The following is a 287,732-nucleotide window of genomic DNA, read 5'->3' as shown; positions in this document are numbered from 1 at the left end:
CCAACACGAAGCAGCTCAGCACTCCGGCCCCGCTCAGCGCCTGCAGGACGATGCCCCACACGGCACCCAGGTCACACAGGTTGAAGTAGAGGGCGTTCACGTCGGGCCCGCACCCCTGAGGTACCATGGCAGCTCCAACCAAGGGCAGGACACTGACACATGCCCAGCTCCAGGGCCAGCCCGCCATCGCCACCCACTGGCCTCCCCCCTGGGCTGGCGCTCTATGGTCCCCAACCTGTTGAGGAGGAGAAGCGAGGTCAGTCAGCAGCCACGTGATGCTGCGGTGCAAGAGAGAAGGCATCACTGAGCTGCGAGGGGGGGGTTGGGGGGCACGGGTGGGGGAGAAAATCGAGGGGAGGGGGTGGGGTCTGTGTGTGGGGGTGCAGGACGATGACTAAAAGTGCGACAACAATAACAAATTACATTTAAAATAAAAGTCAGCAGGTCAGGCAGCATCTCCGAAGAGAGGAAAGTGAGTTAACGTTTCAGGTCAATGACCTTTCGTCAGAACTGGGGGATGTTGGAAGGGAGCAGTTGATAAGGACCGGCAGAGATGGGAGGGCGGGGAAAGAAAGACAAAGGAAAAGATTAGCTGGAGGACAGGAGATGATGGGATCAGAGGTATTGACGATGCAAGAAAAAAGAAGGCAATAGTTATTTTACAAAGAACATTTATATAGTACCTCACGTCGGAAGGACGTGCCAAGCCGTTGGGACAGTTAAGGGTTTGTACCCGACTAGGTCTTGGGAGTCAAGGGGGTGGGCGGGTGGGGAAGAGTGTGGTCGAAGGCACGGTCGAAGAGGGAGATCTTAAGTCAGGAGTTGAATAAGGAGATGGAGGGAGGGAGGGAATCAGAGCGGCTCTGGTATGGAATTCCTGAGTAACGGTGGGGGGAGGGGAAAGAGGCAGTGAGGTGGGGAAGTGATGCACAGAGTTATTTTGCCCCCTTTGAAATGCAAACCTCCCCCAATTATCCAATTAACACAAAAAAACACACAAAATCTTTCATTCAGAGGCAGAGACTGGCACAGGTTTGCAAACGAACAGCTCAGTAATGAGCAGATGTTTGTCAAATCAGCACTGGTTGGTCTTGGAAAATGATTTGCTAATGAGGTTTGGTCCCGAAATTCAGGCACTGGGGGGATGGCTCAACGTTGTTTGTAGCCGTGGTTACAATCTCCCAGAGAGCTGCATCATAGGGCTCCCAAATGACCACCCGAAGTCCTGAAATTCCAACCTGCTATAGCCTTGAGACAAATTTTTTTGCTTTTAAAATCCTTAAGGGAATCCCAGCCAACTCTTCAATTCAGTCGTCATTCGTAAGGTCCTCCTTTCAAAGTCCTGGCTTCCAGATTAGGCTGAACCCCCCCTCTCCCCCCAAATTTCTTACATTTAAATCTGAAACGTTAAGACAAAATGGGCTAAGACTGGGTGGCCGTTCCTGAGACTCTACAGCAGCAGAATTTGCGTGCGTTCCTCAAGATGTTCCTCATATTAATTGTCGCACGGAGCAATTTAAGGAAATACCCGCTGGCTATACCTAACTGCGATCGCCCGGTTGCTCCCAATCTCTAATATCACAGGAAACACCATAAAGTGAAGTGACTGTATTTTGTCCCACAAACAGCCGTGGAGTGAGCGATCAATTGTATTTAGGGAATTGTCGGCCGGGACACGAGAAAAGGCTGTGATGAGTCTCAAAGAATTGGAGACTGGGTGCGGAGAGGTGAGGTGAGTGCGGGCAAATTGGCAATTGCGGCGCTAATTAAGAAGCAACAGCCCATTTTGTGGTGTTCCCTTGTGCTAATTAATACCACGAGGGATAAGTGGAAATTTAGCCCCACGGTTTGAGTTCCTGGTTCCTTGTCAGGGTGGGGCAAAACTTGTGTGAAACATCAATTAATTAATTAAATTAAGTTATTGTTCAGGCCCCACTCCCCCACCCAAGAAAAAGGGTCAGAGTTATGCCGAAAGGTGTTTATAAACTTAATACAATAAGATCATTATTCACTGGCAATGAGTACCTGAAAAGTGTTGACAAGCGACTCTGTGTAGGAGTGTGTGGGTGGCGCAGGGAAGCTGTTATTAATAATATAGCATCTTCCACATGCAATAAGTGCCCTGAAGCGCTTTACAAATTATAATTGCCCTATGAAACAATATCCTGCTGTACAGTATATCTATTTATATCCCAGCATAGATAACAATAACTTTATTGATAACAATAATAATGCGATCACTCAATCCACGACTGTTTGTGGGACGCTGCTGTGCGCAATTGACTGCCGCGTTTCACCCACACAATACACAGTCAATTCACTTTACAGTATATCCTGTGAAGCGCTTTGAGACGTCTCGAAGATGCAATAAGGCGCTGTATCAAAGGCAAGGATTATTATTGTTATTATTCAGTCTTAATTGTCAACTCAACTCAGGAACCCCTGTGTACTAAACCCAAGCTCCCTCCGTCTCTGTGTGAGCTTCACACACAAACCCCAAGGCTGACCCGAAGCCCTGGTCTCAGACTTGCCACCTCTGCTCAGGGAGAAGCCAGAGTGCGGTGGATGTTCAGTTGCACTAACAACTGAGAACAGTCGGGCTTTTAATCGCCGTCTTGACCGGACTTGCCCTGCTCCCCTTTCTCAAAGCACCTTGTTTCACTATCTGATTCACTCACTGCCACCCGACCCGGGCAATCTGAATTAACACAAGACGTCCAACCTGAAAATCAGCAGCAGAAGCACAACACACACACACACAGACACACACACACACAGACAGGCACAAACACACATAAAAACACATGCACCCACCCACAAAAACACATATAAACACACACACACAGACACACACCACACAAAGACACATACAGACACTCACACACACACACACACAAAGACACATGCACACAGACAAAGACAGAGACACACACTCAAATCAGACCCAATCTTTTTATCCACTTTATCTCCCCCCCCCCACCCACCCACTCCACCCCCCCCCCCCCATACACCTTCTCCCCACGCTTTCCTTTTTTTAAAAAAAAAGCCCCCCAAAATTATGCTTTTTCTTTAACAACTTCAAATATTTTGCAACTTAATACATGTATGGGGGAGAACCTGTTGTGGCTGTGTTTTTGTGGTGGTGGGGGGGGGGATCCCCCAATAATCAACAATTTAATAATAATAATAATAATAATAATGATGAATTCTCATGATCAAGGTGCAAAAGACGGACAAAGAAATCCAGAGAGAGAGAGGGAGAGAGAGAGACATGGAGACGGAGTGAGATCTTACCTGAGGCAGCAGGACAGACTGGATACAAGTTCAGGCAGTGAGATCCCAAGTAAAGCAAAGCTCTGTCCTGGTGCCACACTCCTGGGTTTGTGTTGTCAACTGACAGATCCAGGAAACCGAGGCAAAGTCAGCTTCCTCCGCCACCTCCTTGGCACTCGCTTAATAGTATTATTATTATTATTATTATTATTATCCCACTTTCGGACAGACGGGAGTAAAGAGGAGAGAACTGCACTCACTGAGTGAGTGAGCGAGCGAGCGAGTGAGTGTGTGACTCCAGCCTCTCAGCACTGACATCAGAATGTGACATCAGCCTGTGAGATTCAGCACAATCCTAAAGGCTGATAGCGTCTCCCACACCAGGGAACTCTTCCCCCCCCCCCCCCCCACTCCCCCTTCCCCACCCCTTCCCCCTCCCTAATTCTCACACCAGCTGTCAATCCAGACCTGCTCTTTTGTGCACCGCCCCGCTCTTCGCCCACAAAATACCGTCGCACAGTAAATCCCGTGAAGCGCTTTGAGATGTCTCGACGCCGTGATGATAGTAATTATAATAAGGATCATTATTATTAGAAGGCGCTATACCGAACGCAAAAAGATTATTATTATTGTCTGCCCTTGTTTCAGGCATACTCCCTTGCGTTAATAATTGAATTATTAATTTCGCCCACAAAATACAGTCACTGCATTTTGCAGTGTATCTGTGAAGCGCTTTGAGACGTCCTCAACGCCATGATAAGCTGCTATCTCAAATGCAAGGATTATTATTATGTTATATATTATATTATAATGAGGAGGTGTCAGCCTGGCTCACGTGATAACACTCTCTCTCCGTGTCTCTCAACTTTGAGTCAGAGGATTGCGGGTTCAGTCTCTCTGTGTTGGGGCTTTGCGCTCACGCAGTTTAGGGTGATGTTCCAATACAGTGCTTGGGGGGGGTGGGGGGGTGGGGGGCGGACAGAGAGAAAGCACTGTGGTGTTGTGAAGCACTTTGTAAGTTCTAGACACTGTAACAAGCGTTTTTATTATTATATATATATACACACACACACTGCTGTGCGCAACTGGCTTCCCCGTTTCGCCCACAAAATACACAGTCAATTCAACAGCAACAACAACAAAATTACATTTGTATAGCGCCTTTCACGTCGGGAGGACGTCCCACTTTCACTTTACAGAATATCCTGTGAAGGGCTTTGAGACGTCTCAAACACGTGACGAGGCGCTATGTCAAATGCAAGGATTATTATTATTATTATTAATATTATAAGACCCCAAGTCTGGGCAGAGCAGGAGGAGATTTACTTGGTATCTGAAGCGTGAGAATCAGACAGGCGATGCATTTAGCAGGAACTGAGAGTTTCCCCCGAAGGGACCAGCAAGGTTAAATGTTTTGTTGAAAACAGAATTTTTTCTCATGACCTCTCTGTTTTCTGAAAGTTTTGGGAGTTGAAAATAGTTCCCTCTTTTGCGGGTTCACTACATTTTCTATGAGCAAAGAAACTCTCTCTGTGAAGTGATTTAAGAGCACAGGAATTTCGGTGAACAGGAAGAGGACATTCAGCCCATCAAACCTGTTCCGCCAGTTTATTAGATTTCTGCAGATTTTTTGATCCCGAAGGTCTGCCTTTTGGCCCTAATGTCTCAATTTGAGCTGTTTCCATGAAATAAGGTAATTGGAGTTGAGGTACCTATCAGCCATGATCTGATAGAATGGCGGAACAGGCTCGAGGGGCTGAATGGCCTCCTCCTGTTTCTAAGGTGGCCTCTCACACGTAGGGATTCTTCACGCCCACAAAATACACAATGATTACACATGGCTGTGAATCCTGTGGAGCACATTCAGACGTCCTACTGACGTGGAAGATTCTGGGCATCAAGTGTAAGGATTATTATTATTAATATTATTATTCTCATTACTTTCATCAACAACCACTCAGGGGTGGGACCAAAGTAGCTTTTATGTAAGGGTTTGTGTGTGTGTGTGTGTGTGTGTGTGTGTGCGTAATTTCAAAGTGCATAGAAAAATACGGTGCACATATCAAATTAATCTGGTTTGAATGAAGTAATAATTCAAATGCAAAGTGCAAATAATTACTGTTTGCATTGGCCAAAAATTCCTGTGGGCCGGGGCGTAGACTCAGGCTGGTCTCCTGAGACATGCTGACGCCCTGCTGAGCAGCCCGCCCGACCAGCCGCTGAAAAGTACCACGCCTTACCACGCCATTCAGACGTGTCAAAGCGCTTCACAGGATGGATTGTAAAGTGAACTGATTGTGCGTATTATGGTAGCGAAGCGAGGCGGCCAATTGTGCGCAGCAGCGTCCCACAAACAGTCGTGGGATGAGTGACTACATTTTTTTCTGGTCACTCAATCCACGGACTGGTACCATCCTGTAAACGTATACGGACAGGGCTAACAAGAAGCACGGCCACTGGTTGCGTTAGGCTGAATAGAGGTGGTTTATGATGGAAAATTGGCCAGTTCTGTTCCAGGGTGGTTGTTGACATCGGGAGGTTGCTGAATAGAGGTGGCTGTTCTAAACAGGTTTAAACTGTAGTATTTATCCTCTGGGACTCTTATTACCCCTCTTGGACCAAGTTATCGAGTCAAATACCCTTCATTGTAAACTCTTTCAACATTTCTTTCTTTACTTTATATTTACTTGTGCGACTTGTTTATAATTACAGGTTATTAGTGAGGAAAGATACGTACACGTGTATCACGTCAGCTAAGCAATTACCTCCATCTCGTGGCTGCCTGTGGGAATCACATGCCTTCCACACGTTGACAGCACTTCCAGAGAGACCCCTGTATGTGGACCGGCCCAGACTGATCCAACGACAGCAACTTGCACTTGTATAGCGCCTTTCGTGTCTCGGGACGCTTAGATTCAGTGCAGGTCTGAGATACATCTGCCCACCATCGGGTTGAAGGATTGTACAATAGGCACAGACTTCCTCGCCAGGGAAATTTTGGTAAATTACTAAAAATCGTAAAAGCAAAAAAAAAAAAATCGAACTTTTTTTTTGACACTCTCTAAGACGTTGCCCCCCCACCGACATGAAACTAAAACAACCTGCGTTCACGTCGCCGGGCCTTCACCCGGGCAGGGGTGTCGGAGCGCTCAGCAGTGGCGGAGCTTGTGAAAGGCACGATATCAATGTAAGTTGTAACATGACGCGAAATGAGTTTCCGCAGATGGCTGTTCGAAGCATCGCCTGCTTGGAGACATTTGGAAGATCGAGGGGTTGTGTGAAACGTGAGGATTATTATTCCCACCTTCGCCCTTCGCTGTGGGTAAGTCACACATTGGGTCCTGTGCTCCGCTTTCATACCGAGTGCGTTTGATCCTTTGTTTGCAATGGTCCGGATGTGATGGGAGAGAGAGACAGAGAGAGAGAGAGAGAGAGAGACACCTTCTATGATCTGGTAATTATCGGGTGGATCTGACTGTCTTCAGCGCACGTGCTGCTCAGCGAAGTCCATGTTATTACCCGTGAATTAAATCTGACTTTTATAACCTTGCGATACTGTGTGCAAATCGGTTCGGAGGTTCAGCAGCACGGAGCAGTGGCCCTCACTGCTGTGCGGTTTTAGCTGGTTAGACTCCAGCAGTCCCCCCAACGCATGCTCCGGGCTGCCCCCCCGAGCCTCGTCTTTTGCCAACCCGCGCCTAATACTTTCCGGAATTAGGTAAGCAGGATGCATCCCTCCAGGAGAGAGAGAGAGAGAATGCGCATTCCATCCCACCAATCTATCTCTGGGATTTCCACGTGTAGGTGGGATGCATGGAATTCTCAGCTCGGTTTGGATACTCTTAAGCAGCGGTGATGGGTTTCCACACACGTATCGGACACTCGGTTGACCCAAAACAAATCGAGTAAAAACGTCCCCCATAAGGATCACGCAACGAGGAGGAGGAGCGTCTCCCTCCGGTGGCCTTGTTGGCAAATGCGGCCACCGAAAATATTCCCGGAGTCCGGAATATTTCCCGTCGGTCTTGAGCCTTCGGAATTTAATCAAGTGTATTGAAAGACTCTGCGAATGCATTCGGACTTTATTTGCAAAACATTTCTTGAGGGTGGGGAAGTGGGGTGGGTGGGGGTCGGGGGGGTGGGGGGGGGGTTGGGGGTGGGGTGGGGTTGTGTTTAAGAACTGCGGGGAAAACCGGCTTTCCGAATTAGAATGCTCCGTAATTTCCGCCCATTCTGAACGTTTAAACGGTTTTACGGCTGAAACTGAGGAGGAACTTTGGTGGCTATAGTTGTTAAATCACCCTCGGGCAGGGGCGGACTGTGAAATTTCTGTGAAATTTCCCGAGCGGCCCCTGTGATTTGCTCCCGGCACTTCCCGCCCGGCGCAGCTTAGTTCAATGGATGTTTCGTGCCGACCTGCTGCCTCCCCACCCTCCCTCTCCCCCTCCACCCCCCGCCCCCCCCCATTTTCCCCTGACAATCCCGAGCCCCAATGGGGAGCCAGTCCGCCACCCGGCCTCTGGGTAAAGACAAACTTCCCGGTGTCTGTCCTGAAAATTGCTCCCCGAAACCGGGCCCCATCGTTCTCCGCCCGTCCGCCTGCGAGCGTCGAGAAAGACGAGGCCAAACTTGGTTACAAACGCGGGAACCCAGCGCCGACGGTGTTTATTGCCACGTTTCACTTCCAGTACAATAGCATTTACGACACGTGCAAACGGCACCGTTTACCACAAGCAAACGACGGGGGTCGGGATGTCTCTGCCTTGGGGTGGCAGCTCCCGTTCTGCGCCGCTGATTCACGGCGGAGGTCAAACGCACAGCGGACACGAGAAGCTCACGACATGAGGAGACGTCGCGGAAATCCATCTGAAGGCTTTCTCCTCTCTCTCGCTCCCCCTTCTCTACCCCCCAACCCCATCACACACACACACACACACACACACCCACAGGAGGGCAGCTGGTCACCTCTTGCAGAACGACCTGACGACCTCCTTGACGGTGACTCGGAAGCGTTTGCTCACGAAGCAGTACAGGAAGAAGTTGACGGCGGTGTTGGTCATGGCCAGCATGTTGGCCAGGTCGAAGGCCAGGTGGACCTTCCAGTCCCTGTTGACCGAGGAGACGTACAGATGGTAGATGATGACCACAGTACGAGGGGCCCAGAGGATGGCGAAGACGGTAGTGACCGCCAGGAGAATGGCCGTTGTCTTGCCCGAACGCCCGCTGGGAGCCCTCCTGCGCCCGAGCTTGTGGACGATGATCGAGTTCACCACCAGGAACACGGTGCACGGCACAAAGTAGATGATGAAGCAGTGGGTCCATACCAGCACCTGGTCCAGCGGGGTGGGGGGGCTCCTGACCCGCCACAGATCCGACCACCAGTAAAACGGCACGCCCGTCAGGAGGGAAGCCACGAAGACGGTGGCTATGACCTTGTAGGTTCGGCCGGGGTACGAGACGGCTCTGTACCTCAGCGGGTGACACAGGGCGTAGTAGCGGTCCACGGTGAGCGGAACAGTGATCCAGATGGAGGCGTGGTTGGCGGCGAACTCCATGACGCTCACGCTGTGGGCCATTGCCTCCGGCAACTCGCGGGCCAGCAGCCCAGCCTCCAGGATGAAGCCCACGAACACGATGAAGAACTGGGTCAGCAGGTCGGAGGCCGACAGGGCCAGCAGGTAGCAATAGGAGGACTTCTTGGTCTTGGCGGCCAGGCTGGAGAGGACCACCGTGTTCAGGACGTTCACTGAGGGTAAAGGAGAGAGAAAGTTACCGCGAGTACACACTGAGCTCCGCTGGACCGTGTTTTGATGGGAACAGAATGTACCTTCACATCAGCACGTCCATGTGGCAACGATAAGCCAGTCAGACACTCGACCATCGAACAAAAACACACACACACACACACACACACACGTCTCCATCCATTCACACACCACGTGCCTGCAGCCTGCCCGCCCCCCCCACCCCCACCCACCCCGAGCTCTGAAATTACACTCAACCTGCAAGACTGTTTTCTTTTTCTTTTTGGTCAGCCGGGGAGGTGGGGTGAGGGGGTGTATCTGACACACACGGAAACCCATCACCGTGCTTAGGGGAGGGGGGTCTGTCTCCACACCAGATTGATCGGGTAGAGATTCATCCCCGGGAATAAAGTCCGTTTGACTCTTATTAACAACGTAGTATTTCAGAATTCCAGGAGTCCAGAATTTCTTAATCCGTGTGATTGGAGGAACGGGCAAAGAAGGGGTATTTCTTTCAAGAACAAAGGGGGTTAAAAGAAAAGACGACTTGAAAGTTAAGGCTGAATTCATCAATTTGCAAAGTTCTGCACCCTCTGAAATAACAATAATAATAATAATCTTTGCGTTTTATCGCCTCGTTAAATAGTACGTAAATCTAGACCCGGGTGAGATTTCTACCCCACCTCATTGCCTCCCCAAACCCCACACCCCCCTCACCCGCCCAATATGTTGTCGTTTCCACCCGTTGGGTCAGTGAAGCTCCTTTGCTCTGATTTCGTCTGATTGCTTTACCACTTTCTGTGATCCAATTCGAATGGCTGTAACACAGCAAGTGATGAATCAGCCGTTGATGTCGGGAGCTCTGTGTGTGTGTGTGTGTGTGTGTGTGTGTGTCTGTGTGCACGTGTGTGTGTGTGCGTGTGTGTCTGTGTGCACGTGTGTGTGAGAGGGGATGGGAGACCTGAGATAAATTCAATTCGCAGGCACCAAATGCAATGTTCCTGCCAACGTGAGTACAAGCTCTGGCTGGTAATAAGATCTCTCTGTCTGAAACATCGTCATGAATCACTGCTGATTGCTGCCGTCTCAAGACCTTCCTCTTCGACCGCGCCTTCGGTCACGTTCCAAACCCCCCCACCCTCCCTTCCCCCCACGCCGCCTGATGCCAACCCTCAGCTCGGGTGCAAACCCTTGACTGTCCGGCCCTTTGGGACGTCCTCCCGACATGAAAGGCGCCGCGTAAATGTAATTCGTTTTAGTTGTAGTCTCGTGGAAATTTTGAAACAGTTTTTTTTTTGCGGGGGGAGAGGGGTACAAATTGGGCTGCAATTCTGAGTCTAAATAATAATAATAAAGTGTAGTGACTGTGTACTTTGTACGCAAGCGCGCGCAGCAGGCAGCAGCCCGCAGCCAAATCTTCGGATGAGACGTTAAACCGAGGTCCCGCCTGTGCCTGTTCAGGTGGACGTTAAAGACCCCATCGGCGCTGTTCGAAAAAAACTCTTTGCTTTGGTGTTGTGTGTAGGACAGCGATCTGAAGCCTTGGCTCTTGGACTCCGGGACTCTACACCGCTATATAAAGGCAAACTGTTGTTGTGGCTGACTTACCAGGCAATCCCAGGCAGAGCAGGACGCTGTAGTAAACGAGCGGGATGACTCCCAGGACGCAGGGCGATTTCTCCATCTCCGCTGCCCCCACTCCCTGCGAGGGGCCCGGTGGGGTGGCGTTGTGCCCTTCGCTCATTTCCCCTTCGATCATTTCCCCCGTGGGCAGGAACATGCGAGCGCCTGGGGAGCAACCGTGCGAGTGGCCAGTGTGAGACCCGTGGAGATGCTCTGGGCTTCCTTCAAGTTACTGAGAACATCAAACACTGTTAAAAAAAAACACAAAAACGACTGCAGATGGGATGTTAAATGCACGGATTATTATTCTAATTAGGGCTATATTGTCGGCTCGCAGCAAAAATAGCTGACGATTCTCAGAAATCCACGATGTGCCGCTACAGCGTGTGATGGAGATGGGACTTAGACAACCTGAGCTAAACTGTGACAAAATACTGATCATGAAGGAGAGTGAATTGTTCTCCATTGAACCAGTTTTATACAATCGGGACCTTTCGTCCCCTTTCCGCCCATTTATTCCTCTATTATGTCAACATACAGATCCATCTGGAAAGGGCGTTGTTATAACAATAATAATGACAATAATCCTTGCTTTTCACATAGCGCCTTATCACATCGTTGAGACGTCTCAAAGGTACTTTGCAGGATACACTGTAAAGTGAATTGACTGCGTATTTTCTGGGCGAAACGCGACAGCCAATTGCGGGCAACAGTGTCCCGCAAACAGTCGTGGATTGAGTGATCAAATTTTTTTTTAATGATGATAATCCTTGCATTTGATACAGCGCCTTTCGCGTCGGGAGAGTGTCTCGGAGCGATTTTGCTGTAAAACTGCGGCAACCTCGTGTTTTCGGCCGTTCCCCAAATCTGTTGGTTTTAATATAATCTGGGCTGACGAGGAGCCGAGTTAGAAAATAAACCGTTAGCAAAGAAGCCACTCACCTCAGCTGCTCACTGTCTCGCTGGCTGTACTCTCTCCCTGTCCAGGTTGGTGCAGGCAACTCACATCTCTCTTAAGCTTAATACCTGTTTGCGGCAGTGATGAAGATGTTCCGTTCTGCCTCTGATCTCTGGACAAAACGAACAGTCAAAAGACTCTTCTTTCCTGACCCCAAACTCCTCTCCTCGTCCTCGCAAGCCGTAAAGGGCTGAAGCGGGCAGCAGCAAAATAACCTGCGTCCCGAGAGCGGAGGATGTCGGGCGCAAGACAGAAACGTTGTGTTAAACAGAGAAACTATTTCTCCGCTGCCTCGTTCGCTCGTTCGCTCGCTCGCCCGCTCGCCTGCGACGAGAAGGGGGGAGGGCTGGAACGACGCAGGCAATTAGAGGTGGAGCCGGAGAGGCAGGTGAGAGTCCAGAGCGTCGCAAATGAGGCTGAATGCAATTTATCCATGCTGTCGCCAAGATATGAGAGCGTCAGGCACAGAGGGCTCTTGTTGGTTTTAGCCCCTGTGCTTGATCAGCAAATGCGAAGCCAGGCTGAAATCTTATAAATAAGGATGGTCGCCTCGCTGCCTGTTATGCTCGACCTCACAGCAGCCTCGCAAGTGATTGTAACGGGCTGATTCGATTTAATACCGTGTGGATGGCAGGGGGCAAGCAGGCGGGTGGGTCAGTGGTGGTGGTGGGGGTGGGAGGGCTATTTGCGGGTTGGGGGTCGGTGTTGTTCTGCAATTTAAATGGCGGCTAATTTGTTCGCCCTTTCAGTCGCCGCTTGACGTAATTACCGTTTAATGCGTAAATGAACTGTGGCAATTTAGAGAGATTTCTGTGCACGCCACAGGTCTCAGCCACAGGTCGCTCGCTCACACGCTCTGTTTCTCTCTGACTCTTCTCGCCTCGAGGTTGGGTGGTGGGGTGGGGGGGAGGGTTGTGGGTTCATATCTGTTTGCGGGGACGTCGCTGTGTGCAAATTGCCTGCCTCGTCAGCCCGCGGTACACAATCGCTACACTCCGTGATAAATCCCGTGAAGCGCTCACCCTGTGAGACATTTCGACGATGTTCACAGTTCGGCAGTGATTTGTAAACAGCGACCCATTGACACAAGTGCCTCCGGCAGCCGAAAGCTTATAACAAATAGGTAAATAAATAAGTAAATAACAATAATCATCCTCACGCAGTGTGTGCGCTAACCCGCTGTGGCGAAATGAAGCCTTGCACATGTCACACGCGGTGTGCCTCTGTGTTACTGCAACAGCTGGTAATGTCAGCTTGTGCGAGGGCATTGGTGATCATCATTTGAAGGCGGATAAACCTCCAGCAACGCTGCTTTCTGTGAAACATGCACGTTGCGAAGATTTATCCACCAATTGTAAACCAGTGTGTCTTCTCCTTTCCCCCTGAAGGAGCTAACTTTTAATTTCAGCGTCTCTTCATATTAGTTCCATCATAAACAATACTTTTGTTTGAAGGCGGGCCTCTGACTTCGAACCGTCTCGAGCGCTAAGTCTAAGCTGACACTCCGACTCGCTGGTGTTGTGTGGCATTGTCGGACGGAGGTGCCGTCCTTCGAATGAGACGTTAATCCCAGGACCTTGTTCGGGTGGAACTGTTTTAAACGGTCCCAAAAAATCGCCATGACTCATGGACTTATTTACTTATGCACGGAGGCCAAGGATAACGGAAAACGGGTTGGAAGCACATTTACAGAACAAAAAGTTTCAACGTCATCGTTGATAAGACGCTGTTGCTACAGGATCAGTGTAAAATCCGCGGTACTCAGACGAACTGTTTGAGACGAACTGGAGACAAAGATGTTGTTGTGGAGCCGACGCCAGGCGTCTTTACAAGGTCGACGCGTATCGTTTTTAACAAGATATAAACGTAAAGGATAATTCTCAACGAGCCTAGAAGAGCAGGGGTTTGGAGAACGGACTAACTACCCGTGACCAGGCATCTTAAAAGGATTTACACGAAGGAAAAGATCGAGGCAACCATCAAAATACTGATCAACGATCGACACTTAAAAAAAACAATCTTGGTATTAGTCGGTCAAGTTGGTTCTTCCTCCATCTCTTCCACAACATTGGTCCAGCCAACTTTACTCGTTGTGAATTGTACTGACTATGCGTAAGCATCACCTTTGGTTGATTAACTGATTGTAACTTATATAACCTTACTAATTTGCATTCATCAAAATCAATTGATTGAAGAATTTGTGTCGGTCCTTACTTCACCTCAGGGTCACAGGTTCAAGTGACTCCTACACGAGGCACTATTAGAAAAGAGAAGAGAGTTGCTCTCTCCCGGCAATCCCCTAAATAAAATTACTCACTCAATCCTTAGCTGTTTGTAGGACGTCGCTGTGCGCAAATTGACTGCTGCGTTTGCTTACAAAATACAAACATTGGACTTTTACAGTCTATCCCATAAAACATTTAGAGATGTGAAAGGCACTGTGTCAAATGTGACAAATGTTAATATTCTTGTTAGTGACTGTGAGTTTTTGTAGGCAAACCCAGCTGGCAATTTTGCACACAGCGATGCCCCAATAACAACTGTGTCGGGAATATTGTTGGGGCATCATCAGCCAGAACGTGGGGAGAAACTGTCTCTGATGGGGAAGGAGTTCTGACAGCGTTATACGAGGCTCTGCATCAAACCCAGCAATTATTATAATGAATAATCATAATTATTGTTATCACATTGCTCTGGAAGCTGCTGCCTTTGGAGTCATTTGAAATGCCACTCGCGGTGGAATTCCTTGGGGTGTTATTTGTGTGCTCTGTGGATCGATTGAACTGAGTCTGATTTTAATTTCATGTTAGAACTCTTTGGCTGCCCTGTGGCAAACTGAACGGAGAACAGCACTGCTGGTTCCTTCTCTTTTTAAGTATTTTTCCCCCACCCCCACAAAAAAACCTCCCCCCCGCCTCTCCCCTGCAACAACACACACACACACACACACACACAGAATCTCTTCAACACTTCAAATTAGAGAGTGATTTGCCAACTGCTGCTGAGAGCCAGGAAGGTAACTGCACATCAGCCTTTCGTTCGACCCCAGGATAGAGCAGAGGTTGTCAGCGGGGAGTCGGGATGATTCAATTGCGCAATTTGTTCCAATCGAGAGAGGAGTGTGGCCCCCAGGGGTCTGGGAGCCCTGCTCTAACCCCCACTGTCCGGCCGTCTGTGCTGCTCACATTGTCACCCGAGCTCCACGCTTTTGTTCAAAGAAGCCGAACTAATGTTTCAGGACAAAGTGGCGAGGATGGAGCGGGGGGGGGGGGAAGAGGGTGACTTCTTTTGCCGCGTTTGCCTACAAATGCCCAGTCGCTCCATTTCACAGTGAAAATCCCGCGAGGCGCTTTGAGACGTCTTTCCGACGTGGTGAGGCGCTGCACCAAATGCAAGGATTATTGTCGTTGCGATCTTCCTTCTCTTGGAGAAGGGGGTCTGACCGATTTCCCTTATTCAAAGGGTCGACGGACTGACTCGTCCTCCCGCGCGATTTGTGGCCGAGGATTCCACGTTCTCGTCAAACTCCACGTTGAGAATTTATCCCCTCTCCTCTCCTTCCCCCCACCTGCCCAACCCCACCTCACCCTTTAATTCTTTTGTGACCGTGTGGAATAATACCCACGGCTGGCTGGCTGGCTGGCAGGGCTTTGAGTAACTGAATTATCCAGCTCTCGCAGCCAGTGGTGAAATGCTGCCAAATTTAATTAGTTCAGAACAGACGGCTATTCAATAAACCCTTCGCACATGTCACAGTGTCAGCCCAGACCCATTTGTGTTGCAAACCTGATCTAACATCGATTAGCCGGCTCAGAGGTCAGAGCGCGGAGCTGACACCTCTCCCCACGTACTACCCGACCGTAAAGCGCTCCGAGACGCTATCCCGCTATTTAAATGCAAGTTGCTCTTGCTGTGTGAACCCTCGTCGCAGAGAAGGCGTTGTCTCTTTCAACTGAATTAATACTTAAAAATGAAGCGTCCATCGACATTTAATCTTTTCTTTTATCTCTCGACCGGCGAAAGAAAGAACCGGCTTCGAGTTTCTTTCCTCTCCGCCACGGTTGAAAGGAGGAGAGGAGGGGATGGGGTGGGGGAAACAGAGAGAGAGAGAGAGAGAGAGAAAGGCTCATCTCTGTGTGCCTCTGGGGTTTCTGAATTCACTCACGTTTCAGCCTGAGCGTTGTGTGAGTGTGTAGTGTGTGTGGTGTGTGTGTTTGAGTGTATCTGTATTATTTTCCTCCGTCCTTTGTGCAGGTTCTCACGCATCACTGGATGGCAGTGAAGAGGACCAGGGATTTGACCAAGTTACCATGGCGGCGAGTGACAGCATCTACCAATAAGAAAAAGTCTTTTGCCCGGGAGGAGTAGCTGACAAAAGAGCGTTGCCCTAAATAAAGATCCGTCGATCCACATCCTACTCCGAGTGAGTTTGTAGCCATCGCCGGACGCCAAACCCTTCTGCGGTGAGAAATCCAGAGGAAAATGAAGAGTTTGATTCTCTTCGCTACCTTGGCTTTGCAGAGCGCTGTGGCCGAAGGAGGTAGGAGCAATCTGTTGTCTTTGCGATCCCCCCCACTCCCCCTCACCTCCTCTCCCCTTCCCTCCACGCGGCAATTCTGTTTTTGTTCCCTTTGGTACAGGGAAGAGGGAGTCGTGTGTACGAAAAAACACTGCCCTGCTTTGTCAATGGAAAAAGATTCCACGTGATACGTTAAAGGAATGGAATATGAATTGAGAACCTCTAGCTTGCTTGACTATGTTGCCTCTTTGCCCCCACCACCGCCCCCCCCCCCCCAACCCCCTCTCTCCTTATCCCCCTCCCCACCCACCTCCGCCCCATCGAAAAATGTTACATGTTTTTGCAAGTGCAAAACTTCGCATGGGTTCAAACACTGGAAGTGATGGGGTTTTATGTTAGCTTATTTTGTGCATTTAGCTGCCTGTCTATTGTCTATTTTCGACATATTTGAGACATAAAGCTTCTGCACTCTAATTACGATGATTAACTGGGGAAAGTTTTGCGAAGCTGAGGTTTTAAAGCGATGCGACGCTGTCTTACTCACTCAGTACAGGTTTAGCAGCTCTTTCAGCATTAATGGGAATTATTAATTAATAATCATTATATATGTAATAATAATAATACTTGCGTTTGATATAGCACCTTATCACGTCTTCGAGACGTCTTGAAGCGGTTCACAGGATACACTGTAAAGCGTAGAGACTCTATATTTTGTGGGTGAATCATTCATTCGTAAAAATGTGTTAATAATTTAGTATTAGCACCGTATTAATTCAAAGACTGTATCAGTCTACATAATTGATGCTCTGGTGCATTTAATCCACTCACAGCTGCTAACCCTCCCTTGTCAGCGAGCTGGGCACTGGGGCAAGTTAAAAGAACGATGCACCCCACTGTCTAAATGGTTCTTTATTCGCTTTTGGCAGCTCCGACAGTGAAGTTTGCAACACTCTCAGCTTCCACTGGTGATATTCGTTGAATATTCTGGGTTTGTTACACTGTGATGAAAGAGAGATCTGCTTATGCTGCTTTAATGGTGCGCAGAAGGGGAAGGGGGTGGGGGAGTGTGGGGGGTGCGGGGTGTGGGGGGTGGGTGTGGGGAGGGGGTGGGCGACTGAGGTGCCAGTGCCAAACCGAATTTCAAGCTTTCCGGCACTTTTCACTGTTACCTCCTGGCGCTCTCGGTAATGTGACCTTTCGCCGTTGCCAACCAACCCTTTTACTTTCGCGATCACCTCTGCTGAAGGGGAGTGTCTGGGGGGGAGTGGGGGGGGTGGGGTGGTGGGGGAGTGTGGGGTGAGTTAGAGGGAGGTGGGAATGGAACGGCGACAGGAGACGCATCCAATAACAGGTAACATCGTTCCTGGTCCTTTCCTGGTTGTGGAATTTTTGAAGCTTCGATCGCAAAAAATAAATTGCTCACGTAAGGACATCAAGGGATGGAGAGCAAAGGCGGTTAAATGGAGTTGAGGTACAGATCGGCCGTGATCTAATAGAATGGCTGACTGGGCTCCTGCTCCTATGTCTGTAAGCACCGGGGAGGGATCTGAGATCAAAGCACTGTTTCCGCGATGGAGCAGGACAGTTGGCCATTTGGAGGGACGTCTGAAGTCCTGGTCCCTGTTGGCCAAAGTTTGGTTTCTGATCTAGGGTAACAGTGAAGCATCAGTATCCCACATCAGCCTCCGGTGCTAGGAGTTTGAGGGCATCACTAGTCGGGTCTAAAGAATAGGAAATGTTCTGGTGCCTCATCCATTCAGTCGTTATGCTGCTCGATGACTCTCCGACGAAGATTACATCAAAGTTGGTGAAGGCCATGCCTATTAAAATGGGGGAGGAGAGTCAATTGCCGTCATGGTCGCCTATAGAGGTCCATAGGAGCAGGTGAGCATCTCCAATCTGGGAATTATTGCAGAGTTCACATCCTGTTAATTGCCAGGGATGCATCCGTGGGTTTTGCTCCCGTATTTCATACTTTGTGTTGCTGAGGAGAGGTTCTGTTTATTTACCTGAATCTACCTCAGAGAGATGGATCAATGTGGTTAGGGCAAAAACAGGCCCCAGAGATGCAGCAAAGGTATGGAGAGCTAAGGTAGAGGAGCAGGAGGGGAGGGGGGGGAGCTGTTTTGGGGACAAGTTGATGAGGTCAGCTCGTGTAATGTGCTGGACAAGGAAGTGGAGTTCATTGAGGAACAAGGAAACGGTCGAGATGAGAAGGTTAAGGAGAAGCGTCCACCCAAACTCAACATCGCCCAGGCTTGATTTTGGGAGAAGACTACCCAGACGAAAAATGTCGCCCGTGAGGTATCAGATGGATCGGGAGGAAGGAGCGTTGGATGGGTGTCATTGATGATGTCAGGTGCATAATCGGGGCTAATCCACTGATGAGGATCTCACATGGAAACCAGGAGCTCTGTCCACTGCAGAGGCCACTTTTCAATTAGAACTAAGGCCTTCAGAGAGAAATCTTACAAGGGTAAGTCTGGTTTTATTATTGGACGCTACCTTCAGCTTCACACATTTGCCCAGCGGGATGGGCCTGAGCCATACAAGAGTGCATTATCTTTGCTGATAGCCCGACCAAATTCATGGAAATCTACAAAAAAAAACTTTAATTCAAGTCATCCAAGCAAGCTCCACCCACTTACAACATAAGGTAGCCAGGGGGCAGTGGCTTAAAAGGTACTTTGGGTTTTACAGCTGTAACGTTCTGTCCTCAGATCAAGCCACGTTCTTTTTTGTAAGTCTTTTTGGAAGTATTGCCCTCGGTCCATCTTCTGCAGTCTCCTTTATGTTTCCCCTAGGTCTCAGCAAGTCACTAGGAAGATTCAGCCCAGACACCCATGCGAAGGTTCTCACTCAGTCAGACAACTCAGGTCTTCTGACTACACGGGAAGACACGACAAAATGGGCCCCAGTGACTGCGGACAGGAACACGGGAGCGGGAGAGGATGAAGACCAGGGTAATGCTTCCAGTAATTGTTACCCGGACGGAAGCCTGTTTCCTGACATCAGCAAAGTGTAAGGTGGCAGGCAGCAAATCCCATCCCTCGGCTAGTCCCTGGAACGTCGCAAAATAGGGATGACTAAAGGGGATGCAGAAGCCCTTAGTCAACAGGATAGTAATAACGATAATAATCCTTGCATTTGACACAGCGCCTTATCGTGTCCTTGAGAAGTCTCAGGATACACTGTAAAAGTGGTTTGGTTGTATATTTTGTGGGCGAAACCCAGCACCCAGTTTGTACACAGCAATGTCCCACAAACAGCCACAAAGTGAGTCACCAAATTTTATTTGGGGGATTGTTGGCCAGGAAACCGGGAGAGAAACTCTCTTTTCAATTTGCGCCACGGAATCTTTCGCATCCACCTGAACAATCAGATGAGACCTCGGTTAACATCTCATCCGAAGGATGGCACCTCCGACAATGCAACCACCCCCCACCCCCCCAGCGCTGCATTGGAATGTCAGCTTAGACTGTGTGATTCCAAGTCCCAATGTGAACCCAGAACCTTCTGACTCAGAGTGGAAAGTGCTCTAAGTCAGAACACTCTCCGCTTTGCCAGGCTGACACATGGTAAACCTTGCAGTCGGATAGATAGCCTGACCTCCCACGTCTCGTTAGTAGATATCGCTGGCAGCAGAGAAGCTTCTTGCATGTATCACTGGGCTCTGTCAAAACCTCTCAGGTCAGAGCTTCCAAACTGTCAAAGCCAGAGGTAGTCAAGCCTGCCACATGTAGACCCATCTTGTTCAACCTTATACACTAGCTGTAGTTTCTGAATAAAATAATTGTTACAATCCTTTTGTTTTGTGTTTTTTTCCCCCCCACCCCTTAAAATGGTTGCACCTAGGAATGCAGGACATATATTCACTGAGTTGTATATGACCACAACGGTTGGTCAGTTTAATAGTTATTATATCGCGGTTATCAGATTGGAAATGGTGTGTGTCTGGGGTGGGGTGGGGGGGGGGAGGAGAGAGAATAACAGGTTGAAGGGGAGTGGACCTCTGGATAGAAATGCCAAAGGTAAGTTTGTATAATGTATCTTGCGCGAGGGGCGCTACATAAATGAAAGTTGTCGTTGTTGAACAATATGTTAGGATGCACCGAGATGGTAGAACAAGAGGACGCAGGTTTATGGTTGCAAAGGGCAATTGAGAATAGACCCCGGGAAGTGTTTCTTTGCCCGGGAGGACTAACGACTGGTAACAAGTAACCTGGTCAGGTGGTTGAGGCCAGGACACTGGAATTCACTTAAAGAACAGTTTGATAAGGTGGCTTTGCATGGGGGGATGAGACCAAATGGGTCAAAGGGTCTTCTTCATCGGAACCAATCTCGTGACTGCTTCAAACGCTTAAGATGTTCCCTTTCAACCAGTTTTCAGTTGAGGTATCATCAATGTTCATTTTAGGAGCAGCGTAAACTCTGAGGCTGAGCCAAAGGTGGCAATTGTTGTTGAGTGAGGCTGGAACAATGGGATCGTTCCTTAAGGAAATGGACACAGGCACGTGAGCAGTGAGAGAGAGAGAAAAAAACATTACGGGGGCAAAACATGTAGGGACAGAGCTGGAAAGTGGAATTAATTTTTTTTAATGAGTGATTTAGAAAAAGAGCAACAGCAGCAACACAATGGCTGAATAGCTCCCTCCCTCCAAATGTGTGGATAATTACTATGTCTGGTCTCTTCGGGGCTGAATTGACTCCAGGGTGACATGTCTGGCAATGGAATCCCCATATGGCATGTAACGTGGCAACATGTTTGCGAGTGGGTGAAGACTCGTGGAGTATAAAGAGCGAATGGCTTGTTGCAGTGCGGTACAGTGCTGTATGAATCTATGTAGTGAGTATTTTTCTGTAGGCAAACTTGGTAGCCAGCGGGCCGGGGCTCACCAGGTTCCACGTGAGGCCGTGAGGTGAAGTGACCAACTCATCTGGAGGATCGGTGCCAGTGAAAGTTGGGGTGGTTGGGATTTCACAGCTATTGCTGACTTCAAGTCAATTTGGGGTTAAGTTATGTCTGGTGGAAACTGATTAACATCCTCCCAAATGCCTTTCACTGAATCCCCTCCAGAGCCATTGAGCTTAGCTGGAGCTCAGGCCTGGAGCTGAACCAAGTTCCCAATGAAAGGACCACTGTAAGCTCGAACATATGCTGTGCCATGTTGCTGCCCTTCACTTTAGGGATGTCCTCCCGACGCGAAAGGCACTATACAAATGTCATTTGATGTCGTCGTTGTCGACCCGAAGCTCTTAGCACAGAACCACAGCTCTTAAAAATGAATTTCGTTATCATCCAAGAGCTTAACATATCTTAATTTCATCCAGTACAGCTACCGGTTGTGACAGTAACCCATGATAATGGTAATAATAATAATAATAATAATAATCCTCGCTAAATCCTTTGATTTAGCGCTTTTCGCGCAGGAAGGACGTCTCAAAACGCTTCACAGGATTTAATATCCCCTCAAAACAGGGGTGACGTGAATGACCGATTTTATCTGTTGGCCCGAAGAGAGAGAAGCTCCATTTGCTTTTTTCAAGTAGCGTCATGGTACCTTTGAAGTCCACCCGACCAGGCAGGCAGGACGCATTTGAAGGCTGGCTGAGTTACTGATTAGCAAAGGGGTTTACGCTTGTTGACTCCAACGGCGAAGAGTAAATAGAGATCTGCAGTTCAGATCACTGAAGTTTAATAATCCTGCTCTCCACAAAAACATTCGCGTAACACTCGCGCCAATGGAATTGATATTTTCTTTGTCATCGTTCATGACTGAGGCACCTTCTCCCTACTGCCAGACGAGGGAGCAGTAGTTTGCACTCCCAGCATCTGACAGATGTGTTTGAACGTCGAATAATCCTTCAAATAATCCTTGCGTTTTAATCCCTGACAGAATGAATCTGGAGCATCTAAAATCTTGATTTATAAATAGCAATAATCCTTGCGTTTGACACAGCGCCTTGTCACGTCGTTGAGGAGCCTCAAAGCGCTTCACAGAATATCCTGTAAGGTGTAGTGACTGCGTATTTTGCGGGCGAAACGTGGCAGCCAATTGCGCACGGCAGTGTTAAATAATCTCGGTTTATTATATTGATAGAAATGTTTCTTGACTTGTGCCATAAATTATTTTCAACACTTCGTTAGATTTGGCAATAATATCCGTTTGCACCGGTTCCTTTTTTGCCACCTGGAGTCTTACAGCGTAAGCGTTTTAAAGTTCATTAAAGTGTGCGACAGCTCAACAACAAAAGTGGCGTAGTTTTAATTCCTTGCTGGTCTGGTTAGTACAAGACATCTTTCTGCAAATGAGATAGATTCCTGTTAGGATATTAAGATTTTTTTGCTTCACGCTGGTTATATCGATCCAATTTTGTGTATCTTATTTGTGTGTGTAAAGGAAGTAACAGTTGTAAGATTTTAGACTCCGAATATACTTTCTTAACGATCTCCCTAACCCACCCCCCCTGTCCTCTCCTTCCCTTCCCCCTCGTTGGTTGTGTTTTTTTTGTGTTGTTGTTGCATTTGGAAAGTGAAAATTGAATGGTTTTATATCTATTTTTTTTTTAAAAAAAGACCATTTGCATTATAATAACAATAATAATCCTTGCATTTGATGCAGCGCCTTATCGCATCTTCGAGACGTCTCAAAGCGCTTCACAGAATATACTGTAAAGTGTAGTGACTGTAGGTTGTTGCGTTTTCTTCTTTTCCCACACAGCCCAGAAGCTGGAGTTAAATGGCGAGGGTTCTCTTTGGACCATAAAACACTCGGCCACCCTGATCGACCACCTCCAGGACCTGCTGCGTGACTCCAACACCAGCGATATCACCCTCAAAGTCCACACAGTTCACTCGGACGAGGTGAAGGTCTTCCACACCCACTACCTGCTCCTCACCCTCCAGAGTGAGGTCTTCGAGAACCTGCTACACAATCAGAGCGTGGCCACCCTCGTGTTGCGGGAGACGGCGGAATGCGCTGCCCTCTTCGAGAAGTTCATCAGGTAAATTGAAATTCCTGTTACCTAAAGTTCCGCTCCCCCTTCCCCTCCACACTCTGTCCGCTCCAATCCTACTCCCCCTTCTCGCAACAACTTCACTGGTGGGAGGGGGGGGGGGCGTTGGGGAGGTGGTCAGCCGGGTGGGTGTCTGACACATGCTGGAACCCATCACCGTGCTTTAAGAGTTAACCAAACTGAGAATTCCATGCATCCCACCTCCACATGGAAATTCCGGAGAGAGATTTCGGTGGTCGGTGAATGTTTAGGCATAGGCCGAAGAGGTGGGCTTTAAGGTGGGATTTGAAGATGGCCGGGGGTGGGTGGTGCGGGGGCCAGGCGGAGGGATAGAGCCAAGGAGTTCCAAAGTCTTAACAACTCAAAGGGAATATTTTACTCGTCTCCAGGTATCTGTACTGCGGCGAGATCACCATCATGTTGGATCAGGCCGTGCCCCTACACAAGCTGGCCACCAAGTACCATGTGACTGCCCTGGAGCATGGTATCATGGATTACATGAGCCAGCACTTGGCCAGCGACTTGCCCCAAGGGCATGTGGTGGGCTGGTATCACTACGCGTTCAGGGCGGGCAACCAGGAGCTCCAGGAGAGGTGCAAGAGGTTCCTGGCTTGGAACCTGTCGCCCTTGGTGCACAGCGGAGAGTGGCAATCCATCAGCCAAGACCTGCTGCTGTCCTTGCTCCAGCGCTCTGACCTGGTGGTGGAGAACGAGCTGGAGATTTACTCGGCCGTGGAGGAGTGGCTGGCCAGGAACCGGCCCGAGACGGCGGTGTCGGACAGCGTGCTGAGGTCCATCCGCTACGCCATGATCGCCCCCCAGCACCTCTTCCACATCCAGAAGGAGTCGCCCCTCATGAGCGAGCATTACGTCTCGGTGCAGGATCTCTTCTTCCTGGCGTTCCAGTTCCACTCCACCACGCCGCTGCAGTTCGCCAAGTACTTCGACGTCAACTGCAGCCTGTTCGTGCCGAGGAACTACCTCTCGGGGTCCTGGGGCTCCCAGTGGGTGATCAACAACCCTGCCCGGGACGACCGCAGCAGTAACTTCCAAACCCAACTGGGGCCCAGCAATTACGACACGAGCAAAAAGGTCACCTGGAACGTCCTCTTCTCCCCAAGGTGGCTGCCCATCAGCCTGAGGTCCTCCTACGCCGACCACGGGGCAATCCAGGCCCTGAAACCCGAGGACGTCCGGCCCAGGATCATCGTCACTCCGGCCACCAACAGTGCGGACTTCGCCGGGGTCAGCTTTCAGAAGACGGTGCTTGTGAGGGCGAGGCAGGACGGCAGGACGTACGTCAAGCACATCTACGACTTCCACCAAAGCACGGAGGAGACGGGGGACTTCCTGCTGCGGGCCGACCTCCAGAAACGCACCTCGGATTACCTGATCGACAACTCCTTGCACCTGCATGTCATCGTCAAGCCAATTTACCAGCCGCTGATCAAAGTGAGGAAGTGATACTGTTTCCCCCCCAACCTGCTGCAGGTATTGCCTGCACCCACCCTAGTCAGTCCATGCCCAATGTATGTTGTGAAGGCAGTTTAAACTCGTCCTACTGAAATGCCTCCTTCAAGTCACCTCCCCATCTCTCCCCCGCCCCCCCCCCACTTCCCGAAATATATACAGGCCCCCGCCTCCTGGTCTTGACTCCCATTATATGAAAAAAAACTATTAACCAATCTGTATGTGTGTAACGTTGATCCTGAACTACTGAGCCTTCACCCCAAGTGAACAACACGTTCGTTGCGTTGATTAGCACAAGAATCGCGATAGAAACCCCGTAACCCTCACCCCGGTGTGTCTACCGGACCCAACTACCAGTTAAGTAGCGTCCAGCCCCTTACCGCTAGTTGCGGTTGCCCGTCAAAAATAACTTGCATCCCTAACTCCCTAAACCTCGATTTATTTGGGAAAAGTCACAATACCAGAGCTTATTCCATCCCCCGCTTTTGGCTCGCAGCAAAAGAGACACTTTTGGACTAAAAGGACCATTTTTATTTTGAGACGTCTTCACTCCAGCTCAGTGGGTTTACCCGTGCAGATGATTTGGAGACGGCCATTGAGTCGTGCAAATTGCATGCTTATTACACAAGAAACGTGGAAACGTTTGCGTTTTACACAGGTTCTGTGAGTCCACGTGGATAGAGAGAGGCACAGGTGCCATAAGTATGGAATAGAAAGCTCTACAGATTCATTGGTTGTCAATTTTGTAAACGGGTCCCCATTACACGCACGCATTTTGCAAACGGTTCACCCAACTCACATGATCAACCTTATTCTTTTTTTTTGTCTAGCGCCTTTCACACCGGTAGGATGTCCTGGCGTGAAAGATTCTCTATCGCGGCAATTCCCATTCTCCATCTTCTTTGCATGAGCATCACAGAGGTGCGAACATCACAGAGGTGACTAGGTTCCACTTTGCTGACTCAATCTCCTTTAGATCTATCAAAACACAAACTCTCTTCACCCCCCCCCCTCACCCACCCGCCCCCACCCCACCCGTCATTCTTTATTCAACTTAATTCTGATAAACTGTAAATGGGAACATGGCTTTGGTAAGCGTGTCTCACGTCTGCGGTGTAACCCTTTTTTCTAACCAATACTACGGTTTAGTTTGTGATATTTGGGAGAGTTTGTGAATAGCAGATCTGGAGTTCCTGAAGGTACAGGAGCCTAATTTGGCCACAATCCCAGATTGGTGTCAGCGCGAGATTCCAGAGAGAGAAATCTGGGTGCCCGCGCCATCAGCTATTCACAAATCCTTTTGCAAATATCGCACGTTGGACTCCCGTAGGTGCACTAACGTTACCTTTTATATTCTGTACATGTGGTTAAGCACTTCACCAGCTACGCTAGTGAGAGAGGCACAGTTTCTGCCCGTTTACAGCACTGTGAAGCTGATTCACATTCCAATCGCACACCCAGAGCGTTGTTTCTGGGAGAGAGGAATTTTGCAGGATTCCTTAATTAAGAAATCCAAGTGTGGCAAATCCTCCAAAAGCGGTAGAAATTCCCGGTCGGTATTATGCGCAGCACCTTTGGCGGCTGTTATAATCGCGTCGAAGGCGCTACAATATAATAATAATCCTTGCATTTGACATAGCGTCACAGAATATACTGTAAAGTGAATTGAATGTATATTTTGTGAACGAAACTCTATGCATTCTGCCGACACAGGAATTTCGACCCAAAAAAGTCTTTCATGGTGAAGCATTCTTAAGAAAATGACTCGGTAATAACAGCAGCATTTTTGTATTACAGCATCATTTGTAACACAGATGTAACACACCCCTATTTATGTCATTACCAAAAATAGTCTGCTTACAGAGACGATGGTAATAGCTCTTAATCCGTAAGCATTTTCGACTGAAACTTTGAACGACCTCAATTTCTGGAGTGATTGCCTGATACTGTTCCACTCGTGTTTTATTCACAGTACAAAACTAGCCTCGTGGTGAGATTACAATGGCGACACATGCATTTGGGTGATTCCTCTTATAATTCCGACTGTTTTTTTTTAAAGATTGTATTTGAATTTCAGCAATCCTAAGAAAAGCATGTTGCGATACGTATTTCTATGCTGTAAAATGATACCGTGTAGTTGACAGTAAAAATTCCCAACTGCCTGGTGGTGAATAACCTATTAAAGTACGCTACTGTCTCAGATTCTGACGTCTTTTCTTGTTTGTGTGCTTAAAAGCACCTTTAATTAACATTTTCTTATAGGAAATACAAGCCATTACTCTTTCAAACAATCTCAGCGAGCTTCGTAGTCACTTGGAAAATTCATTTTCACGGTTGTCATCTTTTGTAAGATGGATGGATGGATGGATGGATGGAATGAGGAGCTAGTTACTGGAATCAGACATTATTACACTTGACGCATCTGCAACAAAAAATAAAAATTAATTGTAAGAAAAAAATAGTGGGTTGGGGAGGGCGCGGGGGCGGGGTAGGTAACAGGACTTTCTGAACTCCTGTACCACACTGGTGCAGATTTCCCGCTTACAAAGGCAATTACTTGCCTGGTAGAATTCTGCTGTGGGACCATAGAAATTTTTGCAGCACAAAAGGAGGCAATTGTCCCATCAAGCCTGCACTGACTCTCAGAGCGAGATGTTCGTTCAATACCATGATTACTCAGCTCCAATTAACTGCATTCCCCAAATAGCACAATGAGTTTGTCACCAGTCAGGTTTAGCATTTTTTTTATGTGTGCTCTGATTATGTTTGCGTGTGTGTGGGTGTGTATTACATATTTTGTCTTCTCGTCATCCTCTCTCTCACAGAAGCCAATCAATGTTGTTCAAACTTGTCTGAATAATGCAGTGTTCTTTTTAAAGAAATAAAAGAAAAAGAAAAATAACACTGCATTATTCAGATCAGTTGAACACTCTGCCTTCTGAATAAATCACTTTTATGTAAGGGCTCGGAATGTATCGATCACATGGACAAGGAAAAGGGCATTGATTGACCTCTCTCTTGGTCCTCAGCCAAACTACAGTTGATTCCAGTCAGCTGAAAACCAATTAGATTGCTGCCAAATTGGAAGAATAAATACATCAGGAACTACTGGACTTAAAGAGGTCATTTGGCCTACAATGAGAGCAGAGTCCCTTCCAAAGGGCAACAGCTCCTTCGTTGGAATAGAAACCCGCGAACAGAGGAACCCAAATCAACTGTATTCTATGCTTAAAAACTCAGTTATTATTGAGTCGGATTGTGAGTGAATAGACAGCATTGTGTTTACTTGTCACAGCGACAATATCAAATTTCATAGGCAGCAGGTAAACATTCTCTTGGGTTGAGTGTTGAATCTTATGTACAGGCTTTCCCTTCTTGCTTGAATCTCTGGGAGGAGGTCTGACCTTGAGGATCGAGGTAAAAGCAGCTCTGTTCTCTCCTGGGTGTCCGAGCCTTTGTACCCTACAGCACACATCAGTACCGGGCATTCTCGATTGAATGTTTTTCAATCACGAGTGGGAGTGAGATAGTCACATAATAATAATAATAATCCTTGCATTTGATATAGCGCTTTTCACGTCGGGAGGATGTCCCAAAGCGCTTCACAGAACACACTGTAAAGTGAATTGACTGTATATTTGTGGGCGAACGCGGCAGCCAATTGCGCACAGCAATGTCCCATCTCTTATTATTGTTCCATTATCAGCGAGTGTTCATCCTTTGTCCAGCATAAGCAGCTATTTAATCACGTTCTCACAGACAACCTTGACTAACTGTACTTTCTCACAGATGCGATCCTCTCCACAAACACATAAAAGGTGATAATGTTTACAGAAAGCAACCCCTTTGCTTAGAGAAATAATAATCCTTGCATTTGATATAGTTCCTCATCATGTCGTTGGTTGATTTACAGTTTGCAACTCCAACTTGCCCTTATCACAGTCCACCTGACTAGCTCACCAGACATTAAGTTATAGACAGGCTTCCTCCCTCTTAAAACACCCTGAAGCCTTAACGATTCATCAACCATTATACTGAAATCCCTTGGTGTCACCTCCTCCAACCAACATTTCGAGCATATCCTATAATAATAATAATAATCTGTGCATTTGCCATAGCGCCTTATCACATTGTTGAGATTTCTCAAAGTGCTTCACAGAATATATTATAAAGTGAATTGTCTGTGGATTTTGTAGGCGAAACTTAAACAATTATTTAAAGTTACAATAATTAGTTTACTGTTACTGTACAAGTACTATGACGCAGTCGCCCCATTATTTTCTATGCCTGTCTGTTGTTTAAAATATGTTCTGCAAAGTTTATGTCTCGCTAAAAGCATTAGCCAGTGTGAGTGGGGTTAGTAATTACGGATTGCGCTCAGGGAAACTCGGAAAGTGACGAAATTCGGTAGAACTGATGCACGTCGAGTAGCCCTTTAAACATATTTTTTTTGTGTATTTAACGTTATTTTTTATGCTTATTTTGCCATCGGGTCTCCAAAGGCTTCGGTTGCAACAATTTGGCGGTAATTTACCATTCTAATATGCCAGTTAAGGATCGAATGTGTACGTGTCGCCTATTGGGCACCTGAGGGGAGGACCTGATTGGACCATAAAAAAGGCACCAATTAATTGTCAAGTAATTGGTGCAATACAATTACCATTGGGTGCCGTAATTTGGGGAGGGGTTCAATGCCCATAAAAGAACGAACACCAGGTGCTCAGGTCACTTTTTTTCTACCTGATGTCAACGAAGGTACGTGTTCTGACTGTTGATTGATTAGTAGTCAGAGGTTGGTTCCTCGTGCACTTTATATTAACTGTATTTAACTCTCGCCCACAAATATATGATCAATTCACTTTGCAGTCTATTCTGTGAAGCGCCTTGAGACGTCGAGAAGACGTGAAAAAAATGCAAGGATTATTATTATTAATTATTACAAGTGGCTGCTAGCGTGTGTAGTCTAAGTGTGATTAATGTTTGTTATTTCATAGTTGTGTTTGTTGATATTTGTCATGTCGTTAAAGATTTAATGCCGAGGGTTGTGGATTTCATTGAAGCTACAGTAAAATTCCGCTGAGTTCTCGAGCTTTCTGTATAAATCAAAGGAGAGAATACAAAAGAATTTCAGCCTAGGTCGCAGAGGTGTTTGAAAATAATCCTCTGATTGACTGAAGCTGCCCAATTTGCTTTAATTTAAATAGCAATTGGTAGATGTTGATACGGAAGAACTCATTCGTCAAGTTACACCTAGTTATAGGGATTTGCATTCATGAAAGAGGATTGAACACTGAGGCCATCCAGTACACTCTGTGAGGGTTAAGTGAGCCATAACATGGGTGTGCACATAGGGGTCCAAGAACCGTAACAAATATTATAATTAGGTTATGTGGTTTACTGTCAAAAACATTTTCTACTACATTTATAACAACTGGAATTTCTCCCCGTGTGCTAGATCAATAATGCCCCAAAATGGAATTGGTCACTCACTCCAGGTTGTTGTGACATTGCTGTGTGCAAATTGCCTGCTGTGTTTGACCATAAAATACAGACAGCCACAAGGAGCGTGAAAGGCGCTATATAAGTACATGTTGTTGTTGTTGTTGTTGTCTTCGCAATAATAGGGAGCACCAGACATGACCAAGGATGATCAAAGTGCCAGTCATAGCCACACCAGCAGTGAAGTTGGTGAAGGATTTCCTCTTATCACCACGTTCAATAGCCATTGATGCTGTTACCGGTGGAGCTGAAAAAGTAAAGCAACTGCAAAAATGCTAAAATACACAGTCACTCCACTTTACAGTATCTCCTGTGAAGCGCTTTGAGACATCTCAACAACGTGATAAGGCTCTGCATTGTATGCAAGGATTATTATTGCAAGCAATGGAAACTCTTTGCTCCAGGCCCTGTTGTTTTCCTGACTGTACTGTAGAGCCTTTACACGTGCCTGGCTCTTAACAGCAATGTTCCTCTTAAAGGTACCTGTTAGCCATGCAACATTTTGCTCAAGTGCTCACCCTTGCTCACCCTCAAGTGCAAAAGGCCCAGTGGTTGCAGAGTGGCTGATAAATGGTAAACTTTTCCATTAAGCAATTCAATGCCATTTTTCTGAATGTAACAAAACGTCTCTCTGTACAATTGGGTGTTATCCGCACTAGAATATATCTGCACTCGATGAGAGATGCTGACTCATGAGCAGTTTGACGAATGTTAGTCAGTGCAGGAGTTTCAAGGGTTTCGTTTTCCTGACTCTTGTGTACTTTCTCTTTCTCGCTGCTTAAAAGAGCTAGGAGGGAGTGTGTACTGTTGGAGGCGCCATCCTTCAGATGAGACATTGAACTGAGGTCCCGTCAGTACCTGTTCAGGTGAGCTTTAATGATCCTGAGGCACTATTCAAAAATGGAGTCCTGTAGGGTAGGGGTTAGCGCGCCGACCTCACAAGTGAGAGGACCGGGGTTCAATACCCAGGCAGGGCGAAACCTTAGGCAAGTTTCCTTACTCCAACCGTCTCTGTTTACCGAGCAGGAAGTAGGAACCCGGTCGTTAGTCAATTGCCGGGGGCAATAATCCCTTCCAAAACCTCCCCCCCAAAAAATTTGGTCACTTAACCCATGGCTATTTGTGGGACATTGCTGTGCGCAATTGGCTGCCGCGTTTCGCCCACAAAAAAACAGATAAGTCGATTCACTCTGGAATGTATTCTGTGTAACATCTTTGAGACTGTCTGGCAGTCAACAACAACTTGCATTTATATAGCGCCTTTCACGCGTGGGGTAGCGTGTCGGAGCCTGATGGCGAGCCGGAGGGAGGGAGGGAGTGAGTGAGGGAGGTGACCGTAAGAACGGTCGAAGAGGAAAGCTCTTCAGCCGCCATCTAAAAGAGGGGTAGGAAGGGGGCAAGGCAGAGGGATTGGGGGGAAATGTGCAGCAACTTGCAGTTGTATTGCGCCCTTTGTGCGGGGGGGGGGGGGGGGCGCGGTGTCCGGCAGCAATAAAAAGGAGTCCGAGCACATAACTGAAAGAATAGCTTTAATTTAAAAGAAATGAATGGGGTGTGGAACCCTTAATGGTGGGGGGGGGTGGTGGCTGGTGGGAGAGAGAGAGAGAGAGAGAGAGGGGGGGCAAATGATCCGGATGTGTTCCCTACTCAAGCGAGACGGGTTTTCAACGAAACTGGGAGCTGAGCCGGGCCGGAGGTCGGAGCAGCGCCAAGTTGCGGGCTCTCGGGGAATTTCGCCGCGCGGACGATCACGAGCGAGCGGCGGCGGAGGCGGCGGCCACCGTGTCCGCTCCGGTCCGCGCCAAAGAAAACGGTGACAGCGCCAATCATTCGGCTTCCATGACGTTTTGGCGAAGTCGAAAACGAAACCACTTCAATTTTTTTCCCCCTCTGACAGTGAATCGAAACCTTATTTTGCAGCAGTTACACAACCAAAGAGAGAGAGAGAGAGAGAGAGGAGGGTGGGTGGGGGGGGGGGAGACTCTCACGTGCTATTTTGCGCCTCTAACACCCTTAACGAAAGGCTCCCCCCCCTCCCCACACAGCACCAGTGGCTCCCGCAGGTGAGTGATCCGTTTGTATCCACATTTTTTACCCATTTCATTGCAAACAGAGATACTTCGTATCCGCATCAACGTATCCGTTTATACGCAAACAGATACAGTGTTGCACTGTTCCTCCCCTCTCTCTCTCTCTCTCTCTCCCTCTCTCCCCCCCAGTTACTTTGTATCCGCATTTATCTTATTTATTTTATTTATTTGCAAACTCATACAATATTGCAGAGACATAAGGTAAATAAATAAGATAAATAAATCAATAAATCCACCCGCTGTGGCTCTCCAGTTACTGTGTATCCGCATTAAATGTATCCCATTTATTTGCGAACAAAATGGCATTGTTTCCTGTTCAGAATGTGTTTGCAATTTTAATGAAGTTATTGCGGATGGGGGGGGGGGGGGGAGGGGGGGGAGGGGGTGAATGTGAGGCCGAGGGCTGTGGTGTGTGTGTGTGTGTATATATATATATTTTTATAGATTGTTTTGCTGGGAGGAGATGTTTGCATCTCGAGTTGGTATTGTTTTTCTGGTGTCCTGACCTACAAGAGGGAGGGTGATTGATTGATTTATTGATTTATTGATTGATTGATTTATTGATTGATTGATTGATTCATTCATTCATTATTCATTCAGAGCGAAAGAATGGCCAACCACGTTTTGCAAGTTGCAGCCCCCAATTCATTGCAATCAAATCGCAAATAAAGAGCAATCCGTTTGCAACTCAAACGAAAAGTAATTCATTGCGATCGGAAAGCAGTTCGTTAAAGTTAAAAGGGATCGATTAACGACAACAAGTTGCGCGTAAGCGGCGCCTTTCGCGTCGGGAGGACGTCCCAAAGCGCTGGACGGTCAGGGATTTGGACCCGAGCTGGGGGGGTTGGGAATCAGGAGGGGTGGAGGGCGGGGAGGGTAGGGGTAGGAGGGTGCCCGGAGGTGCGGTCGAAGAGGAGACGTGCCTTGAAGGAGACAAGGGAGGGAACGAGGCAAAGGGACTGTGGGGGTGAGGCCGGGCGGGGGACGTGGATCAGGCCACAGCTTATTCCACGTTACTCAAGGATTATTACCTCCGGGAATACAATCCGCCAATCGACTAACAACCAGGTTCCCACTTACTGCGAGGTAAACAAGTGCAGAGTTAAAAATAAAAAACTGACCTGAGGCATCGCCCGGCCAGGGACCAGTTATACACTTACATAGGATTCCCATTTGATGCCTCGCCTTTCATGTCAAAGGCGGAACCCTCAAAGCACTTCAGAACAACACATTTACGGGATTTTACTGTCAACTGTGTATTTTGCGGAATTTAGCAACCCCTCCTCGCCTTCAAAACACCTCCTTAAAATGAAACATTTCTTGGTTTGAGAGGTGGGTGGGTCACCAAGGATGGGTACGTGGGTCGTTGAAGTATTGGAGTTGTGGACACCCTCCTGACCTGAAAGACGCTATATAAATGTAAGTTGTGGTGGTGGCGAAAGCTGTGGTGAAAGGGCGGGATTAAAACATCTGCCAAGATCCAATGAACAGGCTCCATGGGCTGAATGGCCTCTTCCTGCCCCTGTTTTCCCACACACCCATGCTTAAGCAGCTTTAAGCTTCTTATTTCCTTGTTGCAATCTTTTAAGTCGACTTATTTTGTTTTTAAACAGAAAAATCTTATTTTTTTTTTAAAAAAAAGTTTGTGTGGCTCTTTTCTCCCAAATCAGGGAGACGGAGACGGAGATGGAGCGGATGAAGTGTGACCAGTGCGGGTACCTTTCCAAAGAGGAATCGGCCAAATTCTGCAGCCAATGCGGGAACCGATTGACACAAGTTGTTACACAGAGTGGTAAGTTTTGTGCAGTATATTACTCGCATGAAGGCGCGGTCACCACGCTTCATTTGGTGGTTCGGTCCTGGGGTCTTTTGCTGTAATTAACTTTCGTCTTCAGCTAACAACACGGCAGAAAACTCAGGAGGAGGCCATTCAGTCCATCGAGCATGTTCTGTCAGTTTATTAGAATTTTCCTAATAATGGGTAGCATAGTCCTAGCTGGACAAGCTGGGGGGAAGCTTGCCAGACAGCGATCTCAATTGCAAGCTCCGCGATTTTTCAGCTGGTTATGCTCCAGCGGTTACCCCAACGCACAATCGAAGGTCTCCAAGCCTTGGCTCTTGCCAACCTGCGCCTAATACTTCCCGGAATTAGGTAAGCAGGACGTGTCCCTCCAGGGTGAGAGGGAGAGCACATTCTATCCCAACCAATCAATCCATCTCTGGAATTTCCACCTGTAGGTGGGACACCTGGAATTCTCAGTTTGGTTTGGATACTCTTAAGTATGACGATGGGTTTCCACAATTGTCAGACAAATAGCTGACCCCCCCAAAAAAGTACCCATGTGTCAGCTTGGCTCAGTTGAGTTCAAACCCATACCCTTCTGACTCATATTTATTGTAGACTTACGATAAATATTGTATATAAATATCCTCTGCGACCGTGCTTATGGCCACCCCTTCCACCGCCCCCCCCCCTCCCCACCTCCGCCACTGCTTAGTGCTCCGAGATGCCACCCTGCACGGTGGGTGCTCTAATAAGTGCAAATTGTTGTTGAAAGAATTGCTGAATCGAGAAAATTCAGAGTCGTGGTCACAATTTAGTTTCACTTTGTTCCTTCGGGCGTTGGATTCCATCTCTGTCGTGTCCTTTGTGTTGTTTTGGAGTGCAAATCTATGTCAATTTGACTCATATTTTTAATTGTTTAGTGTCGTTGACGGCCCCGGTTCGTGGGAAGATGGAATCAGAACCGCCAGAGTCAGCAACGTTGCCAGATGTTGACAGTGTAAACCAGGAAGAAACAACCGACTACTCAATGGACACAACCGATGAGAGCGGAGAAACCTCATGGGATCCAACCAATGAGAGCGGAGACCCCTCACGGGATCCAACCAATGAGAGCGGAGACCTCTCACGGGATCTAACCAATGAGAGTGGTGACACCTCATGGGATCTAACCAATGAGAGTGGTGACACCTCACAGGATCCAACCAATGAGAGTGGTGACACCTCACGGGATCTAACCAATGAGAGTGGTGACACCTCACGGGATCCAACCAATGAGATCAGAGACGCCTCGCTGGACTCAACCAACGAGAGCGGAGAAACTTCAATGGATTCAACCAACGAGAGTGGATTAAATTCACCGGAGCCAACCAATGAGAGTGAAGAAAGCTCATTGGACCCAACCAACGGCAGCAAAGACGTCTCAATGGACACAACCATTGAGAGTGGAGAAGCCTCACTGGACCCAGAGCTTTCTGATGTGGAGATCGAAAGCAACACTAACACTGCCCCAGCGACAGTGTTGCAAAAGGAAAATAACGCTTCCGAAAGCAAAAAGGCCAATAAAAAAGTAAGTTTGATGAGGACCGAAATTCTTCACCGGGAAATTATTGTGCGATGTTTATTCTAACCACTTCTCTAACTTCCTCGGGTCAGCGCGGCTCAGTCCGTGTCACTCTGAATCGTGACGTAAAATCTTATCGTGTCACCAAGACGTCTTAAAAGTATTTTGCAGTCAGTCCACTTCGCAATATATTCGGTGAAGCGCTTTGAGACGTCTCAACGATGTGATAAGGTGCTATATCAAGCAAAATGATTACTATTGAAGCGCTTTACTGCGCTTTATTTACTGCCACGGGATCTTTTAACATCCACCTGTGTGCAAATTGTCTGCTGCGGCGATCTATAAAAATAAGAGTCACTAAACTTTACTGCGAATGCTGCGAAGCGCTTTGAGAGGTCGTCCCAACGTGAAAGACGCTGTATGTGAGAAGCAAGGATTATTGTCTATTTTATTCTATTTTATTTGTCAACGTTTGCACAGAAAAAGAAGAAACGGAAGAAACAGAAAAACAACCCGGCCGGACAAATCAAAGCACCTCCCAGCTCCTCGAAGTCCCCCAAGCAGATCCGTTTAGATAGCGATCAGAAGGAAGGCGAGGTAGAAAATCACAGCGCCATTACAAACCAAACTAACCAGGGCGAGGGAAGACATCCCGAGCCGCAGTCCAGCCCAACTAAGTCATCTGATGCGTCTGAACATCAGGACGTCAATTCTGCTTCCAAAGGCCAAAGGGTTGGGTCGACTCTGGGTGAAGAGCAAAATGGGAGTCCTACAAAAACCACCGAGTCCAGTGACCCAAGCCCCTGCAGTAGTATTGACCACAGAGGCGCAGAAAAAGATCCTTCCTTGTCTAAGGCTGTGAGCGAGAAAACCCACCCAATAACGAGCGCTGGATCTGGTCATTCAGTGGAAGGTGACTTAACCCATAAGAAAGACAGTGGCCGAAATGGAGGACAAGAGACCGACCAGGCCGAGAGAGCAGGTGAACCTCAGTTGTCGCTCACTGATGGTGGCAGCAAGCGGAGTCACCTGGGAGACGGAGACTCGGGTAGTTTGGTTAAGGCGAAGAGCGACCAACAATCTGACCGTAAGATTGAAAAGGACACCTTAAACAGACAGGTATCTAGCTCACTGTACTCTTCTATACTTTCTTTGACCGCGCCTTAGGTCATCTATCAGCTCTGACCTCCTACTCGGGTGCCCCCCCCACCCCCACCCCAGCAGTAGTCGAGCGCTTTGAGACGTCCTTCCGAAGTGAAAGGTGCTAAATAAAATAAGGAAGTTTGACATTGTTATTTCCTTTATTGTCATTTGCTTTTTTTTTGTTCCTCATTCCATTACTTATTTTAAGCTTTTTTTTTTGTCCTATTTCTGTGGTACTTTCGGTTTTTGTTTCATTTTCCCCCTTGGAGTCCCTCTTGCAATCTTTTTCACATTCTCTCTCTCTCTCTCTCTCTCTCTCTTGGATTTTCTCGTTTACTCTGGGCTTTTTTTTTCTCTCGACCTCTTGATCGGTGCTCTTATTGAAGGGCACCATTGTGAGGTGTGTTGATACTGACGGCCTATGGACACAGCAGTGCTTGCAGTCAATAGGGAACAGTCCAATTTCCCCCCCCCTCCACCCCCCACACCTTCACCCTGACTTGCTAGTTTTGGATGAAGAAGGCCCTTTGACCCATCCGTTCACATCCATTTACCGATCCTCTTTCACAAGTTGCTTTTCAAGTGAATCATCTGTCCTCTTGCCTGGATTATCGCAGGGAATTTGACGAGTCAACTCCGAGCGCATTTGTTTAGCACAGATAATGGGAAGTGCGCCATTGGCAAGTTACCCCCTATTGTGACTTTGAGCTGGTGAAATCCTGCGTCGGGCGAGCTTTTCCAGAACGGTGAAGCTCTCTTCTCTGTTAACATCCTAGGAGGCGAGTTCACAAACCAAGAAGGGTAAGGAGAAGCCAAAGAACCACACCAAACCTTCGGCCACTATCAACGAGGGCGGCAAGAGTGATCAGAAAGACAGAGAAACGACAGAGTTGTCGAGAAAACGCAACATAAATAAAAATAAATCTCCCGCCTATCAAGGGTGCGCAATTCACTCGTTAATTAAAAATGTACTTTTTTTGTATCAGTTCTCGAGTAATATCAATTCACAGATGTCAGCCTGACTCAGTTGACTGCTTGTTTGCTTCAGAGTCTAACGTTTGTGGGATGAAAAAGGCCCTTCAGGGGGATGGGGGGGAGGGGGTAGAGGGATGTCGCATTGCTGGAGGTGCCTTCTTTTATATGAGACGTTAACCCGAGGTTCTCGTCTGAGCCTGTCAGCTAACACGCTCCCCGTGCCCCTCCGCACCACCAGAGGCAACTGTGCCTTCTGCCACGACGTCCCTGTTCTCTGGAACTCCCTGACTCGATCCCTCCGCTCACTCCCGGTTTATCCTTAAATCCACCTGAAGACCTACCTCTTAAAGCACGCCCATAGCCACCTCTTCTTTCTCCCCCGCCCCCCTCCCCACCCCACTCCTCAGCCAGCACTACCACCATCACTATCCTACTGTAAAATGGCAAGTTGTTGTTGTTTATCTGTCCAACTGAGAACTGTTGTTTGCTTTATCCAAAGCAGCAGTGATTTGAAGCCCGAGGAACGAGTCACTGTTTATTTCCATGCAATTTTGTCGAAGGATTTTAAATTCGATGTTGAAAAGCACAGAGTGGTGCTGAGATCGGGACAACTTACTGGAGGAAACTGGACCGCTGATGTGCTCGTGATGAATGTGTCTCAGTAAGTTTCTCTCGTATCGTTTCAGTACTGTTGAATTGTTACAGGTTTTGTTTCGTCATTATTGCTGCAATTTTCTTCCCCCTCCCCCCCCCTTTGAATTATTTTAAAAAAACCATCATGAAGAGAATGAGTGCTGAATAGCTTTATTTTGTTTTGAAACGCATGTAACGTTTGTTTAAATTGTATTCGAACCCAAGTTGAGGATCTATTCGAAAAGAGAAAGGCATTTCTCTCTCCCAGTGTCCTGGACAACTAATTCCCCCAAATAAAATTGACCACTCACCGGCTGTTTGTGGGACATCGCTGTGCGCAAATTTGGCTGCCGTGTTTGCACACAAATACACAGTCACAGTGAAGTGTTTTGGGATATCCTCCCAACGTGAAAGGCACTATATTTTTAAAAATATAAATTAAAAATTCACTTTACAGTACACTCTGAAGCGCTTTGAGATGTCTCGAAGCTGTGATAAGGTGCTATATCAAATGCAAGGATTATTATTATACCAAATGGAAGGATTATTATTATAATTTTGAGCATGTGTGGGAAAAAAATCCTATGAGTTTCTGTTTCCTGTCTACAGAGACTTGGGGGAACACGGTTACTTAATTCAAGGGCAGCAATATTTTCGTAAAGAATTCCTGAATAAGAGCATTGCCTATAAATATGCAGTCTTGCGGGATAAAGAGGTTGAATATGAGACTATATATAAACACGATGCAACAGAAGGAGTTCACGTCAACCGTTATCTCTGTATCCAATCGAAATTCCTAAACCAATCGGGTAAGTAGCTGTGTTGTTGCCCTTTTTAGTGTTAGTTCCAGCCCTATTCTCCTGCCCTGTGCTCTCTGCTTTTCCGCATCTGGTCCACTGCTTGTTTCCTGCTCCAAACCTTCAGCCGCTAACGTTGCCTGCTCCCCATTCCCCAGAGGATCAAGTTTAAAATCCTCGTCCTCACTGTTAAAGCCATTTATGGTCCTTCTCTTCCCTACCTCTGCAACCTATTAACACCATTACCAACCACTTTGCTCGGCAGGCACTGGCCTGCGCCATATACCTTGCCCACCATTGGCAGTCGGGCCTTCAGCTTTTCTGCTTCCTCACCCCCTCTCTTGCCTCCTTCAAGGCCCGTCTCAGGACTTTCCACTTTGACCGTGCCTTCGGTCATCCTCCCATCCTCATCCCTATCCCCCTACCCTCCACCTCTCCTGAATCCAACCCCCAGCGCGGGCGCAAACCCATAACTGTTCAGTGCCTTGGGAGGTCCTTCTGACTTGAAAGGTGCTATACACATTTAATTTTGTTGTTGGTGTGTGTGTGAATGTTTAAGATGAAGTTGTTTATATTGTACACATATATATGTTGTAACAGAATGGCATCAATACGATGATATCGTCTGCGCTCCACCTGCTGAAGGTTGGAAAACCTACTACACGAAGGCGAAAAATTACATCAGGAACAAATGGGAAGGGAAGAAAGATGTGGCAAATGGGAAGAATCTGGCGGGCAGATTCATGCTGGAATCATTGTTTGACATCCTCTCGACATGGAACAAAATCAATCTAAGGAGCTTCTTCTTTCAGTTCCACCAGTTCTTATTGGTTTACTCAAATCCTATGGTATTTGAAAATGATCCCAAATCATGGAAAGACCTACCATTTGGCGAGAAGGAAGTAAGTTGATGAGTACAGCTAGTGCGGTGCGCAGAAAAGGTTTGCAGGATGCTGTTCAGATATCCCCTGAAAATGTACATAGATCATACGGCACAGAAAATGCCCATTGGTCACAAATTATCCGCGCCGGTGTTCATACTCCACAGGAGTCCTCGCCCATTCCTTCCTCCCTCACATACTCTTTTATTCCCTTCTCCCTCACCTGTACGTTTAGTTCCCCGTTACACTCTAGTCTCTTCTCTAGTCAAAAAAGGCCAAACTTACCCTGGCTGGCCAGCAGTTCCCCAGATACAGTTGGTCATCCACTTCATGGCTGTTTGCGAGATGCAAGTTGCTGTGCACAAGTTGGCTGCCCCGTTGGTCCACACAAAACAGTCACTTCACTTTAGTGCTAAAGTGCTTTGAGGGGTGTGAAAGGCACTATACGAGAGGTAAGGATGATTATTATTATTAGTTCCTTGAACATCAAAGCTAGTGAAGTCTATGGGCTGAGTTTCGAGTTGAATAAATTGCTGTTTTTTGTTTTACTGTCCAGGTCAAAGATTTAATACTTACACTTTTGAGGGATAAGGCAAAGCTTCTCCTTGCAAAGGATGACCAAAACTCCGAAGCTGGGAAAGACTCTGTAGAACGCCGGCTTCGAATGGGAATGTTGATTTTGTATCTGACTTATCGCTATAGCATTAATATGACCAAGAAGGATATCCACGCGGTCTGTCAACTTCTGAGTCTGCAACAGATGTCCAGCAAAGTTTCTGAAATGGAGGTGCAAATATTCAAAGAAACTCCCTTAAACGAGAGGTAAGAACAACAACAAAATTACATTTGTAAAGCGCCTTTCATGTCGTGAGGACGTCCCAAGGCTCTGAACGGGATCAGGACCTGAGTGTGGGGGGGGGCCGGTTTGCGATGAGGGAGGGCAGAGAGGTGGAAGGGCGGCTGAAGGCTCGGTCGAAAAGGAGGTTCTTGAGTCGTACCTTGAAGGAGGCAAGGGAGGGAGCAAGGCGAAGGGATTGTGGGGTGGAGTTCCAAAGGGGAGGCGCACCCTCCAAAGGGTGGGGGCCCACTGTAAGAAGTGTTACTACGATAACAGCAATAAAGTACATTTGTATAGCGCCTTGGCATGTCGTGAAGATGTCTAAAGGCGCTGGACAGTGAGGCATTTGGACCCTGAGTTGGGATCAGGAAAGGTGGAGGGCAGGAGGGTAGGAGTAGGAGGATGACTGAAGACATGGTCAAAGAGGAGGGTCTTGAGATGGGCCTTGAAGGAGGCAAGGGAGGGAGCGAGGCAAGAAAATTGTGGGATGGAATTCCAAAGGGTGGGGGCAGAGAGGCTGAAGGCTTGACCGTCGATGGTGGGCCTGATCGGGTGGGCACGTGGAGCAGGTTGGAGCCCGCTGTATATCCAAAGTCTTCTAATGTCTGTCTTTTGTTACAGGTTTAGTGAAGCTCTGCTCCTGATGATACAGAAATGTATTGAGGACCGAAGTTTTCAATGGGTGCAGGTGATTCCTGTCTTCCACATATTTTGCTCTTCGTCCAAACCAACTTTGTCTTTCACTGGCCATTCTCAAGACGTCTGGGCCGGATTGGAAGGAATTGCGTACGTTAATTGCAGAGAAAAGTATGAATATGAAAGCCTATGGTGAGCTTTACTGTGAATGTTCCCTCACTCGCTCTACGGTATAGAAATCAAATCCAGTACGACATTCTCATGGGTTAGCGGGGGAGCCATCCTCTGAAGGTGGCGGAAAAATTCACAATTAGATTGTCTTTGACGTTAAAAATAATGTCCACAATTTGGGGACAATTTACTGAGTTGCTACTTTAAAGTCGGAGCGTGGGAAGCTTCTCTGTCTAGAATAAGACTGGACAGTTGAGCAAGTGACATTTGCGAAGTGTTGAATCTTAGCACAATATGGAACAACAGCAACAACAACTCGAATTTATACAGCGTCCTTCTCACAAGAGAGCGCTGTGGAGTTTTGTATCTTAGTGGTCAGCGCGTTCACTTCACAAGCGAGAAGATCCAGGTTTGATTCCCAGGCAGGGTGAAACCTTGGGCAAGTTTCCTAGCTCCAATCGCCTCTGTTTACCGAGCAGTGAGTAGGAACCCGTTTGTTATTCGATTGGCGGATCGCTTTTCCGGGGGTAATAGTCCCTTAAAAAAATAATAATAATTTGGTCACTCATTTCACGGCTGTTTGTGGGACACTGCTGAGGGCAGTTGGCTACAGCATTTCGCCCACAAAATACACAATCAATCCACTTTACAATACATTCTGTCAAGCACTTTGAAACGTCTCAATAACAACAATTTGCATTTATATAGCTCCCTTCACACAGGCTAGAGTCCCAGAGAGCTTAACGACGGATAAGACACTGTATCAAATGCAAGAATTATTATTACTATTAACAGTATTAACCGTGTGTGAATTTATTTCTGTGAAGGCAACTGTTTGAGATCATGAGAAAAAATAAGCATTTGGTGGATTTTGATGGATTTCTGCATCGATCTTGGTTCAGTTTGATACCAATGAATTCCCTGTTCGAATACGTCAATACTGTGACTCCTGATCCACTCGTCGTTCTACAAGGTCTAATTTATAGACTGAAAGAAAAGTTGCATTTGGATCAAACAACGGTTTGTCCTTATGATATACTTGTCTGATCGTCCTCAAATGTCCATTAATTCTATCTTGCATGATGAAAATGAATCTATTTTAATTTAATCTGTTGCAATTATATGTCCATATAAATTGGTCGTTCATTTTGTAGATGTTTGTTTGGATCTTGCTGTGTGCAAATTGGCTGATGAGTTCATCTGTAAATGCAGTGGTTAGACTTTACAGCGTTTACCTGTGAAGTGCTGTGCGCCATCTCAACGATGCAGGCACTGGGAAAATGTAACTCAGTGGTTAGAGCACTCACCTCGCAAGTGAGAGACCTGGGTTTGATTCCCGGCAGGGCGAAGTGTTGAGCAACTTTCCTTACTCCACACGCCTCTTATCCAGCAGTAAGTAGGAACCCGGTTGTTAGTCGATTGGCGGATCGCTTTTCCGGGGGTAATAATTCCTTTATATAAAAAAAATTGGTCACTTCAATCCACGACTGTTTGTGGGACGCTGCTGTGCGCAATTGGCTGCCGCATTTCGCCCACAAAACATACAGTCAATTCACTTTACAGTATATTCTGTGAAGCGCTTTGAGACGTCTCGAGGACGTGATAAAACACCAAATCAAATGCAAGGATGAGCGTTATTATTATTAATTGTTATAAATGCACCCAGAGAAGGATTAATAGTGTTTAATAGCGCTCTTGACTTTGTAGCAATATGATACTCATTGTCAGAAGCTTCTGTTAATAAGTTTTTTTTTGTTACAAACTTTGTATTAATTGGGAGAACTTGTTTTTTTTTGAGTTGTGCCAACAGGTGTTTGAAAATCTGCTGCAGTACGTGAAAGACAACTTGCACAGGTACAGATTCCAGCAACAAACTTTGAAATCTATGATGCGGTTGACCACCAGGGGTGGTTGAGGGCAGCTTGCTGGCTCACGTAAAATAAAACCGCATGGTGCCGTGATAGTAGGACGGTAGGGAGGGTGCTCCGGAGAGGTGAAATGAGGTGGGACGAAGGTCTTTCTTTCTCTGGGCTAGTCTTGTGAGCTCACTCAAAGAGGGCGGAGGGTATCTGGTGAGGCAAGTGGAATTGTCACGTCTGGGCAATAGCGGGGGGTGGGGGGTGGGTGTTTGGCTGCCTTGCCGCCCACAAAATACACAGTCAATCCACTCTACATATATTCTGGGAAGCGCTTTGAGACGTCTCAACGATGTGATAAGGGTAACCCACGCCCATTCCTGGAGTCCTGTAGCGTAGTGGTTAGCGCTCTCGCCTCGCAAGCGAGAGGATTTAGGTTTGATTCCCGGGCAGGCAGAAACGATGGGCAAGTTTCCTTACTCCGCACGCCTCTGTTTACCTAGCAGTAAGTAGGAACCCGTTTGTTAATTGATTGGCGTATTGCTTTTTTAGGGGTAATCCCTTCAAAAAATAATAATTTTGGTTACTGAATCCACGACTGTTTGTGGGGCACTGCTGTGCACAATTGGCTGACGCTTTTCGCCCAAAATATACAATTAATTCACTTTAGAGTATATTTGTGGAATCCTGTAGCACAGTGGTTAGAGCACTCGCTTTGCAAGCGAGAGACCTGAGTTCAATTCCAGACAGAGCGAAACCTTGGGCAAGTTTCCTTACTCCACACACAGCCTAATAATAATCCCTCCAAAACCAAAACAATAATAAATTGGTCATTTTCAATCCACGACTGTTTGTGGGACACTGCTGTGTGCAATTGGCTGCCGCGTTCACCCACAAATATACAGTCAATTCACTTTACAGTATATTCTGTGAAGCACTTTGGGATGTCTAGAAGACGTGAAAAGCGCTATATCAAATGCAAGGATTATTATTATTCTGTGAAGCACTTTCAGACATCTCAACGACATGATAAAGGGGCTATATCAAATGCAAGTCGTATTATTATATCAAGTGCAAGGATTATTCTGTGCATATGTTTTCAAATCATTCCCGACAATGCATTTTGTCGTGCAAAATCTCTTACCTAATACGTTTTCACCCCTAGAGTTCTTCCTGGTGACCACACAGAAGCGTGCAAGGTGGCAGCTCTGAAAGTACACGAATTAATTTGTTGCGGACTTGTGAGATTCAAAATGAACTGCGGCATGTTGACTGCTTCTGTTGAGATCATTAGCGAACTTGTCGGATCAGATAATTCCTTATCAGGACAGGTGAGTGAGTGAAATGTGTGTGACTTTTAAAAAAAAAAAGAAATTAAAAGCAAATAAAATAACATTTGGCTTTGCAAACCTATTGAAATAATTGAATATTAATGTCTCATGATCGGTGATTCGGTTCACTGACGTGGTGCGATAGGTTAAATCCAAATTTAGCTCAGCCGATGCTCTCCAGTGCATTGCTGGGGGAAGGACCTGAGATGTTGCACTTCGGGTAAGACATTAAACGAGATCCCGTCTGTCTGTTCAGGTGGACGTTAGAGATCCTGTGTCACTACTCGATAAGAGAAACAAGTTAGTATCTCTCGGTGTCCTGGCCAATAATCCCCTCACCCCCCACTCACAATTTAATAAAAATATTGGCCATTCATATCATGGCTATCTGTGGCCCTTGTGCTGTTAGTGTTTGCCCACACAGTCCACTTTACAGAAAATCTTTTACCAGCTATATTTTGAAATAATTTCTCTAACTACACGAGGAGTTGAGTTATTTGCAAATATGTCTCTTCTGGATAAAAGTTTTTGCTTATGATTCGCCCGAGTCTCCTCCCGCTCCTTGCTCCCTCCCACGACCCTTCTGTTCCCTTCTCCCTCCTGCGTTTATCTCATTCTGAAAATGTGAAAAATCTTCCCCCCCCCCCCCCCCCCAAAAACGTTAGGTTGCAGATAAGAAGCCTGAAAGCGATGAGGTTGCTGCTGTGCCCAGTGGTGAAAGAGTCTTGCACATAGTTTTGAAAAACACAAGAAGTTGGATGAAAAAACTTGGATCCCAACTGCTGAAATCATATGCTGCTTATGTTGATAAGGATGAACTTCAGGTAAGACAGGGCATTGTGTGTGTGTGTGTGTGGGGGGGGGGGGGGAAGAAGAGGGAAAGGGGTGAGCCACAGAATGATTAGCATAGCCCGTACAGCACAGAAACAGGCTATTCTAGTTCCGTACCAGTGTTTACCCTCCACAAAAATCGAAGGACTCCGGGATCGAGTAATAATATATGTATTATGCGTGTGCAAGATTTAAACTAAAGTGACCGCACCTGATTGAAGGGTTGAGCAAAGCGTTCTTTTATCTTTCACACGTGTAAAGATCTGGAGCAGGCTGATCGACTTAACCTTTGGAGACGAGAGACTGACTTCCATTTGGACTACGGAACTCCTGAAGGATCTGGAAGGGAAAATAAAACAGGTAACGTACCTGTGGCTAATGTACAGCGTCAAAGAGTCGCGATGCTCTTCAATTTCTATACTTATGCCACTGAATAATTTGTATTTGTGCATCAGCCTGGCTCAGTTGGCAAGCACTTTTGGCTCTTGAATTGTGGCGACATTGAATTCGTATAGTCTAGGCTGACGCACGATGGCGATGGCCAGATTGCCTTGTTGTCAGAGACACAATCCTTTGGATGAGACATTTAACCGGGGTTCCGCCTGCCTGTTCAGGAGGTCGGTTAAAAAACTCCATGGCGCTGCTCAAAAAGAGAAGGGGTGGTGAAGGTTGATAGATCAGTGTAAGTCGTTGACGGCTTGTGTGTGTTTAACCTTTCACCAGGGATTCGGTATTTCCAATTTAATACCTGAGCATCTTTCTTGATTTCTTACACCAAATGCTGGGTTTGGTGGGGTGAGACCGTGGTCAAGGGAGGGGTTTAGAAAAAAAAATAACTTAACATTTCTTGTCTATCCATTAGGAAAAACATCTTAGACAGATAGAAGTCTACTGCAAGTGCCACACCGAAATCAATGAGCATAATCCTCTGGTTGCTAAATGTTTTGAGGACTGCGCTCTCGATGCTGTCCATCCTGTGTGCCAGGTACCGGACTTGAATAGTATTAATTCTAATTTTTTTTTGTTAAAAAATAGTACTAAGTTTGATGGAATGCAGTGCGGGCAGAAGCGCTGCCATCCTTCGGGGGAGACAACGAAACAACAACAAAATTACATTTGTACAGCGCCTTTCACGTCGGGAGGATGTCCCAAGGCGCTGGACAGTCAGGGATTTGGAGCTGGGGGTTGGAATTAGGGGAGGTGGAAGGCGGGGAGGATAGAGGTAGGAAGAAGACCTTAAACCAAGCTCCTAAACCCATAGAAATTTACAGCAAAGCACTGAAGAAGGCCAATCAGCCCATTGTTTCTTTCAAAAGCAATTCTTCCAATTCCATTTACCTGCCCCCCCCCCCCCCCACACACACACACACTTCCTCATATACCTGTCAGCAGAGGCTCAGCCTTTTCACTGATTCGCGTTCAAGGTCCCGTGGCGTGATTTGGAAAGAGAAGGGAGTTTCTCTTCCAGTGTCCAGACCGATACAATCCTCCGGATGAAATCGGCCACTCACTTCGTGGCTGTTTTGGGGGAAATTCGCTGTGTGCAAATCGGCCGCAGTCAGGCTCCACACTCGAGAGCAGTTCCACGTGCACGTGCTTCGCCACGTCTCCCCAAGTTTTAGGCGCGGTGATCGGACGGGGGGATAACTTTGCAGTCTGTGCTCTTTGCCCTTTAGGATAAGGCGGAGGCGCAGCTGTTTCTCAGTCTGGGCCAGTGTGACTTGAAGAAGTTTGGTAAATTGCTCTCGACGATCATCGAGAAAGCCTGGCAGAAAGACGGCAGCGGACAGTTTGTGAAAGGTTACGACGATGTCATCCGTCATTTGCTTGATTGGTCTGCGGCCAAGAATATCTTCAAGCTGCAAGGTGGGCCCATGTATTGAAAACAAAATTGGCTAATTCACTTCATTTTGTTTTTTTTTATTATTAATCCGATGTTTTTTTTAAAAAATATATTGTTTAGGATCAGATAAGAAACTCATCGACGAACTGACCGATGAGGCGAAGGAGCTGATGGCCCTCGCAGATTCCGTCTTCCTAGATGTGGTCAATAAGCTGCAGCAGGGCTCCATCCAAATAAAGCATTTGAAGTGGATTATAGAGAAGAAACAAAACTTTAATACTTTGCACGACATAAGTGAGTTGAACTCCATGCACAACCGTTCCGTTGATGCCAAATAACAACAGCATAAACATTGTAATATTTTAGCCTCGGCATAAGACCCAATATTACCACGGTTCCAACCACACACGGTACGATTAATGCCCTCCGCTGCAAAATAATAATAATAATTTGATCACTCAATCCAAGACTGTTGGTTTGTGGGACGCTGCTGTGCACAATTGGCTGCCTCGTTTCACCCACAAAATTGTCAATTCACTTTACAGTATGTTCTGTGAAACGGCTGATATTTTTGCGCACCTGTGTGTGTGTGTGTGTGTGTGAGTGTGTGTGTGTGTGTTGGTGAGCGTCTTACGTTTTACAATTCCCACACAATGAACACTCTTTCGCAGAGAAACAGAGCGGATCGTGCCAAATGAAGTACAACCAAGCGGTGCTGTCAATACGGGAAAACGAACTGAAGGGGTTCAACGAGAGAAAGGATGGCGTTGACAGTCTCTTGAAAATGTGCCGCAAAATTACCGAGTTTGTGAAAGGTAAAGACGTGCAGGATGCGTGTATACGGGCACGGAGTTGTACCCCCCCCCCCAACCCCTCCAATGCAATTGGTCATTCAACTTGACGGATCTTTTCTACGCAAAATTGCTGTGTTCGTCCACAAAACACGCAGTCACTACACTTTACAGTATATCCTGTGAAGTGCTTTTGAGACGTCCTCGCGATGTGAAAGGTGCTATGTCAAACACGAGGAATATTGTCTTCGAGTCATTGTTGTGGTATACTGTGTACGACCGCTTGAGCACTAAGAGCACGACTCTTTGTGGAGCGTGATTTAATTTTGGTGTAAAAAAAAAAAGGCAGTGTGTTTCATTTGCTTTGCGTTTAAATATTAATCTAATATGCAAATGTCGTCTCGTAGCGTAGTGTTTAGCACCCTCGCCTTGCAAGTGAGAAGACCTGAGTTTGATTCCCAGGTGCGGTGAAACCTTTGGCCTCTGTTTACCTCTCAGTAAGTAGGAACCCGGTTGTTAGTCGATTGGTGGATCTCTTTCCGTGGGTAACAATCCCTCAAAAAAAAAATGAGGTCACTGAATGCTCGACTGTTTGTGGGACGCTGCTGTGCGCAATTGGCTGCCCGGTTTCGCCCACAAAATACACTGTCAATCCACTTTACAATATATTCTATGAAGCTCTTTGAGACGTCTCGAAGACGTGATGAGGTGCTATATCGAATGCAATTATAATTATTCTTTATTTAATTAATTCTGTCCTTTGGTTGCAGTGGACACGGAAGAACTTGAAGAGCGCCTTAAAGCTGATTTTGGCTCAACAGAACTGAAGCAAGTAATGAACGTGACTGCAATGAGCAACCAGAGCATTCCCCAAACGAGACCAGCCTGCAAGGCGGTAACTTGGTTCCATTTGAGCGAACAGACAGCGGAGATGGCAAGAAACATCCACCAATTTAAAGACAGCCACGTTTTTCAAATGTGTTGGGAGAAAGCGGCTAAAGACCTGTCCGCCAAGGCTCCCGCTGACATCGAGTTTTCCGACGAGCAGGAAGGAGAGGAGGAGCTGTACGTGGAATCGTCCATGGCCCCGTCCGTGACCCTTGACCAACTGAACGCCAGGCTGTGGGAGCCGTGCTTCACCCACTACCAGAGCATCTACCAAAAAGTGAAGGAGGGCAGCCTGACATTCAGAGAGGTGGACGAGCAGTTCAGAGACTATGGCGAAAGCTACGAGGATCTGAAAAGGGACTTCGAGATCATGTGCAAGTTGTCGCCCCGGGATGGCCAGTGGGTAGGCAAACGCATCCAGCAGATTCAAGAATATCACCAGCTCCATTCGGCCGTGAAGTGTGCGGAGATAATCATGCGGGCCAAAGACATCCTGTCACTGAAGGGCAACTTCAGTGTGCTGGAAACTCTGCTGAACATGGTAAGTGGTGACGAGACCATCCTCCCCCTTTTCCCCACCACCCCTCACCACCCCCTCCCCAATGTAACCTGTGCGTTGTGTCAAATGCAAGGACTATCGTTAATTATCAATGGGTTCCTTATTTTCCTCGTATTTCCCTCAATAAGACTGATCCAGCACTTCAAGGGCTCACTGACCTGCAACTTGATTCTGTCGTCTGCCCGTAGAAGGCTGGTTTAGTCAATTTGAAGTCGCTTCGGATCTGTTGGGCTGCAGATGGAACGAGCTCACAAAATGTTGCTTCCTTTTTCAGAGAGACGAGTCGTTTAAGGAAAAAAAGCTGAACTGCATAAGTGATGAACTTATAGAAGCCAGAAGCCTTCTTGTGAACATTTCAGAGCCTTGCAGGAAATGTTTGGAAGAGCTCATTCAAAGGCAGCAATTTGTACACTGGATCAAAGATGCATTGGGAGGTAAAGGGCCAACACTTCACATGTTTTGTCTACCAACTTCCAGCTAATTTGAGAGAGGTCTGAATGCTTTACTTAGTCTTAACTGATTGGTATGCAGATAAGACCCCATAAAATACAAAAATAATAATATGGTCACTCAATCCATGACTGTTTGTGGGACACTGCCGGGCGCAATTGGCTGATGAGTTTTGCCCACAAAACCTACAGTCATTCTACATTACAGTATATCCTGTGAAGCGGTTTGAGACGTCTCAATGACGTGATAAGTCGCGATATGAAATGCAAGGATTATCATCATCAAGACTGGTAAATGGGACTGGAAGGATTGCTGGTTAAAGGATGTTTACGGTTCCGTGGTAGAAAGTTACTGCTAATTGTGCACTTTTTTTGTCTTTCCCCAGATATCAATGAATTGAAGGTCTTCGTTGACCTGGCCTCGATCTCAGCCGGTGAAAATGACCTTGACGTTGACCGTGTAGCTTGCTTCCACGATGCTGTGTTGGGCTACTCATCATTGCTGTACGAATTAAAACCCGAATTCGGCTTTGTGGACTTCATGCCTTGCTTGCAGAAGCTATGGAAGGCTCTCAAAAATGACCACAATCTTTCGAAAAAGCTGGTAATTCAAAGAATTGCCCTCAAAGTGCCTTTGATGTTTAACGTTCTTCTTTCAAATAGAGCTCAGACCTGTTCCAACAGTCCCAGCTGAACTCGATAAGATCATGAGCAATTCAGGGTTAAAACATTTCACATGAAAAATTCCTCCCCAACACTTTGAACTTGTCATTCGACTTCAAAGATATTCTGCATAATTACGTTTAGGCCTTTTTTTTTCTGGGTTTAACCTCACATCGATTTCACCTCGATTGTAATCGATCGGTGGATTTTTCCGGGAGTAATAATCCCTTTATATAAAAAAAATAATAATTTGGTCACTCAATCCACGACTGTTTGTGGGACACAAACAGCTGCCGCGTTTCGCCCACAAAATACCTAGTCACTACACTTTGCAGTATATTCTATGAAGTGCTTTGAGACGTCTCGAAGACTTGATAAGGCCCTCTATCAAATGCAAGGATTATTATTATTATTATTTTAAACTCTTTGTTTTCTCTGCCGCTTGCCAGCGAGATTCAGCGAGGCATCTGGACTGGCTGAAAACGGTTAAGGAAAGCCACGGGTCTGTGGAACTATCCTCCCTCTCACTGGCCTCCGCCATCAATAGCGATGGCATCTACATCATCGGTTCTGAGGAGCAACACAAGGTACAGTAGCGGCTCAAGGTGCCACATTGACAAAATACCTAGTCACTACACTTCGCAGTATATTCTGTGAAGCGCTTTGAGACATCTCAATGACGTGATAAGGCATCCACAAAGGGCAGCGTTCCCAATTAGTGCGGAGATTGGACTTTACTCTCATTACTGACATAGTTACACACATTTGTGATCGTAGTGATGTGATGCGAAAATATCGCATTTTCCCTGCGATGGCACGATCTTGGGTCCGACCATTTGCAACTTGTCGGTGCCGTTAGATGATCAGTGGGTTGTAGCTCGTTCTGGGGCATGGGGATCGGGGACTTGTTTCTGAGCGAGAAGCAGCTCAGGTTTAGAGCCGGGTTTCCCGCAACTGCAGACTCCAGAATGATATTTGGTTGTTTCAATCCGGCAGCTTTCTCTGGGGTCGGCCATCAAGCTACACCTGCCCGAAGTTCTCGAGGACAGTGAGGAGCTGCGTTGCTACACGCTGGAAGAACTGAAGGAGCTCCAGAACAAACTCATGCTGATGTCGGGGAAGGGAGACCACGGCCAAGAAGAGGTGGAGAGGTTTGCGGAGGTAAATGTGAGATTGTCAACGGCTGTCCAGCGCATTGGGACGTGAAAGGCGTTATCCAAATGTAATTTGTTGTTGCTGTTGAGGCCAGGAGGCCGGGCACATTTAAGACACGCCTTGTTGCCATAATGAGAGGAAAGCAAGGTGGCTTTACCAGGAAGGGTGAGATCAAATGGGTGGAAGGACCTTTCTCACCCAATTTTCTCTCCCGTGAATCCTGTTTGTTGCAATCATTATGGAACGAATTTCACTGGGACTTGCAACGTGCAATTCACTTCACCAGCAGGAAATGGGGTCAAACGCCCAACCCAATAATGGAGGGTTGGTAAGTTTGTAGGGAGAGAGACAAGTAGGCTTGTACGATTTGGTGGAAAGGGCATGATTTTCGTACTGTAACCCATCTTACTGAAATGCTGCCCCATGAATGTGCCAGTGCAAAGAGTGTGTTTGGAAGTCAATGAAATAATCCTTGCATTTGGCGCTGTCAAATCTGGGCTGCGATTTGTGATGACCAAAGTTACTTGCTTCTCTATTTTCTCCTTTTTTATATAATTTTTTTTTTACCAACCCTCCATTGTTGGGGGTTTGACCCATTTCCCCGCTGGTGTAGTGGACTCGCTTGTTTGCAAGTCCCTGTGAAATTCATTCTGTTTGAAGACCATAACGAACCTTTTGTGTCGCAGGTGTTTGCCAACGTCCAGAGACTTGCCTCCTCCTTCATCAGCCTGTGCTCTGCCGGTAACATGCTCTTCAGGAGGTGGAAAGCGGAGGTGTACTGCTCGACAGACAGCCCGGTCTGCGTTAACATGGACTTCAGCGTGAGGGGTGTTGGCGCCGTCCTGGCAAATGGAAATGTCACTGAGCAGCTCCCTGTCCTCTGTCGAAAGATGGAAGCCTTCCTGGACGTGTGGAAGCAATTCATGGACCAGCAACGGTCCCACTGCTATTACCTAAACTTTTACACTGCCGAGCAGATTGTCTACCTCTGCACTGAGCTGTTTCAGCGGAACAGCAGCAGCAGGCTACAGGAGAACGTCTTGATGATGTTGTCCTTCGTTAAACCTGACTGTACCGCTGAAGACATAAGGCAAGCATGGACCATTTGGAATACCGTCCAGGGTCCTGAAACCTTATTGGGCACGAGGCTGAAGCCCTTTGGGGGCAGAAAGGTGGAGAAGAGAGCTTCCATGCAGCTACGAGTGCAGGAAATCGCCGAGGCGAGAACCGTGGAACTAAAGCTGGACTTGCTGTGGAAGTACTACATGGAGAACATGACTTACTTTCTCTCCGGCTGCCTTGACGTCGGCACCCTGGGCGGGCTCCTCAACATTCTCGGTGACGCGCAGAAGACGTCCATCGAGCGAGCCCTTCCTCCCGGCCTGCTGGAGGGCCGCCCGAACCTCGTGGTCTGCCCGCGCTCCGAGTTGCTGACCTGCGCTCTGTGCGTGTACATGCACACCCTACACCAGCCGCTGCCCACCTATGACGAGGTCCTGCTTTGCACGGCGGAGACGGGCCTCGAGCAGATTGAGATCTTCCTGCGCAGATGCCTGACCAAGGGTTGCAGAGGCTCCAAGATATACAGCTTGCTGTTTGCAGACGCACTGACGTATGACGTCAGTGTAAGGTTTGAAGAACTGTTCAAAAACCTGCAATTGCAGGGTAGGCCTGACTACCAGCTGGTAATAGTGTGCGACAGCGATCAGGACCATTGCTACATCCCGTCGGCTTTCAGTCAGTACAAGAGCCACGCAGTCCCACACGACTCCCTCGAGAACATCAAACTCTACCTTGAGAAGCAATACAAGGTTCCACCCAATGTTCTCTCGGCGGCTTCTGTGTTTAATGACCAGATGTTTGTAAGGATCGTGTCTTCAAAGAGAGGCGGAGTTGGTGAGTGTCAAAATAATTCTGATTTCCTTTTTTTTATTTAAAAAGAAAGACGAGTTGTTATAAGAGCCGCAGTGGGATAGCGCAACCTTACGTCCCGTTCCCAAACTGTTGGAAGAAATACTCCCTTCACTTCACGGCTGTTTGTAGGGGGGACGCTGATATGCGCAAGTTGGCTGCCGATAAACAGTCACTCCGCTTTACAGTATATCCTGTGAAGCGCTTTGGGACATCCTCCCGATGTGAAAGGAGCTTTACCAATTGTAGGTGGTATTATTATTATTATTACTTCATGCCATTGTTTCATAACATGGTTAAGTTGTAAGTATTTTACCGGGTCTAATCTGCACGGAACGATGGATGGATTTTGTGTTTCAAAGGGAAATCCCTTTATGTGAAGAGACTGCACGAAACCTTGAAGAAAGAAAACAGGAGCAAGAGCTGTCTGAAGACCATCCGGCTGATCGAACCACAGGTGGATGAAAATAAAGTCCTGAAGACAGTTTTGTCACTCCTGCAAACGTCAAGGCCACTCGGCCCCACCATCTTCCACTTTGACATCACTTCTTCTGTAAGTTTCTAAAGAAATAATCCTTACAGTTAATACGGGACCTTTGGAACCATAAACATCGTTAAAGTACAGTCTTTAAGAACTTCTCGGGGTCAATGAGCCAAAGTAGTGGCTTCTGAGAAAGGTGGTGGTGGTGCCCGTGTGGTTGTTAACAGGGGGTGGTTGCTGAATGGAGGTGGTGGTTGCTCGAACAGTTTTGACTGCATTGGAATTTATGCTTTTCGTTAAAGTTATAATCAGCGGTTGTGTTAAAACATGGTCAATCCTATGAAGCGATTTGATACTTCCCAACAGTGTGATAAGGCCCTCTATACGCCAAATGCAAGGATTATTATTATTTTATTATTATTATTGATGGCCAACCTTTTGACTGGACTTGATCAGAAGCTGACGCAAAGATTTCTCTTTCAGGTGCAGAAAGGATTATCGGCGTTTCTGTTCAAATTGCTCATCCTGCAATATCTGATGGACACGGACGGGAAAATGTGGAAATGCCAACCGTGTCACTTGTACATCATCGAACTGGTTGAGGCACCTCAATCCCCGTCAATGCACCGCATGAGACTGGTAAGCGGCTCCTCGGTTGTCACGCACTGTGCGGTGCTGTGGTCAGGCGGCACCCGGGGAACCGTCCCCAGTTGGAAGCTTGTGGCTCAGTGCTTAGAGCACTCGCCTCGCAAGCGAGAGACCTGGGTTCGATTCCCGGGCAGGGCGAAACCTTGGGCAAGTTTCCTTACTCCACACGCTTCTGTTTACCCAGCAGTAAGTAGTAACCCAGTTGTTAGTCGATTGGCGGATCGCTTTTTCTGGGGTAATAATTCCTTCAAAAAAAAAGAATAATAAATCGGTCACTCGATCCACGACTGTTTGTGGGACGCTGCTGTGCGCAACTGGCTGCCGCGTTTTGGCCACAAAATATACAGTCACTTCCCTTTACGGTATATTCTGTGAAGCGCTTTGAGACGTGTCGAAGACGTGATGAGGCGCTGGATCAAATGCAAGGATTATTATCGTTACTATTATTGTTTCTGCTTTCAAATCGTAGGGGAACCGAGTGCCCAAGTACAGCTTCCTGGATGTCTTCCCCATGGTGTGCTGCAGACCCCCGAAGGAGGTGCTGGAGTTGGAAGTGGGCATATCCGAGGGCAAAGCGGTGAATGGGGTGGACCCCCTGATGGACGAGAAGGAATTCCGCAGCGAGGCCTTCCAAAGGCCTTATCAGTACCTCAGAAGGTTCAGGCAGCAGCAGAACCTGGATACTTTCAGTTACCTGGCCGACAGCGTCGAGGGCAGCCACGTGGAGTGGATCCAACTGTTCCTCATCTACTGCGGAGTGGCCGACCCTTCCTGGTCAGAGCTGCACAACTTCGCCTGGTTCCTGAACCTGCAGCTGAGGGACTGCGAGACCTCGGTGTTCTGCGACTTCACGTTCATCGAGGACACCCTGCAGGGCTTCAAGCAGTTCGTGGTCAGCTTCATGATCCTGATGGCCAAGGACTTCGCCACGCCGTCGCTCAGCATCTCGGACCAGAGCCCCGGGAGGCAAATGGTGAGCCTGGAGGGCATGTCGGAGAAGGACATCGCGCCGTTCCTCATCAGGAAGAAGTGGGAGTGCGAGCCGCACCCTTACATCTTCTTCAACAGCGACCACACATCCATGACCTTCATCGGGTTCCACCTGCAGGAGAACGGCCGGGGATCGGTGGATGCCGTGAACCCCGCCAACCGCCAGGTCATCAAGGAGGACGTCATGAGCCGCCAGCTGTACCAGGGTCTGCTGCTGCAGAGGGTCCCCTTCAACCTGGATTTCGACAAGCTGGAACGCGGTGAGAAGATCGAGCGGCTCACCATGGTGCTGGGCATCGAGTGGCCGCTCGACCCCGACGATACCTATGAGCTGACCACGGACAACATCCTGAAGATCCTGGCCATCCACATGCGCTTCCGCTGCGGCATCCCGGTCATCATCATGGGAGAGACAGGCTGCGGCAAGACCAGGCTGATCCGCTTCCTGTGCGAGCTCGGCAAGGCCGGCGCCCCGACGGACAACATGAAGCTGGTCAAGGTCCACGGCGGCACCACAGCGGACAACATCCGCTCCAAGATCAGGGAGGCCGAGGCTAAGGCCGTCTCCAACAAGCAGGAGTACGGCTTCGACACCGTCCTGTTCTTCGACGAGGCCAACACCACAGAAGCCATCAGCTGCATCAAGGAGGTCCTGTGCGACCAGACCATCGACGGAGTCCCGCTGGCTCGCGACACCGGGCTACGCATCATTGCCGCCTGCAACCCGTACAGGAAGCACACCGCCGAGATGATCGAGCGCCTGGAGTCCGCCGGGCTGGGCTACCGCGTGCGAGCTGGGGAGACGGAGGACAAGTTGGGATCCATTCCCCTCAGGCAACTGGTGTACCGGGTCCAGGCTCTGCCGCCCAGCATGATCCCGCTGGTCTGGGACTTCGGCCAGCTGAACGACGCGACCGAGAAGATCTACATCCAGCAGATCGTGCAGAGGCTGACGCTGTCCCACTCCGTCCCCGCGCCCAGCGTGCCGAGGGTGGTCCAAGTACTCTCGGCCTCGCAAGGGTTCATGAGACAACGGCAGGACGAGTGCAGCTTTGTCAGCCTACGGGATGTGGAGCGTTGCATGCGGGTGTTTGTCTGGTTCTACACCCACCGCCAGATGCTGCTGGAGAGGCTGAGGGAGTTCCACGAGGCAATCGAACGGGTCTATGACGGACCCAGAGACGAGGCCATGTGGGCCCTTGTACTGGCAGTGGGCGTTTGCTACCACGCCTGCCTGGAGCGGAAGAACGAGTACCGGAGGCTCATCAGCCGCCACCTTCCCTCTCCGTACGACCAACCCAGCAAAATCCTGGAGCAGATCACGCTGGTGCAGGACCTCTTGCTGAGCGGGGTGCCCCCCAGAGACACCATCGCCAAAAACGCCGCCCTGAAGGAGAACGTCTTCATGATGGTGATCTGCATCGAGCTCAAGATCCCCCTCTTCCTCGTGGGCAAGCCCGGCAGCTCCAAGTCGCTGGCCAAGACCATCGTGGCGGACGCCATGCAGAGGCAAGCAGCACACTCGAAGCTCTACCGGGACCTGAAGCAGATCCACTTGGTGTCGTTCCAGTGCAGCCCCCACTCTACGCCTGAGGGCATCATCAACACCTTCCGGCAGTGCGCCCGCTTCCAGGAGAGCAAGAACCTGGAGGAGTATGTCTCGGTGGTGGTCCTGGACGAGATCGGCCTGGCCGAAGACTCCCCCAAGATGCCCCTGAAGACTCTCCACCCGCTGCTGGAGGACGGCTGCATCGATGACGACCCCCTCAAGCACAAGAAAGTGGGCTTCGTGGGCATCTCCAACTGGGCCTTGGACCCGGCCAAGATGAACCGGGGCATCTTTGTGTCCCGTGGTGTCCCCGACAAGAGCGAGCTGATCGAGACGGCCAAGGGCATTTGCGCTTCCAACCCCATGGTGCTGAGGAAAGTCCAAGCCATCTTCCAGAGCCTAGCGGAGGCCTACCTGAATATCTGCAAGGAGCAGACGAAGGAGTTTTTTGGGCTGAGGGACTACTACAGCCTGATCAAAATGGTCTTTGCCCTATCCAAGGCTTCCAACTCCGAGCCCACCGAACCGGAGATGACACACGTGGTCCTACGCAACTTCAGTGGCAGCGACGAGGTGAATCCCAGGGAAGCATTCAAGACCGTGCTGGGAGATGAGCCCCCTGACTGCATCAATGCCCTGACCCTGGTCCGGCAGAACATCTACTCCGAGTCCCAGGACGGAGAGTGTCGTTACTTACTAGTCCTGACCAAAAACTACGTGGCCCTTCAAATCCTTCAACAGATGTTCTTCAACGACAACCTCCAGCCCGAGATCATCTTCGGGTCCAGTTTCCCCAAGGATCAGGAGTACACCCAGATCTGCAGGAACATCAATCGGGTAAAGATCTGCATGGAGACTGGGCAAACAGTGGTCCTCCTGAACCTGCAGAACCTTTACGAGAGCCTCTACGACGCACTGAACCAGTACTACGTGTACCTGGGAGGACAGAAGTACGTGGACCTGGGGTTGGGGACGCACAGGGTCAAGTGTCGGGTCCACAGGAACTTCAAGCTGATCGTCATAGAGGAGAAGGAAGTGGTGCACAAGGAGTTTCCAATTCCGCTCATCAACAGGCTCGAGAAGCATTACCTGGACATCAACACAGTCATCGATGGTGGTCAAAAGCACCTGGTCAAATGCCTGAGCAGATGGGTGGAGGATTTTGCCACTCCAAGATCCAACCAGCCTTGGATGCAGGGCAATCAACAGAAATACAAGCTCTCCGACGTGTTCATCGGCTACCACTCCGACCACACCTGCGCCTCCGTAGTTCTGCAGGTGACGGAGAGGTGGAAGCAGAGCAGTGCCTCTCACAGACAAATCCTGGAGGATGCGCAGAAGGTGCTGCTGAACTGCGCCACGCCGGACTCCGTGGTCCGTTTGAGCCAGTCCAGACTCGACACGACACTAGTGGCCACACTGACTCATGAGTACTTCACCAACCAGCACCACGACTCTCTGGCCGATTTCGTCCTCTCTCACTCCAAAGCCGAAAATAAGTTCCAGGCAGCATTCACAGAGGTACAAAGTCAATCTGGTGGTGTGGGTGTGTCTGCCTGTGTGTGGGTGTGTCTGCGTCTCTGTCTGGGTATATCTGTGTGGGTGTGTGTCTGTGTTGTGTACACGGTTTATCTATCTCGTAGCTCCTGCTCCTCCACCTCGCCCCTTCCCTTGCCTTCTTCGAGGCCCTTTCTCTTCAAGCTTCAGTCATTCTCCCACCTCCACACCCACCGCCCCTACCCTCCACCCTTCTTGGCTCCAAACCCCAGCTCAGCTGCAAACCCGTCACTGTCCAGTGCCTTGCGACGTCCTCCTGACGCGAAAGGCATTGTATAAATGCAACTTGTTGCTGTTAATTTAATCAATGAAGGTATCCTTCAAATATGCCGCAACGGTAAGCTTGACTGTGCTGTGGTCTGTTTGTGGGTGGGAGGGGTGGTGGGGGGTGGGGGGGAAAGGGATGTTAAGGTACATTCTTGTGGCAAAATCAAAATTTGCTCAGTAATCCAACTCGTTCCGTTCCCCACTACTATCTTGCGATAGAGTATATAGTTTGGGGCATAACAAATGACTGCCAGGACGGTCGAGCAATCCTTACGTTCTCTCTCTTTTTTTTCTTAATACACTGCCCCTCCGTCTGTTTTCAGGTCACAACCTATTCGCGGCTTCTGACGGCCTCTGACGTTGAGTTTATGCAAAAGGAGCTGAGTGGCCACATCCAGAGCATCTTCTCTCTCTCGCTGCAGCAGTTTGACACTGAGCATTCGTTCCTCAAGAAGATCAGGTTCGCGGTTTCGGTTTCACGTTGGGCAAAATCGTTGGCTGCAAATTGCCTTGGCGCGGAGAAAGGATTTTTTTTTTAAAAACCCCAATACAGTGATTATTTTAATCGGATTTATTTATTGCCCCTCCCTTTCTCCGAACCCCTAAACATCAAAATAGTCCTAATGTTTTATTTCCTGCCCTCTCTTTTACTCCAGGCATTCTGTTGCTTCAAGCCAGGGAAACAAAATCCTGCTCATCCAAACCGACTTTGGAAACGGATCGCAAAGTTCCAATCTCATCGCATCAGCCAAGTTAGTACCAGCTCTGCTTTCCTCCTCTCCGCTGCTCAAACGATACTCCCACACAGCGGGCTCTTTAAAAAGAGGCATCCAATTCAATCCCACTCTCTTACTCTCTCCCCATGGCACTGCAAACTTGTCCTCCCTCAAATAATTCATCCAAATTGGAAAAAAAATATAATAATAATAGTCCTTGCATTTGATTATAGCGCTTTTCACGTCTTCTCGACGTCTCAAAGCGCTTCACAGAATAGACTGTTAAGTGAATTGATCGTATATTTGTAGGCGAAACATATATATACATACATAAACACATTAGAGAAACATATCTATAAATTGCTTCATTTTAAAGCTCTGATGTGAAGACAAATTTTCGCGCAACGAATGAATGAACTGCGCGGAAATATTTGCAGCCAGCGTATTTAACTTTAAGCAGCGAATCACCTTGGCTCACGGCATGGAAGAGTCTTCCCGACTTTGGCGTCCGATGTAAAGGATTATTGCAATTGCTTCACGTAGGTACTCCACCATCAATGAAGTCAACAAATCCAAGAGAGAAGGTGGAACAGTTTACGTGTACTTCATCACCAAACTGCCCAGAATGGAGGGGGGGTCGACGTACATCGGATTTCATGGCGGTAAGAGGCCCGATCTTTAAAAAGAAGCTGCGTATTAACAGCGTTGAGATCCGAAATCTCCCTTAGGTTAGGAGTTTCCATGGTCCTCTTCTACTGTGCTTACGGTCACCTCCTCCCTCCTTCCTTCCTGCCCCTAACTCGGGGTAACGCTCCGCCACTGTAAAGTGCTCCGAAACGATGCCCCACGTGAAGGTCACGATATGATTTTCTTCTGCTGGTTTGAGAGGTTTGTTGGGGCACAATGAGGTGCTGTGTCAAATACAAAAGGGACTTTTATATTAAGGTAATGGGGAAACGGTCTGACTGTTTTTTTCAAAATCTTGTTTGTCCCCCACCCCCCCCACCATCCAAAAAAAAAGACCCCTGGCAGTCGGTTCACATCGATGATCTCCGCAAGTCGAGAGACATGGTCGCAGATGTTTCCGCTCTCAAAGATGTTGCTATCAGCCGGCTGTTTGAAGTTGACCCAGAGGAACCTGAGGGTACGTACTGTGTTCGTGGGACGCTGCTGCGCGCAAGTGGCTGCCGCAAACTTTCGCTCATAAAATACACAGTCACTCCACTTCCCAATACATTCTGTGAAGCGCTTTGAGACGTCTCAACGCCGCAATAAGGCGCTGCATCAAATGCAAGGATTATTATTATTATTACTCCTTTCGAGACACTGTTGAGATCCCTTTCTTCTATTCAACACAAGAATTCTTGATTGCCTCTTTTTTACGCACGCACGCACTTAATTTGGATTAAAGCTCAGGTGGGTGCTAAAGATCCCCGTGACGTTATTGGAAAAGAGCAGCTGTGTCTGTGTGTTCTCTCGCCAAAAATTCCCTCCCTCGCTCCCCCACTGCTGCCTTAGTCAACCTCTGCTAAACTGGGAGGTAGTGGGGGGGGGTCAATTTGCATGTAACCTCGGGGGAGTGGGGGCAAATTGTCGTGCGTCATGATCGGTCGAAAACTGTGACTGTTGGGCACCTAACAGTCCTGTACTTTACATTCCAGCCATGATTATAGATGACGACACGGAGAACAGTGAGCAAACTGTGATTCAACCACCTATTGTGAGTTTCGCTTCGTTTATTTTTTAAAACAAAACCCAATCGTTTGAGTCCAGTTATCTCACGATCTCGCGTTGCTTTCGTGCGCCGTGCGTTCACGCTTGTGAAATGTTATGTGCTTTTTTCTTCTCTCCGCTCTCTCTCTCTCCCCCCACCACCCCCCACCACCCCCGCCCCAAAAAACCTTCTTCAAACACAACGAAAGGATAAAGAGCGAGTGCTGGAAACCACCCCAGTGATTCGGAGCTGTGTCCAGGCTGCTGTCAGCCTTCTGAGGGACCAGCACAAAAGCTACGATCGCAGCACCAAGCGGGTGGAGATGCTTCTCCTCCTCTTGGAGGAAGGCGATGGGTTGAAAGGTTCGCTCGCTCACTTTTTTTTATTGCGCTACTGCTTCTGTGGGAGAACCGGGGAAAAGTCCACATTGGTTTCCTACTGGTGTGAGCACTCCTGGTTGTGGAGCTCTCTGTGCAAGTCTGCACACACACATAGCCTGGTCCACGCCCACCGTGGAGGGCTACACAAAAAACAAACTGTGCGTCTTTGAGATGGCGTTTGATCCATTTCACAAAGAATTACCCCAACCTAGAAGTGTTCTCCACAGAGAAAGCTAAGAGAGACTAATACTGTCTGTCTGTGTGTGTGTGTGTGTCCGTGTGTGTTCCTGTCCTGGCTTCTCAGCTTCATTCCTGGGGATGATGAAACAAAGGCTATACAGTCTGCTGCTGAAGAGGGACGAGGGATCCCAGAACCCCAACGAGTGGATGGTCCGAGAGGCCTCAAACCTCGAGGCTCTCCAGGAAGGAGGGACTTTCAGGTATAACCCGCTGCACGTACCGGAATGAATCGAGACTTTCTTTTTTATTTTTATAGAAGGGGTGTATAAACCGCCTCGGAGGTGCGGGCAGGGCACTACTCAACTGAGCCGGGCTCTTTGACACTGTTTTACGTTTGGCTCTGCAGACACACGCTCTGGAAGAAAGTTCAAGCGGTCATCACCCCTTTCCTGGCACAGATCATCTCCGTGGTGGACAGAGACTGCAACCTGAGGTTGCTGGTCGACCCTGATACCCCCGAGTTTGTAAGGAAGCTGTGGATGGACATTTTCAACGACTCGAATCTCCTGGATATTCCTTACAACAGAAATCTCATCAGGTAAAACGTTAAATGTGTTTTCTTTTTGTTTTAAATACATTCTACAGAACAGTCTGACTCTTAAACGGTCCCTCGGCTAATCGCTGTCTCCTGCGACGAGACGCCCAGATAATTTTATTACTTCACCACCACCCCCCCACCACCCCCAGATAAAATAGGGCTTTTACCAGCTTGGCTGTTCATGGGACGCTTCTGTGTGTTAATTGGCCTCTGCGTTCGCCTGTAAAAGATAGTCGCCGCACTTCAGAGTAAAAGTGCGAAGAAGCCCTTCGAGACGTTTCTGGCAATGCAATGAGGCTTCATCTGTGAATGCGAAGATCATTATTGTATTATTATTATTTATCCTTGGCCAATGTTCTTCTATAGTACGCAGTCCGAAATTGTGGTTCCCAACTACATGAAGATGGACCGCCCGGAAGCTTGCAACCTCCTGCCTTTCAGCTGGAGGATCAAAGACTATTTGGATGAATTGTTGGTTCAGGCCCGATACATGGAAGGTATGCGATGAGAATCGAGGGAGTCCAGCAAAGCTCAATGCAGTCCGCGACCCCTTATAATTGCACAGATATACCATATACTGCAAGTGCAGTATGCTGCTAGTGGTGTCTCCTCAGCGCTCCGAGACTCTACCCTCTATGAAGGGTGCTGTGTTAATGCAAGTTGTTGTTGTCGTCGGTCAGTTTCCCGTGCGTATGCACAGGAACTGAGTCACCAGTGACCTGATGTTTTATTTTTTCATGAACTCCATTACTAATTACTCATTAATTGGCTGCTGTGTTTTGCCCACAAAATCCACAGGTGATCCACTTCACAATATATTCTGTGAAGTGCTGTGAAACACCTCAACAATGTGATCAGGTGCTATATCAAATGCAAGGATTCTCGTTATTATAATGTGGGGTCTGTTTTTTTTAATATAATAATAATAATAATCCTGGCATTTGATATAGCGCCTTATCACGTCTTCGAGACGTCTCAAAGGGCTTCACAGAATATACTGTAAAGTGAATTGACTGTGTGTGGTGGGTGAAATCAACACATTATAACGGAGTCTGCACAATATAAATCCAAGTTGTTATTATTCAGTGACGTATACATCAGGAGCTTTCATCTTAGGGTTCTCGCCATAGCGTGTGTGTGTGTGTTTTTCATTATTTTGTTATTATATTAACAGGAGAAACTGAGCAGAAACTCAACGAAATATTCAATAATGCCGGATTTGGGAAATACCTCTCTGACCTGAGTGAAGGCGTGAAATGCAAATGTTTCCTCATGTACCTGCACGATTTTGTGCTGATGACTGTCAGCGTTTCATGCGCGGCTGAATTTGAGGTACAGTATTTCATGAGCAGCTCCACTGATAAATCGTTTATCTTTCTCTCTCTCTCTCTCTCTCTCGTCTTTTAATCTAACCCACAGACAAGCAAAACTGTAGCATCGGGCACAATAAATAATATAATACTCTTTGCATTTGATATAGTTCATTATCACGTCATCGAGACGTCTCGCAGGATATCCTGTAAAGTGGAACGAGTGGCTGTGTGTTTTGTGAGCGATAAAGCCCGATGCACGGGTGATTGTTGTTGTTATGCAGTAATGTGCCCTGATGAGACTGAGAAACGTTAAAGATTCTATTCGGTGTTGTATTTTATTGAACTGTGGCTCACTGTCCTTTTTATTGTGTGTGTGTGTGTGTGTGTGTGCGCGCATTTGTGCATTTTTTTCAGTTTCTACAAGGGGCGCTGCTGTCCTGTATCAATGAAATTAAAACGCAGAAATGTGCTTTGGACGACCTGTCTTTAGTCTGGGTGCACGTGGCATATCAACGCTTCAAACGCCGGCTGCAGAACTTCTTGCGCATGATTGCAGTGAACCCTAAGGTTCTGGAGCTGCTGCAGGGGCAGAAGGGACAAATTGACCGAGCTGGAGAAAACGAGATGGTATGTGACCCGCTCGACGGGGTTGATTTGACGCAGCTATTTTTGTCAGCTTGGCTCAGCTGGTAGCTCTGCCCTCGGCTCGGAGTCTGAAGGTTGTGGGTTCAAAGCCCCACGTGGAGACTTGGAATCACATCGTCTAAGATGACATTCCAACTCGGTGCTTGGTGGTGGGGTGGGGGGGTGGGGGTGGGTGTGAATGTTGAAGATCCCATGGCGCTATTGGAAAAGAGATGGGTGTCTCTCTCTCTCTCTCCCGGTGTCCTGGCAGACAATCCCCCAAATAAAATTGGTTGCTCGCTCCACGGGTGTTTGTGGGACACTGCTGTGCGCAATTGGCTGCCACTTTTCGGCCACAAAATGCCCAGTCGTTCCACATTACAATATATCCCGTGAAGCGCTTTGAAAACGTCTCAACGATGTGATGGGGTTCTATATCAAATGCAGGGATTATTGTTGTCGTCGTCGTCGTGTTCCCCGCAGGTCCTGGATGTTTATGCTGCTGCGGCCTGTGTTGAAATGCTGGAGCCTCTGGCAACAGAGTTCAGGTCTGACGCCTCGTGCGAGGCTTGGCTGCAGAAGGTGAAAAGCCTGCAAACGCCCATCGAGCTGATCTGCGCTGACGAATCGCTAAGCGGTCAGGAAGCGAGAACTCCGCCTATAAACCACATCAGGTGAGAAACTCCGCCACCTGTGCGGGAAGGGGAAGTGCAACGAGGTTGAGCTGCCGTTTCCTCTCCTCAACGTGTACGCGTTTCCACATGAAACCCGCTTCATCGCCGCTCTACCATCTGCGGCTGTGCCTTCAGCCGCTACGCCTCCCCCCGCCCATCCCCCCAAGCTATGGAAGTCCCTCCCTCAATCCCTTCGCCTTGCCCCCACTTTCCCCATTTTCAGGTTGCGTCTGAAGACCTTCCTGTTCGACCATGCCGATGGTCTCCTTCCCCCGTCCCCCCGGCTTGGAATCATTGCTAAATGCTCTGGGACACTGCCCGGCGTGGAGGGCGCTATATAAATTCTTGTTGTTGCTGACGACTCTCTACTAAGTTCCTGCTTTTTGTATTTCAGAGCGGGCTGGAGCCGATTGTTTTCACTGTCACTGTACGTGGAGCACGTGGTCCTGGGTGTCGGAGAGGTGGACCAACAGTTGCAGGATTTGGTTGGGAGATGCGCTCACCAGCTCGGAAAGGTGGCTTTCCTGGTTTTGTTTCACCATCAGCCGCTCTGCCCTCACCCTTTGGAACTCCATCCCACAGTTCCTTCGCCTCGCTTCCTCCCTTGGCTCCTTCATCTCAAGACCCTCCTCTTCAACCGCGCCTTTGGTCACCCCCTCCCCCACTCCGCCCTCCACTCCTCCTGATCCCAACCCCCAGCTCGGGTGCAAATCCTTGACTGTCCCGCGACTTGGGACGTCCTCCCGACATGAAACACGCTTTTGTTGTTGTTACCTGCAAAGCTCCCTCTGCATATCCCTGTGGTCTGTCTTATCTCGTACCAATTGCTGCCAACATCGATCTTTTACTGCGTCTTATTGACCGGGAAGACACAGCATAAAGATCTCGACATCGGAACCCAAAGCACGGAGCGGAGCGCTTTTCAGATTTATTTAAAAAAAACTTCCAAAACTTGCGTGAGGGGAGAAAAATGACCAAGTGCTTTCTTGTGTTTATTTTTTTTTTTACAGTGCCTACAGGGAAACTCTGATATGAAATCCTTAGCCCCCTTTAAGGCTGTGGTGCAGACTCTTAAGCAATGCAAGGAACAAGCGAGCCAGGTGTACTGCAAGTAAGGAGGTTTGTTGCGTAGCGGTTAGGGCTCTCGCCTCGCAAGCGAGAGGACCCAGGTTTGATTCCCAGGCAGGGTGAAACCTTAGGCAAGTTTACTTACTCCATCTGCCTCTTGTCTATCTAGCAAATTGGAACCCGGTTGTTAGTCGATTTGCGGGGGTAAATTATCCCTCCAACCCCAAAAACAAATTGTGTTTGTGGGACACTGCTGTGTACAATTGGCTGCCTCGTTACGCTCACAAAGTACACAGTCAATCCATTTAAAGCGCTTTGAGACTAGTCAATGATATGATAAGGCGCTATACCAAACGCGAGAATTATTTTTATTAGTATTGACGGTATTGTTGGGTTTTGTTACAGATACGGCCTGAAGGAGTGTCCAATTTGCATTAGGGAGCTCATCGACCCAGTCTTGCTTCCATGCAACCACATCTACTGTTTACAATGTATAAAATGCTGGTTGGCTCCCGGGCAGATGAATTGCCCTTTTTGCCTAACAGATCTGCCGGCTGACTTCAAGGTGGTGGTGTGTGACGTGATAAGGTGTGTGAGCGTGAGCCGTGAGGACTTAAAAACAATTGTAACAGAACAGGCTTGAGGCTAAGACATAAACTCTTGAACGGGTCTTGGGCAGATATACGACTTGGGCAATTAAACGATTTTCCAGATCATACTTGTGTATAATATTATTATGAAGTCAGCTAACCTGTCGCTTTTTTTTAAACATAATATAACCATCACAGAGAGGCCGTCCGTAAGAACTCCTTGTTCCGCAAGAGGTGTGATGCCTTCTTCATCTCTCTGGTCTCCATGGTTTGCTTCAGAGACAACTCACCACCAGCTAAGGACGTGATCTTGCAGCTGCTGTCACGATTGGTCATTAAGAAAGAGCTGCTAACGAGAGGCTCACTCACAGGTCCGTCCCGAGAGCTGATTCGAACCTCTCTCTCTGTCTCACTCTCTCCCACTTCTCCCTCCAACCAGGGTGTGGTCCTATAGCATATTGGTAAGAGCATTCGCCTCGCAAGCGGGAGGACACGGGTTCAATTCCCGGACAGGGCAAAACCTTCAGGCAAGCTGGAGCGAGACTGCTTCCAAATGAAGGTGGAATTTTAAGTATTGTTCCAAAGTTTGGCGCAATCTGAAATTTCAAGGGCAAATGTCTTAAAGGCTAACAAAACTTGTTTGAAATTGGAGTTGAGTATTGTCTTAAATTGGAGTTGAGGTACAGATCGCCCGTGATTTGACAGAATGGCGGATCTGGCTCGAGGGGCTGAATGGCCTACTTATGTTCCTAAGACCAAGTGGAATTTGGGATCTCAACAAACTTGGTCTCATTGGGATTTTCCATTTGTGGTGTTCATTGTGGGTTTTTTTTTTTCTCTTTCTTCACATTATTTACATCATAATCATTTTTCTTTCTCCCATTCTCACCTTCCCAACCCTTCCTTTTCTTTTAGATCAACCGTATCATACCGGAGCCCTTTCACCCTTTGACGAATCAGTTGATCGGAATCCTGTTATCCGCTCTATAGTACTAAAACTGCTGTTGAAATACAGGTATAAAGTGAGAGGCTTAAGGCTTTCACCTACTCTGTGCGCCACATTGAAAGATCTGATACGCTATTGCCATGTTGGATTAGCTGCTTACTCCCCAACCCACTACCTCCGCTCGACTGGCTACGGCCTCCTGCTTGTCCCTCGTGCCTCTGTTCCACCATCGGCAGCCGCACTTTCAGCCACTACGCTTTGGAACATTCTCCCTCAATCCTTCCGCCTTGCCCCCTCCCCAATCTTTAGGTCGTGCTTGAAGACCTTCCTCTTCAACCGTGCCTATGGTCACCTAACCCTTACCCCCCCACACCCACCCCCTGTGTGAGGGGCGCTATACAAATGCAAGTTGTTGTTGTAAATAACATTTATTATCTTTATTGTTTGGAAACCTAAGCTTTGCAAAATCTCCACTTGTTCTTCGTATTTGGCCTTCAATAACATCCGTGTCTTTTTAGTGCTTGAGATTTCACTGGGGGTAAAAATATATATATATGCATGTTTTCCTTGGCAGTTTTGATGACATTAAGGATTACCTGCAACAATACCTCACTGCAATCCAAACGTTAAAGCTCTTCAGCAAAGAAGATCAGACTGAGCTCTACATTCTGTATCTGAACTGCCTGGGGGTACGTCTGATCCAACACATTGGGATTTAGTTTCCAGATAATTCACATAGTCTACGCTGATGCTCCAATGCATGGGGGTGTGTGGGGGCGGGGGGGAGGTGCTGCATTATCGGAGATACCACCCTTCAGATGAGACGTTAAACTGAGGTCCCATTTCTCCGTTTGGGTGGACGTTAAAGATCCCATGGCGCTTTTGGAAAAGAGAAGGGAGTTTCTCTCTCATCGTGTCCTGGCCAACAAATCCCCCAAATAAAATTGGTCACGCACTCACTCACGTACTCCATGGCTGTTTGTGGGACACTGCTCTGCGCGAATTGGGTGCCATGTTCACTCACAAAATATACAGGCAATAATTATTAATATATAGAGCAGTCAATCCGCTTTACAATATATCCCTGTGATGCACTGCGTGACGCCTTGACGACATGCTAAGACGTGATGTCAAATGCGAGGATTATTATTGTTGAAAATTGTGTTCACCTGCCTTTACATTTTTTTTTTAAAAATGTGTCGTTTCCCTTTTTATATTCCTGTAGGATTCCATCTATGAAAAGTCGCACTTCTGTACCGTGCAAGAGATGATCACACACCTGAACCTGGAGATGGACTTCCTTCAAGTGTGCCTTAGGCATGAATCAAAGCCCCGTGACCAAACGTCCATAGGGTACCTGCAGATGATGGCCAGAATCCGACTCTGCTTCGATTTGGCCGCTAAGCTGCTGTGCGAATCCCAGGAGACTTTCGGTAACTTAGAATAATGCTTTGGGAACCAGGGAACCAGGGTGGAGTTGGAGCCTCTTGGCTTCAAACTGTGCAATTCTACAGCTCTCCGAGATGCTACCCCGTGCGAACGAACAGCGCTATATACAATGCAAGTTGGTGCTCTTGTTCCTGTTCTTGTTTCTCTGTTCAAATCCGTTTGTTTCGACTCAACAACAACTGGCATTTACATAGCGCCCTTCACTGTGTTAGGAAATCGGGTCTCCGTTTCCAACCGGTTACCAGATTAAATGAATAAGGTTCGATCTCAATTTACCGTATTGGTTGAATACATCAAGTTTATTGTCTAAATTCAGTAGTGCTTTATTACATAGCAATTATGAGTACACATATGGAGTATAAAAGGTATAAAATAGGAAACCATGCAATAATATAAAAAGACTACACAACTAAAACTAACTATTCAGAGCCGAGCAATACTACTGGACTTTGTTGATTCAGCACTTTGTCTTTTCTGCAAACAAGTCTTTAGATCAGCACTTTGTTTCCAGCTTTCGGTCTTCTCTGCTCCACGCTTTTACTTTCCTTTGTTCTTCCTTGTCCTTTTTCAAGTCAAGACATCTCAGTAGTCTTGCTCTGGAGTCGACTAACTTTAACCCTATTATACTGTAACCTTTATACACCATTGTAGCCAATCAAGGTATACACCACATTATTCAGTGTCATGTGCGCACATGATCAGTGCATGTTGGGTTCTTTTTCGTTCCCCACTGTCCGGTCTTAAAAGTCAGATAAGGGTAAGGGACCCACTTCTGATACAGTCACGTACTCAGGTTAATTAACCCTCTGGCTTGGGCCGGCCTGACTTGAGTCTCCACGAGGTCTTCCCTTTGTCTTGTCTAAGATAGAAGATGGATCGGTTTAGGGCTGTATCTGGGGCTCATTATATTGCTATGTGGGATCATTAGTACATTCCTTTTAAGTGACTGGTTATTTCTTATCAGTATCCCAGAATGGTACCAAGGTCCTCTAGTTTAAGCAACTTGCTCATTAGTTGCTATTCTTGAGGGTTGCCTTTTGTTGCTTGGCAGGCCCTGTCAGAATCTAGCGGCTTATTGCTAAGTCGAGATACTGTGTCAACCGGTACCTTAGACCATTATCTCTGTGGGCTTGTTGTCATTTACTGATAAGAGGTGACCCTCTGCCCTTTTCCAAAGCTGTCCTGTTATTCTTTCAAAAACAGAGAAAACCAGATGTGTCCAATCCCATGACTGTTAGTACCTTCTCCATTCTACATTTGTTTAATGTTTATTCTTATTAGACTACAACTTCTATAATCTAACAAGTGCGGGGGTAGCATCCCAGAGCGCTTGAAAAGTGGCGGAGCCTGACACCGAGCCTAGTGGGGGGGGGGGAGGGGGGAGAGGGAAGAGGTGACCATAAGCACGGTTGAAGAGGAAGGTCTTCAGTATGATCTAAAAGTGGGGGAGGAAGGAAGCGGAGAGGCGGAGGGATTGGGGGAGAGAGTTCCAGGGCTTTGGGGAGTAGTGGCTCCCCCTGTAAATAGAACACTGTGGCTCTGCACTGGCCGGTACAGGGCGATTTTAATGCTGGCTGATTGTTGATAATAATAATAATAATAATCCTTGCATTTGATATAGCGCTTTTCACGTCGGGAGGACGTCCCAAAGCGCTTCACAGAACACACTGTAAAGTGAATTGACTGTATATTTGTGGGCAAACGCGGCAGCCAATTGCGCACAGCAATGTCCCACAAACAGTCCTGGATTGAAAATGACCAATTTATTATTGTTTTGTTTTGGAGGGATTATTATTATTAATATTAATAATATTATTATTATTGTTGTCAACAGGTGGGGTTTTGGCGTACGTTAAAACAAAGGGCATTTACCTGGACTGTATAAAACGAATGTGCACACGCCGTGGAAACGCTTGGTTTCAGATTTACTTGGTGCGGAAGCTGTGTAGTCTGATGGGGATAGAGTCCGTCCAACAGCTGTCCGAGGATCAGGAGCATCAGTGGCTGTTTCCAGCTGAAATCATTCAGCAACAGGTACCAGTGACACCCCAATCCGGTCGTGTAGACTCGGGTCAATTGCTATTCTTTCCGCTTGGTTCTTCAGCGAGAGGACCTGGGTTCAATTCCCGGGCAGAGGCGAAAGCCTTAGGCAAGTTTCCTTACTCCGCACGCCTCTGTTTACCTAGCAGTAGGTAGGAACCTGGTTGTTAGTCGATGGCTTTTCCGGGGATAATAATCCCTCTTTTAAAAAAAAAGAGTTACACAACTGATGTCACCAAACGGAGAGTTTCGTCTACTCGTTAAGTTAAGGCAATGACTTTGACCTGCTTTATTTCTGTTTCTCGTTCTCAAGAGAGACGCACCCGGGCAGATTGACCGCTACCTCGTGTGCGGCGAAAACTACAGATGTTACCGCGACGCGTTGGCCAGGGCTCTACTGGAATGCAAGACGCAAAGCCTCACCGAAGCCCAGAAGGTACAAACCCCCAAAATACGCCACAACACAACCGCAGTAACAGTCGTCTTCGTGTTAACGATCCCGTGGCCCAATTTGAAAAGAGAAGGGCGTTCCTCTCTCCCGGTGTCCTGGCCAACAGTTCCCTAAACAAGACTGGTCACTCGCTCCACGGCTGGTTGTGGGACACCGCTGTGCGCAAACTGGCTGCCGCGTTTCGCCCACAAAATACACAGTCAATGCACTTTACAGCACCTTGGGACGTCCTTCCGACGTGAAAGGTACCGTATCAAATGCAAGGATTATTTTTCTTGATCAAACCCTATGCAGCCGGGTCAGCAGTACAGAAACGTGGGCTTATTCTGCTCTGCGTGTTTTTTTTTTTTTGGAGGGGGCGGGAGATCAGTTGGGTGGGTGTCTGACACGTGGAAACCCATCACCGTGTTTAAGAGTGTCCAAACCCAACTGAGAATTATTCCACGCGTCCCACCTACACATGGAAATTCCAGAGTTAGATCCCTGGAATGGAATGTGCGCTCTCTCCCTGGAGGGACTCACTCTGCTCACCTAATTCCGGCAAGTATTGGGCGCAGGTTGGCAGGAGCCAAGGCTTGGGGATTCTGCACTGGGGTAACTACTGGAGCTTAACCAGTTAAAGCTTGCCATCAATAGCCCCGTCTGGCGAGCTTTCTCGCAGCTTGAACCCACCGTACGCGTTAGGGCATTGGCTTGCCGGTGTTAACGTGCGTGTATCCTAACTGGAGTTGTGTGTTACTTGGTGTCCTGTTTAGCAATGCGACCGGCCAGCGAACGAGCAAGCCGTTTACATTACCCTGGCGGTCTTCAGGGAGATCACCGTTCTTTACTCGTCCACAAACCAAGACCTCCATCCGAAGCCAGCTGTAAGTCAGTGCACAGACTCGTACTTGTTTTTGAAACGTGCGTGTGTGTGTGTGTGTGTATATACTTTGTCTGTCAACCGAGCGCAGTGGAAGCACTCTCTGAGTCAGAAGGTTACGGGTTAAAGCCCCCACGTCGGAACCTGGAATCACACCGTCCAAGCTGACACTCCAATGCAGTGCTGCGGGTGTGTTTAACTGTCGAAGGTGCCGTCCTTCGGAACAAGGCGTTAAACTGAGGTCCCTTCAACCTGTTCAGGAGGATGTTAAAGATCCCACGGTGCTATTCGAAAAGAGAAGGGAGTTCCTCTCTCCTGGTGTCCTGGCCAACAATCCCCTCAAATAAAATTGGTCACTCACTCCATGGCTGTTTGTGGGACAGTGCTGTGCACAAACTGGCTGTCGTGTTTCACCCACAAAATACACAGTCACTGCACTTGACAATATATCCTGTGAAGGACTTAGAGACGTCTCAATGACATGATAAGGCATTATATCAAATGCAAGGATTCTTCTTATTAGTTGTCAGCGTGTCTGATTTTTTTTTTTTTTTTTTTTTGCGTGTGTGTGGATGTGTGGGAAGGGATGTTACTGTGCAAGTGACCAATTGGTTCGCCTTTCTGCCTGCCAGCAATGTAACGCCATTCAAGAGTACATAAGAGAGGATAAGGTGCCCGGCTCTGCTGAGCTCAAGACCTTTCTTGTCGGACTGACCGAGAACTTGAACCTCGTGCTGAAAGTCAATCCTCACCAAAGCACCCTGCACCGGACAATCCAGGAGATTATCGTACACGCCACAGCCGTGTACCTGAGCGGGCAGAGTGTCACCGTGGCCACCCTGCGCAGTCTGGTCCTGAATCCTGCTAACATGGTGGTAAGATGTTCGGGGTGGGGGGGGGCGGGTGGGGTGTGTCTGTGCCTGCGTGTGCCTGTTCGTTCGTGTGTGTGTGTGTGCGCTCGCTCGCATGTCTGGATGCAGTTTCTGCATGTTGTGCTGTTTGATGTGAATGGGGGTGAGGAGGAGGTTGTTTGGTGGGGGTGGGAGGGGGAGATGGAGGGATATCCCAGGTCCAATTTTGCTTCCTCAATGGGGAGCGTTCTGCTGTTTCATAACTTACTCGTGTCTGTCTGTGTGTGTGTGTGTCTCTCGCTCAGCATGCGTTCTTACCAACCATGCCAGAGGATCTGACGGATGAGGCCAGGCGGTGGGAAGGTCTCATCGGTGTACACTGGTACGGTGAGTGCAGCTTTTTATTTTATTTTGGAAAAGTAGCCGGAAACTTAATCAAATTCTCAAGTGACGAGATGGATAGATATTTGTTGCGTTTGGAGTTGACGTATAGATCAGCCACAATCTTAATAGAATGGTGGAACAGGCTCGAGGGGCTGACTGGCCTCCTCCTGTTCCTACGTGCCTAAGATTTGGTTTGCAAAACTGTTTTTTTTCTCTCTCCCTTTCTCTCTCAGACTGTCCAAATGGCCACCCGTGTGTTGTGGGAGAGGTAAGATTCAATACGTCTTTTTTTATTTTTCATTGATTTTGTGTGTTGGGTATGGTGCGTTGTGATGAATATTGTACGTAACGATGCAACTGAGGTGTGTGTGTGTGTGTCTGTTGCTGTTTTCTAATAATAATTATGATAATGTGCAGTGCGGGATGCCGATGAGTCAGGGCCGTTGCATCGAATGCCAGGCGGAAATCGGAGGAGCGAATCACCTACCAGTCGGCGGATTTAAACATGCCAGAGGGTAAGAAAAATAATAATAATGTGGGATGGAGTTGTGGGGGCAGAAAGGCTGAAGGCCCTACCACCAATGGTGGGGGATATGGAGCAGGCTGGCCAGAGCCCGCTTAACGGACAGAGCGAACAGGTCATGGGGAGAGCTTTCAGCCATTCTACCTCCACTCTCTAGAACTCCATTCCAAAGTCCTTCCCACTCGCACCCTCTCTCCTCACTTTTCAAACCGCACCCCCCCCACCACAAAAGATTTGCCTGTTTCACCTCATTCAGTTGTCTTCCTTCCCACTTCCACCCTCTTTGGCTCTTTGAAACCTCCCTTCGACACGTAAGGCACTATATAAGTGTGTAATGTGTTGTTTCTGTGTTCTGATTTTCACAGTGGGGACAGAACACAGAGTGGTCACATTCTCGGTGATCCAAATAAGAGAGAAACTGTCATTGCACCTGACAGAAACATGTCTCCAGTTTCATTTACACTCCTTCGCCTCCTGACCCACATGGCGATGTTTGTGGGGGCAATGTATAATGACCAGGTATTGTTGTTGTTGTTTCTATTGCTATTGTATGGAGTCCGGTGGCATAGTGGTGAGAGCACTTGCCTCGTAAGTGAGAGTAACACGGGTTCAAATCCCGGAGCGTGGCAAAACATTAGGCCAGCTTCCTTACCCCACACCACATGCCTCCGTTGACCTAGCGGTAAACAGGTAATCCCGTTTTAGTCAATTGGCAGAACGCTTACCGGGGGTAATAATCTTTCCCAAAGAAAAAAAAAATTGGAAATGGGTCACTCGATCCTCGACTGTTTGAGGGACACTGCCGTGCGCAATTGGCTGCCGCATTTCGCCCACAAAATATAGTCAATCCATTTTACAGTGTAGCGCTGAGAAGCGCTTTGCGACGTCTGACCGACGTGATAAGTCACTGTATCAAATGCAAGGATTATCATTGTAGTTGTTGTTGTTGTTATGCCTGTCATCACTTGGGGGTGGCGGGTCTGATTTTTTTTTTTAACGGCGGATTCCTCTCGCCCCCGCAGGCTGTAGCGCAACTTATAAAACCGCAGGTGCCCCAGGCCATGCCTTTCCTCGGGCTGCACATAGAAAGGGACTTTCAGCAGCTGATGAAATCCTTGGGGAAGAGCATAGACGAAACAGCCAACGTGGTTCACCTGCTCCTCTGTAACCTCATCCAGCAAAACCAGTGTAAGCTCCCAGCTCAGCTTGGCTCGACACGTCAAGCCACATGGCTGATTTTAAAGGCTCGTCGGTTACAAAGTTAAGCGCCTTCTGTGAAAGGCGCTGTACGTATGTCATTTTTTATTGTTAATCCTCACCCCCCAAAAAAAGTCACTCAATCCTCGACTGTTTGTGAGACACTGCTGTGCGCAATTGGATGCCGCCTTTCACCCCCCGAATATGCAGTCAATACACTTTACAGTATATTCTCCATGATGTGATAAGGTGCTACATCACACATAAGGACTATTATTATAATAATAAAGTGCAACTCACTTTGTAAAACCTTTGTTTTTCCAGTTCCCGGGGTACCGAATAACCTGGCAAGCAAACAGGAGAGGAACGCTTGGGAGAAGTCGGTTGTCGATAATGCCATAACTCCTACCCTGGCGGTCAGTCGAAGGACTTATTTTCTCTCTCTCTCTCTCTCTCATTTGCTTTCTCTCGTTAACGATGTGTTTCGCTTGCTGTTCCCAGTGATTTTCATTCTGTGCGAATGTAGAACCGTTGTAATTAATACGGCACAGAAGAAGGCCATTCGGCCCATCGTGTCTGCGCTGGCTCTTAGAAAGAGCTATCAGTTCAGTTGTGTTTACCTGCATTTCTCCTCCCATTCCCTCCCATAACCCTGCAGATTAGTCTGCTTTAGACAAATCTAAACATATCCTGTGAAGCGCTTTGAGACGTCTCAACGACGTGATGAGGCGCTATATCAAATGGAAGGATTATTATTAAATCAGTCAAATTCCCTCTCGAAAGCTAATGTGGATCCCTCCTCGACCGCCGCACCTGACAGGACATTTCACAGCCAAAAGAACCTCTGTATGTAAAAAGACCGACCTCTTCGACTGCACCTTAAATCCTCACGTTTTGATAAAGCGCCTCATCACCTCGTTGAGGTGCCTCAAAGCGCTTCTCAGGATATACTGTGAAGTGCAGTGACTGTATTTTGGGGGCAAAACCCAGCAGCCAATTGCGCACAGAGGTGTCCCACAAACAGCCGTGGATTGAGTGGTTAAATTATTATTTATCCTCAACTCGCCCTGCTGCGCTCCTTCCTTGCTCAGTGTCCAGCACCGCCCCTGCGCAGCGCTCCGAGATGCTATCCTGCTCGAAGGAGCACCATATAATCACGACTTGTCGCAGTTGGTGCGACACGCTATTCATTTATTTACGTTTTCCCCCTTTTTCCCCCTTTTTTTTCATGGCCTCAGAACCTGGACCAGCAGCTTCGAGAGGTCAACCTTCGGATCAGTCAGGACAAGAGGATCTGCTCGAACCCTATGGTCAAGATCGTGTACGGGGATCCCCTGACCTTCCTCCCGCTGCCTCGGGACAACGTCCTGCACTGCTCGGCCGTCTGGAGCTGCCGGGAGAGAATCTCCATCGAGCACCTCGCTCACATCGTGCAACAGGAGGGCAAGGACACCGTCCCCATCCTCTGCAGGTTCCTACAAAAGGTACTGCGCAGGGCAGCTCACTCAGCAGACACCGGACTGCTCAGTGGAGTCCTTCAGAGTAGAGTCCTGTAGCTTGTGGAGTCCTGTATTTTAGTGGTTAGCGCTCTCGCCTCGCAAGCGAGAGGAACCTGGGTTTGATTCCCAGCCGGGCAGGGCGAAACGTTAGGCAAGTTTCCTTACTCCACACACACACACACACACACACACACACTTTACCCAGAAGGAAATAGGAACCTGGTTGTTAGTCAATTGGCAGGTTGCTTTCCGGGGGGCAATAATCCCTTCAAACAATTAATAATAATTTGTTCACTCAACCATTTGTGGGTTTGTGGGCAGGACGCTGCTGGGTTTCACCCACAAAATATTCAATCGATTCACTTTACAGTATATCCCGTGAAGCTCTTTGAAACGTCTCAACGACGTGAAGATTATTATTTATTATTATTACTTACTATTATTAATCTGCTGGCCATGTGCCGACCCTCAGGAGCCCCAGTTGAGGCTGGTGAAGTTTCTGCCGGAACTGCTCGCGCTCCAGGGCGACTTGGTGAAAAGGTTCCAGAATGTGACTGAGGTGACCATGTCGACCATCTCCGCCTTCCTTCAGACCCTCAGTCCAGGTAAAACCAGGCGTGTCCGTCGCACAGGAAGTCTTGACGAAACCACAGTTCCCCTTGGCGAGATCGGTTTGGACAACCGTCCGATCACACTCTCCCTGACTGTCCGCCCCAGCCTGCCTTCTCCCCCCACCCCCCCCCCGCACCCCCGACTGGTGTCTGTATTCAATTTTGCCCCTACGCAAGTCCTAAACCTGTGTCAACAACAATAACAACTTGCATTAAGTAGCGCCCCTCACCCAAGTAGCCTCCCAGAGCGCAGTCTCGGTGCATCTGAATATATTGTTGCACAGAATGATACGCAGAGTTAGTTGCAAGGCAATGAACCTGGTCATTCAGACCAAAGTAGGCTGTGCCAGTTCCAGGTTTCCGCTTGAATTGTTACGTCCCTCTCTGGTCCATCGTGTCTGTGGCTTCTCCCACAGAGTCTGTGAAGCATACGTTCGAGTCCCGGGTCGCCAGTTTCCTGTACGTGTGGAATCAGCTTCGAACATTCCTGGTGACGAACGGTGAGTTTGACCGTTAACTTGAAGTGAACGTCGCAGCTTGATGCTGTGAGGGGAGCGCGGGGGGTGGAGGGGGTGGGTGGGTAGGGCGGTCACTCTGGGGGAGCGAGATCGAGGCTGTGAAGGGAGGGTGGAGTAAGGCGGTCACTCTGGGGGAGCGAGTTCGGACGGGGCCTGTTCATCTGACCCGATCTCGCGAATGGCAACTGTGGCCAAAACTGCTTTTGTCAGAATGTCTCTCGTGCGCATCCCATTCCAAACAATCCATCTGTGGGATTCGCACGTGTGGGTGGGATTCGCACGTGTGGGTGGGATTCGCACGTGTGGGTGGGATTCGCACGTGTGGGTGGGATTCGCACGTGTGGGTGGGATTCGCACGTGTGGGTGGGATTCGCACGTGTGGGTGGGATTCGCACGTGTGGGTGGGATTCGCACGTGTGGGTGGGATTCGCACGTGTGGGTGGGATTCGCACGTGTGGGTGGGATTCGCACGTGTGGGTGGGATTCGCACGTCTGGGTGGGATGCGTGGACTCCTCAGTTTGGTTTGGACGCTCTTAAGCAACGGCGAAGGTTTTCCGCACGTGTCGCACACCCGGGTGACCAGACCAAAAAAAGATTTTTGCTGGTTCTTTTAATCCAAACGACCCACCCTTTTCGTCATATCCCCCTCAGTACCCTCTACTCCCCAACTCTCTCTCCTTTAAACAACAACAAATTAACGACACGCGCCACTTGTAAAGCGCCGCCTTTCACGTCGGGAGAACATCCCAAAGCACTGGGACGCCCTCCCGAAGCGAAAGGCATTTGGATGCCGGAGTTATTGTTGGTGTGTGCGTTCGTTTTCAGGTGAAATTAAGATCCCTGAGAGTTACTGCGCCGAGGATATCAACGCGAACAGTACACTCGACGTCCTGCTGCCACGTCGACAGGGGCTTGGCTTGTGCTCCACTGCGTTGATCAGTTACCTTGTCGCTCTTCAGAACGACTTCGTCTACACTGTGGAGAAGTACACGAACAAAACGACGCCGTGAGTTTCATTTCTGTTCACAAATTCCCGCTTCCCGCTCTTAAATGAGTCCTGGGTCCTGGCCCTTAACTTCATGACACGAAAGGCGCTGTATTTACGCGGAGGATGTTCCAAATTGGGGGTTGGGATCAGAGGGGTTGGAGGGTAAGTGGAGGGGGCATTTATATCGGTACATATTAATTTTTATATCAGTATAAATTGTATTGTTTTTTTGTTCAGTTTTAACCAACGAGTCATTTCTCGGACGTTGCAGATACTCTGTGAACGCATCGGACGTGGTTGACCTGCACGTCATTAAGTACGAGGTCGAGAGAGACCTGATCCCACTCATTTCATCCAACTGCCAATACACGATGGAGAAAGGAGGGGAAACCGTGCTGGAGTACGACCTGCGCAGAATCGAGCAGCAGCTCACCAACCGATTCCTGAAGGGAAAGCCACTGGTCAACCTCATGGTGAGTCCGGTCAAAGAAAGAAACAAACAGACAAACGAACAGAAAAGAAATTTGGTCCCTCAATCCGCGGCTGTTTGTGGGACACTTTTGCGCGCAATTGGCTGCCTCGTTTTGCCCACAAAATACACAGTGAATTCACTTGACAGTATATTTTGCTTTGAGATGACTTAACGACATGATACGCCGCTGTATCAGATGCAAGTAGGATTATTATTATTATTACTTCAATCCCGGAGGACGGCTCAAAGAGCTTTGTGGTTGTGTTGCTGTGTGTACAGATGTCATTTCTTCTTTCAGGGTATACCGACACTGATATGTCGACAAGACCGAAATTATGAAAACATCTTCAAAGATTTGAAGAACAAACTGCCTCAGGTATTTTGTTTCTACGGGTCGGGGGACTGGGGAGGGGGGCGTGGCGGGGTGATAGTCTTGACTGTCCTCACTCTTCGTTGTTCACTTGTAGATTCAAGTTGAAATCCGTGTGCGCAAAAATGTGTGATCTGCACATGAGTATGTGTCATACGTGTGCGGTTGAGAGAGATGCGCGTGTGTGTGTGTGTGTGTGTGAGAGAGAGGTGTGTGCGCCTGTGTGTGGTAATAGTGATGAAATTCACATGTTTTATTAAAAAAAGCTATAGAATAACTTATCCCCCGCCATGAATTCAATACCTCACCTTCCCCAACACTGCTTTAGGAATTGCTGCCAAATTCCGTTATCAATACCATCAGTGCGGAGCTGCAGTCGTACAGCGATATCTGCGAAGCCTTCACAGCCGTGGAGCTCACCTTGGGCTTCCTGGCCATGTCGGGCGAGAAGCCTGACCTGCTGCTCGTGGACTACCTGAGGAAGGTGCTGCACATGGGAGACCATACGGCACCTCACGTCATGGAGGCAAGTCACCTGCTATTTACCCTGGTCACCTCCAAAATGCACCATTGCCAAGAACTTTGCCTAATCAGACTGGCTTGCTCCACGTCCCCATCCCCTCCCCCATCCTGTCAGCTCCACCATCAGAGGATGGCCCTTTAGCCTTTCTGCCCCCACCCTCTGGAACTCAATCCTGGAGCCCCCACCTCAGCCTTGCCCATTCCCTTGCCTCCTTCAAGGCCTGTCTCAGGACTTTCCTCTTCGACCGTGCTTTGGTCACCTTCCCACCACCGCCCGCCACCCACCTTGACGCCAGCCCACAACTCCAACGCTTGACTGTCTAGCGCGGGTACATTAAGTGAGTCAACCATCTTAATTTTGCTTTGTTTATCTGCTCCCAGGCACTGATGAGGTGCAGCTTAAAGCACATCCAGGCTCTTTGGCAACTCCTTTCTGCACGAAAGTCCGAATACCTGCTCCGCTTGAAGAGGGTAAGATTGGCTGTTTTTACTATCTCTCTCTCTCTCTCCTCTCGTATGCACAAAGGTGCACTTCATCAGCCCGTGTTTGCGTTTGGCCTCGTGACTTGTGTCGCTCGCTCCCGCAGGAACCGTTCTCGGGAGTCGGGGATGATTACAGAAAGAGCCTGTCCGAGGAGGAGAAGAAAAGCCTGCAGGCCTTCTTCGGGCAGAGCAGTGTCGATGTGTTCATCCTGGAACTGCACGAGATGCTGATCCTCAAGTGCAGGAACGTTCAAGCGTCCGACGCTCTCAATCCCACGTGGAGGTAAACTGGCCGCCCACGTAACCCGTAAAAAAGAAAATCATTTATTCCCGCGATCGCTGCACGCTTCCAAAATGCATTCCCGTGTGGGTGTCTCTTGACACACGCGCGGAAACCCGTCGCCATTGCTTAGGAGTATCCAAACCCGACTGAGAATTCCATGCGTCCCGCCTACACACGGAAATCCCAGAGATAGATTGCTGGAATAGAATGCGCTCTCTGTCTCGCTCTCTCTCTCCCTCTGGAGGGATGAATCCTGCTTACCTAATTCCGGAAAGGATCAGGGGCAGGTTGGCAGGAGCCAAGGCTTGGGGATCCCAGAGTGTGCGTTGGGGGTCACTGCTGGAAGCTCACCAGCTAAAATGACATAGCCTCCCATTGATAGCAACGTCTGGCAAGCTTTCCCGCTGCTTGTCCAGGTAGACCACCCTACCTGTAAGGACTTTGGCTGCAGGCTTAACAGGAGATGCATTCTCACCAACTGGGTTAGAAGGTTACGTGTTCAGCTGCATTTCGGGGGTGGGGGGGGGGAGATCTCAAAGGGAACACTGCATTTTGCTAGGCGCCCACCTTCGGATTAGACGTTAAAACTGAGGCGGTGTGCAACTTGGCTGCTGCATTTACCCACACATTGTCACCCCACTTTCCAGTGAAATCCTCCGAAGAGCTTTGAGACGTTTCAGCGTACATATCTAATGCGAGGATTGCTGTTGTTATAATAACTTGCAAAGGAATTTGAAGCCGCTGTTTGCAAGCAATCCTAGCCCTGGTGTCATTTGTTCCGCAGCCTAAAAGATTCGTTGAACAGTTTTATGGAACAGAAGGACGTGGAGAATCTTCCAGAGCTTGACGAGTGTTTCCCGGACAGAGTGGACTTGTCGAAGGCTGTGGCGACGTGGGAAACGGCCGTGCTGTTTAAACGGGAACGTCTAAGCTTGCACGATAATTTTGAAAGATTCGAAGCAAAAAAAAAACAACAACAGCGTCCTGTTAGAGAATAGGGAGAGAGAGCGAGAGAATGTATTTTTTAAAAAAATGCTTTATTTTAAAATGCAACTTTAAGTGAAAATATTGCTGCTCACCTGTGCCTAAGTGATAGGCAGCACTCTGTCTGCAACTTTTGAGAAGTTTCTTTAAGTTTACATCTCGGAAAAAGCTATTTATCTGGTGTCAGGAGTCCAGGACAATCGTGCCTTTTGTTTTTTTTAAAAAAAAACGAAAAATCTAACGTTATAACTGCACAAACCTCTGTCTTACTTGCACATTTACACCTATTACACGGGTCCCAAACTGTGCTGCTGTTTTGCCATAAAGGAGTGGAGTCCTGTAGTCTATTGATTAGAGCACTCGCCTTGCGAGCGAGAGGACCAAGTTTCTTTACTCCACACGCCTCTGTTTACCCAGCAGTAAGTAGGAACCCAGTTGTTAGTCGATTGGTGGATCGCTTTTCAGGGGGTAATAATCCCTTCAAAAAAAAAAATGTTTAAAAACAAAAAAATTTGGTCACTCGATCCACGACTGGTTGTGGGACGCTGCTGTATGCAATTGGCTGCCACATTTCGCCCACAAAATATACAGTCAATTCACTTTGCGGTATGTTCTGTGAAGCGCTTTGAGACGCTGTATCAAATGCAAGGATTATTATAAAAGGGGAATTATTTTACTAAACCTGCAATACTTAAGTTCAGCGGTGCCTTGAGACGCTAAATGCTGCCTTTTAATTCAAAAAGAGATTTTCTGTAATTAAACTTGTTCACGTAAGAGCTTTGAAATGCAGATTTTTGTGAACTTTCCAGCAAGTTTCGAACAAAAGAAAACCGCTGGAAACATTATAATTTTATAGTCTTGATGTAATTTCTATTGAAGCCCATTAAAGTTAATGATTATAAATGTAGATTTTTCGGCATGAGTGTTTGTCCCTTCTCTGCCTAGGATATCTTCTGAGTATTCCTACTTCCCAGGTTAAAGGAAGAAAAGATTACCAGGCAAGTATTGGTGAAAGTAGAGAGCCAGACCTTTTAACTTGCTTCTTGTTATGTTGTCATTGAACAAAAAGATTTTCCAAAACCTCAAATAAAATCTAAGACAGATAGGATCAACTTGACTGCAATTATACTGTCAAATATACAGTCAATTCACTTTATATTACTATATTCTGTGAAGTGTTTTGAGACGTGTCGAAGGCATAATAAGTCGCTATGTCAAATGCAAGGATTATTATTGTTAGGAATTTTCCACACATTGAGGGTATCGGCTTGGCCATCTCTTGAATCTTTCCCCCCCCCCCCCCCCCACCCCCCACCCCACACACACAGACACACACAAAATCTCCTCTTGGTTAATTGAAAGAATTGTTGGAATGGTCAGAGCGCCACTGTTCAGAATGTTCCATTAACTGCAGCCTTTGGTGTCTGGAACCCAAGATTTAAGGCATTTCAGCACATTTATTGTGCAGTATATAATGTGAAATGCTGGCAGCGGGGAAGAAATAACCCTGTTCCTGGCAGCCTGGTAACTTCTGGTATAACGTAATTGCATCCTGTGGCGCTAATGATATTCTATTAAATAAATGGTGGATCCAATTTCGTCCCCGAAGCTACATTAATTGTTGCTTAATTTCAACTATTATTGATAGATTTGCCCTTAGACGTGTTTTGCAACAAATTCACACTCCAGCCCATTCCACATATACCACATATACTGGCTGAAGGTTTGCCGGAGAATTGGACCATAACCGCCCTATTGCTTGCCAGTTAGTTACATGCATAGCACCAACAAACCCACCTGGAAAGCTCTGCTTGAGACAGTACCGACATAACCCATCTGACTTCTCGAGAGAATAACGAAACGTTCATAGACGTGAAGGAAACAGAACTCGCATCACTGGAGTAGTGCACCACAAGGTCCAGCAGAGGACACTCGAGACTAAGATTCGAACGATTTACGGAGCTTAATAAATGTGCTGAAATCCTCGTATCGATTGTAATGACATATTGTGTTGCCGTTTCCTCTTGTCGCCACCAAAGTACACCTGCCCGACCAGAGCGCCTGGAGCGGAACGTCGAGCTCTGTCACTGCGTTAGAAACATTTAATCGAAGTATCACAAAGAATCATTCCGACCTAAATGCCCACTCTTTCGCGAATCTTGGTGATCAGCTGCTTGGCTCGTTCTCGCTCTCCCCCCCCACCCCACCCCACCCATGAACATGATACAGATGATGTACTACTACTGTATACTGTGTCCAAATTGACCGCTGTGTTTCGCTGACATAAGTCATTAACTGCACTTCGCGGTACATCATGTGAAGCCTTTCGAGATCTCGCGGTGTGAAAGGTGTATTATTATTATTATTATTATAGTAAATGTCAGCATTATTAATAGTAGTAGCAACAGGAGATTTGAGGCTTGAATCCAAACCATAAGCAATGTGGGGGGGGGAGGGGGGGAGGGAGGGAGAGGGGAGGGAGAGGTGGGGGGGGGAGAGGGGGGGAGGGGAGAGGGGAGGGGGGGAGAGGGGGGAGAGGTGGGGGGGAGAGGGGAGGGGGGGACACAATGGTGAGATTCTTTGCAACACCTTCAGTCTTGACAGAAGGTAAAAGGGTGTGTGTGTGTGTGTGTTGTGTGTGTGTGTGTGGGGGGGGGGGGATCAGGGCTGCGGAAGTGACGCTGGAGGACGGGTCAGTGACGCCCGGGAGAGAGGATATAGATGGCGGCCGCACCGGCAGAGCTGCTCCGGGAGTGGGAGAGGTACCGGTCGGTCGGTCGGTGTATCGCCCCCTCCCCCCAAATGTGGCCGTGAAAACAAACACACACACACACACACACCAATTACTGGAAGGAATGGGATCAGACGCCCCCCTCCCCCCCCCGGCACAGCTTCTGTGGCCCTCCCGGGGACCGGGGGAGTGGCGGCCGGTGTCCCCCGGGGGCTCTGGTGCGGTCCGGGGGGCGGTGTTGGGATTTAAATCTCCCGCCTGAGAGCCACACACCGACAGCGTTACAATGTGTCCGACCCTCCCCGCCGCCCCCCGCGCCTGCGCAGTGCCACGGCCGCGCGTCAGCCCCCGCGCGCGGGGCTCGCCGGGACTTGTAGGCTCAGCGCGGGGTGGGGGGGGGGCGGGGCGCTGGCGCGGTGCTCGCCGGGACTTGTAGGCTGAACCTGGGCTCTGGCTGACTCCTAGACCTCTACATCCCCATAGGTGGTCAATGTACTGCAGATGCTGGACATTCATCATCATCATCATCATCATAATAATAATAATAATAATCCCTGCATTTGACACGGCGGCGCTTATCGCGTCTTCGACGCGTCTCGAAAGAGCTTGACGGAATCTCCCGTACAGTGAGATGACCGCGTGTTTTGCGGGCGAGACGCGGCAGCCCAGACGCGGAAGCGGCTGGACACACGCCGCAGGTCAGGCGGCATCTACGGAGAGAGGGGCGGACGTGAGCTGACGTTTCAGGTCGATGACCCTTTTTGGAGTTCTGACGATAGGTCACCGACCTGAAATGTTAACTCACTTTCCTCTCTCTCTCTCTCTCTCACTCTCTCTCTCTCTCTCCATAGATGCTGCCTGACCTGCTCAGTGTTCCCAGCCACTTTTGTTTTTATTTCAGATGGCAACTTTGCTCCGGCGTGCACTGCGTCACTCTACCGCCGCCGCTCTGAAACGAAAGGCTGCCTGCGTTTTGCACAGGTGACACTCCTGCTCTCTAATAATAATAATAATAATAATAATAATCCTGGCATTTGATATAGCGCCTACTGCGAAATGGAGTGACTGCATTCTCAGAACTTCTTAATACAGACAGCTACCATCAAATGCAAGAATTATTATTTTATTATGTTATGAAAGAGATCCGTCATGATCTAATAAATTAGTGGAGCAGGCTCGATGGACTGCCTCCAATCTGTCAAGGCACGTTTCAAAAAGTACCTCTTTGAGCCCGCTTTGGTTCATCTTTCCCCTCCCACTGCCCCAGCTCGGTAGCCCATCCAAGCAAGCACTGCGAAGCGCTTTGAGTCGTCCTCCTGACGTGAAAGGCGCTGTGTCAATGTGAATCGTATTGTGATTTGCCAAGGACTCTGGCTTCCTTTCTTCCAACAGCAGGCAGTCCAAGCTGAAAGAGGAGATGATCGACCACGACACTGAGGACTGGGAGAAAGCAGAGGGCTTCAGAGGGTTGGAGCGGGTCGGAGGGGTGGACCTGTCGTTCATCAAGGGAGACGAGGTCAATGCCTGTGCCGCACTGGTCGTCCTCAGTTATCCTGATCTGGAGGTAGCATTGGGCAGGAAACGTGGAACCTCTATAGCTGATTTGATGATATTATAATAAGATGATATTATTGAACAAGAGCACCAAGTTTCTTTGGCCTTGTGGAGTTTCCTTACTCCACACCCCTCAGTTTACCCAGCAGTAACTAGGAGCCCCGGGTGTTAGTCAATTGGAGGATCGCTTTTTTATCCCCAAAAATAAATAAATAAAATAATAATAATTTGGTCACTCAAACCATCACTGTTTGTGAGACACTGCTGTGACATTGTGTGTTTCGGCCACAAAATACACAGTCAATCCACTTTACAGTATTTCATGTGAAGCACTTTGAGACGTCTCAATGCCGTGATAAGACTCTAAATCAAATGCAAGGATTATTATTATTATTAAGCTGCCAATGCTCTTTGTCTGGTAGGGAGGAGTGACTGGGATGTTGATCAGGAGCAGGGGCTTTGGCTGATCTCTCTGTGTGCACAGAGCAGTTCCACTTTGGAACTGTTGAACACAATTACTCTTAATAATAATTCCTGCAATTGATGTACTGCCTTTCACATTGGGAGGATGTCACAAGATTTTTAATTTACACCGTAGCGACTGGGATCTTTGACGTCCACCTGAACAGGCACAGTCGGATTAATGTCCTCATCTGTAGGATGCACTTCCGACAATGTCGCGTACCCCGCCTCTCCGAGACATTTATTTTAAAGGGAGCGTGCAGTGTGGCCATGACGAATATGTTCCTGGCGTACGTGGCAACAGCAGATGCAATACTTGGATCATTTACGAAGATTCACAGCTTGGTGTCGTTTGTGCTAAAAATATCCCAGATCTCACACATTCCCCTATTAATAGGACACTATTTTTTGTGCTTGCGTTTCCTGTGGGTAATCGGGGTTAAAATGCATCACTTGCCCAACGAAAGCTGTGGCAGTAACTTATTGCAAAAAAATTAATCAACTGTCCTGCCCGAGGCCAAGGTCAGAGGGAGAGAGTGAGAGACTCCGTCCACACAATAAATCAACAACAAGCGAATTTCCAGGAATTTTGCCACTCAGAGCTTCAACCTCTGCTGCTGGTCAGAATAGTATCGCCAGCCCCTCACCATTTTCACCGTTGATATCTCTGGGGTGGATGGGGGCTGGGTGGGAGGTGGGGAATCACTTGCCCTGATTTTGTGAGTCGCTCGTCCCGATTTGGGAATTTGGCAGATCTTGTTTTCGGGAATCGCGACTCCTGATTTAAGATGCTATTAAGACGTGTTCAAGACCCTACTCTTCTACCGTGGTTTTGATCACCCTCCTACCCCTACCCTCCCTACCCTCCGCTCCTCCTGATCCCAACCCCCAGCTTGGGGCCAAATCCCTGACTGTCCAGCGCTTTGGGACATGCTCCCGACGTGAAAAGCGCTGTGTGTAAATGCAATTTGTTGTTGTTGTCCATAACCTTTCTTGACAACAAAGGCTGGACCCAGCCTGGGCCTTTGCGCGTGTTCTAGCTTAATAAGCGGCCGCGGTTGCAATGGTCCAGCTTTCTCCGCGTTGGGCTGTGGATGTTTCTGACGCTCTGATGCTCTGCCCAGGTTGTCTACGAGGAACTCCAAATGGTGTGTCTGAATGCCCCTTACATCCCGGGGTTCCTGGCGTTCCGGGAGACGCCCTTCCTGGTGGAAGCCGTGCAGAGACTGCAGCAGAAGGAACCCAGTCTCGTGCCCCAGGTGGGAAGCTCGGTCATTGACAGGCCCGCAAACATGCATTACGACTCGCCCCCAAATCATACAGTCAACGGCGTGATAAGACGCTGTATCAAATGCAAGGATTACTATTATTATTATGTCTGGAGCACATCTTAATGGAATAGACGTAGCAGATTGCTGTCGCGCTATTCGAAAAGAGAAGCGAGTTTCTCTCTGTGTCCTTCCTGGCTGTCGAGTTTATAGCGGGACTCATGAATAATTCCAGTGTCGACACATGTCATAATCAATTACACTCTATTTAATCAGATTGTCACATAATCAAAGAACATAGGTCAATACCTAATGTCTATTACATAGAGCTGTGACCAAATCAGAGAGTTTAAGTGACGTTCGGGTTACCTTCTCTCTGGGAGAGTTTAGTGGCCTTTAAGCTGCTATTTTAAAAAAATACTTTGCCGTTAGCCTCAATTTTAACCCTCAATGCCCCAACTCGCAGGCGAATCATCTCTCTTTCACACTCTTTCTCTCTCTCTCTCTCTCACACCGTCTCTCTCTCTCCTTATCAGAGACCAAACCAGTTGGTTGGGGACAAAAAAAAACAAGGAAACAACATCTAATCAGTCCTTTTCCACAGAATTCAAAATTTAGGAATTTACAAAATTTATAATTCTGTGTATGAATTTATCATTGATAACTTATAATTCCGTGAAACAAGTCAATCAGTCCTTTCCCACAGAGTTATATATATATATGTTTTAAAATCTTTCCTTACATTGGTCTATAATTCCCCCCCACCCCCCCAGATAACATCAGTCAGTCACTTGATGCCTGTCTGTGGGCCGTTGCTGTGCTCAAATTGGCTGCCGTGTGCGACGAATGAAAGAAGGGAATGACTTGCCAGCGCTTATTGTACTTGACAGCACAGGGTTAAAGGTCCGGACAGATTTACAAGTGTAACGCGAGAGAGTGTTGCAAAACATTGTGGAGTTATAGAGTGATTGGGGGGGGGTGCAAGGAGAGGGGGAAAAGGACGTCAATAAAACATTGATAAGATAAGCTTTTACCGCAGGCAAAAGCTCTTACAGGATAATTGAAACCTGTCGGTGAATAACAGGACAGTAATTTGATTGATGGGTTCACATAAATGTCCTTTAAATGCAGGATGAAAAGCTTGAGTGGTGTTGAACAGCTTTCGCAAACTGAGATTGCATTCACTCGCGGGTGTAATGTGTTTACTATCCGTGTGAGGTATCGCTCCTCTTTGCGTTTCAATCGTTTTTCTCGCTGCTGTGTACTGATTTTACTGTAAAGTGGATTTACTCTGCACTTTGTGGGTGAAACGCGGGAACCAGTTTGCTCACAGCCGTGTCCCACAAACAGCGGCCAATTTTATTTGGGGGAGATTGTCGGCCAGGACACCAGGAGAGAGAAACTCCCTTCTCTTTTCGAATAGTGCCACGGGATCTTTAACGGCCACCTGAACAGGCAGACGGGAACCTCCGTTTAACGCCTCGCCTGAAGGACGCCATCTCCGACAGTGCAACACAGCTCTCCAGTGACCTACACTAGTAAACTTCTAATAACTAATAACCTAGGCATTATCCGTCCACATGGAAAACAATCGAACCTTTCGTCTCGCGCAGTGTCAGCCCTGAGCTGTGTATCTGGGATTCAGTTACACCAAATGTCTATATCACAAACGCAGCAGATTCCGTCTGTGTCATGTCATTACCTGCACCTCGAAACATCTTCACAGCCTTAGTAACACGGTAACCATGTTCTGTTGGTAATGACCTGACAGAAGGGGCCGTGTTGATTCAGTGGCTCGTGCAGGTACCCAGGTTTATGAGACAACATTATTTCAGTCAATACCCCTTGGTGTCTTGTGTGGTGTCACACAGGCTCCATATCTTATGGGGGAGGAGGGAGAGGGGAGGATCGAAACAAATATCTAATCAAACCCTTGTAGGGTGTTTTTTTTTAGGGCGGGAGGGGAATTGATGCGAAGAAAGGAATTTGTTTTTAAAAAGAGCTTAACTGCAGTTGCGTTGAAGTTTCATCAGTATGGTTACTGAAGCTTAAGTCAGACTGGTTAGTAAAGTTTCGTCAGTCTAGCTATAATAATAATAATAATACTTGCATCTGATATAGTGCCTTATTGGCCTTCGAGACGTCTCAAAGCGCTTCGCAGGATATACTGTAGAGTGAATTGACTGTATATTTTGTGTGCGTTACTAAAGTTTAGTCAGTCTAAAGTTAGTGAAGCTCGCGGACGTAATGTTAAAAACTAACTTGCGTCTCCCCGGGGTTATCGGGTGTCGCTGTAGATCGCTGTGGTAGTTGCCCTGACATTGTTTCTCGATGTTTCAGGTTATTCTGGTGGACGGGAATGGAAGTTTACACCAGAGAGGTGAGCCCCGCCAGTCCCCAGCACTGCGTTTGCCGTGAAGCTCTTTGAGAAACTTCCGTGCGGTTGCCAACAATCCCCCAGACAAAATCGCTCATTCGCTAGATGGCATGTATTGTGGGATGTTGCAGTACGCAAACTGGCTGTCGCGTTCGCCTGCAAAAATACACAGTCACTACACTTGAGAGGGTATCTCCTTGAGACATCCTCCTGACGTGAAAGGTGCTTTTGTCATTATTATTGTCAATTTGTACAGCCTATCAGTGTGAGCTTGTTACTCTGCACACAGAGTTCGGTGTGGCCTGCCACCTTGGTGTCCTCACAGACTTGCCATGTGTTGGAGTGGCCAAGAACCTCTTGTGGGTGGATGGTCTGGAGGAAAAGATCCTCCTGAAAGAAAAGGTAAGAGAGAGTTCCGGCGAGTGCAGTATGCTTTATACAGTATATGGTTGGGGACATGACATGTGCAAGCGACTGACAGGATGGTGGAAGGAGAACTGGATGGACTTTGGTCTTTTTTTTGTCTAGCAATTGCTGTGTTCTTATTTAGCGGCAACAAAATTGGATGACACCTAATTTGCCGTCACAAACTGAATGGATGGTTGGGCCAAACTGGCCTGCGTTCTCCGAATCGCTCTATGTGACTCTGCGTTATGCGCACTGTTTTCTTTTCTTTTATTCGTTTGAGTAACCTCGGAGGTCTTTGCATAGAGGTGGACTGGAGATTTACACAGAGATGCTGGGTTTGGACTGGTTTGGCAGAGGTTGCATTGGATTGGAATAGATTAGGCTGGACTTGATTGGGTTGGAGTGTAATTGATTGGGTTGGGCTGGATGTTGGGCTGAGCTGCTCTCTCCCCCACTCTCCTTCCAGAGTCTCAATAGAATTCTAAAGAAGTTCTCCCCAAACCTGCGAGGTTACCCACACACATTTACTTTGCAGCTGAAAGACCTTCAGGAAGCAGGTGGCACGTACCCACTCACAGGAAGCTCAGGCAAAGTGTTAGGCATGGTAAGTTAACGATTCTCTGTCCAGCGAAACCTACCTCAGATCTGCCAAAGACAAAGAAACTGTGGGGTGAGGGGGAAACGGGGGACGTGTCTGTGGACTCATCGTTTAACACAACCAGCGATAACGGGGCTCGGGTCTGGGTTTGCTGAAAATTAAAATTATCCTTGAGCAAAGGTTTATCCATTGAAGTAGAGGCGGCCGAGCGGTTAAGACGATGGATTGGCGATCCATTGGGGTTGCCCTGCGCAGGTTTGAATCCTGCCGACTAGGTCGCCAACCTTTCCCACTTGTAGAAAAACGTAGTCCCAAAACGAGAGGCGTGAATGTAAGGTGATAGCAACTAGCAGATATAACAGCGGGAGTTTAGGAGGACTGTACAGTATTTGCATTGCTGTAACTTTCTATCTTTTTTTCGCACGTGACAGGCACTTAAAAGCTGTGAGCGCAGCACTAAGCCCGTTTATGTTTCCGCGGGTCACAGAGTCAGCCTGGAGACGGCCGTCAGGCTCACCCACTCCTGCTGCAACTTCCGAGTGCCAGAGCCAATCCGGCAGGTAGGTCCCAGCGCTCGGGGGGGAGGTATACCTCGATGGCAACTATGATCCTTGCCTTTGATTTGTTTCTCGCACAAAATATTACAACCAATTCGCTTTACTGTGAAGCGCTTTGAGACGTCTCAAAGACGTGACCAGGCGCTGTATCGAATGCAAGGATTATATTATTGCATAGCGCCTCATGGCGTCGGGAGGATGTCCCAAAGCGCTTCACGGGATATAATAATAATAATCCTTAATACACATGGTAAAGTGGAGTGACTGTGTGTTTTGTGGGCGAAAAGCGGCAGCCAATTGCGCACAGCAATTCCCCACAAACAGCCACGGTGTGAGGGGCCAATTTTTTTTTATTTGGGGGAATTGTTGGTCAGGACACCAGGAGAGAGTAACTGCCTACTCTTTTCGAACGGCGCCACGGAATCTTTAACGTCCTCCTGAACAGACGCAAGGCAGTTCCTCGGTTTAACATCTCATTCAGAGGACGGCACCTTGGAAAATGCAACACCCCCCCACCACCCAGTAGTGCAATTCCTAGCCCCGGCACGGGGATTTGAACTCAGAGGCGTGAGAGCTTCTGACTGACCACCAAATAACAATCTTTACGTTATTCTTGTCTAATATATTGTAAGCTGAGAACTCATGTGCTCTGGTGTAACCTCAGAGCTCTAAATTGAAGCAAAATATGTGCTACCCTGAGTCCTATAGAAGTAATTGCGTAATAAATTATATTTAAACCGCGCTACACTGCTGTATAATTTAAGCAGCGTTATTAATCTGATCTACTGTTCTTGTGCCGAAGAACGTGCGAGAAGGGGGAATAAAATAAAATTGATGCGATGGGAAACGGTCGCTTAATAAACATGCATCCCGTCCACTCGCCGCTGGGTTTCGCTCGTAGAATCATTGTTGCACTCGGCGTAAATTGAATCGTGACCTTTACAATTTTTTTAAAAAAACCCTGACTCGCTCTCATTTCACTCACTGCAGAAATTTTACAGTCAACAATGGGAAAAATATGGGAAACTAACACACAAACTCATACACACGTACACGCACAGAAAATTCCATACACCATTCACACACAGACTCGCAGACACACATACACATAGGCGCTTGTTAGGCCAACAACCACAACAACTTGCATTCATATAGCGCCCTTCAGGTGGGGCAGCCTCTCGGAGTACTTAGATGAATTTCCAAACCAAGAGCAGGGGTTGAAGCAGAATTCAGAATAATGTAGCTCTTCAAATAAAAAGGGAATTAAACGAATAAGGAAAAATCTATAAGTGTGTGCGCGTGCGTGTGTGTGAGCGGGTGGGATGAGGGGATGAGGAGGAAGGAGAGACATTGGCAGGAGAGTGGGATTAGACGGAGGATTCTCTGAGAGAGTCACACAGTATATGGGCTGAGTGGTCTCCCTCCTGCGCTGCAAGTTCCTATGATTCAAGATCTAAGGGGAAGGTTGCTGACTTAGTGACGTTAACACAAGCCGAGCGACCATCCAAGAGTCAAAACACATTCTATTTCTCAGCCACCGCAGGCTGGAGGCGGTTCTTGGAACCAAAGGCGATCCCCATTGTTCGCGTGTCTAGCGCAGTTGCGAGAGCGGTGAAGTTATTCCCAGGGAAGGAAATTAAATAAATGGTAGCTTCCCAAGGAAATCCGTCACCCGTTCTCTGATCGCCTCGGGAGTTGACTTAAGTCCTGCATTATTTAACGCTGTGATAAATTGGGTTCGGTTTGCAGCGATTAAGAGATGCAGGAACAAATCTGTCACGGGATATACCGCAAAAGTGTCGTGACTGTGTAAATTTGTGGTGAACGCGACAGCCTTGACTCACAAACAGCCACGGAGTGAGTGACCAATTTTATTTGGGGGGGGGTGGAATTGTTGCCCAGGACACCGGGAGAGAAAAACTCCCTTCTCCGTACTCATTACTGTGGCTATTATTTTTCTATGGGATGCCACACTCTTATGGTCTGTCTTTGACGGACTTCACCAACCACTGCCTTGCAGCTCAGTGCTCCCGGTGGCCACACGAGGGCAGTGAGGCATTTTCCTCTACAACTGCACCCTCTCCGTTCAGGGAATCTTAGCACTGTTCTGTGTTGTTAATCTTTTCCAAAAGAAATTAAATCCAAGAGTTAGTTCTGTGATTATAAATTTCCTTTCTAGCAGTAAGAAGAAGCCCGGTTGATAGTCAATGGGTGGATCGCTTTCCAGGGGTAATAATCGCTTTTTAAAATAAAATTTGGTCACTCGATCTACGACCTGTTTGTGGGGACGCTGCTGTGCGCAATTGGCTACCGGGTTTCGCCCACAAAATATACAGTCAATTCACTTTACGGCATATTCTGTGAAGCGCTTTGAGACGTCTCAACGATGAGATAAGGCGCTGTATCAAATGCAAGGCTTATTATTATTTCCTTTTATTAATGGAAGACCTGTACCTCTTTGGTTCAACATCTCAAAGTCCTTCACAGGAAATTGCTGCCAGGTGCAGTGACTGTGTTTTTTATGCAGCAAATATTGTGCAAGATGCCATGAGCAGCCTTGAAGTGAATGATCGAATTTATCTGGAGGGGGGATTGTTGGCTGGGATACCGGGAGAAACTCCCTTCTCTTTTCCAATAGTCCCACGAGACCTTTGAGCCACCTAGCTGACGCCACAGATAGCTAACGGGGTGTAAGGGAATTAAGGAGCATTGGGGGGAAAAAAATGGGGGAAAAGATCTGGCAAGAGACTGGGGGAATAATGCATGTTCACATTGCAAACTGCGGAGAAAACGCACTGCATTGTACTGCAGTAACGACCAAAGAGAGAGAAAAAAAAAGCAAGCCCCTGCCAGCGTCTGAGAGAGAGTGGGACAGTTTATCTCATCTCATCTTCAAGACGGTCTCTTTATTAACGATTTCTGTGAGTGAAACAAGGGAGTGGGTGGCCCTCCTCGACACGGGTAAACCTAACAGTCTGCAGCTTAATAAATCACACCGCTTGATTGCCAGTTGTTGTTTTTATTAGACATAACCCCCCCATCCCCCCACCCGGAACTATACCCAACTGAGTCATTTATTCAGCTCAGCATTTCCCAGCATGTCTGAATTATACATGAACAGTGGCGCACGGTGGAAGGGGAGGGGGAGGTGGGGGGTGGGTGGGGGGGAGAGAGGGCAGCAGTTACTCCCCCTTACTGCAGAGAGAGAAGCACGCAGCTACTGGGTGAAAGAATGGAAACTGGCCATTGAGAACACGAGCAGGTGTGTGCGTGTGTGTTGAGAGCGCTACGCTGAAAGGGCAACCTTTTCAGTAAAATCCAGGGAGCGGTTATGGATGGGTTAATAGATCGGCTGTTGAACGCAGTAGTTGTTGCAGTAGTGCTCGGAGGCGCTATCCTTCGCGAGAGGCGCTGGGAACAGGTTAGGGGCTGTTGTGACCCTTAATCGGTGTTTGAGTGATCCTCGCTTGTGCTGCGGGGGCTCCTTGGGTAGGACCAGAGATTTACGGTCTCACTCCATTCCCTCCCAACGCTATCGTTATAACCCTCGCACGTGGCGCAGCACCTTTCACATCGGGAGGACGTCTCAAAGGCGCTTCACAGGATTTGCAGTTACGTGCAGTGACTGTGTAATCGTAGGCAAACGGTGATTTGCACACCCAACCCTCCACGAAAATGCAGCCCAGGCGTGGGCGCAAGACCGACCTGTGAAGCGGCTTTGAGTTTACCGACTGCGCAAGACGCTGGCGCGCGTGTTTCTCACGCAATCAGATTTCTATTCCTCGCTCACTCTTTTTCTCTTTCTTTCTTTCTCTCTCTCTCTCTCTCTCTCTCTCCACCCTCTGCAGGCTGACATTCGGTCCAGGGAATACATCCGCAAAAAGAGCAATGGGTCCTGACAGGAAATCTGGCGAGGTAGGTTCCCGGTGGAAAATGTTGACAAAGAAGCGTCTGGGTGGGATTTACGCTGAAGTCTGAGCCCCGAGTGGGCGGCTGTAATTGTATTAAGCGGCCATCTGGGATAACCCGGAGTCACGTGAGCTCCCAGCATTGGCACCGACCGTGAAAGCCACAGGGAAAAGGAAGGAACCGAGGCACAAGGAAACAACCCGGTCGACTCTTATCCCAGAACGGATATTGCCCCCCACCCAGTCACGTCACTCCGCAGCCCGCCACGGCGGTCGGTGCCCGCCATTGTGTGCCAGCCCGGCTCTCTGTTGCTCGCAGACTCGTGTGTCAGAAGGTCGCGGGTTCGAATCCCACCCGCACTCCGGCACGTGGAGCCGATACGTGTGGCGGGCTGGGTGCTGAAAGCCGGGGCTGATGGCGGGTCACGCGGAACGTGGAGCCAGGCCGGATTCCGCTGAGCGCAGGGAGCGGACAGGTCGACGTAGAATTAACGGGTCCCGGTGGAAGGGAGGAGCAAGGCCGTACAGGGCTTCGAGGCTTCCACTTTCTCTCGGAGATTGTCTTTCTCGGAGCGGGCTCCCCAGGTGGGAAACGGAGCCTGCGGAGGAAGGTCCCGCAGGGGGCAAGTGTTAAAGCGTTGGTCCTCTCTCTCTCTCTCTGGAGATCGAATCCATTCGTCATTCTGATATTAAACTGTACAGATGAGAGAGCACTTTGAACTGACAGTGCTCCCCACCCCACCCCCAAAGCCCCGGGCACTCCTTCTCCTTTAATTCCTCGCGTGTAATATATCTTCTTTTATTACATTCCCTGCAAACCCGAGCCTGGAATCCCATTTCAATCCATCATTTTTTGTGTTGAAGCAATAAATAGCAACACTGAGTGCACTCTCCATATCTTCTTCCAGCCTCATCCCTTTACCATGACTGAAATTTCGGGCTCTCAAAACGTGCTGAACATACACAAAACACAGCCCGAATCCTTGTTTCTTTAGAGGGCGATATGACATGTAACAGAGGTGCAATTAGTTGGTACTGGGCTCTCTGTGTGTGTTTGTGTGTGTTTGGGAGACAAGTCAGTGTGTAATTCGGTGTGTGTGTGTGTGTGTCTACTGTATGTCTGTGTGTGTGCACATGTGTGTGTATTTGAGGGAGGTGTCTGTGTGTGTGTGTGTGTGTGTGTGTGTTCATGGCGAGTGGCATTGGTTAGTTCCCTCCTGTCGGCGCCTTTGATTTAACAGCCAATTTTATAGACCAGCACAGCCCTGTAACCATCCCTTATGACTGGCTTTGGGACCATTTGTAAAGTGCAGCGACTGTATTTTGTGGATGAACGCGGGGCAGCAAAGCCGGGTCCCTCAAACACCCGCAAAGTGAGTTCAGTGGGTGCTCAGTGGTTTAATAGCGCCGAGTTGAAAAGGAAAAAGAATTGCAGGGCTGTGGGGTCAAAGCTGGGGGAGTGGGACGAGTTGGATGGCTCTTTCAAAGAGCCCAGCACAGGCACGATGGGCCGAATGGCCTCCTTCTGTGCCGTACGATTCTATGAATAATCTGCAGTGTGTGGGTGTGGGTGTGTGTGTGTGTGTAAGGTTACTGCCTGTGTAACTGGCTCTGCGTTAGCTTTGCGTTGTGTTGCGGGAGTGTCTCTCTCCTCTCGGAGGCCCCCATGCGTAACAGCCAGATACGCGCTCAGTGTGGCGAGTGGAGGATGAAAGGACCCGCGTCTCCTCAGTGCAGAGCAGGGCAGAGCCTCCCGTGGCGACGCCAAGGAGAAAAGGTCACGGCTGATGGACGCCTGTTCCTCTCGCGCTGACGAGCAAGGTCTGATTCCATCCCGAGCTCGTCACCAGCTCCCGACTCCCAGAGAATCCTACACCGCGCTGCTTTTTGATCTTCCTGCATTTGATGTGGTTTAGTATCCAGTATCTCACACAGACAGACACACGCACACACAGACAGACAGACACACGCACACACAGACAGGTACACGCGCACACAGACAGACACACGCACACACAGACAGGTACACGCGCACACAGATACACGCTCACACACAACCAGACATAGATATACGCACACACACACACACATACACACACAGATATACACACACACACACACGTAACATGCCTTGAGACGATTGCGACATGGTAAGTCATCAAATGCAAGGCTTATTATTATTATTATTATTATAGACGGATTGTGGGAGCTTTATTATCCATCTAAACAGGCAGATGGCACCTCCGTTTAACATTTCATCTGAAGGGCGGCACCTCCCAACATTGCTACACACGCCCCCAGCGCTATATTGGTGCGCCAAGCTTAGACTCTGTGAGCTCGACTCTCAAAGTGGGGGCTTGAACCCGCAACCGTCTGGACCCGGGGGCCAGGGTTATACGAATACAGTGTGTTCAGAAACACAGCATGAATTCTCTCTGTCACTGGGCACTTCGACGTGTGAGAGATTTCACAAACGAGTCAAAGATTTGACAGCAAGACGCACAGTCGCTACACCTCGCGGCAAATCCTGGGAAGCACTTTGAGACGCCCTCCCGATGCAAAAGGGGCTGCACCGCACGCAAAGAGTTTTGATTTCTAATTTAGATTTTGCCGTTAAAGCCGATCAAGCGACGGGAGCAGGCGGGACAAGGGTTCAAGGTCTAAGGAAGAAAAGTTGTTTGGGCTCTGGGTTCTGCTCCTCTGCGGTGGAGTTTTACCGCATTGACCAATTAAGGGACTGTTGGGAGACCGTTATGGGCCGAGCTGAGGCTGCAGTGTGTAATAATATAATAATAATAATAATCCTTGCATTTGACATAGCGCTTTTCACGTCTTCTCGACGTCTCAAAGCGCTTCACAGAATCGACTGTAAAGTGAATTGATCGTACATTTGTGGGCGAAACGCGGCAGCCAATTGCGCACAGCAGCGTCTGTCCCACAAACAGTCGTGGATTGAAGTGACCAATTTATTATTTTTTTTCCTGAGGGATTATTATCAGGCGTGTGGACTAAGGAAACTTGCCCAAGGTTTCGCCCCCCTGCCGGGAATCGAACCCAGGTCTCTCGCTCGAGAGGCGAGCGCTCTAACCACTGAGCTACAGGACTCCACAAATATTCTGAAAGTAAAAGAGTAAAAAAGGTGTAAAAGAGAGGCAGATACAGCTGAGGAAAGCGCAGAGTGAAGAAAGAGGAGACTGGTGTTTTATCCCGACTCGGGGATTCCAGCGATATTTAAACAAGAATATTTATGGTTTGGGGGAGATTGTCAGGCAAGACATGAGGAGAAACTCCCTTCTCTCTTCGAATAGTGTGGGGGGAAAGTTTTAAATCAGTCCACTCGACCGATTTTTCATCTAGGTGACGGTGGGTAGGGGGGGGGCGGTGTGTGTGAGGTGGGGGGTGGTGGTGGGGGGTAGAGAGAGATTGTTTCTTTTGACGTGAAGGCCGCGCTGTGCGAATGTAAGTTACCATTATTATTATTTTATTGCTTTCTCTGAGATCACATGGCAGAGTGGAAGAGGTTTCAAGCCCACCCCATGCTGAGGACGAGAGTTTTTTTTAACATAAAAAAAAAACGGGAGAAAGAGAGAGGAACACAAAGGAAATCCAGAAGCGCCTTAACTATTGATGCCTAAAGCACTGGACCTGATCTACAGCAGCGCGGCATAATGACGCTCACTGGCAGCAGCCGGGCAGTAAAACAGCACAGACCTGCCAGGTTGAAGCTTTGTCATTTGGTGTGAGATCCTGGGTGCCCGCCAGCACTTAGCTCTGGTTGTAGAAAAACAATTACACTGAACTATTACCTTGAGGCTTGTTGCTCAGAGAATCCCCTGGCAACACTTAGAGTAGACAGATGCCTACACAGCAAACCCACACACACACACACACACACACACACACCCGACGCATCTCTGATTGGAATCCTGTAGAGTAGAGGTTAGCGCCTCGCAAGCGAGAGGACCCGGGTTAGATTCCCAGGTAGGATGAAACCATAGGCAAGTTTCCTTACTCCGCACGCCTCTGTTTACCTAGCAGTAAGTAGGAACCCGGTTGTTAGTCGATTGGCGGAATCGCTTTCTGGGGGTTATAATCCCTCCGATTTTGGTCATTCAATCCACGACTGTTTGTGGGACACTGCTGTGCGCAATTGGCTGCCGCATTTTGCCCATAAAATACACAGTCAATCCACCTTACAATGTATTCCGTGAAGCACTTGGCGATGTCTCAACAACATGACACGGTGCTGTACCAAATGCAAGGATTTATTATTATTATTATTATTATTATTATTATTATTATGCTATAACGCCCAGATGGTTTCTTTCCAAGGTGGGCTAACCCTTGGTGAGGGTGACTGACGACATTATAATAAAAGGAAGCACCTTGCAGTTTGGTGCGTACCTGTCTGTAAGCAGGAGAGCCATTAAATATTAAAACCAACGTCAATGATTGAAGTCCTCACTGCCTCCGCTCTGGCCTCGTTTATTGGGGCTCTGTGTTTTATGACAGCGGTTTAGCTCCCTGTTCAGTTACATGTACTGAACACAAGAGTTTAAGAACATAAGAATTTGCTCGGCGACAGAAAACAGAGGTCCATCCAGTTTGCCTTCCACCATCCTGGAGTCGCTTGACATGTCGGGTCCCCAAACTATACATTGTATCCTGAGACGATAAGGAAGTGATCACTTTAGATCACAAAGTGATTTGACTTCTGCCTTTGAATTTATCCATTTTCTCCTTTCTTTCCAAGTTAACGGTCATGGTCAAATAACAATCCCTGCATTTGGTGCAGCGCCTTCCACGTCGGGATGGACGTCTCACAAAGCGTTACGCAGGATGTTACTGTCAAGTGTAGTGACTGTTTTGTAAAGGGAACTTGGCAGCCATTTTGCCCAGGTTCCTCATGATCTAAAAGAGGGGAAGGAGGGGACAAGCGGGTCAGAAAGGTGGGGAAGTGTCGGGGCATGAAGGGATTTGTAGACGAATGTTAGGAGTGTTATTATTAATAATAACAATGATAATAATAATGGTAATAATAACCTTGAGATATCTGTAAAAATCTGAAAACCAAGTCTTTAATATAACGCTGACTGAGGAGAGAAAAGGGAGGTGCGGGGGGGGAGGGGGTGGGGGCAGTTTTTTTTCAGGGTACAATATCTTTTACATTATATATAAATATTCGAGGCGATTCCGTGCGAGTTAAAGGAGCGATAGCAGGGCCCGCTGTGTTGCTGACTTGCAGTCTCCTTTAATGGTCACATTAAGGAGACGGTTTGAGCTGTTTGCTATGTCAGACTCGTGTTGAATCGATACCCACATAAATTTAGAGGCCAAATATGTTTCCCGCTTTCTTTAGGTCAATCAGCGGTTTTAGCACAAGCTCAATAGCTCAATCCACCCCCCTCCAAACCCCCCCACCACCCCTTTAACCTTGGAGTTAGGAGGTTCTGCATTGAAACCCCATGTTTGGGGACTTTGAACACATACAGTGTCGGCTGATGCCCCACTCCAGATGGGACTCACGGAATTCTCAGCTCGGTTTGGAGTCCTGTAGCTCAGTGGTTAGAGCACTCGCTTTGCAAGTGAGAGACCTGAGTTCAATTCCAGGCAGAGGGCGAAACCTTGGGCAAGTTTCCTTACTCCACACAGAGCCTAATAATAATCCCTCCAAAACCAAAAAGAATAATAAATTGGTCATTTTCAGTCTACGACTGTTTGTGGGACATTGCTGTGCGCAATCGGCTGCCGCGTTCGCCCACAAATATACAGTCAATTCACTTTACAGTGTGTTCTGTGAAGCGCTTTGGGACGTCCTCCCGACGTGAAAAGCGCTATATCAAATGCAAGGATTATTATTATTATTATTATTATTTTAATGGTGATGGGTTTCCGCATGTGTTAGACTACAGGAGTTTGAGGAAAGCTCTTTAAGATTCTAGAGCAGTGGGAAAATGTTGAATTCCATTGACCTACTTGGGCGCTATTTCAGAGCTGGGACAGAAATTAAATCTCGCCCCCACCCCCACTCCTTCTCTCCCCCCCCCCCCACCCCCCCACCACCACCACCACACACACACACACACAGAGTGAGATAACGCCTTCACCGTGTTCGTTAATCCATTCCCTTTCTTGTAAATATTTAACTAGCAAAAAAATATATATATATATCAAGATGGGGGGAGGGGGAGAGAGGCAGAAGTGCCTTTTATTACTGTTATTACTGTGCAATAAACCATTAGAAGGACGTGTGAATGACTGAGCTCAGTGACAGACAGATTTGGGTCAGGATATGGGCTGTAGAACAGTGTTCATTACACGACTGCATCCTTTCTCTTGTCAGATTCGGTANTTTTTTTAAGTGTTAAAAGGCCAGGGAACACGTCTCAGAGACCGTTAAGGCCTGGTGTCATGTGAGCGGGTTAGGCGCGAGGCAGAGCGTGTACGACAAGAGGCTGTGGCTTTTTCACGCTGGAGGAGGAGGAGAGGAGGAGGGGGATACGATCAAGGCATTAAAGGTTCTTCATACATACACACACTCACACACACCAAGACACACACACACTGAGACACACACACATACACGCACTCACTGAGGCACACATACACACACTCGGACACACACAGAAAAACACACACACTCAGACACTGTTCAGAATGCAACAAATGACATGGAACCCAAATCAAAGATCGATTTTTTTTTTTGGGGGGGTTGGGGGCGGAGGAGGGGGCAAATTCATGTCTCGCAGCCGAGGTTGCAGGTTCCCGCGCTCCTTCACCATGTTATGAAATATTAAAGTTAATGAGTCGCTGCCACAGCAGTGAGTGAGAGTGTGGAGCTGACAGCTGCTCGCAGTCTCTGCATTGCAGCATTGTCTGCAGATAGTTGCCCGTGTGTGCGTGTGTTGTGTACTTGTACTTGTGAGTGTGTGTGTATGTGTGTGGCGTGCGTGCGTGCGTGCGTTTGTGTGTGTGTGTGTGTGTGTGTGTGGCCGACTTGTGTATGTGTGCGTGGCGTGTGTGGGTGGGTGTGTGTGGTGTGTGCATGCGTGTGTGTGCGCGTGCGTGCGTGCGTGTGTGTGTGTATACACGCGAGGAGCCGTGCATATCGCAGTCTGCAGTCCACGCAGCACACCGACACACTCCTGTTTGCCGCACACACGTGTACACATACATATTCACCCACATACGCACACATACCCATATACACACACAACCACAACCACGTATACACACACACATGTATCGAGGTGTTAGCTGGGGAGTGGGGAAGGGGACTGATTATAATTCCGACTCTCTCCTCATCCTGTCTCCGAGCAGCAGCAGAGCTCCAGGGTCTCTTTAGATGTATGAGCTTTTCAAGATTAATTCATGAGATTCCTGACGTGCAACAACTCTCCCTTAAACACAGCCCAGCGATCCTGGCTCTCCATCAGCCCCCTGCCTGCCTGCCTGCCTGCCGTTGGCTCCCGTTCTGTTGCCCTCGGGGTCAGCTCAGGACCTATTCCAATATGAAATGTGCTTTTGAGTATCGCCCAAAGGGTCAGATTCTTTTTAGTAAAGTGAGGCCTCGCCAATGATGCTTCACAGTGACTCTTTTTCTCTTGAAAAAGAGAAGGGATTTTCTCTCTCCCGATGTCCTGGCTGACAATTCCCCAGATAACAGTGAAAATGGCTGTTTATGGGACGTTGCTGTGTCCAAATTGGCTGCTGCGTTTCACCTACACATACACAGTCACTTTCCACTTTCCAGTGAATCCTGTGATAAGGTGCTGTAGTTGGAGTTGAGGTACAGATCAGCCATGATCTGATAGATTGGCGGAACAGCCTCGAGGGGCAAATGGCCTACTCCTGTTCCTATGATTCTCTGGGATCTTTAACATCCACCTGAACAGGGCACAGAGGAGACCTTGGTTTAGTGTCTCATCTGAAGGACGCTATCTCCGACAAAACAGGAGGGTTTTTTTTCTCACCAATACTCGTAGGAAGGAAACAGAGGGGAGGATAGAATCCTATTCCTTCAAATAGAGGAAATTGCGAGTGTTTTTATAACTGAATGATTATTATTATCATAATTATTATAATTGAACAATAAAAGGCGAGGATAATTATTGTAATTGAACATCCCACACAGAGAGAGAGACAGAGAGAGAGAGAGACAGAGAGGGAGCATTCTTGTATTAATCCCCTTCTTGACATTATTCAACTCAAATAGGATTTAATAAGTGAGCGATGTGCTGAAATATACATAAATAATTGAGAAGCAGTGAATTACCAGCCCAGCGTGGCACTGGAATGATGACGTTCGCGCCAAATCTGGAATCTCAGAAGACACCTTGCAGATACCGAAGCCGTTTGGGACTTGCATAAGTCGCTATTTCCGAACGTTTGGGTCATGGCGAAAACTTCCAAAAACGTCTTCTCTCGGGCGGGATCGGGAGCATTTACATGATTAACGCTCCCGCAACGGAGGTGGGAGTGGTGGGGCTGTGATTTGTATCCCGGGGAAGGAGGGCAGTGAATCTGATTATATATATAGATATATATATAACCTGACAAAAAGACAAACCAGGTTGCTTATTAAATCAAGACTCTGGAGACCGTCTGACTGTAAACGATTGTTTCTTCAAGCACTGGCCTGTGCTAAACTCTGTGCTGTGTGCAAGTACATCTTGTTCAGTTGGCGTCCTTGTGATTAACTCATTACAGTAATCCCACCCCCCACCCCACCACCAAAAAAAATGCGATCGCTCAATCCACGACTGTTTGCGGGACGCTGCTTTGTGCAATTAATTGGCTGCAGCGTTTCGGCCACAAAACACACAGTCACTCCACTTTACAATCTATCCCGTGAAGCGCTTTGAGGTGTCCCGACGATGTGATAAGTCGCTATATCAATTGCAAGGATTATTATTATTATTATTATTACACGACACTGTAAATCCCGGGAATGCTTTGAGACATTACTTCTGACACAAAGAGTAGAGTCGCTGTATCAAACACGAGGATGGCTGTGTTGTTTATTATTATTATTATTATTATTATTACGTGGATTCGATCTGAAGTCTTTCTGTGGTGACAGAGTCCGGACAAAGCAGCCCCTACCTACACTGAGGAAACAGCTGCAAACAGGTTTTGCTCTTCTTACAGTTTGAGTCGTTAGCACAAAGCACGTCAGAGTATTAGTGCTTCCAGCTCAGGCATTAACGTTCACCCAGATTGAGCCCTGGATGTAAAGCACTTAACTCTCCGCTCCCTCACACACACACGCACACTCACACCCTCTTTCTCTCCCTTTGTCTTCAATGCATTTTGTTACGGGCAATTCACGGCAACCAACTGTGCCCAGCAGTGTCCCACAAACAGTCCTGGGTTGATTGCTCGGTAAACCGAGGCGAGGAGACTTGCCTAAAAAATTGCCCCACCCGGGAATCGAACCCGGGTCCACTCGCTTGCGAGGCGAGCGCGATAAACGCTACGCTACGGGATTCCGCTCCTTAATCGGAATTCTCCCATCCCGTCCTCCGCCTGAGGACATCTCATAGCCCTTCACAGGATTCGCTGTGATGTGAAGTGACCGTGTGTTTGGAGGCGAACGCGGCAGTCCCCCAAAGAAAGGGTCCTGCAGGCTGCTTACAAAATACACAGTCACTGCACATTACGGAAACAAAAAGCTGTGAAGCGCTTTGAGAAGTATTAAAAGGCAGTGTCGATTACGAGGATTTTAATATATATATCTCCCCCCCCCCCCGCGTACACTCCTACACCAGCACAAGTGTAGATTTACAGAGGAGGATTGAAGTAGCTTTGCATAATTCATCTGCGGTTGGTATATTTAGATTCCGTGGCTTCTTTCAAGGCGAAGGAAATGTGTGATTTTGCTAACTAGCCGCTGAGATACACAGCCCTCGTCACCCACAGGGTCCACAAGCAACTCTCCCCAAGGCACCAAGCTGGCGGGGCTTGCGTTGGCAAGACCGTTTGATCTTCGCAAAAGAATCCTTCCGAAGTTTAGACTGTGTTCACGAAGTTTCCGAGTTGCTTACACGATCTTAAGTTTTAGGACAAGGGCCTTACAAACCCGCCCCCGCGCCCCCCCCCAAAAAAAAATTATAACTTGGTCACTCAATCCACGGCTGTTTGTGGGACGCTGCTGTGCACAATTGGCTGCCGCGTTTCGCCCACAAAATGTACAGTCAGTTCACTTTACAGTATATTCTGTGAAGCGCTTTGTGACGTCGCGAAGGATTATTATTATTACGCACTAAGAGCAGGGTGGGCCAAGCTGGACAAGCAGACAGTGATATCAATGGTAATGGTTTAGCTGGTTTGACTCCAACAGTTACCCCATCTCACACTCTGGGCTCCCCAAGCCTTGGCTCTTGCCAACCTGCGCCTAAAACTTGCCGGAATTAGGTGGGAGAGAGTGCGCATTCCGTTCTAGCAATCCATCTCTGGGATGTCCAGGTGTAGGTGGGACGCTTGGAATTCTCAGTTGGGTTTGGATACTCTTAAACATGGTGATGGGTTTCCGCATGTGTCAGCCGCCCACACCCCCTGATCGAAAAAAAAATCACGTGTCAAGGTGCTTCACAGGTTCCGCTGTACAGTGGTGGGTGGGTGATTTGTTGTGACGGAAACACAAGCGTTGAGGTGTCTGCAGTCAGTCACACAGCAGAGGCTTGTCACACTTGACGTTGCATCATTGAAAGTGTCTGCGTTGTTGGTCAGCTCCTGTACTGCGAGGAGCTTTTTGCCTTCTCTGTCAGTTGTAATAATAATAATCCTTGCATTTGATGCAGCACCTTATCACGTCGTTGAGACGTCTTCTAAAAGCGCTTCACGGAACATACTGTAAAGTGAATTGACTGTATATTCTGTGTGTGAAACGCGACAGCCAATTGCGCACAGCAGTGTCCCACAAACAGTCGTGGATTGAGTCACCAACTTTTTTTCAAGGGATTATTACCCCCAGGAAGCAATGCGTCAATTGACTAACAACCGGGTTCCTACTTACTCCGAGGTAAACAGTGGCGTGTGGAGTAAGGAAACTTGCTTAAAGTTTCGCCCCGCAGGGGAATCGAACCCAGGTCCTCTCGCTTGCGAGGCGAGTGTGCTAATCACTCCAGGACTCCACAAAAATCCTTGCATTTTCCTCATTACGTCGGCCTGACATGAAAGGCTCCATGTCAAGGGGTAACGGACTATTGATTATTATCCTGCCCTCTCGGAACCCTCATCCCTCTGAACGCCCTAACACTCTCTTCTCCCCTTCCCGCAACCCCCCCCCCCCCCCACCACCCCCTTAAGGTTTCCCACTCCCACCACGGCTAGTGTCACAGTCGGTGATACACTGGCTCCCTCACTCACATTGTTTAACTGGAGTTATCAGTCGTGATGTGCACACGTAATCACATTCGGGAAATACACTTGAGAATTCCTCCAGGAAGCCTGGTAATTGTTTACTTGAACTCACAGAACCCTGGGCAATAATTAACTGGATAATTCCATCCCTGACTAAAATAACTAACCAGCCAGCTCTCAGCACGGCACATGTCAGTGGGTTTTTTCCCCTTCCCCGACTGAAGTGACTAAATAAGTACCGTATTCTGTTGCGTACGGTGGAACGTTTCATTTCAAGTCGTTCATTTTCAAGGGAACCTGTAACAGGAATGAACTCCCACTCGGTTGTAGGGCAAGGAAATAAATCTCAGGTGGGGGAAGGGGGGAGAGGAAGGGGGAGGGCGTGACTTTAATTGGCCCCACACCTGGTCCCATGTCCCAATGTACCATCACCTTCTCATAGCAGCTGTTTGTTACATAGATTTACACAGATGATACAGAAACAGGTTGCCTATTCCAACCAGTCCATGCCAGTGTGTGTCCATGCTCCTGATGCGAAAGGTGCTACACAAATGTAATTTGTTGTATTCCACGCTCTCCGTACTCCTTCCCACACCCTTCTATTCCCTTCTCCTCCATGTGTGTGTTTATTCCAGCTGTTTGTTGAACGAGTTTCTACTCCTGGACTCAGCCGCCTTCCCAGGGAATGGGCTCCAGTTGTTGATCACCCTCTGCGTAAACCGATGCTTCCTGGTGCCCGCTGTAAAATTCCCCCCCCATCGTCCCTCCCACAGACACACGCTCCTGAGTTTGTGCCCCTTCCGCCTAAACGTGCCTATCCGAAAGCATCAGTCTGGGTTTACGCTCTATCCTATTTAGCATCTTGCCTGGGTCAGCCTGGCTCAGTCAGTAGCTCTTTCGCCTCTGGGTCAGATGGTTATGTCAGACCTCAAGCCGGCAGTCTGGGCTGGGGTTCCAGTTCAACACTGGGGTGGGGGTGGGAGAAACACTGCAATGTCGGAGGTGCCATCCATCAGCTGAGGTGTCAAACTGAGATCCAGTCTGTACCTGTGCAGGCGGACATCGAAGATTCAAAAAGAGAATCGAGAACAGTGCTTGTTCACCGTTATTTTTTGTGGCTTTGTGTGCGCCCGCGCGCGTGTGGTGGCACTTGTGTTTGGTAACATAATTCCACTCAATGAGTATTCTTCTGCAGCAAGTCGGGTGTCGTGGTGGAGGCGGTGGTGGTGGTGGGGGAGGGGAGGAAAGAGGAGCAAGTAAAATAAGAATAAATATGTTTCAGCAATAAACGTCAGAACGCTGGAGTATGCGAGCCCACAGAGAGCACTCGGGAGAATAGAACGCGTTGTTAATTCTCAGTCTGTCAGATTGATGTTGCAAACCGAGAGGGCTGAGGGTGAAGCAACCATTTCGTAGCAGATGAATGCATTTCCGAGGCTGGTGTATTAATTTCCCATAAAGAAGTTTTTTAATGTTTTTTTTTTGGAATAATAATATTATAAATAAATAAATAAATAAATAAATAAAACGCCCCGAATAACGCTGAGTTTAGATTTGCAACGGGCGAGGAACGAAACACCTTTGCTTGCTATTTTTAAAGCTCTCTCGTTATTTTTCTTGGCTGCTGTCACTCGAGGTGTTGGCAAGCAGGGGACTGGGAGGTAATGGCTTCAGTTTGTTTGGCTCTGTGCGTGCTGGAGAGCCAATGAAGAACCCTTTAACCCTTCTACCTGTGATGCAGTCCTGCAGCCAATTCCAACGCCGCGCAGGACAGTGGTGCAGAATCGTAATAATTATTATTATCGCAGTAATAATCATTATTATCAGCGCTGTGCGCAATCGGCTGCCGGGTTTCACCCACAAAATGCCCAGTCGATTCACTTTAAAGTATATCCTGTGACGGGCTTTGAGACGTCTCAACGACGTAATTAGGAACTGTATCAAACGCGAGGATTTGTTTAGTCACAGAGACACCCTGGCTGGGCTTACGGTACACACCCACGCACACACACGCTCTGCCTGACAAGCTTTCCCGTTGTTTGTCCAGCTCGAATCGCTCTACCCGTTAAGGCTTTGGCTTGCAGTGTTGACAGGAGCTGAGTGGGAGGATTCCCTGCCCCCAGTGACTGGTCTGCCCTTCCAAGTCCTGCTGATGAGCCGGGCTGTGCCGTTCTGTCATCTGCAGTGTCCTGGAATACTGCGGTCTCACCTGGCTCAGAGACCGCCACCGAGGGCTGGCGTGGTCCCGACATTCGGTTGCCAAACATGTCACCTTGGAGCTCCAAGGAGACCCTGCATTTATCTCCCTCCCCATGGAGGACACACACAGCACACATACACAGCGCACACACGCCCACACACACTCCTGAATATCTGTCACACGCTATCCTCTGAGATAGAATATTAATGTGATTACATTTTTAACCATTTCCAAGCCTTTCTCTTTAACTTGAGGTCATAACTCATTTGTTGTTACCAAAATTTCCCTTTGTGCTGCCATCCTCCCAGGTCCCTTAAGCCCCCCCCCAGGTAGCCTCGCTCTCCTCCCTCCCTCCCCAGAGGACTGCATTGCGTGACACTAGTCACTGCTACTTAAGATGCTGGTGGCCGGGTACCAGAGAGGTGCCAGCGTCAGCCCACAGGGGAGAAATAATTTATTTCGCAGAGCAGAGTGTGAATGCACACTTGTGTATACCGTGCGTGCATGGATTACAAACTGCAGCTGAGCATCCGAGTTGCAGTTGACGAGGTGAGGCCAAGCTGCCGATCAGCACGTTTTCTAAACATTAAATTGCACCCAGCTGCGTTCCCGCGGGACCCATCTGCCATCTTCCCGTTTGACGACATTTTCGCCCGCAAAATACACAGTCACTCTGTGGGGATAAGGCGCTGTATCAAATGCAAAGATTGCCATTATTATCACACGCGTTTCAATCCGAACGGCTGGCTCCGATAATAGATGATGCAGTCTGCAGAGCGAATGCAAAGGTGCAATGTGCATGTGCCTGTGTGTGCGCTCGAGTGTGTGAGTGTGGGTGTGTGTGGTGGGGTGGGGTGGGGGTGGCGGGAGGGTGGGGGGGCAGTGCAGGGAGAACACTGCGCGGCTCAGATGGATCCTAGTGATGTTCAGCATATGTAGGTCAAGTCAAAAAGAACACAAGTGATCGCAGGACTTAGCCGCAGTGCATTACAGACACCACAACATACCAACTAATCATAGGGATATTACAGATGATTTGCATGCAGCTTAAGGAGCTTCTGTCTTGCTCTGCATTTCGCACACGCTCGCTCCTTCTTCAGCTGATGAAACAAATGTGTTCAATTTGTCATTCGAGAGCGGTGGGCGGCTTTGTTTTTTTAAACACACACACACACACAAAATGAAAAAAAAACTAAATTGATTAATCGCCTCCAGTGCGGATTTTATGAACTCTGTTTTTTACGGTCAGCTAAATTTCTTGCAAAGAGGGTGAGATAACCATAAAAGTGAAATTATCCAGACACTCGCTGCTTATATTTTAATATTATAGTTAGGCTTATGATTCCAGCCTCCACCCACAAGAGCCAACTGCAGTATTTCTTTCTGGGTGAGAAATGAGGACATTAATGCTGGATCCTGTTACTTCTCCTCTTGGCCACGAGGTGGGGGGATTCTGGAAGGACGGAGCCTTAATCATAATCAATAATTATTGGCCTTTTTTTTTACGAGGGTGAAAAGTTTGACATTTCAGTGCTGGTAAAAACAAATGCCGGGTAATATAATAGCTGGTAATATCAAGTTACTTTTTTAACCCAAAGCTGTGAAATGATTGAATGCCTTTGCCTCTAATATGCACTTTGCCACCTTCCCTTTATTGATGGGATTTAATTATAATAATAATAATAATCCTTGCATTTGATACAGCGCCTTATCACAGTGTTGAGACGTCTCAAAGCGCTTCACAGGATATACTGTAAAGTGGAGTGGCCGCGTATTTTGCGGGTGTCGCGCTGCAGCCAGTTTGCGCACAGTAATGTCCGACAAACAGGCAGGGCAAGGAGTGAGCGGATGGTTTGTATTTGGTGCGATCGTTGGCCAGGAACCTGGTAAAACTTGGGAAAAGAAATAAAACAGATGGACCGGGAAGTGGCAGGCATTAGAGTTTGCAGCTGCTAAGGCAATGGAGGAGATGGAAGCTGCACAGGCTCGATGGGCCAAAGTGCCTCTTGTCATTTCTTTAACGCTGAATAAAGTTGCTCAGCGACGATGTGAGATTGTCGTCAGATGCTGACCGGGCAGCAGAGCGTCTGTTCTGCACTGTGGGCAATGGACCGCGTGGGGTTTGCTGCACCCAAGCTTCAAAGAGACCAAATCTGACAGTTAGATAACAGATAATGATACAGTCCAGTGCTTTGGCACACTGACACGTCTCAGGGTTTTTCCGTACAGTGTAGTGACTGTGCATTTTGTAGGCAAATAGGGCATCCGTTTGCGCACAGCAATATCCCGCAAACAGCCACGAGGCGAATGAACCAGTTTTATCTGGGCGCTGGGGGTGGGGTGGAACTGTTGGCCAGGACACCAGGAGAAACTCGCTTCCCTTTTGAGATTGCGCCACGGGATCTTTAACGTCCACCCAGACCAGGCAGCAGGGACTTCAGTTTGACTTCTCATCCAAAGCACGGCACCTCTGACAATGCAGTGATGCCCCCTCCACCCCCAACACCCTTCCCCCAGCACCGAATTGGAGAGCCGGCCTAGAATGTGAACTCAAAGTCCGACTCTGGAACTTGATCCCACAAACGCCCCCGCTCTGGTATTAAACACCAGAATAGATTTGTATAACATGAACGCAATGTCAGATGGCTGGAGATACACTCTCCTCGATGCAGAATTTCTCCCTCTCTCCCCCCCCCCCCCCTCCCACCCACCACCCCCAATAAAAAAAAAACACAATCGCAATTTGATACCAGTGTATCTTTTTTTTATTTTATTGTGTAAAAATAAAATTGACAGTACATGTCACATTTGCATCAAATGAAAAAAAGCATTAATGACATAAAAACATAGCGCCTTTTGTTAAGAAATGTTGGAACGATGAACTCTCCAGCTCGTTACATCATCCAGAAAATGAGATGGGTGGGAGGTTGGTGGTTGGGCTTTCTGCCCCCTCCCTCCCTGGAACTCCATCCTGGAGCCCCTCCGCCTCACCCCATCCTTTGCCTCCTTCGAGGCCCATATCAAGGCTTTCCTCTTCGACCATACCTTCGGTCATCCTCCCACCTCCACCTCTCTTGACTCCAACCCCCAGCTCAGGTGCAAACCCTTCACTGTCCAGCGCCTCCCTATGTGAAAGGTGCTATAATAAATGTTTGTTGTTGTTGACGGGGGGGGAAAGAGTCTGGAGTTGGAATATTTACAACTTTGGTTTGAATGTGACAGTCTTTATGATACATAAACTCTCGTATTGTACAATATTTACAGACCTTAGTATTTCCCATTGCTTGTGAAGAATCAATATATTTGGCGAAATAAAACTAACCTTTTGAGTAAATTTCAAAAACAAACAAAATACTAAACATTCTCACACTCAGGCATCACATTTATTAAACTTGTTGGTGCGACTCCAAAATTTCTTCGAAAAAAAATAGTCCTTTTCACTGGAGGCACTAAATTGCAGTTTTCATTTCTGTCTGTCTCTCTCTCTCTGCGGAAATCTCCAGTTCCGATAATGGTTATTATTGATGATGAATTAATCGTACACCTCACGTCAAAAAAATATAGATAATTGAAGCACAGAATTTTTTTTTCAACGTTGCCATGCTGTAAGCATATCCATATGATGGATTGTTTCCTTGTGTGTACTGACTGTATATATATATATATATAAAAAAAACACAACACAACCTTTTCCTTCCACATTATTCTACATCTTCGTTTTAACTCAAAGGCCTTGTCCCCGTGTTTGGTTCGAGACCGTGGTTTAATACTGAGGTCCTCATAGTACAAAAAAAATTGCTTGTTTCATTTTTTTGTATGAGCAGGAAAGACCTGGTCTGTTTCTTTTGTTCACCCTATCTGGATGATTGCTGAGGTGATGGGATCGTTTTAAAAAGTAGGAAAACTCAACAAAAAAAAAAGAGGAAAGCAAAACAGAAAAGGGAACGAAATGAAAATGTTGCAGTGTTGACCTTTCAAAGGCACCCAGGCTAATTGGCACCGAGTAAACTCATCATCCGATATATAAAGCTGAGGGATTACCCTCAGGTGCCTTTGCTGTTATTTGAAGCTCCCCTGATGCTCCACCTCAATGATGCCTGAGAAGCATCGAGTTGTCATCACAGGGTTTTGTAAATATTTTATGAACACAATTCCCCCCCCCCCTCCCACCCAACCCCAACCCTTCCCTCTATTCCCTCTACCTCCCCCAACCCACCCCCCCCCTTCCCCTTTTTGCACAATAAACTTCTCGTTCGGAAGTTTTGATTTCCTGAAGAAAAACAATGGATTTTGATATCGGTGCTGTGAAAGGATTCGCTTTCCTCCCTCCTCCTTTCTCTCGCCCTCCTCTTCCCTCCCCAACCCCAATCCCATTCAAGTCTTCAGTTGATCTGACGACACGCTTCAAAAGTCCACTTGGTGGCACCTCCGAAGATGTCCACATTGGCTTCAGTCCATGCAATGACATTTCCTACCAGGGTCTTGGAACTGCAGTTTGCCAGGCTGTAGATCTCTCCTGGGGTCAGGACTCGGTCCCACATGTGAAAATGGGACATCTCGCCCACAAAGGCTTGAGTGGCATCGAATCCACCTCCTAATGAATCCTGATTTTACACACACACACACAAAAGGAAAGGAACAAGTTCAGTCACTTAAGAATATCAATGCAATCCATTTTTTTTTGCCTTGCCTTTGGAAATTTCACCCACAAAATACAGTCCATCCACTTTACAATGTATCCAGTGAAGCACTTTGAGATGTCTCAGTGATCAGGTGCTACATCAAATGCAAGGATTATTATTATTTTATTATTATTGTAATAAATTGATTTCCTCTGCTTTAAGCATCGACCACTTTTTATCTCCATGTTCCAGTCAAAAGCCACAAAAAGGGGACACACAAACTGGCTTGGCCACTTGTACACAGATTCCCAGTCCTCAAGTGAAGGTGTGACAATCTACTATTTCCACGCAGGATAGATTAAGATGAAGAAAGTGCCTTTCTGCCCATTTATTTCATCTAATTCGTCCAGTAAACCCAGCCCACTGTCTTCACATCACAGTCTCAAACTGTTTCTTTAAATGAGTTCAGTGTTCTGCCCTCCGCCACGTTTGCTGTTAACCTTTAAACAGCTGTTAGTTGCCATCCGTCTTCCAAAGAGAGCGAGCGCAGTTGGAATGGACTATGTGGTGAAAGAGGAATTGTAACAACGTAATGGAATCCTATCTCCCAAGATCAAACTCCATCGCTCTGGCATAGCGCTGATTGCATTGCTGTACGACAATGTGAATTCAGGGCAAAGTGCCAACTTTCTCCCTTTACGGGGTGGAAGGGGGTAGGAAGTTACCAGTATTTAAAGCATTTGGCACCACGATTCATTCCATTTAACTCAACTCTATTTTGGAGATACAAGCAGCCCAGCCCGTTGGTTCACAATTTACCAAATGGGGTACAAACGAGACAACTAGGAGACCCACTTTTGGTCCCATCTTGAACACAAAGTGATACTCATGTGAGGAAAATCAAAATTTTTTAGCATATTGGTCGGCCCTCCTATAAACTATACCCTCACAACTCAATCCTCAGCCTGGACTTAGAGGGCAGTGTCCCGAAGGTCATCTTGTCCGAGCCTTCAAGACCAATTTTGTCTTTGTTGTATAAACACACACACACCCCACACACACACAAACTACATACCTCACACACACCCACTGCACCACACACACACACACACACACACACACACCCACTGGGCTTGCTAATTTTTTTTAGTAAACCTGTAATTTGGGAGCTTTCAAATCAGGATGGAATTTAAGAATTTTCCTCGGTTTAAAAGTTTTAAGACAAAAAAAAACAATGGTCTCACGGTCTCGAGGTTGAACGGAGTGAAAGGCTCTGAACCAAATGCAGAGATTATGGGTTATTATTATTCATTGCCTCCGTTTGTTTTGTCATTGCTGTGGAGGACAAGACACCTTTGCTGTAGGCATTGGCAATGATTCAGTTTGCAGTAGGAACGACGCTAGAGCATCAAGGCTGGAGTCGATCGCTGGCTGATAGCTCCAAAGTTGGCTATTTTTAGACAGCGTCTGACCTCGTTAGCACTATTCTTTCATTCGTTTCTGCAACATGTCATTTTTTTTTGGTCAGCCTGGTGTCTTGACACACGCGGAAACCCATCACCATGGTTTAAGAGTCTCCAAACTAAAATTCTGCATCGTGTTGTGTGGCCAGGAGGGAGGGGAGGGGAGTGGGGCAATGGGGGGAGGGGGTGGGCAAGTACTCTCACCTGTTCTTGCCCCAGAATGAGAACTCCGCCAGGTTTGATGGGGTGCCAGGGGGCCAGGTTCTCCCCATTGCCTCGCTGCAGTCCGTCCTGATAAGCTTCCCACACGCCATCCCTGGTGGACCAGGTTACGCAGATGTGATGCCATTTCCCATCATTGATAACGAAAGGCAGTTTGGCCACCTGATAAGTAGGAGGTGAGGGGGGGGGAAGGGGGAAACAAGCGTTAAAAATAGCATTTACCATCTGTGTCAACTTTTAAGTCATCAACTGCGAAAGGGGAAAAAAAAAATCACGGCTCCTGCACTGGGTCACAGCAAGGAGAGGGGGGGGGGGGGAAGCATTCTATTGCTTGTGCTGTTGGGTTTGGAGGTTAGGGGCAGCAGTGCCAGTGTTTAAAGGTGCCCCCCCCCCACCCTCTCTCTGTTCGACATCTATGGACGTCCTCCCGATGCGAAAAGCACTGTATAAATGCAATTTGTTGGTTGTTGTACTGGGAATGCGCCAAAGTGGATCAGCCAGTGTGTTTCTGTATCCCCAGCATCTGGAGTGAGATTTCGCCCACAAAGTATGGTCAATCAAATGACGTGATCAGGCTCTATTTCAAATGCAAGTTATTATTATTATTAGGAAGGAAGGAAATGGAAGGAGGGAGACGAGGGGTCTCCTTAACTGAAGCAGTCATTGACTCAAGCTTTCCGGGGCACACACACAGCACCTTGAGACATCCTCCCGATGTGAAACTGTTGTTGTTAGCTCCCAGCCACACTCCTGTTATTTTAGTAGTCCAGTTTAACTCTGTGTGTGTGGTGGGGGAGAGTGGGATTGCGTTCTAAGACAGGTGTGGTTGGGTGGGGGGGAATACAACAATAACAACAAAGGTACATTTATATAGCGCCTTTCACGTCACAGGGAGGGACGTCTCAAGGCGCTAAAATACACCCTCCAGCAGAATGCATTCATTGTCTTGAAAGGTAAGGCAGATGCGATGCCATTTTCGCCTACAAAAATGCAGTCAATTCCACTTTATGGTATATTCGGTGAAGCCATTTGAGATGCCTCGACAAGGTGATAAGGCACGATATCAAATGCAATGATTATTGTTATTTGCAAAAGAGAGGTTTTGCCATCTCCTCTGATAGATTACCTCTTGGTAATCGATCAATTTTTTGTTTAAACAACCAGCCAAGTTACAAAGGGTATATGACTGCGGCACCTCTCCTTACCCCCTCCTCCCTTCACACCCAGCAGTAACCTGGTGGCTCTACCCCCACCCCTCTGCCCCATTACCTTGTCATTGATCAGGATCTCCATTGGATTGTTGCCCCATTCAATGAGTACCAGCTCATTCGGCTGACCCGGGATAGCGTAAGAGAAAGGGGTTCCCACCCCTGGGGAGGCGTTGGACTTGAGCCACAGGCAAACTGTCATAGCATACATCTCAGGCAGGCTCTTCTTCACCTTGGCATACATGTAGTTGGTCCTCAGGGGGAAGGTGATCTGGAATTTATTGGTCGGCCTGGAATTTTTTTGCCCTGCAAAATATCCAACAAAGACCCCCCAAAAGATGCAACGCATAAAACGTATATAAAAGATGTATATTGTGTGTGAGTGTGTGTATATATATATATATGTGTGTGTATATTGTCTGAGTGTGTGCATATGTACTGTGTGTGTATGTTCATTATTCTGGCTCTTTCCTCTGCTATGTTAACAGTTGCAAAAGCGAGCATTTTTTTTGCAACAGAGAATCTGGCGCATTCTCTCTCCCTGGATTCGCAAGCAAGCATTTGTTATATAACTGGTTAATCTCTTCTTCTCGCCCGCAGTATAATCCCAGTCATGTGAGCCCGTTTCCCTGGGACATCTTCCATTTCATTATACTGCTCTGTACAGCTGCTGCGCAATGCACAATGCACCATGGAGTGAGAGAGAGAGAGAGAGAGGGGGGGGGGGGGGGGGGGGGGGGGGGAGGAAAAAGAAAGGGGGAGGGGAAAGAGAGAGAGAGAGATAGAGTGAGAAGGGGGAGGGGAGAGTGGGGGAGGGGAGAAAAGGAAGAGGGAAGGTGGGGAGGAGAGTGTGGGGGAAAGAGACAGAGAAGGGGATGAGAGAGACAGGTAGAGGGGGAGAGGAGTTGAGAGAGAGAGAGAGAGAGAGAAATGGGGGATGATGGAGAGAGAAGGGAAAGGGGTGGGAGAGAGAAGAGAAAGGGAGAAGGCAGAGGGAGGGGAGAGAGAGAGAGAGAGAGGTGGGGGGGGGGGGGGAGAGAAAGGAGGAGAGAGCTGCAATAGACAGTGCTTTAGGAAGTTTTTGGGGGAATCCGCTTTGCTTGGCTGTTGTCCTATTGCGCTTTGCTGCTCAACCCCCTTTCTCTGCAAACCTGGACCACAGACAGACAGAGAGACAGACTGCGCCAATCTTAAGTGTGGGGGCAAGTGGGACCGACACCTACCCCCCCCCTTCTTGTATCCCCCCCCCCCCCACCCCCAGAGAGTTCTGCAAAAAAAAAAAAAGCCATAAAAATGCCAATTCGCTGGGCTTAAAGCTTCCTCTGCCCGAGCACTGAGATGCAATCAATATACAGTGCTCTGGTTTGGATTCACGGCTACAAAGACCCCAGAGATTGAATGAATCTCTCTCTCTCTCTCCCTCTCTCCCTCTCCCTCTCTCCCTCTCTCCAGTTAATGACCCCCTTTTCATTGTGATCAGAAAATGGACATGTAATGGGAGCCAGAAATACATTAGAATTGGGGGGTAATTAGCGCGGAGTATTGCAATGGAAAAAAAGATGCTCTCTTTACGCAACAGAGATGCATTAGCATCCTTTCCTCCCCCCCCCCCCCCCCACCCCCCCACACACACACCCACACACACACACACACACATCTCTCTCTCTGGATCCTATCTCTCTCCATGTCTCTCTTTCTCTGTAGGTGCGTATCTTTTTCTGGGTGTCTGTGTGTGTGTGTGTGTGTGTCTCTCTCTGTGTATCTCTCTCTTCGCCTGTGTGTGTGTGTGTGTCTCTCTCTCTATCTTTCTCTCTCTGTGTGTGTCTCTCTCTCTCTCTCTCTCAACTGCAACTTGAAACCCATCTTCCCTTCCTTTATTCCCCACAAGATTCACGTCGCGTTTTAAACGGATATCCCACACTTTCTGTGCTGTGTGTTATCGTTCATCCACACACACACACACAGACACACACAGACACACACACACACACACACACACGAGCCCCTCTCCCTGTCTCGCCAAGTGACTTATACACGGAAGGCATTCGTTTATAGATGTTGAATTTGTTTTGTGGTGGGGGTGGGGGTGGGGTTGGGGGGGTGGAGGGGGGGTTGGGGATGAGAATGGGCTGCATTTATACACCGCAAGAGTTGTCAATATTGCAACCAACAATTTCCAATTTCCAAAGCCACACAACACACACAAAACACACACACACACACACCTCCTCGTTGCTCAGCATTGTGTGGGGGGCGATGGAACAGGAATCACATTGCATCTCTCTCTCTCTCCTCATCCCCCCCCCCCCCCCACCCCCTACCCCCACCATCGTTACTCTCTTCCATCATCCTTACTCTCACTCTCTCTCTTCAAATGCAACCCATCCTCTCTCCCTCTTCTCCCCTGTTATTCTCTCTCTCTCTCTCTTTCGCCACCTCCCCATCTCTCTGTCTCTCTCCCCCCCACCCATCTCTTATTCTCCCCCCCCCCCCCACCAACCTCTCTCTCTCTCTCTCTGTAGCCGCCTACCTTTCTCTAAGTCACTGATCCGCTGGTGGAGCGAGTTTAATGCACTCTCGATTTTACCCCGATTTTCCGTCGATTCGTTTTTCACCAGGTTCTTGGTGTCTTCCAGGCTGTTGACTCGGGACAGAACCTGCCTCTCCAGGTCCTCGATCTTGTTCTGCAGAAGGTCCTTCAGGCTGTTGGACTGTGAGGATGTGTTTCCCCGACCGTATTGCTATTAGGTGGAGGGGGAAGGGGAGAAGGAGATGGAGATATAGATAGAGAACATACACAAGATAGAGAGGCAATACGAGGCTTGGAAGCAGATGATTGCTAACCTATAAGGGTGGATGGTGGTGGCAAATCGCGATGGTCCATTGGATTAAAGACATCTATCCTCTCTATCACTATCTCTAAGACGTTACTGGGTAAATAGAGGGGTGGGGGAGGTAAGAAAACAGAGGGCAACGAGGGGTGGGTGGGTGGGGGGGGGAGAGAAACGACTAAAAGCATCTCTTTCTCTGACGAGGAACTTGGACAAACATTTTTTTTCCTCCACCAAATTAAAACAAATCCATTTTTTTTTTTAATTTCGAATATTCCAACAATCGTTCCATCTTTCGCCCTTGGTGGAGATTTCCTGAGGTGGGTGGGTTAGTTGGTTGGTTTATTCTTTTCTCTTTTTTTTAAGAGAGGGGGGGGGGTATGAGAGAGAGAGAGAGAGAGAGAGAGGGGAGATGGGGGGGGGGGGGGGTTCTGGGTGGGGGAGAGAGAGAGAAAGGGAGAGGAGAGCGGAGGAGAAAATGAATCTCCTGTGGACTTCGTTGGGGAACTTTGATCTATGTATTTGCCAAAATAAAATTCGCCCACAAAATATACAGTCAATTCCCTTCACAGTATATTACGCGAAACGTCTCAATGAGGCACTATATCAACTGCAAGTATAATAAATAATAATAATAATGAAAAAAAAGTCGGTTTTCTCTCTTTCTCTCTCTCTCTCTCTCTCTCTCACAACAACTTATAGTTACCTCTAATGTCTCCAGGCGTGATTTGAGCAATTGTAAAGTTTGTCCAAGTTGGCTTAAGGCTCCAAATGACTTTGACTTTGGGTTGGGGTTTGGGTCACCCTGTACGGCTGTCCCGCTCAAACTCACCGGTGGCTCTGGGGCGCTCTGGCTCTCGCATCTGTTCAGCTTGGCAGTCAGTTCCCTGATGGTCTCCTTCTGGTTCATGATGGTCTCCTTCTGCTGTAGGATGGTCTCCCGGAGCTGCATGATGGTCCCCTTGATGTCGTCGGCCGGCCCGCTGTTCTGCATGGGCGCCGAGCACATGGGGTCCATGTCCACCGGGATGGAGGTGCAGATGAAACGGGTTTGGCCGAAATCCGTCTGGGCTGAGGCTCCCAGCGTCAGGAGGAAGAGGAGCCGGATGGAAAAAGAGCCGCAAGAGATGGGACGGGACATTATCTCGGGTCGTCGGTGGCTGAGCTGAGCTGATCTGTGCTGAGCTGATCTGTGCTGAGCTGAGCTGTGCTGAGCTGAGCTTCTTTGGTGGAGAGACTTCAGCACCAGGGAGCTGTCCACTAGACCAGCGCGCAGTGAGGAAGGTGCTGAGGAACTGCCTTTATACCCACAAGAGGCGTTGCTCACAAGCTTTGCGCGTCATTAATGGGGTGGAATCCCTCTTTAATTGCTCCATTTCTTGCCTTGTGACCACGTCAATCGTGCCTCCACCTTAACATCTTTGCCTCGAACCTCCCCCCCCACCCCCACCACCCCCCACCCCATCCCCATCCCCACCCACCCACCCCCCCCCCCCCCCACCCACCCCCTCCTCTCCCTCCCTCCATCCATCCAGGAAGAGAGATAGTGAGAGTTTCTGTGGGTTTTTTTTCCTCTCTTTTTTTATATACAGAGAGAGAGAGATTCCCTGAAACGCTTTGGGACGTCTGGAAGACTCGATACGACTCTATATCGAATGCAAGGATTGGGTGATGATGATGATGATGATGGTGATGGTGATTTTTTTTTCACGTCTTAAACCAGTAATCAATCGCTTTTGAGAGTGCAACCCATTATTTTATTCCATTTTTTTGTGTGGTTGCAGCTGATTTTAGTGGAGAAGTCGGAGAATTGTGAGGATTTTTAGCGCTGGCATTTAAAGCTGGTGCTTTTTTTCTTGTTTTTTTAAAAAAAATATGATATATATATACGTGTGTGTGTGTGTAACAAGTTATGACATTGATACTTGTCGATATTATTTATCTGCCGAGACGTGGGATCAATGTGGGTGACTTTGTTTTAAGGAAAAGGGTGGGATCAAAGTGATGTATTGTCTCTGTAGTTATCGATAGAATAATAATGATGATTATCGTGATGATACCCCTTGCATTTGATATGGTTCATGTGTAGATATCCATCAAAAATCTACATATGCTTCATTAACGTCGGTGGCTGCCGAGTGCAGTGACTTATGTTTGCAATAAAAAGTTTTACGAATACATAGGGAGATTAAATATTTTGCACCCACGTTGCATGCGACTTTTTAGGAGATTTTTCTTATATCACACACATACAAACACATATTCCCAAACCACCAAACCACCCATATCCCGTTTTCTGCGAACAAATCCTGATATTAAAACAAAGAACAACGAATAAAGAATTCCAGTGTGATATTGAGTGCATTGATCTATTCCAATCGATTGCGTCCAATCCATTTTTGTTCCGTGTTTCAGAAAGTTGGCTTAACGATTGAACAGAAAGCTGGAAGGGTTATTGTATATTGCAAAGCAAATTTTGGAGTTAATTTATGGGATGTCTTAAGTGCGATCCAAGTCGTGCATTCCAGAGTATGAGTCAGTCAGACATGAAATATTTACACTTGTATGTGAATTGTTTGCACTGTACACCAGTCGGTTCCCTGTTCACTGCCCAGTCCCAATCCCTCCCTTCACAAGTCTGGCGACAACTGCATCAATCCACTGACCAGTGACTATTTCAAACGTCTCAAGGTAAAAAAAAAGGGAATTAAATCAGGCATAAAACGTCTACTTGTTGGGCACCTGAAGCCTATCATCTGCAGCACTGATAGCAATGCCTGTAATTGTTATACACTGCAATCTGCATCTGGTGGGTGTAGGGTCTGTGTTTGTGTGTGTGTGTGTGTGAAGGAGAATATGTGTCTACGTGTGTCTGTGTAATTCTTATTGCTCTTTCCCAGAGAACAGACACACACACACACACACACACACACAGACCCTCCCACTATCATGCAGATAAAATCATGGGTGGAGAGATTTTCTCTTTCTCCAGCCCTTGTTCACAACCCCCCCCCACATCATAAAACACACACACACACACATCTGCAAAGCTGGTTTATTGCCTTCAAGCCACCATCCATTTCACTTTCATTCCATTGCTTCCCTTTTATCCAAGCGTGTTTTTTTTCGACCAGTTTCACGAGGTGAGTGGAATTCACCCAAATCTTCAATCACCCAAATCTATCAGTCTCTCTCTCTCTCTCTCTCTCTCACTCACTCACTCACTCTCCTCCCACCCAAGTACCCTCTGGCTTGCCCAGCGTGAAACAGACACCAGATTGAGCAGTAGGGAGAGATGGTGGGGGTAAATGCAGACTTGTGTGTGTTTATGTGTGTGTGTATGTGTGTGTGAGAGACAGTGTCTGATTCTCGTTGAGATGTGATTTTTTTTTACTGTATCCCAGGGAAGATTTCACCCACCCACCACCACACACACAGGCACATAGACACGCACACCCCACTCTCACACACAGACACACACTCTCCCCTCCCACACAACATAGGCACACACACATAGACACACATCCCACCTCCCACGCAAACAAACTAGACCCTCCACACACACACACACACACACTTACCCAACACACTTTTTAGGTGTCTGATACATGGGGGGAACCCATCATCTTGCATAAGAGTATCCAAACTGAGAATTCCATGCATAATAATAATAATAATAATAAATCTTGCATTTGATATAGCGCTTTTCACGTCTTCTCGATCCCTACATGTAGAAATTCCAGAGATAGATTGTAGGAATGGAACGTGCGCTCTCTCAGGTACTCATCCTGCTTACCCAACTCATGCAGGTTGGCAAGAGCCGGGAGAAATTGTCCCCATCTCGACTGAGGCAACTGAGGAATTCAGAAAACTTCAGTTCCTGGGAAAGGCTGAGTTAGAGCTGGAGACCATGCCGTAAAATTTGATTGTAATATATCTGGAGAAACTAGAGAGGAATGTTCGGCTATTGTAGTATGAATAAACTACAATATTCATCTCATTTTGTGAAATGCTTTGAGACATTTCTCCCAGGTGAACGGTGCTGTAGTAAACATGTCCGTTGTTGCAGAGGTTGTAATGGAGCAACACAGGGAACGTTGAGAGGGCAACGTGATACTTTTAGAAGTAGGCAGAACTTGTAAAAAAAAGTTTCTGAAAGTCCCAATGTGCCACTGCGTGTCTAACTAACATTTTCAAGTGCTATGAAGGATTGTAGCTTGCATTCCACCCACTTTAGAAGTCAGACTTTGTCACCTGCACACGGACACCCACTAAGAAGAACACTCCCCCCCAGCTCTGTTTCTCCGTGCAACACTGGACATGGTCTTCAACTCCCCACCCACCCTACTCGCACTCCTCTCCCCTCCCCCCTTCCTTTAGGAAAATGATAAGCATTTTGGGCTAGAATTGCTTATCAGTTTTCATGATACGTTTTTCATTGTTGCATTGACAAGAATGGCATTTGAGGCATCAGTTAGAAATATTGTGTGTGTAAAGCTGATTATTTCAAAGGTCTGCATAAGTGTCAGCTCGGAGTCACTCGGGCACTGGGAATAGATTTATGGTACTCAGTGAAGGGCAACCAGCCAGTGGATCATAGAAAAAGACACTCTGGAGATTGATTTGTCAACAGACCATTCTTACAGGAAGACCTGGTCACTGCTATACTTCCATCGAAGTATAAGGGAAATGCCTTACTCTCTGTTTGACAAAAATAATCCATCCTCTGCAATACATGTTTGTAAAACTGTCATCCCCTCTTATCTTGATGCGAGGAGACCACTTGCATTATCTTCTGGTAATATCCATTATTTAGTAGAAAAACACAGCCTGGCAAAAAGCATGACAGTAACTGGAAAATATATACTGCACTCAGACAGCAAGGAAATTGGAGAGAGTATATATACAACAATAACAACTTACATTTACACAGTGCCTTTCACATAAAAGAAACATCTCAAAGCACTTTACAGAATGTGATTAATTAGAGATGAAGCGAATGAATGTCCTTATGGGCGCTGATGCAGGGCTTATTTGCTTCAGCAATTCTTTGTCCGAGACAAAAATAATACTAATAATAATCCTTGCATTTGATATAGTGCTTTATCACATCTTCAAGATGTCTCAAAGTGCTTCACAATTAAATAAGTGGGCAATCCATTTGAATTTGGGGGGCAATTTAGCCAAGGAGAGGAATATAACTGGGAGAAAAACTCCACGTTTCTTTAATATTGCAACAGATGGGAGAGAGAGAAAGAGGGCGTACTTTAAAACGTCCACTTGAATCACAAGGCAAATGGGACCAGATATTAAGTTTGTAAAGAATGATCAGCTGCCCCAGTGGCTCAGTGGGTAAATTCAAAGCTGGTTGCGATTTTATGCTGTATACAACATCAAATGGGATTCCTCAATAAGGATTAAGACTACGTCCCCTAACTGGTCTAAAAGTTGATCGGATCAGAGTGGAGACCCTGCACGTCAGAGTGCCTCACCTCCGATGTCCATGTTAAGGAATCCCATTAGAAATTGTGACATGTTAGACTGTAATATTGGTTTCAAGCCAAGGAGAGTAGGAGGATTCACGTTTGATCCTGGTCTTTGCCATGCTCATCAATCTCAGCCAAGACAATGGTGAGTGGGGGTATCTGCAAGATGTCCTTATCACTCCTCTGAGGTGTTGGGAAAGGGCAAATCTTATTATCAGTATTTCATGACAGCCCCCTCCCTCCCACGAGAAAGTGATATGTGTGGGTGTCAGATACGGAGAGGGTTGGACTGCTACATGCCCCACAGTCAAATAGGCTGCCAACATTCATTCGGGCTCACACATGAAAAATGGTCACTTGGGTTTTTCCCATTGATGTCAAAGCCTGTTCTAAGTCACTGCCTTCGGGAGAGAAGACTGGAAGAAATTGCTGGGGAGATAAACCACTTTAATAAAAATCCTCAGCTGCTATGGTGACGGCAGTTTTATTTGGGAAATTTTTGCCAAGCAGTAATGATGAATATAAATTCCAAAGGCGGAACATGGTTGGCAATCCCCTAAAATTGGCATAAATCAGAAATATGTATCAGTACTATAAATAATAAAAGGATGGTTGGGAACCTGTCCAATATTGCAACCGGCTTGTATGTCATGGATTACCATTCATAGAGGGGGTCATGATGTAGTCAGTTTGTTAAAACAAGTGACGTCCTGAAGCATATTGGTTAGAGCACTTGCCTCACAAGCAAGAGGATCTGGGTTCAATTCACGGGCAGGGCGAAACCTTATGCAAATTTCCTTACTCCACAGGCCTCTACCAAAAAGTAAGTAGGAATCCGGTTGTTAGTCAATTGGTGGATAATTTTCCGGGGGTAATAATCATTTTTAAAAAATTGGTCACTCAATCCATGACTGTTTGTGGGATGCTGCTGTGCAAAATTGGCTGCCGTGTTTCGGCCACAGAATACACAGTAAATTTACTTTTTCAGTATATCCTGTGAAGTGCTATGGGACTTCTCAATGACATGATAAAGCTCCATATCAAATGCAAGGATTATTATTATTATTATTGTAAGTTACAGACTCTGTCTTGCTCTATGTGACGTCCGCCCACCTATCCATTGATTCTAATTATTCTCATTACTGAATCCATTATTTGGGTTGCCAAAAAATGCTGCATTTATAGATAGATATTTGATCCGTCAAAAGCCAACGAGATTTCTGTCAGCTCTGTCCGATCGGAGGAAGGGGTCGTAGCCTTTCCTCGCAGGTTGTGTTTCACTGAAAGAAAGTCAATGCCATTTGTGGATGGACCTCAGTGACATTGAGAAGAATTGCAGTGCTATCAATTTTCCTTATCTCGTAATGTGCTTTTCCGATGGTCTATAGGGCCTGTGTAATGCACAGTGCCTTTTAGACCCTTGGACCATCATGAATCCCAAGAGCATTTTCCTTGGTTCTTTTTTCACCCACAAAATACACAGTCACTCCACTTTACAATATATTGTGTGAAGCGCTTTGAGACATCTCAAAGACAGGATAAGGCACTATATTAAATGCAAGGGTTATTATTATTATTGGTTCTTGCCCTCACCCACTCAAATTTTGGGATCCCCTCTCCTCTTTCATGAACTTCCTGGAAGGGGAGGGTAGATGGGGGTTGGTAGTCGGAATGACATACAATCCTATAGAAGGTGCAAAACCAAAACCAAGGATCATTCTTGTTGCTGTTACCAGGTCATTAACCCTCTGAGTCCTCAGGGAGAACTATTTCAAAGCACCTTCTCTCGCGTGCTTTTTCTTAATCCAGATTAATATTCTTATAGGTAACAAAACCTTTGATCTGCAGGACCATGACCGTGAGCTGAACGTCCCGACAGAAAAACCTCTGGGAGAAAATACGAACCAAAAAGTCTTGGAACTCAGAATAATTGTGTTAAGAAATCAATTTGAGCAGGGAGAGCTTGCTAATGCTGGTAAATGTTAATGTACAGGAACAATAATGGACAGTTCACTCCAGGAATACTGAGCAGACTTTCCATTAGCCTGAGAGATAGGAGCATCTCGCTATAGTTAAACCCAGGCACTCACCAGTTAACCACCAGGGTGGATGGAAAAAATGCATAGCATAATAATAATCCTTGCATTTGATATATGCAAAGGTTATTAAAAAATAAAATTTGTTGTTGGTATAATGCCTTATCACGTCGTTCAGATGTCTCAAAGTGCTTCACAGAATATATTATAAAATAGATTAACTGTGTATTTTGTGGGCAACATGCGGCAGCCAATTACGCATAGCAATATTGCACAATGCATTACCATCAGTTCAATGAAAAGGCCTGTTTTTTTTTCATTCTTATATAGAATTCTCCATGTGCTCACGGAGGCTTTATTTAGGAATTTTGTACGATTTTAAATATCAAGACAATGGCCTGAAGGCCTAATAACATGAGGAATTTGGGGATCACAAAAGTCCTTGTATATTCATAAATCATGAGGCAACAGGTTGGAATGGTTCCAATATTTAAGGCAACAAGCTTAGAAATAGGGTAACATGGAGCTTCCCAGCAGCTCATTAACTAGAGGAGTTGCATCATATTAGAAATATATCTACAGTAATGCTCCAATTTTTTGGTTCAAAAAAAGTCAGAAAGATGAGCAGGGGGATTTATTGGCTTGTTACCCTGATGTTTGACATATCATCAAATGTGATAGTCGAATGTAAAAGTAATTTTAAGAGTAGAGGGAATAATTCCAAATCAATGTGGATTGTTGAAAGTCAACTCATGCACAATGTATTTCTTTCAATTCCTTGTGATGGAATTGGAGATTGATGATAATGAGTTGATTGTCATATGTGTACACCCTTAGAAAGATACTGGTAAAGTGCTTCACTGGACATGTGTGCTTAAAGCATCAGCTTGGCTCAGGTTGTACTACTATTTAAGTCCTTGTAAATCTAATTGATTATTCTCTTACCTATCAAACTTGGTTCTGTCATATATGATCAACATTTCACAATACCCTTAGAGTTCTGTGATCTGCCTTTTACAGATTGATCATCAATAATAATAATCCCTCCAAAAAAAACAAAAGACAATAATAAATTGGTCATTTTCAATCCACGACTGTTTGTGGGACATTGCTGTGCGCAATTGGCTGCCGCGTTTCGCCCACAAATATACAGTCAATTCACTTTACAGTCTATTCTGTGAAGCGCTTTGAGACATCAAGAAGACGTGAAAAGCGCTATATCAAATGCAAGGATTATTATTATTATTATTACTTGCCTCTGAATTAAAGGTTGTGGGTTCAAGCCCCACAGAGGGATATAGGGACTTCTCAGGGTATGCTTCAGTGTCAGAGGTGCCTTGCTTCACATCATGAGATGTTAAATTGAGGTCTTGCCTGACTATTCTTCAAGTCGATCTCCTGCAGCTTTGGCCACCAAATGCCCCAAATAAATTGGTCATTCTGTTTTGCCATGTGCAAAAGAGTGCCGCATTTGCCGACCAAAACAGTTAGTAATTACTGTGAAGGGTTGCTTTTCTCTCTCCAAAGGAAGCGCAGGACCCAAAACAGATGATTTGCAATACAAAAACATGAACAACTTTTTTTTAACTCACAAGCATGGAGTCGGTGGGTTATTAGGGAATATATTTTGGGATCTCATGAGGGTAAGAACCTCAATGATTCATCGCTTATTTCTTATTGCTTTTAGTCTGGAAACCATATCTCAGTCAAATACAGCGTAGCTTTTCAAGGTGACATTCTGTAGGATACAGGCTGTAAGTTCTGGGATGTTTGCTTATTCTGAGTTTAATTATCTCCCCAGTGTAGGTGCAAAATGTATCTGCTCGCCAAAAAATCACAAGCAAAATGCATCCTAGGCCAGAGACAAACAGTGTAGTAGGAGGTGGTGTAAATAGGATTCCACTGGTTATATTCCAGCAACAAGGAAAGATAGTATCAGGAAATCCACGTGGAACATACCACAGCGGGAGGTTAAAAAGTCTCCATTCACAAACTCCTAATTTAGAAAACAGGTCAACAATCCATCTTAAGTTCCACAATATTGACTCAAGTAGAAATTAATTGCATCGATTTGTAAAGTTAATAATAACAATAATAATCCTTGCATTTGATATAACGCCTTATCACATTGTTGAGACGTCTCAAAGCGCTCCATAGAAGTTGTCTGAGAATTGGTTATCCACTTGTTAAAATATAAATCTTATATGTTTTGCCATGAATCTTGTGACATTGACACTTGATGCTTGTGAAACTATCTCCCTGTTAGAAGAAGTAATAGAACACCTTCAGGATACAAAGAGGGAAGGAACAAAAACAAATTGAACACAGAAAAATAAGTTGCAGTGTACTGACAAAATTTTGCTGTCAGCTGGCTTACTGAACAGTTTTTTTGTTTTAATGACTAGAGATCACTGGATGATATGAAGCACAGTGATGGGAGATTGGTTGCTATATCACGTCTGGGATTGAGGTGACTGCCAATAAATTCCGAAGGTTAATTGTTAAACAGGTCCACACTTGCTGATGAAAAGGTTCTTGTGGTATTGACAGCTCATGGGGACCCACTTGCTAAAAGGTTCACCGGCTCCAATCATTAATCGTTGGAAATGTCGGGAATTTCAGAATTAGTTGATATTTTTTAGATTGCTTTTCAATCAGTAGATCTGTTGTTGACACCTAACTGGTTAACAAATGATCTGTTTCACTCAAGTGGGCAGAACATTTCTCTCAAATCAGATCTCATCTAAAGAAACCAGCGTTAGCAGCTTAATGTCAGTTGAGTCACTGAAGGACATTGCTGGGCATGAGCTTGCTCAGTTGGAAGGCTGAATTTTTCTATCATGTGTAGTCCATGTGATCAGACCCAGCGCCTGAATAATTCAGATACACCAGGACAGCAGAACAAGAAAGAGAGCACAGGTCCAGAGCTGGAGAGGGTAATTTCAGGACAGACACCAGGAAGTATTTATCTACCAAGAAGGTAATTAATGACTGGAATAGGATTACCAGGAAAGGTGGTTGAGGCCAGGACACCATTTAAGAAATAGCTTGACACTGTGATGGGAAGATGGGAGGGCTGAGATCAAATGAACCTCCTCATCCAAACCTCTCTTGTGATCATTGTTGTTTTAACCACAAGGCCCTGTGATAGTGTGCTCTTGTGTTTATACCAAGCACATTTTCCCACTTGCACAACTACATGAGTGTGGTTATGTGGCGTTTAGAGGTTTCCTTCCCTTGGTTAACAAGTTGTGTGTTCACTGAGTCGTGTGCATTTCGTGCTCTGAAGATGGCGCAAACTGAAGAGAATTCTAATCAAGGGAAGTTTTTATTTTTGTGTCGCAATGTCTGTCGAACGACTTATATCGCACCAAACTTGTTCACTCTCAAGGGACTGACTGACGCTTGCTGGGGTTTGATACGAAGATAAATCTATCATTTTTTTTTGAGTTGCACTTCGCTTATGAGTCCTCCTGACCTGTCCTTTGCCGACCTGACTCGGGGGAAGGGAGAGCTGAGAGATTGCCAGACACAGGGATTTGCCTGATATTAAAATACTGTACGTTTGTAACCCAAAGCCCACCAAATAGTAGCCCACCTCAATGGATAATCATACATAATACATAATAACCCTTGCATTTGATATAGTAGCGCTTTTTCGCGTCTTCTCGACGTCTCAGAGCGCTTCACAGAATAGACTGTGAAAGTGAATTGACCGTAGACGTGCGGGCGAAACGCGGCCGGCAGGCCGGCCAATCGCGCACAGCGGCGTCCCCACAAGCAGCCGCGGATCGAAAGTGACCGATTAATTATTGTCGTTGGTTTTCTTTTGGAGGGATTCTTATCAGGCATGCGGAGTAAGGAAACCCGGCCCGAGGTTTCGCCCCCGCCCCCCCGCCCCCCACCCCCCACCCCGCTTGGAATCGAACCCGGGGCGTCTCGCCTGCTAACGGGCATCAGAGCAGCCGATCCAGGTGAGCGCTTTTGACATTTGCGTAAGAAAACGTATTCAAAGGCCGGTGGTGGGGGGGGTGGAGTGGGGGGGGTGGGGGGGGGGATACATGTTTTGCAGACTGAAATGCAATTTAAATTAGAGCTTTACCCCCACCTCACCCCCATATAAAAAAAACCCGCCCAATTGGGCGTGGGAACCCGCGGCCAATCCGCCCGGGGGCGGTGGGCGGGGCTGGGGCGGGGCTGAGGGGGCAGTGGGCGGGACTGAGGGGGCAGTGGGCGGGGCTGGAGGCGGTGGGTGAAGGTTGCGAGCGAGAACGCGAAAGCAGAGGTCGGACTGAGCCGCTCGCCGCGCCGTAGCGCGCTGTGCATGCCGGTCTAGGCCAAGATGGCGGGCCCCGCGCGGCCGCGATGAGAGCCGCCGACTTGGAGGCTGAGAGGCCGAGGCGGAGACGGAGCCGACGCCTTCCCCCTCGGAGCCGATAAATCCGGACACAACGACCCTCTGCCCTCACAGCTGAAGCCCCGGTGGTCTTTCTATTTGGCGTTTATAACCCCCTCCTCACCCTCACACACACCCCCACCCCCTCCTCTTCCTCCTCCTCCTCCTCCTCTCAGATACTCCTGTCGGTGGTGAAGCGTCAGCAGCAGCAGCAGCAGCACACCATGGCGGGCGCCAGTCTGCTCGAGGAGCTGCTGGAGGAGGACGAGGGCGACCTGACCGACTGGAACCTGCCCGTGACTTTCATGAAGAAGCGACACTCGGAGAAGATCGAGGGCTCGAAGGCAGTGACTCAGAGTTGGCGCATGAAAGACCGGGTGGGTATGACCTGACTCCCCATCCCATTCACCGAGAGGGGGGGGGGGGGAGGAGCACACACCTTCCTCCCTCCCTCCTCCTCCTCCTCCTCCTTCTTCACCTCACTTCACTCCCCCCCCCCCCCCCTCCACTCCCCAGGGGCGACGGTGGGAGCACCGAGGGTCGATTCTTCCGAGGACAGATTAGATGAGACGTGCGCTGGGGAAATAATACCCCTGGAGTGCGCCGTACAGCTCGGGACACGCACCGCGTGTGCAAGACGCTTGGCAGGAGGGTGGTGGAAGGCGAACTGGACGGTCCTCGGTCTTCTTTCGCCCGGCAAATACTTACGTTCTTCGGTTGTCGCCTGGGCAGGGTTTACCAGAAATTAAATATGTTTGTAAACCCCCCCCCACCCACCAAATCACTAAAATACTAGCGCCAAATGTAGACCCATATTATTTTTTTTGGGGGGGGTGGGTGGGTGGCAGCTGGGTGGGTGTCTGACACATGGGGAAACCTATCCCCGTGCTTAAGCTTAGCCAAACCAAACTGAGAATTCCATGCATCCCACCAATACGTGGTAATTCCAGGGGTAGATTGTTGGAATGGATCGCTCTCCCTGGAGGGACACATCCTGCTTACCTAATCCCGGAAATTATTAGGCACATGTTGGCAAGAACCAAGACTTGGGGACCCCAGAGTCTGTTGGGGTAACTGCTGAAGGCTAAAACTGCATAGTTTGCCATTGATATCGCTATCTGACAAGCCTTCCTGTTGCTTATCCAACTGCAATCCCCCTACCTGAACTTCCTTAAAAAAAAACCCGCATATTATTCTGCCTTGCCTATTTATGGATGGCAACAGCAGAGTGGCCAATTTAGATTATTGTTTTGAAACAGTTTAAGAAAAAGGTCTTCACAGGAAATAAACAAAACACACTCCATTTTTCGTAGGATATTAATTAAAATTAAACAAAAAAGCAGACACCCACCCAAAACTTGCTGTTTTTTTTAAACACAGTTCAACAAATACAAGTGAAAACGCCTCATCTTGCAACATTGCTGCTGGGTGTTGACATTAAACCCACCCAATAACTGGGCACCACCAGCTTTGTCTGTCTTCTCTCTCCTTTGCGATTCCCCCACCATACACAATAAATGCTCACCCTTAGCCCCCCATCAACCTGGGTTGGCCTCAGTGGAAAGGGAAATATAACATGTACCGTTCCAAGGGTTCTAATTAAAAGGATTATGGCAAACCAACCACACATAATTTTCCTTGCTGATTTGATCAGTGAATTTCCCATCTTTCTAATTTCTGAAGTGTCCCAAGATCTGACTTTGAGCTTGCAATCTGGGGCGGGTGGCGACGCACCATTACATTGCTTGAGGCGCCGTACTTTGAATGAGATATTCCACTGAGATCTCATCTGGGCCTGTTTAGGTCAGAACTCTTCAACAGAAATTTGGATAATGCAAAGCAGCCTAAAAGAATGGCAGTGAATGAAAATTTATTTTTACACATATGTCACATGTAGTTCTGTACGGTATCTTGGATTTATTAATCACACCGCCTAAATATGTTACAAGTGGGACAAGTGTGTCAGCCTGGTTCAGTTGGTAGCAGTCTCTGAGTCAGCTTGAGGGTTCAAGTCCCGCATCAGGACTTTGATGTTGCATCGTCAAGGTTGATACTCCATTGCTGGGGAGGAGTTTCTCCAGGTATTCTGGCCAACAACCCTTCAGACAAAATTGTTCATTTGTTTCATGGCTATTTGTGGAACATTGCTATGTACAATTTGGCTGCCACATTTGCTTAGAAAATATACAATCACTATACTTTGCACTAAATCCTGTGAAGTGCTTTGAGACCTGATATGAAAGGTCTTATATTGAATGCAAGATTATTATTAATAATAAGACTTGTTATTAATAATAATGACTTTAACATTATTATCCTCTTATTTACAAAGTTAGATGTTTATCTTTTTGGAAAAGATTTTAAGTTTTTTTACTTCTGCTCTAATGTTGGTTGTGTGTTCTGGCTATAAACACGGTCTTATCCCCGACTGTTCAGTGCCTTGGGACATCCTCCCGACGTGAAATGCGCTTTACAAATGTAATTTATTTTTGTATGTTTGCTGTATGTCCAGGACCACTGCTGTCCTGACAGACTACCTGTTGGACATCAAGTCCTGGATGAGGGCAAATTTCCTACAGTTGAATGTGAACAAGACTGAGGCCCTTCTGAGTAGCTCGCGCCAGCGCCTCAGCACCTCAGGCTCTAGCAGCATCAACCTCCATGGTTGCACACTACAACTCACCAGCCCGTCAGGAACCTGGTGTCTTGTTCGACCCTCAACTGTCTTTTCTTCCCCTCATCCAAATATCCAAACCATAACCCGCTCTGCCTTCCCTCACCTCCACCACTACCTCACTCCTCAGGCCGCTGAAACTCTTGTCATGCCTTCATCACCTCCAGGCAAACGCCCTGCTTGTCGGCCTTCCCAACTCCTCCCTCCACAGGTTGCAGATAATCCAGAATTCTGCAGCCCGTGTCCTCTCTTGCACCAAACTCCGTGACCCTTATCTCCCCCATTCTCACCCGACTCCATTGACTCCCTATCCTTCAGAGGATCCAGTTCAAGATCCTGGTCCTCACCTACAAAGCCCTCTATGGCTTCGCCCCACCCTACCTCTGCGACCTAACCCCCTACCAACCCGCCCATTCCCTCCGCTCAGCCGGCTCTGGCCTGCTCCACGTCCCCCGACCCACCATTGGCGGGAGAGCCTTCAGCCACTCTGCCTTCATCCTCTAGAATTCCATCCCCCAATCACTCCGCCTCACCCCCTCCTTAGCCTCCTTCAAGTCCCGCCTCAAAACCCTTCTCTTCAACCATGCCATCGGTCACCCCCCTCCCCTCTCTTCTCCCTCCCCGACCCCAGCTCGGGTCTGAAATGCTGTACACTGTCCAGCGCCTTGGGACGTCCTCCCAACGTGAAAGGCGCTATACAAATGTAATCTTATTGTTGATGTTGTTGTTTGAAATATTTAGATTGTAAGCAAATTGTTAACATTTTTCAAGTGTAAACAAAACACCCGATTTTGACAGGAAACCGGGGCTGCATCTGGACTGATCGTTAGTGGTTTCCCAAAGGGATTTGAAAGTACATTAATATGATAGGTAAAATGGCCATTTGGGGACGTTGACAGAAGATACTTTAGACGGGTGATATGTAGAAGAGTTAAAGGCACAGAGTCTGAATAGTTCTACTAAAATAGGAAGTTTACTGATAGGAAGTGTACAATAGTAATATGTGGTATGTTCAGCCAGGAAATTAGTGTGGTTTGTTGAGAGATGAGAGATAAAAAAAATTGCTGCACATGATGTATTATTTCAATCCTAACCTGCTGTGCTATTATGCTGATTCAATATCGAAAAGTTATTGAAAGTTTGGGAGTAGGTAAGATAATGTAAACATGTAAAAATTGTACTCTGTATTTTAAGAAAAATGGTTTTAGTGGATGGAATGAATGTGTATTGAATTTTCGATTTTAAAACTACAATTTTGACAGTTGACAAATGTTTAACGCGTTTGCATCATTGATTTAAAAACTATTGAATTGGATATAAAAATTCAGGCAGACCTGTATTCAGCAACCGCTCAGGGCACTGGCCCAAAGTAGCCTTAGTAAAAAAGGCTTGGCCTCTGAAAAGGGGGCTGTAAAAAGGCACAAGGTGTAAAAGGACAAAGGGTGGACACTGGTTGTGTTACAAGTGGTTGCTGAGCAGAGGTGGTTGATTACTCTTTCACGAGAATGTCTCAAGTACAGTTCTCAGTACAAATACTGTATTTGCCTAAACAAAGCAAAACTGAAATAAACAAAGTGATAAGTGATGATGCTAAAGGTGCTTTTTTGTAACTTCTTGTACAAGGAGGTTAGATGAAGTTTATTTTGTCTTGGTCATTGCTTAATGATGCAAAAAAATAATAATAAACTGGTCCTTTTCAATCTACGACTGATTGTGGGACACTGCTGTGTGCAATTGGCTGCCGCGTTCGCCCACGAGTATGCAGTCAATTCACTTTACAGTATATTCTGTGAAGCGCTTTGGGACGTCTAGAAGACGTAAAAAGCGCTATATCAAATGCAAGGATTATTATTATATTATAATAATGTAATTTGGCCTTGGAAATTAAACCTAATAAACCTCAACTACAGCAGTGTTTTTGGCAAATTTGATTCATCACAAAAACAATGTTAATTTTTTTTTAAAAAAGTGCTTGATTTGTTTAGGGATACTAGTGAGATTCTGCTAATTAAACCTTTTAACCCCCCCCCCCCCTCCTTTTCTTTGCAATGCCAACAAACAAACAAAGACTAAGGATTTAGTTCTAAACGCCATAGAAATAGAACTGCTAATGTATGGGCTGCTCAGTCTATGTCACCATCGCTTACAATGCCTGACCTTAAAACTTCCCTTTTCACTTTACATTGGTATGAATCTGTTGCATCATTTGGAATTGGTGTTTTGCTGGAAAGTATCCCCTTTGAATTCCTAAGCCATTCACACAGTGAAATACAGTGTATAATAGTCGAGAGAGTCTGTACTGTTGTCCCGGAAGGCAGTGTGATAAATGGTCTTTAATTGCATTGTATGAGGCAACCACCCTATTCTTTACATGGCACATAATTCCTAAATTGAATTTCCTTGAATCTTTAATTTATATTGATAACTGTTGCTGTTGGGAATCAGTGGGGCTTGGTATTGGCTCCAGGGGTCCGTGTGTGTGTGTGTGTGTGTGTGTGTGTGTTTGTTTTAACCCTCGTAGCACTGAATTTGCTTCAGATTTTAAAATGTGCTTGTGGCAAGATTTTATGTTAACTTTAAAACAGTGAAGACAATTTGGTATATTTAGATTGAAATTCATGAGTTTTGTTAGAAAGTATAAAGTATCATTTGTGTTTGTAAAGTATTAAGTGGTACTGATGTGGTCAAAAGAAAGATGGCATCAAGTGGAAATTCATATTTTCAGGAATTTTACAGAAACATGAGAATTGACAGGCAATCTCCAAAATTGGTGCCTGGGCAAAATTCCTAACAGTGCAGTCCTAAGACCGAACTGGGTCAGGTTATCAGCCAGCTGTCAAGTCACTGGTCAGCGACCATGCGCTTCAGTTTGCTGTACAGTATAGTGGTCGATAGTGTGTGGGTATTTTTATGCCAGAAGATGCAGCAGTTATAGTTGCCTCTGGCTTCCAATATTTTCTGAGTTTTTCTGTGAGACCTGCAATGAAAGATTTACTTTAGTCCAAAAGCATATGTATATATCTGGGAAAATTCTGAGTAACTGTGTTACATTCGGTGTAAGATTTGCAAGAAATGTTCTATTTTTAAATAAGTGGATTTAGATTTTTTTTCGAAAGTGGGAAACCAGTTCTATCTGTGTGAGAAAGGCATGTCTTACAAGATGATTATTGGGTAAGGAGAGGGGAAATCAGTGAATATACTAAGGGGTATTGGCAGTAATGAGATCTACAGTACTCTACAGGCACTAAGTATTCAAGATGGTTGCCACTATGAAGTTGTCAGTAAAATATTCTACACACTTCAGATTTGAATACTTACAGATTTGAGGATAGCATTTGTTTCTCAAATTGCAAATCATTATCTGTCTTAGATGTCATTTTGCAAAGTATTCTTGAGCAGAGCTTAAAAAGCATTTTTGTATTTTTTTGGGTGGGGGTGGGTGGGGGCATAAGAAACTGACCAAGAATACATTTGCAGTTCATTTTTTTTCTTCAGTACATTGTTGATACAGAGTGAATAGTTTCAGCAAATGATTCTTGCAGCGCATAATAGACAATTTCTTTTTCTGTCTTAATGATGTGATTGTGAATAGCCTGCAGTAATCTGCCACTGTGAAAAGTGCTTATGCAAGCTGTTTCTCTCAGCAGGGTCATTATTTCTGCTAGGCAATTTTCAACCTTTCCTTTGGATACTGTGAAATGCAGCATTGCAGCTATTGAAAAAACACATTACCCAAGGATAGCTGGGGAATCAGTCAGGACCTTGCATTTAAACCTTGAATGAAATGTGACCTCCTTCCCCTCTCCCCCCGCATAATAATGTTTACAGTCTGAATGTGTAGAGTGGTTGGCTGACATTGAATATCTGAAACAAGCATGCCCAGCAAACCTCTGGTAGAGGTTCCGGTGCCCTACTGTATCCTTTAATTTTAGCTCAGTATTATATGAACAGAATATGAATAGAAACATTGGACCACAATACAGTCCCACTATGCAATGCTGTTATGAGTCAGATCAAAAACCCCAATTGGTTGTAGCACCTGTTCCTCTGCAGCACAACAGTTCAGTCATACAACTGTGCTCCACACGCTTGGCATACAAATTCATTTTACTTCCATATCGCAGGTTTGTTCTCCCTGGTTGGCATCCTTGTGCCATGTGCCATATGCTTGTTCAAGAGGTTAGGCCATTAATGCTTCTGAGCTTCTGCTGCTCTTAAATAGACAACTTGGATGGGCAATGCAGGAGAGTTATTCCTATTTAAGGGAAGGAAATCGCAAAAAACAATTCTGAAACGCAAATAAAGTCCTTTGCAATTCAGCTGCTATTGTGTGATGGGAGGAAGAAAACTCATACTCCACTAATGCTTATTACAAGCTGCTATCACACCAATGGTCGACTTAGATGGTTATTCTGATATGTTCCTGATTCAGACAGTAACTGGTATGGGATCTGTAAATGCTGTAACTTCAGTCTCCACATATAATGTGACCCTCGAAGAGACATGAGTTAAGAATGGGGGTGGATGTCTGCAGTTTTTTGAGCAAGAGTTGGAGTATGGTTTCCCTCTTTGGGCAGTTTCTCACAAACCTTCCAGCTTTTGTTCCGTCTCTAAAAGCCAACAAATTACCAGATTACCTGGGCTTCAGATACACAGCTAACAAAAGTCTGCTTTATACCCTCCTAAGGTTCTGCTTCACTATGAAGTGTTGGATCAATGGCCCATTAGTTGCAATTTGTACAGTACATGAGGTGGGAAGCTGACTTCTATAACTTTTAAAATGCATTTCAAATTTGAGCTTCAAACTCCCTTTTTTTAAATAAAGTAGTCTCCCTTTGAGGGAAAATGATCCCTGATTAACTATTTTAAAGTGATATTGCAGCTGCAGGAATGATTAGCAGTACTGCAAATCTTTCACTGTCTGTATTTATTACATTGAACAAAATGTGTTTTCCCCTGTCAGAAGAGAAACTTTATTTGCTATGCTTGGAAGTTTTGTCAAACTGAAATAGTGTTGCCGCAATGAAATGCTTTACCAAAGGTTATTGCCCCAATGCTAATATTTTGCCATAAAGCCAATATTTACAGTGATATGATTGGAAGTCTGGGTAGAACTTCAAACTTGTGTAATATTCCTGGGCAAACATAGCTTTCTGAGTGGTGGTGGTGGTGGAGGGGGATTGTTTAAATGGATGCAGTCTATTGAACTTCAGTGGCACTTAATTATGGCAGCCTTTTCATTCACCTTTTTATTCTGACAAAAATTGGGCAGAACAAATTGCCTGACTCATTTTTAAAAAAAAAGATCTTGTTGATTCATCAACGTTGACATTATACCATTTTGGTTTCTGTTGAGATGGGCTGAATCAAAGTAGTACTCCAGGGTAAAATATTCGAAAAGTACAAAATTTTTAAAAATTGTCACTGTGAGGTGGCTGTTCTGCATTTAATCTCTTTCCCTTCTCCAGCCCCCCCCCCCCCCCCCCCCCCCCCCCCCCCCCCCCCCCCCCCCCCCCCCCCCCCCCCCCCCCCCCCCCCCCCCCCACAATTGCCTCCCATCCTCTCCATCCCTAATCTGATCACAGCTCGTGTACGTGCTTTGCTTCAGAGACCAGGCACGAGTCTTAGTATTAACTTGACCCATTTTATCAATGTGGTTTACGCGACGGAATTGTGACGAGAAATATACCACTTTTCTCGTCTTCTCTTTCTCTCCCTAAATTTCAAGATTGGTTGCTGGATCCAAAATGTATTTGAATATTTATTGAACAGTTGATAGTTCAGTTCCATTCCAGTGCTGAATTTCATCTTCCAAATTGCTGAACTTCATTGGACATTTCTCTGAATTGCATTTGCAATTTCACCCAGCTTGTCAGTCACCCCAAATTAGCAGGCTGTTTTAGTTTTTTTTATTCCAATATTCACCACCCAAGGTTATTTGGTTTGTACGCACCAAGGTTACAATAATGCGTTAAATTCCTAGCACTGAAATTATTTGTAGTTTGATGTCTTCTGGTTCTCAATAGTGGCCAAACGGTTCTTCATCTGCTGGGAATATGAAATAAATGTAATTGATCTATCATTGTGGAACTTTGACTGAAGCACCAGAAGGTACTTTTGAATAATGAAGGGAGTTCCCTCCTTTTTGTTCCATTTCTGGGAATGACCCTGTTAAACTGGCAAACCTGCCCTGGGGAAACCTGAATGTAATTGTTAGTCGAGACTGGAATTCAAACTCCGATCTTCTGATTTTAGCATTCTCCACAATGGAAAGCACTTGCACGTCTTACAGTTGAGCAGTTTTAAAATCACCATAACATTATCTGGCAGCTTTCGACAGGGATGCTGGCTAGCGGCACGTTCCCAGATTTGATGTAGTTAAAGTAATTTAGATAGGAAGTAATACTGTGTTGATATCGGCAGCTGCTTTACTGTTTGGTATTCATTGATTTCTTAGTTGAAGAGAAACTGGTGTTTTTTTTAAAAAAAAACTTGTTTCTTGACTTCAAAGAGAAGCCATGTGACTTATCCGAATCTCTTCTCTGGGCCATCATTTTACCAAACAGTTTACCTACAAATGTTGTGCATGTTCAAGTCATGACGTTGAGCTCACAGTCTACACTGCCACTCTGATGCAGGATTAGCAGAGGTGCTGTTCTTCTCACGGAACACTAAACCTCGGTCCCATCTGTTGGATGCACATTAATGATCCCTTGACACTAACAATAATCCTACATCTGATATAGGGTTTTTCACGTCGGGAGTACGTGTCAAAGCGCTTTGTAGGATTTACTGAAAAGTGTAATGATTGTATATTTTATATATTTTCACGATTTGAAAAGGGAAGGGATGAATTCCAATTCTTCTTTCCACCCCTCCATTGTGGGCTGTTTTCGTATTCCATGTTTTGGTTTAAATATATTGGCTAATATGTGGGTTCTTGGATGTGTACCCCCCAGGAACATCCAAGGAATACATCAGAATGATAATAATAATAATAATAATCCTCGCATTTGATATAGCGCTTTTCACGTCGGGAGGACGTCCCGAAGCGCTTCACAGAATATACTGTAAAGTGAATTGACTGTATATTTGTGGGCGAAACGCGGCAGCCAATTGCGCACAGCAATGTCCCACAAACAGTCATGGATTGAAAATGACCAATTTATTATTGTTTTTGGGGTTTTTGGAGGGATTATTATTAGGCTGTGTGTGGAGTAAGGAAACTTGCCCAAAGTTTCGCCCTCTGCCTGGAATTGAACTCAGGTCTCTCACTTGCAAAGCGAGTGCTCTAACCACTGAGCTACAGTTAGAGCACATCAAATGTGCACAAAGTTACCAATGAGAGCTCGACTGCATTGCAGATGTGTGAATTCTCTAATCTGATTAGATGTTGGAGAGAAGGGTTGGATCTGGATATAGTACTATGGCTATGTTTTCCAGCCTTCACAAGCCTTCTGATTCATCACTTAATGTTAATGAGAATTCTAACCAGAGTGACCTTTGTTATATTTTTCTGTAGCATTCTGAATTTCATTCAGATGCAGTATGTATGTTGCGGTGTGTCAGTTTAACAGTGCAGGTACACTGCACAGCTTGTATTGCTTGCAGTGATTTCAGCATTGCAGTGATGAGAGGTGTGCAGTGTAACTGCACCCTTTCTGTGATGGTCAAGGTTTTAACCTGCTTTTGAGTTACTGCTGTTTACCAAAGACAGACCGTCCTTTCGGTTCTTTTCACTGACGATCTAATGCTGGAGATCAGGGCAACACAATGCAATTCTGCTATTATTGTTTTAAAGTTATAATGGTATCAATCCAATGAAACAGTATAACTGTTCTGTGACTACATAACTAAATGTAATTGGATTATGTTCGATATGCCTGTGGTGAAGGGTTGGAATTTATTAGATAAATACATATGGAGGATATCGTACTCTAGAGAAAATCAATTAATTGGTGTTGCTTAATTCTGCAAAAGGTAGATACATTTTACCACTGTGCACATCACCTTTTACTCGTAGATAAAGGCCACATCTCTTAGGAGTGATTCCTCTATGCCATGGCTGACTGTGTTGTATTCAGCAATGTTTCTGAGGAATGGATTTGCCTTGATGAAACACCTGAGCACAGCTAAGCTACGAGACCTGTTGGAAGAGTGAACCTTGCTCTTAAAATTCCAGAGACATCTCAGAATGAATGTCAGAATACATTTGTGAGCATGGTGAGGGCTTCCACTGTAGAGTGCAGAACTGTCTGAGTGAGAATAGGCTGGGATAAATGACTTTAATGTGCATATGACCACTTAATGCAGGAGAACACTGCCTGGTTCATTGATCTGGAAAATTTACTGGATGGTGTGGTTGTTCATTCGGTTAAATATTTAAAGAGCTTTCTTCTAAAGAAATGCTCCTGAAATTTTAAACCCAATCTTTCATAAGTCATATATTAGACGCAGGTGCAGTTATGTCGATGCAGTGTTTGACCATTAAAATTTATGTTCTTGATCATGGCGAGTTTGCTTATACTGCATAGGAGTTCCTGTTGTAATTGTATTATGTTAAGTACTATAAAGATTTTTCTTTAGCATTAGGCTGATGTTTGTGACTCGATATCTTTTGGAGGCTGGTGTTGTAAGCTGGGTTCAGCAATTACATCCTTACATCTGATTACATTGTTGCATGGATATCCTAAGACAGCATCAGTTAGCTGTACTTTGAAGTAGTAATTGGGAAACAAAATGCATCTGCTGGCATGTGTGTTTGGACTGCCAGAGAGTGCAGTTGAATGGGTGCCAAGCAATAGCCCAATGAGGACATGTGTCAGTGCAGTTGCGTAAACAAGTATGGGAAAAGGTTGAATTTATTCTGAAATATCACCCCTTCTAATTAATGATGAAGGGTTTTATGTTGATCTCACACCTGGACAAAGAATACCCTGCCAGTCTGTCATATTCCAACTTATTCACGCCCAGAATTAGCACAACATTGCATGTCAAACGTTTTAATGTTTAATCCCCATTAAAGTATAACGTATTCTCTTTCCCATTACTGAGTTCTAAATGTTCAATTTAGAGCACGTACTTAGACATCATTCGCTCATATCTCGCGAATGTTTTGTAAATGTTGGTGAAAGCATGATTGATTAAATCTGCGAATGCTGCTGGTCCTTTTCCAGTAATGGATAACTGGAGCACTCTGATCAGATTGGTCTAAATGACTGTGTATATCCGCTGCCATTCTACACAGGAACTAACTGGCATCTTGGCCCTTTAATGGAATCTGGAAAAACCTAGCTAGAAGTTACTTCAGATTTAATAGTTTTAGCTTTTCCATCCTGCCTGTTCCAGGAGAGCACCTGGCTCACTTCACCATAATGTCTTAGAATGCCAGCCCTCTGGGACATTGCACTTGTGTGTCAGCTACTGCAAAACAAGTGCACTGGAGAGGTTTTGAAGAGGAAAGATGGGAAGCCAACTGTTGGTTCGTGAATAGTGCACTAAAAGCAAAATTTCTTACTCTCCACCTACAGCTTTTCTAAATTATTCAGTAGCCTGTCTGAAATTAACAGATGCCAGAGCGTGGGTTACCTGTCAAACTAAGTTGCTGACAGAACACTCACTTTTGATAGACTTCAGTTCATCCCGACTTCTTAATGGAACTTGGCAACGTGAATCTTGTTTTGTAAATAGTTCGTTTTAGCAATGAGATTATGCTTCACTTTACTAGCTTTAAAAAAAGTATTATATTTATTATTATATTGCTTCAAAATTGTTTCTAAAACATTCAGAATCTTCTTGTACTTTGGTTGCCGTGGTTTACCCACAAAATATACAGTCAATTCACTTTACAGTATATTCTGTGAAGCGCTTTGAGACGTCTTGAAGACAGATAAGGTGCTATATCAAATGCAAGGATTATTATTATTAAACACCAAGCATAACAATTAGCAGTTTTGTCAATTTCAGAGAGAAACTCCTGTTTGGCCCATTTCATATAATATAGAAGTAAACGTTCCTTATTTTTCTTTCCTGTGAAAGAAAACTCAATTAGTGAAAGAAGAAACAAGGTTTAGGATGGTGAACTGCTAAGATCCCTCACGGGTAAGTTTCAAGTCCTCTTCACTCCCTTCTTCAACTATCATGCTCTAATCAATTCTTTTAGCATCTAATTGCACATGTTTTGTCTACAAATACACAAATTTTACTCTTATCAAAAATTGCAGAAAAGTGCTTTGAAACATTTCAACATGGTAGGTGCTATACCAAATGCAAGGATTAGTATTATAAGAAGTCTCAATTTCATCCCTTGAATCACACGTACATGTTCTCAATGAGCACTTCTTCCTACGTAAAGCTAACTCTGAACAGATGTTTAATTGTATGATATATCAATGTCAGGGGATGATTTTAGCACTTGGATTTAGTTGCCTGACATATTTGGATACAGCTGCTGTTCTAAAATAAAGTAAACGTAAATTTGCCAGGTTACATTGGAAAGCAGTGGGAATGCCATCAATTTATTCTTGAACGGCGTTCCTGGTGGGCTTCACATTTTAGCTTTCTTGGAAAAGAAAATTAATTGGGTTTAAGAAGATTGGGGGAGGAGGCCTTCTGCACAAAGGTTTCAAATGAGCAACGACAAGAAATTCAATCACTTTTTCAGTTTAATTTTTATATGACTAATTTTGAAAGGTTTATGGCGCAAGGGGGGAATGCTTTAGTAACAATACCTTTGGTCCGATAGATGAATCTTTATTGAGTGTTGCAGTCAGTTGATCAGTTTTATGTACTTCTTGAATGCGTTCAGTATTCAAGATCAGGATGGTCTGCTCAGTATTAGACTTCATATACAGCAGTAAGGGTTTCGAAATGCAATCAAGATTTTATTTATTGAATGAAGCAACAGTTTAGGTCACCACCAGCACCACTCTCCGTGAAAATGTGTAGCAGCTTGGGAATCATATTGAATACATAGGTGGAGAAATATTGATTTGTAGCATTCAATCTCAAATGGAAAATGTAGTCATACGGCGTTAATGTTAATATCCTTCAAAAAAACAATCAAAACGTGTTACTAAGTATTTCATTATAATTTGGTTATGCAGGATAGCAACTTGATGATCCAGAAGTTAGCCAATTTGGCTTCCAGCGCACCGGCCGGTATTTTGTATTTCTCTGCACATATATAGTTTGTGTAGAAGCTTTGACCATTATTGCACCCTGTTGTACTGCTGGTCATGACTTTGTTGGATCTGTAACACTGTTTTGAAGTGGTGCTTCACTGTATTTATGGTTTGCTCTTCATCATTAAGGTTTTGGTTTGCTTCCAGCCTTTCAGATTGGATATTGTTCCATTAAGCAGACATTCATCTTTTAATCTCTGTTCTCAAAAGGCATCTTAACAGTATTGCAGAATTTAAGGTTGTTTCCATGAAAATGATTAGTTAACTTCTGAATACAATGTCATCCTTTGGGGAAGGTTCTCATTAAAAATATCTTATCAAAATTCTAGAATGAATTTGAAGTTAAAGAATGTAATTTCCCCCCCCTTTGCCCACCCTATGGATATGCAAAAGCCAATTGTAGTATTGTATCTCCACTGCTGTCTGCGATTGGTTGACATGAATGCATATTAGGGCTCGAAATTGGAAACTGCCTCACCTCTCTATAAAAATATCAAGTGCCGTGTCATTCAACGTCACTACCCTTTGAGCCAGTGAACTATTTAGCCCATGTTCTTTTCTCTGTTACTTGGGCATGTTATTGGGAATTGTCTGTTCCATTTATACTCTTCCCCCGTTGGAATCACGTGGACCGGAGTACTTAACTGTTGACTCAAATGGAATTTTCCGAATATATCGGTGTACGTAAAGTACCTGCGCACCGACCGACAAACTGCAACGAAAATCCATTGAGAAATGACTTGTGCTGTGGAAAGTTGACTGGTTTATAAGTATTTATGGGAGCTCATGTTGCCATATTAATATCAAATCTCCATTCAAGTATGCTTTTTGTCATTCATCTCTTTTAGTGGCATCACTCCAAAGTGCCAGTTTATGAATTGGCTTGCAGCTTCCACGGTCCCTGGTGATGCAGCCGCCTTGAGGTGCAGGGTGACTTTTGGGGGAAAGAGTTGGTTCAGTCGAAGTCATCGGCTTCAGAACGCATTGAATAGTTGCGACACTTTAAACGGACTTCGTTGCAGGAAGAGTACAACACTTCCATTGCTTTTATTTATAGGTTGTACTTCGGAACGCTATCATTCTGTCACACAATCTTCCCGGTTTGTCGAACGTAATAGCTACTTTGTAAGCAAGGAAGAGTGTACTACACTGAGAACAAGATGAAGAAAGCACTTGTATTTTGATAGCACCTTATCATGTCAAGCATCTCCACGAAACAGCTCCAGCACAAAGATCCACCTTGACATGGGATTTAGACCCAATGCAATGTAAACTGAAGGCAGATTTGCTGTGCTGTGTAATTCACCCTCCAGTGTTTGGTTGCTCAACATTTTGGTGGTGCACAAATCAGTTGCTGTTTACACACGTACAAAGTGAAAAATTGGGTCTGATTGCCAGCCGTGAAAGTAGGACATTTCAACTGAAATGAGGATTGTGCGTACGAGTAAGGAATCCAGATTCAGTACATGAAAAAAGTAGAAGAGAGAGCTCCTGAGGCTATGAAATTTACTGTGGAGCCGAGTGTTGAGTTTTCTTCAGCACAGTAATGCTGAGAATGTTGGCAAGCAGCACAAGTTTTCTCGCACTGCCGAAAAGCTAACCAAATTATTCTCTTTAATCTGTCCCATGAAGCGTTTGAATACTGCGCTTGTCAGTTTTGGGCCAGCAAACCATTGTCTTTGTGTCACCGACCTGTTAAATGATTTGTTAGTTACAGAAAATTAGAGGAAAAAGCCTTTGTGGTTGGGCTGAGAAGTGGTTGAAACTGAAATTATGTATGATTTTATTCACACAGTGGTTTGGTGTTCATATCTGCTACGTTATGCATATTCATGTCTGTAGGAGGAACTTAAAAAAGGGAAAAGTGATATTTTAGGCAAGTCTTAGAATACCAGTATTTTGTTTGGAACATATTATCTCATTACATAATATTTCATTTTCCTGCACCCGTGATAGCTGTCTTTCTTCAATTCAGTCAGATTTTGACTGGTCAAATGAGCAGAACAGTGCTTTGGTTGCACGATTGTTCCCGTATAAAGGGTTTTTAATTCCGCTGGACGTCATCACTCCCTTAGATTCAGGCCTTTCTGCATTGGATAATGCACTTGTTTCCCACCAAGAAAAACATTCGCAGTTAGCACTTAGTTTGAAGTTTTCGCATCAAATTACCAATAGGGAAAGCACCATCGGAGGATGGCACAAATTGTTCGGAACGTTTGATCGATGGGCCTGTGGGAAAGATCTGAAGCAGTCCTGCTGTACTTTTGCCTTATTTAGTGCTACTAAGTGGCACTTACCACCATGCCTTTCATTCTGGATGGCTATCTAATCAGGCTAGTGGGAGAGAAGAAAGCTCACCATTGAGCAAAACTATTGTGTGGTTAATACGTTTTAACAAGAAAAAATAATCCTCAGATTTGTTATCTTGCCTAAAGAGTTGTAATGTCTCAAAGCTTGAGCAGGCTTGTCAAAAGTCTTGTCAAGTGTAGTAATAACAATAATAATCTTTGTATTTGATATAGCACCTTATCACTTCATTGAGACGCCTCAAAGCGCTTTATAGGATATATAGTAAAGTGCAGTGACTGTGTATTTTGGGATCTTTAACGTCTACCAGAACAGGCAGACGGGACCCCAGTTTAACGTCTCATCCAAAGTGCGGATTTGCAGGCAAATGCGGCCCCAATTTGTACTTAGCTATATAATTATGTCACATCAGCAGCCACAAACTGTTCTGTACTCAGAAAAGGTGTACGTAGCCGTATAAATTGATGATGAAAACTGCGTTCAATTCTTGCACAAGTTTCTGTATCTACATTTACGCCTGAGGCCAACTGAGAATTGATTTGTGTATCGGGTTGATGTATTAATTTCTGCTGATTTTATAACCATTAATTAACAGAGAAAACTCTACAAGTGCTTCTTTTTATTTCCCTTTTGCGTTGATGTGATTGATTATTCCTGGCAACAGTTGGGAGATGGGCATTAATTCTGTTTTGTTCTGGTTTAGTGATGTTTCATTGGTACAAAAATCAATTTCATGTCCAATGGTGTAATTAGCAGCGATAATTTTTTTAAAAAAAACTGAAGATGAAGAAATTAATCCTTAAATATTAACTTGCTTAATCGTTCAGCCAGATGCAGCTGGTCTGTCAAATATAAACAGAAGTTCAATGTCAGTACTTCATATTTCAGCCTTCAAATCTCTGACTTATGATGGTGTACAATTCCACAGAATCTAACTGCCCTTTGTGCCTCACCCAATGAAATATTCTTCATTCGTGTCGAGATGGGGCACGTTAGCAGCCTACACACTGCACTGTAAGGGTAGGTGGTATCAACAGCTGAACCCGATTCTGTCCTTTGTGACTTCCACAAAGCTTATTTAGCAAGAATCTACACAGGAGTTGTCCTCCAGGAATGCTGAGGCTAATTTTAGTGCTCCCTACTGTTACCTTAGTGGAAATCAGTTGACTCAGGACCAAGATTGAACCTGACACATCCCTGGTCTGTAAGGCTGTACTCACCTGCCCATCGGGGGACAGGGCACTCTTAAATAATGTGCTGATTATTAACATGCACTCACACACACACACATGTTTCTCCTTCCCCTTCCTCCATTTCTCAAACAGTCTGAAGGGAAGCATCCTTTGCTAATGCTTCCCTTTCAGACTGCTTGTCTTCAAGAATTGTTTTCTTGACTACAATAGTTGACAAGGTCTCCGTGGGATTGGTGCATCTGAAAAGTGTAGTACAAGTAGTTCCATAAAACAGCAGAGGAATCTTTCAGATGCTCTGTAAAACATTGGTGTGACTGCATGAAGGGAGCACTGCTGCCATAATTGCAACAAGGCTGAGATGGTGGAAAGAAATCAAAGTAAGGGAATATTATGAAGATCCTTCAGAAATTTCATTGTTCTCTGAGGAAACAATACATGGTAACTTGATTAGTTTTTAAAATGATCAAAGGAATTAGGGTAGACAGGGCAGTACCTTGTATTAAAACAACAGGGGAACTGATCTTACATGAAAATAATAATAATAATCCTTGCATTTGATAAAATGGCTAGCAAGCTAAATATAGTTCAAAGAATAATCGTCACATTCATGAAAGGCTACCTTACGCAATCGATGCTGAATCAGTTGAAGTATTCATAAAGGAAATAGACAGGTTCCATACACAGCAGAGAAGAAATAGATGCAGGTCTAGTGCCAGGTCACAAGGGACAGCACTTCAGTGACTGGTGAGCCACACAGACGGAATAACCTTAGTCATTCCCAGAATGTGTACGCAAGTGCATTGGAATTCCAGAAACTAAGACACTGTCAGCTATATGGGATTGATTCATTTAAACACAGCCTGTCTCTTGTAGTCTTCTGCTGTAAGAATGATCTAATTGAGGGTCACACCAACGCTTTCCTTGTCCTGGCCTCTATTATTTTGTCCTTTTCTATTCTTTTCACTAATGTTCTTCTGCTCAGTAGCGTTATCCATAGGCAAAGTAATATCTTCCCTATGTATTCTGATGATTTTCATCTCCACCATGACCTTAAATTCTCTTGCGGTGGCACTTCCTTAACATTCTACTCTCAACAGTTTTGATCCTTTCTTTCAGTTGCCAGGAGTCTTACTAAGCAAATTACAGTCTAGAGGGAGAACCGATCGATCCATTCTTCAACTTTTAAATTGCCGAATCATTTGTACAAGCACTAAAATTTAGTATATTGCCGAATCTTTTAAGCATCTATATTCTCATGAGATTTTCATGTTCGTTGTCGAAGCATTTGGTCGTCGAAATGCTGAAGTGAAGGAAAATCTGTTATTGTTCCATCTTTGAGCAGCTCGTGGAATCTGTACATTTCAATGAAGCAATGTGAATTTCCAGTAAAGATTAAGTTTGCTCAAAAATACACAAAAGATTTATCTTTTTACAGCAAAATGCAGCTCCAACAAGCTTGCAAATTGGACCATAAAGGATGCTGCCATAAAGGAAATGAACTGTAAAATTTTGTCTTTATAACTTATTTCATTGTTCCAGAACTTTGTAAAATTTAGCCAGTAGACCTACCTACTATTCTCATTCTCCACTGAAATCCCAATTGCTCCAAACCAAACCTTATAAAACTGAAGGATAAAATACACACGTTAACGTTCTGCCAGCCAATGTCTAAATTATATATATCTAGAGATTACACAGTGTTCTGTATAATTGTAGGTAGGATAGCATGGGGAGATATAACTGCATTGGTACTGAAGCTGCTTAGACATGCATGTAGTGTATTGACTAGACGATATGGAGTAGCAGGATTATTGTGGTATCTAAATCATGCTGCAAATATCCTATTGGTTCAATGCTGCTCAGTTTTTCATGAAAATATGATTTGCTTCAGTGCTTAGTTTTTCCAGTGAGAACACTGGAGATAAAGATGCTTAATTTCAGTGAACCGTTGGGCAGGTTTAATTCAATTAATTTAGGAAAATACTATTTTAAAAAAAACACGGGTTGACTGTGGATATGGGTTCTGTATTTTGGGTATAATCCACCCAAAAAAATAGAATTTGTGGAGTCCAAACAATTTCAAAGTAGCCCTTACTAATGTATAACTACTGCAACTAAATGTATGGTGGAAGTTATTTAGCATTTGAACTCGGTGATATTCAGATGGAAGGATTGCTTATTTGTCAAACTTGGTATTGGAACAGAGTAAAGATTTGTTTTCGTCAGTTGACGGTCTGACAGGAGTGCAAACCGATCACCAGATTGAGAATTCCACAGAGCAATTAATGTACCTGAGACGGAGATTGGTAACTTCTGTTTCCTTTGCTTTTGTATTTTCAGATGAAAACAGTCAGCGTTGCTTTAGTTCTGTGCCTGAATGTTGGTGTGGATCCCCCAGATGTGGTGAAAACGACTCCCTGTGCCCGTTTGGAATGCTGGATAGGTGGGTGCAATAGTCTCTTTATAGTGTTAGAATGATTAAAATCACTAATGCCTCACTGTTTTCTGTGTTTGTTTGATGCCTTCAGAGTTTGCTTAATTCTGGAAGTTGAACTGGCATTAAACAATTCTCGTGAGTTAAACAGTTGTGGGATTCACCACAGTCCGAAAAAAAAAAAACTTGACTTTCAGCCCATTGCACTACATCCACTTCATCATCACACTGTAAACGTGGAAACTTCCTGCACTCGTGTCATTACCTCTATCGCGTTGTCATTGGAACAAAAAAACTTTTCCGAAACCAAAAACTCAAATAAAATCCAAGATGTATAATATCTGCTTGAAAACCATCCAAGTTTTCCATGTGTTGAGGGATTTGGCTCGACCATTTCTTGAATCCTCGCCCCCTCCCCCCCCCCCCCACACACACACACAAAATCTCCTCTGGGTTAATTGAAAGAATTGTTGGAATGGTCAGAGCGCCACTGTTCAGAATGTTCCATTAACTGCAGCCTTTGGTGTCTGGAACCCAAGATTTAAGGCATTTCAGCACATTTGTTGTGCAGTATATAATGTGAAATGCTGGCAGCGGGGAAGAAATAACCCTGTTCCTGGCAGCCTGGTAACTTCTCGTACAATGTAATTGCATCCTGTGGTGCTAATGACATTCTATTAAATAAAAAGTGGATCCAACTTTATCCCCGGAGCTACTTTAATTGTTACTTAAATTATTTCAACTCTATTATTAATAGATTTTCCTTATTTAAGCATGTATTAGGTGGTGGTGTTAGGTTGAGCTTTAATAATTTGGTAACGTAATTATTAGAGGGAGGGCACGGGATAGATAGTGAGGATTTGTGACCTGCTGCAGTGAAGGAATTTTCCAGCGTAATAGCTAATCTGTCCTGAGTTCCATTTCCTGACACAAAATGGAAAAGACATGGCATTGGAAACACAGCATGCTAATCACTCCCTTTCTCAATAGGCTCCACTGACTCCCAGCAGATTGATGTCAAGATTTTCACTCGCTTTATGCCCTTGCACATCCCACCTCTACTCTCCTGCTTACCTCTCTGCTTGGCAATCTCAGACTTGCTACACTTTCTCTTTCCACCACTGATGGCTAAACTTTCAGCCTCTCTACTTCCATCCTTTGGAACTCCCTTCCTGTTATTATACACTCCACCTAAAGAAGATCGCACCACAGATAGACAGAATAATAATTTCTGAAAACTCGAAATTGTTGCCTGAGCGCTTAGCTTTTACAAGGAAAAATGTAGTTATGAATACTTTTTCAGAGTTTTGATACCTTAATTTTCTGTGAATATTAGACAGAAGAACAGATCCAGTATCCTCCAAACCGCATAAAGCAAGTAAAATCTAAGTAAAATTTATGCAGCTTTTATTGGATTGGAATGCTAATCAGATGGAAAGAATGAAACACCATGTATTTTTCTGTTTTTTTTGTATATTTGCAATGTTTAATAAAAATGCACAGAATATTTTGATCGATGTAGCTATTTGCTGATGTGAATTGCGATAACCGGTACAGTTTATCTCAACAGTATTGAAAATAGTTTGGATGGTGCTTATCTTGTCTATTTCACATTAAGATATGAGCAAGATGTAGTGCGTCACTTCCAAACCTTTCAACTGTGTATAACCAGTCAGGACAAAGGACTAGATTGGGGAAACAGTGACTTGACCTGACCTGCTGCTTTATTTATCATCCAAAACTTGCATTGTGAGCAGTTTCAATTTATGGAATTTTCTCTTTTCGTTGTTCAATTGTCCTTAAAATACCATAGACTAAGCCAGTTTGCTCCCAATCAGGGATATCAGAGAGGGGGTCCCCTTTTCTATATTTCCAACCTACAAAGTTGGAGATTCTTCCCCTCAGGTGTCTTGTACAAACCCACTCTTCCAACTATACTCTAATTATTTTCAATCAAATTTCTGACAATCGTCATTATTAGGGGTGGTCTGAGAGTCTTGGACTTGAGTGTGGCAGTCTGAGAGAGAACCATTCTGAGCATCTCTTGAATTCAACACTGGGACAAGGGCAGTTTCATGCCACATCTCTGCCCTGTGCTTCTAAATTGGCTGGTACTGAATCTTCTTGGCACTCTGTGCCATTGAGTATTCATGACCTCCTGGTTTTGTTGCTTTGAAGAAAATCATCGACATTTATGGTGATTTATGTTGTTTTCCCAACTGTTTCTCACTTACCTTAAGTTTATATATTGGTGTTCTTGCAGATCCACTATCCATGAGCCCCCAGAAAGCTTTGGAAAGTATTGGTGCTAATTTACAGAAGCAGTATGAGAATTGGCAGCCAAGGGTGAGTTTTGTTTCACTTAAGATACACATAGAGGTTATGAGCCATTCTGATTTTAACTTGAGTGCATGAATCCTAATGGAATAATACATGATGGTAAGTAGAGGTGAAGAGTTCTGATAAGTTTAGAAGGATTTGATAAGAAAGCAGAACGAAATGATGGGAAGAGGAATGTGTTACTGCCAAGTGGCTCTCATTTTCAGCTTGCCAAAGCAAGAAAATACTTGCATTGGCAATCCAGTTTAGCGGTGAATAACCTTGAGACCAGTCTAGGTTGACATCAGTTGTGTGCCAATACATTGTGTTATAACTTGACTTGCAGAATAGTGTCAGCACAACATAGATCTACAATATCTGCTCACCCGGCTGAAATCAAGATTCCTTTTTTCCTTAGGAGTCCTATGATACAGATCATTTTAAGTATAACCCTTAAACATGCAAGTTCATATTTAAATGAAATGAAGCCATGCAAAATGTTAATTTCCTCGTCTTTAACCAGAATTTATTAAAATTCTGAGCAATTATCTTTGATTAAAAACTGAAGTTGCCAAAAAAAAGCTCTGATACATCAAAGGTTTCTTCTCTTCCCCTCTTCCCATCCCCATACAAAAGTGAATCTACAGACATTTGAACAATCTCAGCTGTGTGCCATTGCATGAGTTCTTTACTAACTCTTTTTCCCTAACAAGGCCAGCACTTGTCTGCTGCCGTGGAGTTTTGTGGTTGATTTTGAGAGTTGAGGAACTCAAGTTTTTTTTTCAACCAGCACCACATGGCTTTATATAAAGTTGTGCTTTTGTGCAGTTGGCTCAAACTGACACGATCGCTCCTCACAAAGCTGGTGGATCCTTCATTCCATCCTAGCAGACAGACAAACAGACATCCTAATTCTGGAGTTTCAACACTGTTTCAGTTGCTATTCCTATCCGCTAATTGTTCTGGAAGTTGTGAATAACGGAGTAAAGGCATAAATAAATTTGCACGGTGACTTTCATTCTGTCAAATGCTGCCGGAGTGAAGGATCGCAGAAGCTCGTGTGTGACGAGGTACACAAAATAAATGTGTGCGAGAAAATGTTATGTAATCCTTGACCTTGCGTTGTCTGTTGCCTGACCAGCCATCCATACTTGCAGAACACTGCATCAAATTTCAGGCACTTAACCTCCATTAGTGTTCTGCTTCAGTTGTCTCATGTAAAGTTATGTATTTAAGCAGCTTTATTTTGAAGGCCATTTTATTGCATAATTTTACAAAGTAGTTTAAAGCATTAAGGAGTGCTTTGGATGAAATACTTTGGTTAGCATAGAAAGTTATTTGAAGATTATTGCTGTATTCTAATCGCAGTTTATTTTTGCATTAGCGACTTTAGAGGAAGTGCTTTTTTGAACAGAGCAGTCAAGACATTTAATGGTTGCCATTCATATTGTTGAGTTTTTAATATTCATAACTATTCTGAAAGACAGTTCGTTACTTATGATGCCTGATTTGGGCTTTGGCTCGAACAACAAAATGCATTATTCATTTGTGCTACATATGCATTACATAAATGGTTTTGTCAGATTTGGGGAGAAGGTCCATTTTATGCTCATCAAGGTGAGGGACATGAGCGAGACATTGGAAACATTTCTCCACTTTGGGCACTCGGTTTTTGAAGCACTCCAGGAGAATAACTGTTTCAGTGATTTGTTGTGATAACTGCAATACTGTTGGTTCACTGTAATTCGATTTGCCAGCCCTCGACTGGAACACAACCGTAAACTCATTGTTTTTATGTGTTTCGATTGAAAAGTGAATACGTATGCAACTTTAATACTAATTTATTAACAAAAATGTTGTTCAGTATCTGGATACCGAGAAAAATAAATAATGCAGTACGCTTGATGTGCAATTTTGAGGGCTAAATGCAAAATACCTGATTGGATTATAAAAACAAAAGAAATAAATGAAAATTCCATTGAGTTATAAATAGGGAAAGCAAATGCACTTTCTAAGGCTGGGACATATCAAAGTTATGTTGAATAATTCATCATGGTATAGGTGGTAACTATAGGCAGTCGCACAATGTCTGTTCAAGGAGTTATTTCATTACTACAATAGACCCACATATTGTCCGAACAGGAATAATCACAAATGAATGAACTGATCAATTTTAATGATAAACCCTGGGTTTGTGTGAACCCAATATTTTTCTTGTTGCATAAATGACCTCAAGAACTCCTCTGTACAAACCAGTAAGAGGCAACACCATAATTGCAATGGCCAACAACACCCCAATAAAATTGGTCATTCACTTTGTGGCTGTTTTGTGGGGCTTTGCTTTGCGTAGTATTGGCTGCTGTGTTCGCATGTAAAATACATAGTCACTACATTACATTGTGAAGTGCTTTGAGACTTCATCCCGACATGAGAGGCACCTATATCAAATGCAATGATTTAAAAAAAACTTCTTTCTTTGAGATGATGCTGGTTAAGCCTCCATGAATAACCAACCATTCTCAAGTCTTTTCTGTCATCAAGACAAGTCTTTTATGTAAGTCTGTGGAGAAACTCCAGATTGCGCCAGTAGCCTACGATGCCAATACAGCTCCAGGTAGAAGGAGAAGGATTGAAATAAAAACCATCAGTGGGATGTAAAATGAGTTACAAAATGGACATCAACTCCTTTAAGGCAAAAGTTCTTTTTCAACTAAACTCGCATTGTGAGGTTACTGCAGAGCAAGTCCTTCCCAAGGCAGTCCTTGTGCTTTAGCAGTCTAGAACTCTCTGTACTCTTTTGAAAATTATGGATCTCTCCACCCTCCCCTCTTCTCTTTAGAAGCAGTGTGGAGGGTATTTAAATTAACTAGTCAGAGGACATTACAGATGTGGGAGAAACCCTGAAAAACTACTGGAGTCTTCTAAAAAGTTTGCAACTGCTTTTATACAGTGAACAGAGGCAGAACGGCACAGAAAGATCAAGCTCTCCCATTGTTGAAGATATGACAGATGATGGTTGAGCCTGGAATAGTTTAAAAGTATGATAGAAGATATAAAAAAGCTATAAAGGAAAGTGTAGAAGGCTATAAGGATACATATTCTGTAGTTATAAGATATACAATCCACATTGCCGGGAACGATTCATGGAGGCTATGGATTCATGTCAAAAATTGTCTATGAGACATTTAGTTTCTGGGAACAACAACAGCTTACATTATTAGCGTCCTTCATTTCATGGTGTTCTCTTGATGGATAGGTGACAGACAGACAGGCACTGTTATAATTACTGTTTCTGAGCTGGGGCAGGTTTTAGATGGGATGCGCAGCTACTTGTCCATTCTGGGCTCAAATTTAACGTCAATGAACCTGGTAGTTTGGTCAGGTTGTAAAATTGGATATGGCATTCCATCTCTCCTACCCAAGGGTTTCAGATTTCTAGCTCTATACATACCCCTAAAGACCTCCATCCCATTCCTCACCTGTATATTTATTCAGCTGTAATTTGTAAGGTGTTAATTGATGTATCAGGTGCTTTACTTGAAAGTTTTAACCGAATACTGTATTCACTACTGGGAAATGGAGGATAGAGGCAGAAGAACGTGGAAGAGGAATTCTTTTCAATTTCAAGCTTTGCTAGAGGCCTGTTGATTTATTACTTGTTTAGTTCTGCACTTACAGTCCAACTTAAATAACCCACTTACATCTTCATCATCCATCCTTCAGCATTTTAAAAGATTGGATAACTGTGTCTGGAAATATTGCCCTTCAAAAAGCATTTATTTAACAGTAGGTTGTAGTATGCTCCCATTTCGAGATCCAAGTCTCTCAAAGCCATTACATTTAGGAAGGTTCAAAAGGACATAATAACAGCTAACATGATTTGGAAGAGTTGGCAAACTGAAAGTTATCTAGTCTTTAAATCGGATTAATGGGCTTCAGTAATTACTAAATTGCTGCTGAATGATATATTAAAAGTGACAGTATCCCGTGCGCCTGAATTTAAATACTGTAAGCTTGATTTAACACATTAGAAAATCATACTACAAAAAAATATTTTTCAGTAATGGGGAGGATTTCTTCTCCAATTTCAGAGCATTTCCGCTCCTCCTTTTAGATTTTTTTTCAGGGCTTGAACAGGCTGTTGACGTATCGTACCTTTGCAATTCTGAACTTGAATTTAATGATCTGCTCAACACACTTTTCCCTGCCGCATTTCTCTGGGGAAATACTCGGTACATGACAGTATCTCCGTATTTCTGAATTGAGATTAAAAAAAAGCGCAGAGAAGCACAGACCCCACTGTAAAGGTACAGTTTCTTGAAATTCTCCGAACCACACGTAATTTAGTAACCGGTTACAGAATCACATTGATCGAGGGCATATAGCAACTACAACAAATTACATTTAGATAGCACCTTTCATGTCGGAAGGTGTTGCAACACACCAAAATTTAATTTATTGTAGTTCATGAGAAATAACTTTTGACAGCAGCGTTGAAAACGCGTTAAATGTGTGATTCACTGGCAGCTCAGATGGTAGCCATTGCCAGGTATGACAAGTCATACATACCAGAACATTTCCAAATTTCACCCCTGTGTTTTGTGAATTAGTTTCCCCAGATTAGCAAAGTATTGCGGTTAGATCCTGTGCAGATGATCTCTTCTAACTGGATTGAGTTTGAAACCAGGTCATTTGATTTATTTTATGTCTGAAAAAAAATAGGCTGTTTGACAAAAGTAGCCAGTAAGGGGTTAAACTGGAGTCAATATGCCACATGTAGGTGCAGCCAAATAATCTTTTGTTAGTAAATCCGGTACACGGGTTTCTAAATATTGACCATGATTTGCGAAATTCTAAAATAGGGTCACTTGCTGGTAATCCCAGGTTTGGCCTGATATGTACTGCAATCATCTTATGATATTTCTGCCAATGTGTGACAAGGCCGCACAGTTAAATAACTTGGTCTGCATGGGCGCTGACAAATTGCCTTTTTATAATTCACTTCATCCAATTTTTGCAATGTCCACAATGTGCTCTGTCCACGTAGATCCACTTTAATACAACAACAACAACAACAACAACACTTTAATAGTGTAAAAGTAACATTCAAAATGGAGTTAGTTCGAGAAAACGCAATAGAATCAGATTGAATGTTTTTGCACAAATTTACAAACTAAACCCCGAGTCATAGAAAGGTGATGGAAAATGTATGTTTTATATGAACTTTTCAGTAACCTTCAGAAATAATTTAAATGAGGTGTAAACAATTGGGTTGAAGCTATTTTGACAGCATTACAGGCACCCAAGCGAAGAGTGATCAATTTTGATTATTGTATGAAATAATACACTCAGCGCATCACTAAATTGCTGCAATAATTTTGACGTTGATAAATAATTTTGAATATAGAATGCCAAGTGCTCTTGAACGAGTTGATTTTTGGCATACTAGATGTGTAACAATTACTAAACCTATAGTGTCTTGTATAATCATCTTATTGTGCTGATGACACAGTAGTTTTAAAATGGACATTGATGCAACTAAATGAGACAAATCTTTAAGGTTAAGTAATGGGAAAATTCATGTTTAAGGTTTATTTTCAGCCTTTTTTGACTTCATTTTGGTCTTTAAATGATCTTCACTTTAGTTTCCACTGTAAATGTTTAGCCTTGACTTGTGATAAGCTGTGATGCTTCATGCAGCTCTGATTGAGATACTATTTTGGCAAAATGTGAATAAATGCCTGCAGTTCATTTTTTTTGTATGAATCTCTTCCATGAATGTTAGTGCTTATGCATACGCTGCATGGTTTGTTAAGCTTGAAACAATTTGGTCTCAATGTTGTGATAGACAACCCCAAGGCTATTTTTAAATGGAGGGAATTGTATAGGTAAAGAGGGACAAGACTGTGAAAGCTTGTAAGGACGAGAGTTAATAGGTTTGCAGAATTTGGTCTGCAGAAATATGGATGAGTTATTGCTTGTGGTGGAATGGCGAGGAGATCATTACAAACATCTATCTCGAGGACGTTGCAATTAATCCCATTGGTGAATAATGCATTTTAGATCTCGCTAATAATGAGAAGTGTGTTACAAAATGCACCAAACATGGTTGGAGAAGCCTTGAAATTCTATTATTCGGTAATTTACGTGTGAGTGATGGTGTGCACGTCCGTCTTATTAGCACTTTTTTTTCGGTTTGGCTACCCTGAAAGCCAAGGTTTGATTCAGGACGCTCTTCAAATGACGCTGTGTAGCTGATTCATCTTTTAAAGAAAGGTTGCAGTACAGTTTCAACTGTCAACAGAGAAACTGTATGAATTATTGAAACTGAAAGTAAGCCTGTGGAATGCTGTTTTACAGCCCCTATTAGCTTATCGTTAATATTCAGCCTGCGTGAAATGTACAGATGTGATTGGTGTGCAGTGCTCGATCTCTTTGGACTGGAGGACGCTGTTTGAGCTGGGAGAATAATTGTTATGTAATCTACGGCTTGTACACCGTCCTTTCCATGTGCAAATATTTGAAAAAAAAATCCCTAGCGTGCTGTTAAAATATGCATCTTAAAACTGTCCAGGAGACCGCTCCCACGAACTGCTACGTACCTAATATATAATAAATACTCTAGTTTATTGCTTTAATCTTTGCGTTTTAGGTTCCTGTGTAGGATTGCAGCTAAGCTGCGGCTGTGTTGGTGTACATCAGTTTAAAATGTGTTTAAGGGTTTAACGATGCACGTAATTTTGTAGCGTGTTTAGCCGCTCACCGAATGTTATTTCTCTTTTCCCCTTCCCACTCAATTCGTGCATTCACTTGCAACAGATATGTTGATAAATTATATGTTGTGGCTTCTCTGTAATTAAATATTACGTAACCCACCATTGTCGTGGCAAGGCTACTGTAATTTGAGTTGTCACTTCTCTCTCTTTGATCACAACTACTCTGTAGTCTTGCAAACCTTTTTCTTATTTTTTCACTTGGAGCCCTACCACTTCTCCGAAAGCATGAGTTTTATTAAGAAGCCATGGCTGTTAAATCCCAAAATGCCTGCCCTTCATTACAAATTCTGTGTGATTTATATGAACGAGGAATTTAGGCAGCCAAGAAAACAAAAACAAAAGGCAAGCCACATAAACGAGAGCATGCGCGAAAACCACCCAACATGGAGAAAATCGCTGAGAATTAAGCAAATGTTTTCTAGTGCTTTTCGTGACGCCAAATGATTTTTATTTACAGTGTTCACTTCACTTGGCATACTGTAATCTGCCTTTGGATTGCCACTGGTGCCAATGCTAACCTTGTTCTTGACCTAATCATATTTTTTTTAATGGTTGAATTTATTTTACGTATACAAAGATTAGTAAAAATTGAGGGGAGGGGAACAAATTGGATAGCTCTTTCGGGCAAGATGGGCCGAACGGCAGGCATCCAACTGTGCTGTAAATTCTATGATTCTAGTCTACAAATAACTTTCTGTCAGTTACAACAGAACATTCCCACATGTTTAGTCGGATGCTCGGCATTGTTTAATTCCGGAGCTTAAAAGAAATTTGAAATGGACACGTATTTACCTTGTCAGGATATAGAACACTGTGTGCTGAACTTTTCATAAAACCTGAATGCCACAGCTATGAGCTAGTTTGGATCTGGTAGGCTTTGTTTCCCATGTCTTCTGTTCTAGTTACATTAGAGTTTCTGAATGCATTATATAATAATAATAATCCTTGCATTTGATATAGCGCTTTTCATGTCTTCTCGACATCTCAAAGCGCTTCACAGAATAGACTGTAAAGTGAATTGACCGTATATTTGTGGGAGAAACGCATTCAATTAAAATTAATTAAAATTAGTGTTTAATTTCAATTGTCATGTGTTTGGACTCGCCAATTTGTTGTTGAAAATGTTAATGATTGTACATTTTTTTTGGGGGGGGGGTTCTGGTTTAATGTGTTATCCAGTATAGACTGGCCGTGAGAACCCATGTATCCTAAGGATTTCCAGACCCTTTTGTGTTAATGGCACTATTGCTGTGTAAACTGATGTTGAGAACTGACTGCATTGCGTGCTATTGGTTTCTCACTTTGACATTTGCAGACTGATTACACTCTTTGTATTCGCCTAATAATTCAGCAATTTCTGGAATTCCAATAAAACACGTCACCAAATAAATAGAAGTGGCATTTCTTCCCCCTCTCCTCCCCCCAAAGCAGGCTCAGTGCTGCTCTGCTTTGAAAAAAATCGTCTACTATATTCTCCATACGTCCCCAGGATGCTATCGATACTGTACCTTTGTAAGCGCACTAGGGCGATGAGGAACAGCATCCGCCTTCCTTGATGGTTTTAACAGATTTATAAATGTGTTCTTCCTTCCCCAATCCAAGTAATTCATCATCCCCTCAGCTGGACTGAAGCAGCGCTCATATTGATCAATGAACACTTTCATTATATTTGGCAGCTATTTTTACGCGGGCTGCAATAATGCGCAGAAAATGAATACACAAATTGTAGATCATTTCAAAACTTCAAGACAATATTTTTGTCCTGTTGTTTTTGTTATTTCTGCAGGGCTGATTAATTCTGTGCCAATTGCAGTTCTATATGGGGCAGAGGGTCTGGGGGAAGGCAGATCGAAGAATATACTGTATGCTATGGTTGGTTGTCAAAGTCAGGAATGATTTGTTGCCTGGTTAGGAATAATAAGTGTGACGGGATAAGAAAAAAAAGAAGAGTGGGTTGCAAAACTCATTCATTTTAAGCTGATTCTGCTGCCAATTGAAATGTTGTAGCTGCATTTGACTTTTATTTCTTGCTCGCCAGATTTCCGTGCCAATTTTCTTGTCTTACTGACGAAATTTGACATTTTTTTTGTTCTAGTGAAATGCACTTCCACAGGAGCCTGTCACCCTTTGGTATCTTTTTCTGCGGATGGGCATTCCTGTCTTCCCCTAATGTCTAACACCAGCAAAGATCACCTGTTAGTTGCACTCCTACTGTCCCATAACTGGTAAAATGTTTATTCAATTAAAAGCATTCATCTGAAATGTCCTAATTTCATTTAGGAAATCAGGATTTGTGTGAGACCATCTTGTACTAAGTGCTTTGTCTGCATGGGCCAGCTACAATTTTGTTCTCGTCTTGGAACAGTAAACGTCATTTTTTGTATTGACCGCTGTAGTTTTTTTCCACCATGGCTCTCAATGGATTGAACAGGTTTAATGTTTCACTGAAATCTGCAGTACACATTGGTCAATAAATTGTTGACCTCAGTTGATGTTTAGGGCAAATTGAAATGGGTAATGAGCTTGCTCTGCTTGTCCTGATAGCATCTTGTGAATGTGTCGTGAACGAGTTTGTGTTGAGGCTCACGGGACTTTCTGGAGAGTACGAGGAATTTTAGACAAAACTTTGTGTGATAGTTTAATCAACGAATTTACAGGAGGATAGCACTTCTGCAATTCCTATTGGAGACTGAGCACTCGGTCAATATGCTATTAAAGGTTTAATCGTGCTGAGCCTTAACATATACAGAATGTATTCTGTATTTTTCCTTTCTGGCTGTTGGCCTAGTTTGTCACTCATTCATTAATGGCTGCACCAATGGACAGCCACAGTCAATACTAACTGTTGCTTTGTATTAATTGTTCTGACTGGAGCAATCTTTCCCTTTCTTAAAGGAAATCCGAGTCGAAATGTTTATTCAGTTAAAATCATTCTGAAGGAATAGCAACATTCACAAGCTTGTGGTGAACAATTTTTCATCATGTTAAAGCTAACCATGTGGTTAGTTTTAACATGATGAAAAATTTATGGTTGGCAGTTGATATTTTTCAGGACCTGTGTGCTTTGTGTGGTGCAGGAATGAGCTTTCAATTTTAGTTGGGGAAAATAGAAAGGGCACATCTCCAATAAGACGATTGTCTGACTGTTGCCCATGTAACTGTTTCTGCATTATACCTCGCCTATTGGTATATATCTGGACTATTTCACCCACAAAATATACAGTCAATTCACTTTAGAGTATATTCTATGACCAGCATTCGTTGAAACGTGCTTCCCCAAAGAACTCCGCCTCTTCCACTGCAAAATACATCTCTGAATTATAGGAAACCGTAAAGCATTGCTGTGCTCATCATTGCCATGCAATTGCAAACTTCTTTAGACCCTACAGTGCAGCCATTTGATGCCTTTAATGTAAGTGTAGCCTGGAGCTTGAGTATTCAGCCCTAGTGGGCATTGCCTCAGGCAAAGACCATCTGCTTCAGCTTTCATAGGAATTTGCCTTGCAATTATTACTGTACATTGGCGATAATGAGGAGAAGCCCAAGTCAACATTTATTTAGCTTTTGAAGGCTTGATATCCAATGCTCTTTAATAGAGAAATCGTGTCCAATGGCTGTGATAGACAGGCCATCATCTGCAAAACTCTCTGTGGAGACTCCCCGTGGCACCAAGACTTCATCTCTTTGTGGCACTGCAATAAAAAAAAGCCTTTCACTTTATGCAAGGGAGAACAAATGCTCAAATGACTTTGCTGAATTGTCAGCTGCTATTTATAATTTACAAATAAAATTCCTGAACAAATCTTTTTTTAAAAATCTGAGGGCCTTCTCCACTTGAATATTCCAGCGGTGGAATATATTGGGTTTATAAATACCAAACTAATAAAATGTAATAAAGTAAAGTAATAGAATGTTTTCTTTCCTTTGGAATGTATTTTTAGTGCATCTGTTTGTGCCAATCTTATTTTCATTTGTTTTTAAATTTAGACAAAGAGTTCTAACCTGATGCTGGGCAAATTTTCCAACAGTGAGAAAGCAGTTTTAAATTTTGGCTTATTGGCCTGAGACTTCAATGCTTGAGAATTCTGCCAATCTCACACCATGATATATGTTATGGTATGTTTAAAACAGCAAGAACAACAACAACTTGCATTTATATAACGCCCCTGATACAGGGTAGCATTCCGGGGCACTTGACAGTAGCGGAGCATGATGCCAAACTCTGGGGAGGGGAGAGGTGACCATAGTCACGGTCAAAAGGATGGTCTTCAGGCACGACTTGAAGATGCGCAATGAAGGGGCAAGGTGGAGGGATAGAAGAAAAGCGTTCCAGACTTTTGGGGCGTAGTGACTGAAAGCCGACATGGTAGTGGGCACTATAAAGTGGGTATTGATTAGCATGATCAACCATGCATTTTTTTTTAGAGGGATTTGAAGGCCGGGAGAGAAGGAGCAAGGTGAAAAGATTTTGGAAGTGTTCCAAAGGGCTGAAGTGAGTGGCCCAATGATTGACCATGGCTGCTGGAACAGAGGGAGTGAGGCACAAAATCAGAATTAAAAGAGCAATTGTACAATTCTGTTTAAATATTTTTTTGAAAAGCTAAATCTACAGTTTATTTTGGGTCGTGCTTCTTTTGTATTGCGGCCAAGAAAAGAACTCAAACTGTTTATACTTCAAGTTTTTTTTAAATATGGAGGGAATTTATGCCTAGAAGTTGTAACTGTAAGCAGTTTGTTTGCCATGTGTATTCTGTTGCAACGTTTTATTGATTTGATCAGGAAAAGACATCCTGTTGTAACAGTAGGATTGAGTTATTTTTGAAAGAATCAATTGCTCTTAAAATAAAATTTGTGGCATGTGACAAGGGTGTTGGGTTGCAGACTTGCACTTACTGTAAGTCTGACCTGAAACAGGCAGTTAAGGGCATTTTGATGGAATAATTTTTTGATTTTCATAATAAACTAATGCATTGGAATTTACCCTATGATGAAGAGATCCTTCGTGACTGGAATCCAATTTATAAAGCACCGCTTAACCTAGAGTAGAGCAATGATACAGCACTTTTCAATGCAATGCTGAAAACCGGTAATGCTGTCAATGCACTTGTTTATTTACAGTGTTGTTTCAGCTCCCAAATCTGATACAGGAGTCAAAGTTAAATAAGGAAAGATGCAGCACAAATTTCAAAAGAAACCCTTGATGCTGTCATTGGAAGATGGTAGGTGTGAATTCTGCATTGATATCAAATACCACCAAAGGTGTTTCTTCATTAGTAAGTCTTTTATGAAAAGCTTTCTCCCCATCTTATCTTTCCTGAAGTCACTGAGCTGAAGTCGCATGCTAGACCAATGGCTGTTTGTTGCCCTCTGGTACATTGCTCAAGCGGCCATTCTTCCTGTGTGCCAATTCTGATCCTGCCTTCACTACATCCGCAAATCACTTCTCAGCAAGTTTAGTAGCGAGGAGCAGGTCCACTTGGCTGAGTTTCTAGCTCCTCCGAGTTGACATCAACCCATTCAGCACAGGTAGGACAATCAGCAAGGTTTGACAGTGACTGTAACAGTTATTACCTATAACGTTTTTATTAATAAAGTGTGTAGAATTGAAGAAAAGTTGACATGCAGGATGTCAAAAGATTTACTTTTAGAGTAAATTTACGACTCACTGAATCTTCTGGATTAGAGTAGTTTATGGAATAAGGTTGCAGACGACTGAGCCCCAAATAAAAGCTAAGTACAGATGATATTAAGTTAACTTGGAAGATAAACCAAATGTGTGCTTGTATGCACTATTCAGACCTGCAAGAGAGCTCTATTATTGATATTCATGATTGTTTGAGGCAGGTGCCGGTAGAGGCCAGAAAACAGATGGTATGAATAGCAGTTAGAATAGCAGAAGATATAAAATCACAGTTAAGCCAAATTGAAAGAGCAGAGAGGTCTATAAGCCAGTGAAGTGTCTCTGGAAACTACACATAGTTGCCAGTCTGGTATTGGAAATGAAATGGTATTCATTATTGCAGAACTGTCATTTGGAACTCCTGTAAAGCAGTTTCGATGGGTTATACATTATTTATCTGAGCATATTCCAAAACCACGGCATTAAGTGTTGAAATCCTGTTATCACTCAAATGTATTATCTGTTTGTGTGTGTGTGTGTTTATCTTATAGAGGGGCAGGTTTCATTACTGCCCACTTCCCTGAGCTCCTGATGCGTCAAAGTGTAAAATACACATTGAGTAATGATCCTTTTGAGAATAATACTTGAGACACAGTCTAGTTAATTTCCCCATGGCTATGATGCTCTTGTTATGCAGCCTTGTCATTTGAGGGGCTGTATTCCCATTACTCATTGTTTCTCATCATCCATCCATGTAGCGTGGACTAGTTTGTGGACGTTTTGCCTCTTCTCACCAAGACCATTGGGTTTCATACTAACTAATACTTTCCGGTTGTGTTCTGACCATGCTCGTGCTGTGGTCTTGGTTCCGAAACCATTTGAACGATCGCTGATGGTATGAGAAACCCTTGAGTTGCAGGATTGTTTGTGTGTTTGATTCAAACTTGAATTTGGAATTCTTAAAACCGAGGCTCCAGAAACCCTGCTGTCAGAAATGCATGCGAAAATGTATCCTGAGTGTCTTTTGATGTGCAGGACTTCAAGACGTTGACTGAGCTTGGCACCTTTATGATCAATCGGTTTATTTTAGTTCAAACGGTAGTTTTCAGCATCTACATTTTGCTCTATTCCGTGAATTTGACTGACAGCACAATAGCAGACTATCTTAATTAACATCTGATTCTTGACGATCTTTAAACATTATGCAAACTTTGAGAAGATCACTGCTAAGGCCATGTTTGGAATACTTTTTGGCCTTCAAACTTCAGTGGTTCGCTGATGTGTTAAGAGAGAGTTTTGAGAAGACGAATGAATGATTCTAAGACTTGGGGCTCATACTCGTATCCATCTTGTATCCACTGTAGCCACCCCGTGCCCTTACCAGCATTTAACCTAGCTCAGTCACCAAAGGAAGCGGAATGAAATGACTTGCATTGTTATAATATTTTATCATGTCAAAATGTTACTTCATGAGTAATGCCAAGTGTAGTAACTTTTTGTACATAAATGCAGCAGCATTTGAGCCTATAAACAACCTAATAATTCTGTCCGGAACTGAGGTAAAATATTTACAAACACTGGTCTCGTTGTATATTTTAATTGGACAATTTTTAAAAGGTTTGAGTATTATCCAGTTAATTGTAGAGTTGCACATGGAATGAATATTTCAACCTAGTGCTGAATATTTTGTTTTCCCCTGATGGTGCACAGAATGGATGCTAAAGAAGCCAAACTATTTAATGAAGGCAGAAGATCGTTAGCTTTACAAATATTCGAGCTTTCAATTCTGGGAAGTGTGATTGCTGATCTTTGCTTTTCATTCTGGGTTTTCTGCCAATTACAAAGTCAAAATATAAAGGTATAGAGGTCAACTTGTTGTTGTAGAAAAGTGTACCCTCTTAACACAGGGAACCATCACAGAGTGCTGTGGGTCAGTCACCTTGCTTTGGTGAAAGACTATGTATGTGATTGACATGCATTATCTCTAAAGGATGGTGATCTTTGGGCAACCTCAGTTCCTTAGTGTCCACTGCCTGACAAAGTCTTTTGGCTTTTTCTAAGAATATATGAATCTATCAAAAATATTTTTCATAGATGGTATAGCTTAGAAACGGGGCATTAGGCCCATCCAGTCTGGCTGGTGTTTATACTCCACTTGAGTACCTACCTAGGTCCTCTCTCTGTCCTTTTTCCCCCATATCCCTCAAATTATTCTCTTAACCAGCTTTTAAATTGCCTGTGGCTTTGAAGAGGTCTGAGGAATTGGTGCAAAGTAATGCCTTTAGCAATGCCGCTGATCTGTTTAAACTTGCTATTTCGCATTACTGTCTGTTCTTTAAAGCTTCCTCCAGAAATGCTGCATAATGTCCCCTCATGCAGTGGAGGACAAGGAAAGAACTTACGGTATCCATTGGAGAAATATTCAGTTGTTTAGTGCCTTTAATGTAGGATGAACATCTCAAAAGTGCTACCCAGAGGCAATGGGGATCCTTGAGCAGGAAGGAAAGGAGGAAAACCTAGGATTGACACCCAACAGCAGTGAAATGATGGAATATGGAATGAATGGTTTCACAGAACGTCCTTTAACTTGATAACTGGAAAGAAGCAGAGCTGTAAAACAAGAGGAATCGCTTGCTTGTTAGCCACATCTACTATTGGTCTTCTAAGAGGCTGCCGAGTGAATACTTGCAGTGAGTATTTTATTGAATTTTAAACACCCAGGTTCAAATAAACCTATCAATTTGCAGTGGGAGATCACGGCTGCATGTGGAACTGTTACTTATGAGTGAATCATTGCATTCAGGAGGAGGTGTGTGTTGGGGGAGGGATAAGGGTGGTCCCTGGTGGAACTCAGAAGTACATCACTGTAACTGTGAACTGGATGAATGCTGAAAATTATTTAATGAGAAACCCGCAAGTGCCGAAGTCATCATTTTAGATCACTTTTTTGATCTCTCTCCTACCTCTCCACCATTTCACCAGTATTGCAGGATTTATCACGGTACCGTCACTCGACATATCAGCCAACACTTTTTCTATAGCTTCTTGACAGAAATACTGCTTCTCATCAACAGCCTCCCAGCTGATTCCATCTCATGTCCCTTACAAACTGGACTCTTGCCCTTCTGTGCCCCAAATTCCACAAACATGCAGTGAGTGACCCAGTCCAGCAATACTGAAGTGCACACTTTACCCAAATCTTTTGAGAGGAGGGCTATGTTACAACTTGGACCAGCAAATTGTATAGTAAATTCAACACCAGTTTGAGTGGTTACATTTCCTTGTAAGGGAAGTGGATAAACATGATCTAATGGTAGATTCATAGTCTATTGGTGTTGGATTTGCATGGAGATCTTGGCTTTGTTGAGTTGGCCATGTGTGGGCAGAGATCAAAGGAATGTGGGATCATTGGGCAAAAGAATTTGGCAAAAATAAGCGTTGAGGCTGATGGTGAAAATGTACTCTTTACCCCCCCACCCCACCTCTATTGGAATTTCCCGTAAAGTTTAAAACGCTACCTGCTGACTTGGATTATTGGTTTTGGGCTGACTAAATATTTAAATAGCGACTGCAACACATAAAAGCAGCTCTCAAAGTAGAGCAACATGCTAGCAGAAGCGAAAATTACTGTATTGGAAGAATTCATTGTGCGGAGGACAATTCAAATAGGCTTCCGGTTGATGCAATGTTACGAGCTGCTTCACAATTTTCGGCTGTAATGAAATATACCCGACAGTCAGATTATTTTTCATTCAGTATGAGATAATCTCTGGTCTCTATGGTTCACTTTCTGGGAGTATTCTATATAGTGTATATGTCTGGCTAGACCTTAAATTAGATTACCTTTCCATTAATCTTCTCGTTAAAGGGAAATTGTGCTTTAAGAAGCAAAATCAAATTAAAAAATTGGTCTAGATGCTTCCTGATTTTTGACTGTTTCAAGCATTTTAGCAATTTATTTCTATTATGTTAAAGCAATGAGTTTAGGGTCATTTAGTTTTTACCAGCGATGCAGTTGAAGTCACATAGCATGTACAATGTTTTTGATCTATGTAATGACTGCAGTGTTGATATATTGTCTTCATTTAATATTTGTAAAATAAAACATTACAAATGTCCAGAAAATCTAGACTTGGCCAGGAACAAGGATTTGTATTATTCTATACTGTCAATACTTCCATTGCTCATGTTATAAATGTTGTTCGGTGGGGGGGGGGTCATTGGCAAAGATCATCTTCCAGTATGAAAGATTGTGGAAGTGAAAATAGGAGGTGCACGTATTTCAAGAAGAGAAATTGTCGTAAATAAAAGAGACACTGATGATTTTCAGTGGTCGTGTTGAAGATGTGCAGTATTCAGGTCAGGTTACACCTGGAATACTGCAGGGTTGTTCCAAGTTAAGAGGGTCTATCTATCCAAGCCACGACGAATGTCAGTGTTGCTGCTCTCCAGTGTTATAGGTATGATGAGATCAGCTGGAACTCTTCAGCTTCAAAGAAAGACCTTTCAGAAAGAACTTTATGGAAATTATTAAAATATTTAATGTGATAAATTGTAGCTACTAAGTACATTGAATTGCCTTTGAGTTGACGATATGAACTAGAAGAGGTAATAGCTTAGCAGTGTCATACATTACCAAATTATGTACAGATCTTCTTGTATTGGTCTACGTTATTGACATTGGTCTAGGTTACTGACAACTTTTAGTCCTGTGATCCAAACAACTCCCACAATTTCAAGGAAATCCATACATAATATTTATACAAAAAGCTGTGTAATTCCTTTGAGATCTGTAATATTGTGCAGTCTGGAATTGCCTTGACTAATTTCCACGCAGCTTTAACCGTGTCCTCATATAAAGAGGAACTGGAAAAACCTGACTTGTCATTGCAACGTAGCCCGATTCTGATTATATACCGCGTGCACCGTGCTGCTTTTATTAGAGATGTTGTCTGGTATTCGTATCAAAAGTTAGAATTTTTAAGGAGCCCTTCATTTTAAAAATAATTCCATGCATAGGTGACATGCAAATGTGGAACTCTCAGCCAGGTTTGGATATTGTTAAGCTTGGTGATTGATTTTGTCGTGGGTCAGACACCTGGCTGACTAAAAAAATAACTGAAGCACCTTCATGTGTGCCTTAGTGCAGACTATTGGTCCCCTCAAACTTCTGTGAATGGCAATCCAATTGAATCTGACTGTTCTAAGCATGCTAGACTTCCTCATCACATTCAAACTAGAGCTAATGTATGATTTATCCATTATTTATTTTCAGATGTGCTTGGACAATGTGTTTTTGGAGCCAAGTGACATAAACATTCCAAGTTCTTAGTGTGTTTGAGGGTTTACTTTTAATACTCCTTTAGTAATCCCAGTACAGTTAGCTCAATTGACTATAATGCTTCGAAGAGATGATGTACCAACGTGCACACAATATTGGGGCGAACCTCCAGCTATATAACCAGAAGCTTGCTTAATTCTAAATGCTTGATATTTCATATTCTGTATGAGCTTTAACCGAGTTGCATGATAATCCTCAAATCATCTTCTTGTTTGCAGATTGGACCCTGTTACTGCTAACTCCTAATCTTTCTTTCAAAGAACTCGCCCACATGTTTATGGAAATTCTAGACATTTTTTGTATTAAAAAGCTGCATAATTCCTTTGAAATCTGTCATGCTCTGCTGGCTGAGTTGCCAGCACTAATTGACATGCAATTTTAACCGTATCCTCATTTAAAGATGAGCTGGAAAAACACGACTACTGTTACAACATGGCCTAATTACGTTTCTCTATCATTTGCACCTTGATGTTTTTGTGCTTTTTTTGCATGGAATAATATGACCAGCAATAATATCAGAAGTATGCAGTTTTAAGACTAAGCACTTGGTAGGTTTTACTGTGATTTTCTGAGCTTCTTAGATGTTTAAATGATGTACCAAAGACTATTGAAGCATTCATTGGGTAACAATACATTTTAACCAATAAATACAGTCTAGACTGTACAGATCTTTTTGTATTACAGGTAAGTAGTTCAATAGTTGCTCTGGGATTAGAATTGATTTTGATTTATGAGGATTATTATGAGCACGTATTAGTTGTACGGCAGTAGTAATTTTTGATGAGTGTCGGAATTAACATTGTTCTGGCCTGGCCTCGATCGTACAATAAAATGTATTTTGTTTGGGAAAAACATGGGAGGAGCACATTAGATCAACTTCCTCTTCTCTCTGGTGTTGGCGGCGAAACCAAGAAGATACAGTAATATGATACCAAGGAACTGAGTTTACTATTTCAGTCTTCAATGTTTAATCTTGTTATTCTGCTTTAATAGGACTCTTCTTTTCACAGGCCAGGTACAAGCAGAGTCTGGACCCCACAGTGGACGAAGTCAAAAAACTCTGCACATCTCTCAGGCGCAATGCCAAGGAAGAGCGGGTGCTTTTCCATTACAATGGACACGGCGTTCCAAGACCAACAATTAATGGCGAAATCTGGGTATTCAATAAGGTAACCAGTATTTTGTGCAGACACGCTTAGATTTTTTTCTGTTCCTGTTGCCATTAAATCCATATCACAATGTGCAGGAAGTGGTTTGCACAGCACTCAGACCCTAGCTTATTAAAAACTAGGCAATATTAGAAGTTGGTCTAATTTATATGTAGGTTTTGAGTGTCTAGATCTCACATTGCAGGCTGAGATGCGTTTCAGAATTCTGGTGGTTTGTGGCTAATTGCCCGTAAAATCCGCAAACATTTATATCCTTTTGCATGATCTAAGGGATCACCCTCAAGCACACCAGGGAACTTGATGTAGCTTAAGAAATGGATCCATCAAGAAGGAGTTTTTACATTTTTAACCTGCAAAGCTTTTCAGGCAATTTTGTACAATATTTTGCTGTTATTTTCTGACAGTGTAACCAGTGGTATAATACATTGGCCTTGTGTTGTCCACCCTGGTATAGAATAGTGTGCAGCGTAAGGAAAAAATCAAATGCATACAGTAGAACCCCATTATAAAGCAAGTTTGATTATTGTGTGTATTGGGGACCCTAACATTTACTGATCCAAAAAATGCACATATCCTACCTCTGTTGGCACTTTGCTAGCTTCATCAGTACTATCCTTAGCTGGCAAATGCCAAACTGGCTGACTTCTGGAGCATCAGGTTGTTATTGATATCAGTGTGCAGGAAGTGGCAGTGACCTCGTGATCGAATGGTGGACATCTGGGTCATCAAGTTGCCACTAACTCCACTTCCTGCTCTCTGCAAAATTAGCCATTTTGGCTTCCCATGTGCTGGCTGGGGTTTTATTCTTATCTGTGGCAAACTGAAGTGTTGACCAGTGATTGTGCTACCATTGATTGGGATTTTATGGTTGCCTGGGAGCATTTGTTGGATTCAAATCCAACACAACAGATTTTGTAATCCAGTTAGCTACCAGTTTAAAATTTGATTCAGATATTCAGAATTTTAAAAAAATATATTGCCACAGTGGTTTTGAACAACTGTGTTTTCAAAGTCACCCGGTGAATGGATGATTGTAATGCTTAATCCATTCACATTGTTTAAGAGGAGCTTAATGGCTAAAACCTGAAAGATATTGCAACATGTTTAGGAAAATATAAAGAGGTAGGGCTGGGTGTTTGTCTAATACTTCACCAGTTATGTAGTTATGATTTGGTTTGAATTCACTGCAAAAATGCACTGTTTTAGAGGCCTGTTATGAAAGTAGATGTTCTAAAATAAAAAAGACAAGCAGTGTTTTATATGGGGTTTAGGTAACCAGAGTTTCTGTTAGCTGACCAACTATTAGAGAATCTACAGTGAATCACATACATTTCTCAGAAGCCAGGGTGACATAGGGTTTTTCATGCAGCAAATGTTTGAAGATTATGTCTTTGTTTCAATGAATGAAAAAGTGCATGTTTAATCTTTAAGATTTGGTGTTCTATTTATCCTTCTGTTAAAAATATTGGCTCACCTGGTCAAACTACCGTAAATTGATCCCAAAATCATTAAAATGCAATCTGTTGAGGGACAATGTTTTGGGGGATTTTCTAACAATTATTCTCAGCCTTTTTTTAATCTATGTTACGCAATGGTAGGTTTCCAAATGTTTGCCTAAAGCAATATTCTCTTTTATTAGAGTAATTCAACTATGAAGCAACGTTTTTTTTGTGTCACAATCTATAATTGCCAATGTATTAGTAAAACCAATATGAAATCACTTTTATATCTAAAGTTAAAGATGTTGCAATTACTTTTCTGTCTGTTAGTTACACAACCACATTTGTGGTGTTTGCTTTGATACTGACATACTCGAGTTGTTAAATTTTTTTTTAGATTAATCGCCTACAGGATGGTTGGAGTGTGGGGGGGGGGTGGGGTGGGAAGATTTTCTAGATGTTACGTGTAATGCATCTGCTCTAAAGGGTACGGTGACAAATGAGAAAAGCTATTAAAGTTATAGTAATATTACCTTGGACATACTGTTGCAGTCGATAGTTATTGTCAAGTCGTCTGGTTTGCCCAATGAGAGAGTGGGATTTGTCTAGCATCTAATAGGTTTGTAATGCATTTGTAAAGTTGCACTGCAAATGATGGGCAGCCTCTAATTCATTTCTCTCTCATTCCAGAATTATACCCAGTATATTCCTCTTTCGATTTATGACCTTCAGACCTGGATGGGGAGCCCCTCTATATTTGTCTACGACTGCTCAAATGCCGGAATCATAGTGAAGTCATTTAAACAGTTTGCATTGCAGAGAGAGCAGGAGTTAGAGGTATGTTTGTGTTCCTCCTTTCTTCCACCCCCAAACTAACAATTTGGCATGTTTGATATCTGCTACAAATATTTTAATATTTGTCTGTGAAATTGTATTACAATAAAATGTGTAATCCACCTTTGCCCCTCAAATCATCATTTTCCATCATTGTGCCTTTATCCAGAAAATAGAGAGCTTAGCTTAGCTCTCAGTTTAATTATAATTGACCTTTGCGAAAGTATCTTTTAATGTGGTGTTAGCTCTAAATTTGCTATCTTTATTATTTCCAGTTTTCTCTTTGAAGATTGGGAATGCTTAGAAACCTGTTGTGTAGATATTGTTTGACCACTTGACCTGAAGACCATTAGATTTAAAATCATGATCATAACAATCCAGTTCGGGGCCTGTTTCCAGTATCTATGCTGTCTCTAGAGCAAAACCCTCATTTGATAGATGTTGCAATTATTTTCCTTGCTCTCTCTCTTTCTCGCTCTCTCGCTGTCTGTTAGATTTATAATTTCTAATCCATGCACACAGTCAAATTCTTTGGGGAGAATGTTTTAACAGAGCGTGCTAACTCCTCTGACTGAGATAGGGTTAAATTAGGAATTTAAAGCTTAATGTGAACTTGTGTAGGCGTTTCATGATTATTAATCATCCCCTGAATGTCTGTGATGCCTGTGGAGGTAATATTGAAGTTTGATTACCTTGTATGTTTTGCTTACACACATCTGTTGTCGAAAAACAGCTACAGTATAACATCTGTCTCCAAATGGTGACTAACTACTCAGAACTGATCACTGAAGCAAATTTAGGCATACAAATGTAATGTTCAGAACAAAAGAAATATCTAATTAAAATTGCTCATTCCAGAATTATACCCAGTATATTCCTCTTTCGATTTATGACCTTCAGACCTGGAAAGGTTACATTTTCTAACTTTTGTAATAAGAACATTTGACACATCAAGAACTCATTTGAACTGTTTCAGAGCGATTTGCACAAAATCTCCCCTGTAGGACCACCAATTGAGACATTTCACTGAAAGAGTCGATGGATATTTTTAAATAATTTGCTGGTGAGAAAATGCCCATCAAACTGGAAACCAAATGGAAACTGCCCTCTGTGACTGGTCTGGCCCTTCGATGAGCCAGGCTAACTGATCTGTCATCAGTAGTGCCTTGGAGTACTGCATACCCACCGGCTTAAGAACCCAAACGATAGAGACCACCACAGAGGATCCACTTGATTCTATTCCATCGTGAGGCACGGCACCTTGGAGCTAGCTAAGCCCCAAGTAGAAAACGCAGCTTATCTCCACTCTTGCCTCCTCCCCCCACCATCAAGAGGATTCCTTAAAAACTATTTACACGATACAAAGTCAAGATTTCAATGAATCAGTCTGCGTTAATGAATGAATTCTGCTTCAGATTCCTTGTGTGGATCTGTGTAGTTACTTTAGGGAAAAGCTCGGGTGGAGGTGGGTCTCTTGTAGCCTTCAGATATTGTAATGAGTAACTTACCTTCATTGCCGAGCTGTTTACCAGTACTTTGATTAAATTGGACTCCCCACTGATTGCATTGTGAATGCACTAATTTTACCCGACAAGAGTGCAGATGTACTGCAAATGCGTGGCTTATCTAGGTCATCTCAAAATCCTAACCTAAATCTTTCTGATAGCTGAAATGCTTGCGTTATGACATGTAAAAACTGGAAACCCCCATATTGAATATCCAAGGATTTTTGTGCTTTCAACCTCTCATCCTTGAGACACATCTGTGAATATGAAACCCGCGGCCAGTCACGTCTGGGTGAAGACCAAAAGAGGATCAGTTGACGTGGTTGAGATGAAAGGCTTTCTGCCAAGCCTACAGGCAGCCATTTATGTCCCAAGTTATGCTCAGAGATGCTGATGGGGTTCCCCCCCAGCTGTTGTTCAAATTGCCTGTTGTTACTGTGAGATGATTCACCTGTAAGAAGGCAAAGAGCTAATTTCTTCTGGCTTCTTCATCCTGCTTCTTCTGGTTACCTTCAGGTGGTTTCAGTAGGCTTTGCTTTGTATGTGCTCCGCCACTGTCAAGCTCACTAGGACGCTACCCTGCGAGAGGGGCGCTACATAAATGCAAGTTGTTGTTGTTATGTGGTTCACCCTGGCAGTGATCAGGAAAAGAGGAAACGCATTTCTTTACTTTCCCACCCCCTTCCTGTTTTTCTTTGCTTCTTTTTTTGAACATTAAATGAGAAGCAGCCATACAAGATCCAATCCATTGGACATTTGTGTTCCTGGAGGTGAACTGAAATTTTCAGCGCAAAAGGATGCCATTCAGCCCATTGTGTCTTTCTAAATTGCCCTTTATTATTGATCCCACCTTCCAGCAATTTTCCTATATCTCTTTATGACTTCATTGCTGAGGTGCTTCTGTTGATCCAGCCTCTAAAGACGCTTATAATAAATTCCACTGCCTAATAACTCTGTGCATGAAGAAATTCCTTCTGATCTCATTGCTGTTAATGGACACCCATGTTCATTCTATGTACAAGACTGGACGGTTATGGGTTTGAAAACTGCTGTGTGCAGAGTGTCCTAATCGCAGTCAATGCGCATTCAGAGCTACAGTTGGCTCAGGGTCCTCAGGAGCCAGGAAGGGAAGAATTGGGCAGGGTTTTTGTTTCTGATTGCTATCCTGAGAACTCCGCTATAGAAATGAGTCAGTGAGGACTGGAATCTGCCGTCCCAATGAAGCCATAGCTCAGTATAAGAGGGAAAAAAACATGAGTCAATGCCTTCAGGATCCGAGAAAATTGAAGGAAATATTGACGGGCGGAAAAAAAATGGAATATTGATGTTTCATCCTTAAAGGCACAGGCTTTGAAGGGAGGCCAGATGGAGATTTGTTTTCAAAGGGGTCTTTCGAATTGATGCAAAAGTATTTTATTACTGGAAAAGGATGGAAAAATATGCAGTGGAAAACTTTTAATATCTCCCCCACCTCCCTGTATTACCGAAGTGGTCTAATTCATATGCCATTTCTGCAGCTTATTTCTACAGTCCAGTGATCAATTTGCTCAATAGTCATGAAATGTATGAGAAGTCCAATAGAATTTTATAAACAATTGATTTTTCCACCTTGCGTGCAACTCAGTGTACAAAAGGTTTCTTTGAAATAAAAGTTTCATCAATCCTATAATGAAAAAATGCTGCATGGATCATACCCCATTAGATTAGTCTAAGAAACATCCCACTCTCTCTTTCGCCTTCTCCTTCTCCCCCACCCCCCACCACCACCCAGGAAAAACACATGTTTGGTTGCTATTTCATTTTGCCTGTGGTCAAACAAAGACATTTCTGATTTTCTCAGAAGCGGTATCCGGCCAAAATGCTGCATATTTCATAGTTTTGGAAAATATTTTTCTGTAAATAAAACGTCCAAATGCTAAATTCTGCTGGGAAACATGAAGCCTCTGCCTCTTCTTGTATCGTTAATTGTGAACCTGAAGAACTAGTCTTCAGAGAAGACAGTTACAGCCAATTAAGCAGTTTTATTTTCTACCTCATTAATATTTACTTTGCATAGAAAATATAAGTTATTTTGCTGTTGGCGCCGAGTGCACAGTGGGATTCCATCGCCTGCTGATGGCAAAGGACAGCAGCAATGGAAATCAGTATAGTAAACAAGCCTTTCCAGGGGGAAATTTGGGGGAAAGAGAGCGAAATGAAGGGAGCCAACCTGTAAATAATTGTTTAACACCTAAGGTTTAGTCCAAGAGTCTCCAGGACCCAGGAGAGAGTATAACTAAGTTTGGCGATGCTGAATAATTAATACGTTGTATTTTGCTATGTTATGCTATGCTGCAAATATTGGTGCTGTCTGTGTAGCATTGTAGGCAGGGAGCTAGCGAGCTGCATCTCGTTACCTGCTCAAATCACTCTGATCGAGAAGGCGGAGCTCCAATGATATCCTGTGTCATTCAAATGCCTGCACACAGCAGTGGTGATTGGCCTGCGACTGCTGGTGTGATTTTTTTTAACAAAAAAAATTGAAAAGAGCTGATGACGCAGTTATTAAAATGTGCAGTGATGCAGCACAGATCAGCCCATTTGCAACACAGTATAACAAACAGTAACTTTATTTGGGAGGGGGAGAAAAGATAAGGCCGAGTATGCAAAGACTATTATCTGTAGCTGATGAGCATTCTTATTGGCATGTGACTGCCATTCCCAAAGCCGCTCACTAGTGTACATTTCCTTTTTTTTATTTTACACTGTCTTTGGTGGTGTTGATTCTCATTACAATTCTGCAGCAAGACCGACAGAGAGTTACATGAATACGCTGCACCCACACATGTAGATGAAAACCAGGGCAATAATAACATTTGTGGGATACGGGGAAAAGGGAGAGATTTAGTAATAGTGACGGCACCCTCTGGTCTGGGAATTTCTATGCGTCTCTGGCTGTGCACATTGTAGTTCCCGTGTTGTAACTTGCTAATACGACTCGTCAAATGGCTGTGTCATTAACCTGCCTTTGTTTTCTAAACCAATGTGCTGGAAATCGTACACGCAATTATATCTGTGCACAAAGGCAGTGAAGCGTCTCCTGTGAGCTGAAACATTTCAAAAAATATTCAAAGTGTGAGAGAAGGGAATGTGAAGAGGAAAACTCAAGAGCTGCCGTTTGTCTTGAATTCGCAAAATCATCCCTTTGGGGACAAATTCTAATGTCCAATGATTTGCTATTACAGTATTCCTCATTGTATACTTTTGTTTTACCATATCCTCCACATTGAAAGTCATATGATTAAGCTACACATGAACAGCTCATCCAGTGCTGGGAGTAGAATGGACTTTTCTGCTTCATTTTAGCATTTTTTCCCCCCCCCTAACGACACCGAGAGAGTCATAAAAAGAATTGCATTGCACTCTAGGAAGGGGAAAGTAGAATCGTTCCATTCAGTGTAATCCTTTCTGTGCGCTTAGTAAAACGCTCTGTGGTGTTTGCTAACTTCTACATGTTGAAAGCAAACGGAATTGAATGAAGTTAGCAGAATGAATGCATTGGGGATTCGGTTGGTTTCTAGAATAACTTTTTATTGAGTGTCAAAGGAGGTTCAATGTTGCAGGAATTTGTTGAGCAACACAGAAACAATGCTGCCGATACTGTGTGGATTGAGCACTACTTCCGTGGTTCAGCAATTTGGAGAACCACTTAGTCAATATACTTCCAGCCTCTACTGAGGACTGCAGCTGCTCCAGGAATGGAGCTCAATCATTTTCATTGTTGATTAAGTTGCAAATGTGCACAATGTTGTCAGATATTTTGTGGACTTGATGCTTATTGAACCCATTTGGTTAGATTCACTTCATGTTCATTCTCTGTAGTATAATAATAGTAATACTCCTTGCATTTGATATAGCACCTTATCACTTTGTCGAGTCATCTCAAAACTTCACAGGATCTACTGTAAAATTGTTTTTGACTGTGTCTTTTGTGGACGAAAATGTGAAGGAATTGTAAATAATTTTAGTCACGATGATCCAAGTACTACCATTGTGCTATGTCAACAATAACAACAATTTGGATTTATAAAGCGCCCTCCACGCCGGATGTTGTCTCAGAGTGCTTGTCTTGTTGCAGTTCCTACCATTTTGTAAGGATTTGTAAGGATGTTCTCTTGCCTTGTGTCTTTTATAGATACTTGGAAAAAAATGTTTAAAAATCTTTGTATCTTCTCATAAAATTCTATGGCACTTCAATTTGTTCCAATTTCCAGCAAAAATTCAGGCCAAAACCAGCACTCTGCTTAATAGGCAAATAAGCTGATTGATCAATATAGAAACATGAACAGCTGGGTTTTTGTGCGTTCTGCGTGACTTCTATTCAATAGATTAGAAAGTAGAGCAGAGGACCACCTTGTTGTAATTAATTTGCATGACATTCATTGAGATTAAAAGAGTAACCCTTGTCTGACATGTTCATGGATCAGATTGCTCACTTCAAACACCGTATAATTTATAATACGCTTTCTGACCTCATTTCAGCCAATGCCTTTTGCATCCATAGTCCCAAAAGTGCGGTGTGATGGCCTAGGTGGCGTCCCAACCTCCTCGTAGCTGGCAGAAACTAGGTCACCACACAGTACGGTATTAGCTTGTGGTCTCGGGTTGTGCTCTCCGTAGTGTTGGTTTTGACAACTCTTCTGCAGTTTCCCTGCTAGCCGTGGTGTGATTGATAGGACGCACTTTCTCACTGCGGATGGCAGAAAAGAATCTTGACGAGTGAGCAGTGCGAGATGAAAACGAATCTCTGAATCTCATGTTTCAATTTCATATCCTTCATTTACACCATTTCACGTTTGGTTTGCAATGGTGGTGGTGGTGATGGGTGGGGGGGGGGGGGGCAGAGATTGAAATGATACAGTATTAAGCAAAGGTCCTTTTTCCAGTTCTCATGGTTTAAGTTGGTATTAAATATCCCATAACACTATTATGAAAAAGAGCTATTTCCCATCAAATTTTCCTTCCTCACACAAATGAAGATCAAGTGGTCATTCATCTCATTGATGTTTCTAGGACATCACTGGTTCAGGTTAGCTGTTGCATCTGTCTACATAACTCCTTGGGTGTTGAAGTGAGTGGCAGGCACTTTAGCTTCATAAGGAGCTATATCAAACGGAAACCTTTCTTATTATGTGATCGTTGGGATTATATTCTTTGCTGTCATTGGTACACTTCATGTCGCTTAAAACAAGTCAGCTTTGCAAACAAAATTATGCAGCACTCAAATCATGTAGTGATGTTTGCTTCATAGCAGCACGAGCTGGAAGTTCAGGAGCTGAGCAAAGTGGGGAATTGATGAGGGTATTTTCATTTGAGTTAACGCTGCAGCATGTTGAGCCAAGTGATAGAAATCATGTTGCCTTGTTATAGGGTTTAGTGGAACTAATTCCCTTCTTGCTAAGTTTGCAATTTTATCCCTCCTGCCTTGTACTTTTCTGACTCTCATCTATTGCTTGTCCCCACTCCCTTCGGCCCGCCATTGTGTTTATTTGAAAGTATAAAAAAAGTTACGGTTTGCAATGTTCAATATGATTTGTGTATTTCAATATGTGAAGGGCACTATATAAATGTAAATTTGTATAATCGTGTTTTTTAACTAAATTTGAACAACTTGAAAAATGAAGTGTCTTAAATGTTGTTAACAAAATCTCAATTTTTTTTGTCATTTAAACTTTCCTATATTAGCTAAGGGTATAACCTGCATCTCAGGTGTTTGTAAATCATACTCTTGTCGATTTCTCTTTCTTTGCTTTGTAATGGGCCAATGAAATCTCACAATCCTCTGAGGTTAACCTCAAATGTTATTCTCACTTGATATTTTTAAATGTACCCGTAGATGACAAGAACAGAAGTGATTGTAATAAATGTGGACTGGTATGAAACATTGAGTCTCAATTAACTTGTATTGCGATCCCATGAATTTTGCCTGTTGGCCTTAATCTTTCAGGTTGCAGCCATCAACCCAAATCACCCACTCGCACAGATGCCTTTGCCACCATCAATGAAGAACTGTATTCAACTGGCTGCCTGTGAGGCCACTGAGCTTTTGCCCATGAACCCAGATTTACCGGCTGATCTGTTCACTTCCTGCCTTACTACACCGATCAAAATAGCATTACGATGGTAAGTGTCTACCTGTCACTAACGCCTCCCTTTCCTTTTTTCTTCCACAGAATGTGTTGAATGAAAATTCTCAGCAGCCAAAATATTAGGAATTATTAAAATTGTTCTCGAATGGTATGGAACAAAATATAATATGGATTGCCTTGTTTAAAAAATGAAAATAATGGTAGCCTTTTGATAACCCTTGACAGCAGCCACATACAATATACATTGTGAAATGTGAAGCAGTTCCTTGAAGATGGTCTTTCATCTTCACCTGGTGCAGAACTAAAACCGTTAGAACTGAGGTTAGGAGGCATTTCCTCATGTAGTAGTTTGTGACGATGGGGAATGCTCTACCCTAGAAAGCAATAGAGACCCAATCACCATGGTTGTTTAAAAGAAAGATGGATGGATACTTGAGAAGCAGAGGTGTTCAGGGTTATGGTGAAAGGGTGGAACTCTGCCGAGATCCAATAACCTGGTGGGCCGATTGGCCTCCTCCTTTTCTCCTTAATGTCCTGTTTTTGTTGTCTAAGAAACAGCAGTTGACTGGAAAGTTATGACTTTGCTGTTTTACTGTAGCCTTGACGGACCTGTAAGAGAGGCCCTCGTAGAATGTATTCCTTTATTAAATTGATACGAATACCCATTCCAGATCACTTACCAAAGGAGTGTGTTGGTTCAGAATGCACATTGGCTTTCTTACACTGTCAGCCACGGCACGCAGGATAGGATAAATACTTTGAAGGCAGCTCTAGGGGGACATCCTAACTGGTACGGTCTTTACAATTGTTTGGTGATGATGGATGTTGTAGGATTTAAAACTTGAGGAGGTCCTGGAGTGAAGAAAAAGGTGCTCTCCAAGGTTATTTAGAAAATGAATGTTCAAAAAACTTTCATCGCCAGGAGAATTTTTGCTATGTATCAAGAAGGGGGTCTATGACCTGAGTTGGCAGATGGAATTTATCTATTTTGCAGTTCATATTTATGGGATGGCAGAGGTTATGTTGCAAAAAGATACTGTGTTCATAGAATGCTAGGATCTGAACACCAGGATCTGGAACCAGTGTTTGACACAGAGGGTTCATGTCCATACTCTTGAGTTTTTGATGCAGCAACACTGCAAGAACTCAGGTGCTAACGCAACAGGTGAGTAAAATGTGAGGCATTGTCGTGGGTCAGAACGGCTTTCACAACTGCACCCAAATGTTTTCAGAGTAGTGCTCAAGATAGCCTGAAAGTGGATCACCTCTGGACAGGCGTAGGGATGGGAGAATAATTTGATAGCCGGGGGAAATAGAAAGGGGAAACACGGAGATGTTATCGTAACATTAAAAAAAAACAGAACTTGCAAAATTGACTCTTCAAGCAGATCAATTTTGTGTCGATGCACGGTTCATCTTATTTGGTTTCTTATGTCCCAGCCAAACATTGCTTAATATTGGATTTAGATTATTTCTGAATCGATTTTCCACCCCTCCCAACACAAAATCCAATCGTAAAACCTAAAATTGCTTGTATAATCATTAGAGCGAATGCTTGATCGTTGCATCAGCGCAAAGCTTTTCAGTCTGCATTTTTTTTTAAAAGGAGAATTTGCTGAAGCTTATTGTTGTGTAGCTGTTTGTGCAAGCACAACGCTTCCGAGCCCAATTTGCAGTGAAAACAAGTGCATCAGATGGTGTCAACAGTCATGAATAATCCTGCTGGTAAACTTTACTGCAGGAACACGGCAATTTGTTGGTTCGTGACCTTGGCAGACGTCTGCAGAAATGCAGTGACACCAAAAGCATTCACCAAAATCTACAGTTGGGGCACTAAAAAACATCTAAAGACATGTAGTAAAAATTCACCATGTCAACACGTTAGTAACAGTTAAAACTTGGTAAAACTCAATTTTTTTTGTCACGTTTTTTCAAACTCACAAACCCGCCAATCAAGACGTCTCACTAATGAGGGCAGCAAAGATTTGACCTCTCTTAATGGTGAGTTTCCACAGCAGTAAGACGTTGCTGTTCATGGGTTGTGATGGGATATCTTTGGTGTTTTGGGAACCTGTTCTTCGGAAATGTAAGTTAAGATTTTATGAAAGTAAATGAATGAAATTGGAGGCTTGGAGTGGCTGAGGTCATAGATGGAAGAAAATGTCTTTGGCTTTTAATCAGTGGTATCTGACGTGTTATGGAGCATGGAAGGACAGGAAACCAATACACTGATATGTTGTCATATGTTCTCGTGATCAGTCTTTGGGTTTCAACTCTGTCTGCTCAAATATCAGTTTTGTACTCAACGAGACACTACCCGTGGTCTAATTGTATGCTGTTGCCATGTAGAATATTTTAACGTTAGTCTCTGCAAAAAGGTTTGCTACACATTTTGGTGTGACCTAGAACTTAAAGCACAATTACATGTTGTCTCTGAATTGATTATTGACGAACGGCTAAGCCTAATGAGGTGCAGAAATGCTACAGAATTCTTCAGCTAGTACCTTGTTCAGGTGCAGTGAAATGTCTCTTCAAGTCATCTTCAAAATTTGTCCTCCTTGGGGAGGGCAAGTTTGCAGGGCTATGGGGAGAGCGTGGGGGAAGGGGATTGATTTGAGTAGCTCTTTTCAAAGAGCTGGCACAGACAAAACGGGTCGAATGGCCTCCTTCTGTGCTGTATAATTCTATGATTCTATGAAATACAACTTGAAACCTAAAAGCCTAGGCTACCGTGTGGATTGATCTATTTGGACAGCAGATGATTTCTGTACAGATGATTTTTAAAGCTTAGCTGGTTACATAGCTGTTTTGTCTCTTGTTCCTCTGACTAAAGAATACCTTAATAAAAAAGGGATGTGTTTTTATGCGCAACCTGGCTATCTTACTAACCTCTTGCAGCTCTGATCTTTTCCTGTGATTGCTGCATTGATGACATTTGTGAATTTGGGATTTTTTTGGGTTTGTGTCTTGCGACCTCAAATTCACAAGAGAGGAGAGACTTTTTTCCTGTCTGTCTGGGCTGGATTTGAGCCAGGTCCCAGAGGTACAAATGGCCTGAGTTCAAATACACTGCGGTTTCCTGATCCACAACAATTGAGCATTCCGTTCTTGTACTTTTGTCTGGCGCAGAAATAATACCATAGATCTTAAAGCAGTTAAGTTGTAATGATTTTACCTTTGTTGCCCACCCCCTCCCTAGACCATATAAACTCAGTTATCTACCATTTTTCTTTTGCAGGTTCTGCATGCAAAAGAGTGCCAAGCTGGTGCCCGGAGTTACACTTGACTTGATAGAAAAGTAAGTAGGAACTTAGTAGGGAGTATATTATTTGGATGCACTTTGTTTCATGTTGACAAGAAGCCTTGTTTTTCTGCACACTTTAATTCCAGAGTGACATTTCACCACAAAATACTGTCAACAACAACAACAAGATTGCATTTATAGAGCGCCTTTCACGTCGGGAGGACGTCCCAAGGCGCTGGACAGTTGGGTCACACTACTTTACAGTATATCCTGTGAAGCGCTTTAAGACGTGTCGATGATGTGATATGGTGCTATATCGAATTATTATTAATAAACATTGAAAGTTTCCATGCTAACTAGTTGCTTTCAACCCACCCTTGTATTAGAGGCCTCAATATTTGAATTGCTTGGGAGATTTCAAAATAATAGTGTATTATTTTCCTATCATTGAGCAGCGCAATTTAGATCATGGAAGGTTTCAATGGTGTTTGATACACGTGTTATCATAGCCTAGGTGGGCTGACTGTCTACCACTGACAGAATGGGCACAGTATTGTTAAAAGACACACTTGTATATTTGTTTAAATAAAGTTGGATACATAACAGCAGTACTTCAGAAAGTGAGCAGGGAGCAAAAGTCAGGCGGAGCACATTCCAGTGTTAAAATCTTGAAACCTACTCAGTGTAAGATGGTATGAAAAGTACAGTGCTATTGTATTTTGAGAAGTGATTGAACCACTGAATCCCTGGACATTCACCACTCCAGATTATAATTTTCATTTCCTGGTTCTGAGTAGTTCTAATTAGGGAGTCAGCTATACTCATAACTTTGGCCTCTATTGAAGCTGGAATATTTGCCTTTGATCTTTCAAACGCATGGGACAGCAAGAGCTTTGAAGCCGTGGCCACCGTTTTGGATCAACGTAGTGGGTGGTTGCCGCATTTCCAGGAGCTTTGAAATTACTTTTCAGACTTCATCCACCTTGAGGCCTTGTTACAAACTGACCCAGTGAAAGTCCTAAAGTAGCCTTTTATGTCAACCCAAATCATCCCAGTGATGGCAGGCGTTTGAACTTGGTTCTATTACCAAGGTAGAAAGGTACAGTTAAACAAAGTCAAATGCTGTTGGTTTAGAGTTAGCAAGTGAAGAAGGGACTGAACCAAAGATTGCATACTCTGCTCTCACCCTACAAGCAAGCAAAGCCAACTTGGAAGTATGAAAATCGAGTAAAATACCAAGAGGTTGAATTGGTATCAATAATGAGCATCTCCTTACATATAAGTTGCTGTTGTGAAAAAAATGTGTATTGTTAGTAATTACTGAATGGATTTAACCATTCAGTATAAAACCATTTGAGTATTGATAGCATCTTGGATGGGACTAGTATTGGTGTCTCTTACCAGTGCCTTGTAGTGATATAAATATTAGACAGCAAAGAAGGTATTTTACTATCAGTATAGTGTTGCCAGGGATTTTTTAAGGAATGTCGCACATCATGGACTGAAGCAAACTTGGGAACACTATAACTCAATGAAGGCACAGCAAGAGAAGGAAACTTGCCAGCTCAGTGTCTAAATGATTGTATAACTCTATTGCATTATTTCATGCAATATTTCTCATTGTTCTCCATTTGCATGTTCCTTACTCAGAAATATTGCCAGGCATGTTTGTGGGGAAGACTGAAATCAGTCCAGTAAAAATGGGGATAATTAACCTTTTAATCAAACTTTATACAAATTATTTTTATGTCTACATTGGCACAGCACAGTAAGTGAGCTGAAAATGTTTCATAAATGGCACCATTATCATTAAATACCGTAATATTTTGACACAAATTTTTCACCAAACTAAAGTTAGGATCACAATGCACTCAGCCTCCATCAGACACTGGATAATTGCTGGATTGTCCAAGCAATTGTAACTATTTAATAGTGAATAAAACACTCTAAATGCAGGCTAGCGATTCAGTATTAAAATGGTTCACTGCAGCCAGTATGTGTTGATACAGTAACTAGCTGTGTAAATAAATTAAAGATGATGGGTCAATGAATAATAATTTTCAATTGGGTGAAGCATTGCAGAATTTTTTTCAAATGCGTTTGAGTTAAAACCCAAATCCCTTTGTGTAACCAAGCAACCTCTTTTCATTCTTTGCATCTCTTGCAGTCTCTCCTGTTTGAATTTCAAGGTTCAAAAGTTTTTTTTTCATTGTTTTCAATGGCATTCAACTGGCTTGTTGGTGTCTGGTGGTGAGGCTGTGTGTTTAATGATTGGGTTACATGAACCCATTAATTAATTTGTACATTTTTAAATTCTTTAAGAGTCATTTTGGTCGCCTTTCCTTTACCTTAGGAGATCCTTTCTTGAGTACCAGCTAATTTGGTTTGTAATAGACACTCTGATCTTTAATTTTGATTTTGTTGGTTAGAACAGATAATGTTTTTTGTAACAGTAAAACTGGGGTGTGACCCTGATTTTGGGAGACAGACTTTCAGTTTGGGTAGAGCTGTTCATGAATATTCTTCCTTTGCTCAAACAAGTTGATGCCTGCTGTGCTCGGTGCTTCCCTGGATAGCTGAGGTAATGTTTGGGTCTGACTTGCAGGAGAGAACCAGTGTTCTAAATATTCAATGACTCTCCCCATTAATACTCCTGTGCTCTTCTAATGGAATAACTTTTCGGGGGGGAAAAAAAAGCTTTTAAATAACTGCAATTAAGATTTGTATGTGTCATTATACAAATGATTACACCAAATCTAAATATCCAACGCAGTTTCTCTGAGCCACAAAGGTATTAATACGATATACCTCCAGGTATTTCACAGATTTTCATGCTTTATTAATAATTTTACTTGAAACCGTCTTGCTCACCAGGTGGCATTTTTTTCCACCAGAAAAATATTATTGCCGAAGACTGTCGAAGTGCATTGTCTTTAAGGAACTTGTGGATGACATTGTATACTGTGGAATGGTGTTTGAAACTTGACGAGATCTAATTACCGTAGTGGACACTGCTAGAATTTAATTGGACATTCCTGCTGCAACATGACAAAATCAATAGAAACGCTGAAAAGCTTAATGATTTTTAAGAACTCTATTACAAATCTCTTCAGGCAACGTTAAAGAATCTAATTGCATTAATCAAACACATTCTCTATTGATCAGATCAGCCCCACCTTATGTAGTTTCCTTTAATCAAATCAGTTTGCAGTTTGTAGATACTTAAAAATGTAGAATGTTATAGCAAGGAAGATTTTTCATTTGTTGAATCTCCAGTACAGATGCTGCTGTTTTGGGTGGGGGAGAACTTTACTGAGGGGATTAAACTGGGATAAAACGGACAATTTCTTCAAATTGGGAAAAACAAATTAACATTCTGGAGTTGTATTGGAATTGAGACCCAGTCATGTTCTCACACTGACAAACACAGATTAGTATCGGTGTGCGTTAGGGATTGAACGCTTCATATCCCTGTAGTTTGTATTTTTACAATTTCCGAGTTTGTATCCGCATTGTGCTAATTAATAGTTGGTTATAAAGATGTTAAGATCACTTAAGGCACCTTTTCACTTATAATACGCCAGAAATGGCTTCAGCAGCAATTTGTCAACCGGGAAGTGGGATTGGCAAACCCAGGAATTATTTGGATCTTTTAACCACCTGTTACAATGGGGGACAGCCTGCACTCCATTCCATTTCGATTTCAACCATTACTCCGGAATGTTAATTTGTTTTTCTCAATTTGAAGGCATTGTCTGTTTTTATCCCTGTTTAATCCCCTGCGTGCCATGGTCCTTAATCCGCAGATCCCGTAGGGAAAAAATGGTGCTGTGAAGCTAGCTGTTAGAAAATGCTTGAGCTTCTCGCCAGGGTTTGGCTACAGGTAATTATTGTTTGTGTGAATAATTGGGTGTCCTGTGCGTGACACTCACTGATAGACCAACTGAGATCTGGACATCACTGTGTGCAGCTCTGATATCCTTGGCTGTCTGCCAAAGCAGAGGTTTGAAGTAAATGTCCTATCTTATCAGCAGTAACTTTCTTTCAGGCTGGGAAGTGCTGGATTAGACTCTTAATGTATGTTTATGAATCCAATTCAGTAAATTCTTAATGAAAGATGTTTTTTTCACAATCCAGATATCGACTAGGTTGTATGAAAACTGTATTTGTTAATATTTGCCTGTTATCGATGCCTTTCAGGTCACTCATTATTCAGGTCATTTTAATTCCAAATTTGAACAAATGCAAAACTGTGTGTTGGGTCAGTTGAGAGAGAGAGAGAGAGACAGTGAACTGAAAATAATCATTTATAAATCTGATTGCCTAATGTAATTGTTTAAGAAGCCTGCACATGTAAATGTAATGAGATGTGTTTAATTTATTAAAGAGCATCAGAGATCATCTGTATACGTGCGTGTCTGTGGTGTGTGTGTGTGTTTGTAGCGCCCAATGAACGCCATACCCAGCAATTAATTCTTACCCAGATTGAGAAGAAGAAATCATCTCTAATTCTGAAAGTTTGTGAATATCCTGATAGGTGTTGTGCACGTGTCCCATTCCAATACAGGAACACTATCGCAGAAGTAAATGATGTAGTTCCACAAGTTATTACAGGCTGGTTTCACTCCATATGGAGACGGCACTATTTCTTACTGTATTTATTACTGTAATTTTCTGTTCCCAGTAGAGATTTTCCATAAAGGGATTTGGTGCATCTCCACTGCAATGAACTAAAATAAATCAGTTGCAGTTTTTCTATCACTGAAAATTTAAAAGACTGACAACACCTGAAGGGTATAAACTTTATCACAGTTGTCGATAGCACATAGATTCAACTTACTGTCAAAGTGTCATTTTGGAAAGTAAATCCTAAAGTGTTTTAGTTTCTCCCCACCCCAGTGTTGCTGCACCATTCTCTGAGCGAGACGGCAGTCAGACATGTCCGTATATCTCAACGCTGCTCTTCCAGTTGCAAAATGAGGGTCATAAAAGTGCCTTTGTGTTATTGAGAATCTCTGGCTAGAGAGAAGTTGTTTTAGGGGCTGGGGAGAGGGTGGCAGGTTACATCAGCCTCTGCTGAAATAATGACTCTTGCTGTTCATTCCTCACTTAAACACTTTTTGACTGAAGGCTGCGACGGCTCTTTTGTGTGGGTCTGGGCAATGGGGCCATGTGCCAATGCATCTGATTGGGCCAATCCCCAGTATGGATGGAAAGGACAGTCAGAGGATATCTCTGCATTGCAGAGATCAGCTGGCTTTATTCTTGCATAAAGTAACTTGGAATAGACTGTAAGCAGGGTATCTTGAAGCAGCAGAAATCTCGAAAGAGCCAGTATCTAAAAAGACAGGGAAGTTAGATGGTCTGATCTGTTGAATGTAACAAAGAAAGGGAACTCCACATTCATTGGTATTTCTTATCTCTGTGGAATACTATGATTTAAAATTCCTGGTTAGAGAGCTGCCTGCAATCATATATTGTGCATTGAAACTCTTCTCCGTTCTCTTATTTCTTTCCAGTGCCCTGAAATGAGGGGTGGGTTGCTGCTAATTTTCTGAATGAAAATAAATAATTTAATTTCTGGACGGAATAAATATATTTTCAGCTATACGGTAGTTCACTTTTGACATTGCAGTTTACACCTCTTTAAAGCAATGACTGCCACGTTCAGTTCTGTGATGCACCTACAGTTTTCCTTTGAACAGCACCGAAGAGAAGCCTTGGCTAAAACCTTCACTGTTCAGTGCTTAAGGCAATGAATACAAATGACCTTTCAAAAGATGTTTTCAGGTATTCTTTTCCAAATCAGTGCTTAGAGAGATAAGGGGATAATGTGTAGTTACCTGACATTCAAAGTGTGGTGAGCATTGCTCCCAAGGAGTCTTAGAAATGAAATTCCGCAATATGCAAAACGGTATGAGACTATACAGCGTTATAAAATTATGAATTTACAGTGTACTTGAAATCACAAATGTGCCATCTGTGTTATGGGAATTTCAGAAGAAAAGGGCAGGTTTTGAGAGGATCATTAATTGCTGTGCTGTTGTTTCGAAGATGCTTTCTTCCCCTAAACCCCACCATTCACTCTATCCTCACTGAATGGTTGACTGAAATCTAGATGGGCTGGGAAAAGAATATAAATGTTATCCATGTGTTTATATACAGTGTTTATGCAATGTACCTTTTTGTGGTTGAGAAAAGAGACTTTGTACATGCAACTGAGCATCTCATTCTCATCACATTAGTATTAAGATGAGTGCTGAATCGCAGTCAATTCTTAAATTCAGTCTTCATTTGGAAGCTGATTTTATCCCGAATTAAGACTGAATCGAAGAATTTTCCAGAGACCTTAAATTTTAAGCCAAGTTGGTTTCACAGTGAGGTCTGGTAGGATATTGAGCCTCTGGGAGAGTGATTGAACAATGTGAATTTGACCAGAGGGTCAGGGGGATAGTTTGGTGAGATCATTTTCTCTACTGAATTCTAAATGTATGTGCTGAGTGATCACTCAGTCTTGTTCAGAGATAAGGCAGTAGATTTAATTTTGTTTTTAACCCTCTTCCCATCTCACAGGGGCCAATTGTAGCACCCTCATTAGGAGCCTCTGGTGATGTAGCATATTGCCGCAGTGGATTGTACAGTTATTCACCCATCGTTTTCTCCAAACCTATGACTGTGCACATTTCTGAATTTCCTTGTTTAAATGTCACTTTCTCTTGAAACCTAGGATTCCAGGCAGACTTAATGACAGACGAACTCCTCTAGGGGAACTAAATTGGATTTTTACAGCCATCACTGACACTATCGCTTGGAATGTGTTACCCAGAGGTAAGAAGAGGTATTGTTTAATTTGAGTTGCTTTGCAAAAAACACAGCAGTCTCGAATTTATTTTGCTCTTGTGTTTTCTCTCATGGTCTGTTTTTGTTGGGTAGCATTCAGTGTTGAGCATGGCATTCTCAAATAAAGGGGAAGCTTTCTAAGGCTGCCTTGCTCGGCTCCCTTCACTCATCTCCTTATCTCAGGTCTAGACTGCGCTAAACCCTGGTTGCTCACACCAACTCTGGAACCTTGTGCAGATACTCAGCATCTTCAGCCTTCAACTGTGTTTAAGTCTTTCAACTTCCATCTCTGCAACACCTGCCACTCCGAATACAGTCCAAATTGTCATCCACATCTTTGTTACCTTTCGTTTCATTTAATCAAGCCTTCTTGGACAATTTCCATGCTTTGGGAATTAGACAACTATGTGAAAAAGAAAAAATGTAAAGTGCGAGGAGAGGGCGAGAAATGGGACGCAGTGGACAGCTCTTTCAGAGTCTGTACTAGAACGATCGTTGAACGGCCTACTCCTGTGTTGTAAAATTCTGATTCTGATTTTTTCTTTCTGCAGATCTTTTCCAAAAATTGTTCAGACAAGACTTGCTTGTTGCCAGTTTGTTTCGAAACTTTCTTTTGGCTGAAAGGATCATGCGGTCATACAACTGTACTCCAGTCAGCAGCCCTCGTCTGCCTCCAACGTACATGCATGCCATGTGGTGAGTGACCTGCCAAAGCTGGCTTTGTTTCTTCTACAAGTTGAGGAACTGGCACAAAGTCCAAGAGATTTGAAAGTTAGACCATTTACGGTTGCTTGTGGGATAGATTTGTAATGGGAAGTTGAAGAGGTGAGACAGAAAGAAATTCCTTGGACCTAGCTTCCTTTAAACTTGCTATTGTTATTAGACATCAAAATAACTTTTACTAGATCAACATTAAAATTGTAGGCTCCTGGAGTTCTCTAATGCAGTACAGTAGAATGATTAAAATAAAAGTAAAAATGATACCTTCAAACCATTAATTTTTTAAGTGTCCAATATGAAAGTCCCCATCACTGTAAGGAAATGAATAGCAATCCTCGAGGGCAAGAATACTGAATTTTGTGAGGTGCAGCAAACCATAGTCAGAATAAAATTTTGATTTATTGAATTAATCATGCTTGCTCATTTCCACACTGCAGATATAGAATTATAGAGTCATTTACATAATCGTCATTTTGATGGTTGTACAATGAAATTTGAATAGAATTGTATTTTGCTCTAATCAAATCATTTTTATATTGCCTTTCCATTTAGCAAATATGACTGTTTTAACGCCCTATTTTTCCGATCTACAAAACACGGTCACTAGACTTCACCGTATATCCCGTGAAGTGCTTCGGTTCATCCCCCTGACATGAGCTGCTATATCAAATGCGACGATGATCATGATTATTATAACAACAATTAATTCATTATTATACTTATAATTTGTTGTAATATTATTATTATTATTACAACAAATGAACATTGGAAAATGAAGCATAAAAGCGTTTAAAAACTTGAGCACAATCAAGATGTTACATTTTGTAAATCACGTGCGTAGGTTCATAAAGTAGATTACAAAAAATAAAATCATTCATCTTTACGATCCAATTCCATGTCTCTCGTATGAAAATTAATTTCACATGGACCCCTCCATATGTCCTGTTGAAGCATCATAGACTGGATTAAAATTGGGTTTGAAATTTTTTTATTTTCTAATACCCACCAAATCCATCATTCTGGCCTTAAGAATTAGTATTACATTTTCTTTAGGATCATAAGCAGGACTTGTGCATTGGAACCTAGATTTCTATTCACTTGATTTTCAGCAGTTTTGTAGCAAACGCCAGATGGGAAACCGAGCTTAAATCTGCCCGTAGAAAATCAAAAAAAAAGTGTGTGTTTCATTAGCTCATGGTATCCTCCATAAGAAGACAAAAGTATTGACCTGGCTTGACCAGGTTGAAAATGTACATTTCAATGCATGCAAGTGCATGCAGGAAAATCAACCTATTTTCGCAAACATGGGTTCTTAATGCATTTAAATCTCTAACGCTTTTAAATTACAAGCTTATTTATCCAGAACCATAGTTGCATTCTCCCTCTGTTCAGCACCGAGTGTTTTGTTATCCTATATTGAGAGGATATTGTTTTAATGGTTTTGTCTTAATCATTAATAATAATAATAATAATCCTTTAATTTGATTGGTTCCTTTCACGTCGGGAGGACGTCCCAAAGCGCTTCACAGAACACACTGTAAAGTGAATTGACTGTATATTTGTTATTAATTTGGTTCTGGTTGCTGAGTTTTTGTTTGGGTGGGGTGGGGGGTTTCAATTTCCAACTACAGTGGGACCTCTTATAACGCAGTAGTTTGGGTCCATAAAATTAGACCCTGCATTGTAAAGGGGCACTGGTTAGTGGGGCTGCAGGTAAGCATTAATGTTGTTGGTGCACCTTCTATTCTTGCGTACTATGTGCCAGAACCTGGAAGTGTACTGCACTTTTGGTATACTGTGTGTCCACAGTGCAAACTATATATCTTGCGCTAATACAAGGACCGTTCCAATTATATAACCCACGATTTGGCTGCCTTGAGGGAAATTCCGAGTCTTTATAACTAGTTGTTTCGTTGTCCTATCTCTTTCCCCTCCTTTCCCATCATCTTGTAAATGAAGATAATATTGCAGAAGTAGAACACTTATTGAGGGTGAAACGCTCTCAGGACTGATGGGAAAAGGCAGTGGTAACTGTTGTGTTACTGGTAATGTGAGATAAAATGGAACCAGATATACAAAATGTACAAAATGCTTGTTGTTGCAATACGCTTTATACATGGAACACTTTGCAGGCAAGCATGGGACCTCGCAGTGGACATTTGCCTTTCACAACTTCCAACCATCATAGAAGAGGGAACAGCTTTTAGGGTGAGTCGATAATTTTCAGAACTTGCTTTGTCTGCCAGCGGTGTTTTTAATGAAGCAAAAAACTATTTTGTTGCCAGTGTTAACATTCAAAGGGAAACAAAGCCCTCCAGAATGAGGAATTAACTAACTGAACTATCTTTACACTGGAGTCTTGTCCACTTACCCTTTCAAAGACTAGGTGGGGAACTCTATGTGCTCTGTCGTTTTAGAGAGAGCTCCACGAGGTCCGTGCCATGTGTGCTCATGCCTTTTATCCCTTGTTTTGATATCGAATTCGGTGTCTGGTTCAACTGAGAAATCCAGAGCTTGTATTTCCTGGTGCCACATCAAATTGATTTGTTTATACTGGGGCGATTTCACGAGACAGCAGGTAAAGAAGAGAACAGCTTCTGCTATCTAAAGGATAGAGGGATTAAGGGATATGGGGATAGGGTGGGTAAATGGAATTAAGTTAGAAGATCAGCCATTATCTCATTAAATGGTGGGGCAGGCTCAAGGGGCCAAATGGCCTATTCCTGCATCTTATGGTCTTATCATTAACCCCTCGAGCCTTCCCTTCTTCACTAAGTTTCTACCTTGCTATCAACACTACAGTGCAGAGCGAGTAGAAAAAAATTAGGACAAAAGATAAATAATTGGGATGTGAATTTACTGCATTGTTGGGAGAAGGGTTGTTTTATCATCATAAAGTAAATGAAGCAGATTTACAAAGCGAATGCCTGTGCGGCAATGAAGATTAAAAACATTACCTTTCTCAAGATTAGCAGGGCAAGCACAACCGAACTTAGTATTTAAATTGTATGCATGGAATATCACTGTAAAATAATGGAGGCAGAAACCGAATCATAAAGAAGTTATAGTCCCACACTCAAAAGCAATTTTGATTGCACTTTGTACAAGTTTTAAAGGAGACAAATTGATGAGATATTTGTACTGTGAATAACTGCAGTGACACCATATAATACCTTTTAAATAGGATGTCACAATCCAGCAGTACCGGGGTGCGCTCTGCAGTGTTGGAGTCTCCGTCCTTCGGATGAGATGTTAAATGAGGTCCTTCTGACTGTTCAGGCAGATGTTACAGAACTCATGACATTATTCGAAAAGGAACGAGAGTTTATCCTGTTGTCCTGCCCAGCCATCCTCCAGATAAAACTCTTCTTTTACTTGATGTTTTTTTGTAGGACTTTGCTGCGTGCAAACTGGCTGGCACTTTTGCCTGCAGGCGCACAGTCTCTACACTTGACAACAAATCCATGTGAAGCACTTTGACACTTCTCAATGTTATTGAAGTGCGGAGTTGAAATGCAAGGATTCGTTAACATGATTAATATGCCCAAAGTCGGTTGGTAAAATTGGACTGAAATGGGATTTTTTTATTTCAACACTCTTCACACACTGGGCGATATCCCAAATGTCCAATGCAGCAAATAATGAGGAATATTGTCCCTTTTAAGAGGTCTTGATATTGGGGTATCGACTGTGAGGGTGTTCCCCTCTGTGCACTATGAAAGCTTCCCCTCCTGTATCATTAATTGTTTCTCTTTCTCTGTGCGCTTCCTCTTCTGTGGGAAACAAAATTCTCCCCAATAAACATCCCCAAAGTCAAATTCTGTGGCTGTAAACGCAGCATCAGAGTTCATTATTCTACAACATTGTTCATAATTGACGAATGCTTTTCAACCCTTCAATTGTCCTTCAACTTTACAGCACAGCCCATTCTTTGCTGAGCAGCTGACAGCATTCCAAGTCTGGCTGACGATGGGAGTTGAGAACAGGAATCCACCAGAGCAATTGCCAATTGTCTTGCAGGTAAGAGTTTCATCAGGAATCAGTAGGGATGAGCAAAGACCAACTTCTGAAATGTTGGGGGATTATTCCTCTTTGTAATCCCATTCAGTTGCCCTCCTGGGAACCCCGTGTACATATCTCACATTGATATGTGGGAGCTCAGCTCTGACCTGAGATCGCCATTTCCTGATGAGGCACCATTTCCTTTGCCCTCATCCCACCGAGTTCTCTTGTAACACCCATTCAAAGTGACCAGGGGTCTCTGAAAGTAATTTCTGCCGTCAGTGGATTGCCTACCTTTATATACAAGTCACACAATGAGAGCGAGTCAAACAAGAGGGCGAGACAACCTAAGGTCAGTGATGTACTATTACATGTAATTTGCTTGATAACCTGCCCCATTAATTTAGCTTAGACGTGAGTCAAAGGAATTATTTTCAAATGATGCACGCAGAAAGAGTTGAGTAATTATGTGGTCAAATTGTTGGAGTGGATTAAACGCAAGGCATTAATCTTGATTTAATGTACTTTGTAATTATGATCGATTGCATTACTGTTCATGATTCATAGCAGTTTAATGGCAAAATGCGCATTCTTCATTCAAGGAACAAATTATGAATGTTTCCTTTCTTAAAATATATAAAGTTTTTTTTAATGCAATGGGAATATGGTTTTATGTTTAGTTTGAAGTGGTTTATGAAGTGTGTGACGTTTGTGGAATAGTAACCAGCACTTTGTTTTTATGGTGTTAGGTTCAGACTTGGTAGTCCAATGCTATGCTGGGATATGTGGTGTTGAAGCAAACCCATGATTGGTTGATTACTCAACTTTAGTATTTGTACAGAATAAGTTCTCCTTACTACGAGTGAAACAAACCCTGTGTGTTTTTCTACACTTTCTATTTCTTTGCCAAACCTGAGTGGATGCCTAAATGACCTGTTCAGAAAGTGACTCACACTCGGGTTAAGTGGCGAATGGCTTCTCGGTAAGAAATGGCGTCGATGGTGTCCATTTAAGATGAGATGTACGTCCCTGTACTCCTGAGACTAAGGGGTGGGGGAGGGACGCGCAACAGTAAAGGAAGGAAGTTGCAACATGAAGATCATCTACTTAAAATGTCAACAGAAATTCATTCATAATATTACATTAATTCCTCTGGTGGACACGTCATTCCTATGTATAATGCAGTTTATTGGCTTCGCTGAGGCAGATGAAGCTGGATGTTATGAGCACTTAATACCAGATTAAAACCCTAATGGAGCATACCACAATCTACTGTACAATGTTGTTTATTTCCTGTCCTTTTTCTCTTATTAGGTGCTGCTCAGCCAAGTGCATCGACTGCGAGCTCTGGATTTACTGGGAAGATTTTTAGATTTGGGTCCGTGGGCCGTGAGTCTAGTACGTCATCTGATCTGATTATATTGACATACATGGTTCCATTCATCCCTTAATTCAGAAGTAACATAATGTGTTGGGGATATTGTGTTTTCTTTTCTGTCGCGCCCCTCCCAAATGCTGCAACACTAGTTATTTCATCTGCACGATTTAAATCAGTTGATTTCATTGATAAAGTAACTTTTTTCCTTGACTTTCCTGAGGTCCAACCACTTGTCACATGGGTGTAATAATCCACTATCATCCTTTTTAAGATGTTTAATTTCATTTCATGCATCCTATGTAGAGAGCTGCCGTACACAAGTCTAATTTGCTTTCAGTTTGGAAGTGTGCCAATTGATGGCATTATACTGTTAAGAATGCAAAAGCCCAGATTCTTGCCTTAATCCAAGCGCTCTGAGACACTACCCTGCATGGAGGGCGCTGTATAAGCACAAGTTGTTGTATTCCGAGTTGGTTATTTATCACCTCATTGCAAAGTGTAGGTCACGTAACTGCAGTTGCTAACAGATCTGCTACGTTCTTATTTCTGTGTTTCAGGCTTTATCTGTTGGGATCTTCCCCTATGTTTTGAAACTGCTTCAAAGTTCAGCTCGGGAATTAAGGCCGCTCCTCGTTTTCATCTGGGCCAAAATCTTGGCCGTGGACAGTGTAAGTGATTTAGCTGCTTGTGTTATAAAGGAAGTGCTACGTGCGAAACATTTTACACAGAGCTTAGTCGTGGCTTTATTTTAGGCGGGTTTTTGCACCATTTGGAAAGCGCCTGTATTTTCAGCAATTACTTACAGTTGCATGGAAGCCCTGGGTGCCACGCAGGAGTCGGGAACAGAATCTTTTGCACCTTTTTGAACGCTGTTGAACGTCTAAAAATAGCAACCAAATCAATGTTGTTCCAGGGCTTGTTTTGCTTTTGTGTTCATTGTTAACGTGACACTTAGCAGCAGCTCAAAACAACATTGAAATTGCCTTTCTGGTCGTCTGGTCGTCTGGTCCTCTGGCTCCGGTCTGCTCCACGTCCCCCGCCCCAACCGCCCTACTATCGGTGGTCGGGCCTTCAGCCTCTCAGCCCCGAGGCTCTGGAACTCCATCCCCCAGTGCCTTCGCCTTGCTTCCTCCCTTTCCTCCTTCAAGGCCGGTCTCAAAACCTTTCTCTTTGACCGTGCCTTCAGCTCCCCTCTCGACTCTCTTCCTCCTCCTCGCTCCCTCCCTTCCCTCCCCTCACCCTGACCATTTCCCCCTCCTCTCTCCCTCCCTTCCCTCCCCTCACCCTGACCATTTCCCCCCTGCTCGGGTCATGACCCAACTGTGCAGCGCCTTGGGACGTCCTCCTGACGTGAAAGGCGCTCTATAAATGGAATCTTGTTGTTGTTGTTGTTGTTGTCCCTTTCTCATGGGACACTCTCGAGTCAGAACTGCATTGAGCCACTACCAAGAGAGGGGAGCAGGGAACAAAACATTGAGCATTTAATTGAGCGAAATGTAGACAGTGGCTCTGGGAAACTTGGGGTGGGGGGGGGAGGGAATTTGGGGATAATTTCAGTGACCTGGTTTTCAGCATGTTTAGGATCACCTTGATTGCATTTCGAGTTGCTTTGTGCCATATGTGGGCTTCACCTGTACCTCAAGATCAAACTGGGGTCTTGGTAGAAATGAGAGAGCACCAAAATTCATCAGTGTAATTCTTGTCTGCCGTATCTTTCCTATGAAGTAGAGCTTAGCCCGATGGTTCTTTTGTGGAGCATTCTCCCATTATGTTCTTGTTACAGTGAAACTCTGTCAAGTTAATTGGATGTGTCAGTTGTTCTCCTGATGAATGAAAAGTGTGTTTTGTTTTTAAAAGCAATTGGGGATGTGTTTCACTCGGAAATAAGTGCTCTTCACTGAGTTAGACATAAATAGATACAAGTTCGCTGTTCTTTTTTGGAAACGTCATTTAACATGGAAAATAGCCACACCACACAAAGACTAGAACTGACAGGTCAAGCCTTAATCATACTAATAATCCTTGCATTTGATATAGTGCCTTACTCTAAAGTGGTTTGACTGTGTATTCTGTGGGTGAAAGCTTTACTGTAACAGGGCAATAACTTTAATTTCAGTTAATTTATCCAGTTAGTTAACTAATTATCTAGTTTGTATGAATTCTTACTTGGCTGTCGGTTATCTCATAATGATCAGAGTTTACAATGAACCAGAATTCAAGCACTCTTGCTTTGTGAATTTGCCCCATGCGAAAATTGTAGCGGTCATTTTCAAATGCAAGAATTATTTTGGTTCTTCCTGAAAAGCAAACCGAGTATAATTGGCCAATAAATCTAATTTGACGCTGTTACATTCAGCGCACATGAGTGACTAGATAAGAAAATGCATTTGTGTCACACCATGTACTGGAACCATTTGAACAAAAAGCTGAATAATGTACGCACACAAGCATCACTCTGAAACTTCACACGTTTTGGATAGGCATTATTTTTCTAGTTGATTTCTGAAGCACACTGTGTACCTGTTTGCTTCTGATCCGGACTGAGGCTTGACATTCTCAGGTTCTCAGATGTTCTTCCTAAGGTGTGAAAAATTCTCTGTTTCGTTGTGGCTTTTTTTTTGTTGGTGCTTTTTTGATGAACGAGAGAGAACTGGAGGACAAATGAGCAACTTGCTACTTTCTGGGCAAGGACTGTTTCCTGGCCACCTTTGTTCAGTTCTTGTTTATGGGCACTAGCCATCAATGCTGAGCTATTAGTGTTTGATGACAACAAGATTAGTTTGTTATCTGTGTTGGGATTTGCTCCATATTTTAATGGATTCAGGCCTGTGTTTTGGGCGCACCTTTTGGTGGGGGAGGGAGGGAATGTTGCCAGCAACAAGTAAATAAAGCTGTCCAGGCAATTTACACCATTGTCTGTGCCCAGAGTTGAGTTTACTTTGTTCAGATTCTCATCCATAATGGTATTTTAATTGAGACCTCTTGGCTGATACAAACCTCCTTAATGGATGAGGCTGAGCACATTCTGTCTCTTGTACCAGTGAGTGGATCTTCACTGTGTACATTGCAGAGGTTCCAATAGTGCCAGAAATATGGAGGGGAGTAGGGGAGAGAGGGAGAATGTAACTGGCGTTTGTTTTAAACCCACATTAGATGTCGATAATGCAAGTCCTCAGATCTTTTTGTTTGGGTTTACAAACTATTTCACCTTGCTTGACCGTGACCTTACATGGGCAGCACTTAGTAAAAGCTTACCTGGATTAATGATTGGGGTTTTAAAAAAACAAGCCAAAACGGGGAAAATAAGGCAAAAATAAGTAGATACAATTTGATTAGTTGTGGACCGAAACTCAAGATTATCCTAAATCTGTTGAGCAGGTTTTTGAAGCGCTTTTAATGGGTCACGACAGGTGGTAAGGACAGAAATTTGGATGAGATTCATTTTCATTCNTTTTTCCTTCCTGGTGTGTGCAGGGATTTAAGCTTCTCACGTCCCATCGTGGCTGTGTCCATGTGTCTGCCGTTTGTGTCCAAATCCCTTAGTCTCTTGGGTGTGTTGCATTACTCAACAACGACTTGCATTTATATAGCGCCCCTCACGCAGGGTTGCGTCCCAGAGCGCTTGACAGTGGCGGAACACTGTCACTCGGTAACATTGAGCTTGTTAAAACAACAACAACTTGGATTTATATAGCGCCCTCCACTATTATACTGATTAGTTGTGTTAATGTTGTCTGAGACAAAGATTGAGTATGCAAGTGTGGAATAATTGTAGTTAAACGAAAGGACTTTTAATCTTAATTTGCTTGTTTTGCTCTTCAACAAACCAGCTTTCTGTGTCCTTAATACACAGGACCTGCTTTTTACACAGAAGTTTGTCTCCTTAAAGTTCATAGCTACAGCACGGCAGATCCAAATAGAGTTTATAATTCACATTTAGAGAGAATTATTGTGATGGATTGCAGTCTCCTTGAGATTGTTTATCACCAGTGTATTAGAATATTAGTCAAAAATCCCTGGTTTCATGAAGTAATCTGTTTAGCTTATAATTGATACACTCAAGTATTGAGTATTGAGTTATCTAAGTATTCATTCGAACACTTGAAAATCTATCAGTGTTCGTGGGCACAGTTGTAATTAATTCATAAAAGATAATGGGATTATCCATTTAAAAGGAAAGAACAATATTTAGGTTGTGAAAAGTTGCTCTATATTCTTATGTATGTCCCTTGCTTTTGTGAGCTGTTTAATGTAGCACCTTTTTATAGGTAACAAATCGATATTCCATTTCCGAGTCTCAGCTACGTACTGTAAACATTCTGTTACTTTTCCTTAAATTAGTAATGAAGTTCAATAATGTGAAAAATGAGCTCCAGTGATACCATCCCACAGGGAGTTCAAAGCAATGCCTCCCGATTCAGCAAATTTTATCTTGTTACGCCGTACCTTAAACTAGCTGAACTATGGCGATTGCGAAGGGCTTCAACCCATTTGGCGCTCGCTTGCTCGATAACTTTTTCGCTGATATAATTCAGAGATTATGAGGAAGGCAACTGATTCGTTTTAATTCTGAATCACCGTCAAGGCGGATGCAATAGACTATTGAATATAAGTAATCATCAGGACTCGGAAACAGAATTGTTTTTTCACGCTGTTACAAACTAAGTAGTTTATTTTTTTGAAATCAGGAATCTTTTGATTAATATTATGACTTGATTACATTTGTGACAATTGCATAGTGTCCTTATTTAAACTCGAGGGTCGTTTGATTGTGTAGTTTTCACATACACATAGACACTCACAATTATGTGTATATATAATTACCTGCACATTCATGCATACCCGCATTTTATTACATTTATGCGTATATATATTTTATATTTCACGCAATGAATTACATGCACTGTCATACACACACATGCCAGATTGGGTTCCAGTCATCCTTTCACTCGCATGTTTCCTGTGTCTGATGAAGCCTTTGAAAGTGACAGATTTTCTGAGTTATAACTTGGTGCCACTCAGTTTACACTCTGACTTTCCACAGTCCCAAAATCGACAGTGTACCTGTCTCGAGGGAGCCACTTGCTACAGCACCGTTATAAATGTTAATGCCGCTCGTTAAACTGTGGGTGAATCGGACCAGAATTTGTTTGAAGTGTGACATGTTAAGTTACTATTTTACAGTCTTGTCAGGCGGATTTGGTGAAAGACAACGGACACAAGTACTTCCTGTCAGTCCTGGCCGACCCTTACATGCCGGTGAGCTCTTCTGCACATGGCTCTGCAGTCACCAAAAATGTAAATGTTCAGAAGCCTTCTCCCCCTAGTTTGTAAAATACACTGTACCCCGCTTTGGAAATTGGATAACGTTTTACAGTCATTTCCCAGTCTGTACAGTAGTTGTGTTTCCCTTATTTGCACCAATTTATATATTGTAAAAATATGCAACAACATTATTAGAACTCATTTTAAGCAAATGGAAAATGGGGAATATTTTTAAACATGTGCAATTTTAAACTCCCATAGACCTCAAATTCCTCCTAGCCTTAGCCTGTCATGCCATAAAGTCTTATAATACAGGGTGACCAAAAAGTCGTGATAACTACCCTATTATCTAAAAAAAAATCATTTCTTTAAGACTTGTAATGGTATCAGAACTTTTTTGTCACCCTGGGTAAGATGGCGTAGAATTGTGGAAAATTCTTAAATCTGGTTCCAATTTGTAAGCCTGCTTTCAGCACTTCTTAAAAAGTGACTGCTTCCACGTTGAAACTGATTTGAAGAATTTTCCACAATTCGCCACCTTACATTTTACACCAAGATGGCCTCAAAGCCTGAGCCCAGGTAGAATTTGGGGCTTCATGTGGACTGCAATTCCAGTCAATGTTAAGCATAGCACCTTTGGTGTTATTGGCCACTAATGGGATTTTCCCTGTTATCTCTGAGTGTATGGAGTCCTTAGCAGTGTATAGGCTAAATGACATATTTTATCCCCCACTCTTAAGCAGCTCTGGTGATTTTGTGTGTTTGTTTCTGCAGGCTGAACACCGAACAATGGCTGCTTTTATTTTAGCCGTGATCGTTAACAGCTATAACACAGGACAGGTCAGTGCCGTTTCAATGTACACACTAAAATTAGCGCCCAAATGATCATAAGGTCACTACATTCATTACCAGTGTTGATAGATAGTAATCAGCACACTATAACATTGCAGAATTCGCCCTAACCTTTCAACTAATGGATATGATGTTTGAGCCTAATATTCGTAATGTGAATATGCATTTCTCTAATGAATGTTACATAATTGAACTTTGGATGAGCAACAGCGGAGGAAAAGGTCCACTATATTGCAAGCTCCGACAGAGGTGGTTCTGGGCTGTAAAACAATACATTGTTTTACTCAGCATTGCTATGAGCCAAAGACGAAGACCATCCCAATTGCTTTGTGTTGTAACTGTGATGGAGCAGCATATTGTGATCAGAGTTCAGACTTGTCAGTTAACCTAGAAAAACCTGAATACACACACTTACATCTTGCTAACTTTTAACTTTTCTGTTTTGCTTCCAGGAAGCCTGTCTGCAGGGTAATCTCATTGCTATTTGCTTGGAGCAGCTGAATGACCCACATCCTTTATTGCGGCAGTGGGTGGCTATTTGTTTGGGGCGCATCTGGCAGAATTTTGACGCTGCTCGCTGGTGCGGTGTAAGAGACATTGCGCATGAGAAGTTATACAGCCTTCTCTCTGATCCAATACCCGAGGTAACCTGCCTCAGAACCTGTTGCTTCCTGTCTTCAGAGTAACTGAAGCACTTTTGTACAAAGAATATTTTACTTGCTTAAGACAATTGGTAAACCTTGCCTGCAATTAGCTACTCTACATGTCTGCACTAAGTAAAATTATTTGCCATAAGAGCACTGCTTGTTTTTCCTGCTGGATGGAAGTTCCTGCAATAGGCTAAGCCATGAGACCAGTTGTACACCCACCATTGTTGCAAGTTGGGCTCAAAGCATTTCTATGCATTGTATGCATAAACGTTACAGGTGAGAATCCTAATTCACAGCTGGAACCAATGATCTGACAATGTGGGGCCGCAGCATGCCTTTTATAGTTAGCGTTTAAAAAAAGTCGAGTGTTATTTGAACAGCTTCGTTCCGTGCCTTTTTTTTTTACCCTAAATTATGTATGTAACATAAAGAATTGCTGCAGATTTCGCCTTCACCCAAATATCCTTGCTAGCTTATATCAGTGGCTTTGTTTAGCCCTGTGTAACTTGGACCCAAGATGCAAGTCAGTACAATTCCTTGGTTTATTACATTTACTATTTGCAAACAAGACAGCTGTTGCTGATTTACAGCATAATCCCACAGGAAATCCTTCAAAAATATACTTACTGAAGGAACACTCGCAGTATTTTGATCAACCTTAATGCGTGTTTTTTTTCTTTAATATTTTAACGCATTTTTTGCATTTCTCGTCCCAGTACAAATTGGTGACCCAGCCACAGTGGCGTGACATCAACAAATGTTTTACGCTACGTTTGCACATCTGCGAGAGAGTACAGACTGACTCCCTGTGTTTAACGTGCGAATTGTATTCAGATCAAGTGCAATTTGAAGCATTTATTATTGGATGAAGTTACAGGAATAACCAAACATTCATTCCAACCGAGTTTATATTAAGTTTCCCATAAATGGTGTTTCACCATTCATCTGTTCAAACTGAAGAGAGCTACGTTTGAAAAGTCGGTAATCTTCCTCAAACAGTTCTTTTTAAGCTATTTTAATTCCGCTGTATTTGCTTACTGCATTTTAATTCATTTTTTTATCCTGTCTTAACAGGATTTTCAAATAAATCAGCCGATTTGCCTTTGGTTTATTGTACATTTGACAGAAATCTTCCTTGTGTTTATGATTAAATTCCTTGAAGCCTGTTTGCAAGCTATTTGGCGCAGGCCAATGTTAACCTTTTAGAATTGGATCACATTACGTAGAATGCTACAGCATGGAAGCAGGCCATTTGGCCCAACTTGTCCCTGTCATTGTTTAAACTCTCCCTCCTCCCTCCTCATCTATCCTAAATTCTAACACGGATATTATTGTGTTTTGTCTAAACCGAATTGTGGTTTGTGAAATATGGAATTGAAATATTCATGCTGTGCGTTACATATTATTAATGCTGCAAGTGTATAAATATTTTAGTGAGCTTCAGTTTTGCTATTCTCTTTTTGCAGGTGCGTTGCTCTGCTGTCTTTGCCTTGGGCACCTTTGTAGGTAACTCGGCTGAGCGGACTGACCATTCAACAACTATTGACCACAATGTGGCCATGATGCTCGCCCAGCTAATAAATGATGGAAGTCCTGTGGTCAGAAAGGTAGATGCATTTTAACTTTCTGGTATTCCGAGCCCAATCAAGCATTCCCACGTCAAATATAGCATAGCTAACAAAGACAGGATGAATCTCCAACCCAGTTGACCGTAGAATAAGTCTCTTATACACCAGCGTACCCATTCATTCTAGAACAAAAAAATTGCTTAACGGATTACTGCCATGAGCACTACAATAACATGCTTGTGCTCACACTTTCAGCTCACGTAGGAAGAACAGACGCTTAACACAGTGCAGGGATGGGGTGGATGGGCTGGTGGGGGTGGAATAAGAGAAAAAGTTGAAAAATTACCAAAAGGAAACTTAATTCCATCTGATTTTTATTTTGCCCCACGTTTCAGGACTAGAATTGGTTGTAAAAAAAGTTTTTTTTATTATTGATTTCTACAAGATAAAAGCCCTCCCATGGTACTTTTTTTGTCGATGTGCAAGGAAACATCAGTTGTTGAGGGAAGGAGCAAAAATGTATAAACTTGAGTTCTGAGCCGAGTGAGATGTGCATCAGTCAAGCCATTCCTTTTGGAGTACATTCACCGGCTTCAGTTCTGGCAAGAAAGGAAAAAGCTTTCTTGAAATCAAGTGAAATTATTGATATGTTTAAGAACAGAAGCTAGTCATTTATCCCACTGAGCCTGTTTTTTTAGATCATGTCACATCATTTAATCCCATTTGCATGCCTTTTCTTTAGGTTCTTATTGCCCTTGCTTCCCAAGTACCTATTTGCCTTTTAAATATTCCCATAGATCCTGTCTGGGTGGCTTTCTGGGAATGCACATTCCACATTTTTATAACCTTCTGAGTGAAGAAATGTTTTCTGATTCACTTCTTATTGGTTTTCACTCTAATTTTAAAGATTATATCCTCTTGATTTGGAGCACATTACTTGAGGGAATATCCGTCCACTATCTAACTTGTCAGTTCCCTTGGCTATTTTAAACACCTCAATTGGATCACCCCGAACCACCTCAGCTCCAAGGAATATAACCCAAGCACAAGCAAGTTATAATCATGTTGAAAGGTTCAGTTGTCCTGTGAGCATAAGCTTCAGATTCAATTGCAGCCTTGAGCTCCGAGTGTGCAGTTTTATACAATACATGTGATTTAGTTTGTTTCTAAGCTTTTTAATTCCATTTTGTGAGTTGCAGTTACACTGGGGATGACATATCTACTTGCACTACCATTATGCCCTTGGTGCATCATAATGAGAAAAGAGCACAAACACGTTTAATCTATGCATTACAGTTTTTCCCATAGTTGGTACCAATTCTTATTTGGATTTATGTCCTTCAGTGACTTTTCTATGCAGTTCTGACCATCGCTCATTTTTGACTGATAACATAAATCGAGATTGGATTATTGAAATTATACCAAGGTTAATCTTCTCTCACTGACAGGTTTATTTTTTTAATTGGCAGGAATTGGTTGTGGCACTTAGTCATCTTGTCATTCAGTATGAAAGCAATTTCTGCACAGTGGCTCTGCAGTTCATGGAGGAAGAAAAGAATTATCCTCTTCCCTCACCTGCCAGTGTGACAGGTATATACACCACTGACTTCTGATAAAATCCAATTTAGCGCTTGCTCACATCTTGTTCTTTCAATACATGGCAAATTAAGACCTTTTTCCCAATCACACAGTGTAATTGTCCTACCGTATCTAGCTTCTAAGCAACATTTTCCTAAAGCTTACCAACAGAGTACGTCTCCTAAACCTGTTGTGAAATATCTTTGTATGAATTAGGAATATAATAATAATCCTTGCATTCATTGTGGTGCCTTATCGCATCATTGACACGTCTCAAAGCGCTTCAGAGAACATATTGTGAAGTGGATCGACCTTTGTTTCCATTCGATTTCATCTTTTTCAGTCTTCAGCAGCAACATTGATACTAATTTCTTAACAAGAAAATGTAATAATTCCTCCCCCACTGACAGCATATTGTTAAATGTTAGATTTCAGTTTATTATTTTTATTTATCATTTCAGTTTTCTGAAAACGAGGCTTTGAGACGGTGGTTAATAATAGGAGAGAACAGAGAAAGATCAAATGTATTGAACTCTATGTGTGAATCCAGATTGCTCAAACGGAAATGTGTTTGGCATCTCCAGTGCCTCTTGAAATGGTCTTATATAAAGCACTTAAAGATGCTATGTTGGAATGGGGCAAGGTTGAAGACATTTAAGGTGGTGGTTATGAATGGGCTAAATTGAAACATTCTGACTTGCAAATCACCACATATGTGAGTTTCAAATTTAAATTCTGTCATCTTTGACGTGAGTTTCATTTAAAATAACTGTTGGCTAGGGTGGCATTATGTTGCTGTCACACCCCACGTTGCTGAGATGCCTCAGTAAACCACACTGCCTGGAAATTGGAAGCAATGCAATGTTTCAACAGCGAAGTCGGATGTTCCCGAGGAAAAGCTCCTCAACTTTAGAACACCTTGACTTGCACACAGGTGCTGTGTTTTTACTCCGTTCCAAGAGCTGTTGTGTGAGCTCAGGATATATTGATTCCATCTGTCCAGATTTTTTTTTAAGCAGTGAGGAGGTCCGTGTTACCTGTTATTTCACAGAATAGGAATCGCCTGTAGCTCCACTCACTCTACCACTCTCTGGAACTCTCTCTCTTTCCCCCTTCTCTTGCCTTACTCTCCTCCTGTGTTCTGTGCTTCCAACCATGAGACGTTAAGTCTATGCGTAATGTGTTATATAACAATGCAAGTTGTTTCATTAGAGTATCCCTTTAGCAAATGTTAATGAAACATTAAATTTGAGAACTCCTCTATCTCCCTCCACCCGCTCCCAAGTTATTTCTTTCCCAACATATTGCATAATAATAATAATAATTTGGCCACTCAATGTTTGTGGGACACCACTGTGCGCAATTGGCTGCCATACCTCACCCACAAAATATAAGGTCAATTCACTTCACAGTATATTCTGTGAATCGCTTCGAGACATCTCAAAGTCGTGATAAGGCGCTATATCAAATGCAAGGATTATTGTTATTATTATAATACTATATCTGCATCATTGATTTTTCAGAGGCTGGAAACTTTACCCCTGTGCGTGATGGACCTACGACCCCACGACTGCGTTCAGTGAGTTCCTACGGGAATATCCGTGCAGCCACATCAGTACGGAACTTAAATAAGTCTCTTCAGAACCTTAACTTAAATGAAGAAAGTAAGTAGTTTTCCTACATAAGTTAATAGCGAACTGAGCAATATTAGTTGGGTTTAGTTGGTACAGAGTAAATGGCTATATCTTAATCGTTATGGTTCATTGTAAAATTGCAATTTGCCACTTCAGTGTATTTTTTGTTCACTAAAATCTCACCAAATGGGATTTTGAAGTACTCATTCCCCAGCACCATATTGGTTTATCAATAACATGTGTGAAAGGAAGTAGGAGAGGGGAATCAGCGCTGCAAAATGTAGTAATTTTCACAGCTCATTACCTAGTTGTAGCTAGTGGCGTTCCCCCAAACGATCTCATCAAAGTGAACTGGCGAGCGTGTACCTAATTGGCATCTCGCTCAGATTTCAGTAAGTGGCAGCATGGCGATGTATTTGGTTTGTAGCTATTTTAGCTCCAAAGCGTGACACACTGAATCACTTCTTGGGCCGCTGGGCTGCCCATTGCGTGAAGGGATGCAGTCTTGTAATGTTGGAGCAGGATCAAATGAAGCTGGCAGATGAATTATTTGACGCAGAGCGCTGCTGTGTGCCAGAGAAAACTGGTGGATTCTGTCTAGAAAAAGAACATGATGTGCAGTGCAATTTGTTTGTGAAATAAAATTACATTTGGGATTTCAGACAGGATTTTCAGAATAAATTACAATCAAGCTCCTTGCTTTTTTTTTTGCCCCCTGTGCTGAAATATAAAATCCAGTCACTGTTCTAATGGAGATTTTTACGATCTCACTTGCCTTAATCACCAATATTTAGTAGAGAAACGTGCTGGTCCATCAATTTGCTAGTGTTTGGACAATTAATTAGATAACAGGATTTTATTATCATGCATCCAAACCTGTAGTTAGTGAATTGGTTCAAACAACCGACTTTATCTCCAATGTGCATTGAAAACGCATGGAGTCTTGTAGCTCAGTGGTTAGAGCGCTCGCCTCGCAAGTGGGAGACCTGGGTTCAATTCCCGGCAGGGTGAAACCTTGGGCAGGTTTCCGTACTCCACACACCTGATAATAATCCCTCAAGAAAAAAAAACAATAATAAATTGGTCACTTCAATCCACGACTGTTTGTGGGATGCTGCCGTGTGCAATTGGCTGCCCCGTTTCTCCCACAAATACACAGACAATTCACTTTACGGTATGTTCTGTGAAGCGCTTTGAGACATCTAGGAGACGTGATAAGGTGCTATATATCAAGTGCCAGGATTATTATTATTACATGAGCAGTCGTCTTGCTCTGCTAGTGATATCTAGAGGTAGAATCTGTATTGTGTCTTTTTTCTTATTTTAACACCAAAATGTGTAAACGTTAATGATTTTAAAAAAATCACTGAAACAAATTAGATATTATCATCCTCCCAGAGCTAGGAATTATGTTAGGTTTATCTTTGAACCTGACCTAAAATTGTTTCAAAGTGAGATCCTTTGGAGTTCTGATTAGTTTCTATTCGCCTGGGTTTTTTTAAAAAAAAAATTAACTTGTCAGTAAAATAATGATGGAAGTGAAATCGAACTCCAAAACAAAATACTAAAAGCAGCTTGTGGTCACATAAACGTTGATTGCAAAAATCCTTTGGTAATGAAGGAAAAACATAATGAGTAAATATGCTAAATGAAAACTCCTGGTGTGGCCAGATGGATGGAAACAGCTCCTGTGGTTACTCCATGCTTGCTTCCTCGTTGGTGGTGATGTTTGATGCCGTTAATGTCAGTGAATTGAGGGGACTCCTGAGCAGTAGCATTGATGGATTGCTGCTGAGCACGGTGTGCTTTGCTGCATATATCTTGGTGTTCAGAGTGCTGCTCTGAAACCTGAGATGACATTACTACCTTGCAATCTTCCTCGGCCCTCCACGGCCCTGCTCCTCCCTCCCTCTGTGACCTACTAACTCCATATCTCCCTGTCCACTCCCTCTGCTCAGCAGGCTCCAGCCAGCTCCACTATCGGCAGTGGGGTCTTTAATCTCTCCAGCCCCACCCTTTAGAGCTCTATCCCATAGTCCCTTCTCCTGGCTCCCTCCCTTGCCTCCTTCAAGGCATGTCTCAAGATCCTCCTCTTCGGCTCCCCTCCACCCCTCCTGATCCCAATCCCATGCTTGGATCCAAATCCCTGACTGTCCAGCGCCTTGGGACGTCCTCCTGACGTGAAAGGCGCTGTAAAATGTAATTTGTTGTTGCAATCTTGTCTACTTGTATTATGTTTTATATAGTATTTAATGTGAAATTTATAGGTGCATTAGTTTGCTTCTGAGCTTTTATTTAAGCCAGTTATAGGCGATGTAGTAGTAGGTTGCACTTTGCAGTTTATACTGGCTATCTGGACTGAAGGACAGAAATTCGATGGAATCTGCAGGTTCTGTTGATTTTTAGTGACTGGGAAACGATGCCACTGATAAATTAAATGCATAAGAAAGGAAATCACAACCCATCAATATGATCTGTAGCTTGCTCAGAAGAAATCAAAGATGTCTTATTCCTCTCTTCCAGCATCTATAGGAAAGAGAAAATTGGCTTGTTCTGTTTCTTTGTCTGAGAGCAGTGTTTCACTGACAGAATACTAGCAAGGTTTTATTTTTTATTTTTAAAATGTGCTTGTCAAATGTTTATAAGCAAGAATGTTGCCTGTCAATATGTCACCTATAAGAATTGATGTTTAACAGTGGTGTGAGTTTTGTGAGTGACATTTAGTGTGTTTTACAGGTGACATATTGTTATACCACTGAATAAGTAGTATTTTTGTGAAGCTGTAAATTCAATATGTTGGGTTTTATGAATAGCTCATAGTTGATGCAAGAAAAGGTGTTTGACATGGAAGAAAGTTGAGCTTCTTCAAGGCAGCTTTTGCAAGAGAAAAGTTGTGGGAGTGAAATTTGAGATCAGAGGAGATAGTGAGATCAAGAATGTCAATTGATGAAGGAAGATGAAGAGGTAAGAGATGGTAGCTCTTAGTTGTCCTCCATAACCCTGACAAAACTGTAGTTGAAAAAGCAAGAGAAACTGAGTTTCAGTGTCCCATCAAAGGATATCAGAGGTTCAGCTCTGTCCTGTGAGAGGGCCGAAGGTTGGAGCTTGTTGTTGGGGTGTGATCTGTAAGAAGTTGGTGAATGTAGAGCAGAAAGAACTATAGTTTAAGGGATATATGCATGCGACCGCCAGGAAGGTGTAAGGCGAACTAGATGGATCTTGGTCTTTTTTTGTCTAGCATTTCTGATGTTCTTCTATGTTCTTATGTAAGAACTAACGACCTTGCAAATCGAGTAATTTGAGAGGAAGCACGATACCAAAAAAACTTAATGTTGGACAAATTAACATTTGTCTGAACTTGGAAGCGGTTATTTTTACGAATGACACAAACTGGATTCCAAATGAGGGCTGAAGTTTGGGTTTATTCCCGAATGGGAATCAGTTTTAAATTGATTTTAAATCTTAGACCAATTGGTCTTACTGGTCAGACTTGGTGGGATTTCAGGTGTCTGGTGTCACCAGTGTTTCTACTATTTACAGCTCTGTAGAGCAAGTCTCCGATTCATTAAATAAATACAAGGCCATCTATTTCTTAATCTACAATCGCATGCTTATTTCAATGAGTTTAAGTGCATTTTTATATATATATAATATATATATACACACACACAAAACTTGTGGTAGTGTGGTATTTGTTGTTATTGCCAGATCACGGAGTGGACGGTAATTCTGATCAGTTAAACTATGAAATGATGTATTTAAATATCACGTGTTATGAAAGGTGCCTGGTTCTTTTACCCTCTTTCGTTTGCTCATTCTCTCTCAGCTGGTGGTTCAAACCCCTTCTCCCCTGGATATCTGAGCACGAGCAGTAGTGCCAGCAGCACCCTGGGAAGCCCTGACAATGATGAATACATCCTTTCCTTTGAAACCATAGATAAAATGAGACGAGTTAGTTCCTACAGCTCCTTGAACTCCTTAATAGGTAAGACTCCAGGTTTTAGACCGTTCTCCCAGGAAATGCTCTTTGGTGTTGTTTATTCTGTAAGAGGACAACTGTATTCTTGGTTGATATCAATTTTTACTGAGGTTGCTTCCTGCAAAATTAAATTGACAGGGTGATGGTATAAGGCGAAAGAAAGATTCTTTCACCGTTCCTTTCTTGCCAAACCTAACACAGTAACTAACGTACAGGATACTCAAGGGCAAGTCTGATGAGAGCACTTTTTATGGATTTCTCCTCTTTCCCCTCCCTCCCCTCCACTTTCAATTTTATCTGTGTGGCACTTGAATCCTTTAAAAGCAAGCTATCACGCTTTTAAGCACACTTATTTTGCTGCATGCTGTGTTTCTCTTTTTGCTACATTGCTCCTTCCCCACCCTCCCTCCTAGTGATCTCACACCCTTCCATCCTGCATCCTTCCTCATTATTTAACAGGTAATACTTGCTTAATATCAGCTTCAGCACATGTTGTTCTAAGCTACTCATGAAACGATAAGATTCTTGTCTTCAATAAGTTGCAGCGATTGCTAAGGTTGTGTTAATGTGCGTGTCTGCTGTGCTAATGGTTTGCTGCGATTTAAATAGAGCTGTTTTACATGTTACTGTATCGGAAACAGTGAAATCATGGAGTACTATTGTAAAGAGGGTTATTTCCTGATCAGAGCAAATCTGTACAGCCCCCTTTTTTAAAAAAAACTCAACTTGCTGATAAGTACAGTATATAGCAAATTTATACGTTTCAGCTGCATCCGGCTGATAAATGTCGGTGACAAATTAAAAGATACTTCCACTGAATTTCATTGATCTGTTTTTTTTTCACTTTTAATTGCATTTTCCAACAGGACTTAAGCGTACGTTTTTAATCTGAGCATTACAGGGTTTAAAAACCTGCGTCTAGTTTTGTTTCCGATCGTTGTCCAAAGTCTCCAGTGACTTCAGAAATTATATGGGATAATGCTCTGTTTTGGTGTCCTGGGTTTCTAACTGCTGCCCCAGTGCTGCCTATGTTGTAGTTGTTCATAGTACCTCTGGGGGGCACTGCTGCCTCCAGGAGTCGGAGGCAACACCTCTCCAGGTGGTTCTGACACTTTATAATAATAATAATAATAATAATCCTTGCATTTGATATAGCGCTTTTCACGTCGGGAGGACGTCCTTGATGATTTGCCGAGGCTGCCGTTGGTGGCAATGCTGCAAATGCAATGCAAGTGAAACGTCTTCTTGCCCACGTATTATTTTCTGAAAGGTCGTTGCTGCGTTATAGTCTAGCATGGTGCACGAGAATAGTTCTTCTCAAAGAGGAGAAGTCAGCACTGGGAATCATTCCAGTAATGTTCCTCTTATGAAAGGAGTATGTCAAACGCAAGGATTATTAGGATTAGGATTGTTATTTTAGAGTGTGTATTTTTTTCAGGGCCTTTGCAACGCGGCCATTGGCTCTGGTTGCCAGTGGACTCGAGTGAGTTGGTGTGGGCAGCCCAATAAAGCAGGTTATTGCTTCTTGCCTTGTGCATCTTTCCTGCGGACCTTGACTGCTGGAGATATGCACACAACTTGACTTTAAAGGCAGCCATCCCCGCCAGTCTCTTCTCTGGAGTGCTTCTGAAAAGTCTTTTATGCTTCCTTTTCAAATGCATCCAAATATGGCTTTGCAGTTTTTTTTTCCTTCCCCACCACCTATTTTTTTCGCAAGTACTTGACGTCAATACTCCAGTTTCAGAGCATCTTTTTCCCCTGTTCTGTTCTTTGATCATCTTGATGCCAGTCAGTGCCAGCAGCTGAGCTAAGAAGTTATGTCTTGCCACTAGGCTTTTCAGCAACAAGACACCCATCCACAGTAATTGTGCTGCTTTCCTCATGCAGCAAACTTTCCAATCTTTTGAAGAGAGCACATTTGACATTTGAAAGACTGGGGAAAACAATTCTCTGCCAGCCCCACAAATTCCCCAGCTCGTGGCGTAAATCTCCAATTGCCACCTAGCCTTGACATAGAATTATCACTGGTACGTTAAAGCAAACTTTCAACAACGAATCTCCAAATATTGCTTTAACAGGTGATATTCTAATTTGGGACATTGACTGGCAACAAGGCATTGACCAAATGCCATGATGGATCTGCCGTGTCCTTCCACGGAAAACCATCACCCTGCCTAAGGGTGTCCAAACCAAGCTGAGATTTCCATGCATCCCACCTATACCTGGAAATTCCAATCCACGACTGTCCGTGGGACAGTGCTGTGTGCAATTGGCTGTTGCGTTTTGCCCACAAAATATACAGTCATTACACTTTACAATATCTTTTGTGCTTTGCGACGTCTCAATGACATCAAATGCAAGTATTATTATTGTTATAACTATTGCTCCTTGGTTTCTCTGGTGAGAAAATGCAATCCTAGAATTAAAATCTGATCATCCATTATTATATTGTCAAAGATGCTTTAGTTCTTGATTCCTGTGTTAAGAATGGCTGCTGTTGTATTGGTTTCACTGATGAAGGTTGCTTGCGATATGACTTTGTGTTGGAGATGTAACTGAGGGAAACAGACGTATCTTGATATAATGATGTGTTTACTGGAGTTTTAACATTGGAAACATAAGTGTAGGTAAGCACCACATTATTGGAAAAAGAAGATTTCAATGTTCACACTGTGTAAATATTCAGTTAAAACTAAAACAGAATGCTTATAAAAACTACAGAGTTTTATCGGTTTATCAAACCCTCTCACTGTTAAACCAGGTAGTTTTCATATAAACCAGACAGTTTTCATATAAAAGGATTTTTTGTTTGAAAGAAACTTGCAGAACAACAGTCAGTATTGGAGCTTGAATCTAGTCACTTTTCCCTCCAACAAAAGGCAATTGATAGCCTTGTAACAATGACTGACAGTCGAGCCTTGGCATTTCAGATATTCTGCAATGAGCTGCATTAATCTGGTCTAATTACTTCCAATGACATCCCAGTGGTAGCAGTTGTGTAACTACTATCGATTTTTTTCTTGCGTAAGGCCAACAAAAGAGCTTTCCGCAGCTTTGAGCATTTCCGAAGTTGCAGAGGCCAAACTTGGCACTGATTGACACCACAGAAAGCAGAGGTCAAAGAACTCGTCTGTAGGACTGGAACTCACTGCACAGGAACACTCAGACAATGACTGAACGACTTGGCATTGAATGGAATAGTTTATAAAAGTAACTGAATGAGGCGGTACGGTACATGATGTGCCACAGACTGCTTGTGGGTTTAACTCCTGCAAATTCAGATTTGATAGATTTGTCAGAAGTGTTTCTCCACTGGTGTAGTCACCCCAGTACATGGCACCTGCCCATCCCCATTGTCAGAAAAACTTTGTGGAGCGGGCCAGTTGCTAAATAAACCCTTTTGAGCAAATGTTTGAAGCTACAGAGGCTGTTCCTTGCAGGATATCTGAAAGGCCAAGGCTTGACTGTCAGTCATCGTGACAAGGCTATCAATTGCCAGCCTCTGAGTAACATGTTTATTCAGAGCATCCAGCAGAAGAAATAAATATGTTACTCTGGCTGGGCTTTAGTTATAGTGGACACTTGTGTATTTCATGCCGAGTTTATGCTGCGGTTTGTTGCAGCCTTTTCATCAAGAAAGTAAATATTTCTTGGTACTCTGCTCCAGGCTCCCTAATAAGTGTCGAAAAAGCCATTGAAGATCTTTGTGACCGTACGATTTATTAATTGCTGCACTGAGAATCTATGTGAGAAGCTTCTCTCAGATTGTGTCATAAGACGACTAAACTCCTCACAGGACTGCTCATCTGTATGTTTCACGCCTGGTTTATGCTGCGTTTGTTGCAGTGCTTTCATCAAGAAAATAAATACTTCCTGATGTCTGTCCGAAAATCGCCCTTCTGAATCCAGTACTTTTGCCTTCTTGTGCCTCTGCCATCACGTATCTGAGGGTAGCGTTTTGGGCTTATTTTTGCTGTTCTCATCAGCATCTTTTGTACCACAAGTGCAGTTTTGAGTCTCTTCACAATGTCATCGTTTAGTATAATTTATTCCTTTAAAACCTGGGATGAGTTTCCTAGCTTCAGGGTATGTGCATAGAGCTGCCTTGCCCTGTTATTTGGCAATAGACTTCTTGATTGTTTATGTAAATCGGTTTCTATACATCTCCATCCTGGCTTGATATAATAGCACCACAATATAAAGCTGTACTATTTTCATGTAAACTTTCCCAACCTGTAACATTCACACTTCTATTTGTATGGAAATATCAGTAGCTCAATGAAAATGGAATTTTTTTCTTTGCACTTTGAAAGCTGCATACATTTAGATTTTTCTACCTTATCTAATCATGTTCTATTGAGGTTCACAAATAGAGTTGCTCTTATCGGAAGTGAGAACCTTTTTCAAATTATGTACGATTGTTCATTGACATATATATTTAGTGCGGCTGGCAGAATATTTTTTACTATATTTTTTATTCCTTCACTATAGCATTTTAATTGCTTTGCCACACATTGCATTATTACAGACTCATTACCAGTTGTTTGCTTTCTGCATTTTTCATACATACCCCAAGGCATCAAAGTAATTATGTGCTGATAACTCTATGAGTGATGCATTGGGTCAAAATCTGTTGGGTTGTAACTAGAGCAAAAGAGACTCTGCTCCGAGCTCTCGACTAATGAGTTCCCTAAAAGTGTGGTAAAAGCCATTGAAGATCTTTGTGACCGTACAATTTATTAATTGCTTCACTGAGCATTTAGGTACAAAGCTCCTCTCAGATTGCGTAGAAACTCGCTTATGTAAGACTATCCACTAGTTACTCCACCAGACTATTCACCTGTGATGCTCAAATTGTGCATAAATTTGCTTATGTCTGTCATACAGCATTTTACAGGCACCTGTGAAGATTTTGATCAGCCTAGTTATTTATTTCAGGCTGCAAAATCTGACTCCCAAAACATTACAGACAGAATTTCTAATGAAAGAAAGGTTCTGGATTTATTCGCCTCGGTTTTTTGCACGAAACATTGATTAATGAATAATAAAGAAAAATGTCACCTGAGTTAAAGAGGATTTTTATTTTCTTTTAAAGGTGTTTCATTCAACAGTGTCTACACTCAGATCTGGCGAGTCCTGCTTCACCTGGCTGCGGATCCCTTCCCCGAAGTCTTCGACCTGGCTATGAAGGTGCTCAACAACACAGCCTACAAGGTACGGTGCAGAGCAGTGATGTCTATTTCCCCCACAAAATACACAGTATATGCTATAAAGCGCTTTGAGACGTCTCTGGTCCTAGACATTCCTACTTGAGCGAGGACAAAACCAGTTTGCAAAACAGTTTGACTCAAATAGTGATTGCAATCTGCCCTCCTCAAAGTGACATGCTCACTGAACCAGCCTTGGTGTGTATTTGTTTATGGTAGTTTACAGCTGACAGCAGTCTTTTCTTCACCAGCAATACATATTTTACCGGCCTTTGGCTGTGCATGAGTGGGGCGCATGGGCGTACATTATAGTGAGCAGTAGCGCTGTGTGTGTACAGTCTATTGTGGCGCCTGAGCATCTTGGCTGCTGCTTTGAAAGTAGAAAGCCTGTCTCTTGAGATACCAATGCAGAAGATCAGAGTGATTTACAATTCAGAGCTGTGGGAAGTTGCAAGCAGTTTGACTCATCTGTCTTCCCTTGCTCGCATGGGTAGAGTTGGAATTCTAAAGCCAATGAATCAGTAACAAGTTATTGTGGGGAACAAACGTTTGAATTTGAGCAGCATTTGTTTAAGTAGATTATTCATTTGAACTTTGACATCGAATACACAGTAGCTGTTGCAGAATTTATTGAATTTCAAATTGTCCATGTGAATGATCAGTAGCTTAGGCAGTGTTTTGCTGCTGCTCGTTCGTTACGCTTTGAAATCCGACTGTTTTCTCCCCGGCTTGTGCATCATCTGCAGCCTGGCATGTGCTCACCCACTCATGCTATGACTGAGTAGCTGTGGTGGTTCAACAGCAATCACCTAGCCTTGGTGCTGAACTGGACAGGCTGGGACCATCTCAGCAACCTTTGATCTCTGTTACGTAAGCTGATTCTTACTTTACGATTGGCCTTAGCATCCCCTCAGCACACCAAATTAAGTACATGGGAGGCAGCTGGGCATTGATTCTAAGCTGCAGCTTTACTTAAAAATCGATTCAACGACCACAACAACAACTTGCATTTTTATATAGGGCTCTTCACGCCGGGTAGCGGCCAGGAGCGCTTCAGCAACTTCTGATCAAGTGGCTCTTTGCTTTTGATACGGTACTAAAATCTGCATTGGTCATTGGTCCCCCTATTAGTGATGGGAATGATGTGGAATTTGCCTTTACCCACCAGGCGCCAGGGCAAGCTTTGCTTGGACGTCTTATCTTAAGGCTTTCGGAAAACTGTTGTGACTCTATTAGTGAAATCTGCAGAGTAAAAGCTAATTTAGTTGCCTCGAGGATAATCATTCCATCTTCTGTTCTCTGAAAATCTCTCGGAGAAAGAAGATAATCATTTCAGTCTGCCCGGGCTCAGTGAATTTCAACGGATGATCAAACTGAACGGCAAACCTCAAGCTCAGGTGCCTAGAAATTACGCTGCGACTCGTGATATTTTAACCGCTTGAAGGTTGGCGACTGTCTGCGGGGAGACATTCGATATTCAGCTGGATTAAAATGTGAAGATGCAAAGCAAATGGCCGGAAGAAAAAGCCACAGGTGTGGAGACGATTTGGGAATAAGTGTGTGTTTATGTGATAAAACACAGCGTAGAGCTGTCCGTTCAGCACCACTTCAGCAAAAAAGTTCTGAATTGATTTACAAGGATTGTAAATGCTTGAATATCAGTATTAGGCGTTTAGTCCTTAAACTTGTCATGTATTGGAAAGAAATACCAACTACTTCTGGATTTTCATCAAATTCTAGCCTTTATGTACAACCAATCTACTTTACCTTTTACTGAGGGTGGGTGCAGGGGTAGGGAAACGCTTAATAAACAGCTTAAGACATCAGCTCATAAGCTAGTTCTTGAATGTATCCAAGGTTGGAGGTTTATTAGTTGGTGTCTGGAGGCTGACCGACATGTGGAACTAATCTTGGCAGATGACGACTGACCAGCTGCCAACATTTTTTACCTCGGGCATCCAGTGAGGAGAAAAAGATTAATGAAACTACTCCGACAGCTGGAAAAGCTCTGTGAAACATCGCAATGCTTTAGTGGTCCGGATGTATGAGCATGTTAGTTCAAGTTGTGGGTGATGCTCTGTTGGGCATAGTTGAAACACACAGAAAGTCTCTTACATGTGACATATTTCCAAAGCATTGCACACCACAAGGGGTCTGCCAGATTGCAACTCCCACCGCAGTCTTTGAAATTGTTATCAATACCCCATGAAAGTACTGAACACCGTCCTGATAGTCACATACACCTGACATGCCTCACCCCCCAACCCCCTTCACTCCCGTGTTTTGCCTACAAAATATAGTCAATTAATTTTACAGTATATTCCGTGAAGCGCTTTGAGGCGTCTCAAAGACGTGATAAGGCGCTATATCAAATGCAAGGATTATTATGTCCCAAACTATATTGTATCCCGAGATATTAATAGGAACATAAGTGGCTTTATGGCTACTGTATATTGAAACAAATGCCCACTCTGTCCTGTACCAACTTTCTTCAGATTGTTTTTAGAGCTACTGTATGTACCACGGTTTATTGAATCTCTGGATTTTATGTCTATTGAAGGGCAGGCATGTCATGTAGCAGGCACTCGCTTCTAGGAATTTTAGTCATAAATTCTCCCGGGACTATATTAAACATTAAAATATAGCGCAACCAATCAATATACAGCGACACCAATGAATTAATATACCACAAGCAATACATCAATATAAATGAATACAACCAATAAATCTATATGTGGCGGTATACAAAGAAATATCTAGTAATTTTAGGTTAACATGTTTCAGATCACTCGCTTGGCCATCTGTTGCACCTGAAACCGCTGGAACTTCACTTGAAATTCCACTTCTTGAATAGTTTAGTTTAATGTGCAGATAAACTGGTTGGTCGGTGAGAGTAACGGTGTCCAAAGTTGCCTAGATTGACTTTGCAGAAAGCTCTTTGAAAATATACTCCTCTGAGACCCTTGGTTGAAATGAAAGATCGTGGGATCCAGAATTGAGTTATAAATTAGAATCGAGTTCTGCACTCGAAGCAGAAGGAACTTATTGATGATAATGTGTCCAATAGAAATCAGTGGAGTTCCCCATGGACTTTGTGATGACATTTGAAGTAGAGCACGTAAGATTAAAGAGAATGGTCGGAGGACAGACACTCGCCTCATTTGATGAGGTTGGATTTGGAGATGAGATCTTTACTTTGAGAAGGGATTGTGATTTACCATTGAGGAAACCACAAACTAAAAGCAAGAACAATTTGACACTGAAAAGTCATTACCTAATAGAACAGATTGCTGTGTAGCTTGGTGAGCGCAGGCTCATTTAATAAGCAATATGTACGGATTCCTAGCAATGCAGCGATAAAGGGAATTTACCAAGTTTGAAGCAGCTGAAATTGTACTGAGTGGGACTTGTGTACAAGCTACAAACAGTGGGAAATTGTTTGGCAGAAAATGAAACAAAAATTAGATTGATCGCTCAATAAAAAGCAAAATGGCACAATTTTTGTACAAAACGTAAAATTTCTAATTATTTTTTATTTAAAAAAAAGCCTTTTTAAAATTCTAACAAGGTATTGTGATGAGTTCTTAGGCTATATTCTGTCAAAATTGCTTAGCGAAGAATGCGTGCAGTACAGAATTGGAACACGTTGAAGGCAATTTAGTGAAGAGCTTCAGACGTGCTTGCTCACCTCATCTTTCCTGAAACAGAAATTGTGTTTTTTCTGGCACTGAATGATTTATAAATGCATCATACATTTAGTTTGAGAAAGTTCTCTCTATTATTTTTTGCCTCCCTAAGAAAACCAGTGCTGATTGTCATTGATGATCGAGGTTTGGGGAAGGTTGGGTGAAGGAGGGTCCTTCTTTTTTCCCGCAGTTGATGAAAGTGGAATTGCTAAATGCAAACACTTATTTTCATACGGAGGAGACGTTAATGTTTCACATGGCAGCGGTACATCGGGCAGTGAATATAATTTTTTTTGACAACTTTCTGTTTCCCTGTAGGCTACCATGAATGCAAGACCTCAGCGAATCTTGGATTCTGCCTCCCTTACTCAGTCGGCTCCAGCCAGCCCCACCAGCAAGGGAACTCACATTCATCAAGTTGGGTAAGTCATCAACAAGAAGGAAACTACGCTAGGGCATTGGCAATCCTTCACCTAATCGGGAGCCTTCACCATTAAACCAGCGAGCTCACTGTTCAGATTCCATGCTTCACAAAATGGCCTTCCTAAGCCACTTTGTACCAACATACATCTCCAGGAACGAACAAGACACATTCCTCCCTTGTCTCTGTCACTGCCACCTGTCTAAAATCGCCACTTTAAAAAAAAATAATCTCACTTTCTATTCTTTCCCTGTGTCTATTCCTTAATGCTTAATGTTTTTACTGCTCAGGTGCTTATCCAGTTCCTTTTCAAATGGATACAACAACAACTTGAATTTATATAGGGCTCTTCATGCAGGGTAACGTCCCAGAGCACTTTCAACCACAAAACATAGTCAATTGACTTTACCGTATATTCCGTGAAGTGCTTTGAAGACGTGGTGAGGCGTTTTATCAAATGCAAAGATTATTATTATTGAGTGCTTAACCCAAACAGTGTCAATGTAAGGTCATTATGTTGACCATTTTCCAGCAGATACATCCTAATTCTGGTCTTGAATCTAAAAGTGTGATAGAGATAAAACTATCTTGGGTGTATATTTCTTGAGTGGCGAGTCTCTGTATTGTACAGGATACTGTCTGAATTATCCAAGTTTGGATTTCCCATGGTTGATAAAATCTGATTGATTTGGGTTTTTATTTCTGCTCTGAAATTGGAGACTGATTTAGGACAAGTAAGAGTTTACTCGTCCCTGACCTGAAGACGCTGAACTCAGCTGGCACATAGAATTCATTAACATCAGATGCCCTCTACTGCTTCCCCCCCAGTGGCTGTTTCTGATGCAATGTTGATAGACTGTTGAGCCAGGGGAGGGGGAATACTCACAGCTGAGCCTGATCCTGTCTTTATCCGATGCCTCCGCATGGACACGTTCCAACAGAATTAACCGGATTGTGATCGGAGGACAGGAACCCTAGCTCAGCTTTCCCCTCTGGTGCAGCACCCAGGCACGAGGCCAGATGGAAGTCACTCTGCGTCCTTTGTGCTGCTCTTAGCTGAAATCAACCACCTTGGCACAGGCAGCAAATGAAACCTGTGACCTTCCCGGTCCAAAAGGCACCAGCTTTCCTAACAGGGCATCGAACTTTGTAAAATGTTATTTCAAGCGGATTGCTCAGCGCTGACAAATTTTTAGAGATTTTACCTGGAAAACATTGTGTGTTTGTCCAGTCGATTTTCAACAATTTGATTTACCTAAACACTCAAGTTATACTTTTGATAAGAGCTTTGTACAAACATTTCCAGTGTAGCTGCAGGCTATATGGTATTATTTTAGTTGAGCTGAACAGTTGTGTTAATCTTGACATCTTGAGCTCGCCATATGTGGACAGCATGACTTATAGTAAAGTAAATGATTGCTTATTAATTTAGCTTAATTGCAACCCTTGGGTACATTTCATTTGAATAGCAAGGAACATATCGTGTTCCACTAGTCTCGAGGTGTCACTGTTCATCAGCATTTTCCAAAACACGTCTTTAATTAACTGCTTTAGGTTTGGTTAAATATGCACTATTTGCAGTTGTGATGTTTAGAACAACAACAAATTGCATTTCTATAGCTCCTTTCACATCAGGAGGATGTCCCACGAACACATTTTGTTGCGAAATACAATATTCTTCCATTGGACAAAATGAATGGAGTGTTGTTTGGAACAAAAGTGAATCTGTATATTGGTGCGAGGGAGTTAGGGGTTCAGGTGATGGTTTCACTTGGGTTAAGCTGAACGGCCACTTGCGGACCCACATCTGTTTATTTCTAAGGTCATCGTGTCAGAAAAGTGCCATTCCTTTTGGGTTGAATTAGGTGGAAAAAGCAGAAACCCTGCCTTTTCATTTATGCTGCTGGGAGAATGACAGTGTGGAGCATGTGGGTGGAAAGAGAGTGAGTCAGATTTATACTTGCCAATCCACATTGATTCCCAGTGGGACTATTTAACATTTGGTTTTGGAGTTCAGTGAATGTGCAGCTCAGCTGAGCTTTGAAATTGGAGATTAATTTTGCAATGTCGTTAAAATGGCGGCCACACTATTTATTCTTCCTGAGCTTTGCAGCATCGTAGGAGATCCTGGTCATCAGGTGAGATGTTAAACCGAGCTTCTGGTGGACGTTAAAGATTCTTATGCTGGTCGAGAAGAGAGGGGAGTTTTCTCCTTGTGTCGTGGCCAACAATTGTCCAGATTAATTGGCCATTCACTTCTTGGCTGTCCGCGGAACTTAGTTTCGTGCAAATTGGCTGCTGCGTTGTTCTAATACAGGCAGTCACTACACCTTACAGCAATTTATTATCAAGCACTTTGAAACACTTGATGCTTTAGATGTCTTTGTCAGTAGATATCACACTCATTGGTTTTACTGACTCAAATAGCTAAGAACACTTAGCATTAGACAATTTTTTAAAAAAAAACGTGTGTTGCATACTGACAGCTTTTCGTTCGTTATTGATTGAAAAATAATTTTTCCGTTACCCTGGGTCTGAAAGGTTTAAAAATCCACACCTCCTACATCTCCATATGATTTCACCCGTGTGATGAATCAATTTGGCCACATGGCCTGTAAACTATCTCTCCGCAATGGTGGAGAGTTTATTTCAATTCATGTAGAAAGTGTGTAAACCTCAGCTTTCTGGTGTAGGTGAAATTACAAAATGTGAGATGGGACTCGGAATTGGATGGTACAGGCAAGATTACATATTGTACCCTTAATGGGAGGATTGGAACCTTGGAGTTTCCCTTTAAGATTGCAGTGGTGTTTTCTAAACCCTAAAAATAAAATAAAAAGTTTGGAATATTCAGTGTTATCCGAGCGTATTGTTGACTGAGACATGTTGCCAGGATTTTGCACTTACTCATGATGTTCCATAATATTCTGCCTTGTGTCTTGGCAGAATGCCTTTTGTAAAAAGAGTGGTGTTTGAAAACCGTAGAAATGAAAAAAATCCCTTTGTCCTTGAGCGATTGAACCTCATGGTCACCCTTGGCCTGCTCATGTGAAACAGTTAATCAAGTAGCTGAGAAGTGGCTTTCGCTTTCAAAGCCCTCCTCGGCCTTGGTCCTGCCCACCACTGTGACTCGCCAGCTCCTTACTGACCTGTCCGCTTCCTCCGCTCAGCGGACTTTGTCCTGCTCCATGTCCACTGCCCTGCCCGCTCCACCATCGGTGGTCGGACCTTCAGCCTTTCTGCCCCCAACCTTTGGAATTCCATTCCACAGTCCCTTCACCTCGCCGCCTCTCTCACCCCTCCAGCTCTGTGTGTTGGTGTGCCGAACTTCAAGGTACATTCTCCATTAAACTTAACACTGGGTTCAATCCGCTGAGCTTTGCATTTCTCTTCTCTCTAATTATGCTCTCCAGAACAGTCCATTTAACCGGACTTAGCATTGATTTATTTGAGGCGTCTCTACGTGGACCTGAATCGTTTGTAAATGAAAAAGCATTAATACAGTATTTGTTTGTGTGTTCCAGAGGTTCACCTCCCATACCCAGTACGAGTAGTTCCAGTCTAACCAACGATGTGAGTAAACAGCCTGGCCCCAGGGAGTTATCAGCCGCAGCCTCGCGACAGGGAATTGCCACTACAGTAGTAGGGGTGCAGTACACTCCACATTCCCATCAGTTTTCCAGAACACGCAAGATGTTCGATAAGGGACCCGATCAGGTAAGAAGCTTTTGTTGGGTTTGCTGTTGCGTGGAAGGTAACAAACTTGAAACAATGGAATAAATGAGCACTTTTTTGAAAGTTCAAAGAATAACCCTCAAGTGAATCACAAAGGTCTATTTTAGAATTGGTGTCTTGCCGTTGATATGAAGTTGACGTCTCAACAGTGAGTGTGTAGAGTGCTGTTCTCTGTGGACAGTCACACATCACGTGCATTTATATGTAAAGAATACCACAGAGTAAAGGTCTTATTTTAAGTTATATCAAAGGGGCTGAAATATATAACTGGAAGGATATTGAAAATGATCCGAAGAAGCAGGCGTCGTGAATGATTGCAAATGCGACCTATGGGAAATGCAAGGACTTGAGAAGATTATTTTTTTTAAAAAAAAAGATTATGACTTGGGAGAGGCAAAAGATCAGCAGGGCAGAAATACCTTTTTTTATTTAAAACTAATTCCAACTGGAGAGAGTGATTTGTTTTTTAACCTTGTGCGCTGGTGTAAGTCGCAGTGTGAACGAGCTGTTCAGTATAAAAGAGGTTGCATTTCAGAGTGCGGCTGGTTCATGCAGAGACTGATCACGGTGAAATTCTCCAAAAGTGTTGACTGAATATCCAAAATACTCAAGTGCTGCCCTCACAAAACCAGGGCCTGCGTTGATGTTATGCCTGTTTAAAAGAAGGTGTCCTTTTGCTTTCAAAACCTATTCCTTTCTACACTGTGCTGCAAAACAGAGTATAGCCTTGGCCTATATGTGTGATCTCACTGCCAAGGCTTTGGCTGATTCTCTAACCCTTTACGATGATCGAAGAGAGGAATTCTCAGCAGCCCGGTGAGCCATCTAGCCAACACTTAATTTCCAATTCATTCCCCAGATGATGCTTGCCATTTGGTGAGATTGTGAGCTCTCTTGTCTCGGTGTCGGTTGAAGTGCCATACACTTTCAGTTTTACAATCTATGGGAAAGGAAAAGGGACAGAGAGGGATAAAATTGCACTACTCACTCAACTATTGTTCATTATAACCTGAATTTTCTGCTTAGTTGATCAGCTCATTTCTCCAGCACATTTGAAACGTGGCAAACATTTATTTTCGATATAAGGAATATCTACGGTGAAAATAAAAGCCTTTCCTACCATTATAATAACTTGTGGGACACTGCTGTGCGCAATTGGCTGCTGCTTTTCACCCACAAATATATAGTCAATTTACTTTCCAGTATTTTCTGTGAAGCACTTTGAGAATGTTTCAGTGACATTGCAAGGATTGTATATTATATATTTTTTATTATTATTATTGAGACATGTGTTCCATAATGTGCCTCAACATCATTTAATGTTTGTGGGCCTGGATCTCACAGCCGTTTAGAACCGAAAAACAATGAAACTCTTGATTTGGGATGTTTGCAGTGGTCTGACAGAGGGATTTCAATCTGGGCTGTGATCCAACCTCGGAGCAAGAGGTGAAGGGACATTAATAACTCAGCACAATTCCTTTTGCTTCAAGTACTGCTCGTATTTGGCAGATCAAGACAGAATTGATCAGTTCTCCACCTGGAGACAGGGAAAGAAATTAACATTTTGAAATTCATTTGAATAATATTTTTGCCCTCTGTTTATTAGCAGCTTCTGGCTCCAGTGTTTACTTAAAAAAAAATTGCTTGGTGACTGAGATTGGAGCAATATTTGGAAATGGATCAACAATAAGATCTGATTAAAACTCGTCGAGTCGTTCTTGGACTACTTAGAAAAAGAATTGTAGAATTGCAGTGCACTTGGGCTGTCCTTCACCATGTCTTAATATCACAGAGTGAGTTGCTTATTACCTTTGCCAGGAACAGTCGTACATATGTTCCAAATGAGCCCACACGTGGCTCAGAGAAATGACACATGGTCTCAGTGCTCCACATTTGGCAGCTTAATATTTTGTGATGGTTTTAGATTTGAGGCAGTCTGTGTTAGACCAAGGGTTGAGTCTCGGGCTGTGTTATTTTGATTTTGTTTATGGTCGTACTGTTCCAAGACTATTGCAGTCGAGCAGTCCCAAGTCTTTACAGTGCCTCAATGGCACACGAACGGACAGTGTCGGTGACCGCATCCCATACCGAAACTGAGATAACTGCTGCATGTCAGAGAAGCAAGCCAGTCACAACACCACTTTCATGCTGTTACTATGACACACACACAGCCAAACTAGCGGGGCTTCTGTCAAGCAGCCACTCTGTAATCCTATGCCTGGAGCTTCATTGTTAATGTGTCCAGTAAATACTAAATCTTATAGAGACAACGCTTCTTAATGTAAAACTATTTAACTGAAAGCAACAGCGACAAATGACATTTGTACAGTGCCTTTCACGTCGGGAGGATGTCCCAAGGCGCTGGAAAACCTATGGCAACATCCCCAACCTTTGCATCTTGGGCCGTTTTCTTTGAAAATGCCTGACATACTGTAGTTAATGATCATGTCTAGTTTTCCCAATCAAAGCATCAGTTTCGTCCATTGTAAATCAGTGTTGCTATTTCTTGATTTAATGAACAGAAATGTCAGTCAGCAGGTCACCAGGGTATAATAGTATTAAAATTTTAAATGGGACAGTGCTTTTATTTTTTTTAATATTAAAGAAAATCTCAGCACGAGGGAAGGACTGTAGCAAGTTCAGAGCTGAGCAGAAATCTCTCAACCTTTGAATGAAAAAGTTGGCACTTAAGGCACCAAGATTCCTAATTAATTTAATCACTGTGTGTGTGTGTGTGCGTGCGTGTGTCTTGTCTGTGTGTGTTTATAGCGTGTGTTTACAGTGTGTACATGTGTGGTTAAGGGACTAATATCCAGTCTTGCTGAGTGTCTGGTACTGGTTGCTAGGACAACTTGGCACTAATGATGTTACCGATACAGCACTCTGACCCACTACGGCTACTAATGAGCCTTTTTCTTTTACACTAATAAGAAGTATAATTGTCTAGCAGACCCAAATTGATAAGTTTACAATTTTAAAGTATAAAAAAAAAGAAGTTGAGTGTTTTGTAGTCCTTTCGCATGTTGAATAGCTAACAGCAGCTTGCATTCCATCACCTGAAGTCGTCATTGATGATTTGGTGGCAGTGATCTGATGCTACGTTTGGCTAACTGCAGAGACCATGTTTGAACAAAAAGTAGCTTGGAGAGAGGTGCATGTCAGGGCTAAATGGGATTATGAAACTCACCAATGCTCTATCACCAAGAAATCTACGTCAACCTGCCTCAGTTGTTAGAACCCTCACCTCTGGGTCAAAATGAGGTATGTTCAAGCTCCACGTTGGGGCTGTTGGCTCACCGTCGAGGCTGATGCAGAACTGGGGAAGCTTCGCATTGTCACGCACGCAGTTGTTTGGTGAGATGTTATCTAAAGTTCCGTCTTGTCTGTTCAGGTGGACATTAAAAGATCCCACAAACAATACTATTTGAAAAGAGAAGAGAGGGTGTCCCAGTTTCCTGGACAACAATTCCCCCCCTGGTTAATAACTAGTTGTTCACTTCACAGCTGGTTGGGGGACATTACTGGGCCTAAATCAGCTGCCCTATTTGCCACAAATGCGCAGTCACTGACTGCACTTGACAGAAAATCTCTGTCATTCGCTTTGAGATGTTTCAACGTTACAAGGCACTATATCAAATCCAAGGATTATTATAACAATCTTCCAAATAAATTAGTGATTCATTTCATGGTTGGTTGTTGGACCTGCAGCATACAAATTTGACTGCTGTGTTTCCATCAGCAGAAGACAAGGTGTCGAAATGACCATTTTTCTTAACGAGGGTGATGGTTTTAGAGCGTAATTAACAATAAGGCCCATGTAACTGTAGACATGTGCTTTGGCTGCTGGTGGATTCTGTGCTGCCTTTCATCATTCAATGAAAAAAGGCTGCAGTGCAGTGCTAGCTGTGGACATGTATACACTGAGGAATGTGTTGTTTATTGAGTGTCTGTGAATCAAATAATGAACTAACGGCATCTAGGAGTTTTCAGAGAAATAAACACTAAATTCCTGGGCTTTTACTTTATTTATAACCCGTAACTAGTTCACAGTCTTTCCTTTTCCAGTTTTTCGAACCGTTTCTGTGGGTTGTGAGAGGAGAATAAATTGTTGCTGCGTGTTGCTAAGTTTGGTACGAGTTTATGTTCAGTTAAGATTGTCTTGCTGAAAGATGAAACTCTTATATAATAATAATACTTGCATTTGGTATTGTGCCTTATGTTGTTGAGAGGCCTCAAAGCACTTTGCAGGATTTATTGTAGAGTGGTTATGACTGCGCAACATGCAGCAGTCCACATACAGCAGTGTCCACAAACAGCCCTGAGTGAGTGACCTATTTTATTTGTGGGATTGTTGGCCAGGACACCGGGAGAGAGAAACTCCCTTCTCTTTTCGAATAGTTCTCTATGAGCAGGCAGATGGGACCTCGTCTCATCTGAAAAACGGCACCTCCAACAATGCAGCACAGCCATAGAGTGGCATTGGAGTGTCAGTTTAGACAATGTGATTCCAGATCCCGAAGTGGGGGCTTGAACCCACAAACTTCTGACTCCGAGGCGAGAGCACTGCCACTGAGCCAGGCTGATGCACGATGTGCAGGTCTTGTTTAACCCGGTGTTCAACGAAAAGAGGCCTTTAATTGTAGAAGCTCGGTACAACTTGTGGGGTGTAATTCCAGCTGGTTTTATGTTTCCAGACTGTCGAAGATTCAGAGGATGGAGTTGGACATAAAAGCTTCATAACGACCACTATGCAGACGGGCTACTGTGATTGGAGTGCAAAGTATTTTGCGCAGCCAGTAATGAAGGTAATCAAATGCTTTTAAAGATCGCAGATTAACATTGATTTCTTGTTTAGGGCTGGAGGTACACAAATTTACTATCATGACATTAGTTGTTCGATTTGCACCGGGCTAAATGTGGCCCTGGCGAAGGAGAGCCACAGTATTAAGAACATGAACTCTTTCTGGGAACTGCTCAGATCTGCTGCCCAGAAACTAGGTGGAAAAATTCTTTGACATCGTCCCACATTGGGATACACTCTATTAATAGAGCACAGTCCTGGTGGAAGTGGGTGAGAAAGGAACTGCTGGAAATCCGTATCTGAAAAGCAGGCTGGTGCTTCAGGTGAGGTGGTGGCTGTATAGGAAAAGACAAGACAGACCCGGCCAAGTATTTGGAAAGAATTTAAAAAGCGACTCCACACGCAACAAGGCAGTTGATGATTCCATTATCAGAACACGGCAAGCAGACAGAGGGATCATGTGGGGAAAAATGCAGGCGTGAGAGGCTGAACACCTTTCACATCAGGAGGAATGGGGGCAAGAAACAAACTGGATGGGGGTGGGAAAAAGAAGTAATAAGTTGAGGGTTTGGGATGTAAAAGGCCTGAACCCTGAGATGCTGTTTCCTCACGTTTGTGTTGGAGTTGGCTGGTGACCAAGGTTGAAGAGGTCAGCGTAGGAGGCACAGGGAGGTCTGGCGTTAATAATTAATATAATTAATAAAAAGAATGTGGTCGGGATTGAACTTTTCAGAGGTGAAACATTACTCATGAGGGGGACGGGGGCTGCTTCCAACATAATGTCAAGGGTAAGATAACCGTTTAAACCTCTATTGAAGGGAGCCCAAAAGAGAAACTGAAATGGAACAATAAATGTATTAAAAAAAATCCCTACACCATCCAGTCACTGCAAGGTTTAGTTTAAATGGATCCAGAATAGCTAAAGCTCCACCGATTTTAATTCATTTCATGTTCTCCAAGTAGCACAGGAATGGGACCTGATTAACGATTTGAGAAATCCCTGAATCTCACCCGTTCACGGGAATGGCTCCCCGCAGATTCTTTGCTGAGGAATACTGAAATAAATGGTGGTGGCGAACTCAAAGCCCAACTGGATTTTATCTGATCGTAACTCTCTCCTTGCCCACTGAAAGTACGGGTCTAACATCACTTTATGTCTGTGTAATGATATTTTAGTCACAGGCCCTAAATGTCAGTCACATTTCATATGATGTACTGTACAGCGCACTGACTGGCAGGAGAACTAAAGTAGTTGGGAGCAACAGGGATTGTAACAGTAAACTTTATGCTGCAGAAACCCCTGAGTTCTACGTGTTAAAATGCTGAGCTGGTATTCAGAGGGTTGTACCGTTGAATCGCAAACTTCCCTGACACGTGGCATCTTCAAATTATTCCATTAAGGTTTTGTGATTAGAGTACGTGGCTGCTCTTTCATAAGTCTGCGCTGTCCTTACACACAGTGGATTCAACGGTGAATTTATTTCAATATCACCAGCAGTTTTAGGTTCTACCTTGACAATTGGGGTCCAACTTGCAGCCTGATTTGAGAAATTTATTTAGTGTGGATCTCCGCCCCCCCCCCCAAATGGTTCTCACAGCTGATATCTGTGAACATTAACTTATGTTGTGGATCATGCTGCTATTCAGGATAGCAGGATCCCAGGATTCCCCCGTGTTTGAGGGCAGGGGGGAGGCACGTCGGGAGCATTCACATCAATGCTAAAGCACTTTCTAAGTTTATGTTTAACAATCAAGAAAAAAAAAGCTCAGTGAAGCCTCTTCATATGTTATTGTGGGGGCGGTTGAGGGTGGGGGGGGGATAACGGCTCTCTGAGCATTAAGGCAGATGAATGAAGCTTCATTTCACTAAAACGTCTTGGCATTCCATCTCGTGAATTGGCTTTATTTGTTATATCTATCTCACTCTGAAGCAGTCGAATACTAGCGTACTCCATGCTGCTTGGTTCAGTTTTCGTACAGTTGTGCCAGCTGTGGCTGAAGCACTCAGGGGTGTGGGGAGGTTTAAATAAAACCAGTTTATTGGTTTTCTCCCAACATACTGAAGCAGCGCAACGCAGATCTAATAATTGGTTCTCACTGAGTGGGAGATAGAAGATGTAAAAATCTATGGTGTGTCATGATCCTAATCATGTAACACTGTTTCAACGCCCACGTTGCCTTAGGAGTTCACAGGCAGCTTGCTAATGGAAGAAGAGCTGTGCGTTATTGCACAGAGTTTTTTGAAGTGGGGGGGTGGGGGGGGGGGAAGAAAAAAGATAGGACTGACTGTCTATATTATCCTGACGATAAGTTACTACATAATGAAATGGTGCCGTTATAATGAGCCAATTCAGTCCAGCTCAGTTCCCCCCCGTGAAATGAAAGGTGGTGTTTTAGGAAGTGGCGATGCGTGGCCTTGGTACGTGCAGCGTGAGATGAAAGCAGCCAGGCTTGGATGGCTGGTAGCACGTGCGTTTGAGTCTGGAGGTTGTGGGTTCAGGCATTGCTTTGGGCTTTGATCTCATGACCTGGACCAAAAATTGTATGCAATACTGGGGGAGCGTTTCAGTTGTCGGGGGAGTCATTAAACCAAGTTCCTGTTTGGCTGTTACCTGGTGAATGTTAAAATAATAATAATAATAATCCGTACATTTGATATAGCACTTTTCACGTCTTCTAGACGTCTCAAAGCGCTTCACAGAATATGCTGTAAAGTGAATTGACTGTATATGTGTGGGCGAAACGCAGCAGCCAATTGCGCACAGCAGCGTCTGTCCCACAAACAGTGGTGGATTGAAAATGACCAATTTATCATTGTTTTATTTTGAAGGGATTATTATTAGGCGAATGAGGTAAGGAAACTTGCCCAAGGTTTCGCCCTGCCTGGAATTGAACCCAGGTGTCTCGCTTGCAGGGCGAGTGCTCTAACCGCTGAGCTACAGGACTCCAAGTCCCGTAACTATTCAAAATGATAGGGAGGGGAGGGTGGGAGTATGGAGTGGGGGTGGATTCCCACAGAATAAGAGGACGCCTTTGATTTCTCTTCTAAGTCAGCTAAAGAATAAAGTGTCAATTAAAGTGATGATCCCTCAGTGCTTGTTTAGACTGTACATATGATTGTATATGCATAGGTATATGTGTGTGTATATACTCCAATAAAAGACTAGATTGTTCTTGTCTTAATATATTGTATTTATTCTCTTCTCTCCCCCCCCCCCCCTTACCCCTCCATCCCTAAAAAAAACAAAAACAAGGTAATGTACATTTGGAGTGTTTCAGTATTTGAATCACGCTTACCAACAGAAGGTTGTATTTGTTGAACTAGAGTTGTCATTATTTCGGGTGATTTTAGGCTGGGAGAAAATAGTTGCTTCACTCAACTTGCTCGTATTACGTGAGCAAACGTCATCAAGTTGCTGATGCCTCAGAAACATCTTATCCTAAAGATTATTTTTTTAACAGCTTGTCAATAAATAAGCGAGGAAATTAATTGTGGGGATGTTGAACAGCCTTGCCTGCCTCCGGACTGTAGTGATACAGCCCTTGGTCATAGATGCTGAAGTTAGCACTCTTCTGTGTACCTTGCTATGGCTGAATCCATCCCTGCACTGATGCCACAAAGTTGTGAATAAAGCAGACAAACCCCAAGAAAAAAAAGTGTTGTTTAAGAAACTGCTTCAGCTATTTTGTCTCCTGTAATCGTGCAGCTTTGATTTATAACTCAATCATCCAGTCAGTATGTTAAATTTTTGCACTCGGCTGATAGGCTTTTATCACTGCTTTTAATTTGAGCAAGTAATTGGCATTTAATGTTACCATTAGCAGCTGAGATCAGCCCAAGTATTTGATTCCTGCCTTAATGGGATTTGAGGAGGTGGCCATATTCTGTAGATTTCACTTTTGTGGTGTTTTCACATTGATTTCCACCTTTTCTGTGTTTAAGTGCATCTAGTATGAAAATACTTGCGATCCCAAATTTGTCTGTTGAAAGATGTTGTTTTGGTCAATAGCAGTAAAGCAGCCTTTTCCACTTACACAGTCTGTACACGTCACAGTAAAAATCCTGTGAAGTGCTCTGAGACGTCTCAATGATGCGATATCAAACGCTAGGATTATTATTCATTATAGAGTATTTGTGTCATCGAAGATGAAGAATCCAAAGTATTGTCTAAAGGAAACCTGTTCTGCTTTGAAGAGTGAATTTAAGAACCCAATTTGATTTCCAAAATTCTGCCCTTTCTTACATTTGAAGTCAAAGAGGCGGAGGAATTATAAATCGCAAGAGTAGCGCAGTAACACAAGGTGCTGCAATGACTTACTGAAAGCTAAACTGTAACCTAGCCTCTGCTTTTCGCCCGTTTCATTTTCATTTTGTGCCTCAGTAACTCTGTTGACAAACTTTTTAGATGATTTTTGGATCACAGCCATTAATCTGCGTACGCTTTAGGTAACCGGAAGCGTTTCAAGAGCAAAACTAGTTTCTGAAGGGCTTTGGAAAATTCCCCTCATTAGAATCATCTTTGAATAAGATAGAATGATAAGAGATGTTGATGGAGACCTGTGAGAATTGGTTCGGAGAAGCAGCAGATTTGAAAACGTATAAAACGTTTCAAATTCTGAAAAGGGAAACCAATGTGAATAGCAGCGTGCAGAGGGTTGATCCTAGGCGGAACGAAAAAAAAAATGCTGTTTTCTTTTCCCCACGATTTGTAAATGATTGTGGCCGGTGCTTGAGTAACCACATCTTTTGAGCATGCAGGAAAAGGGGAATGTGAGCACTGCGGTGCTTTCCGAAGTGAAACTGCAAATTTATGTAACCATTATAAAATATTTATGAAGAGAGGGATGCTGGAGTGCAGAACCCAGCCAGCTCTGGGCACTGCAGAAGCAAAGTTAAATGTAGCTCCCAATCGTTTCAGACCATCCAGTCTGCAGTAACTGCAGCTGTGTTTTTGAACAGCATATTCCCGATATTATTAACGGTATTGCTCTTCCGATTTGTAATTTCACCGGCTTCCTGCACATTGCTGGTTTACGTTTGGGACCCGCACAGTTAAGTCTTTGAATACTAGCTTATCCAGTAAATAGTAATCATCAAAATGCTTCGATTCTGACTCTTGTCGGTCGGAATATGAAGATGACGCGCAGAAAATTGTGTGTGCGCACGTGTGGTGCAGCACACGTTTGAAGAAAGTAGATTTACCACACTTGCTAAGAGCGAATTCTTTACAGCCATACAAACCTGATTCTTAAATGTTTCTCGCAAACTGCACTATTTTGCTTTATTTTTGTGCTTCTCCTGGCAGCTGGTGGGAGTGGGTAGTCAAGGCATTGGTCCAACTTTGAAGGGTTCACCAAAGACATAACTGGCAAGACAGACTGAAATAGTCCCTCTCATTTTGAACCCTAGGGGTGAATTACTGCTTCTAATGTACTATTGTTCATTTGAAGTATCTGACTTCTCTGTACAAGCACTTTCCCCTTGTTCCCTTCCTACCAAAGTGCATGAAATTAGTTCTTTTGAATGGTGAATCACAAAGCAATGTATCCGGCACATTATTGTGCTTCTGTAGGCTAGTTATTACAATGCATCAATGCAAAATTGCATTTGTATAGCGGCTTTCACGTCAGGAGAACAATAAATTGGGAATGCATTCATTATGCAAAAGCAAACGTCACAATGTTTGAACTTTTCCTTCCACATAAACACATGGTGATAGGGACAATCAATTCATTCTGTTATAAAAGTGTAGCGAGCAATTGAATCCTGCCTTTGTGTTGGTGATGTTTAGGCCTCTTCTCATGCTTGATTTTTCTTCCCACTGGAGCTGAAGAAACAATAGTGAGGACGTGGACCTCATTGCCAGAAGCCGTGGTTCAAGCAAATAACATCAATGTGTTTACCAGGACCCTGTAAAACAAACAGATTTACTAACGCTGGTTCAATCATTCTTACTCCAATGACACGCTTGTGGAAAAGTCCCAGATTTGGGCTTAATTTGTAAGCCGGTTTTCCGAGGACCCTAAAAAGAGAGAGCGGCTTCCAAACCGTGACCGGCTTCAAGAATCTTCCATAATTCTGCACGACCTCGAATCTCCAGGCAAAAGGGGCTCACAAAATAGGCTAAGGCGAGGTGGAATATTAGGCCGTTGGAATCTTTGTGTTTTTTGACTCCGTTCCAAAGTCTGACTCCTCTCTCAGCACTCTCTGTATACAGGTTATAATTTGAAAATCTTCACTTTCCGATTTAGAGCTTTTTGGCAAGCTATCAGTGGGCCGTCATAATTATAATGGCTCCAAGCCGTAGTCTATTTGTATTCAACAGCTTTCTCTCAGACAAACAAGCCTCTTAATAATAGACTATCTGATTAATTATCAACTTCATTTAAAAGGAGCTCTTCCAAATCAGAGATGTGTGAATTTCAATTTCTAGAAAAAAAATTAACATTTTTTTATATGAAAAAAAGGTTCATTATCCCTTCCCAAAAGATTTTGAAAGATGAAACATTTAATTTTAAATTGCTGCAAATTCAAACTCAATGCAATTGACGCCTCGTCTCATTTATTTAAAATGTAATGAATGACACTGTGCTAATCATCAGAGGATTGAAATTTCTCCCAGCCTTAATCTCAAGGTCAGTGCATTAATAATAATAATTCTTGCCATTAATAAAGCACCTTATCACGTCTTTGAGACGTCTCAAGGTGCTTCACAGAAAATACTGTAAAGTGAATTGACACTATATATTGTGGGCGAGATGTGGCAACCAATTACACCCAGCAGTGTCCCACAAATAATCATGCATTGAGTGACAAAATTATTATTTTTAAAATCTTTATTGCATTGTTTGTGGTGATGTCTTGGGATGAGACGTTGACCAAGGACTTGCTCAGGCAGATGTTAAACATCCCGCGGCACTATTCAGAAAGACAAGTTCTCTTGTGATGTCTTGGCTTTCCCCATGTCCCTATCCCAAATTTAAAAACAATTGTTTATTCACTTCATGCCTTCTTGTGAGGCCTTACTGTGTGCAAATTGGCTGCCGTGTGTGCCTACAAATATACACTTTATACAGAGGATTCTGTGAAGTGCTTTGTGGTGTTTTGACGTGATCAGGTGCAATATCGAATGCAAGGATTATTTTGTGATGGAGCCTTGTTGATGTGTGGTGGTTGAATGATGACACCATCAGAACACTAATGAGAGACTATTATCGAATCGGATAAATCCATTCTGCATTGTGTAGCCTTGTTAGTAAGTACAGAACAATCTGTGTACGAGTTATTGTGAAGCCAGAACCTAATTTGCCCTGTAATTAGTGGATGAGCACTTTAATAGTTCTCGGGGATTACTTTTGAAGCAGACAATAGAAGATGATCCCTCTTCACTCTCGCACAAATACATTTAATCGGTATCTTCGCTTGAACTTAACCTTGACATTTCAAGGGGACAAAAAGACTAATTTCAGCACCCTTTTGTGCTAATTATTTACTTTGTCGAAATCTCATTTGAAACGTGTGTAAAACTTTGGGTTCCACGAATTTGTGGTAATCAGGAGATCTTAAATACATTTTTTAAAAGGTTTTGGTCCAACATTTGTGAAAATCAATGCGGTTACTTTACCGATGGTTTTACGGAACAGTACTAGCTTCTGCCCAGATACTAATTATGCCCAGAGAGCCAACATACTTTGGTGTGATGGTGCAAGTGGTGAGTTGTGTTACCCTTTGATGGCTTATTAATTATTTACATAAAAATCTTTGGGAACTAATTAGTGTGTAACTTTTGCTGTCCATGACTGGCATCATTGGAAATGCAGTTTGATGCCAAAGTACTTTGACATCATGTTTAATGCTGACTTTGTGTAACTTACGTCATCTACAGATTCCCGAGGAGCATGATGTCGAGAGCCAGGTCCGGAAGGAACGGGAATGGAGATTCTTGCGTAACGGGCGGGTCAGAAAGCGAGCTCGAAGGATTATACAGAAAGGTGAGCTGGTCATTAGTTGGTAATGGGATGGTCAGTCACTGTCTGACAGCTTTAACCTTTGAAGATTTATTGCAGTTAATGATATGCCTACTTACCAGTGCAGGAGTTCCTGCTTTTAATTCAGCATGGAAAGCATTTGTCCCAAAGGATGGGGCGAAGAGAGAGAATTTGATTCAATCTACACTGCTGTTAGCATTTCCCACTCGATGATCTGAAAGGCCACATGAGCGCGTGTGTGTGTCTCTCAGTCACCAAGTGACACAACAATGTGTGACCTTATCAGGGAAATGAGGAGCTAATGAACTCGCGAGCATAAAAGGGAAGGGAGGACAAAACCACTTGGATTACTGTCTGGTTTTTAATCCCCAAAAGGACCCTTGGCTCTGCCATCAATAGTTGGAGCGGAATCAGAGGAGCGGATCACGTGGAGAGGAGGAGAGGGAAAGGGGAGATTCTTAATTAAATTGAGTCAGGAAAAAGATCTTCAATATGGTTTACAAAGCCGATTCATTAAATCTCAACCAATTCCCGAGGATTCGACGTTTACGAATTCTCAGTTTGTTCCCTACCTCTTATTGTTCCAATTTAAATTGGCCTCAAGTCTGGTTGGCAGCAAATTGTCTGACTTGTGCTTCTCGTGTTACAGGACTCCTGGGCATGTTATCGTGATACAACCTGTATCACTTGATGTCTGAGCGGGCTTTCCTGCACGTTAGTAGCTGTGAAGTCTGATCGTTGACCAAAAGAGGCTTTACGTGACCTTAGCCACTGGCAGGCTGGGCTCTATCAAGGCATCACTTAGCCTCGTTTTTAAAAACTGCATCGTGCTATCGTTCAAAAGATTTTTTTTTAAATGTTATCCGTCCGGATATCTACGAGATTTTCGGAGTACAGTGGGGGCAGAAGGGAAGTGAGTTGATTGTGACCAGACTCCCATCTAATAGGAATGCCAGCGAGTGGTGTTGAATAAGTCATAAGCAAATCTTTTACCGACTGTCCAGTTGGTGACATATGGGCCTGGTGGGCTTGACTGTATTGTATTTATAAGCTGTGCATAGTGATATATGTACTTAATTACGCTGCTGAAAGAGTTGTGCTTTTAAAACTCCATGGGGGAACAGCTGACACAAGTGAAAACTACAGGTCTGTGAAAGCCAGCTCTTTTCAGATTTTCATCTCAGATGATGATCTTATATAATGTTCTTAATACGTTTGGAAAGAAAGGGCTCGATTCTCACAATGCACAGGAACATGAAACGGTGCATCTATATTTCATTTATGGTCTGTTACGAATGCCGTAGGCCGAAAATATACCCGATTGAATTAAGATGGATAGTATTCACTCAGAGTTTTGCAAGTCCTTTACTTTTCCTGTAGCATTTATGCCCTGAACCTGGCAAATCTCAATTATCGCTGGCATTATTGCAAAATTCACTCCTATTTCTGGCCATCAGTTACACGGGGCTAATGCCACGTCTTTTTCCTACGCTTGCTCTACGCCGTTTCCATTGGGTGCCTCTTTTTAAAAGCTTTACGACTCACTTTGAGCTTGGCTGCTTTGCTACTAGGTGACAAGTGATCCCCTTCCTGTTGATGTGGTCCATGTCCCCCCCAGATTGTACTCGTCTTTCACTGGATGTTACTACCCGTAGACTTCCAGCTATTGGCGTTAATTGCACATAGCATTCGGGCACAGAAGGCGTCCTGGTCACTGCACCTGCTGTAAATGCCCACGAGAGCACTCGCCACTGACCAACTTGCTTCTTGCATGCAAGCATGACCTGAGCCATCTATGTTTGAAAAAAAATAAGCACATGGCTGTTTGTGCGACATTGCTGTGCGCAAACCGGCTGCCGCATTCCTCCACAATCAATCCACTTTACAGTATATCATGTGAAGCGCTTTGAGACATCTCAACGACCTAATAAGGCACTATATCAAGTGCAAGGATTATCGATGTTATCATTATGACCAGGGTGGGGACACTCTATGATACCGTTTTGGTTTTATGGTCTCCAACCACTGCATTATAATGTACTGTATTTAATGTTACACATTACATTTTTAATCCCCTTTTTCTCAGGTTACACATTAAACAGAATTTTATATCGATGCCATTCTAAAGCTGAAATGAAATGAGGTAATACTGAGCCTGATTACAAATGGTTCCAAGAAGAGTGTGACTTTTTCTGCACGGTTTGCAATGCTACCACAGTACCATGACAGTAATCTGTAGTATCCGTTTTCTATCGTTAAACTAGTTTATCTTTTCTTCCCAGGCATCATGAGATTGGACGACCAAATCTTTATCAACAGAAACCCAGGCGTGCCGTCTGTAGTTAAGTTTCATCCTTTCACCCCTTGCATCGCTGTGGCTGACAAGGATAGCATATGGTAAGAGCTCAGTCCACCAGCCTAGTGTTTCGATGCAAATGTTACAGTAACAGTCTTCACAGAGTCCTGTAGCTCAGTGGGCAGAGCACTCGCCTCACAAGCGAGAGACCAAGGTTTGATTCCCAGCAGGGCGAAGCGTTGAGGAAGTTTCCTTACTCCACACGCCTCTGTTTACATAGCAGTAAGTAGGAACCCAAAACATGATATGTAGGAGCAAGAGTAGGCCATTCGGCCCTTCGAGCCTGCTCCGCCATTCAATCATGGCTGATCTTCTAATCTAACTCCAGCTAATAACCTAATCCTGCCTTATCCCCATATCCCTTAATCCCTTTTGCAATAAGAAATCTATCTATCTCAGTCTTGAATATGTCCAAGGACTGAGCGTCGACAGCCCTTTGGAGTAGTGAGTTCCATACATTCACCACCCTTTGAGTGAAGAAGTTCTTCCTTCACTCAGTTGTTAGTTGATTGGCGGATCGCTTTTCCGGGTTAATAATTGCTCCAAAAAAAAATTGGTCACTCAATCCACAACTGTTTGTGGGGTACTGCCGTGCGCGATTGGTTTTGCCCACAAAATATATAGTCAATTCACTTTACACTATATTCTGTGAAGTGCTTTGAGATGTCTCGAAGATGTGAAAAGGCGCTGTGTCAAATGCAAGGATTATTGTTATTATTTTAATCTTGTACTCTCTTCAAAGCTTTTGGAATTGGGAGAAAGGAGAAAAGCTTGATTATTTCCACAACGGAAATCCCCGGTATACGAGGATCACGGCTTTGGAATACCTCAACGGACAGGATTCCTCACTCCTGCTGTCAGCCACAGGTAAAGTGGTATTAATAATGGAAGAACCTGTTAAGATATTAACCTCACAGCGGGCAACCCTTCTTTCCCATTACAAGTGTGTCATTCCGTAGTTTGAAACGCTGACTCCTCGGGTGGCTTTGGAATGAAATATTCATGTGTGACTGGAGTTTTAGTCTCCCGCTGCAAGACCTTATTCCAACGTGATGAACTTAGAAGCAATCGGTGAAACCCGCATTTGGGACCTGCTCGCAAGTTGCACTTGACAATAGTTACAGCTTGTGAACATCTTCTTGGTAACCAAGAAGCTTTTCTCCTTTTTCCCAATTCCAAAACCGGTGGGCAGTCTGGTTTCCGCCCTGCCCACAGGACAGAGACTGCGCTTGTGAAAGTCACAAACGACATCCTCTCTATCTGTGACCAGGGCTCCCTCTGCCTCCTTGTCCTCCTGGACCTCTCCGCCGTGTTCGACACAGTCGATCACGCCATCCTCCTCCACCGCCTTTCCTCCATCATCCACCTCAGTTGGACCGCACTCGCCTGGTTCGAGTCCTACCTCACAAACTGCCAGCAGTACATCTGCACAAACGGCTTCTCCTCCCGCTCTCACCTGGTTACCTGCGGGTACCCCAAGGATCCATCCTTGGCCCCCTCCTCTTTCTGATCTACATGCTCCCTCTTGAGGATGTCATCCGCAGACATGGGGTACATTTCCACATGTAGGCAGACGACACCCAACTCTATTTTTCTACCTCTCTTTGCGACCCGCTTTGTTATATTAAACCGTCACAAAGTTGGGGGTTAAAAAATTCTGGCAGCTTCACAATCTGTTCAATCTTTCGCACAAAGAACTTGATGAAAAAGAGTTCATTGAACCTCAGCGGAGATGACATAAGTCAGCAATTACATCTTCAGACGGTCTCATTTTAATTGAAGTGTTTTGGAGTAATCCTGCTAAGATATGGCTACTGAGGTGCCATTCTAGGAAGCACCATAAATATAAGGGCTCGATTTGGACTTTGCTCTTCAGAGATAATGAGTAGGATTTGGATTTACTTTTACAGGAACGAATAATGCTTTTAGTCACCGGTGCTGCTCTCCGGAGTGTCTCCAAAGCATTTTCTTTATTATTGGATTACTGTGGCCACATTTGATGATATGCACTTAACATTTGTCCAAAATTGAAGCCACCTCTTCTTATTTATTTATATATATATATATAATTATACACATATATAATATATGTTTTGATTGTGCTGAAGATACTTCCAATCTCAGTGCCAGATAAACTACAAGGACAGAACATCACATATTTCTCTTTAATCCTTTGTGCACTGTTGATCAGTCGAGCTGTACAGGTTTGTTTCTGACAAGCATTTCATAGGATCTAGTCATAGACACTTCCTTGCTTTGTTAAGAGCTCTCAGACGCTAACTCTGCGAGAGAGGCGCTATATAAATGCAAATTGTTGTTGACGCTTGAAATACCTCAGACACCAGTCAGCACTCGTTTGCTGAAAAATTAGATTTTGGAACCAGACTGTCACTTTCACCCACGAAATGCACGGCCACTAACTACACTTTACAGTAAAGTCCTCTCGACGTGAATGCCAAAGGGAGGAAAAGAGAAATTGTAAAAGACAGAATTGAGTAGGGAGAGAGAGAGAGAGAGAGAGAGGAGGAGTTGAGGGAAAGCACAATCGAAGAATTCAAAATGTATTGCTAATGGAGAAAAAAATCTATAGTTTTAGCTTTTATATAACAGGAATAAAGCTTCTCCTGATGCTTTGCCTAATTCTGTCGGTTCCAAAATCAAATGTGCTTGAGGTTTAAAAACGTACAAAAAGAGGAAGGCTTAGGGAGGCTTTCATTTTGATTCAGAGATTAAAACAAGATGCATTAAGATGCTTGTTCTGTCTCCAAAATGTATTGGAAAATTCAATCGAGGGAGGAAAATGTTTTCCAACAATACACTGAGACGTTGTGTTGGAGCTTTCATTTGAGTAGAACAATCGTTACTGACAAAAGGTACAGGATGGCGGCCGCCATTATGTTGTACAGCGAGTCATGTGGCTTTTCGGTTTGCCTCCCACCCAGACGTTTTCAAAGTTTTGGTTCCCACAATAAAACAGATTTCTCAGGAACAACTTCTGATGACGGGTGGTATCGCGTTGATAAAAACTTTCAGAGTGTCTGCCAGGATTGAAAAAGATTAGCAATCAAGTCATTTTAAAAAAAAAAACTCCCCTTGCGTGAGCGCTGATTGCGTCAGGGAGCTGGCCATAAGGAGCCATTGAAGTCACTCTGCGTAGACCTGTCGAGTACCACTCAATTTGGAAGAGAACGACTCAGTTCGGATCAGGACTCCGATCTATTTAGAGCTACGCTGTTCTCAAAAATTGACACCACTCCATATGTTTGAATGGGTTTTGCAATCTGTGTCACTCACTCCCGCTACACATAAGTATCACTTGTAATATTTTCTCAGTCATTGACACCTCTGCACTTGAGGGGGCTGAATTGACGCTTGCAATTGAAATGATTTCATCCGGAGTTAATGGCCCCCTCATCCAGAGGAGACGTCAGCCCCCTCGTTCGATTGGGCTCCAATTCCTCATCGCCCGTTCCTCCAATTCTGTCCGCTTTCATTGTCAAAGCAATTTATTAAAAAAAAAGTTTTTTTATACAATTGATTTGAAAAAGGTTCGTCAATCGCCTTGTCTTCAATAACAAAGGTTCTTGAATCTGTATTTCTGAGATGTGTTCAACCTGCGAGGTGCCCAGTGAAGAGTATTGAGCGCTGAGGTCTGTGACTGCAGGGAACTGTCCAAAGCTGCATCACTTGAATGCGAAAAATCTTTTCAGAGGCCGATAGGAATTGAACCATTTCAGAGCTTGAATGTTGTCGGGAGTCTGTGTATCGTGCCCACCGCAGACAGAGCTGTCAAATTCTAAAGCTCTCCCGGAAGGTTTATGAAAATGGTTTACCTGATGGACAGAGCTTTCTTCCGCATTGTTCTTCATAAGCAAAGTTCAGTTTGTTAGGCCACAGTATTGTCCACTTTACAGTGTATTCTGTGCAGCGTTTTGAGACTTCTAAACGAAGTGATAAGGCACTCGATCAAATGCAAGGAATATTATCATTATCCTGCCCCTTTTTAAAAAATATATATATTACGTTAAAGAAAAATTAAGCTGAGGTTTTATTCTATGACTGTGTTTTCCCAGACGATGGAGCAATCCGAGTCTGGAAGAACTTTGCAGATTTGGAGAAGAATCCAGAGATGGTGACTGCGTGGCAAGGATTGTCTGACATGCTCCCAACTACCAGAGGTGAGTGGTGCAGGAAGGAGGGTTTCTTTACTGTTCGGTGTGTTTTTTTTGGCTGCTTTCTCCCTCCGGCATGGCTCTGCATGCTGCACTGCTTTTCCTCCCGAGTAACCAGATTTACTGAGGACACCGGCTCCGTCACCAGCAAAAGAAGAGCCTAAATGCCAAGTGATTTAATCATGTGACCACCTGGAGAGGAAAAATGGCAAGTGTTGTGTAAGCTTGGCTGGAGAGTTGATTCTCTTGGCTGGCCATTGCAGAGCGAAGTTGGTAAGTAACTAAAGAACACTTTATAAATGCCGCTGTATAGGTTCATCAGCAATCCAAAGGAAAGGATCGACCACCAGTGTTTATATACTCCACGCAAACCTTTCTCCTCCTGTTCCCCTCGCCTATATCTCTCCATTCCTTCAGGTTTCCTCTTAAATGCAGTGCATGGATGTTTGCTTCAGTTTTATTATTTGCAATTCAGCGAAGATTGGAAAGAGTCCTAGTTTTTCATCAATTGCCTAAGAAGAGTAAACACGGTCTGTATCAGAGGTTTGCAGTAAATCTTTGTAACCAATTATTGCATTAGTCAGTCGTGGAATACTTAAGGGCGGGAGAGCATAAAATGTGGCCTGTATCAGCAAATATCTTTTGAATATGTACGTGTTCACACTCATTTGTTCCCAAGTATCCTCCGTATTTTCGAATGTACCATTATAAAAGTGAGAAGCGGGATGGGTGGAGGGGAAACTCTCATTGGTATTGTAGTACAACAGTGAAATCCTAGTATGGCACTGAAGTTTGAAATCCTGAAGGAACACAGCAGCTCGCCCCACACATCAGCTGTTCCAACACTACCTCATTGCCACTGGAGCCGCAGGAATCCACTAGTTACACGCAGAGCAAAACCATAGGCAAGTTTCCTTATTCCACGTGCCTGCGATTGCCCAGCAGTGAGTAGGAACCCTGGTTGTTGGTCGATTGGCAGATCGCTTTAAAAAAAACATTTAAATTTGGTCACTCAGTCCAGTGAGATGTCTCATCAACACAATAAGGCGCTATATCAAGTGCAAGAATTATTAGTATTTAAGACTTCTTAAAAAAAATCAATTTTTAAAAAAATCATTTAAGGGCACCTATTTTGCAGGGTCAGGAATAGATGAAAAAGGGGAAAGTAGCTTTACTATGTGCTAATAGCTGTTAGAAACTACATTTAAACCTAAAGGCCAGCAAGCTTAATATCTTCTACATCACTTGAGCAAGCAGCAAGAGATTGCTCACTGTTTTGTCAAAATCTCTCACCGTCTATTTTCAGCAGCCAGTAATAGTGCAAACACCCCCTCCCCCCACTTGAAACATGCATTCAGGTTGCAGGTGAATAATAGCAATGGATTTGTCCTATATTTATTGCTATTATTCACCAGGGGAATCTGCTGCACACTGCATATTTCTCAGAGACTGAGCATCCCCCAATTATCACAGAGATCAGGCTGTGCAGCAAATTCCTTTTGTAAGCGGTGGTCTTTGAGTTGCTAAAATAAATAAACCAGCAAGAGACCTGCAATTTTAATCCTCAGCTCAGGCCATCAAAACTATATTTAACCTACATTGAGGCACCTAATTTTATCCTGCCGTGTCTTGAACAGGCAGGTCGATAATGTTGGCCGAGATTTTTTTTCACTTTAAGGTTCCTGGAGGAAATTATGTCCTTGAGGAAATTATTGAAGGCCATCATTGCCAATCACCTCCAATTCTCTCCCTGCCCCTCGTGTGACAGGTTGCCTGCCCGCTGTTGTCAATCGCAGTAGGGGTTGAGAAAGGGGAAGAGAGTTTTTCTGACTTGCAAAAGTGACAAATTGATTGAAGTTTACAACTTAAGTGCACCAGGAGATTCATTTTAAATGCAGATTTATTTTACGATGTGATACAGCTCTCTCTGCCTCAAACGCTGCCTCCTTGTATGTAATCAATCGGGGGTTGCGTAGAGTTTTATCTAAAATCACATTTGCAGTGGCACAGAAGGGTCCAATGTGACCTGACCTCTTTCCGACAGTGAGTCACCCAATAGAGGAAATGCTGAACCACAGGCCCATCATAATTCAGAGCACTCCCCCGCATATCAGCCCAAACCTGCTCAGTCTAGTACCAGGGGCAATTTAGTGGGAAGATTTGAACTTTTCCCCCGTCGTTTCTTGCTATTTGGTGCCTGCGTTTTCCAACAGTGATCAAAGGCATTGTGTGCATGTGTGCGTGCGTGTGTGTGTGAGTGCGCAAATTGTACAACCGTGTGGGGGCAGCCTAGCAATCTTAACCTGGTAGCTACCCCCAGCTCACCCTCCCACCAACCACCAAATCTGTTTCCCTTTGCTGAATACAGTTTCAATTCTGACAATCTTGGTCCCACAATGACTTTTATGAGCAAACGTATCCCTTCTAATATAGGTGACTTTCTACACTTACGGATATTAGGCCAACTGACCTGCTTCATGTTATCGAGGTAATGTCCATCAGTCTTCAATGCTCGGTTAAGGGCTCCTGTGTTTAAGGAATCGCAAAGGATAGTAAGATGAATTCACTGCTGTTATTCACTGTCCAGATTTGCTGTTTAAATCACAGCATTGATGCAGGTGAGAGGAATGACAGAGAGTATAAGATGGGGGGGAAAACGGAGGGGAAACTAATTTCATGTCTCTTCCATTGATTACACAGTTAACTAGACAGATAGGCACGCAATCTGTTTTTCTGTTATTTCCTTGTGGGTTCTGTCTAACAGGCCACCTTTTTCTTCCTGCATGTTTGCCTGAAACTTTCTATTTGTTCGGCCCTTTGCTGCCTTTTCCAGCTGTGCTGAAATGCTCCGTTTACCCGTTTACGTTGCCTTCTGTTTTTCTTTGCTTCACATTTGCTTGGCTGTCGATCTTACCTTACACATCACCCCCTCGTACACTGTCTCCACACAGGTATTACCAGAAGGCTTTCAATATATCTTGACAGAAGTAAGCAGGGAGGTGAGTGTTTCTTTCGCCTGGTGAAGAGATCCGCATGGCATCTATGCTTATAGCGTAGGCAAGAACAACCCGCTCACACCTCCCTCCAAAGCTCACCCTCTGTCTCTTTGTGCTTCTCAGCACTTGCATCCTCCAGCTTTTTTTTTACTTTGTTTTGTATCGAAACATAGGAATTGCTAGACAAAGAAGGTCTGCCTTCTTAGCAAGCTGTTTGTCGCATGCTACAATAATGGAGACGTTGATAGCAATATTCGGTGACATTTGAACACTTGTGGTAAAGTATATCAGTCATCTATTGTAAACAAAATGGTAGACATTTCCATCCCATCATGTTATTGCATGGCAGGCAGGCAGGCAGGGTGGATTTGCAGCTGAATACGATTATAAAGACAACTGTATTGTTTGTTCCTCCATCTGGCTTTCCAAATCCGTCACCGTCCCCGCACAACAGTTGTTCCATGGAAACAAAAAACAATTTTGAGAGATGATAGCACAGGTTCAATCAAAGCAGCAATGCTGTGCATTGCAACCAACATTCTCAAAACATAAATTACTGCAGATGGTGGAAATCTGAAACAAAAACAGAGAGAGCTAGGAAAACTCAGCAGGTCAGGCAGCATCTATGGAGAAAGGAAAGTGAGTCAACGTTTCGAGTCCACGACCCTTCGTCAGAACAGACCTTCCAAAGCATTCTCGTGCTTTCAGTTGATCTGCCCATCTCTCTGATGTAATAATCGATTCAGAGGCAATTGAGCAGCGATCTTCCAGGTTCTCATTTCTCCCGACAATGCTTGCATTGAGCAGGAGGACAAGACATTCCTGGAGATGTCAGATTTCACCACTGGGAGATGCCATCACAATGCAATGTGTCGGCCTCAGCAGAAGACAATCTTGTATAATGTCTCCACCCATCCCCTCTTGGGGTATTCCTTCGCGAGGATATCCTCTACCTTTCAGAATGAACATGATTTCCCTCCTAACTCGCCTAACATTGACGTGTTCGTCCGCATAACATGAAGTCACTGCACTTCACAATAAAATCCTGTGAAGCGCTTCGGGATGTCTCACCAGAGTTATAAGGCGCTACATCCAATGCAAGGATTATTATTTATTAATATTACATCAGCCTTCTAGACTTTTGCTTTGAAATCCTGTGACCTCCAGCTCATTGCTCCACTGCTTTATCGCTCCTTGTTTGATCTATCTACAACAACAACAACAAGATTCCATATATAGAGCGCCTTTCACGTTGGGAGGACATCCCAAGGCCCTGTACAGTTGGGTCAGGACCCGAGCATTGGGGGGAAATGGTCAGGGTGAGGGGAGGGAAGGGAGGGAGCGAGGAGGGGGTAGAGAGTCGCGAGGGGAGCTGAAGGCACGGTTAAAGAGAAAGGTCTTGAGACCGGCCTTGATGGAGGAAATCTACCATTCTTTCGACCGTTTTTGCCCACAAATATACAGTAAATCCACTTTACAGTATATTCTGTGAAGCGCTTTGAGACGTCTCGAAGACATGATAAGGCTCTATATCAAATGCAAGGTTTTTTTAATATATATACATAAGGATTATATTCTTTCCCTCGTACCTAAGCTGTAAATGAATATTTCCTCGAGATAAAAGATTCATGCACTTTCATGATTTGCTTTTTGATGATGACGTTTTTTATTTTATAAAAAAAAGTGTACACTCTGTCAAGTACTCACTGTGCCAAGACCAGCAATTGATGCTCAGTTATTCATCATTTGACTTTTTACATTAAATGTGTTTCCACCGCACATGATTTATTTAACGAGAAATTGTAATGAGAAAATAGTTTGAGAATTAGTTCTGCTTGGTGTACTTTTTAACCTCCCGTTGAAAGCTCGTTTCAGGAAGGCATTTTCGCAGCGCCACTAATCTGCGATTCAGAAAGCAGCACCCAACTCGCAATGTACAAAATAATATCATACAAGACACATTCATCTGAGCAGTCTTATTTAATGGTGAGACGTAGGTTTGATGGCCGACTGATTTTTTTTCTCTCTCTCTCCCCCTTTCTTCCCTCTCCCTCCCTCCCTTGGGACGGCTGAGTTCCTGAGCTCAGTCACTTTGGGAAGAATTAGGTGGTGGTGGTGGTGGGGGGTGGGGAGAGACAGATGCATCCCTTTAGTGCAGAGAGGATATCAGAGCCAAGGGAAGCACAGAGCAAGTGTTATTCCAAAGGCCAGTTCAAAGTGTAAGTTGCAACTGTGGTGTGGTGAATGGATAATGATGTGGGGAGGTGGAGAAATTACTCTCTTTTTTTAATGTTGCTGAATTAAAAAATAATGTGGGTGTATACTCCAATGCAAAGCCTCAATTACTGTCCAACTTGAAGTACTATGATTCGCTTCACAGAATTCAATTCAGGTCTTTTCATTAAACACATGCTGATTAGTACATCACCAATGCAATACGAACTTCAGTATTTGTTGCATCTCTGAACTCCTGCGTCAGAGCAGCATATCAGGGACATGGAGCCTGTGCTTTAGAGATGATTAATTAAAGACTTCAGGGCATCTTTTATTCCTTGATGATGCCATGGGCTAAATTCCTTGACTGTTCACTGCGTGCATTCTTTTTTTCGGGGGCGGAAAAAAGCCACTAAATGATTGAAGACCCGCAGTTGAAATATAGCAGACATCAAGAGGATTTCCTAACCAGTGATTTATCAGCAGGACTCTCGTAGCAGCTTTTTATCTACTAAATCCTGTGTGCGAGATGAGGTCTGAACCTTGTGTGATATCTCACAGCCTGCATTTACACTTGGAAGCTGATTTTGAGTAACGACTGCCTCCGCCAAAATAAAATAAAAAAAAGCGCCCTAAATAATTAAGATGTTAAGTGCTTCTGATGATCAGCACAATTTCTAACACTCCTGGTGGAGAGTCGAGCACTGCCCACTGCATGCAGTTGGTTGTGATGTAAATAATTCAGGACGTTCTAATTGGATTTGATCCAAACTTTTGTTAAGTGACATTTGTCACTCTGAGAGTGTTCGCATCGACGCAATACATTTGACTGCAATTACCTGTGAAGCACTTTTGAGAAGTTTTGGCTTCTTAGCAGCAGCTTCGGACGCTGCAGAAACGGTTGCAGCAAATAATTGCAGTAGCTTTCGCAGCTCCAGGTCGCGCTGCATTGCTGCTTAAATCTTTTGTGTTTTCGCTGCTGCCAAAAAAAAAGTTTAGTAAAGTCGGTCCTCGAAGAGGAAAGTACATATGAGCCTGTCTGCTTGTGTGAGTGGAAGCTGAGCATCTATTATTGATTCAGTGCGTTAGAAAGGGAGTTCCTTCTACTCTCGCCAGCATCCTGTTAGAAACTGGAAATAATGAAACCTGCCTGAAGATTTAATGAGCAACTGATGCCAAGGGATCTGATGGAAGACAGTGGAGAGTGAGGGCTTACTGTATATAAAAAAAAAGCAGCTTCAGCTCCTAAAAGATGCTAAGCTGGTATTACGTGCAGAATTTTAGGCTCTTTTATTGACCGGATAGCTAAAGCGTATATTAGAAAAAATGCCCTTTTATCACTGTGTTCCTGTGGGTGTTAAAGTGCATCGGAGAACGTTCAATTACTGTGCAGCCGGAGTAAGGAATTGCAATTTGGTTGTGACCTATTGTGACTCAAACCTACCCACTTAATCCGTTGATGAGCCAATGATGTCTCACCTTTTTTTTTGAAGTACAGTCGACGCGACAATTGGGTGGTGACAAATTGTCGCGTTGTCGGCGAGGAAGTGTTTGGCAGCACGGGCAATGTGACATGCTGGGGGGAGGGGAGAGAGAGAGAGAGAGAGAGAGAGAGAGAAACGTGGTTCTCGTGAAAGACGATTCTGATCTTAAATGCCGATAATGTGCAGCATTCAAAGACGTGGGTTGGATCAACTCAAGAGCTGTGCCATCAGTGAGATTTTAGAGCATTGACTGTGCTCCTGGGTTGTGAACCATATAATGCGGCAGCCAATTGCACATAGTGGCGTCCCCACAAACAGTCGTGGATTGAAGTGACCAACGTATTATTGTTTTTTTCTTGAGGGATTATTATCAGGCGTGTGGAGTAAGGAAACTTGCCCAAGGTTTTGCCCTACCAGGAATCGAACCCAGGTCTCTTGCTTGCGAGGCGAGTGCTCTAACCACTGAGCTACAAAACTCCTTGAGTCAGATAGGAAGGAAAGGAGAAACTTGACTGGGGGTGGAGGAAGGCTGGTGGCAAATTGTCTGTTTAAATGCCCCACTGGCAGAATGATGAATCTCAGCTGCCTGCAGCTACTTGGGCATTGCCTGATCAGTTTCGAAGGCTTTCAACAGTGTTGTTCTTTCTTCCATCACTTTAATAATTCCCAACCTTTGATTTATTGTCTCATTGTGCTGCTTTAATTATGTACATTTATAGAGGTTTATATTCCTAATCAGGAGGCCTGCGGATTTATACAGAATCCCCGCAGATTTAATAGATTAACAAAAAAAAATTCATCATGTTTCTGTTGCCCCTGGATATTCCTTGGCACCCGTTTCTTTTAGATATTAAACAAAAATGCTGCTTCAGCGTCTGCGTGCTCCAGAAACTGCATCTGAACTTCCAACTATTCAACATGTCAGTGCTAGAAAATCATAGAGAGTCACCGTGCAAACGACCTCTGAGTATTCAGTAATTGAAGGGAAGCCTTTCTTTGGGAGGAGGGATAGAAACTTAACAGCGTAGCGTCTCTCTCTCTCCTCTCTCTGCACATATTTATTTAAGAAATGATGTTTCCCACAAAGGAAAGGTACCATCGTTCACTCCCGCACATCCTGCTGGAGCTGGAAGAGCCAGAATCTTCAAAACAATTAAGAGAAATCAACAGTCAACATTGGGACCAACTCCTCCCTCTGATGAAGGAATTCACAATGATGCCAATGAGTGCATCCATCAAAGGGAAGGGAAATCAGGAAACATTTCTCAACACAGAGGGTATGACAATGTTTAACACACTGACCCCAAAACGTTCCTACATACAGAATCGATCGGGATGTTTCAGTGGGGCAGCTGGATACATACTGAGGAAATAAATTTGAAAAATGGGATTCATCCAATAAAATGTCAAATGGAACGGGCTCGTTCCCATGGTTTTTTCTTCCAATTTAGAGATGATGGCATCGGGAAGTGAAGGTGATGGATTCAGGAAGGTTAGCTGGTCCACGAGAGGGATCTTAGGGAATCTTTGCATTGAGATGGAGTCATTTAAGAAACAGTCATGTCTATACATTTTACTCTAAACGTTGAAATATATCATCTGAACCCATCATTGGGATGCGCTCTGGGACATTCTATTACATGAATTCAAGTTGTTGTTGTATAGTAAAGTTGGTTTGAAGACACATTGACAATGTTTTCCAAATGAAACAGTTTTTGGCGGTGTGTTGCAAAATCAGCAGCACAAAACTGCCCCAGATACAACTTGGTGATCTAGTCCCTATATTCACCCGTCACTAAGTACAGAACAAGCACAAGGCTGGAGCCAGTCCAGCGGAGGCAGCAGGCAGTGGGTTGGGAGTAAGAAGGTCGGAGAGATAGGGAGGTGCCGGGGTGTGAAGGCATTTAAAAACGAGTGTAAGGATCGTGAAATCGATCGGTTTGGTGTCAGGATTACCTAAAGTGGTCTGCAGCATGTTCGAGATGATGAGAAACATTTGTTCAATACCATTCTTTACAGAGCGGTCTGATTCGAAACAATTAAGATATTGAATGGCTTTTTCCAGTTTACGAATGTATCACTGTTTAATACCTCTGCAACCCCGCAAGTTTCATGATGTTCCTCAATGCTGCTTCTCAGTTCACCTATAGAAGTGGCGAACTTGCTTGTTGAATCAGGCATGCTTCGTCACACGTAGCTTTAATGGCAGTGCGTTGAGTTGAGAGTAATATCATATGAAACGACTGACTGGCTGGATAGATGAATCTACAGAGGCAGCGTGTCATGAATAGGATAGGGCCATGCTGCAGCATTCAAAACACTTTATCTTGTGTGGGCGGTTGGTAGTGCTGGAGGAATTAATCAATTATAGCAGAGCTCATGCGCTTCACTGGAGCTATAGGGATTCCCTATGCATGTGAAGCCTGCGGTCTGTATGCATCATAGGTAGGAAGCCCATAGGCAGGATTTTTCCCCTGTCTGCCTCAGTTCTTTCCTCAGTGTGCATTTTGTTTTATGTGCAGATAACTTAAGGTGCAATATTATATACACTTTAATCATGGGATTCAGGAGGCGTTTTCTCAACATTTTAATCCCAAACTGTGTCAGGAGGTACTCGGTTGACGAAAGTCCTTTCCTGCCCAGAAAGCACATTAACCACTGACTCATTCATACTTCTTCCAGCAGCCAGTTCAAGAACCACTTAGGTGGAAGCCTGGGAACGGCTTAGCTATGTATCAGGGCGCGGGTTGGAGGGGTTAATAAGGCAAGAGAAAATTGATGGAAACTCACAAGGTCAAATGAATAATTTTTGTTTTGCACAAACACATACTGTGCATTATTTTAAGCGACCATTATGAGTTGACTGTCTGCTTACGGTGTGTGTTGAGTTCGGCTAAAGAAATACATCTCCCTTTTCTCCACACCTCCCTCCCCCCTGCATTACTGTGTACAGTACTGTGTTGTGTGGGAGTGTTTTGTTTCACATTGCTGATCATAAAAAGAGCAACTTTATTTATCATTCAATAACATTGAACCCACAGCTAAATTACTATAATGTGCTTCGGTATTTTGAAGACTTTTAAGACTCGCTGTGGAATGTCAGCCACTGCGATCATTGTGAAAAATTGATGGCTAATAAATCTTTCATACGCTGCTGTGTTATATAGATTCAGAAAGTTTCGAACAGAAGTTTCTTTTTTTTATAATGTTGGCGACAAAAGAGAATTGTGTGGAAAGTGCTTGACATTGAGTGTTGCAGCCTGTAATGATGGAATTGGTTTGTGTTCAGGTGCTGGCATGGTTGTGGACTGGGAGCAGGAGACCGGACTGTTAATGACATCAGGAGATGTCCGCATTATCCGAATCTGGGACGCAGATCGAGAGATGAAAGTACAGGTAAGAATCGCGAGTGTCCTGAGGACCACAGCCAATATTTAGCCGGTGGATACTAGGGCTACGAGTGTCAGTTTGATACGTTTGCCCCCTTATTTATGCTACAGCAATCCTTCTCTACGAGTCTGTGTTGAAATAGAACCAGCGAGATTCAAAGGGCAATTCCATCCGTCACTGGAGATTGAAGTTTCATCCAACTGGAAAGGAAACTGGTGTCTTGCAACAGCATCATCAGCAAGTACACTCAGTGGCTGACCTTGATTGTTAGTCAGGCGGTCATTTTACAGACCCCATGAGGGGTGGTGAGGGAAGGAGGGCACTTTTGTTGATGATTGGTCTGTCATGACACACCTGCTACAAATCTACGGTTGTCAGCAAACTGCGACGCCGAGAAGCTTTCCCATGGCTCATAACAACACAGCCAATAATGCACTTCCAGTCAATGAAATCTTGGCCTCTGGGGTCATCCCTTCAAACAAGTGTTCTGTAACAGTGGCGGATATTGTTCCTGAAAGCTATGGGCTTGTATGAGCTGACTAAGTGCTCCATTGTGACAGCGTGGAGACGTTCTTTAAGGTAATTAGCAGTAATTCCTTAACTGATTCCTTAAAGAACCCAGTTAGAATTCCCTTTTAACCGCGGGAACTCCTCTCAGGAGGTAAATGACGGAAGTCGGAATGAACTTCCCAACCCTTCCTTCCACAAACTGCAGATTATTGCCACCCTTACCCAACTTGCTTTGCGCCCCTCCTGATCCTGATTCCAACCCCTTTGCTGTCCAACACCTTGGGACGTCCTCCCCACGTGAAAGGGCACTGTATAAATGCAATTTGTTGTTGTTGTTGAACTCCTGCATGTTGCAGTTACGGTTCCAATTTATCCGACTCAGTATTAAGAAATTCCGTAACTTAGACCCTCCACGTGATAATTATAACTGCGGTTATCCCTTTTGTCGGCTCGCCTCATCTTTCTGTCGTGTGAGTTGGAGTTTCACGTGTAGGGTCTGATTCCCTGTTGTTTCTTGGATTCGTTCCAATTCCAGTCCAGCGTGTTGACATTTAACCTGTGGGGAGCTCAAAAATGCTGAATTTTTCTAGTGCGTGCGACAAGGTTCAATATTTCATGCTTTTTGTGATCGTCAGACTCCAGCTCAATTCTACAGTTAGTTCTGGACAACCTGATTTGACTGTGATGGACAGCTGCTTACCTCAGAAGCTCTCCAACCAGAGGAAATGTGACGCACGCCAGGGTCTGGGCTTAGAATCATCTTTAAGGAGACTGAGGAAAAAGTTACCGGGGCTGTTCAGGTTTAGAGTATTTTGTTTTGGCCACGTGCCAAAAACGAGATGATTCTGAAATATGAATTCCAGTCTCTGCAGAGTTCAGAATCAACCAGTCTGTATTGCCCTTTTTGCAGTTCCTCTTTCACTCGAACAGTTGAGGATTGAAGCGTTTTAAGCACATCACACCTTGTGCCCCTGTGCTGTGCGAATCACGTGTAGTGGATTAGAGACTGAGCCAGCTCTCCTTGATGCGGGTTAGTTTAGTGCCTCTGACAGGCCAGTTTCATGGATACCCACATGCCACAATTTCTCTGCATCTAAAAGTGGGGCGCAATTGGTTTATCGTCGATTTAATGGTGTATTAAACTTCACTTTTGTTTACTCCCTAGGATATCCCTACAGGAGCAGACAGCTGTGTGACGAGCCTTTCTTGTGATTCTAGTCGCTCGCTCATCGCTGGGGGTCTGGGCGATGGCTCTGTCCGTATCTACGATAGGAGAATGGCTCCAAATGAATGGTGAGAAGGCTCCTCATCCCATCTGATCTCCTTCCTGAATCCCCCACTCTATTGTCTTCCCATTCCAGCATCAGTTGTTCCAGTATCCTGTCCTCTAACCACTCTTAACTAACTCTGGAAACTCTTGGCCCAAGATTTGGGGAACAGGAGCCATTTACTTTGCTCGTGCACTGACATTTGATGAACATCTGAAAGAAAGTAGACCTTGAATGTTTTGCTATTGATGTAGTTTATAAGCAGCTTTGGCTTTGGGTTCCAAAGATTCTCTCGACACATTGGAAATGACTTTGTTCACGTTCATCTTTCTTATAGTTGCGGGCATAGGATATTGCTGCAATCCGGTGAGAAGAACTGGGCTGCTCTATATTTTAGATACGTTGTTGTTTAAAATGCACCCATTCCGAAGCTAGAAAAGATTTTCATATATCTATTATTTTGCTTCATAAGTGACCCAACCGCATCCATCACTTGTTATGTGGCATGTACATTATTTAACCTTACGTTCAGTTTGATAAATCGCATTAATACAGTTTCGGAAATATTCGCTTGCTTCAATCAGATTTTTTTATGTATAAGCAAAAAATAATAAGAAGCATAACTCAACGTTTCCTCGATTAGCAGTTAACCAAAAGTGGCTAATCCTTGCTTCAGGCAAATTATATCCCTGTGAAGCATTTTGAGATGTCCTCCTGACGTGAAAGGTGCTATAGCAAATGCAACTATTAATATTGGAAACTAAGAGGGCGAGAGAGAGAGAGGGAGGGGGCAGAGAGGGAGAGGGAGTCTTTGGAAACGAGGAACAAGAAGAGGCCATTCAGCCCATCGAGCCTATTTTGCCACAACCTACGTGCTACAACTTCTCGGATACTGCCTTCCTCCCCCATCCCCCCCACTGCCCACCCGACATTATCACTTAATATTATGCCCCAAGTATCTATCCATCTCTCTTTTAAATCCTTCTGCATTTTTTGATTGTTTTACAGCCGTGTGATGACATACAGAGAACATGCTGCATGGGTGGTGAAAGCCTATCTACAGAAGAGTCCCGATGGCAATATCATCAGTGTCAGGTGAGGCTAAGTTGACCGTCCTGTAATTATTCATTCATAATTGAGCTGATTCTTTGAACTCCAGGATCCATCATGCATTTATAATAGCACGTATAATGGTTTAGAGTGTGTAATTCGCTGTGAATTATTTAGTATCGAGGGCCGAGGGCACTGATTCACAAACTGCCCGGTGAATTATTTTATCGGAAGTTAGGTGCAGTGACGGGGTTTTTTTTCCCATTGAAGGTCCGTGCATAATATTACAAGATCTGCAAATCATTTGTTGTATTGATAAAGTATTGACCAGCTTCTCGTCATTAATACTCTGCTGACGCCAATGTGCCTGGCCCTCCTGTATGTGCTCAGATTGCCTTGTCCGTCCTAGCCAGATGTACTGACCCTTTTCAATTATTCAGTGTAAATGGAGATGTACGGTTCTATGACCCACGGATGCCGGAGTCCATGAATGTAATTCAGACTGTAAAAGGATTGACAGCGCTGGACATTCACCCGCAGGCTAATCTGTTTGCTTGGTAAGTGAATTCAAAACGGTGAGAGGTAGCAAACGTTTCATTATTTGTCCTGAGGTTTTGGGTTGCATTACAATACAATATGTACATATTACATTACATAGTACACATAACTCCGCCACCATTGAGAATATGTACTTGAAGGACAAGTCAGAACAGCAGCCCTGGACTGAACCTGGTCGTAACCCAACTGCACGGTCGAAAACCCCGAACCTAATGAATTTGGCACTTCCTTTTGCCAATAGTCCTACACATACAATACATACTGTACCGTGTATATAAGTGCTGCAGCGTTTGCCTGCAAAAAGTCACTACACTTGACGGACAGTCATTACCATAGAGGGCTTTGAGATGTCTTGAAGAATAATGTGCAGTAATAGTGCAGGGTATTCTTCACTGATTAGTGAAGTGTTCCCTGGAGTGTAGATTGTGGTCCGTTTACCTTAGACCCTGGGTTCCAGTTCAGAACGTAGAGATGAAACACTTCTCTCTGAGTCCAACTGTGAAACGCTAGCGTTCATTTTATTTTGGTCAGACACATCCCAATAAACACACAACTAGCCACAGACGAACTATTCAAACCTTGAGGATCACATTCTCTGAAAAGACCGAGATATCCCTAAACCTTTTTTTTTGTTGTTGCGTATCTGGTACAAAGAAGTAAATATAACTTCCAGAACAATTCTATTGTTTTAAATCATTATTCCTTTGAAGAAACGCTTTCTTGCTACTTTCCTGCAGTAATTCCCTCACTAACCTTCAAATTATCGTCTCAAAACACTGGAAGCCGTAATCCCTAAACAGCTAACGCACTTAGTCATGAAAGCCTCCCACACGTCTGTGCACGCTACCTGAAGCGTGGTTAACCCGAAGTAACAAGGTACCCAATGGGAATTGACATGAAAAGTATTGAGTTTGCATCAAAATCCTCGTTCTGTGGAAAAGGGTCGGAGTTATGTAAATGTGTGGGTGGTTGGGTGGCTCAAGGTGAGCGCGGTCTTCCTGTGGTTCAGGAAAACGTGTTTTTTTCTTCTTAAACTTTGAGACACAAGTCCTTCTCCTGAACAAAAAAATCCCTCAAAATAAAATTGGTCACTAAAATAAAATAAAATAAAAATCCGTGGTTGTTTGTGGGACTGGCTGCCACGTTTTGCCCACAAAGATACACAAGTCACTCCACCTTACAGTATATCCTGCGAAGGGCTTTGAGACTCTCAACACAGTGTATCAAACGCAAGGATTATTATCATAATTATTATAGGTAAAGTCGGTAACTGGGTGGCAATGGGAAGCCTCGTGGTTCTGGCTGAAAGAATCCCTCTCCGGAGACGTGTTTCTTTTTGCTGATTTCCAGTATTTTGGCAGACTTGCCCCAATGTGGGCGGTGGCTCTATTGGTAGAGTGAGGAACGCAGCACATACATATGACTAATCTTTCTTCCTTCCTCCGCGCCTTATTTCAATTACAGCAAAGGTTAATGAATTAATAAGTTTGTCATGTGTGACGGTAAATACTCCTAAACCTGCAGTGTTTTTTCCTTTGCGCAACCATTTTTAACGTTAAGGCATCTGGGTTTACGAGAAACAACTGGTGACTGAGCTGAGCTGCCATCCAGCCCACACACTCAGCCTGCTCTAGCACTTGTCATACTGAAAGGTTATTTCACATCTTGGTAGTATAATGTGGCTGAGACGATTTTTGAAGTAAGGTTCGGGGGACACTATTGCAACTGGGAAAGGTCAACATCTGAAGCAGCTCGCAGATCTCCCAGCTCTTCTTTGGTCATTGAGGTTTACTGGCTCGGAGATGTCTTCGTATGCCTTCCTCTCTGATGATTGTGAGTTCAAGCTCAATGTTGGAACTGTGAGATCACAGCGTAGGGCTGACTCTCCAGTGCAGTACTGGAGGAATCCAGTGTTGTCTGAAGTGATGGAATTGCTTGTCTAGGCATCCAAGTTACATTGAGGAGCCAAACAAGGCGAGCCTTTGGATTGCTGCTGACACGAGAACCATTGAGAGGCTAGGGAGCCTTTTAATTCCCCTGTTACACTCAGGGGAATAAAGCAGATTATTTTAAGCATGTACTACTTCACTGCCCACGAGGGGTGAAGCTCTGAATAGATCCACTGAAATTCCAAGCCAATACCAACTGGACTTACAACCCATTGTGCAACCAGCAGAGCTACTCCAACTCTCAGGGAATGTGAAGCAATATTGTATCCAAACTAACTTGTCAAATAGGCGATAATAAACCAGTTTGTGNTTTTTTACCTTTCAGCGGCTCGATGAATCAGTTCATAGCTGTATATAATGCAAACGGGGATGTGATAAGCAATATTAAATACTACGACGGATTTATGGGTCAGAGGATCGGGGCCATCAGCTGCCTGGCTTTCCATCCGTTCTGGGTAAGTGACATTTGGGGAAAAACTGGCTCCCAAATTGAGACGCGATTCTGTTGAGATCCTACATTTTTAAGATGAAACGCTCTGGCAGGCTAAGACAGTTAATGTGGCATTTCAGGCGGCAGAGGTGCCTGTATGTGAAGGATGGAGTTTCTCCTGGTTTCCCGGCTAACAATCACCCATATAAAACGGTTCGTTCACTTCAAGCCTGTTTTGTGGGACCTCACTCTGCGCAAGTCAGCCACCGTGCTCACCTAGAAAATGCACAGTCAATGCAATTTGCAGTCAGCTCTTTCTCTCGATATGAAAGGCGCTCTATCCAATGTGAGGGTTATTATTTTAATGGGAGGCTTTGCGCAGGGGCTTATCTCCAGCCTGTCGTCACATCTGCTGACCTTGCTGTGTACACGTGTGTATGTGTGTGGGTGGGGTGTGTGTGTGTGTGCGCCACCAAGATCGGAAAATAGCCCTGTGTATTTCACGGACAGCAAAAATTGCTGTACATCCAGGCGATCTGGATGTACAGATGACAGCACAATGACATTGACCAACTACTTGAGCTTTTTACTCCATTTCATGTCGTAGAGTTTTACAACTCCATCTTGGCAGAGGGAGATTATTTGCCAGCCTTGGTGGGATGACAAACGACAGCGAATGAAATCTCTAGTCCTTAGGACCTCGTCTGTCTCCTGTCCAGTCCTCACAGTTAGTAGTAGCTATTTTTGGCCACTGTTAACAGTAAATCCTGTGAGGTATTTTTAGATGTTGCGACGCGATAAGGTGCTTTATCAAATGTACATATTATTATTATTCCTGCTAATTATTTTGTGCCCGACCTTGCCCTTGCCCCTTTTCAGCGCCTTGGAATGTCCTCCCGACGCGAAAGGCACTTTACAAATGTGATTTTGTTGCTGTTTTTTTTTGGCCAGCCTGCACCTGAGTGTTCTTCTTTCTGTTCTCTCCACAGCCTCACTTAGCTGTTGGAAGCAATGACTACTATATGTCTATCTATTCAGCAGAGAAGCGAATCAGATAACAATGAACCCGCCAAGCCCTGCTTTAATCTACTTCACACCATTGACGTGATTGACGTATAGTCGGAGGCTGTATATTACTTCTAATGTACATATCGAAATTATTTACTTGAATGTCGATGGTGACAAGCTGCTCCAAGTGGTGACTTGAACTTCTCCAGTATATATATCTATACATATATATATTTTCTGCTACTGTAGAACAATTCAGTGCATCGACCATGAGGCTGCACAATGTTCACGAGACCTGTTTGTGTTTTTTTTTCTTTCCTTCCCGTTTGTTATTGTTTTTATTTTTTCCTTCCGTGAACTAGATTTTAGCGTTCAAATTAATATAATAACTTAACCTGACAGTGGCTTCCCTTTGCGGACGTGATCGCCGGGGCGATCAGAGAGCCCCTTCATTCTGAGCAGAGGAGTCTCGCAGAGACTAGCAGAAATACCAGCGACCGTTCTGAAGAGTATTAAAACGCTCGCACCTTCAAAAAGCGGTGTGATTTTTGTGAGCATTATTTTACCCTGTTACTGAAGCATTTAGGCCGATAGAATCATGATCTCCTGGGGTAGGGGGTTGGGGAAAAACTGTACAGTATTCCTTCCGATTTTGTGGTGGGGGGGGGTTCTTTCTCTTCCCCCCCCCCCCACCCACTCCCCCAATCCCCTTTTTGTTTTTCCTGTGATTTATTTTTTTAAACCGACCAAGAAAGGAGGAGGAAGAAGAAGAAAAAAAATGATCGCAAGTTTGTAATTCAGGAAATTCAGATCCAACCCGACGATAAATGAACGAGGGGAGAGGGGGGAGGGTGGGGGAGGGGGGAGACTGACCCAGGAGCACAGGGCCTTTGTCACTGCTGTTCAATGCAAAAAAAAACACACAACAGCAAACATTAAAGGAAGTGGATAATCGCCTGTCATTGTGTGTCTGGTGCTGTTTCAAGTGAATCATTTGGCCCAGAGGATGTATCTGGCCTTCAGACTCATGAATTCAGCAGATTGAGACTCGGTAAGGCTGATCTTGTAGGTTATTTATCTAATTTTTTTAATATATAAAAAATATATACACACCTGATTCAACACGTGCAAGTCTAACCTGGAGCCGTTGGAGATTTCTGGTGGATAAAAGGAACCTGACTTGGGTTCTTACAGAATATATTACCGACCTCGCCGTTCACCTGACCTGAAATTTCACAGAAGTTGCTCAGATTTTGGATTTTTAAAAAACAAAGCTAAGATTCAGTTCATTTGAGGACATCAGTGTATAACGAACGTTCTGTATTGAAGGCTTCAAGTGAGAAGCTTGATTGTGGGAAACCTGCAAAGGAAAGGAAACTTTGAATATCTGGGTGAAGAAAAATAAATTGATTCAGTAAAGTGTCCTGTCCCTTCGGTCTTGCTTGTCACTAAACAGATGCTCATGATCTCTTGCTTCGTGTCATTAGAAGTCTGTGATAGTGCATCATTACTATATTGCATTGCATCCAAAATATGACCCACAAATTTAGTGAGTTACATCTTACGTTCGGATATTGTATGGAAGGTCAAGCTTTCTGCCCCAACACAGAGTAAAGGAAATATATTTGGGACAGTTATCCTTCCTATCTTAAACGAATGCTCTAACCCGATGCAACAACAACAACAACAAGTTTACATTTGTATAGTGCCTTTCATGTCGGGAGGACGATGCAAATGGGGAGAGAAAATGCATTCAATACGTGATTGGTTTTACTTGTCTTTGTGCAAGTTAACCTACAGCGCATTAAAAGTGGCCAATCGATGAGACACAGACATCGCCAAACTACTGTGATTTGCTGTGAAGACAAGCCTGTGAATGCTTGTTCATTGGCTCAAATCCATTTCTTATTCATATTTATAGAAATGAAATGTAGTGGGGGAGGGAGAGAGGAGGGGAGGTGCGCGTGGGGGGAGGTTAAGGTGATAGAAATCATAATCCGTCTTGGTCAGAGATTGTTTGCGTAAAAAAAAGGACATAACCACATAATTTAAGGATGTACTGCTGCTTATTGCAGGCGAAAGCAAAAGCTGCAGAGTCACAGTTACGCTGTGTCTTAAGTGTACCTTTCCTCTGGATGTGGGTGGAGTAATGTGGAGTAATTGGATCCCAGATTAGTGAGTATTGTCACAACAGAGAGCAGTGGTTAATATTACACAACATGTATCCAATGTTTTCTTGTTCAGCCAAAGTTGTGTGTGTGTGTGTGTGTGAGAGAGAGTGTATGAGAGTGAGTGCGTGACTGTGTTGAGTTTGACTGTCCCCCAACATATCACTGATCAGTGCTGAGTGCCGCCTTTACAAAGGACGCAGCAGTGTAATTGATGCTGTGTTGGGTCCCACCGTTTTCGGGGTATTCTGCACAGAGCGCTGGTAGCCAACAGTGACCAGCTCAATGATGGCTAAACTGGATTTGCCACATGGCTGGCCTGCTGTGAATGAGTGACCTTCCGACAGATGGCTTTGATGCAGGGCAGCACTTGCCAAAGAGCCCATTTGGAGTTGGTAAAATAATGCCATTGAAACAAATCACTATTTTATATTTCACCCAGCCTGTGCCTAGATGTTTCACATTTCACTTGAACAACAATTGGGACTTGCAGGTGAATTTATATTCCCATTTGCCAGCTTCTATCTTTGAAATAAAATAAAATGAACTGTTGGACCTATTGTTTTCGCTGTCCTTAACTGGTGTGGTTTATTATCTGGTTTACTTCTCTTTGGTTCTTGGATGTAGGTTGTTTGACACTAGATAAGGTATCAGAAGTTTCCCCCCCTGCAATGCCCAGAAATGAGTGACTGGAAGCTTTGGTGCAGGTTTACAGTTGATCAAGGTTTGTGAAGGAAGTAGCTGAGAACGTGGCCTGTTTAAACCTCCCTGTGATTATATTTCCCTATAACTTTCCCTTGGCCTCGCAGGATATACTCTTGATTCTGCTGTCGACTTACTTCATACACACTAAACTATTCCAAAAGCGACGTCTTCAAGCGATTTCTGGCTCTGTAAATGAGCATGACTTCCCACTTCAACCAATTTTTGCGCCTCTGCTGTGGTTACTCGGGTTAATACTTAGGTGTTATCTTTAGGGAGCAGAATTGTGCTGCTATCTTAAAATCACTGCCAAAAGTATTACAGCATTGCAGGTGGACTGTGTTCCCTGCGGAATGCAGTCAAATACTGCCACTTGCTGGTGACACATTGGCAAGTGAAGCTGAGCACCGATTCAGTGCTAAATGGCCATTAATGGTCTATTTCACCCTTATTAGCGAGTTGGGAATTTGGTCACTATTTCCAGTCGGGTGTGGGGGGAAGAAACTAACCAAATAGTGAGATTCCCTAATAACTAACATACCCACTATTCCACCTAACCCTAACCTGTTTTTTTTCAATTTAAGATCAAGAAGATTTACGGGATATTCTTAATTTCAGTCTATATTTGGAAGCCTTTTTTTTTTTGCAGTTCATGAAAATTGAGCCGAAATCGAATTTCTGAACGCTGGGATGTGTTGGAGAATCCGTTCAGTTTGGGAGAAATTCAGTAATGGGTTCTTCAGTGCATTTACTGAGAGCCTGATTTTGATAGTCACCCGCATCTCAAAAGGTGAGTTCAATACTGCTCTGGTGGGCACTTTCACCTAAGAGACGTTACTGGTGCAGAAATAGATTGGAATTTTAAAGGAAAATTGTCATTTTTCTGATCCCGCATGTCGGTTGAACTTAGGCTAGGTCAGCAGTTGTTGTTCCTTCTTCTCAACAATGATTTGTCACCTGGACAGAGGGCACCTGGGTTATTGGAGATGTCTGTTGCAACTACATCAATACCACTTTTAATTGGGTTCAGAAATGCTCCTGTGATGGCCCGGTGGGTAAAGGTACTGTGAGGTGCAGCATTGGGCTACACTGGTTCAAGCCCCTGACGTGCTGAGTTATTGGCCTCGGGTAGAGCGGACAAAATTAACCAGGGATTGTTATCCAGGGATGTCTCTCTCTCGCTCCCTCCCCCCCTCCCCATGTGAGAAGGTACATGTGCCTGCATTGAATCAGTATAGGACCAGACTCGGTTACAACACCAGGGCAGGAACTGTGTCTGGCCGCATTTTCACCCACTTTTCCTCTCAATTCACCTGTCCCACCAACAAGACGTCCTGAAGCCTTACAAGCCCTTTGCTCAGCTGGAGAGGTCCCCGTTCAATGACGAGGGGAAGCTGTCGTGTTCCTGGAGGACATTCCAGGCTACACAGACTCTCCGCATATCACATTCAAACTGATGAAAAACAAGACATACATCCAGTGGCCACAAGATCAGGACGAGCAGCGCATTTTCTGGGTGAGACTCAGAGACGCCTTAACCACCGGTTGCGACTCGCACCAAACACGCGTGGAGTTTATTACTTCTCCTTTGGTACATTAAACAAAAGTCTTTAGGCGGCGTGCCTCGCTCTCTGAGCAATCGGTTAGGCAGTAAAACTCGCACGAGTCTGATCTGTATAAATCGTATAATCGCCCAAGTCGTACATTTGCCCAAATGCCGTTCAGGAGTTTATATTCTATGCAAGTTTGACATAACTCGTACTTTACCTAAGTCGTATTAAATGTATGGTCCCAACTGATACGACTTGTGTGAGTTTTACTGCACTTCAACGTAGTAATAGTAGTAATAATCCTTACATTTGATACGGCGCTTTTATCGTGTTGTCGAGATGTCTCAAGGCGCTCCACAGGATTTCACTGTGAAGTGAGTGCAGTGACGATCCACTGTCCGTTTGTAGGCACGATGCTTTTGTAAACATCGCTCTTTACCTGTCTGCACATTTCACTGCCTGGAGATTTCCAGGTTAAACATAATAATCAGAAGGAGAGCACTGTTCCCAAGACGCAAGATAACAAGATTAGTTTGGATGAAGAAGGCCCTTTGGCCCATCCGATGTCATCTGTTCAGGACACCCACCCTTTCGGTTTATCCCTTTCCTGACAATGGGCTATTTGCAGAATGTAATAAACGTTAGACCTGGTCAGCAGGTCTGGAGATCCAGTGTCTCTTACGTTTCAAAATAAAATGAAAACACATTTCAGCTCACTTTTTTAATTTTAATTTTGTTTGCTTTTATACCTCTAACCAATATCACCCGGTGTGAAGAAATGTCACACACTTTTGTCACCATCTAGTGGTTTCTTCTGTCAGAAACGCTTCTTTGACCTCCGATGGATGCGACTGATTTTGTACACTGTACTATATCCTGAATTTGGGTTTGTCAAATGGAACCAATTTTTTTTTCTCTTGGCAGTTGAAACCGAAGTTCAGTGACAGAGGTGAAGTAACCAGGAAATATTCTCCTTTCTCTCAACTTNAAAAAAAATACCATCCCAAGTAAAATGCACAAATTCAATCCCTAAGGAACACGCAAGCCAACCACGACTTGTCAACGTGCGTCATTTACATGTTAAAGCGCTCTTTAGCAAAAAAAAGAGTCCCACCACTTTGCGAGGGCGCATTTCCTATAAAATTATTGTTTTTAAATTCGATGTCGATTTTAATGCATTTCACAATCCATCACTCGCTCTATTCCATGTTACGCTGTGCGGCTGCAGGAATCACACTTGTGTATTAATAATCCTTACATTTTCATACAGCGCCTTATCGTGTCTTCGAGATGTCTCAATGCGCTTCACAGAATATACTCTACAGTGAATTGACTGTATTGCAATACACACACACAATCAATTAAAATGATCTGAGAGGCAGAGTGAGAGTGGAGATGTGAAGTTACGATGAGACAGAATGGTTTACTTGTACTTTGCTGGCAAAATCCAATACAATGAGCGCCTATACTTTTCGCAGCAATTGCCTGTTAAGTGATTTCTGGCGCTTATATCAAATGCAAAGATTATTATCGTTATTGTTTAAGTTGCAGGTAAATTCAACTAATAATAAGAAAGCTGACAACAATAAAATACTTCACATAATACAACAATGAAATAGTAAAATAAAATACTTCACACAATACAACAATGAAATAGTAAAATAAACTACTAATAAATAATATAAACAATAACATAACCGTATAAAACAATGAAGTAACAATGCAATAAATAAAACAACTTAAAAAAGTAATGAAATAATAATGATGACAACCCAAGCGGATTGTAAAATGGATTGACTGTGTATTTTGTGGGAGCCAATTGTGCACAGCAATGTCCCACAAACAGTCGTGGATTGAGGGACCAGATTTTTTTTGGGGGGTGAGATTATTTCCCCCGGAAAACGATCCGCCAATCGATTTACAAACATGATTGAAACTAAGGCTAACGATGATATAAACTGAGCCAAAGACTGATCAAATTATCACCTGCAATGACATAAACTACTACTCATAATTTATAATAATCTTCGCATTTGATACAGTGCCTTATCATGTCGATGGGACGCCTCAAAACGCTTCACAGAATATACTGACAAGTGAGTTGACTGTATTTCGTGGGTCAAATTAAGATGAACAATGATATAAACGAAGGCTGACGATGTTGTGAATGTCAGTAACAATGGTATAACTATCACTCGCAGTGAGAATAAACCACAAAATTGACAGTATATCCTGTGAAGTACTTTGAGACGTCTCGAAGACGTGATGAGGCTCTACATCAAATTAAGGGATTATTATTATTATTAACAATGATATCAAATAACAATGATATAAACTATCAGTAACAATGTTGTAAGGTGTCCTGTGCTGAGTGAGGACAGTGAATGTGTGTGTGTGTGTGTACAGTGTGTACACAGTGTGAGTGTGTGTACAGTGTGTGTGCAGTGTGTACACAGTGTGTGTGTGTGTATACAGTGGGTACACAATGTGTACAGTGTGTGTGTACAGTGGGTACGCAGTGTGTACGTACAGTGTATGTGTGTACAGTGTGTGTGTGTGTACACAGTGTGTGTGTGTACAGTGGGTACACAGTGTGAGTGTGTGTGTACAGTGTGTGTGTGTGTGTACACAGTGTGAGTGTGTGTGTACAGTGTGTGTGTGTGTACACAGTGTGAGTGTGTGTGTACAGTGTGTGTGTGTGTACACAGTGTGAGTGTGTGTGTACAGTGTGAGTGTGTGTACACAGTGTGAGTGTGTGTGTACAGTGTGAGTGTGTACAGTGTGAGTGTGTGTGTACAGTGTGTGTGTGTGTGTGTGTACACAGTGTGAGTGTATTTCGAGTTCGCGGTCGCGCTCCGGGAGGTGTGTCCGTGGCGGCGCCCTGTAGTCGGGGCGCGGTTGCCGGCGCTATGGGCAACCTGTTCGCCAGGAAGAAGCGGAGCCGCGTCACCGAGCAGGACCGGGCCGTGCTGGTGAGGGGGGCCCGGGGGGGGGGACCGGGGGGCCCGGGGGGTCAGGGCCCTGTCACAGCCCCCGGGGCCGGCGCTATATCCCGGGCTCAGGCTTCAACCCCATCCCGAGGCCTCCCCCAGGCCCCGCTCTGTGGCCTTTCCCTCCAGTGACACCTGTCCCCACCCCCTGGGCTGTGTGTGTGTGTGTGTGTGTGTCTGTCTGTGTGTGTCTCTGTGTGTGTGTGTCTGTCTGTGTGTGTCTCTGTGTGTGTGTGTGTGTCTGTGTGTGTCTGTCTGTCTGTGAGTGTCTGTCTGTGTGTGTCTCTGTGTCTGTGTCTCTCTGTGTCTGTCTGTGTGTGTGTGTGTGTCTCTGTGTCTGTGTGTCTGTGTGTGTCTCTGTGTCTGTGTCTGTCTGTCTGTGTGTGTGTGTGTGTGTGTGTGTGTGTGTCTGTCTGTGTCTCTGTGTCTGTGTGTGTGTGTGTGTCTGTCTGTGTGTGTCTGTCTGTCTGTGAGTGTCTGTCTGTGTGTGTCTCTGTGTCTGTGTCTGTCTGTCTGTCTGTGTGTGTGTGTCTGTCTGTCTGTGTGTGTGTGTCTGTCTGTCTGTGTGTGTCTGTCTGTCTGTGAGTGTCTGTCTGTGGGTGTCTGTGTGTGTGTTAAAAATTGAAAACATCTGCTTGGCAGCATCGCCCTCCCCCACCCCACCCCCACATGTCCTCTCTCCCCCCCCCCCCCCCCCCCCCCCCCCACACATGTCCTCTCCCCACCCCACCCCACACCGCCTTCTCCCTCCGCCACGGCTCCCGCCACTCCCCCCCCTCCATACACTCCTTTGCCCCCATTTCTCCCTCCTCCCTCTCAACCACAATCACGCGGTTGAAGTTCACCGCCTGCTGCCTTGACCCCCCCTCCCCACCCAGCTGCTGGTCACTCAACTCCCCCTTCTCTCCCCCCTTCTGGCCGACACAGCCAACCGGTCTCTCTCTCTCTCTCTCTCCAGCCTCTGTTCCACTCCCCCCTGAAAACTGCTCTTATCACACCCCTCCTGAAAAAGCCCACCCTCAACCCCTCTAATCTCTCACACTACCGTCCCGTCTCCGACCGACCTACCCTTCCTTGCCAACGTCCTGGAACGCATCGTTGCAGGTCAGTTTCGGTCGCCCCTCTCCCTCGTGATACCCAGTGCAGAAAGGAGCTATTTGCGGCCGTTCAAACACACTGAAGAAAAGTAACAGCCATTCACGATGTGACAGTGTCATTGGTCTGGCTGACCATCACTGAAAACTGCTGAGAAACTACCCCTACAGAGTGATTTAAACCAGCATAATAATATAAACAATAATAATCCTTGTATTTGGTATAGCACCTGATCACGTCATTGAGATGTTTCAAAGCGCTTCACAGGGTAGGTTGGAGATGGGACGGTAGTGTGCGAGATTAGAGGGATCGAGGGTGGGTTTTTTGAGGAGGGGTGCGATGACAGTGGAGTCCTGTAGCTCGGTGATGAGAGCACTCGCCTCGCAAGCGAGAGACCTGGGTTCGATTCCCGGCAGGGGGCGAAACCTTGGGCAAGTTTCCTTACTCCACCCCCCTGATAATAATCCCTCAAGAAAAAAAAGCAATAATAAAATTGGTCACGTCAATCCACAGCTGTTTGTGGGGACGCTGCTGTGCGCAATTGGCTGCCGCGTTTCACCCACAAATATACAGTCAATTCACTTTACAGTCTATTCTGTGAAGCGCCTTAGACGTCTAGAAGACATGGAAAGTGCTATATCAAATGCAAGAATTATTATATACTGTAAAGTGGATCAACAGTGTGTTTTGTAGGCAAAAGTGGCAGTATTAACGCACATAGCAGTGTCCCACAAATAGCTGTGGAGTGAGTGACCAATTTTATTTGGGGGATTGTTGGACAGGACACCAGGAGAAACTCCTTTCTCTTTTCATACAGTATCATGGGATCTTTAATGTCTGCCTAAACGGGCAGACGGACCTCGGTTTAAGATCTTATCCGAAAGCCGTCGTTTATGGCTATGCGTCCGACCTCCCTATCACTGCACTGGAGTGTCAATTAATGTGAGTTCATGCTCTGACATGGGGGTTGAACAAAGAGACGAGAGTCAAGATCCTCATCCTCACCTACAAGGCCATTCACGGCCTCGCTCCCTCCTACCTCTCCGACCTACTATCCCCCTACTTACCTGCCCGAATCCTCCGTTCCTCTGGCTCCGGTCTGCACCACATCCCCCGCCCCAACCGCCCTACCATCGGTGGCCGGACCTTCAGCCTCTCAGCCCCTCAGCTCTGGAACTCCATCCCCCAGTGCCTTCGCTGCTTCCTCCCTTTCCTCCTTCAAGTCCGGTCTCAAGACCTTTCTCTTTGACCGTACCTTCATCTCCCCTCTCGACTCTCTACCCCCTCCTCGCTCCCTCCCTTCGCTCCCCTCACCCTGACCATATCCCCCCTGCTCGGGTCCCAACCCAACTGTCCAGCGCCTTGGGATGTCCTCCCGACATGAAAGGCGCTCTATAAATGCAATGTTGTTGTTGTTGAGAGTGCGACCAACTGAGCGAATCTGACGAGTAAATGGGCGCTTATTTCATCCTGATGGCAGCTTAACCTGTTCGGGTATATCACGGTAATAAGATGGATAATCACAGTGTGAGTGGATGACTCTGCATTACAGAGGTGCTGAGTGTGGGAATTTTTTTCATCTAATCTGTTTTCCAGTCCAGCCGATATCTAGAGTGACACCATGACTCACAGGCCACCATTGCCTTTACTCCGCAGAAAGTTATAAATAGCCTCGTATCATTACAAACCTCTCCATAAAACTTACATCGTACGGGCTCCTCTCCGTGATTGTTTGTTGTCCACAAGAAAATGTTGAAATCGTGATTTTCAGCTAATATTCAAGAGCCATTTGATGATTTAAAATATCCCGTCAGGGCATTGAGTTCGCAGACTTGGCTGACACTGCAGGGGAGTGTTGGGGTGCGGTGCTGTGCTAAGAGTTGTTGTTTGTTGAGGAATTAAAGTGAGGTCCTGTCTGTGCCTGTCCAGGTAGGCATTTAAAGATCCCACGCACTATTCAAAAAGAGAAGGGAGTGTCTCAATCTTTTCCCTTTCAATGAACTATCGCGTCGGAGGGGGGGAATAATAAATCCTCGTTGAAGTTTATGTTTCCCACCCCTGGGGGGCGCCAGTACTCTCCTGGGTGGTAATTGTGTGGTGAAGCTCAGAGTCTTTGCTGTGCAGTGACGGGGCGAAGGGAAGGAGGGGAGTGAGTCAGCCATAGTAAGCCAGTGGCCCTTGTGAGTTTGAACAAACTGGTTGCGTCTCATGTACTTAGCAGCTGTGATTCATCTGCCGTAAAACCACTGTCTGCAAACCCATTGAAAATGTGTGAAAGTAGAGTTGGAAAAGATCAGGTTTGGCAGCATTGGAGGCCAATCGGATTCCTGCTTCGCACTCCCATCATATGTCATCGTCGCTGTGTCCGTTGGCGAGTTGGAAATGTGTGTGTGTGAGAAGTTACTCTCTCTGTGTCTCTATGGAACCCGTCCTATTGTGGAATCTAAGCTGTGAAATTGCAAGTCTCAGACTTGAACGGTAGAAATGTCCGTCAGTGTTCACTGCCTCGAACAGGAAGGGAATTTGATGGTTGTCTCCTTCCTCAGATCATAGTTTCCCGAAAACTCCAGGGGCTGCTTTCGAGACCTGAAATGAGGAGCCTGCTCCCAAACTTCCAATTAGTGTTGTACCGCTATGTCCATGCTCTTTGGAGCTCCCGCAAAAATCTCTCCTTTTCAAACCTTCCTTCCATGTGCTTTAATCCCCTTGTAAGAAAAAGACTTGCTCTTTAACCACCTCCCTCCTACACCCGACTCTTCCCCCTCCCCCCCCAGCTCTCTGACTCCGCTCCATCCTCTCTGAGCGCGAACGAAAGAACCTGCAACAAGTGCAGATTGTCGTTGCGACGTCTATAAACGCTGAAATCATTGTCTTGACCGTCGCGCACGTTTCCTCAACTGTCCAGCGCCTTGGGATGTCCTCCCGACGTGAGAGGCGCTAAGCAAATCTAAGTTGCTGTTGTTTCACGGCCACTGCAAGTAACGCTCTTCCTCCCTTTCTCCAGCAACTGAAGCAGCAGCGGGACAAGCTGAAGCAATACCAGAAGAAGATCGGCGTTCAACTGGAAAAAGAGCGGTTGCTCGCCCGACAGCTGCTGCGAGATGGCAAGAAAGAGTGAGTATCACTCGCCGGATAAGGCCAAGTGTTCTGTAAACCTTTCCTGTAAATGTTACAGGGCTTTGTAAGACTATTAATTGCAGTCTCGTACAGTTGTTCATGGCTCAGAGGCTGAGAATGTTGAAGGGGTGACCGGATTAAAGGTCTTCAAGATTTTTGGTGGGAGCCTCAGCCTTGTGAATGCGTGTTGCTGCTGTGGTTGTTGATGATGTTGTTTTTTTTAAATCGACAGGAAAGCCTTGCTCCTGCTCAAGAAGAAACGATTCCAGGAGCAGCTTCTGGATAAAACGGAAGTTCAGATCAGTAACCTGGAACAAATGGTGAGTGTTAGAGGGAAGCGTTCTGACTAGTCTGAACAAAATTAGCCGGTTGCCTGAAAGCTGGCTTTCCCAAGTGTGAAACTAGTAGCTGGTATTCTTATATTCTTGAATATTCTTATTTTTTTGTTTCACAGGTTCAGAACATTGAATTTACCCAAATAGAGATGAAAGTTATCGAAGGGCTGAAAATCGGCAATGATTGTCTTAAGAAAATGCACGAGGTGAGTGCGCACGCAGGATTTGTCATCATTCTTAGCCATGTCTCCTTGCGTAAATAGCCAAACAAATAATAATAATAATCCTTGCATTTGATACACTACCTTATCACACTGTTAAGACATCTCAAAGCGCTTCACAGAATATATTGTAAAGTGGATTGACAGTGTATCGATTATTAAGACGTTGTTCAGCCCGTACACGAGATAGTACCTCAATGTCTTTTCAGTGTTTTCCTAGAAAACCCTGGCATTTGGACAAACTGAAGTCATCGTTGTTGTTTTTAGGTTATGTCCATTGAAGAGGTGGAACGAATAATGGATGAAACGCAGGAAGCTGTTGAATACCAACAGGTGAGGACCATCTTAATAAAGTGAGCAGACAAGTCTCCTCTGGTTAGGTCTCTTTTCTGATCCCTGTCTGTATATCTTGTTGAACTGGGGCAAGGGTGGGGGAAGGGGAGCAGAGTAAGGTTGAAGTCCAGAAAAAATGAAAACAGTCAGAATGAAGAGTAATGCTAAGCCTGGATTCACCTCGTCACCGAAACATTTGGAACCTTAAGTAGTGCAGTCTCGCTCGAACACTGCAGGTTAACTATCGTTGAATTGAAGACATCGTGTCCACTGGTTTTGTCTCTCTAATGCCTGATGGGTTTGTTCTTTCAGCAAATAGACAATATTCTAGCTGGAAGTTTCTCTCAGGAAGATGAGGATGAAATTCTGGCTGAGCTGGATGCATTAACTCAGGTGAGGACAATGCTGATATACTGTATTGCCGGATGCTCAGTAACTTCTGAAATCACCAGCGTTTGGCAGAATTTTACTGGAAAGTTTAGTGACTGTATTTGTAGGGAAATAAGGCAGCCAGTTTGCACACAGCAATGTCCCAAAGGATAGCAATTCTGACAATGCTTCCCCCATTACTGCACTGCAGTGATGACCTATAGACTGTAAGGGTTTCAACCCACCAACATCTGACTCACAGACAAGAATGACTGAACAGAATGACTGAGCAAATGTTCCCATGCTGATTACTGAAAACACTTTTTTTTAAAATCTTTTCAGGAAGAAATCGAACTCCCAGAAGTTCCAACAGAACCACTGCCAGAGGTGCCCACGGCAGCGATGGGTAATGTTCACCCTCTAATATTAAGTCGAATTTGATTTAACGCTGCATAGAGCTTCAGCGTCACTCTGTTTTTCAGTTTCACTCCATGAAATTCTGCGGTTGGGAGTGGTGGTGGGAGATCCGGGTGGACGAAATGTATTCCTTCCTTAATGTTTTAAATAACCCGGGAGAAATAAGTTCTTTTTTTTCTCTTCTCTCTCTTTAAACACACACAGGGAAAGGAGAAATCAAAATTCAGACCAAAAGAGAGATGGTGGCAGCGTCGTAGCCGGAGGCAATGGGTCCAGGTCTCGGTAGCATCTCCGAGTGCAGCTTCTCCTCAGTGTGTATTCCGGAGTCGATCATGATTCATTTCCCTGTTGGGATTGAAAACCTCAAACTCTGTACATATCAGGAGGATCTTCGCTCTTTCCTGGAATAGGTTTTTTTTTACACACGTCAATGAACTCATGTGAAAGGCCGCTTTTCACTTTTTCTAATTTTTTTTCTCTCTCTCTCTCTCTGTGTGGTTGAAAGAAGTGGTGCAAAGGAAAGGCGGCCGATACAGTGATTTAGTAAACAGTCGGTATTTCCTCTGTAGCCCCTGAACGGATGTATCCACAATCAAGCCTCTTTGCAAATTCCCAGATCGAGCTTTCATCCTAGCAGTTTGAATTAGTTCAAATCGGTTTTAGGTTGTGACCGTACCCAATGGGTAAATCAAATCAAATCACGTGGGATATTGTTTTTGTGATCATTTAATCTTTCAAAAGGAAAGGAAGCCCAGGGAACGGGTTAACGGGGTGGGGGAGAGAGGAATATTGTGTAAAGACTAGCATGCAACTTCCTTCCTCCCCAACCCCTTTTTAAACTACAAACTGTTTGCACTTCTTGAGCTAAATTAATACAGGCGTTCTTCGGCAAGAGGGGTTTCTAATGAAAGCACTGATGAGAAATGTTTGAAGTCCATCGTATTTTAAGAAAACTAAGTTTGTACAGACGATTTAAAAAAAACATTTAATAGGACTGAGCAGTATTGAAGAAGAGCGTTTCTCTGAAATCTCAGAGTTGTCATTCAAAGACCCCCCTCACATGGACTCGCTCTGACATTACACAAAAAAATTCTCGTTTGCATGCGATAAAACTGGGGCCAGGATTGACTGCTTACAGATTATAACTGGGCTTCAGTCTATTAGTCGTTTCTGACATAGAAGCCAAACCGTGATTTGTGTCTGGCTTCCTTTACGGTGTGGTTTCCAGTGTGCTTATCTATTGCAGTGACTGACACAAGCTGTTGCTGCGTGTGGAACGGACGGCTCAGGCTCATTCATTAAATTGGAGGGGTTGAGGTGGTTAATTTCTGATCGGTTGATCAAACTTCTGTAAACTTTTTTGGCTGGGATGATCTCTCGTGAAATGATTTTGCCATTTGGTTTGGTTTGGCTTTCCCACCTGCCATATTACAGCATCTAATCCAGCCGCTTACTTTTCCTTGGGTTTTAATCTTCTAAATTCTAATTATACCCAGTTACAATGAACTGAACTAAAACAACCTCGGATTGAGCTGAGTCCCATTTCCAACACAGCCATTCAGTATTGTCTAACTAACGCTCTCCATGCCACACAGACGTCGTCGTTTCTGAAACATCTTGTGTCATAAAATGAATGTAAATTGCAAAACTGAAGGTTAACATGGAGATTGTGGGATTTTTTTCACTAATGGTCTTTAAACTAGAGCAGAGAGTGTTGCTGAGGCAGAGAGTGATAGGTTGGGGAGGATGGTGGGGGGTTGGGTGGGGTGTTGGAGGCTTGTTAGTCTGCCTGAAGGGAAACCAAGCAACTTACCCTCGGGGAAGAATTGTAAAGTTGGGCTATTCACCAGCTTAAACAGACCAGGGCTTAGTGAGGGCTGGCATTCCGCCTAGGTTCTGGGATAGGGAGGAGAAAGGAGGGGACCTATTTTCAAACTCAAAGTGAAATACATTTTAAGTGGCAAATCGCCCTCTCCCCAGGTGAATACTATAAAAGACAAAATAGTGCGCTTCAAATCTAGAGCAATCGTGTCTTTTTTTCTGTCTCTGCGCTGATCTTTGAGTTCGCCCACCGGCTTTCTTGGAAATCCTTGCTTAAATACGCATCCTGTAGCTTCATTTACAAACTCGTATGTGAGTGTGTGTACCAGCTGCTTTGAGCTGTGCCTCAGCTCAGTCCTGGAGAACGTACAGGGGGGTAGTAGGGGAAGGGTCGTTTTGTGATTGTAGCCTTCCAGTTATATAAGGAGATACCTTTACTACTATCCTCGGTTTAAGAACTATAAATACACATGCGCTCATCCACAGGTCTGTTTTATAATCTCTGCAATAATTTCTATAAATTGCCATTGATATTTACAAAGTAGAATAATTCATGTCAGCAACCCCTCCCTTTTTGCAGCAAAATGATCTGAATAAACTAATCTGGATACAAATGTGTTTGGAAAGCGCTGCTTGAATCAAGTTTGAGTGCTAATGGCCGAGCTCGTCATCACTGAGAGGGTCAAGTGTGTGTGTGTGAGGCACTCGGTTGTGATGTGGGCATCCAAGGTCTCGCTGTCATTTAAAGGCATAGTGTTGGTGTTGTGGTAAGTAACTTGTACTGGAGAAGGGTGGTGAGGAGGCGAGCAATTGTGAAAAGTAGTATGAAATAATCAAGAGAGGATGATGCTCTCATATGATTGATCACAATCATATGTGTAATGTCTAACTTTTGTTACGCAGGTTTTCTTTGTGTGTGTGTGTATAAAAAAAATGTATTCCAAATGCACGCGTTAACCCATCGCCGAGTTTAAGGGACTTCAAACTTCTGAAGAGTTTAGAAATTTCGACAAGTATTAAGTACAGGTTTTCATCTTTTCATTCATATTGAATGAATGAAACAATGTATAAAAACAAAATGAGAAGCTACCTGAAACGCTTAGCTGGTTAAACGTCAGCAGTGCTCCAAATGCGAACAATTTATAGAAGTGAGCAAGGTTCGGGGGAAGGAACGGATAATTCATGCTATTTTGCAGATTGACTGAATTACAGGGTTTCGGAGCCTTCACCAATTCTGGGAATCTGCTCACAAAAAGGAGCAATTCAGAATGACCGCATTAGTCATCACAGTCCAGCAATTTGTCTGGAAGCCAAAGGAGCCTTCAGAGAGAGTTTGTGCTGCCAATGATAAGTAGATTCTGTATATAGAACACGTTGCTCGCCAGGAGATTCTATAAGAAGTTTGTATTCCGATGGGCATTGCGAATGTCTATCCTTACAAGGTAATTGGTTGGTGAGAAGTGAATCATGATGATAATAATACTTGCATTTTATATAGCACCACTGTTTGATATAGCAGGACTCCACTGTTTGGTCACTTTCCAGCCATTGCCTCCCTTCTCCCCCCCCCCCCCATTCACCCAACTTCCCACTTGCCGGAGTTCCGCACTGTTTCCAAAAAGCCCTGGAGACGGTTTTCCTCGGTGCAAGGTGCCGTGTAAGCGCGCGGTCTGTGGCCGAGAGGCAACCTGTCACATTTTATTCCGCGCACAGCATCGCAGTCGGCGTTCAAAGGGACCCTCGGAAAACTCCCTCAGCAGCAGCAGCATCTGCTCGCCCGGTTAGCTGTGTGCAGTCAGCATAGTGCTGCTAGTGACTAACCCTTGTAAGAGAATGTAAATGAGCACGTGGGTGGTTATAAGAGGAGTGATGTTTCAGCCTCTTCCCACACTGAAGCATTTTCATCCCATCGCCTGAGTCAGGCATGACACGTTTAAACACCTCAGTGCACTTTAAACACTGGGACAAACTGCAGCTCTCGACAACCCTGAACAATACTATGTGACGCCTCTCTCTGTGGCAGGTAACTCAAGTGTATAGAATCCAAGCTGGGAACAGGACACTGCAACTTTCATGAGTCAATCTCTTATGAATCAAACTTGCATTGATCAATCTTGATCAATCAATTCCCCCCCCCCCCCCCCCCCCCCCGCCTCCCTCTTTGTGTCATCCTGTGTTAGTCCACCTCACTCACCTCGTAGCTTCATCGTGTGACTTCAAGCCCATGTTGTGACTTGACTTGTAGGGTAGGCTGGCACTCCAGCTCAGTACTAGGATTGTCCGAGGTGCCGTCTTTCTGGTGAGACATTAAACCGAGTTACCATCATCGTTTAAAAAAATATATATTTGAAAAGAGAAGGGATTTTTTGTCCTGGTGCCCTGGCCAACAACCCAGCAACCCCTCCCACCATTATTAAGTTGCTGTTTGCGGGACACCGCTGTGTGCAAATTGGCTGCCGGGTTCGCCTACAAATAGTTCGCTCTGCAGAAAACTCTGAAGCACTTGGGAGACGTGATCAGGAGCTGTATCAAAGAGAAAGTTTGTTCGACCGTACACCTCCTCCTCTCCCCACCCACCAACCAACGCTGCACACACGGCTCCTATCTGACGTGCAATAGTACGTAAACTACGTAAACCCCCCCACCTGACAGGCGTGCTACTGACATCACCGAAAGAAAGGAATCCGAACAGCATCACAGATTGCAAGCTCCGTCACCAAGGCAACCACTAACGTAAAAGCAGGTCTCTCGCCAAAGACAAAATACTTTACAGGCAAAGGAGAAAGTGGCGGTGGTGGTGGGAGGGGAGGGAAGAGAGGAAAAGCAAAGTTTTCTTAACTTATCTTTCCCACGAGTGCACATTCGAAGAGGGTGTTGAGATGGTGGCCTTTACCTGCTGGGATCGCTTTGCTCCTCGGAATATTCTCTGCCCCCCTGAGGCTCTTACTACATGACACGTTTCCACAAAGTTAACACATGGTTATAACATCGAGTTGTACTTGTAAAATAGCATCTGCCTTTCACATGAACTGCACATCTCCAATCCAAAGTAACAATTAACCCGTCTTCGGAAATGTAGTGAATGTCTGGCAGACAGTTTAGTTTGTTGGCAACACTGTCGATCAGCGCCAGAGTTTTTATTAGTAATAATAATAATTGGATTTTATACAGCGCCTTATCGCATTGCCTCAAAGTGCTTCACAGGATTAACAGGAAAGTATAGTGACTGTGTATTTTCTGACACCCCACTTCTCCACCCGTCCCCTTCCCTCGGCTGGCTCCGACCTTCCCATCCCTCATCCGTTCCGCTCTACCGTTGGCAGCCGTGCTTCTGTGCACTATTATGGAACTCTCAATCTCTCCGCCTTGCAAGACAGGATAACTGAGAAGAAACGATCCATGTTTTGCTGGAATAGTGATGGAGTGGAGGAGGGGGAGACCCCTTCACATCCACTTGAATCACAAGGCGGATGAGATGTGAAGCAATAACTTGATCCAGAAAAAAAAAGATCTGGAAATATATAATCAACTTGTCTTCAATATAGAAAGTGTCAGGGGGTAAATACGGAGCAAGCTTTTGATCCAAAGGCAAGAATGCTACCGACTGAGCTCAGCTGACACCTTGCCATTTGGCCTGACTACTTAGGCAAGATGCTTATCGGTTATCACTCAGGCAACTGGGACCAAGTATTGTGTTGTTGTTGTTGTTATTGTAGGCAAACGAGCCTAAATTTATTTCAACTAAACTGCTCCCTGCCATTCTCCAACTTTTGGGAGATCAGAAAGAAACGCCGAAAAAAGGAAAGGATAAAATGTCACCGACAACAACTTGTGTTATGTAGCGCCTCTCAGGCAGAGTAGCGTCCCAGTGCACTTGACAGTGCCGGAGCACGAGGCCGAGCCGGGGGGGTGGGGGGGCGTGGGGACGCAGCGGCACATCGGAGGAAGTTTCCCCTGATTTAATAATAATAATCCTTGCATTTGATATAGAGCATGATCACGTCTTCGAGACGTCTCAAAGCGCTTCACAGAATATATTGTAAATTTTGTGGGCGAAACGCGGCAGCCAGTTGCGCGCAGCTGTATCCCACGCACAGTCGTGGATTGGGTGACCACATTTTTTTTTAGAAAGGCAGCCTGTGTGCTTGTTGCTGGCATCCTTCGTGGTTAATATAGTTAAGATAAAATATTAATTGCCAGTAGAGTTTGTTGCGCTCCTGATGCTGCCAACACTTGTGCACGTGGGTGTGCTGAGCAGCCTCCAAGCACACATCCCGCCCACACCCTGCCTGACCAAGATTTCAGGATTTCCAGGCAGAGGCGTCTGTTAACATTAGGCTCCCTGCTCCATCTGTCACTCCGCAGGAAAAACCCAATGCGGGATGTACTGGGGGAGGAGGGAGAGATGGGAAGGTTGGGAGGTCCGATTGTCAAATTCAAAATAAAATGCAATATGTATTTAAAGATGCATATCTTTTTTCGCTCTCGCCTCTGAGTCAGAAGGGTTTAGGTTCAAGCTCCACGTCGGGACTTGGAATCACATAGTCTAAACTGACATTCCAAAGCAGTGCTGGGGGGGGTGTCGCATTGTTGGAGGTGGCCATCCTTCGGATGAGATGTTAAACTGAGGTCCCGTCTGCCTGTTCAGGTGGCTGTCAAAGATCCTGCAGGGCTGTTCGAAAAGAGAAGGGAGTTTCTCTCTCCTAGTGTCCTGGCCAACAATCCCCTGAATAAAATTGGCCATTCAGTCCACGAGTGTTTGTGAGACATTGCTGTGCGCAATTGTGCTGCCATGTTTGCCTACAAATATGCAGTCACTCCATTTCATAGTAAACTAAAGGAACGTGCCTTATCATATCAAAACCCCTCAAGTGGCTTGGTTAGGAGTAATTAATATTGAAAGTAGAGGCTAGAGGCTGTTTACCATTTTGTGCTTTAATGGTTTAATGCTTTTAAGTGTTTAATATTTTTAAAGAGAAAGGGAGGGTGCCAACACATTGCCTCAGAGCTTTAAAGCGTGTAGACAGAAACTCTACCTGGGTCTAAACGTAGCGTTTCAGAACACTCCGAATTTGTCAAATTTACAAACTTGGTCCCAAATTTTGAAGCCGGATTTTCTCTAAGTTTCTTTTTAAAGTTAAGACTGCATTCGACAATTTGCCAATTTCTGCAAACTTCAAAACCCAACGTTGCGGGAGTAAGCCGAGACCCAAGTGGAATTTCTACCCAGCTGCGCCTTGAGTATGACACAGCTTTATGACCTTTATCCTCCACACTCTGTGCATCACATACCAGGCACCTGCTGGAGGTGGGAGCAGATCAAAGAGAGACACGGAGAGAGTCACCGAATATCGCACCGGGTGGCAATCGATTTCATAGTAACTTTGGTATCAGACGTGTGAGACGTCACTGATCTGCCCCCTCTCAGCATGAGGATGATGTACTAACCGGGAGAGACCGTACAAACAAAAAAAGAGACCTTTGTTGGTCAAACCAGTCTCTGACATGGGAACTCATCAACAACAGATTACATTTGTATAGCTTCTTTCACATCAGGAGGACGTCCCAAGGTGCTGGACAGTCAAGGATTTGCACCCGAGCAGGGGGTTGGGATCAGGTGGGCTTGAGGACAGGGAGGGTGGGGGTGGGAGGGTGACCGAAGGTGCGGTCGAAGAAGACAGTCTTGGGACGGGCCTTGAACAATCAACAAACCTTTTTTTTTTGTATGGTTTAATTTATTTTGAGCAACAGTGGAAAATGAAGATGGAGCAAAAAGTACTGACTTCCTATGCCAGTCTGACCCTCCTGTGCCAACAGCAATATGGATGGCAAGTTGCATTTAATTCTGTAGAATATGTGGAGACAACACAATGAATTTTGACCTTGTGCTCAGCACCACCACCTGCTGAAGAAGAAGAAGAAGAAGAAAAATAAAACGCCGCTTGCAGTAAGAGTTGTTGACACAACATATATTAAACCTGAACTCGAAAGGCAAACCTCTTAAGGAAAACAAAATCCCAGTTCTCTCACCTTTCAGTCGTGATAGTCCCTCATCACCATTTCGTGCTGAAGAAGAGTGAAAAGAAATTTAGTGTGAAAACGTGAAGGTTGAGTAGCATAATCAACATAACAGTTGGCACACTTGCGCTGGTGCCATCTGCTGCCTATGTATCACCAGAGTGTATAATCACCAAATATGGTATTATTTGGATTACAGCACAACAAAACCTAGTGAACGCAGCCCTATGGACTAACGGTTGTATGTTTACCTCCTGGATTATTGGGGAGACATTCCACCTGGGTGCAGATTTATGACTAATCCTTGCATTTAAAATATACAGTCAATTCACTTTACAGTGTGTTCTGTGAAGCGCTTTGGGACGTCCTCCCGACGTGAAAAGCGCTATATCAAATGCAAGGATTATTATTATTATTATTAATACATTGATCTATTATTAAATGAAGTGCTCTGGGACACTATCCTGCGTGAGGGGCACTATATAAATGCAAGTCGTCGGGAGGACGTCCCAAGGCGCTGTTGTATGTGTTAAAGAGCATGGGAGTGGGTTTAGAATAGGTGATTCACGTTGGCAAAACTGTCACTCAATGGGTGAAATGGCCTGTTGTTGTAACTTTCAATGACTCTTACAATTTTTCTGACTAAGACGCCCTTTAAATTATGACTTGTGATGCAATGCCTCTTATGGCCCCACGATGGCAGACGAATAAAATGGAATAAATACATTTATGTACAGGTGGCATTTGATTTTGATCACTGGCTCACTTCGTGCATGACATAGTGCTCCCTTTGGTGCAACACAAACTTGTGTCTAAAAGCTACGACTGGGCCGGTCCAGAAGATAATTCTGAAGCGAATTCCCCCGCAACGAAGAAATCTTAAAACGGGAGCGAGAGACTATCTATAAAAGACACCGAGTGTCAAGTCAAATATTAGAAGTGTGGCCATCATGTGGTGCTATGCTGTGATTCCACCGAATGCCTGATCTTGAGGGAGACCCAAGAGCAAACGGAGGAAAATCATGTGCTCAATAATGAAAGTATTCTGGAAGCATGAGATCAAATGAGTCAAAGGGTCTTCTGCATTTCAAAGCTTCCCTTGTGATCACCTGAGAAGTGATCTGCAGCCATAACCTTGCTGTGGAACTGAATGTCTCAGAGTTAGACATTCTCCATAGTGTGTCTATCCAGTGGCAAAAACAAACGACCAGCACTAGCCTGAACATAGCTTCTTTTCAATGAATACTCTGTAAGGATAGCGGAAAATCTCTGGAGATAAGTACTAAACTGGGGAACACGGATATACAAGATGAAGGAGAGTGGAAGAAATTGAAAGGGGGAAGGGAGGGAAAAATGTATATGCTGGAAATCGGAACCCCCAAAAAACCTTGCATTTGATATAGCGCCTTATCACGTCGTTGAGACGCCTGGAAGCGCTTCACTGAAAATACTGTAAAGGGTGTATTTTGTGGGGAAAAATAGAAAATATTGAAAAATGCCATGACTGGGAGACTTGTACGTAGCATTACGTTGCATTACTTACACTTGCGGACCTCAACGCATTGTTTGTGCAAGTAGGAGTCTGAAAACCATCGCGTTACAGCGTACAAGCATTGCTGCTCGGATACCCCTGCTTCGGGACGCTCAAGGCGGGAGAAATTCCAAGTGCACGCCTTTTCCCATGGTTTCATTTTCTAACAACCCCAGAATTTATTCACGGAGCTTCTTCTTGTAAATGAGATTCAGCAAAGCAGACGAGGATTTTGTCGATTTAATTGCCACGGTTGTAAACCACCCTGTGGGTCTTTGTCTCAAGCGTCTTGGATTCCCCCCCGCCCCCCCCGCCCTCACCTCCCACCCCAACCGTCGCCCCTTGCATATCCATCCTAAGGAAGGTATTTAAATATTAAGGATGGGGCGGTGGATGATGGGGCGGTGGATGGTGGAGCGGACGTGGGAGGGGAGGGGGAAGAGAGAGAGAAATGTCATCGCTGTAGCATCTGAGCAAACGTTTGCTCTCTGCAAGTGACTCATAGTTGCCCACACCGGATTACGCTCGCGTCTTGACTGAAATGTGCATCATTACAAACAGGGATTTTGCTGCAAAAAAAAAAGGGTTGCCAAGTGTCCAAAAGAACAGAGAGGGAGAGAGAGAGAGAGGGAGAGAGAGAGAGCCCTCGCCTGCTAAGTGCCAAGCATTACGTATTGATTGCAGTGCAAAGGGAATTTCTAACCCAGCATTAACTGGGTTGCTATAGAAATGCTTTGGAGCACTGGTCTCCTTGTGTGAGTGTGTGTGTGCTTCCAGCATCTGTTTGCCAATGGCTTTGCAAAAAAAAAGGGGGGGGGGGAGGAGGGGAGGAGCCACTGGGCGT

At 44.2% G+C, this 287,732-nt stretch overlaps 8 protein-coding genes and 1 non-coding gene across 23 annotated transcripts in view; 5 read left to right on the top strand and 4 right to left on the bottom strand.

The window, feature by feature from the left end:
- The window catches only part of gprc5c (G protein-coupled receptor, class C, group 5, member C), an 8,977-nt gene extending 5,337 nt beyond the window's left edge, over positions 1-3,640 (bottom strand). Inside the window, exons 1-2 of one of the 2 annotated variants that reach the window (XM_007888660.2) lie at positions 3,295-3,640; positions 1-235 (exon numbers count right to left, since the gene is read on the bottom strand). The exon at positions 1-235 is cut by the window's left edge and continues 825 nt beyond it. In XM_007888660.2, coding sequence (XP_007886851.2) covers positions 1-187 — 187 coding nt within the window. In that variant the 5' untranslated portion in view covers positions 188-235; positions 3,295-3,640. 2 annotated transcript variants of the gene reach the window in all.
- Positions 3,641-8,234: 4,594 nt separating this feature from the next.
- gpr142 (G protein-coupled receptor 142) lies at positions 8,235-10,797 on the bottom strand. Its single transcript, XM_042342562.1, has 3 exons — positions 10,626-10,797; positions 9,608-9,610; positions 8,235-9,019 (listed from the first exon to the last, which is right to left on the bottom strand). Exons 1-3 carry the CDS (start codon positions 10,795-10,797, stop codon positions 8,235-8,237), a joined length of 960 nt encoding a protein of 319 aa, XP_042198496.1.
- A 5,171-nt stretch (positions 10,798-15,968) lies between these two features.
- Positions 15,969-24,740, top strand: LOC103175564 (BTB/POZ domain-containing protein 17). The gene is made up of 3 exons (XM_007888662.2): positions 15,969-16,138; positions 22,840-23,122; positions 23,524-24,740. Exons 1-3 carry the CDS (start codon positions 16,081-16,083, stop codon positions 24,596-24,598), a joined length of 1,416 nt encoding a protein of 471 aa, XP_007886853.1. The 5' UTR covers positions 15,969-16,080; the 3' UTR covers positions 24,599-24,740.
- A 4,608-nt stretch (positions 24,741-29,348) lies between these two features.
- Positions 29,349-83,581, top strand: rnf213a (ring finger protein 213a). 4 transcript variants are annotated; one of them, XM_042342293.1, is made up of 67 exons: positions 29,349-29,359; positions 33,864-33,985; positions 34,900-35,546; positions 36,021-36,659; positions 37,460-37,623; positions 38,161-38,319; positions 38,901-39,100; positions 39,689-39,990; positions 40,526-40,791; positions 41,429-41,635; positions 42,442-42,634; positions 43,425-43,468; positions 44,636-44,801; positions 45,467-45,625; positions 45,894-45,992; positions 46,495-46,617; positions 47,309-47,498; positions 47,596-47,769; positions 48,147-48,290; positions 49,037-49,695; positions 49,988-50,147; positions 50,549-50,766; positions 51,275-51,412; positions 51,822-51,986; positions 52,667-53,876; positions 54,254-54,444; positions 54,856-55,011; positions 55,490-59,080; positions 59,707-59,843; positions 60,040-60,135; positions 60,643-60,761; positions 61,121-61,243; positions 61,761-61,819; positions 62,022-62,175; positions 62,498-62,633; positions 62,780-62,971; positions 63,338-63,468; positions 64,146-64,303; positions 64,699-64,911; positions 65,392-65,582; positions 65,977-66,097; positions 66,593-66,693; positions 67,056-67,238; positions 67,439-67,611; positions 68,156-68,255; positions 68,761-68,875; positions 69,412-69,619; positions 71,470-71,669; positions 71,989-72,111; positions 72,882-72,992; positions 73,621-73,863; positions 74,145-74,226; positions 74,457-74,491; positions 74,641-74,738; positions 75,112-75,265; positions 75,769-75,934; positions 76,268-76,359; positions 77,182-77,427; positions 77,915-78,047; positions 78,470-78,553; positions 79,398-79,578; positions 79,832-80,033; positions 80,331-80,408; positions 80,731-80,928; positions 81,306-81,395; positions 81,512-81,690; positions 82,475-83,581. In XM_042342293.1, the coding sequence occupies exons 2-67, from the start codon at positions 33,880-33,882 to the stop codon at positions 82,686-82,688; spliced, it is 16,089 nt and encodes a 5,362-aa protein (XP_042198227.1). In that variant the 5' UTR covers positions 29,349-29,359; positions 33,864-33,879; the 3' UTR covers positions 82,689-83,581. The 4 variants fall into 4 exon arrangements, with proteins under 4 accessions (XP_042198227.1, XP_042198226.1, XP_042198225.1 ...); XM_042342292.1 differs by lacking the exon at positions 29,349-29,359 and adding an exon at positions 30,889-30,969; XM_042342291.1 differs by lacking the exon at positions 29,349-29,359 and adding an exon at positions 32,072-32,166.
- A 1,791-nt stretch (positions 83,582-85,372) lies between these two features.
- LOC103175566 (endonuclease V) lies at positions 85,373-105,128 on the top strand. Of its 5 annotated transcripts, XM_042342309.1 has the most exons (10): positions 85,379-85,436; positions 86,307-86,386; positions 86,798-86,969; positions 88,546-88,680; positions 91,030-91,069; positions 91,356-91,468; positions 92,010-92,078; positions 92,504-92,632; positions 96,478-96,544; positions 104,753-105,128. In XM_042342309.1, the coding sequence occupies exons 2-9, from the start codon at positions 86,307-86,309 to the stop codon at positions 96,526-96,528; spliced, it is 789 nt and encodes a 262-aa protein (XP_042198243.1). In that variant the 5' UTR covers positions 85,379-85,436; the 3' UTR covers positions 96,529-96,544; positions 104,753-105,128. The 5 variants fall into 5 exon arrangements, with proteins under 5 accessions (XP_042198245.1, XP_042198243.1, XP_042198244.1 ...); XM_042342310.1 differs by lacking the exon at positions 104,753-105,128 and having other exon boundaries at positions 86,801-86,969; positions 96,478-97,420; XM_042342308.1 differs by lacking the exon at positions 104,753-105,128 and having other exon boundaries at positions 96,478-97,420.
- On the bottom strand, positions 99,569-99,641 carry trnae-cuc. The gene has a single exon. It is a non-coding gene; the product is annotated as a tRNA-Glu (tRNA).
- A 9,204-nt stretch (positions 105,129-114,332) lies between the features above and the next one.
- On the bottom strand, positions 114,333-121,718 carry nptx1l (neuronal pentraxin 1 like). Of its 3 annotated transcripts, none has more exons than XM_042342300.1 (5): positions 121,154-121,718; positions 120,147-120,357; positions 117,678-117,922; positions 116,391-116,570; positions 114,333-114,705 (listed from the first exon to the last, which is right to left on the bottom strand). In XM_042342300.1, the coding sequence occupies exons 1-5, from the start codon at positions 121,586-121,588 to the stop codon at positions 114,484-114,486; spliced, it is 1,293 nt and encodes a 430-aa protein (XP_042198234.1). In that variant the 5' UTR covers positions 121,589-121,718; the 3' UTR covers positions 114,333-114,483. The 3 variants fall into 3 exon arrangements, with proteins under 3 accessions (XP_042198234.1, XP_042198235.1, XP_042198236.1); XM_042342301.1 differs by having other exon boundaries at positions 121,280-121,718; XM_042342302.1 differs by having other exon boundaries at positions 120,204-120,357; positions 121,280-121,718.
- A 10,577-nt stretch (positions 121,719-132,295) lies between these two features.
- Positions 132,296-264,894, top strand: rptor (regulatory associated protein of MTOR, complex 1). 3 transcript variants are annotated; one of them, XM_007888666.2, is made up of 35 exons: positions 132,296-132,742; positions 152,063-152,165; positions 154,420-154,502; positions 173,223-173,381; positions 175,511-175,657; positions 183,146-183,321; positions 186,526-186,585; positions 193,259-193,359; positions 193,923-194,067; positions 196,224-196,299; positions 198,010-198,111; positions 199,408-199,491; positions 200,029-200,139; positions 204,656-204,730; positions 205,511-205,576; positions 206,041-206,232; positions 207,705-207,845; positions 209,276-209,396; positions 210,908-211,048; positions 214,848-215,003; positions 220,093-220,211; positions 224,209-224,312; positions 227,836-228,028; positions 232,741-232,851; positions 240,734-240,839; positions 243,119-243,233; positions 243,935-244,059; positions 247,266-247,370; positions 250,316-250,363; positions 257,348-257,454; positions 259,124-259,251; positions 260,235-260,321; positions 260,717-260,833; positions 263,109-263,238; positions 264,203-264,894. In XM_007888666.2, exons 1-35 carry the CDS (start codon positions 132,590-132,592, stop codon positions 264,269-264,271), a joined length of 4,056 nt encoding a protein of 1,351 aa, XP_007886857.1. In that variant the 5' UTR covers positions 132,296-132,589; the 3' UTR covers positions 264,272-264,894. The 3 variants fall into 3 exon arrangements, with proteins under 3 accessions (XP_007886857.1, XP_007886856.1, XP_007886858.1); XM_007888665.2 differs by having other exon boundaries at positions 214,845-215,003; XM_007888667.2 differs by lacking the exon at positions 250,316-250,363 and having other exon boundaries at positions 214,845-215,003.
- Positions 264,895-271,530: 6,636 nt separating this feature from the next.
- Positions 271,531-279,953, top strand: LOC103175570 (charged multivesicular body protein 6). 3 transcript variants are annotated; one of them, XM_007888669.2, is made up of 8 exons: positions 271,531-271,613; positions 275,731-275,840; positions 276,076-276,163; positions 276,298-276,384; positions 276,667-276,732; positions 277,045-277,125; positions 277,444-277,507; positions 277,723-279,953. In XM_007888669.2, exons 1-8 carry the CDS (start codon positions 271,551-271,553, stop codon positions 277,773-277,775), a joined length of 612 nt encoding a protein of 203 aa, XP_007886860.1. In that variant the 5' UTR covers positions 271,531-271,550; the 3' UTR covers positions 277,776-279,953. The 3 variants fall into 3 exon arrangements, with proteins under 3 accessions (XP_007886860.1, XP_042198250.1, XP_042198249.1); XM_042342316.1 differs by lacking the exon at positions 271,531-271,613 and adding an exon at positions 274,201-274,253; XM_042342315.1 differs by lacking the exon at positions 271,531-271,613 and adding an exon at positions 274,924-275,110.
- Positions 279,954-287,732: the final 7,779 nt, after the last annotated feature.

This window comes from Callorhinchus milii, unplaced genomic scaffold (genome assembly GCF_018977255.1).
Source record: "Callorhinchus milii isolate IMCB2004 unplaced genomic scaffold, IMCB_Cmil_1.0 Scaffold20, whole genome shotgun sequence".
NCBI classification, from domain to species: domain Eukaryota; kingdom Metazoa; phylum Chordata; class Chondrichthyes; order Chimaeriformes; family Callorhinchidae; genus Callorhinchus; species Callorhinchus milii.
The sequence above is the reverse complement of the archived record's forward strand: the minus strand, read 5'-3'. Positions and strand labels throughout refer to the sequence as shown.

What these genes read in the sequence shown, in the direction of transcription:
- LOC103175570 (XM_042342315.1), top strand. Translation starts at nt 274,994, where the DNA reads ATGTGTGAAAGTAGAGTTGGAAAAGATCAGGTTTGGCAGCATTGGAGG. An exon ending in AGCTGGATGCATTAACTCAG is followed by an intron (nt 277,126 to 277,443) that starts GTGAGGACAATG and finishes AAATCTTTTCAG; the next exon opens with GAAGAAATCGAACTCCCAGA. An exon ending in GGTGCCCACGGCAGCGATGG is followed by an intron (nt 277,508 to 277,722) that starts GTAATGTTCACC and finishes AAACACACACAG; the next exon opens with GGAAAGGAGAAATCAAAATT.
- LOC103175566 (XM_042342309.1), top strand. Translation starts at nt 86,307, where the DNA reads ATGGCAACTTTGCTCCGGCGTGCACTGCGTCACTCTACCGCCGCCGCT. An exon ending in AACCCAGTCTCGTGCCCCAG is followed by an intron (nt 88,681 to 91,029) that starts GTGGGAAGCTCG and finishes TCGATGTTTCAG; the next exon opens with GTTATTCTGGTGGACGGGAA. An exon ending in CAGGCAAAGTGTTAGGCATG is followed by an intron (nt 92,079 to 92,503) that starts GTAAGTTAACGA and finishes CGCACGTGACAG; the next exon opens with GCACTTAAAAGCTGTGAGCG.
- rptor (XM_007888665.2), top strand. Translation starts at nt 132,590, where the DNA reads ATGGCGGGCGCCAGTCTGCTCGAGGAGCTGCTGGAGGAGGACGAGGGC. An exon ending in TTGCGCAGCCAGTAATGAAG is followed by an intron (nt 232,852 to 240,733) that starts GTAATCAAATGC and finishes CGTCATCTACAG; the next exon opens with ATTCCCGAGGAGCATGATGT. An exon ending in CAGGCTAATCTGTTTGCTTG is followed by an intron (nt 260,834 to 263,108) that starts GTAAGTGAATTC and finishes TTTACCTTTCAG; the next exon opens with CGGCTCGATGAATCAGTTCA.
- rnf213a (XM_042342290.1), top strand. An exon ending in AAATCTCCCGCCTATCAAGG is followed by an intron (nt 37,624 to 38,160) that starts GTGCGCAATTCA and finishes TATCCAAAGCAG; the next exon opens with CAGTGATTTGAAGCCCGAGG. An exon ending in AAACTGCTGTTGAAATACAG is followed by an intron (nt 68,256 to 68,760) that starts GTATAAAGTGAG and finishes TTTCCTTGGCAG; the next exon opens with TTTTGATGACATTAAGGATT.
- nptx1l (XM_042342300.1), bottom strand. Translation starts at nt 121,588, where the DNA reads ATGTCCCGTCCCATCTCTTGCGGCTCTTTTTCCATCCGGCTCCTCTTC. An exon ending in CACGCCTGGAGACATTAGAG is followed by an intron (nt 120,358 to 121,153) that starts GTAACTATAAGT and finishes TCCACCTAATAG; the next exon opens with CAATACGGTCGGGGAAACAC. An exon ending in TCATTCTGGGGCAAGAACAG is followed by an intron (nt 114,706 to 116,390) that starts GTGAGAGTACTT and finishes GTGTAAAATCAG; the next exon opens with GATTCATTAGGAGGTGGATT.
- gpr142 (XM_042342562.1), bottom strand. Translation starts at nt 10,797, where the DNA reads ATGTTCCTGCCCACGGGGGAAATGATCGAAGGGGAAATGAGCGAAGGG.
- LOC103175564 (XM_007888662.2), top strand. Translation starts at nt 16,081, where the DNA reads ATGAAGAGTTTGATTCTCTTCGCTACCTTGGCTTTGCAGAGCGCTGTG. An exon ending in GAGCGCTGTGGCCGAAGGAG is followed by an intron (nt 16,139 to 22,839) that starts GTAGGAGCAATC and finishes TTTCCCACACAG; the next exon opens with CCCAGAAGCTGGAGTTAAAT. An exon ending in CTCTTCGAGAAGTTCATCAG is followed by an intron (nt 23,123 to 23,523) that starts GTAAATTGAAAT and finishes ACTCGTCTCCAG; the next exon opens with GTATCTGTACTGCGGCGAGA.